The sequence below is a fragment of the Dunckerocampus dactyliophorus genome, chromosome 20 (assembly GCF_027744805.1).
Source record: "Dunckerocampus dactyliophorus isolate RoL2022-P2 chromosome 20, RoL_Ddac_1.1, whole genome shotgun sequence".
NCBI classification, from domain to species: Eukaryota; Metazoa; Chordata; class Actinopteri; order Syngnathiformes; family Syngnathidae; genus Dunckerocampus; species Dunckerocampus dactyliophorus.
Genome location: NC_072838.1, coordinates 5,876,629 through 6,100,360, shown reverse-complemented (window position 1 = coordinate 6,100,360; position 223,732 = coordinate 5,876,629). Strand labels below are relative to the sequence as shown.

Genomic DNA, 223,732 nt, shown 5'->3' with positions numbered 1-223,732 from the left:
AAAAAAAATATGAGTAGGTATTTATGTACGTTATACACGTATATCAGGAGTGCACGCACTTTACCAGCATGCAAGTACAAGTCAAAATGATCTACCTCTTTTTCTATAAAACATATAACATGTACAAAATGTAACCAGTAAACTTGTAAATATTAATGATTAGTATTTCACATTTTCAAAGTTTACAGGTAATCAAAGTAGTTGCTATCATAATTCACTTAAATATGGAAATAAAGATAATTACACATAACTACTAAATAGTTGCGTACATAACCTGAGTACTGGTAATATGTCAATCAAATTAGCCATGTAACGTTCATTAGGGCACACAGTTCATGTATTACATCCAGTTAGCATTTGCTATCAAACATTACCGATATACAAGAATTTAAAATGATGATGCAAAAGACAATCCAGCCGAAGTCAAGGCAACATATTGAAAAGGTTTCACCAATGGGCACATTTTTAATTTCATCATGAATTCATAGTTTAAGAAGCGAACGTGTAGGAAACACTGATTTCTGTAGTGGAGTTCATGACGCAAAGCAAAGCCAGTAAACAATACACTTTACACGTAACTAGCCGCTACAAGTGAACAGATAACTTTTGTTACAGATATAGACATCTTCCGCTGAGTTAGTTCATCCATAATCAGAATAATAAAGATGAAAGTTGTAGCTTGAAACGCCGCGGGGGAGCAAGCGCCAATCAGGAGGGGATGTCAATGTCAGCTGACTGATGTCATATGACAACTACAAAGTGATTTACGCGATCTACCTGTAGCTCGCTATCGGCGTAATGGCCGCCCCTGGTATAAGTTGTACCTGTGTACCACAGAATTTTTCAAAGTTCCATATTTCTTACATTTTTCAACCAATCCGGACCACCCCCGAGACAGAATGTTCATACAATACTTTTCTACAAGAAAATATAAAACATGATCTCAGGTAAAAATTAAACCTAAAACACTCATACGTGAGAACAACGCTAAAAACGCACAGCAGTTCAGTACATCACATCACTAAGCCTGTCACCGTAACAAATTTTTCTGGTCTATAATTGTACTACGAATTATTGTCGATAATTGATTTAAGCAAAAAAACAATTTTGACCATTTTTTCAATAATTGTCATGAGGTGTACTACACATTTGAGCCACTAAATGGCACTCAAGTATAGTGTATGGTGTACCTGTGCACCACAGACTTTTTCCCATTGAAAATGAATAAGGGATTTTTCCAAAGAACCATATTTGTTACATTTCTGAACCAATTCGGACCACCTCCAAGACAGAATGTTCAAATCACTGGAGATTTTTTTTTTCTGCAAAATGTTTCGTCTATGCCATACTGTATGGGACTTTTCTCTGAAGATTCCCTCAGTTTAGATTCCTAAACTGTCTCTCACTCCTCAAATGCACGTCATGACGGGTCGATCGCGAATGGATCGGCTCTTAGAGCCGGATCTTTGAAATAAACTACAAGAGCCGATTCGCGTCGTTGGGAGCCGATTCGTTTTTCCTTGTGTTTTTTTACTGTAAATCACGAAACCTCCACCATTTGGTGATTAGGGTTAGAGTTAGGGTTAGGGTTTCCCTACTCCTATTTTTTTCTTATTCCTATTAGGATTGGATTAGGGTTAAGATTAGGAGGTTTAGGGTTAGGGTAACATTAGCATCGTGGCCATTTTCATTAGTTGTAGCCTTTTTTTCCCCTAAAAGTAAAGCTGTAATTCTTTGACGTCAGTAGTTTGTAGTTTGATTTTTTTCCCCTAAATTTCTTGTTAAACTTCATAAATGTTTTTTGGAATATTCTTTGTAATATTATGACTTTATTCCCACTTTTTCTCCAACCTATTTTCCAAAAATTACCATTTCATTTTGTTACTTTTAAAAAAGAACATATTTTTATTCTATATTTCAACACGACGTGACTAAAATGACATTTTTCCTCATATTATGACTTTATAAAATTGCGACTATTTAGTCACTAGAAGGCAATTTAATTTTCATAAAATTACAACTGTCTTTTTCCATTTTCCAACTATTTCAACTTTCTTCTTGGAACTTTTCTATTATGTCTGTGTAGGCTCTCAGTCGTACAGGAGTTGTCCATCGAGGGAAAGGCTTCTTGAGACGTCATCTGTACTTCTGTGAAGAAGGTGTTGGACGTTTCGCTCCTCATCCGAAGAGCTTCGTCAGCGAACTAATAAGTGCTGGTAGCCTAGGCCTTAAATACAGTAAGAGTGGGCGGAATTGGTGTGCCAACACCCTCCTCCTATTGGTTCCTTACACTAAGCCTGGGCGGAGTTGTGGTCTAATCCTCTCCTGCCATTAGCACCTCCGATAAACGGGAAGTGTCGCTCCCTGAGTTGGGTATGAACGACTCTGATACTGGCTCGTTAGCATCTATTGTTCTGGCTCGGCCCTGGCTTCACCTCATTTGCAAGACTAAGAGCTGTGGGTTTTGGTCTAAGTAACCTGCTGAACACAGGGTCCAAATTAAACCTCAAACCACCATTCCGATTCAATGATGGGTTCTGTTGTTTGACAAAAATAGCTTCCTTTACTCCTCTTTCAAACCATCTGTTTTCTTTGGCCAAAATCTTTACCTCGCTGTCCTCAAAAGAGTGATTGGTAGCTTTAAGGTGTAGATGTACTGCTGATTGAGGACCACTAGAATTGTCCCTGCGATGTTGATAAAGCCTTTTTTGGAGCATTTGCTTAGTTTCCCCAATGTAGTGCTCTTTGCATTCCTCATCTTTACAGTGGATGGAATAGACCACATTGCTCTGTTTTTGGTTTGGAGCCTTGTCTTTAGGATGCACTAATTTTTGTCTCAGGGTATTTACTGGTTTGAAATAGGTAGGAATTTTGTGTTGCCATAAGATCCTCTGGAGTTTTTCGGAGACCCCAGCTACATAAGGGACTAACCACTCCTCTCCTTTTTGCTTCTGTGGGCTTCTATTACGTTTTTCTTATAAAATGACTTTTTCTTGTTAGATTACAACTTTTTCCTCTTAATATTTTACTTTATTCTTGTGAAATTACTGATTTTTAGAAAGTGCCTTGGGCTGCAAATGGCTCTCCGAGTCAAAAACATTGGTAACCAGGGTATTATTTTTATTGTGCAAAACAATAATTGCCATTTTACATAACTATCCATATTGGGGATGGAGAGTGTTTATTCAAAACTACTCATACAACAAATTGTCACAAGATAGTAAAAGAGATGTTCCCACTGAATGCCGGGGTGTACTTCTCTGGAATATCTACAGCAGCCCTTGTCTCTTGAGATCTTCATAGGTCTTCTTATTGACAACATTTCCACTTGAGTCCTCATATTCTTCCTTGAAAACACACGTCATCCAGTGAGTATTACCGAGTTATCAATGATTTTTGTGCTCCGGTGCTTGCTTACCTCCGTGTCAGGCTGCCAACGCTCTAATGCCTTTTGGGACTTCAGTTTTGCCCACACTGAAGTTGGTGAACAAAAGTTGAAAGTTATGAAAAAAACAAACCTTCTTATGCTAATCCAACACATGCAATGCATCAAATGGATGTCAAATATACAGTATGACAAGAAAATTCATTTCAGAGTGGGTGCGTTGGTGTTCCACCTGTGTGTGGTAGCTTGCGGAGGGGTTCTACGCATTGGCACGTCCGTGTGGTCGCTTGCGTACGCGTTGTTACGTTTGTATGGTAGCAGGTGCACGCGTTCTATGCATTCCATTGGCACGTTCGTGTGGTAGCACGCGTTCTACACACTGGCACTTTCGTTTGGTAGCGCGCGCGCTACGCATTGGCACGTTTGTGTGGTAGCCCGTGTTCCACGCAGTGGTACGTTTGTGTGGTAGCAGGCACACACGTTCTACTCAGTGGCACATTCAGTGGCAGGCACGCGTTCTACGCATTGGCACGTTCACATGGCAGCAGGCGCATGCGTTCTATGCATTGGCATGTTTGTGTGGTAGCGCGCGTTGTACGCATTGGCACATTCGTATGGTAGCAGGTGCACGCATTCTACGCATTGGCATGTTCATATGGTAGCAGCCGCACACGTTCTACTTCGTGGCACGTCCATGTGGTAGCACACACATGCGTTTTGCACTTTGTACGCTTTGGCACGTCTGTTTTCCCAGTCCAGTAGCACGTGGACGCATTCTACACACTGACAAGAGCATAGCTGCAGAAAGATCCAAGTAGTCAAAGAATTACGGACAGGCGACTTAGCCTTAAAACTCTAAACACATGGTCACAGAGAAGCAGAAGTATTCCCACGCTGTTTAGGATTCTTGATGAAAAACCAGAAAATCAGACTGGGAATTGATGATTTTATGAGTGTCACGCAAGCTACACTAATGCATGTGTGTAAGTATTCACAGCCTTCGCCACTGATCCTGCTTGAGATGTTCCCACAGCTTACAGCTGAGCACGATGGCTGCACCCCGGCTCCTCAAGAGGATGCGTTAAATGCAAAAGACAAATTTTGTAATTGCTGTCAAAAGGTGCATCAACAAAGAGCAAAGGCTGTGAATACTTATGCACGTGTGATTGTTTCGTTTTGTTCACTTTTTAATACATTTGCAAACATTTCAACAATGTTTTTTCTCAAATTGTGGAAGCGCTGTAAAACGTCCGACTGCAGTGTTAACGTTCTTGTAAAAAGAAGTGTGTGTGACGTTCTAAAATCTACACTGTGTATGAAGATGGGACTTACAAGAGACAGCATCCTCAATCTGTGTGACATTAGCAAAGTGGGCTGTGTTGGGGATTCCAAGACAGCGCATACCATGGGCATGTCTCCACTCCTGGCCAGGACATACAAAAAAAAGGACATTATGTCAGTTGAGAAAGATAGAAGGCTACAAACATCAGTGAATGAGGCAAGGCCTTCAGGCTGTCAACAAGAAGAAAAAAAAGGTTAGTTTCTGGTTTTTATGCCATTCGTCCACGAGCATCACCTCGTGTTGCAGCATGATAATGCACGGCCCCGTGTTGCAAGGATGGCTACACAATTCCTGGAAGCGGAAAACATCCCAGTTGTTGCATGGCCAGCACAGTCAGCGGACTGAGCATGTTTTGGATGTTTGGATTGGCGTTTTTGGTTAATATTACAATAATACTGTCAGGAATATGGTTTGTTATTGCACTTTTAAAATTGATTTTCCTAATATTAGTTATAATTATTCACTAACACACATGTACAGTATTTCTGCTAAGATACACACTGTCACAGAGTCTTGCTGTGGTGATCTGCTCGGGGCTGGAGGCCTCTTGTCTCCAGAACTTCCCCTTCACATGCTCAGACCCGACAGCCTTGGGCGTCTGGGCTTTTTAAGCCTCTCATTTTAGGTTACCCCTCCCCTCACATATGCACATCTTATATACTTGTAGCAACACATTTTTTCCTGTAGAAGTTAAGACGCTGTCCGTTCAGGTTGTATTGATTTGTCTCCTTGCATGCATCATACCTCTCATTATTCTCAAAGAACTTGTCTTGTCTATTTTGAAGCCACCACAAAACGTTCCCTTGACAGATACGTTACATTTCTACCAGCCAAAAGCTTCAGTCGTCATATGTCAGTGTGTGTGACAAGTGGATGGAACGGCTTGCTGTAATCGTGAAAGTGTGAAGTGTAAACATTTGATTTGATTGCACAGGAAATACCGCAAAGTGTCGCTGGAAGGCTTTGGGTCCTCGGTAGGTGTAGTTTCCACAGATTTCACAGTTGTAGTTGATGTTCAGCCCGTGTAGTTTGTAGAGCCAGTAAGGAATTGGCTGGAAGGAATAAAAGCAGTCAGAAAGAGTAAAAGGTTGAGTCATGTGCCCAGCAGGGGGACTCTCATTCACACTTTGTTGACTCACATTCACATTTTATTATAAAAATTGTCGTAAAGCATATCAGGCAACCAGCTTATTTTACATTTTTCAAATCCACGCTACTATAATGACATTGTTCCTCATAATATTAGAAGTTTATTCTCCTAAAATTGTAACTTTTTTCTCTTAATATTATTTTTTACTTTATTTTTGTCAGCTGTTTTTCCATTCCTGCAGGGGGGGTGGGTGGTGGATTTAAACGTCCAACTATTTCAAATTTGTTCTGCTCGTAATGATGACTGTATTCCCAGAATATTTGGACTTTATTCTTGTGAGATAACTTTTTCCACAAACCTAATTATCCCAAAATTACAAATTTATTCGTTGCTTGTTTCTCATATTACGACTTAAAAAAGGTAACATATATATTTTTTAATATTTCATGCTACTAAAATGACATTTTTCCTCATAATATGACAAGTTTATTCTTATGAAATTGCTACTTTTTTTCCTCGTTGGAATACGACTTTTCCCTTAATATTTTGACTTTATCCTTGTAAAATTAGACATTTGTTTCCCCCTTTTCTGTTTTTTTTTTTTTTTTTTTTTTTTTACATTTTTCCAACTATTTCAACTTTCTTTTAGTAAATTAAAATGTACTATTATGGCTTTACTCCCACAATATTGGGACTTTATTCTCGTAAAGTAACTTTTTCCACAACCTAATTTTGTACCCATTACAAATTTATTTACTGTTGTTTCTCATATTACAACTTTAAACATTTTTCTTTAGTATTTCAACTTTATGGAACTAAAATGTTACTTTTCCTCATAATCAATTCCTGCTGCTCTTTTTATTTTATTTTTCTTGTTAAATTATATTTTTAGAATGTGCCAGGGGACAATAAAGAAAACATCCGTGGGCTGCACCTTGTACACCCCCATATAATCCCAAAACAGTTAATGCCAAAGCAGTTTTTTCACAGTTAACGTTGTTACTCAAGGCCACAATTAGTGCCAAATTCAATGTTTTTTGTGCTAGAGAGAGAGCTGATAACGCTGACAGACAAACCTTTCCTAACACAAATGGCAACACCTCCGGGTCAGAAGTAAAAAAAACGTGATAGGTGCATCCGTCGCTCGGGGGAAGTTGCAGGGATTGAACAAAGTAGCCAGATTGTGCATACCATAAATCCCGGTATATAAGCATCTTCTTTTTTAAACTTTGAACCCTGCGTCTTATATATCAGTGAGGCTAATTTATGGCTAAATTCTAATCTTGTGACATCTCCTTTACGTCAGAACTACTACTAATTGTTTAAATACTGTGCCGCTCGCAAGTCAGTCAGGAAACGGTAGCACTTTCTTTGGCCAATGACGGACTCACAACGAGCTTGTCAACCTATTGGAAATCGCAGGAGGTCATTACTCAGGATAACAGTCTGACTCACGGTGTCGTCTTACTAAGAACACTAAACTCATCACACAGCAACTTAACACTCAAAAGCTATACCTCAGAAATATACAAACATGTACCAATACAGTGTAAATTGGGGGAAAAAAACACTCAGTTTTCCCAAAATGCATTGCATCTGAGGAATGCATTCATTGAGGCGCTGCAATGACGTCAGCCTCCCTCTGGGTTTATACACCGGTGTGACTTATACAGTACACCGGAATTTATGGTAATATGCAGGGATTGGTTGAATGGGCACAATGAAAACATTATAAAAATCCTGGAGAGTCTGAATTGCGGTTGAGTACGGGCATGGATATGTAAAAGTAGAGTGGCCTCACCTTGCCGTCCCAACCCAGTGGCAGATTCTTCGGGTTGTAGATGATCTCATTGTCCTCGTCTTCGCTTTCACTCTCACTGAGCTGCTCCTCTTCCTCTTCTTCACGTTCCTCTCCAGTCCTGGCTTGCTTCCTCTGCACATTCTCGTGAGTTAGCTGCCTCTGCTCCTACAAAATGGACACGACATGTCGATGATGCCAAACGGGTGTAAAACTGGGTACCCACTGCCTTACAGTTGGGAGACGACCGCGACGACATGAGCCTTGCCGGCCCCGTGAGGACTAATTATCCATACTACATAGCAGTTTGGGGAAAAAATGGCTGATTCAAACCTAAAATGTATTCAGTCCATCATACAAATATTGCCTTACCCCAAGGATTTCAACATATTCGTAGAGTTGAGCCTCCAGGAAGCCAATTTCCTTGTTTCGCTCGGTGTCTCTGCAGATAAGGTGAATGGAAATTATTACCTAAATTTAACATTAGGCGGTTTTAGTATTAGACTAGAATTATTTACACCCACATACTTCTTAGGACCTTTAACTTTGGGATTCTTGGCAAACAGTGAAGGGTCTAATAATTCGAGGGATTTGCCTTTGGTGCCGAAAAGTCTCTGAGCTCTCTCTTCGAGGGTCCTGTCGAACATAAAAATAAAACATATTAAAATCAGATGTTTGGAATGCATGTTCACATCTTTTCATAAAACAACAAAGCAGCAGCACTTCAACCAACAACCCAACGGCCGCAAAATGGAAAAATCTGCACTAATTTGACAAGAATAAAGTGAAAATGTTCACAGAAAAAACGGGGGGGAAAAAAGACGCAATTTTACAAGAATAACGTAATATTATGACGAAAATATCATTTAAGTAGCATAAATTTGAAATATTAATGAAAGATGCTTTTTTAATCTGTAATATTATGAGAAACAAAATGTACAAAAGTTATAACGTCAAAATATTACGGGAATAAAGTCCTAACTACGAGAAGAACATTTCCCAGAAGAAAGTCGAATTTGTTGATAAAAAAATGTTTAAAAAAAAAGAAAGAGCTGTAATTTTACAAGAATAAAACCAAAATATTAAAAGAAAAAAGTTGTAATGAGAAAAAGTCATATTTTGAATGCATGCAAACAAGTTGAATGGGTAATACCAGTAATCAACACTGACATTGGACTATTATACAGTATCAAGGTGCACAACTTCCAACAATCACACCTGGAAGACAGATCACTCCTGTCATAACAGCAAACGTGGCTTGTAACATCTTTAAGAAAATATATACAGTCATGGAAAAAATTATTTTTTGTTTGTTTCTTCAGTTTCTTGTTCATTATAATGGCTGATACAAATAAAGGTACCTTTGCTTGGACAAATATAACGCTCACAACAAAAATAGCTCTTAAGAGTTACAGTACATTTTTTGGCAGTACAATGCTATAGCTATTCATGTAAGAACTTAAGTGATTTTGGTTATTATCAAGAAAACCAAAGAAGTTGCTACATATCAGCTCTTAGATTAAACTATTATGAGCTATATTTGTTATCATCATTATATTTGTCCAAACAAATGTACTTTAGTTGTACCAGGCATTACAATGGATCAATAAACTGAAGAAACAAGGGTGGTCTCATCATTTTTTCCATGACTGTACAGTAGTGCGTAGAGTCCTTGCAGACATGCTTACCCTCCACACTTGAGTCCCAATGCCATTAGAGCAGACTTAAGTCTATCCAGACCCAAGGAAGCCAACTCCTGTGTGACAAAATTACCAACTTATATTAAAATACAAGAACTAGATACTGTATACTAGTGCACATACAATACTCACAAAAACTAAGGAAACATCAAGTTGTGTTGCCCAAAATGTCTTACTTTTTGTGAGTTGTGTCTGTGTGTGTGTGCATATACACCCCTGATCAAAATCTTAAGACCAGTTAAAAAATTGCTAGAATTTGCATTTTGCATATTTGGATCTTAATGAGGTTTTAAGTAGAGCTACAATATGCAAAAACAAGAAGGGGGAGTGAGACAAAAAACGATTTATTATTACCATAATTGTGATTATTACCAATTATACTCATTTTCAGACATTTGTATTGAGTTCTAGACTTCTATAGAGCAGCTACACAAGATAACCCACACAGAAAGCTTTGTAAACCTTCCAGACCGTGCGCCTCTTCCAGCAGTATTTCCTTGAATTTCCTGCCTCCTGCCCTAACAGTCTTTCTGATTTACTCCATCCCCGGCCCTCCTCCCTCCAAGCTCACTCCGCTGTGGTTGGTCACACTCCCAAGCACTCCTGAGGGCTTCCAGAAACGTAGGTCCTTGCAGGCAATCTGCAGCCCATATAAGGAAGTCTGGGTTGCAGTGACCTCAGTAGAACGTTGTCTTAAAAAAAAACACAACGAGCAAAGCCATCCAAAACTGCTTTCGGGTCTCACTTCCAAATGCGCAAACCTCATTATCGGACGCGTTGGCATCGTTTAGCATGATAACACAACATGGTAACAACATGTATAGGTCAGAAAAGAGGGACAGCATAATAGGTCCCCTTTAAAGTGAAATATGCTGTTCATCAGCTGATCAAAACTTTAAGAGCACAGCCTGTAAAAGCCACATCTTGGCAAAAATGTGAAGTGAATGTGATGGACTGTTGCAGCACGCCACTGCTGCTGAGGTTGGACGCAGTAAGGCAGTCATCTGAAACTTCTTCAAAGGTCCTGAGGGTTATGGAACAAAAGAACCAAGCAGCAGATCCTCCAGCCATGAGTCAGAGAATCCGATTGGCTGTCCGTCAGGTCACGGGACCATACTCAGTCCAAATGAAGGTTGTTCCTGGTGCCGAATGTAGATCAATAACCATCACACGCCATCTGCGAGAGAAGGCTTTTAAGAAAAAAACATCTTCAAAAGGCCCTGTGTCCTTCAACGACACAAAACTGCCCCTTTGGAATTTGCACAAAAGCGGCAAACATGGGACGTTGAAAGGTGAAAGAAAGTTTTATTGGCTTCCTGGCTTCCTTCCTTTTCCCATCAATGCAACAATGGAACTTAAAGTTGTGCAAGGGCGTCAAACGGCAGCTGGCTATGTGGTGATGTTGCAGGTGGCATCCCTCATTTCTGAAGGTCTAAGTATGTGTGCCAATGACTGGCTTTTTCAACAGGCTTTTTCCGCCTGACAAGGGCCTTCTTCCAGAGGAATGAGCTCACGCTTTTGGACCATCCTGCATGTTCCCCTGATCTAAATCTAATTCAGAACATTTGGGGATGGATGGCAAGGGAAGTTTACAAAAATGGACATCAGTTCCACACAGTGGAAGCCCTCCATGAAGCCATCTTCACCACCTGGAGCAACATTGCCACTTGCCTCCTGAAAACACTGGCATCAAGCATGCCCAAACCCATTTTTCAGCTGATTAACAAGAATGGCACAGCTACTCATCACTGGCACCTTTTTTGAAAATGTTATTTCTATTTTAAGGGAGTTAGCTATTGTCTTAAAAAGGTCTGATCAGCTGATGAACACCCAATTTCAATTTTTAATGCTTGTTTGCAATAATCTTGACATTTTTCAACTGGTCTTAACATTTTGGTCAGGAGCATGTGTAGAATTGAGATACAAAACACAAATTTTTTTTAAATGCATTTTTACCTCCCAAGAAGAAAAAGCAGAGAGGTCCAGGTGAGCCCCAGCATGTGTCAAAGCACTACTTGTCTCTTTCTACAATCAAAGAAGGCAGTTGAAATAATCATGAACGATCAGACAGGATGATCGATGGAAGCCGAAACATCATCTCATAGAATGGAGGAGGACCTACAGGCCAACCTGGAAAGCTACCGCTCTCCCACTTCTTCTCAAAGTCTGACAGCACTTTGTCATAGAGGTCATTCTGATCCAGCAGAGGTTTGACACGGTCTGTGTAGTTCTGCAGGTACTCCAGCAGCATCTCCAAGTACCTCCAGGAAACATCACAGTACTACCACACATGTCCCACATCATTATGTACCTGAATATGGATATTAAGTTTACTTACTTTTTGTATTCGGCATTCTTCCTGTCTTTGGGGATATCAAAAAGCTGGTCGAATGATGACAAGTAAGTGATGTACTCAATTTTCTGATGGAAGAGGTGAATATATTGGTCAGAACATTCAAAACATGCACATGGACGGTGATAGAGCGTGATGCTGAAGGGTCAGAACCTCAGCTGCCTTCAGGTTGATGTACTTCAGGTAGCAGTCATGGAGATCGAGGTAGCGTCCATATCCTTCCTCGTCCGTGAATTCCACAAGGTCTGCAAAAAAGTAAGATCGTTAAGGTGTCATTGTAGGGTTATAGGAGGTTTAAGGCCAAACAAGCTAAATAATCCCCAACAATTACACCGGTTTTGTCCAAAGTGCAGCCCGGGGGCCATTTGCGTCCTGCTGCTGTTTTTTGCTTGTTTTTTTTTAATTGTCCAATGGAACATTCTGAAAATACAATTGAACAAAAAAAAACTACAACGAGAAAAAAAACAGCAGCATCAAAAATGTAAAAATCATCAGTCCTTTTAAAATGCAATGTAACAGGAAAAATTCGTAATTTTATGAGAAGAGGACAAATAACATTTTTCTAGCATAAAGTTGCAAAAAAAAAGACCTTCTAAAAGTCGTAATGTTATGAGAAACAAAAAACAACTAATATGGTTGTAATTTTTGGAAAATTTTGTTGTGGAAAAACTTTAGAGAATAAAGTCTAAATATTATGGGAATAAAGTCATAATTATGTGAAGAAAATTTACCAGAAAAAAGATGAAACATTTTAAAATAATAAAAAAATATACAACTAAAAAAAGAAATGGAAAAAACAGCTGTAATTTTACAAGAATAAAGTAACTATTTAGGGGAAAAAAAACAGAAAAACAGTCTCAGTAAGCCAATTTTAGTAGTATAGAGAAACATTTTTTAAAGACATAATATGAGAAACAAAACTATACTATGATTAAAATTTATTTGGAAAACTAAGTTAGGGAAAAAGTTATGTTATGTCAATAAATACGGGGGGAAAAGTCATAATTACACGTAGAACATTTAAAAGAAGATGGTTGAAATAGTTGGAAAAATTAAAAACACAGAAGTAATTTTTGGAAAATTACTTTGGGGTTGAATGTCAAAATATTATGGGAAAAAAGTTATATTTACAAGAGGAAAGTTGAAATAGTTGGAAAATAAAAAAACTGAAAAAAGTAAGAGGATAAACTTGCAATATGAGGAAAAATAAAGTAATTTCAGTAGCATAGAGCTGAAATATTAAAGAAAAAAATGTCACCTTTTAAAAGTTGTAATTTTATGAGAAAAAAACAAAACAGTTGTCATTTTTGGGAAACCGGGTTGGGGAATATTATGAGAATAAAGTCATAATATTAGTGAAACACAACTTATGCAGATTGAAGAAGTTGAAATATTTGCAAAATATTACAAAAAAAACTGGGGCTGGGCAATATGGACCAAAACTCATATCCCGATTATTTCGGTTGAATATCTACATCCGATATATATCCAAATATTTTATAAGCAGAGTGATTTTAGACAAAATCAAAGCCAAATATGCTTCTCAAGTTGTTTTATTAAAACAAATACTTAACACGAGGATTTTAAAGCTTCACGCAACATGCCTCTAAAATAAAGTAGGCCATTCTCTTTCTGAAATACAGCAAAACTCAAATATAAGCTTTTTTTTAACAAAGCTTTAGCTATGCTCAAATCCTCAGCTAACAACAAAAGAACAAAATATGAAGGAGTGCTCGGTTTAAGAGGAAATTTTAAAATGTCAGCAACTCAAAAATACTTTAAATTGGAGAGTAGTATTTTTTTAGGTAAACATTTTTAAAAGACACAAGTACTGTATGTCCTTATTTTGTGCCAGGAACACCAACCTGTCAATTCCATCAGGCTTAGCAACTGTCTGACTGACTTCCTTGTACTTTTGTGGTAAGGCTTGTCGTGCTAAATAATTGTGACTGCGAAGCTCGCTGGACATCGTGAGTCCGTCGTTTTCAGCAGGTTTTTAAAGCATTCATGAGGAACGCAACAGGAGCGCGGCAGACAGCTTGCAGCTTCACACATTCCTCGTATTGGAGTTTGTGCCAAGTTTTAAGGTGGTGGCAAAAATTTTTTAATGCTCTGAATTTCAAATACCTCCACATTACTGAGCTACCGCTTATTCCTTGCTGACTAATTCTTCCACCGCAGACGCCGTCGCTTCAACTGGAGCCGCCGGGCTTCTGCTCCGCCCCTCCTCCTCCATTCACGGATGTACAGCCATATCAACAATATGGTTGGTTTTGATATCATGCTTAAAGTAAATATCAAAATATCAATACATTGCCCAGCCCTAAAAAAAACCAAAAGCAAAAATGGGAAAAAAGAGCAAAGTTGATACTAATAGGCTTTTCCACCTACATGACAAAGCTTAATTTGTTTTCTTTCAGTATATATACAGTAACGTCTGAGCATATCTACATGTGTTGCATTACAAAATATCAAAGTGCCAAAGTAGCATCATTTCATTTTTCACTATGTGGCCCTCACTGGAAAACCGTTGGGACACCCCTGCTATATAGAATTCTAAGTTGGCAATTGATCAAGACCTACTCTGAGCCTCGTCACAAGGATTGTCTCTGGCTTTCATCAGCTCTTCAAACTCGGCAGACATAGGAATGGAAATCTGGAAGACAAACAAACCGTTTAAACAGCTTTGACATACTCACATTTACATACTAATGTGTGATTGGCGTGCCACTGATCACTTACTTCATTCGGGTGCTTTCTGTGAAACTCCTTTATCTGTTTAAGTCTGTTGTAGAACTCTGCAAATTCGTTCGGTCCCGAGATGGCAGCAAGTTCATCTCTTCTCATTCTGCCAAAAACACAGCAGGGGTCAAAGTGTGGCACAGTCCCCTCAGAGATCATCATACTGTTCTGTTCATACCAACTGTCACGAACGAAGGAGTGAACATTACCGTCGATAGCCACAAAAGGGCACTCTAGTCTTGGATTCGGTGATGGGGAATGAGATCGGGAGCTTGGTGAACTTGCTAACCGCTAACTTGCTTGTTTAACTCACTGGCTTGTTATGTTAATGTAACCTACTGAGCCTCCCAGGTATGTTCTTGATGCTATGGTGTAGCTAAATAAGTGTTAATGTGTTACATTAACATAGACGCTAGTCTTGTCACGATAAGCGATAAAACAATTCATCGAACAAGAGAGAAAACCAAGGTCCATCATTTTGACGCCTCGATAAATTGACATGTCGACATGTAGGTATGCCTGTTCCATTTCCTCGTCTCGCTGTAGCGCACAGGCTGGATGACAGGAGGCTTCACTCTGCTTGCGTGCAAGTGTGCAAATTAAGGGAAAGAGTGAGCCTCCTGTCAGCTATTCAGCGTCTTTGTCTCAGTACGTGGAGGCGGACGCTAGCTACGTAGTGATTGAATACACAGAGTGCTAGCTAGCAGTTAGCAAGCAAACGCTAATATGAATGAAAGCACAAACACATTTCTTTACGATGTCAACTTTATGCTACTAAAATGACATTATTTTTCTCATAATATTACGATGCTATTCTTGTAAAAGTATGACCTTTTCTCATTAGATTACAACTTTTTCCTCTTAATATGCTGCAGGATTACAAAACAACCGCGGGCCACACTTTGGACACCCCTGGATTAGCAGGATTAAGAAGACGCTTCCCGATCCAGAAATAAATTATAACTAATATAGATATTTTATAAACTGGAAAAACAAAGACTTACCCATCTTTGTCCTCATAAGAGTCCCTCAGATTGGCACTCACGTCCATGTACCTCTAGAAGCGATAGCAATGATTAGTACACATGCACGCAATCAATAATGCTGGCAAATGCACAATTTGTAATCCGGTTGGCTTTGCTGTTTGTCTGTTTCGTCAGCCCCATTCAAAGATTATGATTGTTATTAAACTTTCAGCTGTTTTCTGTATGTCAGTGTTGTTCTACACAGCTTCAACCTGTCAATCACATATACACAGGAGCAAAATCCATAAAAACATATAAAGCGATCTTGTAAAAATACTACAATATACTGGGCCTGTACGATAACCTTGTAAATTCAACGTTTTCCACAGAAGGCAACACACAAAAAAATAAAATATGCAGGGGCCACTAAATTTCATATTGTTCAGCTCACTTAATTGCATGCTAAAACCAACACAATGTAAGTGATATGATAATATAAATATATTTAATTCAGCTTTGTGTTTATAGGGGACAAATAGTTTGGAATTATTTTTATGAGGCAGTGTTTAATTTTGTGTCTACAAAATGCGGGCTCATAAAAATTAGCTGCGGACCCCATATAGCCCCCAAGCCACAATTTGGACACCCCTGCCTCAAGCAGTAGAAAATGAACGGACGGCTGTTTTGAGAGCACAATACAAAATAAGAGTAACTGTGCAAACTTTCTGACGAATTTTGTGTTTAAAGAACAAATTACTTTACAGAAGAATTTGATTATTGAAGAAAAATAAACATTACAACCGCACAAGCGTTTGGGTGGCCATTAGACTGTCTCCTAATTGCTTTACTTACATCTAACATGGATCTTGTCCGGTGATCCGAATTAATCTGTTCCCGCAACTGTAAAGAGAGAACACGTTCATATTTAATAAAATCATCCTACTAACAATTTGTCATGTGTCCAATTGCAATGAACAATAATGCTAATTTGTAGCATTTGGCGGAAAACTCACCGTCGATTTCTTGTGTAGTACTTCTTTAGTTTTAGCATCCATTAGCCTCTCTTTTTCTTCATGATAGCGACGTTGTTGCTCTAAAATTGTCTCCATGTCTCACACAGTTCGTGTGTCAAAAAAAACGAAAGACGCGCACAAGGCTTGAACAACAAAGCACAGTACTTGCTAGCGAATGCTACTTCCGGTACGTATGTTGTCGCGGCGCTGCACGCTGAGCGTACGCCACGAAAATGCTGCCAAAACAAACAAGAATAAAAAATAATTGTTCCATATGTTTTTTTTTCTCAACAAATGAGCCATGTGTGGTGTTGTTAAAACACGAGTGTTTAAAATGTAACCAAATTTTGCACGTAAGTAATTGAATAATTTTAACGTAATACGGACACTGTCGTGTAGCATGAGTAAAGCTCATGTTTATTTTGTTTTGCTTCAGGGTTCTGCATCATTCAAATTATTTTGATTACAAATGTAAACAATGTTTTAGAGACGATAACAACCTTTTACATGGTTTTGTGATATGTAACTAACTGAATTGATGCTAGCAGAGTGAAATATGAATCAAAAATATTTCGGAATTCAACATTGTCCAAAAGGAAATTTGTTTCAAAGGCATCTTGCTATTAACATCCCGTTATTATTAACGATTGTTATTTTTATTTCCCTTGAATCACACTGGTAAGTTAAACAAAAAGTTGCCAAAAAAATAACAACATCGAAAATTCCCTTTTTAAAATTTTTAATTGAACCTATTATACGGTACTGTATTTACCCTTAGGACCATATTATTGTTTATGTGTGTTCTGCCGTAAAATAAGAGTTCTGGTGATGGGAGCGCTAAAAATGATAGCGGACAGGAAGCGACGCAAGTTGGGCACTGCGAGTCGTTTTTGGCGTGGTACCCCGTGTTAGGAATATTTGTGCCAATTGTGATATAATTCCATCCTGCAAAAAAAAAACTGTTGTTCCGGCGATCCAGTCTGATGCACAGTGTTGCAATAACATGTATTTCATCGTTTTTAAAAGAGAAGAACTTTGGAACCTTCCTATCACGCACACTTCCTGACCAATTGTAGTTCAAAGAAGTACAAACTACAATTCCCATGAACACAAGAAAGGAAAAACGTCATCACGTTTTGTTAAGGCACGCTGGGTAATTTTGCTTTCTCTTTCCGGTTGATACGCCATCAAGTAAGCAAGCATTTGCGCCAATCTTTAACGTACAATCTATCCAAATCTTCTGTAATGTTCGACATCATCTTATTTTGCTTACTATGTCGTGTAGGCATAAGATTAGCGCACATGTTCGACTGATTATTTTTAAATAAATTGTATGCTATCTCTAGTTTTTAGAGCTTTGTGGATGCTCATCGTCCCGACATGTAGCTAAGCGGTGCTACGGGGAGGAACTATTGGCTGTGTTTTGTCTTTCTGTTTGCGCCTTGAGATGTAATATATTATATTCCAGACTCGGATTATAGTTTGTGTCGCTGTGTACGAGTTGCGTACGTGTTGCGTTGCGTACCGTTGGACAAAATGTTGTGAAGTAAACTGAAGCGGGTACACTACTTATTGCACCTACAATGCTAACTGCTACTATGATTTGGGAAATATATGGTGTAAAGCTGGGTCAGTTATGCAGAATATCACCCAGCCACCTTTGAATAAAACCTACAGCATGTTCTCTTGCATGCTTGTCAATGTATGGACGTTAACGGCTTCTGGTGTTAACTGATGATTTCATTCACAGATATCCAACATGGGGGCATATCGGTATATGCAGGAGTTATGGCGTAAGAAGCAGTCAGATGTGATGCGCTTCTTGCTCCGCGTGCGCTGCTGGCAGTACCGTCAACTGTCAAACCTTCACCGCGCACCAAGGCCAACCAGACCCGATAAAGCGCGCCGCCTGGGTTACAAAGCCAAACAAGGTGAATGAAATGAAACTTTAATCTTGTCCAGAAATATTGTTGTTACTTGAATCAGTTGAATGTGGCTGAGATCAGAGATTTGCAACTGGTGGGTCACGGGTCTTTGAATGCCTTATTTGTGTTACGTCGTTTAGCCATTTTTACGCTTGACAATGCTAAATTTAGACAAAAAAATGTAACGTTTGTTTAAATATGCATATTATCTGTGGAAAAACCACCATAGAGAAGCTGTGAAATTCAAAGCTTGACAATATGAGGGATTACTGTACATGCAAAACTACTGAACTGCAACCCGCAAGGCATGCTGGGTAACCTTGCAGTAGCTACTTTTCAGGTTGACGCTCGTCATTGAAGGGATAGTTTGGATATTTTGACATGAAGTTGTATGACATCCCCATCAGCAGTTACTTGCCCCTAAGTCCAGTTCTGGTTGGATTTTCGTGACAAGGAACGTAGTTCTGCTTAGTTGCTAGGTCATTTAAGTAAGGAGTTTGGCTTCTCAAAGCAACATGCGTTTAAAAGAGTAATACATTTGCGTCACAAAAAAATCTGACCCCACAAATCGCTCAGTGTTCTATTTGTCTCTCGATGTGTCACCTGGCCGTTCTCGTGTATGTGATGAAGACGCTCCCAGCTCCTTTCGTGACGGAGCACCACAGGCGTCTTGTTTGTGTTCCACAAAGAACTAAAAAATCCAAAGTATCCCTTTGAGAGGTGATGGATGGATCCTACAGAAACGACCAGTTGAGAACCACTGACTTGGATCATTTTTTGAAAAAAATGCAAATTGTTCATCTTTTTCCAACAGGGTATGTCATTTACCGTATCCGTGTGCGCCGTGGAGGCCGTAAACGCCCCGTACCCAAGGGTGCCACCTATGGAAAGCCAGTGCACCATGGTGTCAACCAGATCAAGTTTGCCCGCAGTTTGCAGTCCACCGCTGAGGTACGGCTTCCTTGAATTAACTGGTGCAAATGTTTCTTTTCCACTGGAGCTACTACGCACTACAGGGGTAGTACAGAACAGTAACACCTCAGTCGTTGCAGAAACCATCTTGGTATGAGCGTGGTGCCGGGTCGAAAGTATAAGTCCGAACCAATGTAGAACACTTTTATACTTAATGGATCGTGCCGTCTTAAAGTTGAAGACACTTGGAATTACCATTGCATGTCAGTAGTGTTTGTGATACGTAGTTGTTGGTGCGTGGCTGCCTGTATCAGCAGGATCACACATTTAGTTAGATTGGTAACTATAATGGAAAACAATAGACTCCATTCTACATGACTTGAAACTTTTGGTTGGGCTTTTTGGTGGAATATTTGTAGTTCTGGTTTTCATATACTGTCGTCATACAAATTACATGTAACAAGCTAGTCCATGCTAAATAACCCGCCATGGAGCCAAAGACGGTTGCCAGTGCCGGCCATTTTTATTAAAGGTGGGAAACACTGTTGAATTCAGTCTCACCAGGACCAGTTGTCTATAAATTACTTGGTATTTTGGAAGTCTAGAACAGATTAATTGGCCCTTTTTAGGAAAGAATTAATGACAAACGGAGATTCCGCTTTTGTTTTTGCTGCCGCATTAAGGTCCAGTCCACAAGGAACGTTTTCAGGTCAAACGGTAAAGTATTGATCATTTCAGCCTCTCTTCCACACGGGAATGAGGCTCTGGGTGCCCTGAAACTGTTCAATTTTTTAAGCGGCTTCCACAGTGTGGAAAACCTGATAAAAACCGCCTAATTGCATGTGAACAAGCAAACCACTACTTTCTGTGACTGGATGTGTACACTGGATGTGTACTGCTGCCGAAGAGCAAACTTACCTGAATATTTGGGCTGGCGTGACTCACAGTTGGCATTCTCTGGATTGTTTTTTTCCTTATACAGTACTCCGTAGTGCAGGGGTCACCAACACAGTGCCCACACGCACCAGGTAGCCCCCCACGACCACATGAGGTGCCCGCAGGCATGCTTTTCATTCAGGTTTTCAGTTAATTGAGGGCACTAGAAAGAAATGTATTCTGAGACATAAAATGTGAGTTGTGGGTACCAGCATTTTGTGAATGTTTTGGTTAAAAAGATATGAAAATTCTACAAAAATGAGTAGCTCGTGGCCATTTTCATTTTCTTAAAAGTAGCTCTCGCAAGGAAAAACGTTGGTGACCCCTGCTGTAGTGACTCGCAGAAGTAGAATTGCACTTCATCTGTCTGGACAAGCTGTATAAGCGGACAACCATGGACCTTGTGCGTGTGTGTCATCGTCTGCTATAGCAGGGGTCTTCTATAGCAGGGGTCTTCTATAGCAGGGGTCTTCTATAGCAGGGGTGTCCAAACTATTTCCAGCAAGGGCCACGTATAAATTTCTACTTAAATTATATATTTTTTTGTTACTTCATTCCTGTAATATTTTGACTTTATTCCCATATAACTTTCCTCCAACCATTTTTTTTTTGTTTCATATTATGACTCAAAAAAAAATTCTTTCAGGTCTGTGCTACCAAAATGGCTTTTCTTCATGATATTATGAGTTTATTCTGTAAAAAATGACAACTTTTTTCTTCCTCAGAATATACAAAAAAAAAATACTTTGTTTTTGCTGTTTTTCCACTTGGAAATGTTTTCATTTTATTCTTGTAACAACTTTTTCTGCAACCTATTTTCCAAAAAAATTACTCTCATATGAGGACTTATTAAAAGGTTACAAAAATATTTTTCCTCATTGTTTTCTCGTAAAATTGACTTATTCTCGTAAGATTACAATTTTTTTCTTTATTTCTACTTAATTGTAAAAAATTTATCTTATTCATCTTGTGCGTGAATTTCTGACTTGTAGGCAATGTGTTTCTGTCCCAGTAGGGGGCAACAGTTCTCTTTTCCTCCAACCGGCAGCCACAGATTGTCTGTGAAGGAGACGGATTGTGGGTTGAGAGAGGAAAATGGCGAAACACATGCAGAAATCGAGCGGAGACAAAAAAAATATAGGCAGCTAACACGGTCACGGAGCTTGTCTGGCGGTGGATCTTCCTTCAGGAGTGACGCGATTGCGAAAGATAGAGGTGACATGGGTGATGTAGGCGACGTACACACATGCAGTTGACAGTGGCAGCCGAAGCAACAAGCTAGTGGTTAGCATTGCTGAGCCATGTGGCGCGACGCCGGAAGCAGTTCAGAGTCGGGTGACTCAGAACTTAAAAGCTCTGCTCTGAACATGCCTGGCAGTCAATGAGCTTATGGGGAATTGCAACCACTCTACGGATCATAATCACCATTTGAATTGCTCAATTTTACCTGACAGCTTTTTGATTTTACAGGGTTTTAGTTGTTTTGGTCCAATGAATAATTTTGGTGTGCATTTTTCAATTTGATTTTGAATTTCCACTCTGGCCATTTTTTACAGGGTCGTGCTGGCCGTCACTGCGGCGCCCTGAGAGTGCTGAACTCCTACTGGGTGGGCGAAGATTCAACCTACAAGTTCTTTGAGGTGATTTTGATTGACCCCTTCCATAAGACTGTCAGACGCAACCCCGACACCCAATGGATCACAAAGGCTGTGCACAAGCACAGAGAGATGCGTGGCCTGACGTCTGCAGGAAAGAAGAGCCGTGGGCTGGGCAAGGGCCACAAGTTCCACCAGACCATTGGAGGGTCCCGCCGTGCTGCCTGGAAGAGGCGTAACACCCTACAGCTGCACCGTTATCGTTAGAGCGTGCCACATCTCTACTTCTGGAAAAAATAAAATGTTTTTGTGGTCAAATAACCTTGTCTCCATTTTTTTGTCTTTGTTTTTATAAACATGTTTGCCCTAAGACCAACTTTACATTTAAGTTGTGTACTTTTTGAATCAAACTTGTCTGTAATGAAATGCACTTGTTAAACACTTTAATATCCTCAGAAGGCCTTTGGATAAATCCATTACTGGCTTGTCACAGCAGTGAAGTAAATACATTATCATTGTAGATACAAAATACACTCCTGATCAAAACCTTAAGACCAGTTGAAAAACTGCTAGTATTTGCATTTTGCACATTTGGATCTTAATGAGGTTTTAAGTAGAGCTACAATATGCAAAGACAAGGAGTGAAAAAGTAATTGATTGAAAACAAACTGAAATAGGCTGATCCTGTTGAAAAAGCCAGCTGTTACCACACAGACGAGGGCCCTCAGTCATGCAACATCTGCATCCGTTTGACGACCCTGCACCACCTGAAGCTCCAGCGTTCCACTGAATGAAAAAGCACCCCAGATCATGATGGACCCCCCCCTTCACTATGCCAGGTAGAAAACATCTCAGGTGGGATCTCCTCCTCATGCCAGTAACATTGGAAGCCATCTGGACCATCAAGGTTACATTTTTTCTCATCAGAGAATAAAACTTTTTCCCACCTTTCAATGTCCCATGTTTGATGCTCCCTGGCAAAGTCTAAACGGGCAGTTTTGTGGTGTTGAAGGAGACGAGGTCTTTGAATTTGTTTTTTATACCCTTTTCCCGCAGATGTTGTCTGATGGTTATTGCGCTGCAGTCGGCACAAGTAAGGGCCTTAAAGTGGGTGGAAGACGGCCCTGTGTTTGGATGGACAGCCAATCGGATCCTCCGGCTCAGCACAGGTGTGACTTTTTTGTTCCGTAATGCTCAAGATCTTTCAAAAAATGTAGAATGACTGATTTACTGCACCCAACCTCAGCAGCAATGGCACGCTGCGAGAGGCCTCATTTTATCCAGCTCCACAATCTGACCACGTTGAAAAAGAGAAAGCTTCTTAGCTTTAGCCATCAGGAGGGCATGACAGTGTGAATGCCTGACAGAAAATGAACATTTTGAGCAGATTTTGGCTTTTATAGCCTGAGGTCTTAAACTTTTGATCAGCTGATAAACAGCCTATTTCAGTTGAATTGTTGTTTTCAATTAATTACTTTTTCAAAATGCTTTTTGTCTCAATACCCCTTCTTGTTTTTGCATATTGTAGCTCTTCTTAAAACCTCATTAAGATTCAAATGTGCAAAATGCTAATTCTAGCAATTTTTCAACTGGTTTTAAGATTTTGTGTATCTGTAAGAAGATAGTATAAATGAGATTAATAATTTCCACCATAAACAATGACGCTTTCCATTTAATAGAGCTGTACAGTGTAACTTCCTATCATGACATCTTCCAGTCAGCTCTTAGTGTGACTTTCTCATAATCCTATTGGTCAATTAGAAATTTTGAGGCGGGGTCTGGTTTCTATTGGCTGTAAAGCTTTGTAATGACATCGCAGTCATTCAAATCGAAAGGTGCATTCAAGGACACAGCCAGCCATACAAACCTTTTATTATTTTGGCCTCGCAAATACGTTCTTAGCTTTGTCCAGCTAGCTTGACATTTAGTCAAGGAAGGGATGCTCCAGACGTTTTGTTGAGGATTGATGTACCTTCCTTTGGATTATTTTCTGTCCTCAGTTTTATTTCTTTACACGTTGTCCACCATTTTAATCCGTAAGAACGATAACATAAAGGACCTTGATATTACAAAATTGTAATTTCCACTGTGTCAATTGTAACAAGAAAACGAAAAGTTAAGCGTTTTACCATATCAACACATTTATACAAGTAACTACAGCTGTTCTTCACATGTCAAAATCAACAAGTCACAGCATAACCATCATACATAAAATGTGACTAAACATGCAAACAACCACCATCTAAAATGAGGCGTACCTCCATCGCCCTCTGCTGGACGAATTGAACACTGCACTTAGCAAGCACGCTTCACCGCGAGTGTAACCCAGTTAGAACAACAAAAATAAACGAATAAAATGCATAACTAAATATGCAAATACAGCATACAACAAAACACAATTTCGCCAGACAAAGATCTGACCAAGTTTCGTGATAAAGCACTCACATGTGACTATCTGCGACACATGTGACGTTGCTGCTGTTGCTTGTCTGGTATGTCCGTCACTCAAAAAGGCCCGACTAGGAACATTTCTTATTAGATGTATTGCTAGTGAACAAACATCATTCGTGACAAAATGTGTTATTTTGTGTCAAACGTTACTCGCACGTGTCCACATATGTTGTAAACATGTTATTTTGTTAGCTTTATTACATAAAGGGTTGATTTACACCAGGGGTGTCCAAACTTTTTCCAGCGAGGGCCACATAGTGAAAAATGAAAGGATGCAACTTTGCCACTTTGGTATTTTGTAAAGCATCACATGTAGATAAGCTAAGACGTTAGATGTATTTCAAGAAAAAACTAAGTTTTGTTAGATAGGTGAAAAAGCTTCTTTAATAATTGAACTCTATGTTACTAAAATTACACTATTTTTCCTCATAATATTCCAAGTTTATTCTTGTGAAATTATGACTTTTAGAAGACAACTTTTTTCTCTTAATATTTGGACTTTATTTTGGTAAAATTTCTGCTGTCTTTACCATTTCTGCCATTGCTTTTTTTCAGTATAATTTTCCAAATATTTCAACTTCCTCCTTGTAAATTTTCTTCACGTAAATATGACTTTATTCGCACTATAGTTTTACTTTATTCTCGTAACATTATCATATTTTTCCCAACCTAATAAAAAAAATTACAACTTTATTTGTTTTGTTTGTTTATCATATTAAGACTTTTTTTTCAACTTTTTCAAAATATTTCAATTTTATGCTACTTTATGCTCACAAAAACAGTTTTTATCATTATTATATAACACATCATTATTATTATATATTATTTAATTTAAAAAAAAATATTTAATCATTATGTATTATCATAATTCTACAAATAATTATATCATTATTAGAACATAAAGGTATATAAATATAAAAAATATATTCAAAAATAGTAATTATTATGAACAGTCCATGATTTTTATTTTATTGTAACAGAGGCAGAATGTAAAAAAATACAGAAAACTAATATTTTTCTATAGTATAAAGTATATATACATTTGTATATTTTAATAATTTTAAAATATATTATTATATACAGTAAACTATAAATAGCATGGTGGCCGAGTGGTTAGCATGTTGGCCACACAGTCAGGAGATCGGGAAAATATAGGTTTGAATCTCCGCTGGGTATTTCTGTGTGGAGTTTGCATGTTCTCCCCGTGCGTGTGTGGGTTTTCTCCGGGTACTCCGTTTTCCTCCCACATTCCAAAAACATGCAGGTGAGGTTAATTGGAGACTCTAAATTGTCCATAGGTATGAATGTGAGTGTGAATGATTGTTTGTCTATATGTGCCCTGCCATTGGCTGGCGACCAGTCCAGTGTTTACCCCGCCTCTTGCCCAAAGTCAGCTGGGATAGGCTCCAGCATGCCCTAGTGAAGATAAGCACCATAGAAAATGCATGGATGAATAAACTATCAATAATTAGTCATAAAAAAAAATTATGAAAATAAATATTTTTCTAGATGAACCATTTTTTATTTTACTGTAACACAGGTGAAATAATATATAATATATATTTTTTCAGTCTTTTTATATATATTATTAGAATACATATATTGTTTTATTATGAATTTTTTATATAATATATAGTAATATAATAAATATTGAAAAATAACGTAATTATTTTTCTACATGCACAATAATTTTTTATTTTATTGTATGTAACAAAGGTGTAATGTAATAAAACAAATATGTATGTATAAAATATTTGTTTCTATCCTATTATATATATAATATGTATACATATGTATACACCTATTATAGATATAATATGTATACATCTCTTAGTATACATTTTTATATATTGTATAATTTTTAATAGAATATATAGAAATATATGAAATACTGAACAATCACGTAATTATTTCTATAATATATACAGTATATGTATATATGAAATATATATACATTTTTTAAATTATTTTTATATATTATCATATATAATGCAAAAATATATATAAATATAAAAAAAAATTATGTCAACTGTCCATAAAATAAATAACAAAATTCCATTATTTTTCTTTTATTTTTTTTTACATTCTACCTGTTTGTGTTACAATAAAGCAAAATGTTGATCTCTTTGTAGGCAGAAAATATATAGTTTTATTATGCATTTTTTTATATAATATATAGAAATAAAATAAATTTATAATTAATAATAATTAATAATAAATAAAAATAACGTAATAATTTTTCTACATGACCAATATTTTTTTTTGTATTGTAACAAAGGTGTAGTGTAATAAAACAAAATATGTATATATAAAAACATTTTTTATATTATTATATGTATACAGTTTTTATTATACATTTTTATATATTATATAATTTTTAATAAAATATATAGAAATATAAGAAATAATGAACAATCACATAATTATTTCTATAATATATACAGTATATGTATATATATGAAATATATATACATTTATGTATTTTTAAAATTATGTTTATATATTATCATATATAATGCAAAAATATATACAGTCAAACTTGTCTATAGCAGCCACTAGAGGGAGTCTGCAAAAGTGGCCGCTATAGACAGGTGGCCTCTATAGACAGGTTGGCGTCCAGTTTGAATGTTGACCAGTAGAGGAAAAAAAAGGAAAAAAAAAGGGAAAAAAATAATAATAATAATGTTGACCAGTAGAGGGCACTGCGGACTGCTGATAAAAGTTGTACAGCACTACTAGGCTTGTTATTATCATGGTTCATAGTTTTGCTCCCGCTGCTGCATGCATGCTAGCATATGTTTTTTTTATTGTAGCGTCGCTGGGAGCACGTCCTGTTCCCAGCCTAATTTGCGGTAATGTTTTGGTGCACATGCTCTTAAAGTTACATGTTTGACCAGGAAATAGCAAGCTCAAAAGAAGATGTTTTTTTTATGTGGAACAACTGACAGTTTGTGTGGATCTTGTGAATGATTGTGACTGAGCTAGGACTCAGTAATCAAAGTCTACACACGACGCCTTCATTGATTGAAAAACGAAACTTTTTCGTGCATGAAGCTTCTACTTGAGTTGGTAATTTGGCCGCTATATGCGGTCAGATATTGACCAAGGGAGACAAAATGGGTGGCCGCTGGCCGCGTTGGACAGGTGACTGCTATACACAGGGTCTATAACATGTACATTTGCTGGGGGGGATTTTACAGTGGCTGCTATAGGCAGGTGGCCGTTCTATAAAGGTGGCCGCTAAGACAGGTTTGACTGTATATAAATATAAAAATAATTTTAAAAATGTATAATTTTTTTTATATGAACTGAGAGGTGGAATCAGAGGTGGAACATTATTTTTTTTTTTTCTACCTGTTTGTGTTCCAATAAAGCAAAAATGTTGATCTCTTTGTAGGCAGAAAAGACTTCTGTTTGAAGTAGTGTACGAAAACATCAACCAGTCGAACGAATTTCACACCCAGACTCTTTTCCTTTGCCAAACCCGTGATTGTCTGTGCATTTATTAGAATGTGTACACGTTTTGAGGTCCATGTGGTTGAAAGAATGCGACACGTCCATATTGCTTCGACAAAGGCAGAAAGGGAACCACGAGGAGAAGCACGCTTCAGCTTCAGCGACAACACGTACAGAAATTGCAAAACATGCTTCACATTTCAAACATCACTGAGACCAAGATTGCAGCTCGTCAACAAAAGCAGTGAGACACTTGGGAGGTGAGTGGAAGAGTCCACGGCGGCTCAAGAGGTGGCACAGTCCCAACCCTGATACTGTATAGATATAGATACAATAGATTCTCTACGGTCCCAGCTTTCCGTCCTGTCTTTTATTATACACTTCTCTCTCCTATTGGTTGGTTTGTCCGAGTTCCTCCCCAGATTCCCTTTACTTCCAGTGCGGGACGGAGCAACGAGGCACACCTGCAGCCGCTTTATGCGTTTTGTTGCTCAAAAAAAACATTTTTTGACACCGTTTCTTTTCAGTAAAGTGCAAGGATGCAGACAAGTGCAACAGTAAGAGTTTGAAGAGCGGGAATGATTGTTTTCTTCGTAGTAAAGGGAACGTTTGTTGGTGCGAGTCTCCTGAACAACGGCAGACTTTAAGCACAGAAGAGGCTTTTCAAGCTCTGGCTTCTCCTTGGCACCATCGCTAGCCATGACCCCCGCTGCACTGCACTGTGAGTAGACCAGGGGTCTCCAAAGTTTGGCACTGCTATTTTTATCTTTTTTACTGTCCTGTGGCACATTCTAAAAATGTACTTTAACAAGAAAACTGAAAAAAAAAGCAAAAATGGAAAAAACATCACGAGTTATACAAGAATAAAGTCCAAATATTCAGAGAAAAAAAGTTGTAACTTTATGCGAATAAAGTTACAAAAATAAAGAAAAAATAACGTCATTTTTAGAAGCCAAAACTCGAAACAAATTGTTATTTTAAGTTGTAATATTATGAGAAACAAACAAAACCAGAAATAAAGTTGTAATTTTTGGGAAATTAGGTTGTGGAATAAGAACAAAAGTCAAAACATGAAAATTTACAAGAAGAAACAGTCGGAAAATGAAGAAAAAACAACAGCAGAAATTGAGAAAACATAACAAAAATGTTATGAGAATAAAGTCGCAATTTTACAAGAATAAAGTCATGATATGATGAGGAAAAATGATGTCATTTCAGTAGCATAGAGTTGAAATATTAAAGAAAACATGTTCTTTTTTTTGGTAAAAGTCGGATTATTATTTGAAACAAAAAAATAACGTAATTTTTGGACAATGAGTCTGGGGAAAAGTTCTTATGTTCCAAGAATAAAGTCAAAATATGCAAATAAAGTCATAACAACAAGAAGAAAATTTACACGGAGAAACTTAAGCGAAAAAAGCCATATCGCAATGAGAAAAAGTCGCAATTTTCAGAGAATAAACTCACAATATCATGAGGAAAAATAATCAAGTTTAAATGTGAAATTATTTGTTTAAATTCATAATATTAGTTATTTTTTGGAAAACGAGCATGGGAAAAGGTTATAATATTATGGGAATAAAGTCAGAATATTACAAAAAGAACATTTATACTGTTCAAGAAGAAATATTTGGAAAATTAAAGAAACGGTATGGAAAAGGAATGGAAAAACAAGAAGAAAGAGTGAAGTTGATACTAATATGGGCTTCTTCCCTACATGACAACGTCTTAGCGTATCTGCATGTGCTGCTTTACAGAATAGTTGCATCCTTTCATGTTTCGCTATGTTCCCCTCGCTGGAAAAACGTTGGACACCCCTGGAGAAGCACAACACGAGGCACACGAGGTTCGGTACCGTTACATCCCTACTCCTGCTTTCCTCCACTTCCTGCCAGCCTCGTTGCTCCGCTCCTGCTGCCCCTTTGGGCCTGGCTTCTTTCTCTGTTGCTACTTCACGCAGTGCCTTTTTGTGTTTTTTGTCGTCTGTGCCGTCATCTTTTCTTTGTCCTCCTGTGAATAGTTCAGGTTTTCGTTTTCGTTTTTTGTTGTTGTTGTTGTTGTTTCCAACGCTGCTATGTCTGCTATCAAACCAGGGTGAAAAAAAACAACTAAAAAAGGTAAATGCTACATTTCTGATGTAAAAAAAAAAGAAAACAACAAGATAGACGATTTCTAAACAATTGCGTACTGATGTGGAAAAAGGAAATGTCCGAGAGGCTAATGTAGAATTGACTTGGTGGCACATCCTACCACAGCGAACACCGAGGGCATTGGTCAAACGTCTAATTCAAATCAAATATCAGCAACTCTGTCACAAAACTTTCAGCAGAAAACAAATTTCACCTCTCAACACTTCCAGACACGACCGCGTTAAGTGAATTTCCACCAAGTAGGATTCCTTATTTATCAAAGGAATATTTTGGTAGTTAGAGCATTAAAACCTGTTCCCCACCTTCTAAAGTCCTCTAGACAAGAAATAACACCCCTACAGTCACCTTTACATGCCTATTACCCAATATAGTAGACATAATATGAGAATGTAAGGTTCACACGAGTCACAGGGGGTGCACATCCCATGGTGAATTCAGGAAGTGACCGCTGTATAGCTTCATGGTACCAATTATGAGGAAGATCTGACCTTGTGGAGCTGAGTTATGTTATTAACGTTTCCACTGGAGCGGTGAATTGTCAGAATGATCATCAAAGTTTCTTGCCATGCCTCCCCCGAGGCAAAAACTGGGATGGGAGGAGTTCGGAGAAGCCATGGAGAACGACTTCCGGACGGCTCTGTAGAGATTCTGGATCCGAGGTCACAAGAGGGGGAAGCAGTGTATGGTAGGGATGGTGTGCTGCTGACCTTGACTCGAGATGTTGTGGACCGGTGGAAGGAATACTTTGAAGACCTCCTCAATCCTACCGACACGTCTTCCAATGAGGAAGCGGTGCCTGGGGACTCTGCCGTGGGCTCTCCTATCTCTGGCGCTGAGGTTGCCAAGGTGGTTAAAAACTCCTCGGTGGCAGGGCCCCGGGGGTGGGTGAGATCCGTCCGGAGTTCCTTAAGGCTCTGGTTGCTGTGGGCGTGTCTTGGTTGACACGACTCTGCAGCGTCGCATGGACATCGGAGGTCAGTGCCTCTGGATTGGCAGACCGGGGTGGTGGTCCCCCTTTTTAAGAACGGGAACCGGAGGATGTGTTTCAACTATCGGGATCACACTTCTCAGCCTTCCTGGTAAGGTCTTTTTAGGGTTCTGGAGAGGAGGATCCTCCGGATAGTTGAATCTCAGATTCAGGAGGAGCAGTGTTTTTTTCCGTCCTGGTCGTGGAACTGTGGACCAGCTATGCAGTCTCGGCAGGGGCCTTGAGGGTGCATGGGAGTTTGCCCAACCAGTCCACATGTGTTTTGTGGACTTGGAGAAGGCATTCGACCGTGTTCCTCGAGGAATTCTGTGGGGAGTACTCCGGGAATATGGGGTACCGAACCACCTAATTCAGGCGGTTCGTTCCCTGGATGACCGGTGTCAGAGAGCCGAGTGTGAAGCGGCTTGGATGAGAATCAGCACCTCCAAGTCCGAGTCCATGGTTCTCGCTCGGAGTGCCATCTCCGGGTCGGGGATGAGATCCTGCCCCAAGTGGAGGAGTTTAAGTACCTCGGGGTCTTGTTCATGAGAGAGGGAAGGATGGAATGCGAGATTGACAGGCGGGTTAGTGCGGCGTCTGCAGTGATGCTGACTCTGCATCGGTCTGTTGTGGTGAAATTTACCGGACGATCTACGTTCCTACCCTCACCCATGGCCATGAGCTTTGGGTAGTGACCGAAAGGACAAGATCGCAGGTTCAAGCGCCTGAAATGAGTTTTCTCCGTCGGGTGGCTGGGCTCTCTCTTAGAAATAAGGTGAGAAGCACTGTCATCCGGGAGACGCTCAGAGTAGAACCGCTACTCCTCGCATTGAGAGAAGCCAGATTAGGTGGCTTGGGCATCTGGTTAGGTAGCCCCCCGGACGCCTCCCAGGGGAGTTCAGGGCACTTCCACCGGTATGAGGCCTCGGGGAAGACCCAGGACACGTTGGAGAGACTGTCTCTCAACTGGCCTGGGAACGCTTTGGGATCTGCCGGGAGAAGCTGGACGAAGTAGCTGGGGAGAGGTAAGTCTGGGCTTCCCCGCTTAGGCTGCTGCCCCCGCGACCCGACCTCGGATAAGCGGAAGATGGATGGACAATAAAAAACATAGCAGTTCGTAAGTTGGTGCGTGTGCCCTAGTAAGCCATTTAAGACATACATTTTGTGTTTGCGTGTGTTGCTGTAAATGTGTTCTAGTGCTGGGGGAACTGAGTGGAGGGTTGACAGGAAGTGATGTCTGTGGTTCAGAATTTAGTTTTAGCTTGGCTACGGCTGCAACAGTACCCGTGTTGTGCGATCATTCTAACCTGCAATAAAAGCCTGTTGTTCCGCCGATCAAGTCTGGTGCTTGTGTATCTCACCCAACATTTCACTAACACCTTGTGGCCAGTGTAGAATACTACATATCATTCCCAGCGTCTTTGAATGTGTCGTCTGAATGCTTTTATACTTCATTTAGCAATTTTTATGCTTGTAACAGCTTCATTTTGGCAAAAATGAATTTATGGGGGCGGACTACAGACATGGTGCCAACATAAAAATGACAGGTAGATATAGAATAATAAACATCTACATGTACTCTAAACATGTAACAGGAACTCCCAGTTACGTTTTACAAAACAAGTGCCGCAAGGCATGCTGGGAAGCCAGCGTCACTCCCAGCGATGCAACAATACAATTTTCTTTGGAATACTTGTTTTGTGGAATACTTGATGTCTAATCTGACATATTTGGAATGCTGCCTTGAAGGCAAAGTCTGTTTTCCATTTACCATTTTGTATTTCATAAGGAAAAAGTATTGATATTATGTAATTAACATTTGATGTTGTTAAAATTTGTGTATTGCTTTGGTCAAGTTAGTTAAAAAAAAAAAAAGTACTTTTAAGCGCTCGGACAAAAAGAGAGCAAAAAAGATTGTTATGTTTTAGCATTTAGAAGTTATTTACTTTGTAAATAGTAAAGATTTTGTGATATTAGAGATGTTATGGAATGTTGGGTGTCTCCTTGTGCAACATACTGAACCTAAATAGCAAAGTGGCCTTTTAAGCCATCTGTATTTACTAAGAATTATTAATAACTTCATTGACTGCCATTGAGCCAAAGGAGCCGGAGGCTCCCTCTTGTGGACAGAGGCATGAATGAAATGCTTTGCTGGGACGAAATGCATTATGGGAAGAAAATAAAAATGCAGTTATTTATTGTAAACTCGTATTGGTACTTGTTTGTATATTTCTTAGCTACCTTTTGAGTGTTAAGTTGCTGTGTGATGAGTTTAGCATTCTTTTTAAGATGACACCATGAGTCAGACTGTCATATTGAGTAATGACCTCCTGCAATTTCCAATGGGTTGACAAGCTTGTTATGGCGTCTTATAGTCTGGTGCAGCTTATATATGTACAAATCTGTTTTTGTCTCTGAATTTAGTGGGTGTGGCTTATACACCAGAAATGACGGACGTCTATACTATATACACACACACACACAGTATGTCACAAAAGTAGTCAGTGGATAACAGTGTACATTTTATCAACTCTAATCTTTTCATACTCTACAGCAGAGGTGTCCAAACTTTTTCCAGTGAGGGCCACATAGTGAAAAATGAAAGGATGCAACTTTGCCACTTTGATATTTTGTAAAGCAACACATGTAGATATGCTAAGACGTTAGATATATTTCAAGAAAAAGCTGCGTCTCAGCTTTGTCATATCGGTGAATTATTAGTATCAACTTCGGATTTTGCTACCCCCGTCCCCATTTTTTCTGTTTTTTATTTTCCAAATATTTAAACTTTCTTCTTAAACTATCTTGTTAAATTTTCCTTTTGTAATATTATGATTTTATTCCCATAATTTTTTACTTTGTTCCCATACTATAACTTTTTCCTCAACTTAATTTTCCAAAAATAACAACTTTAGTTTGTGTTGTTTCTCATATTATGAATTTTAAAAAACTTTTTCTTTAATATGTCAGTTCTATGCTACTAAAATTAAAAAAAAAAGTTTATCCTTGTAAAATGTAGACTTTTCTTGTTAGAATAACTTTTTTCTCGTAAAATTAGAGCTGTTTTTTCAATTTCTACTGTTTATTTTTTTTAAACTATTATATATAATGAACCTTCTTCTTGTAACTTCTCTTCCCGTAATTAGGACTTTATTCCCCTAATATTTAGACTTTATTCTCGTAACATAACTTTTACCTCAATATAAATTACAACTTCATTTGCGGTTTTGATTCTCATATTACGACTTAAAAAACCCAATCTTTCTTTAATATTTCAAATCTACGCTCGGAAAATGACAACATTTTTCCTCATATTTAATAAAAAAAACTTTTCTTTAATATTTCAACTCAAATGTTCTTCTTGTAATTACCACTTTATTCCCATATTTTGACTTTATTCTTTTAACATGATTATTTTCACCACCTAATTTTCCAATAATGACAACTTTATTCGTTGTTTTGTTTCTCATATTCCGAATATGCATTTTTTAATATTTCACCTTCATGCTACCTAAAACAATTTTTAATTTTTTTTTCTCATATTACGTTATTCTTGTAAAATTAAAACTTTTTGTCGTTTGATTGATTTTTTTTTTCTCTGCATATTTTGACTTTATTAGTGTAAAAATACTGCAGATTTTTCCATTTTCCAATAAAAAACAAACCAGCTGTGAGCCGCAAATGGCCCTGATGGCCGCACTCTGGACACCGCTGATGTAGAACAATAATTATATTTTTCACATCCTCATAAAGTTCTTTGCCATGAGGTGCCATGTTGAACTTCCAGTGAGCAGTATGAGATAGGGTGAGAGCGATAACCCCAAATCGATCCCATCTGCTCCCCATTCACGCCAGCAGTTTAGCCACTCACTTTTGTGACATACTGTAGATTTAAACCTAATTTAAAGACAAAACTTGGTATAATTCGTTAACAGCATCAACGTTTCAGATATTTCTCATTACATTACGCCTTTTTGTTCCCCCCCCCACGATTGCACTGAGAAGCTGGAGGGTCATTTTCGAAAAAGATTAATTCCAACATGTCCTGTGACATGTTGAAGAGCTGCTCCCTTGGTGGTGGTAGCGTCACTGGCTGCCGCTGCATAAGTGCTGGCTGGCACCGGGGAGCTGCGGTTCATTTTTGGGCCAGATGAATTCCAACATGCCCTGTGACATTCTGAAGAGCTGCTGCCTTGGTGGTAGTAGCGTCGCAGTCTGCAGCTGCACAAGTGCTGCCAACACTGGGAAACTACGGTTCATTTTCGGAAAATATGAATTCCAACATGTACCGTGACATTCTAAAGAGCCACTCCCTTCGTGGTGGTAGTGTCAGGATTTGCTGCTGCACGAGTGCTGCTGGCACCGGGGAGCTGCGGTTAATTTTTGGGCAAGATGAATTCCAACATTCTGAAGAGCTGCTGGCTTGGTGGTAGTAGCGTCACAGTCTGCGGATGCACAAGTGCTGCCAACACTGGGAAACTATGGTTCATTTTCGGGAAAGATGAATTCCAACATGTACCATGAAATTCTAAAGAGCCACTCCCTTGGTGGCAGTAGTGTCAGGGTCTGCTGCTGCACGTGCTGCTGGCACCGGGGAGCTGCGGTTCATTTTTGGTCAAGATGAATTCCAACATGTGCATCTGCTGCACTCGTGCAGCCGGCATCAGGGATCTACGGTTTATTTTCGAGAAAGATGAATGTGACATTCTGAAGAGCTGCTCCATAGGTGGTGGTAGGGTGATGGTCTGCGGCTGCACGAGTTCTGCCTGCACCGGGGAGCTGTGGTCCATTTTTCAATAAAGATGAATTCCAACATGTAATGTGATATTCTAACGAGCCGCTCCCTTGGTACTGTCATGGTCTGCGGCTGCACGAGTGCTGCTGGCATCGGGGAGCTGCAGTATATTTTTCTGGACAGATGAATTCCAGCATGTACGCTGACATTCTGAAGATCCGCTCCCTTGGTGGTGGTAGCCTCACAGTCTAAAGTATATCCAAGTTGACTTTGTATGAGAAAGATGGAAAGAAATGGTTGCTGAAATGTGAGGGTGTACTCATTTTGGGGAAAACTTTAACTTCGTTCAAGGTTAAGATTAGCATGACAACGGCTTCATTTAAGCAGACATTTAACCTCTTAAAGCTATTTTGGCAATACTTTTCGTCGAAAACCGGGGGTGTACAAAAACCAAGGTATCACTGTATTACTATTTTTCCTGTACTGTACAATCAGCAATGCATTTAGACCAATCGATAAGATAAGAGATTTCAAGGTGAGACCACGATAACAACAAAGTAAAACTGAAAGACGTGAGACCACAGAATACTCATAAGCTACGGAATGCAGTGACATTCAGTCGTGCTTATCAGAAGGTCGTGTGAAAGACCCGCATTTGAAAGACCTCTTAACACAAGGGTGTCCACGTGGTGACAGAGGCACACACATACAGTACATGCACACGCGAAAATGTCATTCGAATCCACTCGTCAGTCCTCAAAGACCTCCAGAAAGAGAGGGGGGAATAACTCAGTCGGACACTCGACTTTCATGTGAAGGAATCGGCTGGCATGGCAGGCGCCGATCATTCGCAGGTCCGTCACCTTCATGAGCAGCTTGGGCCAGAAGTGAGCTACCTTGTGTTTGCGGTAGTTGATGTAATGTTCAAACGCCAGCAGGAACTCCTCTTGGCAGCGCTCAATTTGCTCCACGCTACTCAAGCCTGGTCGATCTGAGAAAAGAACCCAAGTATAAGAGTTCTGAGTGTTATGCTTCTAACTTACCTTTAATCACATCCTTCATGCGTCCATGGTGACGCGCATCAGCAGCATTTTAAATGTCTTAAAAAACACCCAAAAATATGAAAAAAAACCTACATTTTAAAGGCTAATTATAGTTTCACATGCAGAAAACAATGCACTACTGGACAGCGTGAAACGGACTACAGTAATCCCTCGTGATTAATCGGGATTAATTGTTTCCAGACCTGACCACGATATATGAATTTCCACAAAGTACGATTTCTTATTTACAAACTGAATATTTTATAGTTTGAGCATAAAAAACCTGTTTACAACCTTCTAAATCCATTTATAAACACCCCTAAAGTCACCTTTACACCCCTATTACTCAATATAGTACACATGATAAGTGAAAATAAGACTCATGCTCATGTATGTTGCTTTACTGTAAATGTGTTCCGCTGCTAGGGGAGATAAGTGGATTCAGAGTTGAGTTTTAGCTTGGCATGGGTTACGGTCACAACAGTAGCCCGTGTTATGGATTATTACCTGTGGTGAGATCATTCAAACCTGCCATTCAAACCTGTTCTTTCGGCGATCGAGTCTGGTGTTTGTGTGTCTCACCCAACATTACAGTAGCATTGCTGACACCTAGTGACCAGTGTAGAATACTACATATCATCATGACTTTCAATGAGTCTTCTGAATGCCTTAAATTCATTTTGCCATTGTTATGCTTGTAAATGCTTCATTTCGGCAAAAGCACATATCATTTGCTTCAATATGAAAATAGGCCGTATTCAACCACAAAACAAGGATGATGTATGAATATATTTTTGAAAAATCGTGATGAGTGAAGCCACGAGATTCGTGCAATATAGTACAAAAACTGAGAAAATGTACGAAAAGCGAGGCAAAAAAATGGCGCCAAACCCGACGCAACTGTGGCGTACGCAAAATAAAGTTTCACTGTATAAGAAACATTCTGGCGTGGTTCGGTAGTTAGGGGTGTCCCGATTTGATATTGATATCAGTGTGATATCAGCAAAAGTAAAACGAGTATCAGATTAAATCGCTCTGCACATTAATTCTCAGATATCAGCACTCCAATACAAGACGTCCATTCCTGACAAAGCAAGCAAATCTTGCCACAGCCTGAAAAACGCGAGTGGCTGAGTACAAAACCCGCCATGCACGTATCCCCCGTGGTAGCACAGAACCGGGGCAGTTCAACATGACCAACCCCATCGTACATCCGAAGCACAACATGTACAAAGATGCGAAAAAGTGTTTGCCCCCTCCTGATTTTTTTTTTTTGGCATGTTTCACCCTTAAATATTTCAGATCATCAAACAAATTATCTATTATCTATTATCTAAATATTAGTCAATACCAACACCCTTAGCAGCAAGGACTGCAATCAAGCATTTGTGATAACTTGCAATGAGTCTCTTCCAGCGCTGTGGAGGAATTTTGTCCCACTCATCTTTGCAGAATTGTTGTAATTCAGCCACATTGGAGGGTTTTCCAGCATGAAGCGCCTTTTTAAGGTCATGCCACAGCATCTCAATAGGATTCAGGTCAGGACTTTGACTAGGCCACTCCAAAGTCTTCATTTTGTTTTTCTTCAACCGTTCAGAGGTGGACTTGCTGGTGTTATTTGGATCATTGTCCTGCTGCAGAACCCAAAGTGGTTTCAGCTTGAGGTCACCAACAGATGGCCAGACATTCTCCTTCAGGAGTTTTTGGTAGAAAGCAGTATTTATGGTTCCATGAATCACAGCAAGTCTGGAGGTCCTGAAGCAGCAAAACAGCCCCAGACCATCACACCACCACCACCATATTTTACTGCTGTTATGATGTTCTTTTTCTGAAATGTGGCATTACTGTTGCACCAGATGTAATGGGACACACACCTTCCAAAAAGTTCAACTCTTGTCTCGTCAGACCACAAAGTATTTTCCCAAAGGTCTTGGGGATCATCAAGATGTTGTCTAGTAAAATTGAGATGAGCTTTAAAGGAATAGTTCGAATTTTTTGACAGGAAGTTGTATGACATCCTCATCACCATTGTAGTCCAATAACAGCAACGTACCCCCCACCTGGGCTCCTATGTCCAGTTGTGGTGAGATTTACTGTATGTGATGAAGAATGTAGTTCCAGTTAGTTGCTGGGGACAATTAAGTAAAGAGTTTGGATTCTAAAAACAATATGCGTTCAAAAGATTTTTGCATCATAAAAATGACTTCTCAAAAACTCAAATCTCACAAAACGCTCGGTGTTATATATGTCTCCCGTCGTATCCCTGCGCACTGTCGCCTGTGCGTTCATGTGAATGTGGCAAAGACACTCGCATCTTCCGCTGTGGAACACATACGTAAACAAGATGCGGAAGTAGATGCAAGCGTCTTCGTCGCATACACATGAACGCACAGGCAACGGTGCACAGGAACACGGCGGGAGACAAATATATAAAGCCAAGCGTTTTGCGAGGTCTGATTTTATTGAGACGGCATTTTTGTGATGCAAATGTATTGCCAAAGTAATGCCAAAGTCTTTACTTAATTGTCCCCAGCTGATGGGGATGTCATACATCTTCATGTCAAAAAAATCCAAACTATCCCTTTAATGTTCTTTTTGTTCAGCATTGGTTTTGGTCTTGGAACTCTGCCATGCAGGCCATTTTTGTCCAGTGTCTTTCTTATGGTGGAATCATGAACACTGACCTTAACTGAGGTAAGTGAGGCTTGTGGTTCTTTAGATGTTGTTGTGGGGTCTTCTGTGACCTCTTGGATGAGTTACAGCTGTGCTCTTGGGGTCATTTTGGTTGGCCGGCCACTCCTGGGAAGGTTCACCACTGTTCCATGTTTTTGACAATTTGTGGACAATGGCTCTCACTGTGGTTCGCTGGAGTCCTAAAGCTTTAGAATTGGCTTTATAACCTTTTCCAGACCCATAGATCTCAATTAATCTCAGTTACGTTATGTTTTAACGGGGGGGAAATCACTTTTTCCACACAGGGCCATGTAGGTTTGGATTTTTGTTCTCCCTTAATAATAAACATTTTCATTTAAAAACTGCATTTTGTGTTCAGTTGTGTTGTCATTGGCCCATATTTAAATTTGATGATCTGAAACAACCAAGTGTGACAAACATGCAAAAAAGTTTTGAAATCAGGAAGGAGGCAAACACTTTTTCACACCACCGTATATATTTTATAAATCATAATGCTGTGTTGCTGAGTTTCCAGACACTGGCGCTTACCAGATGAAAGCAGGATGACTGCCTGTAGAAGAGCCACCTCAGAATCATCCAAGTTAAAAGAGGACAAGGACACACCAAGGTCGAAAATTGCATCCGACACAACGCCCAGGCCTCCGTTCTTAAGCTGACCACGCGTGACTGCCATCTCTCCGTTCAGCGTGAGGGTCTCACTCTCTGGATCGTAGCGTACAGCAGCTCGCAGTGACATGATCTCCATGCAGCAGCCTTTCAGCAGGATGATCTGGTCTTCACATGGCAGCTGGAGAAGCGAATAGAAAAGACATGAGCAATGCCGTAAAATTTTGCCCAGTAGCAAAAGTGAGAATTTTTGGAATGTGGAAAATTGTTAGCCTGAAAATATACATTAAAAATATTTTCATTAAATGTTTTTGAATGAGGTTAATGTTTTGGTGTTGGAATGGTATGAATCAGAAAGAAGAAAGAAATGAGGAAGCACTAAGAATTCACAAGATCAAAAGGGAATTAGTATTGTGGAAAATGTGGAATTTCGGGTAACGTGGATTTTGTCATGAAAAATGTGGAATTACAAAAACTGGACATTTTTTGGAATGTGGAAAATTGTTAGCCTGACTATTTTGATGCTGGAATGGTTTGAAAGGGTAGAAAATGTAGATAAATGACATTCATTTCAATGGGAATTTCTGCGCCTGAAAGGGTGGAATTCTAGAAAAACAGGTACATTTTGGAATGTCAAAAACAGATCGCCTGAATGTTCTAAATGAGTTGAATATTTTGGTGTTGGAATGTTTTGAAGGGGTTGAGAAATGTGGAAGTAGTAAGAATTGTCAAGATCAAAAAGGTTTAGCATTATAAAAAGTGTGTAATTGAGTAGAAAGACATCAGCAATGTAATAGAATTTTGCATTTTTATATTAAACGTGCGGTACAATTCAATCAAAAACAAATTTGTTTGGGGAAAAATACTAAATAACTAAAAAAGACAATTTGTGTGGAAATTGCGTGTGAATGCTGAAGAGCTGAACTGAAACGTAAAGAAAATGTGCAATTTGGAAAGTGGGAATTTCTTGGAATGTGGAAAATTGTTAATTTGAATGTACTGAATTAGCTAAATATTCGAATGAGTTGAGGTATGTGGAAGCTGTAAAAATCGGCCATTCATTTTCCAATGGGAATTTGGTCACGGAAAATGTGGAATCGAAGAAACTGGGGGAATTTTTTGGGAATGTGCAAAAAATTTATAGCCTGAATATTTTGAATGAAGTTAATGTTTTGGTGTTGGAACAGTTTGAATCGGTTGAAAAAATGTGGAAGTATTAACAATTGCCAACATCAAAAGAAATTAGCATTACGAAAAATGCTAAACTGATTGAGTAGAAAGACATACGCAATGTAATAGAATTTTGCGTACTTGTTATATTACTATGTGGTATAATTCAATCAAAAAATGGACAAATATGTTCGGGGAAAAATAGAACTAAATTTAAAAAGCCAATTTGTGTAGAAATTGCGTGTGAATGCTGAAGAGCTGAGGTTGAAGTGAAATGTTGTGCAGAAACTCTGGAATTTGGAAAATGGAAGTGGAATTTATGTGTGCGTTTGTTTAACAATTTTTATTCATTCAACATTCAACTAAAGTGACTTTAATGCAATATCCACCATGCAATTTTCTTCTTACTTTTCTTCTGCTTTCTGCTCATGTAAACACTAACTTTCTTTGTTACAAAATGGGATTTTGATGGCGGCACATACCTCACAAAACATAGGTAGTTTTTTGGCAAAGTCCACCACTCGGGTAATGGCAGGGGTGATAATTTTTGTAAACTGGCTGAATGCCTCTAAGTCCACTTTATTTCCTTCAGAGCTATTCACCGTCGATGAATGACCAATATTGGTAGGCTGAAAAGGAAAGAAGGAAATGTGTATGCAATTACAAATAATATAAACAACAACACTTGTTACACAATAAGGGCTTGATATTCTTTCTACCTATTTAGACAATGAGGAAAATAAGCGTTTGATCCCCTGATGATTTTGTAAATTTAATCCCTTACATATCAGTCAATCATTTTTATGGTAGGTTTACGCTAACAGAGAGACAAATGTTTAAAAAAAAAAACCATTTAATAAAAGTTATCAATTTAATTCAACAAATACGTCCAGTCGATTTGAAGCCAAAGAGTTCCATTTTGTCTCCCAAGCCTTGTGTTATTCATTTAAGTGTTACGTCAAACATTCAGACAGGTTTGCACTTGTCCTCTTGAGCAGGGGGACCTTGCGGGCACTGCAGGATCTTCATACATTAGAGCAAAAATATTGTACTATTGCTGTTCTTGCTGACTGTGCTCCCAACTCCCTCGATATCATCAACCAGCTCCTTTCTTGTCATTGTGGGCTGCTCCCTCACCTTTCTCACAATCATCCTCACCCCACCATCCTTTCTCATTCCAGTCTTGTGCAGGTCTACAATCTGAGGTCCCTGAGGTCAGCTCTTTGGTCTTGCTCAAGTATATTTTATTTATTTACAAAATCAGATCAAATACTTATTTTCCCCACTGTAGTGTATATTGATCCATCCATTCATGTCTATAGTTTGATGTACAGACTGAGTATTAATGTTGCAAAGAAGCTGCTATATACCAATAAATGTATTATAATGAACACATATACAGTGGATCCCCGCACACTCGCGTTCCTGCAAAATTGCAGATGTTTGGTCAATTTTATTTATTTATTCTCAGAAAATTAGGCATTTTTTTCCCACTGTAACTCAGTGCTAACTCATAAATACACGATAGTAAAGCACAGCAACACAGCATACATGTACGGTGTAATGTTGCAATGTTCTTGCTCCCTGTGTGATTCCTACTGTCAACTTTCTCACAGTCCGGCCTCAAAACTTGCAGCAAAGTTAATATACGATGGTAAGTCGTTACTCAAATTCCAACAGGCAAGCACTGTGGATTATGTTGATGTGCTTTGGAGAAACGCTTTCTCCGACAGTTAGCCGGGGCTAAATGCGTACTACTTCTAGCAACAGACAGAAGCATGGTTGTAGCGCTAGTCTGACAACTAGGCTAAAGGCTTCACCAGGGATGTCCAAAGCGCGTCTTATTGTCTTATGTGTTTTCTTGGCCCACAGCACAACAGAAAAAATGAAAAAAAAAAAAAAAAAAAAAAAAAAAAACAGCAGCGTTTTTACAGAAAAAAGTGGAAATATTAGGAGAATAAAGCCATAATATTACCAAAAAAAAAGTTGTCATCTTACTGGGAAAAAATACATAATTTAACGAGAATAAAGTTGTAATATTCTCACTTTTACAAGCATAAAGTTGAAATATTAAAGAAAAAAGATCTTATTTTCTAAAGTCGTAATGTTATGCGAAGCAAGACAAAACAAAGAATGAAGATGCAAATTTTGGAAAATTAGATTGAGAAAAGTTATGATATTATGAGAATAAAGTCATAACACTAGGAGAATAAAGTCGTCATTTTACGAGAACAAAGCCGTATTATTCTGAGGAAAAAACATGTCATTTTTGGAAGCATAACGATGAAATATTAAAGAAAAATATGTAATTTTCTAAAGTCATAATATTATGAGAAACAAAGCAAAAATAATGAAGTTGTAAATTTTGGAAAATTTGCTTGGGGAAAAAGTTAGGGAATAAAATAATATTACGAGAAAAATGTCATCTTACAGGAAAAACAGTTGCCATTTTATGAGAATAAATCGTCATATTCTGAGCAAAAAACGTGTGCTTTTTTAGAAGCATTCTGTTGAAAAATTTAAGAAAAAATATGTTATTTTCAAAATATTATAAGAGACAAAATAAAACAAAGAATGAAGTTGCCCATTTTGGAAATTTTGGTTGGAAAAAAGTTATAATACTACGACAATAAAATCAAAATATAACAACATTTCAAGAAACAGAAAAATGTAAATGTTGAAATGTTTGGGGAAAAAAAACAGCAGAAATGAAAATACATGCAAAAAAATGATCATTTAAGAAGAAAAAGTTGATAATAATAATAGGCTTTTTCAACTATATTACAAAGCTGTTTTGTGAAATATCAAAGTGGCTCGTCCATCCTTTGATTTTTCAGTACGTGGCCCTCGATGGAAAAAGTTTGGACACCCTTGGGCTACACCGTCACTCCCATTCCTTCTGATCTTACTTCATTATCATTCATTAGTGGTGTGTGCGTATACATTTTATAATATAAAATGCCTTTAATAAGTGTGTTGCGTTTCTACTGTATGCATTTAGCTTGGTTGTCGCGAGTGAACAACGGCAATCTGAGTTTGGAGGAGGAGGAGCGAGCTCGCATCGCCAGGCTTTAATAAAGTGTCAAAATTAGACATTATTTCAATTACTCGCGTGTATTTGCAATTCGTGGTTGGCCTCGGAACCAAACCCCGACGAGTAGCGGGGATCCCACTGTACTGTACAAAATGACTGCATGTGGTAAGTCATACCTTAGTTTCCTTCACCCCTGCTGCACTCTGGTCAGAAGTATAGAATAAATTACATGTTATTTCATTAAGAAGCATTGTTTCCTCGACCTGTTGGATAATCAACAGGAATTGTGAAGTTTCAATGGAGAACCTGGAGCAAGCTAACTAAAAAGAACACATGTTAAAACGAAAGACAGATAAAGGATTGTGCAAGATATAAAACAGATGAGGACAGAAGCTTAAGATGTGTACAGTAATCCCTCGCCACTTTGCACTTTGAATTTGGCGGCTTCACTCTATCATAAAAAAATATGAATTAATAAATTATCACTGTTTTGTGATTGAATGCGGCCTATTATTACCATATTTTTCGGACTATAAGTCGCACTTTTTTTCATGGTTTGGGTGATCCTGCGACTTATACTCCAGAGCGCCTTACATATGGTTTTTGGGGTTTTTTTACACTGACAGCTGCGAGGCGGCGCTCGAGGCTTATGTGCCAGTATCTGCTGTTCCTATCACTCCTGTACCACTGTACATTTACAATGTAAACAATAACTTATAAAGACAACTGAGAAAGATGGAACACAAATGCCCCCAAAAGAAAATCATTCTGCAGATTATAAACTGCAAGTAAACTATTTATGTTATGTTGTTTAGGCTAAAGTTATCTGAATAACTGCTAATGTGTTACATACACAGACGTCTATTTAGCCTGTTGTTCTCTATTTTATTGTTGCTGCAACTTGCCTTTCAAGATAAAATGTCTGTTCTTGGTCTCTGATTTTATAAAATAAATTTCCCTCCAAAAATGTGAGTTATAGTCCAGTACAAATTATATTTTTTTCTTCATTATAGTGCATTTTTGGCTGGTGCGACTTATACTCTGGAGCGACTTATAGTCCAGAAAATATGGTAGTTTAAAAAACATCACATTTAAACAAATTTTACATATTTTTTGCCTAAATGAAGCATTTTCAACCATATAAATGTCTAAATGAAATAAAATACAAATACAGGGTGTCCCAAAAATGTTTACATAATTTCGCAGGCCAATAATTCTGGCAATTCTTGTTGAAATAACCTCAAATTTAATGTTTTTGAAAATGTTTTATTTTTGTTCTGTTTTCGGGTTGAGTCGTGCCGTTCACTCCCGAACAGAAGTCATTTTGCGTCTTGGAATATGCTCGCACACAGTCACACAAGACTGTGCAGCTATGTCACAGGCGGTGCACATTTTGTACACTTATGAAATCGGCCCCATAATATACGTATGATGTTCAACATCTAAACTGTTCAATTTCATAGAGCTAGATTTTGTAGTGTTCAAGATAATTGCGTTTAAAATTATGTCAGTTTTTTTTTGGGACACTCTGTATAAAGCATTCAAAGACATTGTAATGATGATGCCGTTTTCTACACTGGTCGCTAGGTGTTAGTAATGTTACAGGAATGAGACAATAGCCACCGCAGGAAGTACTGTATAGAACAGGAAGTACAGAACAACAATGAACTCTCCAAATGATAACACTTGTGAGTCTCATTTATGTCTTATACTGTATGTCTTATTTCTCTTATTATGCCGACCATTTTGGGTCATACGAGTGTAAAGGTGACTATAAGGGTGTTATTTCATGTCCAGATTACCGTATTTAGAAGGTTGTAAACAGGTTTTCTATGCTCCAACTACGAAAATATTCAATTTATAAATAAGGAATTCTATGTGGCAGAAATTCAGTCATCACAGTTGGGTCTGGAACCAATTAACCGTGATAAACGAGGGATTACTGTATCACTCTTTGGACGAAAACAACATCAGAAAAAAAGCAGGTCCACAAAAACCTCAAGTGCTCGAGAGAGAGAACTGCAATTCAGACAGAAAATGAGGCTTTCCACAGAGTGAAACAGAGCTAGTCCAAAAAGCTAAAGTGTGAATTTCAGTACTGCAAACAGGCAAACAAAAAAAATAAAATAAAATGAGCGTGAAAAAAAAGCAAGTTATTCATATTAGTGTCTATGCTTAGCAAGAAAGAGGTAAAGAATAAAAGGTTTCATTATAAGGGAGTGCTGCTGCGCTGAGAGCACACTTTTCTCCATCATTCAGGTAATTCTCCCCACTCTACAAGGATATAACAAAGACATATTGACAAAATTAACACAGGTAATAGTGAAACTGTTGTGGAAGGAGGATGGCGTGGGGGTGCGCAGTGCAAACAACACAGTGATGGGTGGTAATGAGCAGGAAGAACCGGGTCGGACACAATATCTCACCAAGAATTTCCGCTTCTGCTTCCAGTGGTTTCCCTGGGCATTTGTGGCCATATGGGCCTCGGTAACCATGTGGATCAGGTCCCACTCTTCCTGTGTAGGATCCAGTCGATCCCAAGCGGTTTTCTGGAGTTCTTCCTTGCGACGGCGCTCGCGATTCTCCTCAATCAACTTCCGCTTGGCAAGCCTCTTGCCTTCATCCAACACCACTTGGAAGGATGTGGGGAACAGGGTAAGACATAAATGAGTGGACAGGCTACATCCATGCCAATGATTCATTCACAACAAACCCGTATACCTGTCACTGATCCTAACTTATGGGTGTAACGGTATGCCATAATCACAGATCGGTACCTACCTCAGTTTTACAGGAAAACTGCACTTAAAAAAAAAAAAAAAAAATTGGCCATCATCCACAATCCTTATGTGAGACATGAACACACGTCTTTCTCTTTTCTGTGTGTTCTAAAGATGTAAAAACAGCTAAAACGAGGCAGTTAATTATGCACGTATGCACGCCTATTCAGCCTAGACAGCTCGCTATAAAAACACCTCCAACAAGGTTTTATAGGAGTGACAATGTAGTAACAGGTACATTCATGATAACATGTAATACTGACAGTATTTTGCTGTATTTTGGTGATTTTCGCAGAACTTCCTTCAGATGTTTTTTCAGAAGGCTTTATAGACGGAATAGGTGCTTCCCATTATGTGCATTCTTAGCTCTGTCTTTTTGATAATAATAATAATGGATTAGATTTTTATAGCACTTTCCAAGGCACCCAAAGTGCTTCACAGTGAAGTGAACTCATTATTCATTCACTACTCAGTCAGTGGTGGTGGTACCTACATCTGTAGACACAGCTGCCCTGGGTGATCTGAGGGTAAAGTGCCTCTCTGACCACCACCAAACATTCATTCACATTCATAAACCAGTGTTGGTAGCCCTGGAGGCAAGTTGGGTGGGACACAACAACAGTGACTGGGTGGAGGGAGAGAGGATCGAACCGCCAACCTTCTGGTTTCTGGACCACCTGTTCTACCTCCTGAGCCACTGCCACTGTTTTTATATCTTTAGAACGCACAGAAAAGAGATAGACCTGATCATGTTTCACACAAGGATTGTGGATGATGGGCAAAACTCTTTAAGGTCACGGTTCGGTTCTTTTTTCATAAAGTAAGGGAACAAAATGCATAAAATGCCAATGAAAAAAATGTAATGTAAGGAGAAAAAGTTCGTAATAAAAGCGGAGATGGAGGCTGTTTTTTTTTTGTTTGCTGTTTTTGTTTAAATATAAAAAAAACATCTGAGCATATCTACATGGGTTGTTTTAAAAAAAAATTAAGTGGCCCCCGCATCCTTTGATTTTTCAATATACATCCCATCCTGGAAAAACTTTGAACGCCCCCGGCATACAGTAATCCCTCACAACTTCCACGCTTCGAATTTCGCAGCCTCACTGGGTGAAGGTTTTTCAAAAATGACGATCGGCGGAACAACAGACTTTTATTGTAGCCTTGAATTCTCACAACAGGCACAATAATCCCTAATAAAAATCCCTAACATGAGCTACCGTTGCAGCCGTAACCCAAGACAAGCTAAAACTCAATTCTGAACCCCCGACCTCACTTACTGTTCGCCCCCCACTCAGCTCTTGTAGCAGCGAAACACATTTACAGCTACACACACAAAAACAAGTCTTATTTATGTCTTAAATGTCTTATTTTCCATTATCATGTCTGCTATGTTGGGTAGCAGAAGTGCTCTAATATTGAAAAAAACTTATTTAGTAAACAGGTTTTCTAGGATCGAACTACAAAAATATTCAATTTAAAAATAGGGAACCCTACTTTGGAGAAACTAACAAAATTAAATTAAAGCGGGAAGAGGCTGGATATAATGCTCTTCCCTCTAGGCAGCTGCTTACACTCCCTTTTAGAGTTCCAGCTTGTACTACTAGTCCCATCCCTCCATCTTTACTGAACACTACTTTCATCTTATCAACTTGGTCTTTGTCCATTTACGTATTTCAGCGGGAAGACCAAGTCCTGGATCGATCTCCATCGATAAACTATAGAAAATACACACACACGCGCGCGCATGCACGCACGCACAGGTGTGAAGAAGTGTTTGCCCCCTTCCTAATTTCTTATTTTTTTGCATGGTTGTCACCCTTAAATGTTTCAGATCATCAAACAAGTTTAAATATTAGTCAATGACAACACAACTGAATACAAAATGCAAAATGCATTTTTAAATGAAACTTAAATGAAACTTTTTATTATTAAGGGAGAAAAAAAATCCAACCTACATGGCCCTGTGTGGAAAAAAAAGTGATTAAAACACCTGTTAAAACATAATTTAATTGAGATTCATTGAGATGTATCAGTGTGGAAAAGGTTAGAAAGCCATTTCTAAAGCTGTGGGACTCCAGCGAACCACAGTGAGAGCCATTATCCACAAATGGCAAAAACATGGAACCGTGGTGAACCTTCCCTGGAGTGGCCTGGCAACCAAAATTACCCCAAAAGAGCAGTGACTCATCCAAGAGGTCACAAAAGACCCCACAACAACATCCAAAAAACTGCTGGCCTCACTTGCCTCAGTTAAGATCAGTGTTCATGACTCCACCATAAGAAAGACACTGGGAAAAAACGGCCTGCATGACAGAGTACCAAGACGAAAACCACTACTGAACAAAAAGAACACAGGCTCGTCTCAATTTTGCCAGAAGACATCTTGATGATCCTCAAGACCTTTGGGAAAATACTCTGTGGTCTGACGAGACAAAAGTTGTGTGTCCCATTTAATCTTCCGCAAAAGTAACGCCGCATTTTAGAAAAAGAACATCATACCAATAGTTAAATATGGTGGTGGTAGTGTGATGGTCTGGGGCTGTTTTGCTGCTTCAGGACGTGGAAGACTTGCTGTGATAAATGGAACCATGAATTCTGCTGTCTACCAAAAAATCTTGAAGGAGAATGTCCGGCCATCTGTTGTGACCTCAAGCTGAACCCAACTTGGGTTATCCAGCAGGACAATGATCCAAAATACACCAGCAAGTCCACCTCTGAATGGCTGAAGAAAAACCCTCCAATGTGGCTGAATTACAACAATTCTGCAAAGATGAGTGGGCCAAAATTCCTTTTTTCCTCCCTTAATAATAAAAAGCTCAGTTGTGTTGTCATTGATCACAGATCAAATATTTATATTAAAATATTTAAATTTGTTTGATGATCTGAAAAAAAAAAAGGTAATCAGGAAGGGGGCAAACACTTTTTCACACCATTGTCTCAACTCAGCCGGCTTTGTCTCATAAAACTTACAGTCTGTAGCCATTCCAACCGAAATACACTTCTTGAAGCGACACTCCTGGCACTGGTTTCTGGTCACTTTGTCGATGGCACATTTCCCCTCGTACTTACAAGCGTAGGTTGGGTTGAGGTTTTTCTGAATTGTCCGCCTAAAGAATCCCTAGACAGCAGAAATACTTAAGAAATACTTGAGACGCATCACAAATGAACATTGCTTTGACAAATCAGTCAGATACTTGCTGGTTACCTTACAGCCTTCGCAGGTTATACAGCGATAATGATAGCCTGTAGCTTTGTCCCCACACACGACACATAGCTCGTCTTTGTCCAGGTAACTTGGTATGTACCCTGAGGAAGAAGAAAAAATGACTCAAGGTTGTTTATAATTACTCACTACTATATATGCAGGACTGATTTAGACAATGAATGGTTTATGAATACCATCAAGTGGATATACTGTATAAGCACAATAAAATACTGCAAAAAACTTTTTCCAGGGAGGGCCACATACTGAAAAATGAAAGGATGCAACTTTGCCACTTCAGTATTTGTAAAGCAACATATGTAGATATGCTAAGAATTCATATATATTTCAGGAAAAATCTGCATCACAGCTTTGTGATTTAGGTGAAATAGTCTATTGTTAATATCAACTTCGAATTTAGCTTTTTTACCTGTTTTTGCTGTGTTTTTTTATTTTCCAGATAGATTTCTTCTTTAAAAATATTTGTAAATTGTCTTCTCCTAATATTGTGATGTTACTCCCATAATATTTTGACTTTATTCCTATATTATGACTTTTTCCTTTCTTAAATCAAAAACATTTTTTTCCTTTAGTATTTAACTCTATGCTCTGTTAACTCTATGCTACTGATATTATTTTTCCTCATGATATTATGAGTTTATTCTTGTAAAATTAGAATAGGACTTTTTTTAATGAATATTTTGATTTTATTCTCGTAAAATTAAAGCTGTTTTTTCATTTCTGCTGTTTTGTAAATGCTCAAACTAGTTCAGCTTTCTTCTTTTTTTCTCATAATTATGACTTTATTCGCATATTTTTCTCATACTTTTTCCGTAACCTAATTTTCCAAAAATTACAACTTTATTCTTTTTTGCTGGTTTCTAATAATATGACAGCCTTAAAAAAAAAAAAAAAGTTTAAAAAAAGGTGCTCTGCTGCTAAAATGACATTATTTTTCTCATAATATTACTAGTTTATTCTCGCAAAATTGTTTGAATACTACTTTTGTCTCTTAATATTTAGATTTCATTGTGAAAATGGATGGATGGATGTTGTAAAATTACAGCTGTTTTTCCATTTTTGCTGTTGTTGTTTTTTTTTATTTTCTAACTATTTCAACTTTCTTCTTGTAAATTTTCTCCTCGTACTTATGACTTTATTCCCATAATATTTTTACTTTATCCTCGTAACTTTGTAACTTTTTAACCAACTCAATATTCCAAAAATTACAACCCTTACTGTTATTTCGTTTCTCGTAATATTGCAACTTTACTGGAGAAAAATAACATCTTATTTTCTTTATTTCAACTTTATGCTACTAAAATGACACTATTTTTCCTCATAATATTAGGTTATTCTCATAAAACCAGAGAAAATCAATCAATCAATCAAGCATTGCACAAACATTGGTCATAGCCACTACAACCATTTGGAATGCCCTGAAGAAGAAAAGAAACCACTGGTGTACTAAGAGGCTGTCCACACGGAAACGTTTTTATTTTATCGTTTCAGCCTCTCATCCACACGGAAACAGCGTTCTAGGTGCCCTGAAACTGTATTTTTATTTTTTTTTAAATGACTTCCAGAGTGGGAAAATCTGAAAACGCCAGCTTGTCATTTCCATGTCGACAAGCAACCCACTGAAAATGATGACATCACCAACCCATTGCCATCACATGACTACTACTGAGCTTTGACGGCAAGCCATCATAACATTTGAATATTTCGACTGGCATGAGTCACCCCCGTTGACATTCTTGATATTTTGATGTCCCAAACTCCAAATTGACACTCAGAAGTAATTCCATTTCGTTGTAAGTCCAGACGAGCCTCGGAAAGCGGAAGATGACGGACTTATACGTATGTGTTCTTTCTTCTTCTATAGTTTGGTATGTTACATGACGTGTCTTTTCATGTAGGTGTGCCTTGTGTATTACATCGTTTTCACTCAGCGATCCGTTCGTGTCTGGATGCAACTATTTCCTAATCCGGGAAAGTGTGGACGCAAATTTTTTTCAACACACAACACAAAAATCTCAGGAGCGCTCCCGTGTAGACAGGGCCTAACAGACGTGGAACAGGTAGACCAAGGAAAACATCAGCAGTTGAAAACAAATAGTTTGAGAGCTGTAAAGAAAGAGCCTAAAACAACTGTTAGTGACATCAGCAACAACCTGCAGAGGGCAGGAGTGAAGGTATCACGACTACTCTTCATAGAAGACTTCATGAGCAAAAGTACAATGGCTACACCAGAAGATTCAAAGCACTCATTAGCAAGAAGAATTGGAAGGCCAGGCTGGGGTTTGCCACAAAGTACAGAAATGATCCTAAACTATTGTGAGACAAAAGTTTTATGGACTGATGGCAACAGTCCAGTTGCCATCCATTCAATGCCCTGAGAATCTAAATCTTCCAAATCCTGCAGAGTGTCCTGACATATAGCAGAACAGAAAACAGGGTGGTGGTAGTTCAGTCCCCTGCAATCAAAAATATAAAAAACTGCATTGTTTTCCGTTTCTGAGCAAGCCTTAAGCAAGCCACTGAATAACCGTTTTCTCTGCATGTGCAAGGTCATTTCACAGTTATAAGCTCGTTATATGAAATAAGTTGCTTTCACTTTGCTTTGATATTGAGCAGTTACCATAGCAACACAGACAAAATCCAGCAGCGTCAATTATCACGAGTGAACAGTTGTCATAAATAACAAAATCACATTGACACATCGCAACAACTGTTCCATGCCGGGATTCAGTTGAGCAAGTTCTGTGTTATGAATGGTAGGAGTCTTTGGGAAAAGCGGTTAAGAGTCCGATCAATATTGTTTTGTGCAGAAGCAATGATGAGCCTTCTGTCGCCAATCAATAATCATCCAATCAATAAAGAACCCCCGCCATATGACGCCGTCAGACTTGGATTTACGCTGAGACTCAAAGTCCCAGACATCATTGATTCATTGATCGAGGAGTCGTCCCTAATTTTCCAAAAATGCATGTGACAAATGTAAGACCGAGACGAGAGATTGTACAAACGTCACTCAAAATCAGTATCCAGGTATCCTACCTTTCTTGTGTGACCCTTGCATCCATTGCAGGTGTGAGAGGTCTGATTTGATGTCCGGAAAATATTCAGGGTGAAGATGGAAATTATTAAGCGGTACCTCCATGCTGCAGAAGTCACCCTTGAAAGCAGAAGGGGCACCACCGTACAAACAAGTGTAGTGCTGGCTGGACAGCCAAGACTGCTCCATACAGGGCGGATGGTGCAAGGGTTGCGGTTCACAGTGCCCGTACCCGAGTCCCTCACTTTGATACAGACAGGGTTCTCCACCAGCCTGAATGGTGTACTCTCCAACCACAGCGTGAGACATCTCGTACATGTCCGGTATGCAATAATTCATCACCACAGAAAGGTATCCAAATAAATTTCTAACTGATAAGAACTCTTAAAAAAAAAAAAAATCTACTCTCCAAAAAAAACGTAAAAAAATATATATTTAGAAAGTCCTGGTCTGGAAAAACGCCAACTCAGAGACAAATCAACGACGTTGAAAAGAACAATGCTGAATGTCCACTTTTTAAGTCACAGACAACAGCAAGCGACTGCCCACCCGCCACCTCACGGCTGGATTGAGACGCAGAGATTTATGACGACGTAGAGTCCTAATCTTACACTCTACAAATCCTCGATGTGCCATGGGCCGCGATGTCACAGATTAGGACCTTGCCCGTCGCACCTGTAGTAAATGCCCTCTAATAACATCAAGCCAGTGGAAAGCGCGTCTAAAGAAAGCCACCTTCCAGAAAACGTTAAAGCCATTACAAGGATTCTAATGTAAGAAATGAGGTAAAATGTTCCTACATTTTTAACTGAACTCTTATTCTTTAGGCAATTTAAATGAGTGGCGCAATGTGGCTTATGAACAACAGCTGTTTAGTGCAGAGGTGACCAAAGTGCGGTCCAGAGGCCACTTGCAGCCCACAGCACCTTCTAAAAATATAATAATAAAAAAAAAAGTTAAAAAAAGCAACAGCAAAAATGGAAACATCTGCAGCAATTTTACAAGAATAAAGTCAAAATATTAAGAGAAAAGAAAGAATGTCATAATATAATTTTTAAAAATTGTCATTTTAGTAGCATAAAGTTGAAATATTAAAGAAAAAGACTTTTTAAGTTTTAATAGGAGAAACAAATGAAACAACAAATAAAGTAATTTTTGGAAAATTTGATTGCGGAAAAGTTATGCTGCGAGAATAAAAAACTATTCTGGGAATAAAGTCATAATTACATTTACAAGAACAAAGTTGAAAAACCTGTAATTTTACTGGAATAAAATAAAAATATTCAGAGAAAAAAAGTTTTATAGTTTTACAAGAATAAACTCTTTATATTATGAGGAAAAATGTCATTTTAGTTGAATAGAGTTGAAATATTAAAAATAAAACGTCATTTGTAAAAGTGGTAATATGAGAAACAAACAAAGTAAAATAAAGTGGCAATTTTTGTAAAATCAGGTTGTGGAAAAAGTTATAATATAATGGGAATAAAATCCTAATATTATGAAAAGAACATTTACATGGATTATATAAGAAGAAAGTTTTAAAATATTTAGAAAATAAAACTAAGAAAAAGATGGGGAAAAAAGTGCAAAGAGTGAAGATGAATAAAAGGCTTTTTCATCTATATGACAAAGCTGAGATGCAGTTTATTCTTGAAATATATATAACTTCCTAACATATCTACATGTGTTGCTTTACAAAATATCAAAGCGGCAAAGTTACATCCTTAAATTTTTCACTATGTTGCCATTGCTGGAAAAACTTTGGACACCCCCGTCTAATGTGCATCATGCCATCAAAAAAATAAGTCAATTTCTCCCAAGAAAAAACACAAATTTGACAACACCCATTTTTAGTTAAAGATGTAAAGAAAATGACGGTGGCTATAAAACATACAAAATATTCGTGATGTTTTTATCTAAAATACTACGAACTGGTTTCAAAGATGATACACAAAGTATACAGACGTCCCTCGTTTATAGCGGTTAATTGGTTCCAGACCCAACCACGATAGGGTCCAATATTAATAAATGGAATTTTTTCATAGTTAGAGCAGAGAAAACCTGTTTATGACTTTGTAAATGCAATTTTTACCAATACCAGAGCCCTGTAGACATGAAATAACCCCTATAGTCACCTTCACGCTCCTATTATTCTTTGTTTACAACTACTCAACTGCGGGATAACTGCAGGGACATAAGAGATAGCATGGTACTGAACTAACTAGTTAGCCTCCAATTTATTTATTGTAAAGTTAAGAAAAGGTTTTAAACAGAGTGGGGAAGAAGGACAAAGTAACCAAAAACTTATCACTTCCACACGGGATGGGAGGAGAACTTTTTTTCCACTCTATCATGTGTGACATATATATTAAATATATAAATTAAATATTACATAGCAAAACTATATACAGTAATGCCTTGTTTATTGCGGTCAATTGGTTCCAGACCTAACTGTGATAAGTAATACCGATTATTAGGTATCAGATATTTGTATTTACATTATTATATATTATATATCTTTTATTTATAACTTTTTACATTTTCAAAACCATTATATAGACAGTGTACACAAAAACCTTTTAAATTGAATGAGTAATCATTCAATGTAAAAGGTTTTTGTGTAATCTACATATTATATGTTCAGACTTTGGGGACACCCTGCAGTTATGCACTTAATGCACTTATTATCCATCAGGCGTAATTAACTCTATTCCGCACAGGAAGTCTACTATTCAGTAAAGACAGGATAAAGCTCCAAGTTGATTGACAAACTGGAGTACACCAATATGATATGATATTTAGGGCTGTCAAAAATAAGGCGTTAATGGCAGTAACTAATTAATTTCATTAATTATGTGAAATTTTTTTGTGTAATTAACACATGCGCACCAGAGCGAGCACGCCTCTCTGTTTTCTGAACACATGGACGGCAGTACAATTCCAACACCATATACTGTACTGTATGTATCGCCAACTCACACACCTCTCTAGTCCGTTCATCCTGGGAACGACACTTCCTCAATCTCATTACAAGAACGCGAGATGCATTCAGGGACACTCCAAACGTCACAAAAACAGCTTTAATAATGTGTGTGTGTGTGTGTGTGTGTGTGTGTGTGTGTGTGTGTGTATCTTTCTGTAAATTACTTACAGTAAAAATGGGCATGTTTCAGACATAGTCGCTAATGGTGATTAATCATGATTAATTCATTTTAAAAGTGGGATTAATCTGATTACAATTTTTAATCATTTGACAGCCCTAGTAATATTACAAACATAGTGAAAGAAAATGTTTTAAGGTATGATCATGGTCAAGGTTTATTTGCTTCGAACATGCTTAACAAAATTACATTACATAATTTAAGATTAGAGCTGCAACAATTAAGATTCAAATTAATCCATTATCCATTATGAAAAGACTACTATTTAGGAATTCGATTAATAGCTTTTTCAGCTGTTTTTTCCAGTTTCTGCTGTTGTTGTTTTTTATCCCCCAACAATTTTATCTTTCTTCTTCTAAATGTTCTTCTTGTAATTATGACTTCATCCCCATATTTGACTTAATTCTGGCTATATTGCAACTTTTTCCATAATCGAAATTCCCCCAAAATTCCAACTTTAGTTATTGCTTTATTTGTTTCTCATTATATTATGAATTTTTATTTCATATTTCAACTTTATGCTACTAAAATTACTTAAAGTTTTCCTCATATTATGACAATTCTTGTAAAATTGCAACTTTTTCTTGTGACAACTTTTTTTCTCTTAATATTTATTCTTGTAAAATTACTTAGTAGTTTTCTTGAAAAAAATTCTATTTTTATAATGTGCCGCAGGCCAATAAAAAAATGGCCCCCGGGCTGCAAATTGGACACCTCTGGTTTAGGGCCTAACTGATTACAGTCGTCCCTCTCTACATACCTCACTTTATCAGAGTTTTTCAAAAATGTATTTATAAATCATAACTGTTTTGTGGTTGCCTACGGCCTATCATTAGTAAAAAAAAAAATAGGCATATTTAAGCAAATTGTATGTATTTTTCCACAATTAAGCATTTTCAAGCATAAAAATAGCTAAATGAACTAAAAGACAGATATAAGGCATTAAGACATTATTGAACTTGTGAATGTAATATTCTACTAGGTGTCATTAATTGTTCTGTGATACAAGCACCAGACTTGATCACCGGAAAAACAGGGTTTTTATTGCAGGTTTAAATGATCTCACAACAGGCACAATAATAATAAAAACATAATAATAACAACTAATGTTGCTGCTATAGCCCACAACAAGCTAAAACTCAACTCCAAACCCTGACGTAACTTCCTGTTCGCGGCCCATTCTTGCTCCCCCACAAGGTACGCTGTCTTACAGTAAATGTCCTATTTTCTCTAATATGAATGTAATGGTGACTATATGGTAGGGGTGTCACAAGATGTCGTGTCACAAGATCTTGCGAGATTTAAATGTGACATGATTTCTCATTCAGAAAAAAAAGTCTTGTGGTAATAAATAAATAACTTATGCAATAAATGAAAATGAATTAGCTAATTTTTCAAGGTAATATAGAAATTAGGAGGAAAAAAGATGATTGCAAAGCCAAATTCCACAGCCCCACGAGAAAACAACATGAATTTGTTCGAATTAATGTTAAAATCTCGTCTCGCCACATTCTCGTGGACTCAATCTCATACATTGTCTCGTCTCATGAGTTGGGTGCTTTGTGACATCCCTACGATATGGGTGTTATTTCATATACAGTATAGAGGGCTCTAATAATGTTGAAAGAAAAGTATTTAGAAAATCATACACAGGTTTTGTATGCCATAACTATGAAATTATTCAATTTATAAATAATCCTACTTTGTGGGAATTCACTTATCACTAAGCAATTAACCGCAACAAACGAGGGATTACCGTAGAATCGAAACAGCAATCTTCAGATTAACGACTAAGAAAATAACCGTTAGTTGCAGCCTTGATGACAAACTCAGAATTGAACCAACTCAAAACCAACAATTCAGTGTCAAATATGCAGAATGGCCTTGGTAAGGTACAGCTGAGTAGATTGTAATAGCCGCTACTCATGTTTTCAGATGCTTCATTGTCTTGCTCAAGAATACTTCCCCATGAGGACAGACACCTGCAACTTTCAGATCGTCGCAAGACGTCTACGCCACCTTAGAATGACAGGCCTGGAAAGTAACTCTTAACATTAATTTAAAAAATACACAATATTTCTACGATGTTGTTTGCTACACGACTTAACACTTAATTAAAGCTTTAATTGCTTTGCCAGCACAGTTGGAGAAAGATTTGATCCGTCAGACGGCTCTTATCTTCTTAGGTTCGCCAAACAGCAGAACATCTCTACGCTTACATGGATCATCAAGGTCGGACACAACAAGTAGACGAGCCTGAACACATGGTGAACTTGGCTTGGAAAACCCTGCTGTTTGCACTGATCTGAACCCAGCATCGCCACTAGTCTGCCTGCTTGTGAGACAATCAATACTGTTTCTCAGATTATGATGAACTACAGATCTTTTCGTTCCTGAGAACATTTGTTGCCTTCTGCTTGCTGTGAAAAATATCAATAAATGTATTTATTAGGGCTAAACAACATTATACAAAAGGGCACTGCTCTAATTCCCGGTCTTTAGTTCAGGAAGTCCATAAATTCAATGTACACAATTGAGACACAAACTCTACTGCCCCTGGGCCATTTTGCTAGAAAAAGACATTTTTCTCTACATGGTAAGGATAGGAAGGTAAGGATGGAAGGTTGGAAGACCCAGCAACATCCTAAAACTAGAATGACTACAGCCTTTTTGATGTTATTCTTCAAAATAACAACACAATATATATATATATATATATTTTTTACATGGTTCCATGCACCCAAATAAGACTGAAGAAGAAGAAGATCCCTGGCATTATGGGACGGGTGGGAGCAAGTCAGTGTTTTTCAAGTCTCAAGTAAATCTCAAGTCTTTAACTCATACAATCCCAGCCATTTTTCAAAAGACAACCCCTTCAGTATCAGCCATTTTAGACGATTTTGACTGATCTTTCAAGGTACACACAATATTGTGTGTACCTTGTGTGTCTTTCAAGGTACACACAGGTTCAACACAGGTTCAACCAGGTTCCATGTTTATACAGCCATAGAACACAAAAGAAAGATTAGACTCTCGTCTTTCATCAAAAAAATATGTTTGTTTCTACCTTTTTCCGTTCTTTAGTAATCTGCAGTAAAACATAGGTAAGTTTCAGGAAAATATCAGTTCCCAACAAGAAAAGGGAGAAAAACAGCTTTTTGTTAAAAGATACATTTCAGTCATAACTTTCACTTTGACACAAATGTTTTGCTTTTGTGACAGCTCAATTATCTAACCAACTATAGCACAACATAAACCCAAAAAAGGTTTGTTTTACGTCAAAATAATTATTCACACCATGAACCGTTGACAATTTTCACATTTGGAACTAAACTGTGCGTGTGCATGGGTTTAAATTTCCCTATGACGCGTAACCTTCTGCACGCTACACTCCTCCATGCTCTCCCACTTCCTCCTTGCTGTCGAGTGTGTTTTCACATGCAAATGATCCAAGCCGATCTCTTATCAAATGCACTTCTGCCACCTACAAATACAATGAATCCATTTTGATTTGTTTTATTTTTTCGATAAGACCGGTGTGACAAAACTTAGTCCCAGACAAACACTGCTCACATAGCATTCAGGATTTAGTCAGTGCACAGAAATGTAATGCACACCCTCGTTTGTTGTTCTTAAACCTGATTGGACGTTAATAGATGCATTCAATGAGGCAGATTCTTTGGGAAAATGTGTTGTCTTGCTGGTTACGGTTACATTAGTTGACTACTTGGAATGGGGACGCATTTTACTCAACACACTCACTGAAAATCTCGAGTTTTATGGTGATGAGAAATTTGACTAAATTTGAAACTTTCTACTATTTATCACATTATTTCATCAATTTCCGTTGTATTCAACTAGAAGAGAGTGTATTTGGAATACAGGAAGTACCATTACCAAGTCATCAGACTAAAGTCTGAATCAAGTCCTGAGTCATTGAAGTCAAAGTCCAATTTGAGTTTCTCGTCTTTGAAGACAAATGTGACGAGTCATACCTCTGCTGTGGGAGCAGTAGGGCTCGCCAAACGAAAGCAGCATCCATAGACCCAAACAGCTCGTATCATCAGACCAAAGCACCAATTTACAAAACTCAACCCCATGTTTCACACTTTCTTGAGCAATGGTAGTTTTCTTGACCGTGAAGTCCACCATGATGAAGAGCCCTCACAACAGTCACACGAGAAACCTTGTGTCTAGTGGAAGCCAGTCAATCATCAAATCTTAGAGATCTGGGGGTTCCTGTTCACATCTTTAACTATTTTTCTCTCCAAAGTTTTGGAAATCTTGCGTTTTCGACCACGCCCCAGTTATGACAGAATTGGTTTCTTTGTGCTTTGCATGATGCAATGCACAGCTGTTCTGCAGACTGTGAAATATCCTTCCCCCTTAAGATGATGACCTATCTTCAGTCTGAGGTCCAGACTGATTTCTTAACTTTTTGGCACGATGATATCACTTCTTAACAAGATCTAGGAGCAACTCTCGACCAATCCCTTTTGATAAAATGGCCAGGAGATACAAACCCTGCTTCTTGGAGTCACTTAAATAAAATTCTGTTTTAACTGACTGCTCAAGTGTGTTTTAAAAGCAGATACTCATATGGGGGCTAATCATTTTGACCATCTCAGTATTCATCAAATCTTTATTCAAGACATTTTGAAACATGGGGCCATATCATTGATGAATGATTTACTGTATAAAATGTTATGAATATTGCAAACATTGGGCAGTATTTTAGACAAACGCTGAAAAGTTCTTAGGGGTCTAATCTTTTTCAACTGTACATACACTCCTGATTTCCTGATGACCAGTTGAAAAATTGAAAAACATTACATTCTGTACTGTTGGATCTGAAGGAGGTTCTAAGTATAGCTTCAAAATGCAAAACGAAGACATGGGAGTGAGACAAAAGACATTTTTGAATAAGCGATTCATTGCGAACAACCATTAAAGTGAAATAGGCTGTTCATCAGCTGATTAAAAGTTTAAGACGACAGCCTTTAAAAAGGCAAAATATTGCCAAAAATGTCGACTGAATGTGACTTTGTGTCAGGTATTCACACTGTCATGATCTCTTGATGGCGAAGGCAAAAAAGCTTTCCCTCTTTGAACACGGTGGGATTGTTGAGCTGCATAAACAAGGCCTGTCGCAGTGTGCCATTGCTGCTGAGGTTGGATGCAGTACGACAGTCATTTGAAACGTCTTCAAAAATCCTGAGGGTTATGGAACAAAAAAGCCAAGTGGTAAATGCAAAAAAATGTCACTGTTCCTGGGCCAGAGGATCCCATTGGTTGTCCGTCAAGACATGCGACCATGAAAGTTGTTACTGGTGCCAAGTGCAGTCCAGTAACCATCAGACGCGCGAGAAGGCTTTTAAGAAGAAAAAACAACTTCATAGACCTCGTCTCCTGCCACACTACAAAATTGGCCATTTGGAATTTGGAGGAAAGCACCAAACATGGGACATTGAAAGGTGGAAGAAAGTTTTCTTCTCTGATGAGGAAAAAAAAAAACATTGACGGTCCTGATGGCTTCCAACGTTACTGGCATGACAAGGACATCCCACATGGCACAGTGGAGGTAGCGCCATCATGATCCGGGACGCTTTTTCCTTCAATGGAGCAATGGAGCTTCAGGTGGTGCAGGGGCGTCAGACGCCAGTTGGCTATGTGGAGATGTTGCAGGGAGCATCCCTCATCACTGAAGGTCCTCGTCTGTGTGGTAATTTTCAACAGGACAACGCTGCACTTCACAATGCCTGCCTGACAAAGGACTTCTTCCAGAGGAACATGCTCAGACTTTTGACCATCCTGCATGTTCCCCTGATATAAATCACACTGAGAACATTTAAGGATGAATGGCAAGGGGAGGTTACAAAAATGGACATCAGTTCCAGACAATGGATGCCCTCCGTGAAGCCATCTTCACCATCTGGAGCAACATTCCAGTTTCCCTGGAAACACTGGCATCAAGCATGCCAAACCAATGAACAAGAATGGAACAGCTACTCATTACTGACTCCTTGTTTCAACAATTTATTATTATTTTTATTTTAGTGAGGTTTCGGGGGGTTTTTGGAGCTACGGTCTTAAACCTTTGATCAGCTGATGAATAGCCTATTTCACTTTAATGCTTGTTTGCAATAAATTGCTTACTCAAAAAAAATGTCTCGCTCTCATTTCTTCTTTTAGCATTTTGAAACTATTTAGAACCTCAATAAGGTTCAACAGTGCAAAATGTAAATTCTTGCAATTTTCCTGTCTTAAAGTTTTGATCAGGAGCAATTCAGCATTTGTCCCGCAAATTCAGGTGTCAAAATTCTTGCTGTTTGGTAGGGGATCAAACACTTTTCACTTAAATTTCACTCAATTTCATAAACATGTATTTAAACCTGATTGTCTAGTCAACTTATTAGGACTTGCACCTATAGGCCCTGTTGGTTTCTTGAATGCAATCGAACCTTGGTTTTCATAGACGCATGATTCGTCAATAATTTTCACAAAAATAATGCCTCATCTTGGTTTTCGTACATGACTACACTTAAACTACAGCGAAACCTCGGTTTTCGTCATGAATTGCCACTCACAACTTTCTTTGTGGAACGATACAGTTCAGGGTAAACAGGCTACTTTGTTAAGCAAGACAGTGTACAAAAAAACTAGGCAACATTTTCGTGAAAACCAGAATCATACAAAAACTGGTGCGTATAAAAACTGAGGTTTGACTGCAGACTGTTTGTCCTGTGCAGTACTGTTCTCCAAAATGGAGTGACCAAACAAAGCACTCCACGCGTTACTGAATCATTTTCCGTGCATTTATTATTGAGTGTGACAGCTCAATAACCTGCCACGGGGCCAAAGAAATTTGATAGAAGGTGAAAAAAACTATTGAATTCCATCTCGCCAGGATGTATGGAAAATCTGCAACATCAACTTCCGTCTATTCCTCATTCATAATCATTTCACATCATTTTCTGCATGTAAAACTATAACTATTCTCAATAAAATTTATTTTTTGTTAATATTTTTTTGGGGTGTCTGGAACAGGTTAATTTGATTTACATTATTTCCTATGGGAAAAAAAGTGTCTTGGTTTTTGTACAATTCAGTTTTCCTAGAAACTTTTGAAACAAATTAATGACAAAAACCGGGGCTCCACTGTACAGTGGAACCTTGGTTAGATTCATTAATGCGTTCCGGAAGGTCCGACTCTAATCGGAACATACTCTAACCCGTAGGTTCTCAAAGTGGGGTACGTGTACCCCCAGGGGTACGCCAGTTGTAATGGGGGTAGGATGATTACATCTCTATTTATCAGTGCTCATGTCAAACTTTATCAAAATATCACCAAGCAAAATACACACTTTTGACCCGGAATTACAATAAAATTAATTAACTAAATAATTCTGTTCAATATTTCAAGTTAATTAGGACAAAAAGGTATATGTTTTTTAAGTGTGCATGAGTAGGGGGTACATGGCTTCAGGTGAAATGTCTGAAGGGGTATGTGACTGTGAAAAGTTTGGGAACCACTACTCTAACCCAATCAATTTTTCCTATAAGAAATAATGTAAATCCCGTAATTTGTTCCAGAAAGCCAAAAATTTTAACACAAAACATGTCTAAAAACATATAAATGATGAATGAAAGGGATAAATGAACATTTAAAGTTAGTTTTACCTTCATTGAAGATGTGATTGTTGCCAAAGAGACAATGTGGCAGCGAGATCAACACGGACACCACCTTACTGTTTTGCCATGAGTTATTTCTTGACCTCGGAAGTGTTTCTCACCTCAAGTCTCTGCTTTTCTTTTGATCACAGCTGCAGGCTAAGCCAATATGGAGCCAAAGAAAGTTGAAAGGGACAGCATTTTGATAAAGAAGTTGAGAAACACTATTGAATTCAATAACTTAAAATTGAATTCAATAGCAAAACACGAAGGTGGTGTCTGTGTTGTTTCCGCTGAAACAACCACATCTTCAATGAAGATAAATGTAACATTAAATGTTCATTTATCCCTTTCTTCGTCTTTTATATGCATTTAGAATTCTTTTATGCAAGTAAAATTATAATTGGAAAACTATAAAAAGGTGTTTTGTGTTCACATTTTTGAGACTTGTGGCGTAACTGTGTTAGATAGCAAAGAAATACAGAGTCAACCGCTGATTTAGCTGGCTTCTGCTTCTTGTTTCCATGTAATAGCAAGCTATACAGGATGCTAAAAAGGACGTTTTGTTAAGAAAATATATTCAGAACACAGCTGGACTCACGGAGTGTATTAATAACACGACAAGACCAGCGCCATATTGTACGCTAACTGGAAAATGTACGAGGGAAAATCTTGCCGTAAATTTTCTAATTGAACTGAACAGACAAAAAGTAGACGTAGTCGACTACGCGTATTGGCCGAAGTAGAGCGGAGCCTCGGGTAGCGTACGCCCTGGTTAGCGTATTTTTCAGTTAAGGTTGAAAATGTATGTGAAAATTTTGCCTTGGTTCATGTACACTTCCTGGTTAGTGTACAATATGCCGCGCGTCAAGTCGTGTTATTAATACACTGCATGAGTCCAACAGTGTTTCTCAAGTATTTTTATTACAAAACATTCTTGTTAGCATAATGAGTATGACATGCACCATGCTCTGTAGAAACAATGGTAGTGGCTGGGTTCTGAATTTGAACGACAATCTTATGTACATATTACTTATCTTATGTATATTACAGAAGCCACAAAGGAATTATTGACTTCTTCTGTGAAGATCAGTGTGAGTGTGTGGCAAGTGGCTGTGATTAACCACGAACAGCTGCTGTGTGGCAGGCCCTTTGAGGCAAATCTGTGTGCAAAGAAGGCTTGATACCAGTTTAACTTTTCAATGAGGTGATGTCCTTGACATGTACTAATCTTGTTTGGAGCGGAGACGACATGTTATATTATTAAGCGTTTATCAGACAGTGGGCCTCAATACTGAAACAATCTGTTGTCTAGCTGGTGGACCCTAATGCTGTTTTTTTTTTCTTTTTTAATTCTTAGGTATTTCCTCCCCGTCAAAATAGAAATTCTACATTAGTCTTATTATTTTCCTTTAACATGAAAAGTCTGAACACGAGGGATAATACTATCACAATTTTTAAAGTTACTTAAACTAAAAAGTATAAAATGTAAGCATATATATAACAAATATGTATTATTTATAAATGAAATGTACCTATATAAATATCCATAAAATTACAAGCGTTACATTTGATAGTTTTTAGAAATTAACATTTTATTTATATAAAAAAAATCTATTGTCTGTTCAAAATAAAAGATTCTAAAAAAATGTCTTAAACTAAAAAGTAGAAAAGTACGCATATATATAAAAATATATATATTATTTATAAATAAAATATACTTATATAAATATACATAAAAATACAAGCATTACATTTGATATTTTTTAAAAAAGTTACATTTTATTTATATAAAAAAATCTATTATGTCTGTTAAAAATAAAATATTCCAAAAAAATGTCTTTAAGAATACAGGGCATCACTGTTAAAATGTTTGCAAAAATGCAGTTAACCATCGATTATTATTTACTCAACATGGCAAAAACATTCCAACGCACACATACATATATGCTAATATGTGTCCATAAAATCCATCCATCCATCTTCTATGACGCTTATCCTCATTAGGGTCGCGGGTATGCTGGAGCCTATCCGTGGTAACATAAATAAATAAATACACTTACCCAGATTATTAATAGCGTTGGAAAGAAAAATGAATATTCCTGAATATTCCACAGACAGGTCTTCAGCTGGTGAGGCAATGAAATGGATGAGACAGCACTTTATTTGCAACTATCCGTCCTTTCTTTGCCACCCACCGTCCTTGCAACCGGGAACCAACGCCTCTCTAGGCACTACGTTGCCCGAGTGGCCCTTGAGCAGGTGCTTACACAGATAAATTCTTCTCCTTTCATGCTTGCTGAGGACTTTAGGCCTTAGGGGGTTCAAAGCCGGTCATGACCAATTTTTGGATGTGAGGAATCTCTCGACCTGGGGCCTTAGCTGACGTGATGCCCTAAGCCAGATGTCCTGAGCTACTCTTTGTTACCTGAGGTGAACACTTTTCCCCTTGGAGGTCAGGGTAAGCTTAAGGGAACGACAGCAGGCATCCTTTGCTAAAGGTTAAGGCAGGGGTGTCCAAAGTGTGGTCAGTGGCCCGTTTGAGGCCCGCAGCTGTTTTGTTATTGGTCCGCAGCACATTCTAAAACTATAATTTAACAAGAAGACTACGTAAACAAACAGCAAAAATGAAAAAAAAACAGCAGTAATTTTACAAGTGTAACGTCAAAATATTAAAAGGAAAAAAATGTAATAGAATAACGTCAAAATATCATGAGGATAAGTAACGTCAATGTGGTGGAATAATGTAGAATTATTCAAACGAAGAAAAAACAATTTTCAAGTCAAAATATTATGAGGAACAAAACAACAAACACAGCTTGAATTTTTTTTTACTAGGTTGGGGGAAAAGTTCTAATGTTATGAGAATAAAGTCAAAATATTATGGGAATAATGTTATAATTTTTAAAATAAAATTCACAAGAACAAAGTTGAAATAGTGTTAAAATGTAAAAAGACAGCAGCAATTAAAAAAATTTGCACTTTTAAAAGAATAAACTCGTAATATTAAGTTAAAGGTCAGTTAAAATATTAAAAGGAAAAAAAAATAGATTTTGAAAGCCGTAATATTATGAGAAACAAACCCAAAAAATGTTCACATTTTTTTTTTTTACTAGGTTCTGGAAAATGTTATACTGTTATGAGAATGAAGTCAAATTATTATTAGAAGAAAGTTGAAATAGTTGGAAAATAAAAAAAAAAAAAACAACAGCAGCAGCAGCAATGGAAAAAAGTTGCAATTTTAAAAGAACAAACTCATAATATTATGAGCATAACTAATGTCATTTTGGTAGCATAGAACTGAAATATAAAAAAAATAATACTTGTGATACACTTGTGATACTCAATCTCTCAAGCAAACCCAGCCATCATCATCATCATCATTTATAGCGGGATCTTGGACACCACTGCTGCCTTCTACGCTACTCTTCCGCAACTGCCGCGATTTTCCGCTTTTTTCATAATATTATAATTTTGTGATTATGTTGGGGACAAAAGTTAGAATTTTATGGGAATACAGCCAAAATATTATGGCAATAAAATCATCCACCCATCCATTTTCTATGCCGCTTATCCTAATTAGGGTCACGGAGCCTATCCCAGCTGACTTTGGGCGAGAGGCGGGGTACACCCTGGACTGGTCGCCAGCCAATCGCAGGGCAGAACAAAATCATAATATTACAACAACAACGACAAAAAAGAAAGTCTAAATATTTGGAAACTTAAGAAAAAACATCAAAAATGGGTAAAAAACAGCAAAGAGTGAAGTTGATATTAATAATAGTCTTTTTCACCTTCAGTGGTGTGAAAAACTGTTTTCTCCCTAAACCTAATAACTGGTTGGGCCACCCTTAGCAGCAACAACTGCAATCAAGCGTTTGTGATAACTTGCAATGAGTCTCTTCCAGCGCTGTGGAGGAATTTTGGCCCACTCATCTTTGCAGAATTGTTGTAATTCAGCCACATTGGAGGGTTTTCCAGCATGAAGCGCCTTTTTAAGGTCATGCCACAGCATCTCAATAGGATTCAGGTCAGGACTTTGACTAGGCCACTCCAAAGTCTTCATTTTGTTTTTCTTCAGACATTCAGAGGTGGACTTGCTGGTGTGTTTTGGATCATTGTCCTGCTGCAGAACCCAAGTTGGTTTCAGCTTGAGGTCACCAACAGATGGCTGGACATTCTCCTTCAGGATTTTTTGGTAGACGGCAGGATTCATGGTTCCATTTATCACAGCAAGTCTTCCAGGTCCTGAAGCAGCAAAACAGCCCCAGACCATCACACTACCACCACCATATTTTACTGCTGGTATGATGTTCTTTTTCTGAAATGAGGCGTTACTTTTACACCAGATGTAATGGGACACACCTTCCAAAAAGTTCAACTTTTGTCTCGTCAGACCACAGAGTATTTTCCCAAAGGTATTGGGGATCATCAAGCTGTTTTCTGGCAAAATTGAGACGAGACTTAATGTTCTTTTTGTTCAGCAGTGTTTTTCATCTTGGAATCTTGCCATGCAGGCCATTTTTGCCCAGTGTCTTTCTTATGATGGAGTCATGAACACTGATCTTAAACCTTTAGGCGCCAGAGTTTTTTCCTAGAAAATATTCCGTTTTGAGATTACTATTTTAAACGATTGTAGCTTGAAAATAGTTAGAGATAAAGGCATACTGTAAATGAGAAAAGTCATCAGTATGACCCAAAGTTTGTGATGGGAGTAAATTCACCCGTCTAATTTGCATATTATGACATCACCAAGCTCAGAAATGGTCAGATCCCAGTCTCCATGATACCAAACAAGCTCATCAAAATGTCTGATCCACTTGTGATACTCTTCATCTCTCAAGCAAAACCAGCCATCATCATCATCATCATTTACAGCAGGATCTTAGACACCACCGCTGCCTTCTCCGCTATTAGAAATGTATTTCCAGCCACGCATTCCCCCGCGACTGTCGCTATTTCCTCGTTTTTTTTTTACATTCCCCCTCACCGTAGCGTTGTTTTGACCACCCGTGCTACACTCACCGTACGTCGTCTTTTAGGAGAAACATATGAAAAACATTTTTATGGAAAATAGAAACTAAAATGAGGCTGAGATGAGAAACTCAAATTTTGTCTTCTGAGCTGTCGAAGAACAAGCTTTGATCAGTAAAATGTTCCGCTGGGATGTCCCTTCCTGCGGCCCAGAACACGGTGAAGCTCCAAAATGTCCTGCTTTGTGGACTGTCATAGCGGGCCGACTCGCTGCCGCCAGCAGCCGTGAGCTCCCGTGTATGTGGCGCTTCAAACCCTTTAAACTCCTTAACTTCGCATTGGAACACACTCACAAGTGTTGCTCATATTAACGTTACAGATGTCTGCCATTTCCTGTGTAAAATAGTAACTACATTATATTTGTCTCTATGGCGTGTTAAATTCAGCAATGTTGCTTGTCGCACCGTTAACTGAGGCAGTTCTTTGGATGTTGTTGTGGGGTCTTTTGTGACCTCTTGAATGAGTCGTCGCTGCGCTCTTGGGGTGATTTTGGTTGAAAATGGTTTTCCAAGTTCAAGCCATTCAAGTTCAAGCCATTCAAACCATTCCAACATGAAAGCAGTCAACCCTTTTAGGACATTCTGACTAAACATTTACTACTTCCACATTTCTCAAGCGATTCCAACACCAAAAAAATGCAGCTCTTTCAAAAAATTTAAGCTATACATTTTTGACATTCAAAAAAATTCCACATTGTTCCCACGCCTGCTCTCTTTGCTGAATTTCAATCCTATCAATAAGACAAATCCATTGTGCAAATCTTAAGTATACTGTCGACACTGTCACCATCACCATCCAAACACCAACCAGTAAGTAAAGGGTCAAGTCTCACCATTCTGAAGGGCCTCATCTGTCCAGCGGGGGGAGTAATTTTCAGCGGAGTCTGAAACACATCACAAACAATTATTTGTCTCATGTTGCTTGTTTCACGCAATATTGACTTGTGCTATTGAATTTATTTAAAATGTAAAAAATTACACTTTACAGTGGAACCTTGGTTTTTATATGCCCCGGTTTTTGTAGGATTCGGTTTTTGATGAAAATTATTGTCAAAATTATGTCTTGGTTATTTTACAGCCTAACACAGCGCTCCATTTGCCCACATATCATTACGCAAAATCAAGTGGCCAAACAATGGGGGGGTAGATCTTGTGCATGTTCACGGCCGGGACCAGGGATCTTGGTCTCAAAAATGAAAGGTTGGTGACCACGGCTATAGACAGATTCCAGCCAGGGAATCCTGAAATCATCTTTATTTTGTGTGTGTGTGGTTTAGTTCTTCATCGAACGCACACAGAATGATAAACAACTTGGTTTCGATCGCCTTTCTTCCTCCTAATAAGCACTGTGCACCCTGCTCTGATGGGGCAATGAATGTTCCTTGTGCTTTTTTTTTAAGTTACGCTGCATAATAGGTCACAGGGATGCCGAAGAAAGTTGCAAGCGAACTGGTAAGGTAAGAAACACTGTTGAATTCAAGCAAGAAGTGGTAGCAAAGTAGGAAGAAAGCATCTCTTAAAATAGGATTGTAATGTAAAGGTTCCTGGGGTGCAGGGGAAACGGTTTAAGGGAGAGACATAACAGAAAGTGACGCGGGCCAGTGTGTGTAATGATGATTGTACCTGCTGCTGAGGTTTACTAAAATGTTAAAGTAGGCAAGTATACACCTCTCAACGTCCACTCTTTAAAGTTAACTTTGTAATGGACTAGAATGAAACAGCGTCCGCACAGCTATTCCACCATACAACTGTCAGGGGTGTCCACAGTGCTGCTTGGGGGCCATTTTTGGCCCGTGGAACATTCTAAAAATATAGTTTAACAAGAAAACAAACTAAAACAAAAAAAACAACAGCACAAATGGAAGGATCAGCAGTAATTTTACAAGAATAAAGTCAAAATATGAAGATAAAAAAGCTATGATCTAAGAAAAAAGTCATAATTTTACAAGAATAAGGTAATATTATGAGGGAAAATTATGTCATTTTAGGAGATTTATTTTTACTAAGTCAAAACATGATGAAAAACCAAGAAAACAATTAATACATTTGTCATTTTTAAAACATCTGTTTGCAAAAAAAGGTACGTTACAAGGATAAAGTCAAAATATGGGAATTAAGCCATAATTATTAGCAGCAATTTTACAACAAGAAAGTTGAAATATTTGAAAAAAAAAGTTAAAACCCAGCTGAAATGGAAAAAACAGCTGTAATTTTAAAACAAAGTCAAAATTCGAAGAGAGAAAAGTCGTATTCTAATTTTACAACGTTGCAATTTTATGAGAATAAACTCGTAATGTTATGAGGAAAAATAATGTCATTTTAGTAACAAAGTTGAAATATCAAGAAAAAAGTACATTTACAAAAAACAAACAAAATGAATGAAGTTGTTATTTTTCAAAAATTTGTTTGCAGAAAAAGTTATAATATGAGAATAAAGTCAAAATATTGTGGGAATTAAGTCATAATTGCAAAAAAAATATCATTTTAGCAGCATAAAGTTGAAATATTAAAGAAAAAAGACATTTTTTTAAAGTCATAATATTATCAAAACAATGACTAAAGTTGTAGTTCTTCAAATATTTGTTTGTGGAAAAAGTTACAATGTTACAAGAACAAAAAAGTTGAAATATATTTTCTTTAATTTAAAAAAAACACACCGGCAGCCGCTTGTCAACCAGTCGAGCTTTTTAAGCAGGAAGATGCCGGCTTGTACTTCACTACTGTCTCCTGACCACTGACAGAGCTGCATTCCCTTCAAGTCCGCCTCCAGTATTGTCATCTTTGCGTTCATGCTTTTTGTACTTTTGGTTCTAATGTGTCAAGTTTTCCACATTGCTCTTTCATTCGCTGTTTTGGAAGTACTATTTTTGTGTTGTGTGTTGTATTTTGTCGCCAGTTGTCATTGCCTCTTGAGTTTTTGTTGTTGAGTTGTTATTATCATCTTCAGAATAAAGCAGTTTTGGAATTTTGCTGCATGCACCTATTCTCTGGTTACTGCATGTGGGTCCCTCATGCCTCGACACCACAGCAACCACAATGAGCCAACAGACTTCTGTTCTTCGAAGAACTCCAATTCCTGTAATCCATCTGCTGTTTCTGCAAGAGCGACCTCAACGTCGAAAGATTGAAGTGATAGCGCAGCACTGGCTTGGAATCTGCAAGACACCAACTTGCCTGTTGTCAGCCTGCCAGTCGTTCGTCTGTCCGACACTAGGTCCCGTTGCCTGTTCCTTTTCTGGCTTCTTCCACAGTGCGAAACTCAATTACTGCAGCCACAGCAGCTCAAACTGCCTGTGTTCCGACGGCTTAAGGCTCCTGTTTCAGTTTCAAGTCCCTGTGCTTTGGCAACTTGAACCTCCAGCCCACGACCTCCCTATTCTAGCGACACATGTCCAAAAGGCCTCTCTCTGACTCTTTTGCTCTGATGACACACATCCAGATGCCGTGGGCCTGATTACCAGGCACACAAATTGAAATCATATCACGGAACTTAAATGGGTCAAGATTAAATCTCATGTAGTACAGTATAAACAATCTATGAGTGTGGTTGTGTTCAGATATTTTGATTTGATTCATTTGAACATTTTATTTCACTTCAGCATACATCACAGATCACATTTCACATAGTTGTGATTTTAGGAATAGCGGGTTCATATGTTCTCTATAAGCGGCTGGATTATGGATTATCCTAACTGATCTTTTTTGTACAGTAGTACAGTTAGTGAGTGAAATGTGCTTATATCGTTATTACCCCATATCTTCACACAATAAGTTAGATATGCTAAGACTAGAGAACAATAGAGAGTATGGAGTGATTTGTGGTCCAGAACGAAGTTTGCTTTATTCAGTATCGAGGTATTTCTTGCCACCTTATATTGTATATTTTTTATGTGGGATGTCCAAATCATTTTGTCATCTATTCTAACACATAGAAACTTATTTTCAGATACTCTGTAGATGTCCACGTCGCTCATTTGTATTTGTACGTAAGTATCCTTTCTGCTATCACCAAATAGCATTATTTTAGTTTTACTTAAGTTCAGGGATAAACAATTTTTATCAAACCATCTTTTTAGTGAAGTCATTTCATCTGTGGTTTTTAGCTATTAGCTCTTGTGTACTTTCTCCAGAACAGAATGCGGTAGCGTCGTCTGCAGATACTACTAGCTTTAGGTATCTTGTGACATTACAGATATCGTTTATGTTGAACAGTTGAACAGTTTTGGCCCCAGTACTGAACCCTGTGGTACACTGCATGATATGTTTAAGCTTGCAGATGTATAGTCTCCTAGCTTCACATATTGCTTCCTGTTTGCTAAGTAAGTAAGGTTCAAGTATTTATGGATTTTTGTTAAATCCATAAATACTGCAGCTGCACACTCTCTGCGGTCTGTAGCGTTGGTCATTTCCTCAGTTATTACAATTAGTGCCATGGAAGTTGAAATGCTAACTCTACATCCGTATTGGCTGCCTGTGATCAATTCATTCGTATTTATAAATCTTTAGCAAAACTGTTGTTGAATTGCTTTGATGATTTTACAGAATTGTGGCAATAAAGAAAATGGTCGGTAATTAGAGAATTGATGTTTGTCTCCAGTTTTGAAAATTGGTACTACTTTAGCTATTTGAATTTTATTTGTAAATATACCAGTCTGAAATGATAACTGACTGATGTACATCCGTGGTTCCGCAATCTCTTTAATGACCTTTTTTTTTTTATTGTTCCCATGTCGATTCCATTACAGTCAGTTGATGTGTTTGGTTTACTTTTATTGACGATTATTTCTTTTTTAGTCACACTAGTGACGAACGTGCAGTTAGGATTCCTGTCTATACTTTCATCCTCTCCTTCTGTTGACAAGTAATTTGAGATCCTTTCCTCCAAGTGTGGTCCAATATTTACAAAATATTTACTGAACATTTCAACTACCTCATTCATATCATCATTTGTAGCATTTCCATGTATGAAATACTGTTTAGAATGCCCCATGGTGTTGTTGTTTTTATTCTTGTCTAATAGACTACTATAATATTCTCTCTTACATACTCTTCAAATATGTGTTAACTTGCTCTTGTACGTCTTATACTTATTTTCTGCTTTTTTAGTATTATCTCCTATATAATGTGTTTTTCCTCTCACAAGCATTTTGGAGAGCATGTCATTCACGGTTGATTTATTTTCTTTTGCTTATTAGACAATTCTCTCAATGGACAGTGCACATCGTAGACCTTGATATACATTTTTAGAAAGTGTTCATATGCTTCATCCACATCTCTTTTTACAATAGGCACATTCCCAACTTTGTTCTAAAAGTGTTAATGCTTTCCTCTGTTCGTATAGTCTTTGAAATGTCTTTTTGTTTTCCACCTTTCTCCTCCTGTAGTTTTCATTGTAAATTTTAAACGCATATAATTACATGTGTCTTACCTGACATACTGGTGGGGATTCAAGGGCAAGACGTCATCTTCGGGGCTACCCAGCCACCAACCTGGCTAAACACAAACAGTTGCAAACAGTCAAGTCAAGTGGAAGCCATCCGGATCCATTTAATACGCTCTGAAACAGGAGTGCCCAAACTTTTTCCACAAAGGGCCGCACACGGAAAAATCAAAGCATGCCAGGGGCCACTTTGAGTTAAAGACAAAGCTTTGTGTTATTATTAGTTATAAGTATCAACATTTCAGCATTTTCTCTTTGCATTGTGCCTTGTTGTTCTATTTTCCCCCATTTTTGCTGTTTTTTGGTTACATTTTATTTTTACAATACGCCACGAGACAATAAAAAATTCGCTTCAGGCAGCAAATGGCCCTCAGGCCGCACTACCAAAAGAAAGATTAGACTGTCTCTTTCATCATCAGGTTTCATTATACCTTTTTCCGTTCTTTAGTAAAATGGAGAAAACCAGCTTTTTTTGAAAAGATACATATCAAGCCTAACTTTCACTTTGACACAATTGTTTTGCTTTTGCGACAGCTCAAATATCAACAACTATACCAAAATAAACAATACAAAAAAGGGTTGTTTTACATCAAAATAATTTATTTACAAATGTAACACCATGAACTATTTACATTTTCACAGTTGGGACTAAACGGTGTGTGTGCATGCGTGCACACGCGTGCGCATGTGTTAAAGTTTTCCTGCAATGCCTAACCTGCTGCACGCTACGCTCCTCCATGCTCTTCCACTTCCTCCATCCTGTCGAGTGTTTTTCAATGCAAATGATCCATGCCGTGCTCTTATCAAATGTATGGCTTACAACTGCTTTAAAATGGCATCTTTGTGCAGTTGCATCATCACCTCTTTTTGCCTCTTGCACAAAAAACATATAAATACGCCTTTGGTATTGAATGAGTTAATAATATTATAGATTTCAATATTTTATAACATTCCAAACAATACCTTATTTACTTATGAAAAATAAATATAAATAATAAATAAATAAATAAATAATATACATTTTTATTTTTACCATTTTTAAATAATATTTTATATATCACATATTTACAATAACATACACTTTTATTTATATAAATTATTCTACTGTATACATTATTTTTATGTTTACATTTTTAATATTATACATTTAAATATTTTAATAACATTACAATGTCTTATTTATGAAAATATGTTATATACATTTTATTTTTACATTTTACAAATATTACTATCTACATTATCTTTATATTTTTAATACTGTTTTTAAATGTTATTGAAATATCTTATATTGTATTCATTATTTTTTTTCTTCACCTGGTCCCGGCGAAGCCACCGTTTCGCTCGACACAGACACAACAAGCTCCAACTCCTAAGTTTATGATACCTGAGCTGATCTGATAATCAGCAGTGGCGTCAAAACAACTTGATGTAATCTATTACTTGCCTTGGACTCACCCAAATGATTCCATCAGCTTCAAATCTTGACGGAAAACAACATCTGCTGACCTTTTTGTGATTGGAGTACCGTGATGATTAGACTGTATCAAGTTTCATTGCGCAAAGCCGAATCGTAAATGAGGCATTAGGGGACGACGCGCCACGGTCTGTGCATCAAGAATTGACTTTGACTCAGAATAGCGCTTCTGATCTAATGCACATGAGTCAAGACGATCATTTACTGCTTTTTATTCATAGCGATGTGAGATTAAAAGTGTACTCCTAGTTGGGCTGACATTTAGATGTCGATAATGCACTCATAACATTTGTTGCTTTTCAACTTAAACCCACTTTCAACATGTCTCTGATCATCATTTTGGGTCAAGTTTTCACTGGAGTCATCCTCACGAATGTCACACCAACATCAATATTAAATATGAAAAAAACCTTGTGATGCTACGTTACGAACTTTGGCAGTGTTCAAATCCAAGCTGAAAACACTTCTATTCAACTGTGCATATGACAACTGAGAGTATTTGATCTTTTTTGTTTTATGGGATAATTTACGGAACTTTATGGAATGATTTTAGGATAATTTTATGTTTTTATGGAATGATTTTATGAAGCGATTTCACCCTTGTTTTCTGTAAAGCACTTTGAATTACCTTGTGCTCTATAAATAAACTTGCCTTGCCTTGCTTTATACACTGCCTTGATTGACAGTTATCAGTATTGCGTGTGGAATACGCTGTTTACGTTTAATGAGGTGCACCATTTTGTCGGAGTTTGGTCAATGTACATGTTCTGGATGAACCAAAATGCGTTAGGTGCACAATGAGGTGTTACACTTGGGGAATCACGGCAGCTGGAACATAAGTTCCATGGCATTGTATTATTTATGTGATTGAATTTGTCACAAACTTTTTAATGTCACAAAATGACGATTCCCAAACGAAATGGACATCAGGTCGTGTTTTATATACAACAGGAATGAAGAAAGTTTTCGATCGAGTAGCACACAGCACACACACAGCTCTCGCAAGTAGTGCACACACAGCTCTCGCAAGTAGTGCACTCGCGAGTGCTACGCAAAGAGACTGAATGACTGACAGGAGGGTTCACTCACACCGTTCATGAACCCTCTTATCATCCAGCCTGTTGGGTAGAGAGACAGCAGGAAAACAAACACGTATGCACATGTCAATTTATCAAGGCCGGCAAAATTGTCAAATTTGTTTTGATTCATTGTGCGACTAATGGATTTATTGATTATCGTGACAGGCCTATCTATGCCGAAAAGAAACAATAAACGATCATTCAATAATTTCACTTCTGTGAAATGTAGTGCCACCAAACTCACCTTCAGATTCACTGCATCCTCATGGTTATACTACAGCAATTAGTTCGATAATTTGGGGGATTTTTTTTATTGGGACTATCTTTCAATAATAAATAATAAATAATAGCACTTTGGTTCAGTTACAGCTGATGTAAGGGGCTATAAAAATAAAGTTTGATTGATTGATTGAATAATTTCACTTCCATGACGTGTAGTGACACCAATGGCCGCAAATGGACACCTTTGCTATACAGTTACAAAGGATTTGTATTCGTTTCTTTACAAGACATATGAATCAGTTCAGTATGTCTTCACTGACGGAGATACCTAGCTAGGCAGACAGCTAGATAGAGTCAGTGCAGTACAGCTAGATTCTGTACTGCACTGACTCCTTGGAGAGAATAACATTTTAGGTCAAGCAGAATTCCATTTTAAGGACCTTGTAGTGCTTTATCACCCCACTGGAACACTTCACTCCCAGTATTGAGTCCAACTTGTGGTTCACTGAATCTCCAAATATAGAATGGGAAGCACAGCCCTCAGTTATCACCCTCCTTTACTGGAGGACGTCCGCGCTATATTAAATAGCATTTTAAACCTTCCTTTTTGATGAAGCTTTAAGCGCCATTAGAAACAACAACAATAACAAATGCCTTGCATAAAGATTTTCTAACACTGTCTTCTCGCAGACAAAATTCAATGCGCAATTTTTGGAGCTCAGGATACATTTTGTCTATCAGTGATACTTAAAGGCCATAAACCAGGGGTGTCCAAACGTGTTCCAGTGAGGGCCACACAGTGAAAGGATGCAACTTTGCCACTTTGATATTTTGTAAAGCAACACATGTAGTTATGCTAGGAAGTTATATATATTTCAAGAAAAAAAACAGCATCTCAGCTTTGTCATATAGGTGAGTTATGATATATGATATGATATTAATATCATCTTCACTTTTTGCTCTTTTTTCCCCCCATTTTCTTTGTTGTTTTGTTCTTATAATCTTCGTAAATTGTATTTTTGTCACATTATAACTTTATTCCCATAATATTTAGAAAATTACAACTTTACTTTGTTTCGTTTCTCATAATATAAAAAACATAAGGTCTTTCTGTAATATTTCAACTTATGCTGCTATTATAGCATTATTTTTCCCCTCGTAATATTTTGACTGTATTCTTGTAAAATTCGACCTGTTTTTTTTTTTGTTTTTTTTTATGATGTTGTTGTTTCTTTTTTAGTTTTCTTGTTAAATTACATTTTTCCAATGGGCCGCGGGCCATTAAAAAAACATCCGTGGACCACAAATGGCCGCTGGGCCGCACTTTGGACACCTATGCCCTTGTTTTTTTCCCCCCCAACTTCTTTCTTGTACATTTTCTTCACATTAAATGTACTTTATTCCATAATATTTTGACTTTATTCTTGTAAAATAACTTTTTCAGTAACTTAATATTAGAAAAATTACAACTTTACAGTGGCACCTCGGTTAACGTCTGCCCGAGTAAGCACCTTTTTCGGTTAACGTCCAAAATGTTTGCAGAAATTTTGCCTTGGCTTGCGTTCACCCGCGTGTCTGTAAAATGTGTTTTGTGTTAACATTTTTGGGTGTATTAAAACCAGCTAAAAAGAGGCAGCTCATTAATGCACGTAATGGGACACATCTATTCCACCTACAAAGCCTGCTATTACAACACCTCCAAAAGCCTCCAACAAGGTGTTATGGTTTTACATACATGCTGTGACCATGTAGTAACAGGTACATTCATGATAACATGCAATACTTACAGTATTTTGCCATGTTTGGTCATTTTAAGCATTAGTAGAACTTCCTTCCGGGGCGCATTGATTTCACATAGCAACATAGAAAGGTGTCAGGAGGGGCTTTGGGTGTGTGTGTGTGTGTGTGTGCGCGCAATCGGGGAAAGTGATAGTTGACAGCTGGCTACATTTTTCTCTTATTTTGCCAGCAATGTTCTTGTGGCGTAGCTGTGGCTGAAAGCAACCTGTTTTGTTTAAAGCGATTGTTGATTGATCACCTCGATCACCCTCCTCGTCCTTTTTATAGCGTCCCGGGCCACTGGACTTATTGCAGCGTTAGAGAAGCACACAGGTGCAAAAGTACTTAAGTGGAGACAGACTTACAGTATGTATAGGGAGAGAATCCCACGAAGACCTTACGCACATGAGAGAATAGCGCCCTTAGTGCGCCCTCAGTTAGTGCACGCTAAGTTAGATCATCAGTTTCTGTTTGTCAGTATAGTCATCAATAATATGTTAGAGAAGCACACCATCACTTTCTACAGCAGGGGTGTCCAAACAGGCCAAAGGGCCACATACTGAAAAGGGCCACTTTGATGTTTTGTTAAGCAACACATGGAGATATGCTAAGAAGTGTTCCATCCATTTTCTATGTCGCTTCTCCTCACCAGGGCTGCAGGGGCATGCTGGAGCCCATCTCAGCTGGGGTACACCCTGGACTGGTCGCCAGCCAATGGCAGGGCACATATAGACAAACAACCATTCACACTCACATTCATACCTATGGACAATTTAGAGTCACCAATTAACCTAACATGCATGTTTTTGGAATGTGGAAAACCCACGCACGCTCGGGCAGAACATGCAAACTCCACACCTCCGGTCATGTTTTGGGGATTGGGCTCCTGGCTGGAGCTTGCGGGTTGCGTTCCTGGAGAGCGGCAAGGCGTACGGGTGTGTTCAGTGGTCAAAATGCGTGCCTGTTGGTCAACCTCTGGGAGGGGAGAGCACTGACGAAATAATACATTTTTTTCTAATATTCTCGCGATCAACCGACAAAGTCCCTAAGATCGACAGGTTGGTGACCCCTGACATACAGCATAGAAAACCTGTTTATGACTTTCTAAATAAAGGTTTTAACATTATTAGAGCCCTCTAGACATGAAATACCACCCCTATAGTCACCTTTACCCTCCTAATATTCTCTTTTAACAGACGGCAGCTGCTAGCATAGCAAGCTACCAAGATAACTAGTTAGCCTTTCCAATTTACTTATTCTAAACTTAAGAAATAGTTTCAAACAGAGTGGAGAAGAAGGACAAAGACTGAAATAAATGAATACATTTTAACTTACAGTATATATACGCATATATATAATTCTTTTTAAACACACATTCGCCCCAGTAACGCCTCCACTTCTTTGAACCTAGTAAAGGTAAATAGCGGCACCCAGTGTATCACAATATGTTCACATGCTCAGCTTCAATCCACTATTTGGACTATTTGGACTTTGATGTGTGCGGTAACGAATCAGGTTTATTTATAAAACGCTGCAAGACAGGTCCATGAAATAATTAATTAAACAGTCAATTAAATAGTTAATTAGTATATGTGCTTCCATTTAATGAAATGGTATTTTACTTAACTAATGACACATTTAATAACACATTTATGCATTTAATGCCAATTTCAGTGAATTATTGGTGCATTTAATCATTATTTATTTAATTAATTAGTGGTGCATCTAATAACACACTTATGTATTTAATCCCAATGTTAATGAATTAACGATGATGTATGTAATTATTACATTTTTATATCTATATTTTTAATGGTGTTTAATCCCAATTATATTTAATGACACACTTAAAGTGCTCATGACAACAAAACACGTTGTTATTTCTGCCGTGAAAAATGACATTGAAAGGCCTATTTCCTGACGTTAAACGTTAGACGTGTGCTCAAATGGAGAAATAGTTTTTATTTTTTTTACAAATTTCGTCATTTCTTCCCGGTCTGGAGGAGGAGGAGCAGCAAGTGACGTTTACACCAGACATTCCCACCCCCAAGCTGCTGTCCACTCCAACACTACCCTACTGTTATGGTCCAGTTCTGGATTAATTTCTGTTGTTTGTTTATTATATTATGCCCGCTGGTTGTGTTGAAGGCTTTTGGCTTTTGAAGGCGGCAAATGTTCTATTTGTTTACGGCTATCACTACCAGTGTAAGGTATTATACTCCTCACAACACATTAATCAATGTTAATGTTGTTGTGAATATGGCACTTTCTTCGCATGCGTTCATGGTTGTGTTAGCACCTGGGTACCGCTGCCACCTGCAAGAGTTCTCGACATGAATTGATAGCAAAACATGGATTGTTGGCACTCGTCTTTCTAGCCTATCTTGCAGTCCATCTGTCAGTTTCAGTAAGTAAATCCACATTTTTTTTCTAGAGCTATTCTACAAATCTTAGAATAATAGTATGGGGTTTTATGCCAGGGCTAAATTAGCAGCGAGCACTACTCACTGGTCTTTTTATTTTGCAGCATACAAACACACTTGTGACCATTTTTGTGTGTGTGTGTTATATCATAGTTAGTACAAAACAATATCAGTGAATGTTATTATTGTGTTATTGTTGTGAATACAGTAGGGCTGATTACAATTTTTTAAATCATATTAATCACGACTTTCAAATTAATTAATCATGATTAATCACCATGTCACACTACGTTACCTTATATTACCTTATCGTATTATCATATTACCTTATCATTTTCCTATATATGTTAAACTAGCAAAGACTACATTTAGAATACAGGAAGTGAACAAATGTATTGCAGATGGATGGCGGGCTAGGATTAAATAAGCTTTGCTTCCTCCTTCTTTTTTTGGACATGTGCAACAGTGAATTGTACTATGTGATGTATTCCAATGTAACTTGTATGCATGTTCAAAATAAATTAAACCATTATCATGTCTGAAATACGCCCATTTTTATTGTATTTTGTTGAAAGAAAGATCAATTTTGATCAAGTTAAGAGATGCCACGCATGTCTGAAAATCTATTTACCTAACACTGGTTTCTTTAATAGCAGAATATTTGAATCAGACTTTTAATAGTGTTATTATGAGCAATGAGGAGTGGCCTTGCCACGTCATTTCAGTTGAAATTGCATGTTTTTAGTGAATTTTCTGGGATTTCCAAGCACACTTAAATACAGCAAATTGTACTTCTGCATTAAGAGTTACAAAGTGAGTGATAAGAATATCCACTTATTGATTTTCACTGCATTTCTGTTTATTTAGACCACCCATACACACATGATAAAAAATGTTATTGTGATGTTCAGAGTGTCCGAGAACGCATCTCGCGGTCTGTCTGGTGACGATGAGGAAGTGTTGCCATGAATGGACGAGAGACGTGTTTGTTTGGAGTTGGAGATGCATGTGTGGTGTTGGAATTGCACTGCTGTTGAAGAATCAAGTTATAAAAGGGCATCAGACACTGTGTGACTCTGTGGGGAGCGACACTGTGCCGCCGTCTGTTGTCATAATAGAGAGCCGTGGCTTGCCATGATGCGTGCGCGTTAATTACGCTAAAAAATGTAATGTAATTAATAAAATAGATGACTGCGTTAACGCACTATTTTTGACTAATTTTTTAAATAATTATTATATATGTTTTTAGGCTGTAAAAAAACCTCATGCTCTTTATCTACTTTTCTCAGACAGGCAATAACATTTTCTCTCATTTCTATCGTTTAAACACTGTAAGTTCAAACCTTCGTTTGAATTTCAAAGCTCAACCTACGAGGTTGGACCCAAAAAATGATCAAGTGACTCGCACGCATTTCACTTCTCTGACCGTGCCTCTTCGTCCTGGCGCCGCTCCGCTAAGGCGTTTTTGTATCCTTGTTAAAACATATTGCTCCTGTCGCCGGATTTTCCTCCTCTTCCTCCAACCGAAGATTAATTTATTCCGTAACGTCTAAATGGTTAGCATTTTCCTCTGCCTTTTGGTTGCAGAACGTTTCGTCAACACTGTGGGTTTTGTCGGGGAGGAAAACGTGCAAACATACAGACTTCAGAGTCTCCTCAAGCTGTTTGCTAGCAATCAGACAACAGGAAACACGGCAGTTCGGCATGGTGGAGCTCGATAGACAATGGTCTACAGCCAATCAGGATGCAGAAGACAATTGCCGGGTTCTCCCTTAGCCAATAAGGATGCAGAACACAATGGGCGGGTTCATTCAATGCCGTCAGTTCAGAGAACTCGCCGGGTGTGGTAGTGAGGTGTCGGTTGCAAACGAATCGGCTTTATGAGACGGCTCTTTGAAATGAACGACAGGAGCCAGCTCGTGCCGTTGGGAGACAACTGGGAGCCGATTCATTTTCTTTCCCTCATTTTTTTTTCTGTTTAAGGCGAATGTCATTGGTCAAGATGTGTGGCGGGGGGGCGGGGTTAAACCGTTTCATTTGTGAGAAATTTGCATGAAGAGATTTGACCTATTTTGACTTGTCTTTTGAGATGAGTCTTTGTTTTGTATTTTATTTATAATATATAGGGGTGTAACGATTCATTCACTACATCGATTCATCAAATTGTTTTCCTACAATTCAACTACATCGATGTGGGTTCTCAAGTTTCCATACAGTATATATCCATCTGACATTGTTTAACAGGTAATCAATTCATTGAATCAATACTAGGAAATGAAGCACTGGATTTAAGCACGGCGGGCTTTACATGGATGTGCTTTTTTTAGCACTTTGTAAGTTGCAAAATACAGTTGATTCGCTTCTTCTTCTTTTGTCAGTTCATTCACTATTCGTATTTAATTCATCTGGCCTTATTTGAAACTCCTTTTAAGTGACATTTATGTGGACAATATGCCAAGTAAGAACGTTTTGTACACCTCTGGACGGTAGTTTACGGTCCAGTAGCAGTGACGCTTAGTGACATCATCGCCCAGCACGGCGTGTCCAGGCCAAACCACACGTAGCGACTGTTACGTCTCCTTCTAGTCGCTTCTGGGTGCGGGGAATCCAGGTAATAACGCGCTCCAATAATGCAATGTCCAGACAGATGATCACATTGGAATTAATATTGATTTTATTGTATAAGAATGAAAAAAGATGAATTCCATGTCCAAGATGGCAAATGTTATGGCAGGTTGAATAAATGGAGGATGTGAAAGTGATGCAATGGTGTGCATGAGTGTGCGTGTGACCTCTCGTCACCCTAATTCCATGCACTATCACTTCCGCACCTATATATGCAACACCTCCATAGCGCCACCAATTATAGCACTCCACAATTACCCTAAAACAAACCAGGTGAACTAAATCCAAAAGCAGCATAAATGGCTCCCACACCACATATGCAGGAATGTTATAAATCCAATCCCCGTATTTTGGCGATGCAAAAATGTAACACTGTGCGTGCACGCTCGATTAGAAGAGTCCGTGGGGACGTCATTAAAAATGCTATTTTTTAATATGATATCAGGTGTATTTTCATTCAGTTAAGTCCAACTTTAAGCCTTTCAAACTCATGGATCGGAGCTTCAGGACAAGATAAGAGGTATGTAATATAATATAAAATATAAAATTAAAATATAAAATTAAAATAATAAAATATAATAATAAAATAATAATAAATAATAATAAATAAATAAATAATAAAATAAAAAATAATTTAAAAATAATCATAAAATAATATAATAATATATGATATAAATTCACTATCTACCTGCAGATGAAATTTCATTCAAAATATGTTAATTTTGCCCCGAAACCCCTGCATACATGCAATTAGTAAATGAAATGGCTACTCTGCTGACTTTTAAAACAAATGTCACAGCCTCTGTTATGATATACGTTGTAGTACGGTTGTACTTGCCAAGGTCCGTGGGTCGATCACAGCTTTTGTCTCGACTCAATGTAAAAGCAACGGGAACCAAAGGCACTATTTTCCCATATGAAATTTGCTTTAACTTCTCTAATACTTGGGATAGAGGAGTGAGTGAGGAACCAAATTAAAGTTCAAGTCATGTTTTATCGGACAGAGTTAATCACAGACTTGATTTTACATATTTCAACATTTTGTAACATTCCCAACATACGTGCGCTGCAAAACTTTGTTCAGTGTATTCTTGCAACGTTCTTTCAAATGGCTGCTCTGATCAGGAGGATTATCAGCCCAAAAAAAGCCCCTGCTTCAATCGGTCCGTACAGGAAAGTTTTAACACCTAATTGAAGATGCCATACCACATTCATTTGCTGAGGAATTTGCATAATGTCCCTCACCTTCGGATGCACTATTTAAAGTAAATAATTCATCAGGGCAAGCTATACCACCCTCTGTTCATCCTGATTGTGTATTGCATTTTTAACTCGTTTTTTGTATTAATTGATCATTTATTCTTGAGTATGTCAGCATTGTTAATCATTTATCCCGATTCCCGTGAATCTAGGAAACTTCACCTGCACTGTCCAGTATCCAGGTGTTTATTTCACAGTCACACTGGTTGAATTTTTGACTGAAAAGTTACTGAATCGATTTAAAGTTACAGAATTGTTTCGGATCGTATCGTTCTAAATTACCCAATATCGTCCTTGAATCGTATCGGCAACCAAGAATCGTGATACGAATCGAATCGTTATTAAAACGAATCGTTACACCCCTAATGGTATAACATTAGAATATATTTTTGTAGCTGCTCATTGAGGTTTGAATAAATCCATGATAAACATTTGATATCATGTTTTTTTTACACTAGTAATTCATTTTACACAATACACATAATTTGGTAATACATTCATTTAAGACAACAACAAAAAACCCAAGGAGCCAATTAGGAGCCAAAAGAACCGGCTCTTTTTAGAGCACATTTCCATCACTACTGGGTGGCATGTCAAAATCTGGTCAAAATCACAACTTTTGATTTGTTTGTTTTCATAATATTACGGGTTTTACAAAAATAACATCTTTTTTCTGTAATATTTCAACTTTATGCTATTGGAATTTTTTTTCCCCTCATAACACTACGTTATTCTTGTAAAATGACAACTTATTCTAACTTTTTTCTTCTCATTTTTTTAACGTTAATTCTTGTAAAATGACTGCTGATTTTTCCTATTTGGCTGCAGTTGTTTTTTGGGGGTTTTTTTCTTGTTGAATTATATTTTTAGAATGTGCCGCGGGCCAAAAAAAAAAAAAAACATCTGTGGGGCTGCATTTCAGACATCGTTTTGTATCGAATCAAACCGTGATTTTTCTGTATTGTTGCACCTTTGATAAATATACATAGATGCGTGCGTGTGCGTGTGCGTGTGTGTGTTTTGGGAGGATTCTTGTCTTTTTGGCAATGGCAGCATTTTATTATTATGCCCTCCCACTGGAGGGCGCCATAACCTGAGCCATGTCAAAACAAGCTCCAATGCTCAAAGCAGCACAAGTATGCTTGGCCTCTTGTATGACAGAATCTCTGTCCAAATATCCCTCAATTTTAATAATACCACTTTAATGTTTCCAGTACTGAAGTGAATATCAAGCAATGTCTATTTCCCCACAATATATATCATTCGCTGTTCAATTCGGCATAAATAAGAAGCCAGCAAAAATGGTGTCAGAACGAAAGTTTTTCATCATTTCAGCTTTCATCCTAGCCATCCCGTCTCGCAGACGCCGTCGTGGGCGGAAAATGGCAGTCCTAAGTCCGCTGTCAATTGTCAATATTACTGTCAAGACATCCTGTTTGTCGGATAAATTGTCCCCCGAATTGTCAAAAGGATGATTTCATAGCGAAACTACCCAAGTCAGTCTTAAAATAGAATAAACTAGCTCCCACATATTTCGACACAGACTGAGGTTAAAACACATGAAAACAAGCGCCTAACTGGCTGCCATGGCTATCCAGATAACCCCAAAATCAAGCCAAAGCTCACCGCAGAGTCGATGCAGGTCTTACTGTCAGCGGCGGTGCTCCTGCGTGTCCATTCGTCCTCCACGGCAGCCGGAGACGACCTCAGCCGGCAGAAGAGAGCAGGACGCGGCTGTACTTTCACCTGGAATGACCCCAGCTAGCTTGTTTGTCGGCGTGGAGCTAGCAAACGCAAGCAGGCTGTGGGAGGAAAACACACGACTTCAACTCAAACGCAACATTATTTCACACTATGAACGAACGCCGGATAAACACACAGCTGAAATATGACTCCAACAACACAGGGAGCCTCGCCCATGTTACAATCTTTCTTTTTACAATTACTATTTTTTTTTTTTCAGTGGGGCCTGACCATTTACCAGAATGTCGGCCAAATTCCAATTCATTTTTTCTCAGTTTGAATTGACATTGCAACTAGGAAGTGGAATTGCAATTAAAATTCGCCTTGAGGGAAGTAAAAGTGAAATTCCAATTGATAATTTTGGTGTATTCCACAATCATGCTTTACAGAAGGGGTGTTGTTTTTCCAGCAAGGACAACATACTGAAAAATGAAAGAATGCAACTTTGGAACTTTGATATTTTGTAAAGAAGCTCATGTAGATATGCAAAGTTATATACGGTGGTGTGAAAAAGTGTTTCCTCCCTTCCTGATTTCTCATTGTTTTGCATGTTTGTCACACTTAAATGTTTCAGATCATTAAACAAATTTAAATATTGGTCAATGACAACACAACTGAACACAAAATGCAGTTCTTAAATGAAAGTTTTTATTATTAAGAGAGAAAAAAATCTAAACCTACATGGCCTTGTGTGAAAAACTGATTCCCCCCCATCATACTTAACTTAATTAAGATTAATTGAAATCGATGTGTGTGGACAAGGTTATAAAGCCATTTCTAACGCTTTGGGACTCCAGCTAACCACAGTGAGAGCCATTACCACAAATGGTGGAAACATGGAAAAGTGGTGAACCTTCCCAAGAGTGCCGGCCAACCAAAATTAGCCCAAGAGCGCAGCAATGACCCATCCAAGAGGTCACATCTTTTGTCCAGAGGTCACATCTTTTATCCAAAGAACTGCAGGTCTCACTTGCCTCAGTTAAGATCAGTGTTCATGACTCCATCATAAGAAAGACACTGGGCAAAAATGGCCTGCATGGCAGAGTTCCAAGACCAAAACCACTGCTGAATGAAAATAACATTAAGACTCTTTTGAATTTTGAAAACATCTTGATGATCCCCAAGACCTTTGGGAAAATATTCTGTGGGCAGACGAGAGTTTTTGGAATGTGTGTGTCCCATTACATCTGGCTTGAAAGTAACGCCGCATTTCAGAAAAAGAACATCATACCAACAGTAAAATATGGTGGTGGTAGTGTGATGGTCTGGGGCTGTTTTGCTGCTTCAGGACCTGGAAGACTTGCTGTGATAAATGGAACCATGAATTCTGCCGTCTACCAAAAAATCCTGAAGGAGAATGTCTAGCCATCTGTTGGTGACCTCAAGCTGAAACCAACTTCAAGTTTAACCCTGCGGCTTATACAGCGGTGCGGCTAATATGAGGTCATGTTCTAATCTTGTGACATCTCGTATGCTTCAGAACTACTACTATGTATTTCGGAAAACGCTATTACTAAGATAGGCCATCATGAAGGCTAAAAAAGTTGAGCAAACAACCCAAAAACGCAGAGAAGTCACCTTTGGAGCTGAGTATGCGTGCACACGCTGCAGTTTACAGTGAACAACAACAAGCACAGTTTATACTAAAATCAAATGTAAAACGTTGTTATGTTGAATGAAAACAAAAAGGGAACGTAAGATATAAAAGAGGGGACGTGTGGGAATTTGTGCAGCGATAGCGTTGTTGACACATACCTGCATCCCTGCATCCGCCGGGATGCACGATGACGACTCAAAGGCGACCATGGTATCCCTGGTCCCATTGTGCCGTGGTTCTTATGAAGTCCAGAGCGATAACTCCAGCAGAAATAGTGTGTAATATCCAGCAATTCCCCAATGACCCTGTGTAAAACTTGGGCGATGTACGTAGCGCCACAGGCGTACGCGTCATATCCGCTCACGTATGCCATACATCAATAAATAGAAATACAGATACAATAAAGCATATAAAACAAAAACATCAAATGCACTGTTGTTCTCTTGGAGATTAATAAAGTTGCTATCTGTCCATCTAACACTGCCGAAAAATAGGCGACGGGATGTAGACGCGTTCGTCTTCTTCTTTTTGTTTCTGGCGGGTCGCAACCAACGTTTAGTTACATACCGCCACCTACTGTACTGGAATGTAAACGTGTCGTGCACATGCGCAGTGACAACCCGGTAGTCACAATCTTCCATCATAGAAAACACATTTTCAATTCCGATACAGATTAGTTTTTGGTCCTTTTTTTTCATACTAATTACTTTGTTGACATTTTTGTCAATACCGAAAAGGATTACTTTTTTGTCATTTTTTAAAAGAGGTTACAATTTCCTTTTTGGCCTTTTTCTATACTGATTATTTTGTTGGCATTTTTTTTCAATCCCGATACAGATCAGTTTTTAGTCTGTTTTTCAAAACCGATTTCTTTTTGGTAATTTTTTTGTCTATTAATTACTTTGTTGACATTTTTTTCAGTACCGAAAAAATAGGCTACCATTTACTTTTTGGCCTTTTTCTATACTGATTATTTTGTTGGCATTTTTTTTTCAGTCCCGATACAGATCAGTTTTTAGTCTTTTTTTCAATACTGATTACTTTTTGGTAATTTTTTTTTCTACGAATTACTTTGTTGACGTTTTTTTCATTCCCGAAAAAATAGGCTACCATTTACTTTTTGTTTTTTTTTCCAATACTCTTTACAGTCATCCCTCGTTTATTGCGATTAATTGGTTCCAGACCCGGCCGCGATCAGTGAATTTCCACCAAGTAGGATTCAATACAATAAATGGAATATTTTCGTAATAATGGCATAGAAAACCTGTTTCCGATCTTCGAAATACTGTACAGTTTTTAACATTATTCGAGCCTTCTAGACATAAAATAACACCCCATTGCATTTGTATTACCCAATATAGTAGACATAAACACAGAAAATAAGACATATTAGACATAAATAAGATATCAGACTTACATGTTAGCAGTTCCTTGTTGTTTTTTTCTGAACAGTGTAGTTTCTGTGGTGGCTATTGTCTCATCAATGTATTGTAACGGCAGCTTTAAATGGCTTTACACATGTATTACCCAATATAGTAGACATAATGAGAGTAAATAAGCCACCGAGGCTTAGAAAACTCCTGCTCGTGTTCCCTGGGGGACCTTAGTGCCAGGCGGACAGGAAGTGACGTCGGAGGTTCCGAGTTCAGCTTTAGCTTGTCGGGGGTTATGGCCCCAACAGTATGATGATTATTATTATTATGATTGTGTCAGATAATTTCAACCTACAATAACTACCTGTTCTGGCGACACCTAGTGGCCAATGTAGAATACTACACTCACAAGTAGAATGTTTCTTCTGCCTTGTATTTTATTTTAGTCAGTTTAGTTTTTGATGCTTGAAAATAATTAATTTAGGCCAAGGATACGTACAATTTGATTAAGTATTCCACCACGAAACAGTGATCGTTTTTGATGATTGTTTTGACCTTTTTGTAAAAACGCGATATAGTGAGGGAGCGGTATTTGAACCGCGATACAGCGAGGGATGATTTTTTTCAACACTGATACCGATTACTTTTTGGTCATTTTTTCCCCCGATACTAATTGCTTTATTTTTTTCGATACTGATACAATTATATTTTGGGCATTTTTACCGTTTATATTTTGGCTTTTTTTTCCCGATACTGATTATTTGGATGATGAAACCACGCAAAGTAAACCAAAAATGACGCTAACCGGGGAGAATGCTCATCGAGGTTCCACTGTATATGTTAAGCCACCGGCGTCCAAAGTGCGACAAGGGGGTCATTTGTGGCCCGCGGCACATTGTAAAAATATAAAATAACAAGAAAACTTTAAAAATAAATAAATAAATAAAACAGCAAAGGTGGAAAAATCTGCAGTAATTAGAAAAAATGAAGTCAAAATATTAAAAGAAAATTGTTGTACTCTCGCGAGAAAAACTCATCGTTTTATAAGAATAATGTCGTAATATTATGAGGAAAAATAACGTTAGTTTAGTGGCATAAAGTTGAAATATTAAAGGAAAAATATATTTTTTTAAACGTCGGCTTTTGAGAAACAAAGCAAAATAAAGTTGTCATTTTTGGGAAATTTGTTATCATGATACAAGAATAAAGTCAAAAATATTTTGGGAATAAATTCCTAATTTGGAGAGAAATTTTACAAGAAAGTTGAAATAGTGGGAAAATTAAAAAAAAAAAAACAGCTCGAATTGAAAAAAAAAAACAAGAATAAAGTCAAAATATTAAGAGAAAAAAATTAATATTCTCTCGGGAAAAAAAGTCGCAATTTTACAAGAGTAAAGTCATAATATTATGAGGGAAAATAATGTCATTTTAGTAGCACAGAGTTGAAATATTAAAGCAAAAATGTGTATTTTTTGTTGTAATAAAAGGTTTGGACACCCCCTGTAAGAAAAAAACATCCACAGCTTAGCTTAGTGTTATACATGAATAATACATTTTATCATTACAATAAGACAAGGCAAGAAAAAACAACCAAAAAAAACAGGAGCTGCAGGCCCCACGGCGTCCCCGGGCCGCCCTTTGGACACCCTGCTGCGGCTCGGAGCATCTGCTGGTCTTCATGCAAAGAAGGTCGGCGGACAGCTTTGTTCGCCACACGCACATCGGCGGCACGGCGTCGAGTCATGAGATGGATATTTTGTGGCAATATCAGTTCAGGATGATATTACTCGGGGATTCGACGGTGGGGAAGTCGTCGCTGCTGAAGCGCTTCACGGATGGCGTTTACACCGACGTCGCCGACCCCACCGTCGGGGTTGATTTTTATGCCCGCTCGCTTGATATCGAGCCTGGGGTGAAAATCAAGCTGCAGCTTTGGGACACTGCAGGCCAGGAACGATTCAGGTAGGAAAGGTTTCTCCGATTCAACACATTTTTTAAAATATCAGATATTCATGTCGGCGTCATTTGGAGGAGTCGCGCATTGCGGTCATTCACTGTGTGTGTGTGTGTGTGTGTGTGTGTGTGGCGTTAGGAAATACACTAATATACTGTTTAACATATACCAGTTTAAATATACTGTATATAGATATACTGTATATTTGTCAAAATGTGTCAATTCTGTCCCGACAATTCTACAATCGTCGCGTTGAATGATGAGTAATGTGTCATCGTAAAACAAGGCCACACAGATGTCACGTTTTTTTCTTGCTAGCTTTTCAATCCATACCATTTGATTGTTTTCATTAGCATTGTTTATTTTATTCTGCATACTGACATGTCTTTGACAGGTCTCACGGCGACAAGGGTGTCCAAAGTGCAGCCCACGGGCCATTTTCTGCCTGCAACTTGTTACATATTCATTATTAATTAGATATATTGTTAGATATTATGTTTTATTTGCTGCCGCAAAGTAGGTTCATTATTTATAAATTGAATATTTTGGCAGTTAGAGCACAGGAAACCTGTTTACAACCTTCTAAATACGCTTTTTAACATTATTAGAGCCCTCTAGACATGAAATAACACCCCTATAGTCACCTTTACACATGTACAGTATTACCCAAGATAGTAAACATAACATAAGAGAAAAGAAGACCTAAATAAGACATTATGTACAGTCATGGAAAAAATGATTAGACCACCCTTGTTTCTTCAGTTTATTGATCCATTGTAATGCCTGGTACAACTAAAGGTACATTTGTTTGGACAAATATAATGATAATAACAAATATAGCTCATAAGAGTTTAATTTAAGAGCTGATATGTAGCAACTTTCATGTTTTCTTGATAATAACCAAAATCACTTAAGTTAGCTATAGCATTGTACTGCCAAAAAAATGTAACTCTTATGAGCTTTTTTTGTTGTCATTGTTATATTTGTCCAAACAAAAGTACCTTTAGTTGTATCAGGCATTAAAATGAACACGAAACTGAAGAAACAAGGGTGCTCTAATCATGTTTTCAATGACTGTAGACACACACATTAGCACTGAGAGTTCCTTTTTTGTTGTTCTTTTTTTACTTCCTGTTCTGCACAATACTTCCTGTGTGGCTATTGTCTCATCAATGTAACATTACTGACACCTAGTGGCCAATACTACAAGTACACAACTACATGCTACATATGTAGAATACTACATATCATGACAATATCTTTGAAGGCGTCTTCTGGATGCCTTATATTTGTGTTTTACTTCATTTAGCCATTGTTGTGCTTGAAAATACGTCATTTACACAAAAAATATGTCAAATTGGCTTTAATATGCCTTTTTTTTACTATAATAGGTTGTATCGGTAATGTAATAAGTAATGTAATAGGACACACCTGGGCAACAAAACACACCTGTAAGTCACACGTTCCAATACTTGTGAAAAATGGGGTGTTTTCAAACAAAAGGTGCTATCTTCTAAGTTGTGCATCCGATCCAGATGTAAACACCTGGAATAAAAGCTGAAATGTGTTTTCCTTGGTCTCATATTCGTCTTTTGATCTCAAACCCGAATATTTTCAGTCCACAGCAAAAATAAAGGGATTGACCTCACCGTTCCAACACTTTGGCGCTCCCGCTTGCTTAAGTTGCGTGCTTTCATGGCGATGCTGGCGTTGCGCTTTTGTCAGACGCTCGGTTATGTCAGTGTTTGCTGGTTTTGTGGTTCTTGTGGGTGAACGTTAAGATGATGACAGGTGCTGTGGTGTTGTTTGGGCCAGACTTTGGAACGCATGTATCCGTGTGGTTGACATCCACATCCACCTTGTTGATTGCAGACAGTTGAGCACCTGTTGCTCTGTTCAGGCTGCCCTGGGATAAGACCTGAGTGTAATGTGGAGCCCAGTCACAATCACATTGCTAATCTACTATGCACACCACTGGCGATATACAGTAATCAGATTGTTTTCATCATTTTGCGTCCGCTTTTTCGTCCGGCCCGGCAATTTGTTTACAAAGTGACGCATTATCATTCTTAAAATTCCTGAAACGTGCTTTGTTCAGCGTTTCATGTCGTCAGGTTGTTATTCTCATGTTGTCTATTTTATTGTTCAGCTGCCTTGACAGTTACAGTTATCCCTCGCCACTTCACTGTCACATTTTTGCGGCTTCATTCTATCATGGCTTCAAAAATACATTAAGTCATAAATCAGCGCTGTTTTGCGGTTCAAGACGACCCATTATTATGCAAAAACATGCATATTTAGGAACATTTTACACATTTTTTGGGCCTAAATGAAGCATTTTCCAGTATAAAAATGGCTCAATTAAGTGAAATACAAATATAAGGCATTCAGAAGACACATTCAAAGACATTGTAATGATATGTAGTATTCTACACTGGTCACTAGGTGTCAGTAATGTTGCTGTAATGTTGGGTGAAACACACAAGCACCAAACATTCTTTTATTGCAGGTTTGAATGATCTAACAACAGGCACAATAATCCCTAACTACTAAAAATACACTCCGCACCCCCGACGTCATTCCCTGTCCGCCCCCACTAAGCTCCCCTAGCACCGGAACACATTTACAGCAACACACACAAGCACAAATCTTATTTTCTCTTATTCTGTCTACTAATTTGGGTAATAAGAGCAAACTATAGGGGTGTTATTTCATGTCTAGAGTGTTCTAATAATGTTAAAAACTGTACATACAAGGTCATAAACAGGTTTCCTATGCTACGAAAATATTCCATTCATAAGTAAGGAATCCTACTTTGTGGAAATTCACTTATCACGGTCAGATTTGGAACCAATTACACGCAATAAATAGGAGGCGACTGTATGAATTAATAAATCATGCTGTTTCTTGGTTGAATATGGCCTACTTTTAGTCAAAGTTATGCATATTTAATCAAATTTTACTTTTTTTTTGCCTAACTGAAGCTTTTTCAAGTATATAATACAAACATAAGGCATTCAGAAGACACATTCAAAGACGTTGTGATGTGTAGTATTCTACATGTCACGATCTGACCCCCAGTACGCAGAGACAAGAAAGTGGGGAAAATAAAAGTCTTTCATTAAGCAAACAAAAGACGACAGAGGTGAAAAAGGCTGTGTGACAAGATACGCACGTGAAGTCAAAGGCAGTATAGCCAGAGCGGAGGAACATCTGTGTGACAGCACAGGCGAGGAGCAAAGGTACAATGAGGCTTTTAAACACCACTAATTCTAATTGTGGCCAGCTGTGCAACATACCACAGCTTCCCCCCAGCAGGAAGTGCAGCGCACCAAAATAAGGGCGCAGGACAGGAAGTGCTCACTCCCGTCCTGCGGAGCATGACCCTACACTGGTCACTCGGTGTCTGTAATGTTAGTGTAAAGTTGGGTGAGACACACAAGCACCAGACTTGATGGTCGGAACAACAGGCTTTTATTGCAGATTTGAATGAACTCACAACAGGTACAATAATCCCAAACATGGGCTACTGTTGCAGCTTTAACCCATGCCAAGACACAAGTACAAGTCTTAGTTATGTCTTAAATGTCTTATTTTCTCTTATTATGTCTTCTATATTGGGTAATAGACGTGTGAAGGTGACCATAGGGGTGTTATTTCATGTCTGTATTCCATTTATAATGAGGACTTCACTGATCACGATTGGGTCTGGAGCCAGTTGACGGCCATCAACAAGGGATTACTGTACTGAATTGTACCGCTTCATGTTGTTAATCTCCTTGCAAACTTCAGAGGTTTCCTTCCTGGTGACGTACGTGGTTCCTGGCTCTTTTCCACGTCCTCCTCATCTGAATTCGAGACGACAGAAGCCTGTTTTCGACCCATGCCTTTGCAGCTCAGCCGTTAACGACGGTTATCTTGTCTTGCGAGCAATTAAAGGCAATCATAACTCGTTTTTCGGCCAGCTAGTTCCTCACGCCAGACGGTATTGGTGTCAGCAACCAGATCTATACATATGGTCGAGATCCGTGTTCGGGAAAAGTGCCAAAACTCTAAGACTAAGGCGTCTGTTCGTCTTCACAGGAAGTAACATTCGACACGTTGGTATTTCTGGAATAACTAACACGTCATTGTTTGTCTATCCACCAGGTCCATTACAACGTCGTACTATCGGAATTCTGTGGGAGGGCTTTTGGTGTTTGACCTCACCAGTCGCAAAAGTTTTGAGCATGTGCGGGAGTGGCACCAGGAAGTGAGCGAGCACATCTTGCCCCACCGAATGGTCTTCATTCTCATCGGTCACAAGAGTGACCTGAACAAGGACCGCAGAGTTGGGCGGGACGAAGCTGAGCAGCTGGCGTCCGAGCTGGGCATTCGCTACGTAGAGACATCCGCCAAGTGCAACAGTAACGTGGACCGGGCCTTCGAGCTGCTAACCAGGGACATCTACGAGCTGATGAAGATCGGCGCGGTGGTCACGCGAGACGGCTGGGACGGCGTGAAGAGCGGCCTCACTGCCAAGGTCCTCTACCCAGCCGACGATGAAGAAGAGCAAGCCAGGGCGTCTGCTGAGAAAAGCTGCCACTGCTGACTTCTGAAAACACTTTTGTCGTCGTCTCACAGTCGTCCGTCGAAACCCACCGCCCTCCACTTCCTTGTGCTGTGTGCCTTCTTCCTGTGTGACTTATACAGGACGACAAAACGATACACACAGCTCGCGCGTATCAGAAAGTGTTATTTACCGGTCATTTGGCTGTCGTGTGTGCTGATATGTCCAGGACAAACAAAACCTAGCATGCCGTGTCGGTCGAGCTTTTAGGATTTCACGACTTCTGCAGGGTTTGCTTGTGACGTGACTCAAACGTATCATCAGTGTGTTCCACACACGCATCACCACACGAATCCCAGGGTTTTTCTTTCCTATTTTGGACAGTTTCCGGAACCTGCAGAGATCTTTACAAGGATCTTCTAGTCTATGTGGAGCTGTAGCAATTCATGATGAATCATCCAGTCAATCGACAGCCATTTTGGTATTTGATTCATCGTTTTGGGATTTTTTTGGTAAATATTCTCTGATTTCAACCGCTCAAATGTGAATATTTTTTAATGTCCTTCATGGAACTAAGTAGAAGTGACCAGAAGGACAAGATCGTTTCCTGCGTTTCTTCCGTAGGGTGGCTGGGCTCTCCCTTAGCGATAAGGTGAGAAGCACTTTCATCCGGGAGAAACTCGGAGTACAACCGCTGCTCCTTGGCATCGAGAGGAGCCAGATGAGGTGGCTCGGGCATCTGGTCTGGATGTCTCCTGGATGCCTCCCCGGCGAGGCGTTCAGGGCACGTCCGACCGGTAGGACGCCTCGGGGAAGACATAGGACCCGTTGGAGAGACTATCACTACGTTTACATGCAGTCAAGATTTGGGTTAAGGTCAACATTCCGGTTTCGGAAACATTCGGAATAATCCGTTTACATGTGTGACGTGAAAAGAACAAAAAACAAAACGAAAAAAAGACAACGTCTCGACGCACGGAAAACATCACGGCGTCATTTCTGCTTCTTCTTCCTGCTTCCAAAAACAACAACAACACCGGCGCAGCGGATAATGAACGCCTTTGTTAGTGTTTTGGTGCTGGTACCGACCCACCACCACTACTTCACACTATTCTGTGTCACCTTCTTCATGAATGGAAGGGGAGAACGTGAGGGAATAGGAAACGGAGCCGGGGCTGTGCCATCCGCATCCATGCTACATCCACCCGAGCCCCCCGGACTCTTTGGATGAAGATGCGTTCGTACAAACCCTGCTTCGGGTAACTTCTCGCTCACCTTCTGATAGATTTGGCTATGGCGGTACTTTCTACCGTCTCTAAAAGACATAAAGTTCCTGTCTTTCACCACACCAACGAGGTGGCTTGTTACCTCCTCGCTCCAAAAGTGTGGGGTTTTGCGTGTCGTCATGTTTACAAGTAGTTCCTGCCAAAGACACAAGATTCCTTTCCAATAGAACATGCGCAGAACACAAATGAATGTTCCTTTCGTTTGAGATATCCCAATAGGCGTATACCTGACACGATATTCTGGTTATGGTAGGGATATTTGATTGCATGTAAAGGTACTCTATGTATCTCAACTGGCCTGGGAACTCCTTGAGGTCCACCGGGAGGAGCCGGGGAGAGGGAAGTCTGGGCTTCCCTGCTTAGGCTGCTGCCCCCTGCGACCCGACCTCAGATAAGCGGAAGAAGATAGGTGGATGGATCGTCGTCCATGAAAGCAGACCTGTTATCGTTGTGTTTTAGGCAAGACAAGTTATTCACACACATCGGCTTTGACTTTGGAAAACAGTGATGGATATTTCTGCCTCTTTTCTGATAAGCACTAACTGTTTGTATTTGCTTCATGTTGATTTGATCCGCCGGGGGGGGGTGTCCAAAGGTTTTCCAGCGAGGGCCACATAGTGAAACATGAAAGGGGAAAAAAGTTGTCATTTTATGAAAATAAAGTCATAATATTGTGAGGAAAAACCATGTAATTTTTTGACGAATATATATGTATTGTATTATGAGAAACAAAACAAAACAGAGAACGAAGTTGCACATTTCGGAAAGCAAGGCTGGGAAAAAGTTAGGATATTATAAGAATAAAGTCATAATATTCCGGGAAAAGAGTCATCATTTTATGTGAATAAAGTCGTAATATTCTGAGCAAAGGCGTGTAATTTTTAGAAGCGTAAAGTTGAAGTGTTAGAGAAAAAAGATGTTCTTTTCTAAAGTTGTCATCTTATGAGAGACAAAACAAAGAATGATGTCGCACATTTTGGAAAATTAGGTCGGGAAAAATGCCTGATATTAGGAGAATAAAGTCATGATATTAGGAGGAAAAAGTGGTCATTTTAAGAGAATAAAGTTGTAATATTCTGAGGAAAAAAACTGTTGAAATATTAAAGAAAAAAGATGTTATTCTCCAAAGTCTTGAATGCTATGAGAGACAACACAAAATAAAGAATGAAGTTGCACATTTTGGGAAAATTAGCTTGGGAAAAAGCTGAAATATTACCAGCATAAAGTCAAAACATTATGGGAATAAAATCATAATATTTCAAGAAAAAGAAAATGGATATTTCTTTTAAAAAAAAAAACAAAAATTGTATGTACAAAAAAGAGTGTAATTTAAGGAGAAAAGGTCATACTAATAAATGTATATACGTAACTTCTTAGCATATCTCCGTGGGTTGGTGTACAAAATGGAAAAAAGGCACACGTACATGCTTTGATTTTTCAGGGTGTGGCCCTCGATGCAAAAGGTGTGGACATGCTTGACCTTCCAATAGAGGCTGCTATCACACCGCAGGCAGGCCCATCAGCATTTCCACTGATATAATGTAGCTCCACGCTAGCCGCTATACTACCCTGACCCGGGGACAGGGTAAGCGCTAACGACAATGGATACATGTACTACTTGAGTTTCACATTTGTAAATATGCTACTGAAGGCGTTTTGTATGTGCGTTTTGCATTTTATGGTAACACTGTACATAGTTTTAGTAGGATTTTGTCGATAAGGTACCCTGTGGTGGACAAGCTAGGCTAGGCTAGGCTAAAGCCTGCACATAAGCTAACTGGTACAGAAAACAGACAGATGGACGTACAGTATTACAACGAGGTTGTCCAAAAGTTTCCCCTACTCGAGCTGCATACATAAAAATTGAAGGGTGTGTGTGTGTGAAGGTCGATATATGCTAGCTAGGCTATCTGAACAAAACATCTTAGCCTTGCGTTATAGCTGACATAGCACGGGAGTTTGTGTTTGAATATGCCACATGTGTGTGATTTTTGTATTCTTTTGTCATTCCGCTTTGTTCCCATTGCATCTACAGACTTCAATAAATGGACACTATATTGGCAAAAGTATCGGGACGTCTGCCTTTCCACACACATGAACTTTAATGGCTTAGACCGGGGGTGTCCAAAGTGCAGCCCAGGGGCCATTTGTGGCCCGTGGTTGTTTTTTTACTGGCCCGCGGCACGTTCTAAAACTTAAATGAAAACAAAAAAAAAAAAACAACAGCAAAAATGGAAAAAATCTGCAGTAAATTTACAAGAATAAAGTCAAAATATTAAAAATAAAAAGTTGGAATCTGACGAAAAAAATCAGAAATAATTAAGAAATAATAATTAAGAAATAATTTTATTGTTATTATGAAGGAAAATGAGGAGCATAAAGTTGAAATACTAAAGAAATAATTTTCTTTGCTGTCATAATATTATTATTTTTTTTAAAAACAACAAATTAAGTTGTAATTTTTGGAAAATTAAGTTGCGGAAAAAGTTATAATCTTATAAGAATAAAATACAAATATTATGTGTTTAAAGTCATAATCACGAGAAGAACGTTTACAGGAAGAAAGTTGAAATAGTTGAAAAATTAAAAAAAAACAACAGCAGAAAAAAAACGCCTGCAATTTTACGAGAATGAAGATTAAATATTAAAAGTCAAATTCTAACAAGGAAAAGGTCGCAATTTTACGGGAATAATCTTATAACATTATGAGGACAAATAATATCGTTTTAGTATCATAGAGTTGTAATATTAAAAGTCATAATGTTATGACAAACAAACGAAATAAAGGTGCCATTTTTGGAATATTAGGTCATGGAAAAAGTTATGATATGACGAGAATAAAGTCAAAATATGACAGGAATAAAGTCATAATGTTACGAAGAGAACATTTACAAAGATTATTTAAGAAGAAAGTTGAAATATTTGGAAAATTTACAAAAAGTGCCTTAATGCCGCTCAATTTAATGGCCCAATGAAAAACAATGAAAACCAGGACATTTTGGCCAGGCCGGAACGTGAAAACAGGACATGTTCTGGGAAAACAGGACGTGTGGTCACCTTACTTCAGTAACTATACTGTGCCCTTCGTTCCGGAGTTCAAACAAAATTGCGTCCACACTGTCGGCCTGTTTTACTATGCATATGACAATAAAACTCTTGAATCTTGAATCAGTAAATAGTCACATCCACAAGGGAACATGCAGTATTACTACAGTAGGTGACAAGGATGTAATACATAAGGCACACCTACATGTGGCGCTGTAACAACACACACAAGCAATGCCATGTGACAAACCCAAACACTAGGCGAAGAAACGACGCATGCGCACAGGGTCCGTCATCGTCCACTTAAGACGAGGTGGAATTACTTCTGCGAGTCGGTTTGGAGTATAAAACAAAAAACAAATCGAAAGAATGTCGACTGGGAGTCATTAGTAGGTAATATTCTGATATGTTGGATTTTTGGCAAAGCACTTCTGGTCACGTGACGACGACTGCTCGGTGACGTCATCAATTTGCGAACGTAGCCAAGCGTACACTTTGCAGGAGAATTGTTTTTGTTAATGTAAAAAAAAGACACCTTGCAGGAAAATATGAATTACATAAAATAGTTTCTTGTCATAAAATAACTTGATTGAAAGTAACTATCTAGTCTACTTACTTACTTAAAAATAGAAAGTAAAAATACAAGTCAAAAAGAAAGTGTCGTGAAAGAGCGGCCAAGATTATTTATGCAGCCTTATGTCAACATACATAGCCTCTGAACCCGGAAATGGTGCAAGCCGGGGAGTAACTTCCTGTTTATATTGGCGCCTCACAAAAACAACCAATGATACGCCTTCTTCTTCTTTTGATTGATTGGTGCATAGTACTTATCGCAGCCATTGGCTGCTATAAAACAACAAAAATGACTGGAAACGTATTGGAGTCTTCGTCCTCTTTCTTTCTTAAATAATGGTGGAGTAAAAATAAAGTCGGCCCTAATAGAAGTAGTCAAGTACAAACATTTGAAAAACGACTTACATGTACTACACTCATACCATTTACACGAAAGACCCAACACATGAATTGACTGCGCTCGTGCAGCAACACATAATATGGGTGTAAAGTAGGGAAAATGTTTAAAGATAATTTACAGCACCGCCTTCTGGCAGTTTGAGTGAACATCACCAAAACTGCACCATGATGAATATGTTGCCCGTCATTGCGTTAATGGTAAAAATGTAGGCATTCTGTTATTTCACTTGTAAAATGATGACCACTGACATGCTAGTGCCATGTCTACAAGAATGCCACAAACACAAAAGGAAACTATAGGTTTACCCATCATGCATTGCGCCACCCGTCGCAGTCAACTTGTCATATATTGTCAATGCCGTCTCTCGTGCGAACATTTTTATTTGTTTATAAACACACTGTGTACATAAACTGTATATGGTGTGTAGTATAGCTTATTCGAGGCTGTCGGTATCACGGCACCGTGATAGAGAAACGTTGTACCATTGCACATGACTCAAGCGACTCCTTCCTTCCAGTAAAAGGGCTTCAATTACGAAAGTGATTCGGATGCAGCCAATATTGGCTGTCATTCGCGGAATCTAAATCAAGAGATTTCGGAAGCATAATTTTTGTTTTAGGGATCGCTGGTAATCTATAGTTACGGCGTCCCGTTTAAAGTGTTGAAAATAATACAGTACTCGTGAAGGGAGTGTTCCGTTAAATTAGAAATAGCTGTTCTCCGAGAGAATTATCATGAAATGTCAAGAGTTGTTCCAACCAGAGGTATAATATCACAATGTTTAGCTTTCCTCTATAAAGGGAGCCGGTTCTTGAGGCTTGACTCCTTAAAGGATTCGGTTCTTTCCGGTCCCAAATGACTCATCAGATTTTTTTATTGCTTAAATTGATTTATTGCCAAAATACGTGTAAAATGAATTTATAATATAACATAGATTTATGTGGCTTTGTAATATGCTCAACTTGGAACAGATTGGTACAAAATTAAAAAAAAACACAGACCCATTTCAATTAGGCAAAAAGGTCCCATCTGATTGAGTGTACAGTATTGCATTTACTACATTACATCTATTACATTTATGACTATTTACAGTGACGCAACACATCAACAAAACATTACACAGCCAAATATGAATGAAAATTTAAAAGAAAATGCAGCATCCAGGTAACTGTTTTTCAATTTTTCCTCACCTTTCCAGTGTGTAGTCTCTAATTCTGTAGCAACGTCCTCTCCCTCTCTCTCATCTCCCTCCTTCCTTTTCCTGTGCTCACGACTGTGGGCCCTGCCTGTGGAATTGTGGCAGCCATAACTCCAGCACCCAACTTACCCATTAAAAGCTGTTTTGTACTATTTGAATTAGATGTTAGATGTATGTTATGGCGTAATATGAATGCATTGAAAACAAATGTTCAATAAATGATTGCAAAATATCTAATGAACAGAATTTACAGGGATCGAACCCCCACCCTCTGCTGTAAATGGCAGCAGCTGTACCATTACAGCAGGTGGAACTCAGGTTGGTTTCAGTTTGAGGTCACCAACAGATGGCCGTACATTCTCCTTCAGGATTTTTTGGCAGACAGCAGAATTCATGGTTCCATTTATCACAGCAAGTCTTCCAGGTCCTGAAGCAGCAAAAGCGCCCCAGACCATTACACTACCACCACCATATTTTGCTGTTGGAATGATGTTCTTTTTCTGACATGTGGTGTTCCTTTTACGCCAGTTGTAATGGGACACACACCTTCCAAAAATGACTTTTTCACACAGGGACATGTAGGTTTGGATTTTTTTGTCGCTTAACAAAAAGTATCACTTAAAAGTAAGTGATACTTATAAGTATCACTTAAAAACCGCATTTTGTGTTCATTTGTGTTGTCATTGACTGTATGTAATTTTGTTTGATCTGAAACATTTAAGTGTGACAAACATCCAAAATTAAGAAATCAGGAAGGGGGCAAACACTTTTTCACACGTTGTTCCATCCATCCATCTTCTATGTTGCTTATCCTCACTAGGGTCATGGGCGACAGGCGGGGTACACCCTGGACTGGTCGCCAGCCAATCGGCAGCCAATTGCGGGGCACACATAGACAAACAACCATTCACTCTCACATTCATACCTATGGACAATTTAGAGTCGCCTTTTGGAATGTGGGAGGAAACCAGAGTACAATCTCAATCCCAATCTCCTGACTGTGTGGCCAACATGCTAACCACTAGGCCACGTACCGCCCACTATTTATGTTCATACATCCAAAAAATAATAATAAATACCACAGCACGTGACGTCGCAGATGCGCTGTGGTGAAAATTTGCAAATGGAGGAAGTGGCGCAGGTCTCGCACATGCGTAGAACTGATCGCGTTTCCGGTACAGTTTGTGTAGTGACATTAGCATTAGCTTCGACAGTCAATTTTGTTAGAATCCAGCCTCAGAACTTGCAGTGACACAAGTTCATTATGATGGTAAATCTTTTGTATATGCTAAGAGGTTATACTGTATATATTTCACGAAAAAGCTGCATTTCAGCTTTGTCATATAGGTGAAAATGCATATGATTGATATCAACTTCGCTCTTTTTTCCCCATTTTTGCTGTTGGGTTTTTCTGATAATCTTCCAAAAAATTCTACGGTCTTCTTAAATAATATTTGTACATTTCCTTCTCGTATTATTATGACTTTATTCCCATAATATTATGACTTTTTCCCCAACCTAATTTTCCAAAAATTACAACTTAATTTTTTTTTCTCATATTACAACTTCTCACATTTCAACCCTATGCTACTAAAATGGCATTATTTTTCCACATAACAAGTTTATTCTCGTAAAATTATGATTTTTTTTCTCGCTAGAATCTGACTTTTTTCTCCTGATATTTGAACTTTATTCTCATAAAATTAAAGCTGTTTTTTTTCCATTTTTGTTGTTGTTTGTTTCATTTTCCAACTATTTCAACTTTCTTCTTGTAAATGTTCTTCTCATTATTATAACTTTATTTGCCTGATATTTTTGAAAAAATTACAACTTTACCTTTGTCATTGTTTTGCTTGTTTTTTCAGAATATTCAGACTTTCAAAAACAGTGTCTTTCTTTAATTACTCAACTTTACTATACTAAAATGATGTGTTTTTTAAAGAAATTCTCATTAGATGACAACTTTTTTGTCTTCACATGTTGACTTTATTCTTGTAAAATGACTGCAGACCTTCCCATTTTTGTGCTGTTGTTGGATTTGTTGTTTTTTAGGTTTTCTTGTTAAGTTATATTTTTAGAATGTGCCACAGGCCAATAAAAAAACAGCCTCAGGACGCAATTGAGCCCCCCAGGCTGCACTTTGGACACCCCAGGGCTGGACCGTGACTCCAATTCTATCAATCACCTTTCATTATCATTCATTGGAGGTGAGTAGCTATACATTTTATACTTTATTTGCATTTAATAAGTGCATGAGGTATATTTAGGACTTCAACCTGGATTGTGCTTCTATGCATTTACAGTAGCTTGTTATCTTCCTCTGTTGCAAATGAACAATGGTACTTAAAGAAAGAAAAAGAGGTTATTGGACTGAATCTCATCTAATAATTACAACTGTCACGTTTATTGCAAATGTTGATTGGAAATTGGAGGAGACCGCCAAAGTCAAGCTAGCAGGATGGGCGGGATGGGGAGGAGCGAGCCAGCGTAGTGTATGGTGATTTTGCCTTTCATTTCTTGATGATTATAGTCAAAATGCAAAACAGAATTGTAGGCAAACAACATATATATATATATAAAATAAAATATAAATACAATAATATAATACCATGTTCAAAGCCCTCACATTTTCAACAACTTAGTACCACACTTTATAAGCAAAATGAAAATATATAACTATAAGAATATCAAATATGTAACAATATCAACAACACAACAATGAAACACACATATATTTTTTTAAAATAAACATAGAAGATAATTGAAATATATCAATATCGTCACAGTAATATCAATCCGATCCTCGCGCCACCTTCGGTATCGATACAATAAAATTTGGCTCGCTCACCGCCACCAAACTTAAGACCAGGGCTGCATGATAAGTGAAAATAATGAAATTTCCGCCCTAACATATATTTCCCCTCCAGAATAGGCCTTGAAGTTGTATTTTTTAGAGTTTATTAGGGTATCAAATGAGCATTTACAGTGGTGGACTTGAAAGTTTTTGTGTGCGTGACAAGTGGGTCTGCTTATGCCGGAAGTATTCCTACTTTCGTCGACAGCGCATGCGCACCATCTTAGAACCTTGGGATGCAATTCTACTCATTCGGTAAGGATAGAGCTGTTAAATATAAAAAATATATACGTGGTTGTAAGTTACTAACACGTTTTACTGTGTGTACGGCACGTTTGAAGTGTGTGAATCGGGATTTGTGAGTGTTTGTGTGTGTGTGTTTTTTTTTAACAAAATGGAGGGCTGCGTCGCCTGCTTGTCCGCTGTGCGTGGCGCCGCACGGGGAGACGTCACTTCAGGGGGGAGCGGAGCGTTAAAATGCGGCGTTACGGAAGGACGTACGTATCATAGATAAGTAGCACGTAACGGTCACGAGGTAACGGCCGCCTTAGGAAGGATTCGGTAGTCTCGGTTGGACCATTTTAGCAAATATTATGGAGTCATTGTGTTTGTCGTAATGGCTTCCATATTTAAACACTCCCAGTGAGTACTGTGCCCGATTCTGGCAGCTACGACTGGTTCGTTTGAACCAAGTGGATGGAATAGTTTTCAAACGTTACCAAACGTGAGGTCGACAAAATATAATACACTAAAGCAGGGATGTCCAAACTTTTTAAAGGGCCACATAATGAAAATTGAAAGGATGCAAGGGCAACTTTGATATTTTGGAAAGCTATGCTAAGAAGTTATATATATTTCAAGAAAAAACTGCATCTCAGCTCTGTGGTATATATCAAAAAGTCTATTATTAGTATCAACTAATTATTAGTATCAACTATCTCTCTCTCTTTTTTTATTTTTTTATTTTTGCTGTTTTTTTTCCAAAGATTGCAACTTTCTTTTTAAACAATCATTGTACATTTTTTTGTAATATTATAATTTTATTCCAATAATATTTTGACATTATTCCCATAATATAACTTTTCATCAACCAAATTTTTCAAATATTACTAGTTTGACTTAAAAAAAAAAAATATATATATATATATAATTCTATGCTACTAAAATGACATTATTTTTCCAATTGCAACTTTTGTTCTCATTAGAATACAACTTTTCTATTTTAATATTTTGACTTTGTTCTTGTAAAAGTCTAGCATTTTTTTTTCAATTTCTGCTGTTATTTTTTTTGAACTTTCTTGTTGTAATTTTTTTCTTGTATGATGACTTCGTTCCCATAATATTTTGACTTTATTCTAGTAAAATTTCCCAATTTTTAATTTAATTTAATTTTCAAAAATTACATCTTTATTCATTGTTGTTTGTTTCTCATATAACAACTTTTAAAAACAGCTTTTTTTCTTTAATATTTCAACTTTATGCTACTAAAATTCCATTATTTTTCCTCACAATATTACAACGTTATTCTCATAAAATTACGAGTTTTTCTCGTTAGATTACAACTTTTTTCTCTTAATATTTTGACTTTATTCTTGTAAAATTACTGCTGATTTAGTTTTTTTCGTTAAGTTATATTTTTAGAATTTGCTGCGGGCTAATAAAAAACAGTCGTGGGCCGCAAATTGTCCCTGGACTGCACTTTGGACACCCCTGCATTGAACTATTCAAGGTTTACCTGTATAGTCAGCGTTATTATATAATGGCTGCAAAACAAATGTGCTGTTTACATCAGCAATAGAATGTTTTCTTTAGGCTTGCAAGATTAATTGTTTGTTTTAAATCCATTTTTTTAGGAACATGAAAGGCTTGTAGTATATCAATGCCCATAGCAGCACATCAGTGGGATGGCAACCACTGAGGATGTGAGCGTGTCCACGGGGCAGGTGGTGGTGGTGAAGACGGAGAATGGAAGTGACGCTGACGATCTGAATAAAACCCAAGTCATTCTCCATCTCCAGTCCCTTACTGCTGGGTAAGTACCTGTTACAGTCAGGCACTTTTAGCTATGACTTTTTTCCAAAAGTTGTGCGTTTGGGTGACAACATTCTTGCAGACCAGCAAAAGTGACTGAATGCTACAGAATGCATGCCGGGCCTTTCCCTAGGTTTACAGCTTTGGGATGGTGGGTAGGGGGACATTGACACTAGACCTGCAACAATTAATCAATGAATCGATGATTAATTGATGATCCAATTAATCAACAACTATTTTGATATTATATACAGCCAAACTAGTCATATTCGAAACAGAAAAAAAGTTGCAATTTTAAGAGAATAAACACATAGTACTACTACGAAGAAAAATACTGTCAACTGTCAAACAACGGGGGAAAAAATGGGAAAAGAGCAAAGACTAACAATACAGTTTTTCGCCTATATCATGTTTTTTTTTAAACATACACAGTCGTCCCTCGCTACATTGCAGTTTTTCAAAAATGAATGAATTAATAAAATTGTCGCTGAAATACTGTTGAGAAACTAATAATATTTATTTATTTATCTGCACTGTTCCGACTGAACTCGAAAATGAAACCAGCAAAATGCAACAAAATTGAGAGCTGTGAAGCATACAAGCGTATTCAAGAGTCTAATTGCAGGTTGAGTACAATAAAGTTGTACATGTTGGCAGGTCTGCACTAACATTGAAAGTACTCTCTGCCGCTCACGTCCAACCCCGCAGTTCACCGCGACCCCCCGGTGGGGCCCGCCCCACTATTTGAGAAGCACTGCATTAATGAGCTATGACATAATCACACTGCATGTAGTCAGCCATGGCATGTCCGACATGACATAGTGAAAAAAGGTTCTCCTCCCATTCTGTGTGGTAGTGGTAACTTTATGGCTTCTTATTTTGTCCTTCTTGCCCACTGTGTTTGAAATTCTTTCTTATGCTTAGAATAAACACATTGGAGGCTAACTAGTTAGCATGCTATGGTAGCATGCTATGTTGAAAGCGGTGTCCGTCTCTTATGTCCCTGCAGTGATCCCGCAGACAGTTGTGCAATGTGGTGTAAACAAAGAATAATGGGAGTGTAAAGGTGACTACAGGGGTGTTAGTTCATGTGTACAGGGCTTTCATAACAGTAAAAATCATATTTATAAAGTCATAAACACATTTTCTTTGCTCTAACTACGAAAATATTCCATATATTAATATTGAATCCTACTTGGCGGAAATTCACATATCGCAAACGGGTCTGGAACTATTTCATCACAATAAAGGGACAACGGTATGACTTCTTAACATATCTTGTACAAAATATCAAAGTGGCAAAATTGCATCCTTTCATTTTTCACTGTGTGGCCCTCGCTGGAAAAAAGTTTGGACACCATAGGCCGAAAGGATAACCCGATTTAATCGACAAAGAAAATAATCATGAGTTGCAGCCCTAATGACACAAACACCAGCGCACATGCAGCAGCATAGCCAACTCTAGTGCGATTGCGCTGCTTTAGTTTCATTTGGGGCGCACCGTGCAGTTACATTTCTAAAACTTTCAGAATAGAAAGCATGAGAGACTCCTAAATAATCCACATAGTCAAAGCAAAGACGTGTCGAAATAACGGCATGTAGACCTGTTAGACAGAAATGTTACAGAATTAAAAGTAAATGAACTTGATGTTCTTGGGGGGCATTAATACAGTGCTTCTCAAATAGTGGGGCGGGCCCCCCTGGGGGAGGGTGCGGTGAGAGGCAGGGAAGACTCTGAATTTGTCGCACTCAGCATGCAATGCGACTCTTGAATACGCTTGTATGCTTCACTGCTTTCCATTTTGTTGCATTTCGCTGGTTTCAGTTTTGACTTCAGTCTGTACAGTACAGATAAATAAAAAGATATTATCAGGTTCTCAAATCGGTGGGGGTGCGAAAACATTTCTGTCCCGCAGTGGGGATTGAGAACCACTGCCTTAATACAAGCTCTTGCCATTCCGATCTGTGTTGTTCTGTGTTGTTTTTCATGACAAGGACAGGGTTTTATGCCGCCCCCATTTGCATGCTTACACATGCTACACGTCACTGGAAAGCTTAGTTCATTGGGATTCAACTGGAGCACAGCATTCCAGGATGCAATCAGAACGGCAGGTTTGGTAAACACTCATGTTGGGCCAGTTGCAAACGTAAACATGAATACAGTTCACCTTGGAAGCCTCACAGTATTCCAACAGCAGATAAAAGCAATGACTGAGTAAATGTAAATAAATACCTTACATCCATAAAGACACACTGACCACTGCTGCACCTGTTCATCATTTCATCAGCTGTGCACTTGTTACACATATTATTCATCAGAAATTTGGTCACCATGCATGCATTAGTCACACCGTGCTAACGAAACAACTCTGAACTTTGACTTTTTGACTGACACCTCACTCGACACCAGTTGACAACTGTTTACCCTGTCTGCTGTGGCACAATGGCCAATCAAGTTTTGTACATACAAAAGTACCAGCCCCTCTTCTTATCGTAATGATGACTTACGCAATGAAACTGTCAAAACGCTGATAGAGTGGAACCTTGGTTAGCGTTTTTAATCCGTTTCAGAAGGTCCAGCTCTAACCAAAACATACTCTAACCCAAGTTTCCTATAAGTAATAATATAAATCCAATGAATCCGTTCCAGAAAGCCAAAAATGCATACAAATACACATAAATGATGAATGAAAGGGATAGATGAGCACTTAAAGTTACTTTTACCTTCATTGAAGACGTGATTGTTGCCAAAGACACCATGTGGCAGCAAGCTCAACACGGACACCACCTTCCTTGTTTTGCCATGAGGTATTTCTTGAATTCATTAGTGTTTCTCACCGCTAGTCTTTGCTTTTCTCTTGATCACGGCTGCAAAATAACCCAAAATGGAGCCAAAAAAAGTTGCAAGTGACAGCATTTTGATGAAGAAGGTGATAAACACAATTGAATTCAAGAAATAACTCCTAGCAAAACACCAAGGTGGTGTCTGTGTTGAGCTCGCTGCCACATTTAATTTCAGCAGAAAAAGGTCTTCATATTAATAATACACTTTTTCACATACATCATAACGCTGAGATTGATCCATGTTGCGATTTTGCGATGGACAAAGTTTGGACACCCCTGAACTAACCTCAACTAATCTCTACTGCGATTAGATGACAGAAAGGTGGACTCATTACTAATTCGGTGGCATCGGAAAGAAATTGGTTAGAGTGGTGGGCGGTGCCTTTGGTACTTCTGCCTTCAGTGGGGACTTAACCGGACAGGATCTTTCTCAGCAGACACTGTAAGGACCAGCATTGTTAAAAACTGTATATAAATGGTAATGATAATAATAGATAATTGCTGTACCCTGTGCCAAGCGCTGTCGTTGTTACCCAATGCGCCATACAGCACTTACAAATACACTTAACTTTAACACTATATATAACTTCCAAAGCACCCCTTAACACTTTCACGCATTAGTAACTTCCACTGGTGATTAGCGGTGCTTGTAAAGTTGGCAAATGGAAGGCACGTGAACACAACGGCTCGGTGATAAAGGGTTCAGACAACTCCAAACCTGGACATTACAACACCATCTGGAGCAGTTCAGAATCAATAATTATCTAACAACATGACAAACACATCAAACTTTTAAAATAAAATACATCTACTCACCAGAGATGTCAACTTGGCTTGTCAAACAGTTTTGCTCTGATTGACCAATCAGAGGACGGTAACATTCTGACATTATTGTAGGCCAGACGAATCCGAATCTGTTTGTTTGAAGAAACATTCCCATTGCTAATGATGTGTATGTGACATCCGCCAGCACTCCTGATTCTGAAGGCCCTGGGCAGATTACACTGACATGGCAGCACATAGAAGCTGAAATCTGATTCAACAAAAACATCTGACATACACGTACGCTACTGGAAAGCAGTGCAGCCAAGAAACACGCAACTAAATGAAGATAATAAACTGTTGTGAATAAATTCATATAATTTCATAGAAGTTCTAAATGTAGGTCAGGGCTTCTGGCAGTGTTTAGGCCAGCAGAGAAGGCCTTGCTGGCCCTGATTACACACCACTGGTTGCACTGGATTTTGTTTAGGGGTATCAAAGTAAATATTGTACGCCATGCTTTTCAAATTTGTATTTGTAAAATAAACAAAAAACAAACAACTGTAGGTTTTGAGAATATTTTCGCATCTCTAAACAATTTGACAACAGGGAATGCAAACGTTCACCCAATGCGCTTTCATTTCAGAGACGAGCCTGTTGAAACGGATGCATCTGTCATGGCTGATGAAGCACATCCCGGTGAGAGAGTCACATTTACAGAGCCAAAGACCCTTCACCAAATTGTCCCCATCACTGTGTTCATGTTTCACGTGTATCTTTCCATTCTCATAGAAGAGACCGACGGAGGAGATGTGGAACTTGGCTGTCCGATAACATGTGGAGACAGTAAAGCAATGCTGCTTGTCAAGAAATTTGTTTGCCCAGGAATCAACGTAAAATGCGTGAAGGTTAGTATTGTCATGTACACGTGCACCAGGGTGTTTAAAACAACCATGTTCCGCAATACTGTGTTGTAGAAGTGTAACAGTACGCTATAATCACGGTTGGGTACAGAGTGTCCAAACGTTTTCCAGCGGGAGGTGAAAAATGACAGGCTGCAACTCTGCTACTTTGATATTTTGTAAAGCAACACTTGTAGATATGCTAAGAAGTTATATACTGTATACTTCAAGAAACAAATGCATCTCAGCTTTGTCATATAGGTGAAAAAGCCTTTTATTAGTATAAAAATGTACCATTTTTGCTATTATATTTTTTAAATTTTCCAAATATTTCAACTTTCTTCTTATAATAGTCTTCGTACTTTATTTCCCATAATATTTTAACTTTATTCCAATAATATTATAACGTTTTCCCCAACCCTAATTTTAATTAATTCCCCATTTTTGCTGTGGGTTTTTTCTGCTTATTTTCCAAAAATTCAACTTTCTTCTTAAATAATCTTCGTAAATTTTCTTCTTGTATTATTATGACTTTATTTCCATAGTATTATAACTTTTTCCCCAACCTAATTTTCCAATACCTACAACTTTATTTTGTTTTGTTTCTCATAATATTACAACGAATCTATGTTAATAAAATGACAATATTTTTCCTCATAATATTATGAGTTTGTTCTCGTAAAATTGCAACATTTATTCTCGGTAGAATATTTACTTTCCATCGTATGTTCCAGCTTTCTCAGTTGTCTTTATAAGCTGATGTTTACATTGTAAATTTTCAGTGGTACAGGAGTGATAGGAGTAGCATATACTGGCACACAAGCCTAGAGCGCCCTCTTGTGGCTGTCAGTGTGAAAACAAACTACTTGTACATAAGTTGCTCTGGAGTGTAAGTCGCTGTACCAGCCAAACCATGAAAATACGTTAATTGCTCATTCATTTTCAATGGGACAATTGGCACAGAAAATATTAAATTACAGTAAATGTGTGTTTTTTTTAAAAATAGATATGAGCTGAGCATTTTGACATTGGGTTGGTTTGAATCAGTGGAGAAAAGTGGGAGGAGTTAGTGGACAAAAAATAAGGTTGAATAAGAAGGAAAAAGTAGAGAATAAATAGATGAAAAATTAATGAATGAAATGTTTCTTCATGTACCAAGGAAAGCATTCTACTCTTATCCGCTGCCGTTATCTTGCTGCAAGTTACTGCAAAAAGAAATCAAGACATTTTGAAGCCACGTGAATAGATTTCGTCATGATCAAGTGAGCAGCCAGATCTCAGCTCAGTAGAGCATGCTCAGTAAGTAGGACATTACACTCAATGAAGACAAGGGAAGGCAGCATCACCCGAAAATGAGGTCCAACTCAAGGATTGCCTGGCAAAAGCATCTCGTCTTTGATGTGTCATGTCCATGGGTTCCAGATTTCATGCTCTCACTGGATTTTCATCCAAGTTAATTCTTTTTTTTTTTTTTTTTCCCCCTGTCCTGTCCAGCCTTTAAAGCAGATAGAATTGTATACCTAAATGCCGTCAAGTGCTCAACAGATTTACTCTGCCAGAGAGAAGTGTGATATACACTTCCCCTGTCATACAAAATTTATTCGACCTTGATGCTTGTTATAAAGCAAATTTGGAGCGCCCGGACCGGAGCAGGAGGGGACAGAGAAGAAGAGAAAAGGAAACGGGGGGGGGGGGGGTGATCACAATGACAATACTGCAGTGATCACAATGACAATACTGCATTGAAACAGTCGCACACAATAGCAGTCATGAAATGATGAATTATGATAGTGATCACCATGATAATACCGCATTGAAACAGTCACACATAACTGTAGTAATGAAATGATTATCCATGATAGTGAATAGAATCAAAGTTACTGTAATGCACATCATTGTAAAAAAAAAATATACATATACACACATATATACATACATACACATACATACATATATATATACATATATATACATATATATATATATATATACACATATATACCGCACATACACACATATATATATATATATAGTCATACTGCTGAAATCACCGTCGCTGTAATAAAACCAACAACATAATAACACCCTGGATAACTCAGTGAGTAATGTGGGGAAGTACGTATGTACTGTGAGTGTGCACATGTACAGGTATCTCTGTATGTAAGGAAGACTTCATATATATATATAAAGGTGCAGGAATGTGTGGGCGTGTGATTGTCACTGAGAGTGCATGAAAGGAAAGGGGCCGCCTTCCACCTCCCAGAGAGCCCCGCCCCAAATAGCAAGGCCGGGCCCCGGCCGCCAGAAGGCCACCAGGCCCATAGGGGCAGGCAGCACAAAGATCAGTGCCCCAAGAGCCAGCCCAGAGAGCCCCCCCCCCGGGAAGACCAGTAAGGGGCCGAAGAGAGGCAATCCCAGCCAAGGACAGGGCGCCAGCGGGCCGGAGGACTGCCAACCCCTGAGACCAGCGAGAGATCACACCCCACAAAGGCAGACGGGTACCGGGGGCCACAAACCGGCAGGCCCAGAGACGCCTCCACAGCCGGAAAGAAGCCCGCCCGCGCCGGAAGCGCCAATTCCCCCCCACCGCCACCCCCACCCCCAGGGAGCGGAGCCCGGCCCGCCCCGGGCCAACCCCCGCCCGACCCCCGACACAGGGCCGCCCCGCCAAGGGATGCAGGAGGCACACCCTCCACCCACCCGGCGGAGGCACGGGCGGCAGAGATGTATCGCCCAGCACCTGACCCCACGGAGCAAACCCCTGTATGCCCCCCCCCCCCCCCCCCCCCCAATAAATAACTAAAATAAATAAATAAATAAAAATACACACACGCACGCACATACACACTCCTACGCACCCACACACACGCACATAAACACTCCTACGCACAAACACACCCCTATGCGCACGCTCATACACACTCTTACTTACTCCATCCAAGTTAATTCTATTATTGTCGTATTTCAAATCCATTGATGTAGTGTATGAAGGCAAAATCCTAAACCTCTCTGTCCCAAATATTTGTCTGTTGTTTATCCTCTGTCATGAAGCAAACTAATCATGGGTACCTAACCTTACCAACACTCTCATCCTTAGTATGAAGACCAGCTGATCAGTCCAAAGCAATTTGTACATATTTCCGGAAAGGCCACGCTTAAAGACTGGAAACGAGCAATTCGGATGGGTGGAGTCATGTTAAGGTGAGCTGTGTTTTGTAAACTTCACTATAATCGTCATAACAACACTATAGTAATCCCTCATTTATCTCGACTGTAATTAGTGAATTTTCGCCAATTACGATTCCTTATTTATAAATGCAATATTTTGGTAGTTAGAGCATAGAAAACTGGTGTTACTGGTGTTTTTACAATTATTAGAGCCCTGTAAACATAAAGTAACAACCCAATAGTCACCTTTACACTGCCATTACACAACAGAGTAGACATAAGAGAAAATAAGTCATAATATTGACTTACATACTGTATGTTAGTGTTGGGAGAGTTCCTTGTTCTCTTTTAAATTCCTGTTCTGTACAGTACTTGTCTAATTAGTGTAGCATTACTGACACTTACTGACCAGTGTAGGATACTACATATCATCACAACGCCTTTGAATGCGTTTTCCGAATGCCTTATATTTGTATTTTACTTCATTTAGCCATTTTTGTCCTTGAAAATGCTTCATTCAGGCGAAAAATACGTACAATTTGCTTTAATATGCATATTTTTTTACTAATAGTAGGCCGTATTTAACCACGAAACAGCATGATGTATTAATTAATGTATTTTTGAAAAACCATGATAGAGTAAAGCTGCAAAATTGGAAGCGTGACGTGGCAAGGGACTGTATCGTCACGAGGCCTGTCACGATAATGGATAAATCCATTTATCAAACGATTTAAAAAAACCCCAAAAAAACAGGTTGATAATTGTGATAATTACTGCACACGTGCACGCGAGCTTAATTAGAGACTCGAAATTCATCAACTCCATCTTTGTACGTGAAGAAGATGCGTTATGTCCTCCTTTTTACGGTTGTGGTGTACCAGATCAACATACCTATCATTGAAACCTGTTCAATGTCATCTTAATAGTTTTCTCCACTCCCTCCAGAAAAATAATGGATTCAGGCCAGCTTGACTTCTATCAACACAGTACATTGTGTACAAACACTTGTCGTAGCACCAAGTTCGACCTCCTAATCAACAACACACGGTTCCCACCTGACGGCAGTGGACTCACGATATCGTCTCAGGGTAAGTATGATGTCTTGTGTAATGTCTGCGTATGGACTTTTCAAGAATTTTGCTTGCATGTTTATCATGTCGTCCACGCTACAACAGTCAAAGTGAGTCCACACTTTTGATTTGAACTATGCTGGCATGTCTTTCCATTCATCACCGGTGTATTACGTGCCATTTGTTTATTTTTTCTTCTGCTTTTATTTCTTCTTCTTTTGTGGTTTTCGCTCAATTTCTGCCACTCTGGTGAAGAGCTCCTCCTAGATGACGTGTAAAATGCTCACTCGAGTCACTGAGAAGGAACAGTGATAGAAGTTTATAGCGGCTATATTGTAATAATAATAAGAAAAAACGATACACAGCAATAATCCATAGTGGGGTTTAATATCGCTATAGTTGGATATATCGACATTTTGTCACAACTCTTGTGATACTGGCTCCCAGCATGCATTGTGATACTTGATTTGTAAAAAGTTGCTGAATTGATGTATTTAGAGTTGTTAATTATTCCCCTTAGTAGTAATTGACCTACGTGTGTTTACTTAGCTGTTACATGTTGTGCTGTTATTTTGTGTGTGTGTGTTAGCACCGCGATTGTAGGTAGTGTTCTGTCTCCTGTTTTTGATGAGTAACAGTAGCGTAGCTCAGATCTTGCGGGCCATGTCAAGTCGTAGCCCACAAATGGCCTGTGGGCCGTGAGTTTGAGACTCTTGGATTAGAGTGAAATGTAGGCATAAGAATGGAATCAATAAGTTTTACTGTCCAAAAGAGGACATTGGCTGGTCCAGGGATGAGCAGCTTGTGTGCCTCATTAGAGCACATTAACACATTCATAACATACATTAACTCATTCAATCGGCCATTTTTTCGAAAGACAACCCCTCCAGTACCAGCCATTTTAGACGATTTTGACTGATCTTTCAAGGCCCATCCAATCCATCCATCCATCCATCCATCCATCCATTTCCCTCCGCTTATCCGGGCTGCAGGGGGCTGAAGTCTCAGTAGGGAAGCCCAGGCTTCCCGGTCCCCGGCCACCTCCTCCAGCTCCATCGGGAGGACACCAAGGGGTTCCCAGGCCAGCTGTGAGACATAATCCCTCCAGCGTGTCCGAGGTCTGCCCCGGGGCCTTCTCCCGCAGGGAGGCGTCCGGACTAGTCCGAGCCACCTCAACTGGCTCCTCTCGATGTGAAGGAGCAGCGGCTCTAATCTGAGCCCCTCCTGGATGACTGAGCTCCTCTCTTAGGGTGAGTCCAGCCACCCTACAGAGGAAACTCATTTCAGCCGCTTTTATCCGCAATCTTGTTCTTTCGGTCACGACCCAAAGCTCATGACCATAGGTGAGGGTGGGAACATAGATTGACCGGTAAATTGAGAGCTTTGCCTTTCGGCTCAGCTCTGTCTTCACCACGACGGTCCGGTACAGCGACCGCATGACTGCAGACGCTGCGCCGATCCGCCTATCGACCTCACGCTCCAACCTTCCCTCACTCGTGAACAAGAAGATACTTGAACACTTTCAAGGCATACAGAATATTGTGTTCTATGGCTATATAAACATGGAACCTACCAAAAGAAAGATTAGACTCCCGTCTTTCATCAGAATTATTTTTTTTTTTTATTACAATGCTGAAATGGCACCCAATTGTCGGAATGATAGATAGTGATACCTACAGTCCTGCCTTCTGCAGGTTGTTGGTGATGTCACTCAGTTATTTTATGGTCTTATGGTTATGGTTTTTCACCCTATGGACAGCCTTCTGGTTTTCATGTTGTTTACACCTCTAAATCCAGTCTACACAGGCAAAACCTCTCCTACCCAGTCTGAAACTGAGTGTAGACATGCTGTTCTATTTATTGATCAAATAAGTATTGTGATAGGACACACCTGGGCAACAAAACACACCTGTTAGTCACATGTTCCAGTACTTTTGCTCACTTGAAAAATGTTCCATCCATTGTGGTACAGCGAATAAAGGTGAAATCCTCAAACACTACTGGACATAAACATGTGCTTCGACAAATAAGTCCATTGAACTTGTTTCGGTGACTATGAAAAAGTTTTCTTGCCTAACCATTGCAGCTCAGGAGTCCTTGGAGGATGCCCAGACTGGAGGTGACAATACCACAGAGAAGCCAGTCGACAAGGCGGACTGGGTTTCGAGTTCAGTGGAATGTGGAAACAAGGACTGTCACGAACTCACAGGTACCCGAGCGTGTATCGGACAATATTTCAAAATACCTAAAACAGGCGGAATGTGCAGTGTCTCACAAAAGTGAGCGCAGGCCTCACATTTCTATTACAGTATATACAGTAAGTTATTTTCAGAGGAAGGGAACCATACTGTATATACAGTAGCTGTACACAGACTGCTCTAAGCTACATATCCAAGGTTCATGTCAGTATTATTGTCACTTGACAAGAAAATATTGAAGATGCTTGCTTAAATGGGAGGGATGTGCTCCCTTTTGTGAGATGCTGGGTATTAGGGCTGTAACGGTACGTCATAATCAAGGTTCGGTACGTACCTCGGCATGGCTCAGGTGGTAGAGTGGTGGTCTCCCAATCTTATGGTCTCGGGTTTGAGCTTCAGTCCCCCCGTGACCATGTTGACATATCGTTGGGCAAGACACTGAACCCCCAGTTGCTACTGATGCTGCATCATCAGTAGGTCAATGAGGTACACTGTAACAGTGTCAGAGCACCCTCAGCACCTGGAGGGTACAAAAGCCCGTTTACCATTTTACCTCGGTTCTGAGGTCAGTTTGATTCATTTTGGGTACAGTATAAGGTACACCGGTGGTTCTCCATTACTTTCTGTCATCCAATATCAAGCATCCTTACTCAGTACTGAGCCAAATGTTCCATACTGGGAAAACATGTACCGTTACACCCTACTATTTACTGTATAAAGTCACACCAAAGCCTGAGATGGTAACTCTTGTGGTGTTCCCCAGAGGATACGTTGAATTTCTGGATAGGAATTGCTGATGTGGGTTTGCTGGGAGAAGTGGTGGCCAAAATCAGCAGCGAGCTGCTGGATCTGTTAAACGGTATGCCGGTGCTAAAGGAGTCGGCTGTCTTACAGGACACAGGTACGTGTTTGTTTTTTTTAACTGGGTACAAGAAATGCCAACCATCACAACAGGGTAACATGGTAGAGAAACAAGCTGTTTTTTGGGAGATGGTGGACGATAAAACAAGTCAACTAATTCCACCTCCTCTCTGGCAGACATTGCAGTGCTCAGTAATCTTGGTCAGGTGTTTGGACTGCTGGACTCTGTCAAGAAGATGCTGGAGAAGAGGAGGCAACAGACTGATCCCAACCAGGAGCAAATTCTCAGCATCCTCAGCAGTGAGTAATGAACGCAACGTCTTTTAGCCTGCGTGTGTCACTTTGACCTTGGGAAAATGAGAGAAAATCCCAAATAAATTCAAACTTGTGCACCCAATTATTCATACAGCACATTATACAAAAAATGACATTTAATCAGTAAGTCAATATTTTACATACACAGTCATCCCTTTATCATCTCCTTTATCGTGGTTAATTGGTCCCAGGCCCGACCGTGATATGTGAATTTCTGCGAAGTAGGATTCCTTATTTATAAATGGAATATTTTTGTGGTTAGATTATAGAAAACCTGTTTACGACCTTCTAAATATACTTTTTATTTATTTCTATTAGAGCCCTCGAAACATGAAATAACACCCCTATAGTCTTTACACTCCCATTGTTCAATAATGTAGTAGACATAAGAGAAAATAAGACATACAAGACAAAAATAAGACTCATGCTCATGTGTGTTGCTGTAAATGTGTTAGAGGAGTTGAGTGGGGGAGGCAGACAGGAAGTGGTTTTGGGGGTTCAGAGTTGAGTTTTAGCTTTTTAGCACAACAGTAGCCCATATTTTTATTCAGGATTTTTAGGGGCATAATTTAGTATTGAATATATTTTTGAAAACCCATGAAGCGCAATGTGGCCATGGATTACTGTACATCATAATGCTTGTGAATTTCTGACCAATGTTTGTTCTGTGCAGACCTGGACTTGCAGTTGGCAGAACAGCGAAAGCAGCAACAGGTTCAAGCTCTTCTGTCCAAGCCTGCCAAAACTGTCACCGCCACCAAGCGTCAGACAAAGCGACCTCGTTTGCAGAGGCCCATGACCACCACCACCACCACCACCCTCCTGACCTCCAGCTGTAACGATCAGACTGCCGCGACACCGCCGCAGTTCACCATCCTGTCCCCGATCTCATTGTCCTCCCTGGGTCAGCCGTTCACCGTGGCCGACTTACCCATCACCTCCCTGGCCCAGTCATCCAACACGGTCACTCTGCTCCCCGCCGGCTCACAGCTCTTCACGCGCTACATGGTGACCGGGGACGGAAAAGCCGACAGCATCGCCTTGCACACTTCTTCCGGCCTCACGCTGGTGGACGCCAGCCCAGTTCAAGACTCCGGCCGCTTGGGTACAATGGTGAGCCCTGTAGAGCTGGTACACCTCAGCCAACAGACTGTGGGTGGCGAGGCAATACCCATGCAAGGCCAGGTGGTGGACGGTGCCATGCTGGTGCAACAGGAGTTGATGCAGGAAGAGGTGGAGGCCGGCCAGGAGCACACGGTTATAGAGATCAACCCGCCTCCAGTAGAAGAAGACATAGGAGTCATGGAGCTGCACTTGACTGAGGAGTCGGGTGGAGTCGAGTCTGGCTTCATGGGCAAGAGGACGATGGAGGTCACGATTGGAGAAGCGGAGGAGACACGGCATCAAATGCAAGTTGCACAGGTGCAAGGGGTTCAGGGTGTGGAGTTGGATGCCAGTGGACCGGAAGTGCAAATTTTGGTGCTTGGAGAGAATACTCAGGACAAATAAGACACGTGTATGCATTCAGCGTAGGTATGGGAAACGTGTCAAGGACTCACTCAGAATGATTCAACCCTCATTGGAAATTCTATTTGCATAGTTGATACACTTGTACTAGTTTGCATAAAATCAGTTGAACCTTTTAAAAGCGGGGGGAGGGGCAGTGTGGTGCTACGCAACGCTTGCATCAATACACACTTGCTACACATCTACAGAAGAATCGGAAGCCAAAGCAGGGGTGTCCAAATTGTGGGCTGGGTTCCCGCAACTGTTTTTTTTATTGGCCTGCAGCCAAAATATAATTTAACAAAAAAAACAAAAAAAACAAAACAGCAAAATGGAAAAAAAAAAACAGCAGTAATTTGACAAGAATAAAGTTATAATCTAAAGAGAATTTTTTTTTATTTTATGAGAATAATGTAATATGAGGACAAATAATTGTCGTTTTAGTAGCATAATGTTAAAATCCTAAAGAAAAAGGACATTTTTTTTTTAAGTTGTAAGTTTTGGAAAATTATATGGTAAAAAGCATAATAATATTATGAGAATAAAGTCAAAATATTAGGGGAATGAAGTCATAATTAAGAGAAGAAAACATACAGTTAGTTGCACAGAGTTGAAATATGAAAGAAAAAAGATGTTCTTTTTTTTTTTTTTTAAAGGCCGTAATATTATGAGAAACAGACAAAACAAAAATAAAGTTGTCATTTTTGGAAAGTTAGGTGGAGGAAAATGTTGAAAAATTACGAAGATAATTTAATAAGAAAACAGACAAAAATGGGGAAAAAAACAAAGCGTGACGCTGCTACTAATAATATACTTTTACACATATATGACAAAGCTCAGATGCTGTTTTTTTTTTTTTTAATATATAACTTCCTAGCATATCTACAGTACATGTGTTGCTTTAAAAAATATCAAAGTGGCAAAGTTGCATCCTTTCATTTTTCACGACGTGGCCCTCGCTGGAAAAACTTTGGACACCCCTGCTGTACCACAAAAACTGGCTAACCAAGCAGCTTCATTTACTCTTCTCCTGTAGTAAAGCTATATACATTTCCCATTTATTCATCTACAATAACCATCCAAGTCTTGAAAAGTGACCAAGTCCAGTCGAATATGATTTACTTTGCTAATGTCCTAGCGAGCCTCTCAAGCCCAGGGTTTCAGAGGTTGAACAAACACAACAGTCACCATTCTGTTTCGTAAATGCGTCGTCATGAACGTTAGTACATTTGCAACGCGGGTTGAAAATTTTGGAGCGCAATTGTTGATCATTTTCATAGCCTTAAGTCAATAAATAACATGAATGGAATCTGGTAGATGTGTACTTCTTGGTGTCTCTGTACATGCTTGATCTGATGCTCCAGTACAGCATGTCTGTTACACTTTGGGTTATACTCTTGATGACTTACATCTATGCTTCTATTGTGTTTGTAGGAAAATGACAAGGACATGGAAAAGCATGTAAGCAAGTACATGACACCAATATCTGCCCATCTCCGTGTTCTTCCCATTAAAGTGGATCCACTTGTTGTTTCTTAGATTTCCCCTCATGTTGCCACCATTTGTTATACACACGCCGGAAATTATTATTGCTAGCTTTTTGAGTGCATTATTGCTTTTAGTTTGAAGTCCCAATTACAGAGCACACTTTATGGACAGTATGTTGAAGTTGTTGCGTGCTTCTTTGGTTTTGCTGTGACTCATTTTTTTTCCCAAAGTAAAGAGAGCAGTGTGTTTAAATTCAACCGAAGCAGTGTTTTATTAGAGCTGCATTATGCAGGGGGTCCCTAAAGTCTGGCCATATGATATACACATTGACTAAACAGTAAACCCACTATTTGCATGGGTGACATTCTGGGAACACCCATATATATATATATATATACAGTATATATATATATATATATATACACTGTATATACACACACACAGTATGTGTGTATACCTTTTCTGCTTTTTTTACCAAGTACTTCTAGATTATTGCTGACATAGGGTGAATGAGATGGATATTTGGAGGTAAAAATATGACCAAAAATCAACTAATTCATAATAATAAACTCTGATTAGTATGCATGTATTCATTGTACATACGTTATGCAAAAAGTTGTAATTTAATGTAATTACAAATTAATAAATAATTATAACTTAGTTGAAAAAAATAATTAAATAATTACATTAAAAAATGCATAATATAAATACATATGAAAATACAGCAAAAACATTTATATAATAACATTTAAAAAAAAAAAAGGCTTTTCTTTGTATAATACACTCCTGGTCCAAATTTTAAGACCGGTTAAACAATTGCAAGAATTTACACTGCTTTTTGCACTGTTAGTTCTTAAGGAGGTTCTAAGTAGAGCTTCACAATGCAAAAAGAAGAAATGGGAGTGATACAAAAAGAAATTTTAGTAAGCAAGAGATTCCACCTGAGATGTTTTCCACACGGCACAGTGGAGGGGGCGCCATCATGATCCTTCAATGGAACAATGGAGCTTCGGGTTGTGCAGGGGCGTCAAATGGCAAATGGCTATGTGGGGGTGTTGCAGGTAGCATCCCTCATGGCTGAAGGCCCTCATCTGTGTGGTAATGACTGGCTTTTTCAACAGAACAACGCTGCTGTTCCGCTTGACAAAGGACTTCTTCCACAGGAATAAGCTCACTCTTTTGGACCGTCCTGCGTGTTCTTGATTTAAATCCAATTGAGAACATTTGGGGATGGATGGCAAGGGAAATGTACAAAAATGGACATCTGTTCCAGACAGTGGATGCCCTCCGTGAAGCCATCTTCACCACCTAGAGCAACGTTTCCACTAGCCTCCTGGAAACACTGGCATCAAGCATGCCTAAACCCATTTTTCAGCTGATTAACAAGAATGACGCAGATACTCATTACTGCCTCCTTTTTTCAAACATTTTATTTCTATTTTAGGGGGTTCCAAGGTTTTTAACTTTTTATCAGCTTATGAACAGCCTATTTCACTTTAAAGCTTGTTGGCAATAAATTGCTTACTGAAATGTTTTTTGCCTCCCTTCCATTTCTTCTGTTTGCATTTTGAAGCTCTACTTTGAACCTCCTTAAGATCCAACAGTGCAAAATGTAAATTCTTGCAGTTTTATTGGTCGTAAAATTTGCATTTGCATCTTGGCCAGACTTTAGGGACACCCCGTACAATCTGGATTCCAAAATAAGACATAAATGAGCATCACATTATTTTGTTTTATTTTCCATCCATTACCTATGGTGTTCAATAACTTTGTAACTATATTATGTGTCTTTATATTAAAATTGAATGTGTACATTTCACCATATAGCGCTTATTTAGCTAAATTATGATCAAACCAAAATGTCCCTAGACTGTAGGAATCTGTTCAAAGAAGAATACTGTGGACACTAGAATACAGTGTGTGAAATGATATTTGCGTTTATCATAGTCAAATGAAGTGTTCAACACGTATGTGTGTGTATAAAAGAATTATATTTCATCAAACCTCGGTTTTCGTACACTATTGTGCAAAAAAAAACTCGTCCCTTTGCCTTGCGCTGTATCCTCATCAAAATGAAGTGCCCAAACAAAGCCCCTTACACGTTGCGGACTCGCTGTCTGTGCATTTTTTTCATGGAATGCTGCAGCTAAATAACACGCCATGGGGCCAAAGAAAGTTGCGAGCGGCAGCAATTTGACAAAGAAGGTGAGAAACATTGAATTCCATCTCGCCAGGATGTACGGGAAGTGCGCATCGACAATAAATTCCGTTCATTTCTCATTTGTAATTATTTCACATTACTTTCTGCATGTAAAACTAGAACTGGTCTCTAGAAAATTCACTTTTGTTCATTTTTTGGGTGTCTGGAATTACATTATTTCCTATGTAAAAAATTGTCTTAATTTTTACATGTTTTGGTTTTTGTTTGACCTGTATGGAAGCCCGCTTACGCCACTGAAAGACAAAAATATCCCAATGGTAAGTCAAAATTTTGAGATAAAAAAGTCATAACATCCATGCATGCACTTTAATATATTACAGTTTTACCTCGAAAGCTCATTTCAAAAAGGCATTAAAATTCAGTACACAAAATTTTCACATTATAAAATGAATGCTCATTTTTCATGACATAATTAGATTAAGTACTTACATTATATGGATAATCACTTCGTAGTGTTTATACAATGCAGCCTTTATTTCAGTAATGTAATTGCTAAAGCATTTGATAGACTGTAGCCTAAATCATCATCACTGACTTGTCATTAATTCAAATAAGCACCCAGACGAACAAAGCAGCTTCAATATATTTTGGGACTACACCTTGAGTGTGCACAACTGGCGCTTCGCCCCTGTCCCGTTTATTTACAACTGCAAGTGTTATAAATCTACAACGTTTTTATAACACATACCTGTCTTTGTTTTTGGAGAAACTTGAAAAGTTAAGTGGACTGTAGTACGTATACTACATAACAGCTAGAGTTGACAATCTTAACTTCCTGTTTATATTGGCGCCTCATACACACAACCAATCATACACCTTCTTCTTTTCTTGAGTGATTGGCCCTTAGCGTCACCTTACTTCCTGCAGTCATTGGCTGCCGAAACAAAACGAAAATGAACGAAGAGCGATGGGGCTCGTGATTACGCACCCGCGGAGGAGGGCCAACTGTCGTTGAACTACAATATTACGTCACCTCCGCTGACGAGCACTCGTCCGTTTACTGGGTTGGTCGATACTGCTAATGTTGGCTCTACTCAAATCCTGAAAAAGCCTCCTTTGTCCAAGGCCTTACTCCTCGACTTTGTAAACAATACAACAATAAATACAAATTATTTGAAAAACACACATCACTAACATACACAAATGAACAAAAATCCGAGCAAAGATCGGACAATATGAATTCACAACGCTAGTATCGAACCAATGCTGATACTACTTTTGTATCATATATTATCGATATTTGGATCGATCCGCCCGCCCCTAATGTTTAGTTGCTGAGCCACTTTTGAGTACTAACCATATCGGGTACTGGCGGTTCGCTGTACAATATATTGACATATATTTAATGTAAGATGGCGGCTATTCGTTTATTAGAGATATTATTTGTCTTGTATTTTGTATCTCACATTCCTATCACGTTGTTTATCGACTTGCAAGCTGTTCTACCTGGATATCTCTATTCCCAAACTGTAAGTAGATCATTAATTTTTACTTCTTTTCTGCTACGGTGAAGTTAAAGGTTTGTTTAATGTGCCTTGTAGCTGAAAGACGTCCTCAATGTCTACGCAGAGAAGTTTAACGATCCAATGGTGTTGGATCCCCCCGCGTGGTTCAAGTCATTTGTCGTCTGTGAGGCTTTGCTCCAAACTCCTTTCTTTCCCATTGCAGCCTACGCTTTCTTCAAAGGTAAGTAAACTAAACATTTCCTAAAAATCCGTTTAGCTAACATAGTTTCATAAAACTGTCACGTTTGCGAAGCAACTTTTGAGCCTCGACGTCAGAGTAGGGACGTCCAAAGTGCAGCCCAGGCAGGGTTGCCAGATGGGAAAAGACATATGCTAGTAGGAGAAGCTTAAAATGACCGTATTTTGAGGAAAATTGTCGTACATGGCCGGTGGCACCTGCTCCAGTAAAACACCACCAAAGACCGTGTATAGTTTAGCTTATATGGCAGTTTTACCTTTAAATAAACTCAAAGCGCTGTTGGAAAAAAGAACAGCGCCCCCACCGGCCGCAACAGTGGCTTTAAAGGAAAGGATATGCTGAGAAATATATTTCAAGAAAAAAATGCTCCTTTTTTCCTACTTTTTGCCGTTTTTTCCCCCCCAAATATTTCAACTTTCTTCCTAAATAAACTTTGTAAAGTTTGTGTTCAATGGAAGTTGGGCAACTTGAGATAAGAGTCTCGGTCGGTGCAGAAGGGCTGCCAAAGTCCACCGATTTGATATGGCTGCTGTATGTTTCACTGTTTGTCACATATCATATAATCCAAGGGTGTCCAAAGTGTGGGGCTGATTTTTTTACTGGCCTGCGGCACATTCTAATAGTAGAGTTTAACAAGAAAACAAAAAAAAAACGGCTGCAAAAATGGAAACATCAGCAGTAATTTTGCAAGAAAATGTTTATAATGTTGCCAGAATCAATTCCAAATATTGTGAGAATAAAGTCAAATTAAAATTGCGCTAGGGAGGTCAGGAGAACCGGAATATATAGTGGGAGGAGCTGCCTGGCGTGGCCCAGCAAGGTGCACTGTATTCGGGCACACGCTTTGAGCAGCCGGGGTGACGCCACGGAGGTCTCTGGCAAACCTTTTGCACTTTTCAAACAAGATGTGGCATTTCAGGTGGTGGATAAGGTTTTTTTATGTTCTCTGTTTTTTTTTTCCCCTTCATCGAGGAGCATTTGTTACAACTAGCATGCAAAATGTCCCTATAAGTGTTTGTTTACAAGTTTACAAGGGAAGTGGTGACAGGCCGTAACGTCAGAGGCAGGAGAAAAAGGGAGCTTGGTATGCTCACCCGCACAATCTTGCCTCATAGGAGCGTTTTTTGGCGTGATCATATTTATCTGGATGACATCGTAATTCCCTCATATTGGCCCGATAATTATCGTGCACCCCTAATCATAATAATAATAATAAAAATAATAAACAGCGACTATAATAGGGCCTTCGCACTGACAGGACTTTCGGGCCCTAGTAATAATAATAATAATAATAATAATGATAATGATGATAACTATAAATGCAATGGATATAATCGGGCTCTTGCACCGGTGGGACTTTGTGCTCGGGCCCCTATAAACATTGCAGTTTCAAAAGGGCCTTCACACCGCTATCGCTTGGGATTCAAGCTGTAAGACAAAAAAGTTATATTCTAAGGAGGAAAAAAAAGCAATTTTGCTAGTATAAAGTCATAAATTATGAGGAAAAATAATGTCATTTTAGTAGCACAGAGTTGAAATATCAAAGAAAAAATATAGTTTATATAAGTGTCTAGCTATGAAAATGGATAAAAATGCTACGATGCTACCGTTAGCATGCTAGAAATGCTAACATTAGCATGCTAACAACTAGCATAATAGTGCTAAGTGTTTATATATGTGTGTACCTATGGAAACAGCGAGAAATGCAGCTGTGCTAATGTTAGCATGCTAACAGGGTAACGTTAGCATGCTAACACCTAGCATAATAGTGGCGTTTATATAAGTGTCTAGCTATGAAAATGGATAAAAATGCTAATATGCCAATGTTAGCAATCTAACAAGCAGCATAATAGTACTAAGTGTTTATGTGTGTAGCTATGAAAATAGCTAAGAATGATTCTATGCTAATGTTAGCATGCTAGTATTGCGAATGTGAGCATGCTAAAACCTAGCATGATAGTGCTAAGCGTTTATATATGTGTCTACCCATGAAAATAGCTAAAAATGCTAGTATCTTACGTTAGCATGATAGCGCAATGTACCGGAAAGGCTAAATGTCCCGAATGAGTTGAGAATTTTGACTTTGTAGCGGTCTGAATCGGTGGAGAAAGTAGTTAGAACTCTTTATATCAAAGGCATTTTGCATTCTGAAAAATGAGAATGGGTCAAGAAAGGTGGGAATTCCTGGTGTGTGGAAAATGCCATGTATGTCCTTAGTTAGCGGAATGCTTTGATGTCGGAAAGGTGTGAATCGTTGAGTAATGTGGCAGTAGCAGCAGGTAATCATTTTGAATTGTGGATCACCCCCAAAATGTAAGCAGTTCTTCCATATCCCCTTTTCGCCAATTCCTGAAACTTTCATCCATATCCGTTCAGAACTGTTCAAGTTATTTTGAACACAAACAAAAAGATAAACGCCGATAAAAGTTGCATCCTTGCATTTTTCACCATGCTGCCCTCGCTGGAATATGATGCTGCAAGGAAATAAATAGAGTGCAAGTGTGACTCTATCTTCCATTACTGCCTCCGTATTTGAGTTGTCATCCTTGTGATCGTCTCTCCTGTCTTCCAGGAGGCTGCCAATGGATCAGAACTCCGGCCATCGTTTATTCCACACATGTCACCACCACGCTGATCCCAATCCTGTCCCACATCCTATTTCATCAGTTCCCCGTTGACAGCCCCCGGGGCCCTCAGACGCCACATGAGCGTTGGACGCTGGCCTCCATATACGCCCCGTACTTGTTCGTCCCCGTCCTGCTCCTCTGCACCATGCTGCTGTCGTCCACGTACAATCCCACCACCAAGTCTGCAAAAACGTCTGCGGTCAAAGCCAAGAAGAAAAACTGAAGGGTTTTGTCTTATTTCAAGACACCCGTGCTGTACTTCCGTATTCCGGAGGTCAGTGAAGGCACCTTGGGCACGACTTGGTGTGACGGTGACGTGTGATCGGTGGAAGAAAAAAACAACCGAAGACATCAGTGCCCATCAGATAAACCTGCTATTGTATTGTGTGTAATAACACACAGACATCCTCCTATTGAATTTGAGTGTTTCACTTTGTCCCAGCTAGCTACACTGGTTTACAGGTCGGGCTTATCCTCTGATCTCCCTCTTGGTATCGCTTCCCAGGGGTAGCTTGAGCTCACCGTTTGGATCTGGATTACGTGAGACTGAATGGTCATACACTGTAGGTCATTCAACCGGGACATTTATTGATCCTTTCATTTCATTTGATCCAATTTTGCCATTCAGCTCGTTCGAGAACCGCAAGTTGTGTGAAAAGACGGTCACAGTCGGACATTCAAGAGTTTAGAAAAGGTCAGATTGAGTTCACCTGTGAAAGGTCATAGTGCATTTTTAAGTTCATCCTGAAATTTCACCTGAAATGTGAATATCCATAATTTTTTGTGAGTAGAGTAGCCCACCGTTTGACGCCCCTGCACAACCTGAAGCTCCATTGTTCCATTGAAGGATCATGATGGCTCCCCCTCCCACTGTGCCGTGTGGAAAGCATCTCAGGTGGGATCTCCTTGTGATGCCAGTAACGTTGAAAGCCATCAAGGTTGCATTTTTTCCTCATCAGAGAATAAAACTTTCTTCCACCTTTCAATGTCCCATGCTTGGTGCTCCAAATGGGCAATTTTGTGGTGTTGAAACTTTTTTTGTTGTTTGTTTGTTCTTAAAACCCTTCTCTCCCAGACGCCGTCTGATGGTTATTGGACTGCACTCGGCACCGGTAACGACCTTCATTTGGCTCGAGGATGGTCCTGTTTTTTCAATCAGAAGTATTTCTAATAATATAAAATATGAAAAATTACAACTTTAATTTGTTGCTATTATAAACTCTTGATCAAAATCTTAAGAGCAGTTGAAAAATTGCGAGAATTAGCATTTTGCACATTTGAATCCTAATGAGGTTTTAAGAAGAGCTACAATATCCAAAAACAAGAAGGGGTATTGAGACAAAAAGCATTTTGAAAAAGTAATTCATTGAAAACAACAATTCAACTGAAATAGGCTGTTTATCAGCTGATCAAAAGTTTAAGACCTCAGGCTATAAAAGCCAAAATCTGCTCAAAATGTTCATTTTCTGTCAGGCATTCACACTGTCATGCCCTCCTGATGGCTAAAGCTAAGAAGCTTTCTCTTTTTCAACGTGGTCGGATTGTGGAGATGCATAAGCAAGGCCTCTCGCAGCGTGCCATTGCTGCTGAGGTTGGGTGCAGTAAATCAGTCATTTTACATTTTTTGAAAGATCCTGAGCATTATGGGACAAAAAAGTCAAGTGGTAGACCCAAAAAAATCACACCTGTGCTGAGCCGGAAGATCCGATTGGCTGTCCATCAAGACACAGGACAGTCTTCCACCCACATTAAGGCCCTTACTGGTGCAGACTGCAGCGCAATAACCATCAGACGGCATCTGCAGGAAAAGGGTTTAAAAAACAAATTCAAAGACCTCGTCTCCTTCAACGCCACAAAACTGCACGTTTAGACTTTGCCAGGGAGCATCAAACATGGGACATTGAAAGGTGGAAAAAAGTTTTATTCTCTGATGAGAAAAAATGTAACCTTGATGGTCCAGATGGCTTCCAACGTTACTGGCATGAGGAGGAGATCCCACCAGAGACGTTTTCTACCCGGCATAGTGGAGGGGGGTCCGTCATGATCCGGGGTGCTTTTTCATTCAGTGGAACGCTGGAGCTTCAGATGGTGCAGGGTTGTCAAACGGATGCAGATGTTGCATGACTGAGGACCCTCGTCTGTGTGGTAACAGCTGGCTTTTTCAACAGGACAAAGCTGCAGTTCACAATGCTCGCTTGACCAAGGACTTCTTCAGGGAGAATAACATCACTCTTTTGGACCATCCTGCATGTTCCCCTCATTTAAATCCCATAGAGAACATTTGGGGATGGATGGCAAGGGAAGTTTATAAAAATGGCCATCAGTTCCAGACAGTTGATGCCCTTGGTGAAGCCATCTTCACCACTTGGAGCAACGTTCCCACCAGCCTCCTGGAAACACTCGCATCAAGCATGCCCAAAGCAATTTTTGAAGTGATTAACAAGAACGGTGGAGCTACTCATTACTGAGTCCTACTGAGAACATTTTTGGTTCTGGTTTGGAGAGTTTTTTGTTATTTTTTGAGCGATGGCCTTAAACTTTTGATCAGCTGATAAACAGCCTATTTCAGTTTCATTGTTCTTTTCAATGAATTATTTTTCAAAATGCTTTTTGTCTCACTCCCCCTTCTTGCTTTTGCATATTGTAGCTCTACTTAAAGTCTCATTAAGATCCAAATGTGCAAAATACAAATTCTAGCAATTTTTCAACTGGTCTTAATTGACCAGTTTTTATCAGGAGTGTATATATTAAATTATATATATATTTTTTAAATGTTCTTTTAAAAATATAACAATAATTAAGCATATTATCCATATTTTTGTGTTCAGACACCATGGAATATACATTATGAAAAAAAGTTTCATTTAATTAATATTTACTATATTTAATAGCATACCTTTAATGATTTTTGTAAATAAAAAAATATAATAGAAATATCCAAATTGGAAAAAAATATTGATTCATTTTTATTGTATATATTAAATTAACATTTTGTTTCCTTTTTAAATAACTGCATGTATTTTTGCGTCTGCATCCAGACGTTAGACACACCCTGGTGTATACATTACACCACAAACTTGTTCTTTTATTTCATGAATAATACACTTAACAGTATTTTTTTTTAATTAAGTAATTGTAAAATCATTTTTGTAAATAAATACGTATAATAAATAGCTGGTGTACCCCGTCCTCCTGCACAAAATCAGCTGGGATAGGCTCCAGCATACCCCTGTGACCCTAATGAGGATGAGGCATCATTGAAAATGAATGAATGAAATACACATAATAGTATAAATATTAAAATTTAATACATTTGTTCATAATTTACTAATGTATTCATATCATAAATATATATTTTTTTAAATAATTGCATAATAGACTTTATGGACACACTCTAAAATGAAATATTAATATTAAAAGCGACATTTCCGTACTTCCGTTCTTTTTCTTAAGCTGTGCTGGTGTAAGACACACACCCATAAATAATAAGTTGAATTGTCATGTACACACAATGGATGCGAACAACCAATGGCGGGGGCTACAAAAGCTATGACGGCATTATCCCCGTGACATATTTAAGTGTGCGCTGCTAGACTGGCGCAATTTGTGCGAAATAAGCGTCCAGTCTGCACACTGTGCAAGGTGGGTGTGATAGAAAGCATATTTGTCAGCGTGTCGGACATATTTGTCATTTGTAAGTATTATTCGTTCGATTGCTTTCATTGTGTTTGAATGTTGTGCACAGCACGTTATATGTTTGTGCGTGTGTGTGTGTGAGAGATGTGTGTCAATAAAATGACGAAGGCTCCGGGAAATCGAGAGATAAACGATGCTAAAATGATGCTTTATTGCAAAACGGTGCCTTATTGCTCGCCTGCTCGCGACGACATGAAAAAAAGATGCGTTCAGTGGCACTGGGAAATTAATATGCACTTTACAGAGAAGATCGTTGTTGGTGGTTTGGACGAACACACTCCGGTCCATTTGAAACCGATATGTCTTATTTTGGCGTTTTCACGTTTTCATCACACGTTTGCCCCAGAGAAAGAGCGAGCGTGTTATTATTGTTCGGAGGTGATGTCAGTGCGTGTCTTTGTTTTCCACATCGCCGTCAAAGGCGTCTTTTGTCTGCCGCTGACAGCCTTGCTTGATAGGCGGAGTGACAAAAGATGAAATATATGTTTTTCTCTCAAAAGATTTGTCAAATCCCACATTGTTGTTGAAGCTAATGTGAACCGGGGAGCACAACAACAGTGGGCGTCAACCGCTTTGCAAGGTGTCGGCACTAAATATAGAGGCTATATATAACATGCAATTAGCTAACCGTCCGCTTCTAAATATGATCGTTTTATGATAATAGCATAATAGGTTGGGAAAGTTCATTTTTATTTCATTAAACGCTATGCATCTGTGTATTTCGTCGGTAAACTGCGACTCTCAGCACAACAAACACACAATTCAAACACATTTTTGCGTCAATACCGTGTCAATGTTTGCGTATTTACGCAAATCATGGCACCCGGTGTGGCGTTGATGACAAAGTAGGGCTCGGGCGGATCGATCCAAATATAGACGGCTGGCGATAGCGCCGTTGGGCCAGTATCGGGTCGATTCTAGCGTGATAAGCTGTTTTTTTTTCAGTTGTATTGTCTGGTTATTTTCACAAATATGAGTGTTTTGTTGTTGAGACTGATATTGTTTACAATGAGAGCCAACCGTAGTTTTGGTTTTCTTTACTTATATTTGTACTATGAAATAAGAAAATAATTGTGTTAATTTTGCTGATACTGTAACATTGTTTGTTATATTGTTCACGAATAAATTTGTTGATTTAAAAAGAAAACCGATATTTTTGGTGCGGCCTAAACTCTTTGTCAAGTGTTTTATCGTGTTTATAATCATGATCAGCACATTAAGAAAGGAAAGTACTACTTGGTTTAGAATCGGTACCACAATGTGCAGTATCGCCCAGCCCTAATGATCAGCGTTGTCATGGATTGATGGGCGTGGTTGGTTGTAGTTTTCTAGAAGGCCATGGGGTGTCGCCACTGAGCTTTTTTCCAGTCAAAATGTGATCAAATGAATAAATCCAAACATGTCTCTGCATTTGAAGGCAAACCCGCCAGTACCGTTTCAAGATGGCAGCCCCTGAAGGTGACTTTTTACATTTGTACCTCATACTGAGTAGGAGTACTGCTTTATGTACGATACTTTACCTTTTGCAGACATTCAGGTCAAAGAGCTGGACAAGCGAGCTTCCGGTCAGGCCTTCGAGGTTCTTCTCGGTGCTCCCGCCCCAGACGCTAAGGGAGACTTCCCCCTGGCCCCTACGAAGAAAAAGGACGTCTCCCTGGAGGAGATTCAGAGGAAGCTGGATGCTGCAGAGGAAAGACGCAAGGTATCCTGGAACAAATGTCATCCATGAACATGAAAAAGTCAGCCGGCAGACGTTTTTTTCTCTTCTTTATTTGCTTAGATGTATTTTTAGAATGTGCCGCGTCCCGCAAATGGCCCCCGGGGTGCACTTTGAACACCCCTGCTTGAATGGGGTGCATCTAGTCCCACTAAAACACCCCTGGTGGTATTTAAACATAATGCATTGTATTCATATTAGTGCTGGGCAAGTATTACAAAGATTAATCACAATTAATCACTTTCTATATTTGTGTGATTCATTGCCATTAATTGCATTGTTATGCACAACATTACATATTATTTGATATATTACATGTATTTGATATACATAATTCAAAAGTGGGGTATTTGTCATTTTTATTTAAAAAAATAGCATACTGTATCAACAAAAGTGCAATAACACTTGGTTTGTAGCGACTTTAGACCATTCCAACATGAAAACATGCAGCTCCTTCGGGTCATTCAGGCTAACGCACGTCACATTTTCTGGCCCATAAATTCCCACTCACGAGTGGGCAATTTTGAAGTTCAGCGTTTCTCAACTGATTCAAACCATTCCAATGTCCAAACATTCAGCTCATTTCCGACATTCCAGCGACCTACTTTCCACACTTCAAAAATTCGGGTCTTTTCCGGAATTTCACATTTTCTGGCCCATAAATTCCCACTCACAATTGAGCATTTTTTTAAATTTGGCGTTTCTCAACCGATTCAAACCATTCCAATGTCAAAATCATTAGCTCATTCAGGTGATCTGTTTTCCACATGACAAAAATTGCAGTCTTTTTCCAGAATTTCACATTTTCTGGCCCATAAATTCCCACTGACACGAATGGGCAATTTTTAAGTTCCGCCTTTCTCAACCGATTCAAACCATTCCAATGTCAAAACATTCAGCTCATTTACGACATTCCAGCTACCTACTTTCCACATGACAAAAATTCAGGTGTTTTTCCGGAATTTCACATTTTCTGGCCCATAAATTGCCACTCACGAGTGGGCAATTTCTAAGTTCCGCATTTCTCAACCGATTCAAACCATTCCAATGTCAAAATGTTTAGATCATTCAGGTGATCTGTTTTCCACATTACAAAAATTGCAGTCTTTTCCCAGAATTTCACATTTTCTGGCCCATAAATTCCCACTGACATGAATGGGCAATTTTTAAAGTTTCACATCTTTAGTTCATTCAGGCGATCTCTTTTTTCACATTAAAAAAAAATTCCAGTCTTTTGCTGGGATTCCAATGTCCAAACATTCAGCTCATTTCCGACATTCCAGCGACCTACTTTCCACACTTCAAAAATTCGGGTCTTTTGCCGGAATTTCACATTTTCTGGCCCATAAATTCCCACTCACAAGTGAGCATTTTTTTTAAAATTTGGCGTTTCTCAACCAATTCAAACCATTCCAATGTCAAAATCATTAGCTCATTCAAGTGATCTGTTTTCCACAAGACAAAAATTGCAGTCTTTTTCCAGAATTTCACATTTTCTGGCCCATAAATTCCCACTGACATGAATGGGCAATTTTTAAGTTTCGCCTTTCTCTACTGATCCAAACCATTCCAATGTCCAGACATTCATCTCATTTACGACATTCAAGCTACCTACTTTCCACATGACAAAAATTTGGGTCTTTTTCCAGAATTTCACATTTTCTGGCCCATAAATTCCCACTGACATGAATGGGCAATTTCTAAGTTCGGCATTTCTCAACCGATTCAAACCATTCCAATGTCCAGACATTCATCTCATTTACGACATTCCAGCCACCTACTTTCCACATGACAGGAACTCACATTTGCACCGGAATTCAAATGAATGAACGGCATTTTTCTACATGTCTCAACCCATTCATACCTTTCCAAGGTCAAAACCTGAGGACATTTGGGCTAACAATCTTCCACATCCATAATCCCCCACTTTTGATGAAATTCCCCACGTTCCATAACACAAATTCCCTTTGACGTTAAGAATTCCCACTATTACTGTCATTCCCCATTTTGTAAACTTCACTCTCTGGCGCCTTAAGGGTCGCACTGGACATCGAGTTTACAGCTCAGATTTTAGCTGGATGGTTAGCGCTTGACTCCCATTTGGTAAACCGTGGTTGGCAGACCGGGCGTCTTCGAACGTACAATAACATCGATAATAACGAATTCGCTTGCCCGGCCCTAAAAAAAAAGGCACGCGAGGTACATGGACAAAATGGCTACTCAAGAAAGCGTCTCCTGCTTTCCTTCCAGAACCATGAAGCAGAGGTTCTGAAGCACCTGGCTGAGAAACGTGAGCACGAAAAGGAAGTTCTCCAGAAGGCGATGGAAGAGAACAACAACTTCAGCAAGATGGCGGAGGAGAAACTCCAACAAAAGATGGAGGCCAACAAAGGCAACCGCACGGCCATCATGGCAGCAATGAATGAAAAGTTCAAGGAGAAAGTAATTGTCATTCTTTGTTCCGCTGATATCTCCCAAGCATCGGTATTTTAGGACTCATTTTATTCTCCTCTTGCCAGGACAAAAAATTGGAAGAGGTGCGAAAAAACAAGGAAAGCAATCCGACCAACATGGAGGAAGATGCTTCAGAAGACTGAGTTGCAAACAGGAACCTTTGTTATTTGGATTTGTTTCGGTAAGCCAGTGTATTTGTGTGCACTCCCCACTTGAAGTAGGAAAACGTCCGTTTTGTGATTGATTTTTTTATATTCTTAAGCTCGATGTGCTGATTCCGTGTGGCGAACCACCCACCTTTAGTACCCGCTTAGTCGGAACTTTTGCGTATTCCCACATGTTTCGGTATCCTAACCCGTAGGCTCCCGTGTGGGACAGTCCCGTCATTTTCCTTCAAGCACAAATGGGTCCTGATTCCTATGGCTTCAGCCTGGTTATTCCTGGTCGTTCTGAAAATGTGCTTCGTCTCGAGTCCTGATTCTGCTGATAAAAACCTGGTTTACATGTCAAGCATGGAAATGTATGGCCTTGTTTCATGAACGAAATCACCTGTGGAGAACTTCATCAAGAGCAATACACCCCAACATCCGCATCACGTCATTAGTTGTACTCCAACGACGCGAAGGCACCGTTTTCCTTGTACTTTAGATCACGCCGCGTGTTGATGAGTCAGTGTTTAACCTGCCGTGTGTAATCTCTCTCTGTTTAACAGCACAGTTTCAACGTTTGAAATAAACTATTTGCACTTACGTTCCCTGCGGTGTTTTCTTTCAAATGGCTTCGCTTTCTGTTGCTGACAGTTAGCATGCGAGCACCAAGCAGCAGAAAGTGCGAAGGCAGTTGTATATTGTACTTCATGCTACGTAGGTGGTGTATATACTATTGTAAGTGGGGGGGAATGCCTAAAATGCTAACATGCTAACAGTTAGCATGCTAGCACCTAGAAAAATGGCACTAAGTACTATAAATGCCAAGGCAGTTATACGGTGTTCTTACATCGTGCCATGTTAATACATGCAATATGACATGGGTAAAATGCTAAAATGATAATGTGCTAACAGATAGCATGCTAGAACTTAGCAAGATGACACTAAGTACTCAAACGTGCCAAGGCAGTTACACAGTGTTTTTACACCATTCCAATGTTAATACAGGCAATTTGACATGAGGAAAACAGCTAAAATGCAAACATGCTAACAGTTAGCATGCTAGCACCTAGAAAGATGGCACTAAGTACTACAAGTGCCAAGGCAGTCATACGGTGTTCTTACAAAATTCCAATGTTGATACAGGCAATTTGACATGAGGAAAACAGCTAAAATGCAAACATGCTAACAGTTAGCATGCTAGCACCTAGAAAGATGGCACTAAGTACTACAAGTGCCAAGGCAGTCATACAGTGTTCTTACACCATGCCAATGTTAATACAGGCAATTTGACATGAGTGAAATAGCTCAAATGTAAACATGCTAACAGTTAGCATGGTAACTGCTAGCAAGATGGCAATAACCACTCAAAGTGCCAAGGCAGTTATGCAGTGTTCTGACATCATGCCATGTTAAAAACTGCAATTTGACATGAATAAAATAGCTACAACGCTGATATGCTACAGTTAGCATGCTACCACCTAGAAAGATGGCACTAAGTACTACAAGTGCCAAGGCAGTCATACGGTGTTCTTGCACCATTCCAATGTTAATACAGGCAATTTGACATGAGGGAAACAGCTAAAATGCAAACATGCTAACAGTTAGCATGCTAGCCCCTAGAAAGATGGCACTAAGTACTACAAGTGCCAAGGCAGTCATACGGTGTTCTTACACCATGCCAATGTTAATACAGGCAATTTGACATGAGTGAAATAGCTCAAATGCAAACATGCTAACTGTTAGCATGGTAACTGCTAGCAAGATGGCAATAACCACTCAAAGTGCCAAGGCAGTTATGCAGTGTTCTGACATCATGCCATGTTAATAACAGCAATTTGACATGAATAAAATAGCTACAACGCTGATATGCTACAGTTAGCATGCTAGCACCTAAAAAGATGGCACTAAGTACTACAAGTGCCAAGGCAGTCATACGGTGTTCTTACACCATGCCAATGTTGATACAGGTAATTTGACATGAGGGAAACAGCTAAAATGCAAACATGCTAACAGTTAGCATGGTAACTGCTAACAAGATGGCAATAACCACTCAAAGTGCAAAGTGCATTGCAGTTATGCAATGTTCTTATATCATACCATGTAAATACCTGCAATTTGACATGAATAAAAGAGCTACAATGCTCATATGCTACAGTTAGCATGCTAGCACCTAGAAAGATGGCAATAAGTGCTACAAGTGCCAAGGCAGTTATACGGTGTTCTTAAACCATGCCAATGTTAATACAGGCAATTTGACATGAGTAAAACAGCTAAAATGCAAACATGCTAACAGTTAGCATGGTAACAGCTAGCAAGATGGCAATAAGCACCATGCCATGGTAATACAAGCAGAAAACAGTAAATTATTATCTTTTTTTCTTATTAGTAAATGAGCAACCTTTATTACAATGATTACAGCACAAGAATTTAAGATTAAAATAATAAGTCAGCGCCTCACCAGCCATGAATCTCACCACATGTCACTTGAGTTCTGGGAGCACACACAGTCGTAATCATACACATAAAATATTGTACATACAGTATGTCGTCACAATTGCAGCCATTTTGGGCCCAAAAGAGCAACTATTTTTGTCCCTGAAATTAACCTCCTGTCGCCACTCGATGGCGCATTTTCATTACATAAGAATGAGGGTCCAATGCGTCACGGGGAGCTGGTTTTCTCCGATCCACCAGAGGGCGACAAACTCTTAATGGCATTTCAAAATGATCTTGGGAGAGAAGGAGTCTCTTTTCTCTTTGTTATTCACCCATCACTAAGAGCTGAATCATACGTCGACGTCGCCGCCATATTGGATGTGGCAAGACCTAATGCGCTGCAATGGAGTCGTACCTACCCACTTACTTGAATTGTCCTGTCATTAATATCCTTTTAGCTCATTTTAATCTTTTTTTTTTACTTATTTATCTCTTAAGTGTTTGTGTATATGTACAGTGAGAGCTAATTTTACGATCAGTCAATTCCTTGTTTGTGTAAGCATATTTGGCCAATAAAGCTGATTCTGATTCTTGCGGTCATTTACATTTAGCTATCACCAGTGGCAGGGGCAGACATTTTTCATCAGGTTGCCCAAGGTGAGACCATTACTGACATAGGGGTGGCAATAAGTTGCTACCTGAAATGCCTAGACGGCCAGTGGGGTGGCCGGAAAGTGCACGAGCTCCTTCCCTGGGTATCACGGCAGCACGTGACATCGTAAACATTGCGAGTGAAGTAAGGGGGTATTCTGCGAAAGTGGCTCAACCATCCCAGGCTGTGTGGCCCGAATGCTCAAGTTAACACTGATTATTATGCTAACTATAAATACCAATCTTTTAATTTATCATTGCTCAACATTGCACAACTTTAACATATTAAAACTTATCTATTTAAATAATAAAATAAATTGGAGCAACAACTTTCTTTTTTCATGTTCAAATACGATGAAATATTTTCAAATGCTGTGTCTCGTAGTGACCACTAGACGGCAGTGTTTCGTGTGCGTCGTGTTTTGCGGCGACCTTTTTAATTTTTTTCTTGTACAGTTTTTGTCCTCGTTATAATAAACGTATACGAATACGCATATCTAGCGTATTCCCTCGGCCGAAAATCTATCTCGAAATACTGCTTTTTAAAAAAAAAAAAAGTTCCCCGTGCCATCTCCGAGTTAGTTAAACACCATAGCCGACTTTAATCCCGACCAGGTTAGCTTGCATTGGGTTCAGCCGTGTTTGTTCCATAGAAGAACGGCCTGAATGGAGTGAGCCCTTTTGTCAATCATACAGTCTCTTCGTCTTGGTGGGTGGAGGCGGGGCAGCTAGCATACACACAGAGTGCAGAAGAGTGTAAGATAGTAGAAATTAAATTAGTAGATGGCGATATCCATCCATCCAATCCTTCCATTTTCCGTGACGCTTGTCCTCACGAGGGCATGCTGGAGCCTATACCAGCTGGCTTTGGGCGAGAGGCGGGGTACACCCTGGGCTGGTCGCCAGCCAATCGACCATTCTCTCGTGTATCGTCTCGTCTCGTGACACCCCTAATGTTCTGTTTTACACTTCATAGTTCAAATTGTAAATCGAAAATGTGCATTCAACTGGTCCAAAAACCTGTCAGTATCTGGTGTGACCACCATTTGTCTCAAATATCTTATACGCCCATCCAAAGCATCCCAAACATGCTCAACGGGTGAGTATGCTGCCCTGTGTCCTGTGTGCGGAGTGGTCCGTGGTGGGGGTGGGGTTATGGCATGGACGATCAACAGAGGTGCATCTTATCGATGGCTTACTGAACGCACAGAGATGCTGTGGCGAGATCCTGAGGTCGTGCATCCGAGAGCATCACGTCTTGTTGCAGCATGATAACGCACAGCCCCCCCACGTCGCAGGGATCCATACAGAACTCCCGGAAGCTGAAAACATCCCCAGTACCTGCGAGGCCAGCATACTCCCCCCGACATGCCAGACACTGACACCTCAGTGTCACCCTACTCTATTGCGTTTTTTCAAAAATGGATTAATTAATGATCACCGTTTCGTGGTTGAACACAGCCTATTATTCGAAAAAAAAAGCATATTTAATCAAATTGTACTTATTCTTGGCCTAAATTAAGCATTTCAAGCATAAAAATGGCTAAACGAACTAACAAAATGAAGTAAAATATAAATACAAGCGTTATAATAGTGAATGTCGTACTTGTAGTCTACATTGGCCACTCGGTGTCAGTAATTGTTCGGTGAGAGAGGCATTTATTGCAGATTTAAAAGATCATAATAACATAATCATCATAATAATAACACGTGCGACTGTTGCGTCCGAGCTAAAACTCAACTCCCAACCTCCTGTCCAACACATCTGTCCCCCCGCCACTACGGTTCCCTAGAGAACACATTTACTGTGACACTGCTCGAGCAGGGGTTTTATTTACACCTTGAATGGCTTATTTAGTTGTATTTTGTCGGCTATATTGGGCAATACGAGTGTAAAGACATTTATAGCCACAATTCCAATACAATCATGAGACAACAGCAACCACAGTTGAGTCTATGTGTGTGAGTCTATGTTATCTTATTTATGTCTAATGTGTCTTATTTTCTCTCATTACATCTACTTTATTGGGTCATTGAAGTGTAAAGGTGACTATAGGGGTGTTATTTCATGTCTTGAGGGCTCTAATAATATAATAATGATTTGTATTTTGAAGATTGTAAACAGGTTTTCTATTCTATTTATTAATAGTGAAATAATATTGAAATGTTGAAGTAGGCTTCGCGGAAATTCACTTACGGCGGTGGGGTCTGGAACCAATCACCCGTGATAAACGAGGGACCTCCTCCACTAATGTGAAAAAGCACATTTTGGAGGGACCTTTTATTGTGGCCAGCCTAAGGCACACCTGTGCAGTAACCACGCCCGTGAGGTGGATGACTTATGAATGCTCACAAACACAGATTTGGACAGGTTTGCCATAATCCGAGGACCACCTGTACCTGTGTCAGGTATCCAGGCTGGTCTACCAAAATCACATTCAGAATCAATGAACATACTCTCTTTTTAAATCACCGTTTGTTCATTTTGTTGGATTGGTGATATCTTTGTTCTCGTAATATTACAAATTGAGTTTCAAAAAATGTCAACTTGATTTGGTTTTGCTCGTTTCTCATAATATTAAGACATTAAAAAAAACAGATTTTCTTGAAAATTTCACCTCTATGCTATTAAAAATACATTATTTTTCCTCATAATATTATGAGTTCATTCTCGTAAAATTGCTATTTTTTTTCCCGTTATAGTACAACTTTTAATACACTACAAAATATTAAGACCGTTTGAAAAATGGCAAGAATGTACCTTTTGCACTGTTGGATCTTAAGGAGATTCTAAGTAGAGTTGCAAAATGGAAAAAGAAGAAATGGGAGTGAGCAGTTGTTTGCAAACAAGCATGAAAGTGCAACAGGCTGTTAATCAGCTGATCAAAGGTTTCAGACCACAGCCTTTAAAAGGCAAACTCTTGCTGCTGAGGTTGGACGCAGTAAGACAGTCATTTGAAACTTCTTCAAACGTCCTGAGGGTTATGGAACAAAAAAAGGCAAGTGGTAGACTCAAAAAATGTCACCTGCCCTGAGCCCTGGCTGTCCGTCAAGACACGGGACCATCCTCGACCCGAATGAAGGTTGTTACCTGTGCCGAGTGCAGTCCAATATCCATCAGACGGCATCTGCCAGAGAAGAAGAAACGCCTTCATAGGCCTCGTCTCCTTCAATGCCACAAAATTGGCCATTTGGAATCTGCAGGAGAGCACCAAACATGGGACATTGAAAGGTGGAAGAACGTTTTGTTCTCTGATGAGAAAAAATGTAAGCTTGACGGTCCTGATGGCTTCCAACGTTACTGGCATGACAAGGAGATCCCACCTGAGATGTCTTCCACACGGCACAGTGGAGGGGGCATCATCATGATCCTTCATTGAAACAATGGAGCTTTAGGTTGTGCAGGGGCGTCAAACGGCAGCTGTTGCACGGGGCATCCCTCATGACTGAAGACAACGCTGCACTACACGATACCCGCCTGGCAAAGGACTTCTTCCAGAGGAATAAGCTCACTCTGTTGAACCATCCTGCGTGTTCCCCTGATCGAAACCCTATTGGCAACGTTTGGGGATCATCTCCAGACAGTGGATGCCCTCCGTTTTTAGGTGGCGTTCTTCTGATTCCGAGGATGTCTAGTGTGTGTATACACAAATGCAACCACTCCGCCCCCTGTACTGGTGTTCTGAAAAGGGTAACTAGGGAGATCCATGGCAACAGCAAAGACTCGGTTGTCTTTATTATAAGCCAGCGTTGAGTTTGAAGCTTTAAAAATGTCTTAAACGCCTCCTTGTTGTTTGCTTTTTTTGCTCAGCCATTTTTTTTGGTAACCTTAATAAATGCCGCTTGGGGTCAAAGAGCTTTCAGACAGCTGACTGGGGACCAACGTGTCCAGCTCAGGCCACAGCTGGTCCGAGGCAGAGCGAGTGGCCGGCAGCTTTAAATGAATATGAATCATGCCTCCCAGGCTCAGTGAGCCACCACCCCTCTCGCGCTGCCATTGGACCAGAGACCAACCTGCCGGTCGGTGAAAACCACTGCATCATTGTCCCTTCGCCGGCAACAATGAGGCTGAATAACTAATGAGCCCCTGTCCAGGCTGAGGTGTCGTCCTCTCACTATTCTCAGCGTGGCTTTGGACATGACCAGCAGCCTTCGGCGGGCCTGTCACTGGAGCAGGAATCCAAATGAATAGAAATGCTATAATAATAGAAAGCATTTAGCTTAGCAACCAAAGAATACATAGAGTAGAGGTCGCATTTTCATTTGGATTACTTTTTTTTCTACTTTGATTTTTTTTTTTTGCAAAGAACTTTGAAGAAAACCAAAATGAAAGCAAGACTATTGCTCAGCAGCCTTCCAGCTTTGTTGTGCTTGAGTAAGTCCACTTTCTTCAACTTCTTCATGTCGACTTTCACTCCAATATTGTAGCTGTTCTAGCTCCTGGATGAAAATGCATGTTTCTCATTGAAGTTGCTGTTCAATTGTATCACACTTTTACTCTCATTAATACACGACCATGCTGATGATAACACCAAAACACATATCGAACGATCTATTCCAGGGCAGCCCGAAATGCATCCTGCTGCTGATTTTGTTGCTTATTCTGGTATTGTTGTACTTTACAGTTTCCTGTACATCACAGGACATCACATGTTTACGCCTGCACAATTTAACATGCCTGAAAAGGAGTAGGAAGAAGCTGATTTCATCCTTCCACTTCTGTTTTTTTTCTTCTTTTTTTTTGGCAATTACTGATAGTTATTCACTTCCTGTGTTTGACATGTACCAAGTTACCAATTTTTAAAAAGTGAATGAAAAGGATTTTCAATAGTATAGTTGTTTAATTTAATTTAATTTAATTTAATTTAATTTAATTTAATTTAATTTAATTTAAGTTGTTTTAATTTTATTTAATTTTATATATTGCATTATTTATTATTATTATTATTATTATTATTATTATTATTACTATTGATGAGTGTTTTATTTTATTAAATTGTACTGTATATATTCATATAAAGTCATGTATAATGTGTATAATGTAATAAAATAGGTAGATGACAAGTAATTTTATAATATTAGTATTTAGTAATATTTTCAATTATCTATAATAACAATGTCATGTATGTTATATATAACTAAAATAGATACGTAATTTAATAATAAATAAATTGAGCTTGTAGATAGACGACATAATATTATAATAACTACTATAAATATACTATAAATACTACTGCTATGTATTTCATTGTATTATTATTATTATATTTTTTATCAAATTAACTGTGTTAATAATGTATATGACGTAATTAATTGATAAGAAGCAATGAGATCATAAATAAGTTGCTTGAGCTTGTCAACAGCTTGTTGAATAATATAATAATATAATATGATATTTTAAAAGTTAAAATATGTATTAACTTGTATTTTTTAAAGGAAATTAACTGTAGTAATAACGTAATATATATTATATAATTCAACGTGGACTTAACTCTCACCTTTTCATGTGGTAGTGGGATCAAAAAAGTTGATGGGGGAAAAAAATATATTTAAATATATATATATATATATATATATATTATATATATGTATTCTAAAAATGTAATAACGGGGAGGTGGGGAGCTGCGCAGACGGTAGGGGGTTCAAGTCAATGACCTATGACCCTTGCAATAGGGGGTAGGGTCCTGGGTTGTCCTGACTGGCGGTGCAGCCTGTGAGGGGTGCGGGGAGGGGGTGTGGGTAGGGGGTGTGGGGTGGGGGGTCACCCTGGACACAATAGGCTGCCTCCTTTCCTCAGTGTTCAGCGACGTGACCCTCACACCCTCATCTCCATAAGACTGCCTCCAGCCTGTGCTCAGATTGAGACTTTATTAAGGAGAGTCCAGGGTAATCCTCCTACATGCGCCCCCCCCCCCTCTCCTATCAGCGTCCGTGGTGGACTCGACCCCCAGAAACACCCCTTGGTTTAATCCACAGCAGGGGTGGCCAGTGTCACTGTAACCCTAAATCCTGACATCTGTATTTGCAAATACCAGGGGTGTCCAAACCTTTTCCATTGTAATATTTTTTATTGTATTTATTGTTTATTGTTCTTTTTTCGTATTTTCCGGACCTGAATGTGCTTGAAAGGCCTGGTGAAAAAGTGTATATTTCGGTGGCCCTGAACATGGACCCCTCAAAGCTCACTTGGAACCAACCCACCCTTGTCACCTGGTGCCGGTTTCACAGATCTTTATGAAATTCGGTGGAGACGTCTGTCGTGACAGGACACACGAAAAAGTCAATAGAGCCCATGTTCGCAAACACACAGGAAGTGGAGCATTTTGGGTTGAACCAGTGTTTTTGAGGTGCAAACCAGGGCTCATATTATTATAATTCTTATTGTTATTAGCAGTGTTGGGAATAAGTAGAGAACACCGGCCTGCAGCGTTGTGGTAGAGACTTGTCTTATTCTAGCACACCTCTCAAGCCCAGGGTTTTCAGACATTGAGCTTGGCCTCCACCTCCGGTGGTTACAGGCCTGGAGAAAAAAGGCGTGACAGACGCGACACAGCAGCGATAAAAGCATTAGCCATGTTTGCATAACACGCAGCGGCAAGAGTTTGAACTCCCATCACGAGGACCATAAAGGAAGCCCTGAGGTGATTTCATGTCCATTCATGCCCCCCCTCAGAATGCACAGTCAGTGCAGTTTGGGCATGTAATGTGTACAGTAATCCCTCGTTTATCGCGGGTAATTGGTTCCACACTCAACCGCGATAAGTGAATTTCCGCAAAGAATGACGGCTTATTTATAAATGGAATATTTTGGAAGTTGGAACATAGAAAACCTGTTTACCACCTTCTTTTAGAGCCCTCTAGACATGAAATAACACCCCTATAGTTACTCTTACGCTCCTATTACCCAATATAGTAGACATAATAAGAGAAAGTAAGACATAAGTAAGACTTGCGCTCATGTGTGTTGCTGTAAGTGTGTTCCGGTGCGAGGGGAGCTGAGTTGGGGGCGGTCAGGAAGTGATATCAGGGGTTGAGTTTTAGCTTGGAGTGGGTTACGGCCCAAACAGTAGCTCGTTGTCAGGGATTATTGTGCCTGTTGTCAGATCACTGAATTCTGCAAAAAAGACTGTTGTTCCAGCGATCAAGTCTGGTGCTTGTGTGTCTCACCCAACAGTACAGACACCATTAAAGCCATTTAGTGACCAGCATAGAAAACTACATACCATTACAACGTCTTTGTATTTGTATTTTACTTCAGTTAGACATTTTAATGCATGAAAATGCTTCATTTGGGCCAAAAATGCATAAAATGTGGTTATGGTTCAATTGATAGCGAACACGCCTACGATTTACAAGTCGAGTCTCGCGCTTTCTTGCCGATGGCAGCATTGCGTCTTGTCAGATGCTCATTCATGTCGACGTTTGCACCTTAAAATGTGCTTAAATACGCATGTCTTCGACTAGTAATAGGCCGTATTCAACCACAAAACTGCAGTTTGATTTATGAATATATTTTTGAAATACCGTGATAGAACGAAGTCGTCAAATTCAAAGCGCAAAGTGGCAGGAGATTATTGTACACTGGTAATGTATAGACTGTGCATTTGACAAAAATGTAATTAAGAATGAATAAAATAACCAATAAACTAAATAAGTGCTTTTTTAATCATCTCTTTTTAATTGAATACATATCAAATATGTTATATGTCATAATAGAAATAAAACATATCAAAATGAATGCATTAAATAAAAAAATCAAAAATAAATAAATAAATATACTGTATATATAATATTGAAAAATATTTATAAAAATATTTTTAAAATATATATATTTATATTTAATAATTCTATAATAATTAAAAGTAATATTTGTCAATGTGTTGAGACGGCCTGTGGAACAGCGATACCAGAGGAAAATGTCCTGGATAGCAATAAAATGTGCATTGCAGCAATAAGACAAGAAAAAGGCACCACTCAGCCCTTGCAAACATGAATTCACACCCATGCATTCCGTCCACAGGATGTCTAAAAAGGGAAAATGCAAAATAGAAAGTGTGTGAAGTTCAGGGGCAGGACTAAAGGGTTGGTGGTACTTCTGACTGGACATATTCTCCCTCCCCCATTGTGCACATCCATCCTCCCTGATCCTGACGCTCTCATGACCCCTGAGGGGCTCGGGGTTACAGACACGGGGTCCTCGTGAGGGGGTTGCTGGGTTGCTGGACAACCCCTTCCCTTCAAAAAATCTCATTATTAGTCCTTCCCCAATATTGAAAAGGCTCCGACGGAACATAGGATGCGTAACGAGCAGCACGGTGGCCCAGCGCTTTGCATGTTGGCCTCACAGTCAGCACATCAAGGGTTTGAATCTTCCTCCCGGATTCCAAAAATATGCGTAGGCCAACGCAGCGTTCCAGGCGAGAGATGAGGACTGAGTGGTCCACGGTGTCACAAGCGGCTGTGAGGTCTCAAAGCAAAGTTTTTAGCGTGGAGGGAAAAGAGAAAAGAGGCCAAAATGTACATTTTAAAGTCAAAACAATGAATTGAACAGCCAAAATAGTTGTTGATTGCCGTTATTGTTGGTATTGTTGTTGTGCTCTAATGCAATCATGTGCTCTAATCATTTTCAAAGTCACTTTGCATCTGCAACAGGCGAGTACGGCCCCCCCCAGAGTGGCGCAAACTTGCATGCCTTCCATTCTTCCGTAACCTTGTTGTGGTAAACATCACACAGCAGGCCTCATTGTTGGCCCCTCTAGCCTCCCAGGTTGCAAACACCATGTGTTCGATCATCGTGGAGTCCCAAAATGCAACGCATGTCACCCCTTGGGAGCCCTGAATTTCATTACCAGCTCCAACGGACAGGAGGCTCGGGGTGGAGTGGGGCAGGGGGTGTTCTTCTTCAGGCACAGCTGACTGCCGGGCCCCCAATCACCTCTTCCTGCTGCATCTGCTGGATGGGACGTCTCTCATTAGAAGTGGGGGCAGATGCTCATTTCGTGACGTGACGCATCAGCACAAGCAACGACACAGCTCACCAGGAGGGCGGCGCCCCTCTGTGGTCGAACAGTGAGAATGACACAAACCAGGCGAGGCTGCTTGTGTCAAAATTGCGTGTGAATGCTGAAGCTGTGCGGAAAATGTAGGAATCCTCTGGGCGTGGAAATCTGTTGCCTGAATGTATTGATGCTGGGATTAGTTTGCATGGATCGTGAAGTGTGGAATGGGAATTGCTCGGCTGGAACGTGTGGAATTTTTGGAATATGGAAACTCGGAGGTTTTCATGATGGAATGGTTTGAAGTGGATGAGAAATGTGGAAGGACAGGAATCTCTCACCCTTTTGTACTTTGAATTTTCAAATCCACTCTATCCCGGTAAAAACAATATATTCATGAATAAATCAGGCTGTTTCGTGGTTGAACACAGCCTATTATTAGCCAAAAAATAGGCATATTTGCGCAAATTTGACATTTTTTTACATTTTTTTCCGAACCGCATACTGTAAAATGAAAGGAAGTGGGGGCCACTACGTGTTTTAAACCAACCCATGTAGATATGCTGGGACGCATCTCAGCTTTGTGTTATCGGTCCATCCATTCTCTTCTCCTCATTAGGGGCATGCTGGAGCCTATCCCAGCTGACTTCGGGCGACAGGCGGGGTACACCCTGGACTGGTCGCCAGCCAATCGCAGGGCACATATAGACAAACAACCATTCACACTCACATTCACACCTATGGACAATTTAGAGTCGCCAATTAAGCTAACATGCATGTTTTTGGGATGTGGGAGGAAACCGGAGTACCCGGAGAAAACCCACACACGCACGGGGAGAACATGCAAACTCCACACAGAAATGCCCAATGGAGAATCGATCCCAGGTCTTCCCAATCTCCAGACTGTGACTGTGTGGCCAACATGCTAACCACTAGACCACCGTGCGGCCTGCGTTATTAAAGCGCATTTCTCATGACGCTTTTTAGCCATTTTTTTCATGTTTACCAATGTTTCAACTTTCTTCTTGTACATTTTTTCGTCTAACGTTATGACTTTATTCCTCATAATATTTTGACGTTATTATCGGCATTTTTCCCAACACAATTTTCCAAAAATTGCAACTTTATTCTTTGTTCTTTGTTTCTCATAGTACGACTTTTAGTCCTTTATGCTATTTTTGTCATTGTTGTACTATAACAATTTCTGCTCTTTTTTCTTGCTTTTGCCGTTGTTTTAAAGTTGTATTTTTATTTTATTTTATATGTTTAATCGTATTTTTAGAATGTGCCAAAGGCCAATTAAAAAAAAAAATGCTGCGGGCCAAAAATGGCCCCTTCGGCCGCACTTTGGACACCCCTGGCCTAAATGAAGCCTTTTCAAACATAAAAATGGCTAAATGAAGTGAAATACAAATACAAGGCATTCAGAAGATGCATTCAAAGACATGGTGATGATATGTAGTGTTCTACGCCGGTCACTGATCAGTAATGTTACTGTAATGTTGGGTGAGACACACAAGCACCAGATTTGATTACCAGAACAACATTTACAGCAACACACACAAGCACAAGTATTATTTGTGTCTTAAATATCTTATTTTCTTTTATTATGTCTACTATATTAGGTCATAGGAGTGTAAAGGTGACTATAGGGGTGGTATTTCATGTCTTAGAGGGCTCTAATAATGTTAAAAGTGTATTTAGAAGGTGGTAAACAAGTTTTTGATGCTCTAACTACTAAAATATTCCATTTATAAAAAAAGAATCCCACTTTGCAGAAATTCACTTGTCATGGTCGTGTCTGGAACCAATTAACTACCATAAATGAGAGATTGTTGTACTAAGAATCGGTGTGAAAGTCTTGAATGAGCTGAATACTTTGATGTTGGTTGAGGTTTATATTGGTTGAGAAGTGTGGAACTGGTAAAAAAAAAAAAAAGGTCCATTCATTTTCAGTGTGAATGTTGCTGTGAAAAATGAGGAATTACGGAAGATTTGGGAAGTTTGACGTGTGAATGGATAGCCGTCATGCACCGGATGAGCTGAACATCTTGATGTTGGAACGGCTTGAGAAATGTGGAAGTAGTCGAGCATCAAAAAGCGTGGAAGAATAAGAATATTAGGTGCTGACACAGTGATGCACACGATTATATAATATAATATAATATATTATATTATATTATATTCACTAAAGAGGCAAAACATGGCATGAAAGCAATGAACAACAAAGATAGTCGCATTCACTAAAGCAAGGGTGTTCAAAGTACGGCCCGGGGGGGCCATTGGCACATTATAAAAATATCATTTTAAATGAAAACTGAAAAAAAACAACAATAGAAAAAAAAATGGGAAACTCAGCAGTAATTTTCCAAGAATGAAGTCAAAATATCAAGAGAGAAAAAAATGTTATCTCATGAGAAAATTCATAATTTTATGAGAAGAGTGTGGTAATATTAGAAGGAACAATAACATCATTTTAGTGGCATAAAGTTGAAATATTCAAGGAAAAGGAAGTTGCTTTTTAAAGTCGTAATAAAAAAAAACAAAACAGTGAATAAAGTTGTCAATATTGGAAAATTAGGTTGCTGAAAATGCAACAAAGTCCAAATATGATGGGAATCGATTCATAAATACAAGAAGACAACTTACAACAACAAAGTTGAATTAGTTGGGAAAAGAACATCTTAACAGAAAAAAGTTGTGTTTCTAGCAAGAATTTTTTAAGATGAGAATAAACTTGAATAAATAATGCCATTTTAGTAGCGTAGAGTTGAAATATTCAAGAAAAAATGATGTTATTTTTTAAAAGTTGTAATATTATGAGAAGCGAGGCAAAAAAAATCATTTTTTTGCACAATTAAGTTGGGGAAAAAGTTCAAAATTAATATTATGGGGGTAAAGTTGTAATTTAAGAAAATAATCTATGAATATTTGAAAAATTAAGAAAAACAGCAAAAATGGGGGGAAAAAGAGCAAAGTTGATGCGACTAACAGGCTTTTTTCACCTGTATGGCAAAGCTGAGATGTGTTTTTTTCTTGAAGTATCACTTTTTAGCGTATCTACATGTGCTGCTTTACAAAATATCAACGTGGCAAAGTTGCATCCCTTCATTTTTCACTATGTGGCCCTCGCTGGAATAACTTTGGACGCCCTGTGCTAAAGCTAATACTTTACTGAAATGGCAGCATTCAGCCTTTTTAGGAGTTCAGGAGTCTAGCGATCCTGATTTAGCTGCATTTTGAACTCTAAATCTGTCAGATTGGATCACCTGCTCCCTTTTCAGGTCTCCACATAGTTGGATTTAGGTCTGAGCTCTAGCCGGGTCATTCCAAAGCTTCAGGTTTTCGGAGTGTGTTCGTGGCCACTAAGAGTTGCATATTTATTTACAATGAGTTTCTTTGCTGCTCAATCGAACGACTCCCAGACGCCCGAAACCAATCCAGAGTCAAGTTGAGCCGCAGGCTGCTTTGTCTTGGTTGTGGGAACCGATGGCCAGATGACAATGGACGCATTTGGCAGGACAGACGCACGGCTCCATCGTGACATTGATCGGGCATTGTTGGGGTTCAAGTGCAGTCTGCAGCTGGGAAGGAGACGGCGGCCGTGGCGTTTTGCATATGAGGTCATTACCACGGCAAGACGTATATAGAAAATGGAGAAGACTAGGGGGGTGTCGCCAAGGTCACAGCGGAGAGGTGACCAGGGTGCGACAGAGGAGATCTGGTGGCATGGGAAAGTCACCTCCGGGATGGATCTGAAAGGACGGGGAGGGGTGGAGGGGATGCATAAGAAGGGGCAGATGGTGCCCTTGGGTGCTTGATGGCTGACGGAGTTTTACAGAGGTGACTGGGGGCTGGGTGCAAATAAGCATAGTCACAACATCATTGTCGCAGACGGCCCCCGTTTCTATTCAGGCTCTCATAAACTTGACCCCAGCAGCCCCGGCTAGTGTTCTCCTGCTCGCTCTCCGGCATTGTTGTTGCCCTCTCTGCATGGACGGCTCACTGGCATTCTGCCGCCATTGTTGCTCGTCTTCGTAAAAGTGATAAATGCGGTAAAACGAACTCATCAGTCAAGAGGAGTGAAGTTTTTGGGTGCATTCTGAGTGAGGTCCGACTGCTTTATGAAGCATAAAACACTCGTCCCAGCGTAAATCTTTTCCCGTTTGAAGAAGTTTGGATGACAGCTCTTGTTATTAACCATAGCATCATTCACAGGAGCGCTGCACAACGTGTCTTTGGGAGACGTGGATAGAAGCTCACTGTGTCTGTCTTATTTTTGCATGTTGCATGGTTGATTTCTACACAAAACGAGGACAAATGTGCACACAATCCTCATTGGGAATTCCATTTATTTGCAAAGTGTACGTAAAGCGCACAACACATCTAATACTGCAAACAGTTACTTTTTTTTAACACATAAGAACCCAAAGCCGTTGGTTCCCAAAGCGGGGTTCACGTACCGCCAGGGGTAGGCCAATTGTAATAGGGGGTACGTGAACAAAAATGAAAAACAATTAGCGCCTAACGGTCATAATTACGAGTGTGCCTGAACGCCTCACGGTGCAAGGAGAACGACGCGGAAAGGAGCGAGAGCATGAAGTTCTTCATTGCTCTGTGTGCAGCGTATGAAGAAATAAGTATGTTTGGTGGTTATTTTGTACAATTTTGCACATTTTGCACTGCTTTATCATGATTGTTCAACTTTCCCCTTCGATTTGGTTTTAAATGAATATGCAGACTTAAACCGTTGCTATCGTGAGTGAAGAAAATTCAAATTCAAGCCATTCAAACGGAAAGCTGCCAACAACAAACTGGAATAAAAGGATGATTACTTATTATCAGTGCTCACGTGAAACTTTTTCAAAATGTAACCATGCAAAATACACATTTGTGACCCAGAATTACTATAAAATTATTTAACCAATTAAGTCTGTTCAATATTTCAAGTTAATTAGGATAAAAAGGTGTATGTTTTTGAAGTGTGCAGGAGTGGGGGGCACGTGGCTTCAGGTCAAATGCCTGAAGGGGTACGCCACTGTGAACAGTTCGGGAACCACTGCTCTAGAATGTTCTGAAGAGTTATGAAGATGAAAATGAACTTAATCCCCCAAAAAACATTTCCACTGCATTTCAGCCCTGTCACAAAAAGAGCAGCTGACATCATGTTAGTGATTCTGCGGTTAACGTAGGTGATGGGGTTCCTGACGGAGTGAGAATAAGAGACTGGAAGCTTTAAAAAGTGCTTGAAATCGTTGTTTTTCCTCTGTTAACCGTGGCGACCTGCAAGGAAACACAAGCAGTCACACCAAGCGTCAGGACTGTTTCTGAAAGTTGATTCAGCTGCAGGATCAGGGCGATCTCTCAATATTTTATTGATTTATTTTGTTTTATTCTTGTAAAATTACAGCATTTTTTTCCATTTCTGCCATTTTTCCCCATTTGTTCCTGTAACATAACTTTTTTCGTAGCCTAATTTTGACAAAAATTCCAACTTTCTTGTTTGGTTTGTTTTTCATAACATCCCAACTTAAAAAAAATGTCTTTCTTTAATATTTCAATTTTATGCTGTTAAAAGGATGTTATTTAGTCTCATAATATTACAACGCTCTCGTAAAATGTCACCCTTTTTTTTGGTTAGATTACAAGTTTTTTCTCTTAATATTTTGACTTTATTCTTGTAAAATGACTGCTGATTTTTTCCATTTTTTCTGCTGTTTTTTTTTTTTTTGGTGAGTGAAATGATATTAAAAAAAAAGCCATGGGCCGCAAATGGCCTTGGGGCAAATACAAACACTTACGCAAGTGTTTGTATTTTTAAGCCATCAAAAGCAGGTCTCAAGCATCTGGCTGTTTTTTTTGGTGTAAAATCTTTTTAGTCCCAAAATCGGAATTGGCACTGGCCCCCCAAAAAATCCATATGAGTGGAGCCCTGATTTGAACACATTTAAAGTGTCGCTGACGCGTCACCGTGGCTTCTTATGGGTTTGGAAGAAAAGGTATAAGTTCGATCTGAATGAGCATTCAAGTAAAAATGTAAAGAAAACGTTAATGAGCTGCTCCAAACAGTGATTCAGTTTCACATTCATTAAAATCCATTCACTGCGAAAGCGCAGCATTAATATAATTTGTCTAATATTCAAGAGTCAGACTTAATTGGGTTAGACTGAAATACATAAGCGACAACGCCGGCTTGTACGACCGTGAATCAAATGACACGCCACTGAATCCATTTCATAGCTGGAACTGTCATAACCGGAACAGAAGCGACTTTTAATGACCTGTCTTTCTCCTTCCCAGGCGCGTGTTTGGCCTCAGAGCTGTCCTTCCTGCAGGAGCCCAAAGATGTGATTGCAGTGAGGGACCGCCCACTCATGCTGGACTGCACAGTGCAGGGCGAGGAACCCATCCAGATCACGTGGCGTAAAAACGGAGTGCCTCTAAGCACCAGCCCACGGGTTCAGGTGCTGGCGAACGGCACCCTGTTGATCCAAAGCTTCCAGAAGCGCAAAGAGGGCAGTGACGCTGATATGGGCGAGTACGACTGTGCCGCCCAGAATCACTACGGCATGCTGGTCAGCCGCAAGGCCAAAGTCCTGCTGGCATGTAAGTGTTTGACAGTGGAAATACAGGACCTTCCTCTAATGCACCTAAGCTAACACTTAGCCCTTCCAACGCTACAAGTATCATTGCTCCACCACTAAAACCCACTGAACAAGCATCTTCATTTATTCATGTCCAGTAGTAGGAGCTTATCTGCTGAAGGATAGAGGCCTCTTGTCCCCAAAACAAGTCATCCACAGGCTTATCACCTGATTTGAATAGCCTTGGATGTCTCGGCATGCGAGTCTCCCCACTTTCCAAGCAGGCAAAGGCAGATGATAGACAGTATTTTATTATTCGGGCGAAGGTTTGAACCTGCCAACATACTTTCTGGGAAAACTCATTCAATATGCTGTATGGGCAACGGTGTTCCCGAATGAGCTTTTATTTAACGCCAACAGTATTCAACCTGGACAACACCACTTGGGTCATAGCAATAAAACCAGGAGTTTATGTGTAATCTAGCAGAGTTATAGCTATCTTGTTTTACCTCAATTCAAGGAGTTGCCATGGCGATGGCTTTCTAATTTGCCGCCTCTCGTATCGATTACAGCCATCACGTTACAGCGAAGGAAGCCCTGCATGGGGGTGGATGCCAAGAAAGTAGAAACTTTATGCAGCAATCCTTTGTTTACGGTGGTTCATTGGTTCCACACCCGACCGTGATAAGTGAATTTCCACAAAGTAGGATTCCTTATGTATAAATGGAATATTTTTGTAGTTAGAGCATAGAAAACCTGTTTACCACCTTCTAAATACGCGTTTTAACATTATTAGAGCCCTCCAGACACGAAATAACACCCCTATAGTCACCTTTACACTCGTATTAGTCAATATAATACACATCATTTTGTAACAAAATATTGTAAATCCAATTAATTTGTTCCAGACACCCAAAAATATTAACAACAAACACATCAAATACATTTTTATAAAAAACTAGAGAAGCACTCGGAGAGTGCAGACCTCCGCCAAGCACCATAGTCCCCCCCATATGGTGATTCACACCAAAATAATAATCCTACATTTTTTGGCTCAGTCAGATATTTTGTAGAACCTCTGATCATTTTTTTGTGGAGTTTTATGCACAAATGCCAAAAATGGTCCTATCTCACAATGTTAAAGAATCTATAAAAAAAAAATCCTGGATCCAGACGGTGATCCGGATCACCCCCAAAATGTAATCAGTTCTTCCATATCCCATTTCCAACCATTCCTGGAAATTTCATCCAAATCCATTTAGAATTTTTCAAAAACATAACCTCGGCGCTGCACTTGGCAGAGGTAAAAAGTAATGTTGTGATGAAAAATTCACAAATGTGGGGTCACTAATGCTGAATGGCAAATATGCGGGGATCTACTCTACTGCATTTTTCCATTTCCAATAATTCATTCACAATATTGCATTGAGAGTCACTTTCAATGTGTCCCACACACGCTGATGTACAGTGGAACCTCGGTTGTGGTCATTCATTCATTTCAGAAGGTCAGACAAAAACCAAAACGTACGGAAACTGAGGGAATTTTTCCCATAGGAAGTATTGTAAAGCCATGACTCTGTTCCAGACACCCAAAACAGTATTGACAACAAATACGAAGTAGTTTTACAGGCAGAAAACAGTCAAATGTGGATGTGGACTTCCTGTACGTGCTCATGAGATTGAATTCAATAGTGTTTCTCGCCATCTTTATCAAAATGCTGGTACTTACAACTTTCTTTGGCCCCATGGCGGGTTATTTAACATTTATTTAGCATTCAATAAAAAGTGAGTGAATCAGCAAAGCGTAGTTTGCTTTGTTTGTCATTTTTGCGTGATGATACAGTCCAGGGCAAACAGACTGGTTTGTTACCTGCAGTACTGTTATGAAAAGCGAGAGTGTACAAATACTGAGGCAAGATTTGAATGAAAATTTTCACCGAAAACCGAACGACATAAACACTGAGGTTCGACTGGATGTGTCTTTGCATCTCCAGCTCTTCCGAAGTTTCACACCCACCCGATGTCCATGACGGTGGATGAGGGAGGAGTCGCACGCTTCCAGTGCCAGATCAATGGGATACCTGAGGCCAACATCACCTGGGAGAGAGACAGAGTGCCACTGAGCACCAACGACAACAGGTAATCACACGCAGCACCACCACACAGTGCACAACAAACATTACAGCACAAGTGAAGTCGCATATCATCTTTTCCAGGTACACGCTCCTGCCGATGGGCATCCTTCAGGTGACGGGTGCGAGGCAGGAGGATGCTGGCGTGTTTCGCTGCGTTGCCAGCAACATTGCAAACACACGCTACAGCCACGAGGCCATGCTCAACATCAGCGGTGGGTGGAACAATGCTGAAGGGTTTAATAAGGGGCAGAACATTCTAGAAGAATCTTACTGCATTTATTTAAATGTACTGAAAAAAGCAACAGCGCCTCACATCAGCGCTCCTTTCCCCTTCCTGCCCCAGGCGCATCTCAGACTCCCCAAATCGAACGATTCACTCACTCAGCTCACGTGTTTCACTGACTCACAGCTGCTCATTGTAGACTCAAGTTTCACTGACTCACAAGTTAATGATGAACACCCGAGTTTCACGGACTCACGGGTTGATCCAGAGTTGAGTTTCACTGACTCACAGGCTGAGGAGGACTTGAGTTTCACCGACTCAACAGTTGATAAAGACTTGAGTTTCACTGACTTATGGGTGCTAGACGAAGACTAGAGTTTCACTGACTCACTGGTTGATCAAGACTTGAGTTTCAATGACTCAGGGGCTGAGAAGGTCTTGAGTTTCACTGACTCAACGGTTGATCAGGACATGAGTTTCACTGACTCAAGGGTTGATGAAGACTCAAGTTTCACGGAATAACGGGTTGATCAAGTCTTGAGTTTCAATGACTCACACGCTGAGGAGGACTTGAGATTCACTGACTCAACGGTTGATGAAGACTTGAGTTTCACTGACTCAACGGTTGATATAGACTTGAGTTTCACTGACTCATGGGTGGTAGACGAGGACTCGACTTTCACTGACTCACTCGTACTCGACAAAGACTCGATTTTCATTGACTCATGGGTGGAGGGAGAGTAGAGGATGATTGAGTTTCACTGACTTATGGGTGCTAGACGAAGACTCGAGTTTCACTGACTCACTGGTTGATCAAGACTTGAGTTTCACTGACTCATGGGCTGAGGAGGACTTGAGATTCACTGACTCAACGGTTGATGAAGACTTGAGTTTCACTGACTCAACGGTTGATAAAAACTTGAGTTTCACTAACTCATGGGTGGTAGACGAGGACTCGAGTTTCACTGACTCACTGGTTGATCAAGACTCTACTTTCACTGACTCAAGGGTGCAACTTGTTGCACATGTGCGAGTTTATGAGTGAATCGAGTACCAGATTCGCTGCAGTGAGTGACTCATAGGAACTCATGCCATTACTCAGCGGCCCCCTAGTGTTTAGGAGGGACCCTGCGTTGGCCAACGATGGCGTTTGAGAAAGTGCAAGTAAACACATAGAAGTGAAAAATAGAGAGATGAAGTATTTCTGGAATCTGACAGTTTCAGCGTGTGTAAACGGAGTCACTGTGTTTGAACTGTAGAAGTACTGAAGTACACGTCCAGTCGTACACAAGCTCACCGTCTGACTAAGAACTCTTCTGTCGTTGCAGGTGCAGCTCCCAGAACTTACAAGGAGCCCGTCATCCTGTCAGGCCCCCAGAATCTAACATTAACCGTCCATCAGACGGCCATCTTGGAGTGCATTGCCACAGGAAACCCAAAGCCGATTGTTTCCTGGAGCAGACTAGGTACCACCAGGACGTGCATGCATAACAGGAGGTCACGGCGCACCCACCTTTCCAAAACCTCCTTTGTTTTTCTCTTCATCAGACGGACGCTCCATTGGAGTGGAAGGTATCCAGGTTCTTGGAACGGGGAACCTGATGATCTCAGATGTTTCTCTGCAGCACTCTGGTGTGTACGTGTGCGCTGCCAACCGACCCGGCACCAGGATGAGGCGTACTGCTCTCGGCAGGCTGGTGGTGCAAGGTCAGTACCACTTCACTCTGCAATGCAAAATGCTAAATTTAGAACGGACTCAGACACAGAAAATATACCGAAAGATTTGCTGATTTCAGAACAACACTGCGATTTTTATTCAAGAAAAATCATCTTCTATTAAGAAAGCATAGCTAGCCAATTCTTATGAAAATATTTGTTGCCAGAAATTACTTGTTTTTTCTAATAACAAGCTGAAAACCTTATTTTGATTGTTCTTCAACAACAGATCAAGAATATTTGTCTTAAATTAAGAATAAAACTGGTTTCTAAACTTTCTAAATTTAAGAATGGACTCACACACAGAAAATAAATGTAAAGATTTGCTGATTTGGGACCAATGTGAAGGCTGCACAGCAAATTTCATGGAGCGTACCAAGATTTATTCAATGAAATCGAGTCATAAAATCTGTGTGAATGTGTAAAATTATTAAACTTACTCTCTTATCTCATTTATAAATGTAAAAACTAGTGAATTTACATGCAAATCATGCCAAAAAAGAATTCTGATCGTGTTTACGACAATAGGTTTTCCTAAATGAAGTGAATCTTAGCTACAATCACACTCTTTTTAAATAAAAAAGTTGCATCCGTATAATTTGCTTGTTGAAAAGAAGTAACCAACATGACTAACATGCAGACAACTAAACTGGTTAGTATGTTACTACACACTCCACAAGAAAAATATTCTAGTTATAAGAATTCTAGCCAATCAACTTTTGCTTACCCGACTGGCAGATTTTTTTGCTTGAAATAAGAAAAGTTGTATGGCTGTTTTTGCAGTGTGACATTTTTCCTCAGATTCAATCTCAACTATTACTCCTCACACGTGTTAGCATTGGGAGAGTTCCTTGTTGTTGTCCCTTTTTTACTTCCTGTTCTGTACCGTACTTCCTGTTTTGTGTCATCAATGTAACATTACTGACACCTAGTGACCAGTGTAGAATACTACAGTATGTTTGAATCCGAGGGTGAAGTGGCGAGGGATTACTGTATAATGTATTTTTTTCAATGTAAATGAAGTCATTGACTGCTAAAAAAGGAGCTGCACTAAATATTATCCACCATAAATTGTGTATTTTATTATGTCTTATATTATACAATGAATTAACATTTGAAGGCCTCTGTTGTGGGCTTTGTAAGTATTTTATGTGACAGCCCGGCTAGGTTTTCTGACCCTGACGCTGAGGCCAGAGTGGTGAATGTCACATAAAAACAATGTATTAAAAATACAAAGCTCCAAAATACAGTACAAACTGATAATAATAAGTAAGGTGTCCAAAAGAGGGACTACTTTGGCCTAAAGCTGGAACACTTTACAATAAGGTACACAAAATTACAGTTGTTAATAACCACTACTCATTAGTTCCTAATTAGTTCTTCAGTAACTAGTCTACATTTATGTGCCAGAGTTCCTCACCAACTACTCTACTTATTAGTTCCTCATTAGTTCTTCATTATTTCTTCAGTAACTGGTCTAACTTTGTGTGCCTTAGGCATTAGTTCCTCATTAGGTCTTCATTAGTTCTTCATTAGTTCCTCAGGAACTAGTCTAAATTTATGTGCCTTAGTCATTAGTTCCTCATTAGTTCTTCATTAGTTCCTCAGTAACTAGTTTAACTATATGTGCCTTAGTCATTAGTTCCTCATTAGTTCTTAATGAGTTCTTCATGAGTTCTTCATTAGTTCTTCATTAGTTCCTCAGTAACTAGTCTAAATTGATGTGCCTTAGTCATTAGTTCCTCATTAGTTCTTCATGAGTTCCTCAGTAACTAGTCTAAATTTAGGTGCCTTAGTCATTAGTTCCTCATTAGTTCTTCATTAGTTTCTCAGTAACTAGTTTAACTATATGTGCCTTAGTCATTAGTTCCTCACTAGTTCTTAATGAGTTCTTCATGAGTTCTTCATTAGTTCTTCATTAGTTCCTCAGTAACTAGTCTAAATTGATGTGCCTTAGTCATTAGTTCCTCATTAGTTCTTCATGAGTTCCTCAGTAACTAGTCTAAATTTAGGTGCCTTAGTTCCTCAGTAACTACTCTACTTATTAGTTCCTCATTAGTTCTTCATTAGTTCCTCAGTAACTAGTCTAAATTTATGTGCCTTAGTCATTAGTTCCTCATTAGTTCTTCATTACTTCCTCAGTCACTCGTCTAAATTTATGTGCCTTAGACATTAGTTCCTCATTAGTTCTTCATTAGTTCCCCAGTAACTAGTCTAAGTGTATGTGCCTTAGTTCCTCAGTAACTACTCTTCTTATTAGTTCCTCATTAGTTCTTCATTAGTTTCTCAGTAACTAGTCTAAATTGATGTGCCTTAGTCATTAGTTCCTGATTAGTTCTTCATTACTTTTTCATTAGTTCCTCATTAACTACTGTATTTTTGTATGCCTCATTGTAAAGTGTGACCAAACAAACAGGAAGTGGAGCAACAAGGCAATCCAGGAAGACGCCGGAGAAACAATGAAAATGTAACACACAAAAACCTAAGAGAATCAGAGGGTAAAAAACAGACAAAAAATACTTAAAAATAAAGAATAAACACTTAGCATGGAAGCTAGTAACTCGCAAGAGGGTAGAAAGGAAGTAGTGGCACAGACAAGAGCACAAGACGTGGCAACCATGAGGCGTAACCTGGCGTCTTCCTGGCGTGGAGGCGGGGCTTACGAATCAGACTGTGTCTACCTGACTCGTTGCAACAATAAAAGCACAACTGTCATGCAGAGCAAGACACTGTACATGTGTGTGTGTGTGTTTGTGTCTGCGTGTGTGTGTGCGTGTGTGTGTTATGGGCCCCCACTACAAGCAACCGCCCCTGCTAAGTCAGGGGCAAAGGTGAGAAGAAAGGGTTGGCGTTTTTACTATTGATCCTCTTCTTCCCTTTCCCTTGCTGCTACTGCAAGTAAACATGGTCCAGTACACGTGCACACACACACACACACACACACACACAGAGAATTGCAGTTTTCATGTTCCAACTTCACGTAATTGTAAAAATGCTAATACGACCAAAATACCCTCAGAAATGTGCACAATTCTTTCAACGCCCATCAAAACAATAAGCTCCTCTGATGGGGCGCTTGTGTCTGGAGAATGGGGGTGGACCATCGTGACGTGTCCTCATCCATCACCCCGCAGATGTCCATCGCCTCAACCCGCTCATATTTCTCATTAGCTGCGTTGTAATTGGCTGTCCTCAGGCCAGCTCATTAGCAGCGGCTGAGTGTTAGAGGGCAGGACAAGGGGACACCACAGCGGCTATTCTTATCACTGCGCTCGCTGTTTTCATAAAAATGGCTAAACGAAGTGAAAGACAAATATAAGGCATTCAAAGACGTTATGATGATATGTTACCTATTGATGATATGTTTCCTACTGATACTGGTCACTAGGTGTCAGTAATGTTACTGTAATGTTGGGTGAGACACACAAGCACCAGACTTGATTGCCGGAACAACAGACTTTTATTGCAGCATTGAATGATCTCACAATAATCCCTAATAAAAAATCCCCAATGAAGACACGAGCTACTGTTGCGTCCGTAACCCACGCCAAGCCAAAACTCAACTCTGAACCCACCTACATCACTTCCTGCTCTGCCCCCACTATCACTGCAACACATTTACAGCAACACACATGAGTCTTATTTATGCATTATATACATATATCTTATTTATGTCTTATTATGTCTACTATATTGGGTAATAGGAGTGTCAAGGTGACTATAGGGGTGTTATCTCATGTCTACAGGGCTCTAACAATGTTAAAAGCCATATTTAGAAGGTTGTAAACATTTTTCAACGCTCTAACTACAAAAATGTTCCATTTATAAATAAGGAATCCTACTTTGAAAAAAATTCACTTATCACGGTCGGGTCTGGAACCAGTTAACCGTCATAAAGGAGAGATTATTGTACACGTGTAAGATACATACGTGATGCAAAAAGTTTCATTGAATTCATATTTCATTTTAAAAATGCATTACCTTAAAAACAGGGATTTTTTTTTAATGAAAAATTGATTTCTATGAAAATGTATATTATATTATATAAAAATTTTTTAAATTAGTCTGTTCGCCGGGGACTGTGTCGTTCAACAAAACAGTGGTGCTCAAGCAAAGCACCCAACACATTGCTGACTTGTTTGTGCATTTTTTTTTTATTGAATGCGACTGCCTAATAACCCACCATGGGGCCAAAGAAAGTTTCGAGTGGCAGTCATTTTTACATATTTAAGTACATTTTATGCATTTTTTTTGCCTAAATTAAGCATTTCAAGCATAAAAATGGCTAAACAAAGTGAATACAAATATAAGGCATTCAAAGAAGTTATGATGATATGTTACCTAGAGATGATATGTTTCCTAGTAATTTGTAATTTGTAATATAATATAATATAATATAATATAATATAATATAATATAATATAATATAACATAACATAACATAACATAACATAACATAATATAATATAATAATTTCACATTGTTTCCTGCATGTAAGATTTTCACGAAAATTATTATTTTTTTGGGTGTCTGGAACGGATTAATTGGATTTACATGATTTCCTTTTCATTTTGGTACATTTTGGTTCATAAGTATATCTTTTATAATTGCATGATATGCGTTCAGACTTACAATGAAAAATGAAGCAAAGTTGTCCATTGTTATTTTTATGTCATGAATCTATTTTGGTATCTCTGAGCTTTGCCATCACACCTCCCTCTGTTCATGTTGTGACGGGATCAATCAATACCCCCCACCTCTGGTGTAGAAAAGAGAGTTCATCTCTAATATATTCATGAATGTATTGATCTGGGTTGGCCCTGATTGGTTTATAGGGAACAAAGAGCTTTGGACATCTGTTAACATGTCCGCCACAATTCAGCTTCCTGAGTGTGTAAATTGAGTTAGGAAGTTCAGACGTTTTGAAGCGCATTAAAGCTTACTTGAGTAGTCGGTAAAAAGCACTCACGGACGTCCAAGTGGTTTCACGTGTAGCGCTGAAAGGTTTTGGAGGAAGCAGTGGAAGGCGACACCATAACAGTGTTAGAAATCCTAAAAACATATTCAGTTAAGTACAGTAATCCCTCGTTTATTGCAGTTGACTGGTTCCACACCGACTGCTATCACGGGATTTCCCGAAAATAGGCTTTCTTATTAATAAAACAAATATTTTTGTAGTTAGGTCATAAAAAAAAACATTTACGACCTTCTAAATTCGCCTTTTAACATTATCAGAACCCTCTAGACATGACATAACACCCCTATTGTCACCTTTATACCACAATACAGTAGATATAATCAGAGACCAAGAATATATAACATTTGCTTAAATATGCATTTTCTGACTAATAATAAACACGAAACAGCGATCATTTATTTTATTTATTCTAAAAATATAATTTAACAAGAAAACTAAAAAAAAACCTACAAAATAACATCAAAAATGGAAAAACCAGCAGTAATTTTACAAGAATAAAGTCAAAATGGTACGATGAAAAAGTACAAGAATAACACTGTAATAGTATTAGGAAGTATAATGTCATTTTAGTAGCATAAAGCTGCAATTTTAAGGAGAAAACTGTAGTAATAATTGTTGTAATATTATGAGAAGCAAACAAAACAGTGAATAAAGGTGTAATTTTTGGACAATTACGTTGCGCTACGAGAAGAATGCCAAAATATTATGCAAATAAAGTCATCATTACGAGAAGAAAATGTACAAGAAAGTAGAAATAGTCGAAAAATGTAAAAAAAAAAAAACCCCAACAACAGCAGAAATTGAAAATACAGCTGCAACTTTACTAGAAATTATGTCAAAATGTTAAATGAAAAAATTTGTATTCCAACCAAAATCGCAATTTAACGAGAATAAACCCATAATATTATTAGGAAAAATAATATCATTTAAGTAGTATAGAGTTGAAATATTAAAGAAAAAAGTCATAATATTACGAGAAACAAAAGTAAAGTTGTCATTTTTGGAGAAAATTAGGTCCAGCAAAGAGTTTGTAATATTATAGCAATAAAGTCATAATATTATGAAAGGAAACTTTTCAGGTATTTAAGAAGAAAGTTGAACTATACATGAATGTGACAACAACAACAAAAATGGGGAAAAAATAGGCTTTTTCACCTCCAGTATATCACAAAGCTGAGGTGCAGGTTTTTCTTGAAATATATGTAACTGCAAAATATCAAAGTGGCCCGTGAATCCTTTAATTTTTCACTATGTGGCCCTCGCTGGAAAAAGTTTGGACACCCCTGCTGCTTATTTTCTCTTATGATGTCTACTGTATTGGTTAATAGGAGTGTAAAGGCAGCTATAGGGGTGTTATTTCATGTCTGGAGGGCTCTAATAAAGGGTAAACATACTTGGAAGACTAATACGTCGGGCGCACTGTTTAGCCGTACGGCAAGCAAGACTATTCTGCAAAAACTAAATCATACGAACGCCCGTGAACTAGAGAATGCAATGCGAGGAATGCTAAACTGACATGCTGTACGGAAAATGCGGAATTACGGGAAATGGAGGGGAATGTTTTGGTGTCGGAAGGGTTCGAAAGGGTTGAGAAACGCGAGACATGTGGAAGTTGTACAAATGGTGCATTCGTTTTCAATGGGAACTTTGTGATGGCACATGTGCAACTATGGAAAATGTGGGCAATTTTTGTGGAATGTGTGACTCGACCCGAACGAGCTGAACATTTTGATGTTGGAATGGTTGAGAAATGCGGAAGTAATGCTTAAAAAAAGAGTACGAAAAGAGTGAATTGTCTTCATGTCCATTTCCATACTTGGTACATTGTGACAATTCTATGGGCATTTGGATAAAACGCAATGTTTTGCAGCATTAAGGAGGCCGTTTAGAAGGAAGTATTTGCTATCGTTGCTCATCCAGGTGGAGTCAGGTGGGTTTGCTGGTGTGGGAAAGGGTGGAGAGAGACGGCAGATGTCCAATGAGGCGTGTCCGAGTGGAGACACATTGTTTCTAGCAGCTGGAGTCAAGTTCAGGGACGTTCTCGTCTAAACTTCCACGCAGGCCGTCTGTGTGCAAGCGTGTCCACGGCCACGGTCAGGAAGACAAAGAATGAAGACAAAAGCAAGGACGGCGAGATGGTCAATACGGGGCGAGAAAGGGAAGGGGCGTGACCGACGACCTGTGACCTGTCACCCTAACCCCGACAGGAGGCTGGGGGTGCGTACGAGTGTGAAAAGGGTGGAGCTGAGGGAAGGAGGTGTGATGTCATTGTTAATTATTATGGAGAGCTGGAAGATGGATTGGATCCCACAAAGGGGGGTGAAGGGTGACCCGGGGGTCACCATGTTAGAAGGAGGCACAAAAGATGGCCAATTTATAAAACGGTGTTTGGAAAAAAAAAAGAAAGCCCTTCCCTCGCCCTTTATACCCCCCCTTTGGTTTTGTCCCCTCATAAAAGATATGCAGATCTTTTATTATGCAGATGCCAACACCTCAAATGATATCAGCAACACATGATACCAACTTTCACACACAATCTTGCACTCGTACACATCATCTGCACCATAAATACTACACGTACTACACACATTCATCCCTCCTTTATCACGATTCATGGGTTCCAGACCCGACCATGTTAAGTGAATTTCCACAAAGTAGGATTCCTTGTTGATAAATGGAATAACGTGTGTCCAAATATGCTTTTTAACATTGTTAGAGCCCTATAGACATGAAATAACACCTTTATTACCCAATAGAGTGGCCATAATAAGACATAAATAAGACATATAAGACTCATAATAATATCGACTCACACATGCTTGCATTGGGAAAGTTCCTTGTTGTTGTTCCTTTTTTACTTCCTGTTGTGTACAGTACTTCCTGCGGCGGCTATTGTCTCATCAACGTAACATTACTGACACCTAGTGACCAGTGTAGAATACTACACATCATCACAACATTTTTGAATGTGTTTTCTGAATGCCTTATATTTGTTTTTGAGTTCTTTTAGCCATTTTTATGCTTGAAAATGCTTCATTTTGGCCAAAGTCGTTTCATAAGCCGCGTGTGTGAGAGCGAGAGAGTGGACAGAGAATACATTTATTACATATATATTACATATTACATTTGTTACATAATACATTTATTAATACAGGTTGTATTAATACAGTGTGGACATACTGTAACAGACACACAATTTTAATTTAATTTAATTTAATTTCATGTATACATTTGTAAAAAAAAAATAAATTTAATTTATAATTAATACTCAATAATTAATGCATTAATGAATTAATAATTAAATCAATTAATACACTGGTAAAACGGTAATTTTAATTAAATATTTTTTAAATAAATAAATACAAATATATAGTATATTTCCATCCCACTTGTTCTCATTAAGGGTAATTTTTTTTTAAATCATTGCATTTGTATTTATTGTGTTTTCTCGAATTGTAAGTCTAGACTTTAGACAACATTCCAAATATTTTAAATATATAATGTACATATATTTAGATAACTGTGCTGCGCTCAGTTGGAAATAAAAGTAGAAGAAGAGATGTTTTTAATGAAGGCAACATCAGAAATCAGAAATGGACAAAATATACACTGAATCAAAGAATCTCTGAACAGAAATATTAAACAATTATTATGACATTTGTTATACTGAATTACAATAACTTATTTACAAATTATACAAAAAATTAAACTATATATTTTAAATATTTGTACTAATATAAAAAAACATTCAAATTAATAAATGACATTAAAATGCATGTTTATTTATTTATATTACATTCTGTATATATAAAATTGATACTGTATGTTAACCCTGTACAATACTATGCTGAAAATCATTTGGCTTGGACCTAAAAGTAATTTTAAAAGAAAACAGATTTAATTTCATACATTAAATGTCGTTTGGAAAGACGAAACGTGTAAAGTGTTAAACCCCTCATCTGTGCTGGTTCCTCCTCAGCCCCTCCGGAGTTCCTGCAGTGGCCGCAGTCTGTCTCCAAACCAGCAGGGGGCAGCGCCGTGTTCACTTGCGTGGCACAGGGTGTCCCCGAGCCTCACCTCATCTGGCTGAAGAACGGCAAGGTTTTAATGCCTGGCCACAACATCAAGTTGACCAATAACAACAGGTAGGTGACACAATAGATGGCTTTTCAATGATTTACTACTCGGGATTCAGGAATGCTTCTCGGCATTCACACAGTGAGGATATATTAGTGTAGACTTCTGCTAGCAGTCATAGACATATGTACATACTGTAGACGCCGCATCGAGTGCTGAGCCATACGTCAACGTCGCCGCCATATTGGATGTGTCAAGGCTGCGCTGTAAATGAATACAAGTAAATGTACTTACTTTCATAAAGCGCCTTTCTACATAGACATTTAAGTTAATGCCTCTCGTTTACACACTCACAAGCACTAAGTGCGTGTGTGAATGTGTAAACGAGAGGCATTCATTTTACTGCGCAGCCTTGGCACATCCAATATGGCGGCGACATTGACGCATCGCAGCAGTGGACGAACCCACTCGATGCGGCTCTAGCTATGTCTATGCTAGCAGTATCAGCATTTATGGCAGTCATTATCTACGGCAGGGGTGTCTAAAGGTTTTCCAGCGAGGGCCACATAGTGAAAAATGAAAGGATGCAACTTTGCCACGTTGATATTTTGTAAAGCATCACATGCTAAAAAGTTATATATATTTCAAGAATAAACAATAATCTCAGCTTTGTCATATAGGAGAAAAAGCCTATTATTAGTATCAACCTCACTCGTTTCTGTTTTTTTTTTACACTTTCCAAGTAGTGCTACTTTCTACTTCCATAATCATTGTACATTTTCTTCTTGTAATATTGTGATTGTATTCCCATAATATTATAACTTTCCCCCAACCTAATTTTCCAAATATTACAACTTTGTTTTTTTTTGTTTGTTTCTCATATTACAACTTTATTTTTAATATTTCAACTCTATGCAACTAAAACAACATTATTGATTTTATTCATAATGTTACAACTTTGATCTCATGAAATTGCAACTTTTTCCTCTAAATATTTTGACTTTATTCTGGTAAAATTACAGCTGTTTTTCCCATTTGTTAAATTTTCCAACTAGTTCAACATTCTTGTAATTTTTCATCTTGTAATTATGACTTTATTTCCATACTATTTGGACTTTATTCTCGTAATATTCAAACTTTTTCCACAACTTAATTTTCCAAACATGACAGCGTTATTCTTTGTTTTGTTTGTTTCTCATAACGACTTTAAAAAAGGTGTTTTTTTTAACATTTAAATTTTATGCCACTAAATTGACTTAATTTTTCCTCATACTACTTTTTTCTTTAATATTTCAGCTCTATGCTACAAAAAATTTTTTCTTCATAATATTGTGACTTTATTTGCGTGAAATTCCAGCTGTTTTTTTTTTCCAACTACTATTTCAAATTTCTTCTTCTCGTGATCATGACTTTATTCCAGTAATATTTTGACTTTATTCTCGTAACATTATAAACAACTGTATTTTGTTTTGTTTGTTTTTCATATTACGACTTTAAAATAAATTGATTTAATCTTTAATATTTAAACTTTATGCTGCTAAAATGATGTTATTTTTTTCTCATAATATTACAGCCGTATTCTCGCGAAATTCAAATTTTTTTACATGTTTTTTTCTTAATATTTTCACTTTATTCTTGTAAAATTACAGCTGTTTTTTCCATTTGTTCTGTTCTGGGTTTTTTTTAAAAATTATTTTTAACTAATGTTCTTCTTGTAAATTTTTCTCTTAATTATGACTTTATTTCCATATTTTTGTCCTTTTTCTTTAATATTTCAGCTCAAAGCGAGTAAATGTAAATGTAGATGTTATTTTTCCTCATAATATTACAACATTCTCGTAAAATTGACTTTTTCTTGTTAGGTGACACCTTTTTTCTCCTAGTATTTTGACTTTATGCTTGTAAAATTCCTGGTGATTTTTTTCATTTTTGCTGGGTTTTATTTTGGTTTCCTTGTTAAGTAATATTTTTAGAATGTGCTGCGGGCCCGTACAAAAACAGTCGTGGCTCCCAAATAGCCCCAGGCCCGCACTTTGGACATCCCTTGTGTTCTGTGCATCTTGCAGCTGATCAGGTTTGTGCTTTATCGCCACAGCACTCTTGCTCTGACTCGTATCGGCGCTGAAGATGAGGCCATCTACCAGTGCATCGCTGAGAACAGCGCCGGTACCAACCAGGCCAGCGCCCGTCTGGCTGTGGCGCACGCAAAAGACCTGCCCGCTGCTCCTCAGGGACTCGTGGCCAGCGTGCTGTCCACCAGCGCTCTGCAGATCTCGTGGAGCCAACCTCCTGCCGAAGTCACTGACGGTATTATCGGCTACGTGCTGCACATCCGCAAGATAGGAGGTGAGCGGCGACCCTTTGCACCCGTTGTACTTGAATCCTATTGAATCGAAAAGGTCATCAAATCCGTCCGTGTGTGTGTTCGTAGAGCCAGACACTTTGGAGCTACAGGAAGCCATCAGCAAAGGTGCCTTCCAGCATGATGTGAACAACCTGGAGCCAGCCACCACTTACTCCCTTTACCTGAAGGCCTATTCACCCCTCGGAGCCAGTCAGCAGTCACACACCGTGGTGGCCACAACACTAGGGGGCGGTAAGGAACATTGGCCATACTGTATTTCACGGCTTCACTCTGTCACGGTTTTCCAAACATATATAAGTCGATAAATCATTGCTTTTTTTGTGGTTTAATTTGCCCGATTGTTAGTCAAACAACATACAATTTAAGCACATTTGATGTATTTTTTGACTAAATAAAGCATTCTGTAGCATAAAATGGCTAAATGAACTTAAATACAAATAGAAAGCATTCAGAAGACTCATTCAAAGACATTGTGATATGTGGGGCTATATTGTGTGGCCAAAGTGCGGCTCAGGGGCCATTTGCAAGCCGCCACTGTTTTTTTTGTTTTTTTTTTTTTAATGAGCACGCGGCACATTCTAAAAATATAACTTAAAAAAACAACAACAGCAACAAAAGTGGAAAAATCTGCAGTCATTTTACAACAGTAGAGTTGAAATATTATGAGGAAAAAGTAGTAATCTAACGAGAAAAAGATGTCATTTTGGGAGAATAATGTCATAATATTATGAGGTAATCATTTTATTCATATTATTTAATATGATTAAAATGAACAAACATGAATCAAATATTAATAATCAATATTTCAATAATGTAAATAGAAAAAATAAGTATTTTATATATTAACTATTAAAGAAAAAACAGTTTTTTTCAGTTGTAATTTTTACGAGACGCAAAGAAAATGAATAAAGTTGTAATTTTGGGAAATTTAGGCTGCCTTTTAATGTTACGTGAATAAAGTCAAAATATTACGGGAATAAAGTCGCAGTTGCGAGGAGAAAATTTACAAGGAGAAAGTTGAAATGGTTGGAATATTAAAAACAACAGCAGAACAAATGGGAAAACAATGTCATTTTTGCAAGATTAAAGTCAAAATAAAAGTTGTATGCTGACGAGAAAAAAAAGTCTCAATTTTACGAGAATAAACTGGTAACGTCACGAGGAAAAATAATGTCACTTTAGGAGCAAAGAGTGGAAATAGCAAATAAAAAAGTGTGCTTTTAAGAGAAACAAACTTAATTTGTGGAAAATTAGGTTTAGGGCGGGAAGGTTCTAATGTTATGAGCATAACGCCAAAACATGGGAACAATCTTACAAAAAAGAAAATTTACGAAGAGGATTTGAGGAAAAAAGTTGAAATATTTCCAAAATGTAAGTCAAAACAGCACAAATGGGGGACAAAAGAGCAAAGAGTGACATTGACACTAATGATAGGCTTTTTCACCGACATCACAAGGCTGAGATGTAGTTTTTCTACAAATATATATATAACTACAAAATATCAAAGAGGCCTTTGCATCATTTCATCTTTCAATATGTGACCTTCGCTATTATCGCTACAGTATTAGGTCATGGGAGTGACTATAGGGGTGTTACTTCATGTCTAGAGGGCTCTAATAATGTTAAAAAGCGTATTTAGAAGACTACTATGTGGGGCGCAGTGTTGAGCCATACGACAACCAGCATGATATCGATTGCATTGATATGTTGTAGATGCCAGTCTAATTCATTTTGTGGATCATCATATGGGTTCTAATTAGCATGATTTGATATAAAATAGGTCTTTATAAGGAGGTTCTTTGTCAGTTTTCTTGCTGGTATCGTCTCACGTGCTATTTCTCTCCTTCTGTCTTATCTGCCCACCCAGTTCCCACCCCTCCCACCTTTTTCACCAAGGTGGTGAACTCCAGCGCCGTCCAGGTGCTTTGGGAGCTCCCCAGCAAGGCGGGAAAGGCAGAAGGCTTCAGGCTGTCCTACCGCAGGGTCCCCAATGCCGACTTCCTGGGGCCCATCCAGCTGCCGTGTCACATCAACGCCCACACCATCGCTAACCTGGGTGAGTGTGCCGAAATGCAACGTCAGGCGTCAGAAGACTCCTGCACCCTTCTCGTGATATAGACTTCAAACACACAGAGCTGTCCTTTCCCTGTCTACACGATTTACACTTATAGAAAATGCACAAGAATGAAACTCCTCCTCAGTGACGGCGTTAATAACTCCTTAGCTTATGCGTCCTTCTCTCCTTGACACAATACGAGGTCTTTTATCATCTTATCGTGCTATCGTTTGACTTTACAGGCTCTAAAGTCTGGACATAAAATATACAAACCGTATACGATTTTGTATTATTGATTAATAGAATATAAAACATGAAATGATTACTTGTATACATATATGTGTGTGTAAATACAAAATAAAATAAATATATAATAACTTCATTAATAAATGACATAATAAATAAACAGAATGAATGAATAAAATCATTGTTTTCATTTAATATGTCCTAAATAATGATTTCCAATATATTATACAATATAATATAATATAATAATGAGCTAGTATGAGCTAATATGAGCTAGTTTATTGAGAAACACAGTGCTTTGCTGTTATTTGCCTATGCAGGGCATCACCAAATATACACATAACATTTACATGCAGTATACAAATAAAAAAATTGTCAATAATACATGAAATTATTAAATTGATACATATATGTGTATGAATAAATACAAAATAAAAATGTATAATGACCTAAAAAAACAAATTAATACGTTAAATACATGATATATTTTTTTAAATTAATATCTATACGTTAAAAAAAAGGAAGATTTCAATTTATTTTGAATGTCTGCATTAATTAATTTATTAATTATTATCTCCCTCTTTTATTGAGAGTACACTGTGTATAAATTATAAAAAACATAATAATGGTAATTAACAAAATAATTATTAATAAATAATACATTAAATTATTAATTTTATACATTTATGTGTGTACCTTTTATTATGAATTAATTAATGCATTTGTTATTTTTCCATTAATAATAATAAATTATAAAAATGTATAAATGGCATTAAATGATATAATGAATGATGTATAAATACATGATATAATACAAATATATTTTATATATGTTCCCCCCCCCCCAATACACACCACCATCGTGTTCATTCATTAGCGTGCGAAGCGCCTTGAACGCTTCCTGTTGTGCGTCGAACACACGCCAGCTGCAAGGCAAGAAGCTAGGCTATAGGTATGGGGCCAAATGACTCCACGTGAATGACACCTGATGAAACGAAGTACGTATCGATGTCTAAAAATCACATGGTGTCCAACCATCACGGTTGTTATCGTGCAGTGATTATGACATATATTTGGGTGATTTATTTGCCGCTATTTTTCATGAACTTAACATTGTACACTTATATTTTATTACGTTTTTGACATGATGTGTTAGCTGTGATTGGATAAAAATAAGCACGTACTGAGTGCACCTACGTTTGAAAGTGTCACTCCCTTATCACGTGTCATATACAATATGAATAACCGACAATAAAATGTACACGTTTGATGAAGAACAACAAGCTGCGGAGCGAAAATGGCTGCACTTTGGACACGGAACGCTTGAAATCTTAATCCAGTGCAGCCATGGTTTATACATCTCTCACAGGGTCCATCGCATGAGCATTATCATCTTTGGTGGGGACCTAACGTATATTTTGCATTGTTTGCTGTGTGTGTGTGTGTCTTTTAGAAGGGGGTGCAGTGTATGAAGTCAAGCTGGTGGCCTACAATGGGAACGGGGAGAGCGACTGCTCCAAGAGGCTGGTGTCCCTGGCAGATGAAGGCACCAGGGCCCAAAATACCGGTGAGTCATATCGAAAATCTTCTACTATGGGAACACAATAGGAACACCTTTATGCGTTTTAAAAAATAATTCTAACATACATGGTGGCGAACTAGGAGTAAGCAAGACAAGGCTATGTTCTGATGAGCCCGCTCGTGTCTACGACTGATCAGTTGTACTTAAAAAAAAACAAAACAAAACAAAAACAGTAATCCCTCCTTTAAACTGGTTAATTGGCTCCAGAACTGACCGTGATAAGTGAATTTCCACAAAGGATTCCAATTTATAAATGCAATATTTTTGTAGATAGAGCGCAGAAAACCTGTGTACAACCTTCTAAATATGGTTTTTAATATTATTAGAGCCCTCTGGGCATGAAATAACACCCCTATAGTCACCGTTACACTCCTATTACCCAATATAGTAGATATAATAAGCAACAATAAGATATAATAAATCACGTTAGCATTTCATTTCATTTCTCTTTCTGTTCCTAAACTGCAGTAAAAATGGGCATATTTCACACAAAGTTGCAAATGGTGATTAATCATGATTAACTCATTTGAAAACTGGTCAGTTTGATTAAAATCGTTCATTATTTGACAGCTGTAATTCTAATGAGGGAAAAATAATAAATCACATCAAATAACGCCGTTGTAGTAGCATAGAGTTGAAATCTAAAATATAAAGTGTTTAAAAAAATTTTTTAAGTTGTAAAATGAGAAACCAACAAAACAGAATAAAGTTTGAAAAAAAACAACACATAAAATAAACAGAATTAGGTTGGGCGAAAAATATGGGAATAAAGTCAAAATATTACAAAAAGAAAATGTACCAAGTTTACTGAAGAAGGAAGTTGAAATATTTGGCTTTTTTTTTGTTTTTAATGGGGAGAAAAGAGCGAGGTTGATACTAAAAATAGGCTTTTTCACCTAAATGACAAAGCTGAGGTGCTGTTCATTCTTGAAATTAATAAAACTTCTTAGCATATCTACATGTGCTGCTTTACAGAATATCAGTGGCAAAGATTGTGGTGTGATTTAGACTATATGACATTTTTTTTAACAAACTGTCTTCAGCGTAATAGTCATTTATTGACGGTCCCTAGTATGAACAACCAGCGGTTAGAGCAGCACTTCCCGTGCGAGCAGTGGCCGAGCCAGACATGTTTCATTGGGGTGGCCAAGGTGAGACCATTACTCACATAGGGGTGGCAATAAGTTCATACCTGAAACGTGTAGGTGGCCAGTGGGGGGGGCCACACGTAGCTCCGCCGCTGCGTGCGAGCTCGCCGCTGTACACCGCGGGCGTGTCTGCATGGCGGTGTTGCGTCTTCTCCTTCGTCTTGCGGGTGGCGGGAGTCGAGTGGCAACCAGCTTTGAGGCGCATTACCGCACCTGCCATGTTGGAGTGTGATACGGCCGAACGTGATACGGCAGTCGGATCGGCCCGATCTCGTGGCGGAAGCTGATATCATCCGCTCTTCAAAATACAGCGGATGCTGAAGATCATCCCTGCCCTGAAATAACGTGCTCCTTTCCAACAAAACAGAAAGCTGAATAAAACATCCTTGATATCATCCAAAGGGAAAAGTCAGGCTTGTGTTGGCTTTTCAAATCCAGGGATGTGTCCTTGTATCATTTGACCACTGGATGCCACTGTTGGCTCACCTTCTCCCTCTGCAACCAAACGGCGGTTCATGCTTTGCTTGATTGATGATGAGGGTTTTTTTATTTGCAGGTGATAAGACGCCGTGTCAGTGCAGGGAAGGAGAAGCCTCCCTGGGCAGCATCGTCATCGGCATCCACATCGGCACCGCCTGCATCATCTTCTGCGTCATCTTCCTCATGTTCGGATATCGCCGCAGGTGAGCGCCAATCATTCCGCTCTGATTTCGTCTCACGGCGCGATCCTTCAAGTATTTTCGTTCCTCTTTTGCAGTTTGTTTTGCAGCAAAGGGACCCAGGACAGCTGGTCCGTACCGAGGGACAACACAGGACACAGTGGCGTCCACAAGGAGGCAGCGGCGCCTCCGGTAGGTCAAAAAAGCCAACAGGTTGGTGATTATATCATGTCATGTGACTAGATCACTCATGTGGCGTATCCTTGCTACCAATCCATCAACATAAGAGGATTTTATGAGAGAGAATGGAGCGTTTTCTTCTTCTGTCGTACCGTCCATGGCTACGTAACGCCTCAGACCACGGGTGTCCTGGTAATTATATAGGCCAGTGCATAAATATATACACAGATGTAACAGTAGACGATGGATTACTTGTTTTTTTTTTACGTTTTCTGACATATAATATAAAACAAAAAAACATTCCTGGCTAATGCGATTTAAAAAAAAAAAATTAAAAAGTACAGTAAATTAAAGGCAATTAAAACTGTAGAAGAATTTTTTTTAATGTTGTTTAATTTGCAATTTAATTTACACATCCACATATTTATGTCTTTTCTTTTAAATACATCGCAAACAACGTGTTTTTTCGCTGTGACGCAGGCCATGTGTAATGTTTGCGTGCTGTGTTTTTACCATTTAAAAAAACAAACCTGCAGACCGCAAATGGCCCACGGGACGCATTTTGGTCGACCAATGTAAACTTTTAATTAATGAATACTTTTCCTAATTCTCCAAACGCAGTAGTCCCTCGCTACATCGCGGCTCGAACATCGCTCCCTCACTCTATCCCGTTTTTTTCCCAAAAGGAATGAATGAATAAATGCATATTTCAGCACTTTGTGCTTATTCTTGGCCTAAATGAAGCATTTTTAAGCATAAAATGGCTACGGTAACTAACTAAATGAACTAAAACCCAAATGCAAGGCGGAAGAAGCACTCTAACTGTGAATGTCGTATTCCACATCGTCAGGAATTGTTCGGTGAGACGGGCACTACACTCGTCACTGAGGTTCCCCAGGGAACACATTTACTGTGACACCGCTCGAGCAGGAGTTTTATTTACGTCTTAAATGGCTTATTTACCCGTGTTTTGTCTACTTTACTGGGTAATACGAGTGTAAACCCGTATTGTAATGACGGAACTATGCTGGCAGTACGCTGTCCGGAAAGAACAAAACAAGGAACTAACACGTGAGTCTGTTATTTTATTTATGTCTTATGTGTCTTATTTTCTTTGATTATGTCTACTATATTGGGTAATAGGAGTGTAAAGGTGACTATAGGGGGGTTATTTCATGTCTAGAGGGCTTATAATGTTAAATAATAATAATAAATAAATAAAATAATAATAGATAAATAAATAAAATAATAATAGATAAATAAAATAAATGAATAATAATAAAAAATAAAATAAATCAATTAAAAATAAATAAGTAATAAAAAAACTATAAGTAAATAAAAAATAAAATAAAATTATAATAATAAATAAATAAATAAAATAATAATATATATAAAATAATATAAATAATAATAAATAAAAATAAATAAATCTATAATAATAATAAGTAAATAAAAATAATAATGTTAAAAAGCGTATTTAGAAGATGATAAACAGGTTTTCTATGCCATAACTACAAAAATATTCCATTCGTTAATAGTGAATCTTAGGTTGTGGTAATTCACTTGTCGCTATCGGGTCAAGAACCAATTAACTGCCATAAACGAGGGACGAGTATACAATATAAATATGATATTGGACAACACATTGATTTTGTGGACAAAGTCAAATATAATAGCAGACAATGGATTCCTTGTGTTCTAATAATGTGCAATAAGAAAACAAAGGGCTAATGTGTTGTTTTAGTGACAGTCAAACAGGCAATAAACATTACGGTGATGTTCGGATGCAGGCCCTGTTTCATATTTCTTTAACAATTTAAAAAAACAAGCCACAGACTTTGGACACGGCGGCCTTCATTGACTTAACAAAGCAGGAAATACAGGAAGCATTGATTGGATTGTTGGACGTGATCGAGGCTGCAATGGAAGGAGACAAAGTGTTTCAACGTCTTCACATTTCTTTTCTTCTTCTTCCTGTCAGCAGCCGGCGGTCTGTGCGGCACAGTGCCAGGTCGTCATTGAGGAGCACCCGTCTAGTCTTCCTGGCACAGGCACGGGCTAGCACTGGTCAATAACCTAACCCCACACGCCCCCTTCCCTCCCTCCCCCTCTCCCGCCCGACACCCTTCAGCTTCACTTCGGTTCTTTACGGGACCATCAGCCACACCCATCCCGCCTCACCCCTCCCTAAAACCAAAGCATACTTGCCTTTATTATGACAAAGCCTTTAAAGAGCGTCGTCACCGCAGACCTGTCAGGCTCTCCAAGCGTGTGTACGCCGTGTCAGCACTCTGGCGGGAGTCTGCTCCATAACCAAAATGTTTGATGTTCTTCAGACCCCGCCTGCGGTGCTGACACACCCTTTTAAGCCAAATATTTCATGCCTGACCAAGTCGTCTGTGGTGACGCAACACTCGACCTTGCCTTCGCTTCCTGCGCAATAATAAGGGAATGAACACAGTGGCCTTTGTGAAAGCGTCCTGACGGGCTTCCACGGGACAAGCCATACAAGCCACCGTTGTCTCAAAGCCGCACACCTCCAAAGAAACCTACCTCACAAGGTCTGGGTCAGACCTTTCTCTTCAAGCCTTCTTTGACCGGTGCTGCCGTGCCGTGCCCGCCACCAACAGCGAGAGCTCCACGCCCGAGCTTGCCCATCTACAGATTGTCCAGATGATGCCTCCTGACACCCTTTTAGACCCAAGATTTGGCTGCCAAATGACTCCTAAAAGCCACCGCGTCCACTCTCCAGACGCCCGGAAGCCTCCGTGGCGCCGGCCTGGCATCTGAAGAAGTTGTGAAGGTGAGAAGCCTGAACGCACGCACGGACGAGACTTTAACACTTGGCCGTGTCAGCCTGCCAACCAAGAAAACCAAGCTAAACGACACCCAAAGATGTTACATGTTCATGGTTTTCTTTCTTTTCTTCCTTTTAAGAGACAACATTTTGGACTGGAAAAGGGGTCACCCGAATTGCTTTAACTGAACCCAAGCCAAAAACAAAAAAAGATGACCTCATGTTTTCAGCTTTTCTTTCATATTGATTTGGATTTCCTTATCGGTGCCCCCCTGCGACTTTATATACGAACTTTTAAAAGGGGGACCAAATGAAAATGTCAGGCAGGGGTGTCCAAAGTGCGGCCTGGGGGCCATTTTCAGTCCGCAGCTCGTATTTTTTATTGTATATATATTTTTTTAAGGAAATAATGTTTAATGAGATGTGACACTTATTTGTTTTGTCAACTACAACACAAAGCTAAGATGTTTTACTCACATAATTTCGCACAGGGGTGTCCAAAGTGTGACCCGGGGGCCATTTGCAGTCCGTGGCTGTTTTTTTTTTTAATTGCACATTCCATAAATACTGGTATAGCATTTAACAAGGGAGCTTAAAATAACAACAAACCCAGCAGCAGCAAAAATGGAAAAATCATCAGTCATTTTATAAGAATAAAGTCTAAATATTTGGAGAAAAAAGCTGCACTCTTAACGAGAGAAAAGTCGCAATTTTATGACAATAAACTCACAATATTATGAGGAAAAAAATAGTGGTTTTAGTAGCGTAGAATTGAAATATTAAAGAAATAAGACGCTTCTTTTGGAAGTCATATTACGAGAAACAAAACAACGAATACGGTTGTCATTTTTGGGAACTTAGGTTGCAGAAAAAGTTGTAAAATTACGAGAATAAAGTCCAAATATTATGGGAATAAAGTTGGAATTACGAGAAGAAAATTTACGAGAAGAAAATAAAATAAGTATTTGGAAGCTGCAAAAACAAAAACCACAACATCAGAAATGAAAAAAAAAACAGCTGTAATTTTAGAGAAAATATTAAGACCAAAAAAATGTAAAAATTTTTTGAGAAAAAATGTGTAATATTATGAGGAAAAATAACAAAATTTTAGTAGCATAAAGTTGAAAAATGAAAGAAAAAGAAGGTTTTTTTCAGTCGTAAAACAAACAAAACAATGAATAAAGTTGTAATTTTTGGAAAATTAAGTTGCGGACAAAGTTGTAATATTACGAGAATAAAGTAAAAGTACTGTGGGCATAAATTACGAGAAGAAAATTTACGAGAAGAAGATTGAAGTATTTGGTAAATGCAAAAAAACCCCAACAACGTCAGAAATGGAAAAAACAGCAGTATAATTGTACGAGAGTAGAGTGATAATATTATGAGGGAAAACAATGTTATTGTGGTGTTATACAAGTTGCAATTTTAAAGAAAAAAATCTGTTATTTTTTTTGAAGTCGTAATATCGTGAGAGACAAACAAAACAACAAACAAAGTTGTCATTATTGGAAAATTTGGTTGGTGAAAAAATTAGAATGTTACAAAAATAAAGTCGAAATATTACGGGAATTAAGTCAAAATTACGAGAAAATTTAATTTAAAAATGTACTAAAATTTAAAGCTGAAACATTTGGAAAATGCCCCCCAAAAAAACAACAGCAAAAATGTACAAAAACTACATGTGTTGCTTTACAAAATATCAAAGTTGCATCCTTTCATTTTTCACCACGTGGCCCTCGCTGGAGAAACGTTTGGACCCCCCTGGTTTCGCCTACGTTGACCAACATCGGATTTACTTTAGCGTCTTTAGCGTAGAAAATCTATGAAAGAATTTGGACACCCCTGCTTCAAGGAGTACTTCCTTCCTCCATGACAAAGTAGTGGACATTTCTTGCCAAATATTTAGAGAAGAAATACGTAACCAAATAGCTGTCCATGTTTAACGCGTCCTCGCTGACCAAAGCACAGAGCCGTGCACGTGTGCGTGCGCTTTTCACAGCAGGAGAAACTTGAGGGCGGCAGCTCTGAGGAGCAAACTGAGGGGAACCGTCTCATCGAGCAAAGTCCGTCCGCCTTCAAAACGCAGGTTTTTGCAGTTTATTGTTTAAAAAAAGAAATAAAAAGCTAGGAAATAACCTCAGTGACGACATGGAAGTACGTGTTTGCACTTGCAAAGTATTTATCCCAGAAGAAATCAAAGTGTTACCGACTTTATTGGGGGTACGCCGATGTTTGAGGTAGCATTTTAGCAAGTTTAAAAAGGACTTATTGGTGATGAATACAACGGGAGATGGGATATTCCAGATGATTTTATTTCGTATTGGTTGTTTTTCATCCTGATTTACAGTACCTCAAATTCCACATGACTTCAGATAGACCGTATTTTCCCGACTATAAGTCGCTGCTACAGAGTAAAGTCGCATCGGTCAAAAACTGCGTCATGAAGAGGGGAAAAAAAACGTACAAACACTTCAAAACACTTCAAATATGTCACTTTCATTCTATCACAAAATATACTAAATAAATCATGCTGTTGCGTCGTTGAATCCGGCCTATTATTAGTAAAAAAATATGCATATTTAAACTAATTTGATGTATTTTTTGCCTAAATGAAGCATTTTCAAGCATCAAAATGGCTAAATGAAGTAAAATGCAAATATAAGGCATTCAGAAGACTCATTCAAAGACATTGTGATGATGTGTAGTATTCTACACTGGTCACTAGGTGTCAGTAATGTTACACTCATGAGACAGTAGCCACTGCAGGAAGTACCAGAAGTAAAAAAAAAAACGGAACAAGGAACTCTCCTAATGCTAACGTGAGAATCTTATTTTCTGATTATGTCGTCTATTTTGGGTAATAGGAGTGTAAAGCTGACTATAGGGCTGTTATTTCATGTCTAGAGGGCTCTAATCATGTTGAAACCTGTATTTAGAAGGTGGTAAACAGGTTTTCTGTGCTCTAACTACCAAAATATTCCATTTATAAATCCTAGCTCGTGGAAATTCACTTATCACGGTCGGGTCTGGAACCAATTAGCCACCAATTTAACGAGGGGTCACTGTAAATCGCTGTGGACCATCAGTTGCATTTATTTGGAAACTTATTTTGCGAAATTAAAAACCAAGAACAGACATTTCATCTGGAAAGTTATCCAACGACACACTAGCACACAGACCAACAGGCTGGTGTCTGCTATGCTAACATAGCACATTAACACTTATTCAGCTACACCAGAGCATCAAGAACATACCTGAGAGGCTGAATAGGCTAAATGTACATTACAAGCCAGCCAGTCAAGCAACAAGCAAGTTCACCAAGCTCCCGATCTCTTCCCCCATCGCCCTCTCGCGGCTGTCGATAGTAACGTTCACTCCTCGGTTCATGTCAGTCAGTGTGACTTAACATGTTTAATTATATACAGTATATTTTTGTGTTTATAAGTCCTAAGACGAGCCAAACTATGAAAAATAGTGTGACTTATTGTCCGGAAAATACAATATTTCTTTTCATTCCTCCGCTGTATTATCTTCTTTAATGCCGTCGTCAAGTCTTACTTAACTGTTAGATTTGTTGGCCAGAAACGTACAAAAACCGAGGCAATTCTTCCCCGTAGGAGATCACGTCAGTCCAATTCATCCCTCCCAGACACCACAAGATATGAACAAAAAGGCGTTTTATAGAGAATCATTGGATTTTTACATGCAGAAGAGAAAAAGTGGAATAATTTGGACAGGCTGGCGAATGAGACGGACCTCCTCGAGCTGCTGTATCCCCTCCAAGGTGATCCTTTTATGAGCAGAGCAGTTTATATTCTAACCTTTATTGCCTTGTTCACCCGTCTCCTTTTTTGTTTTTTTAAAGCAACCTCAAGAGCAGTTCAACCGCGATACCAAAAAAAGCGACACGGAAGATGTGTTGTTCTAGCGTGAAGTGTGTCGTTTTTTTGTTGTTTTCTTTTTTTTTTTTTTTTTTAATGGAACGCCTTCGCTGCTTCCGTTTGGACGAAAAGTTGCCAAAAGAAATGTTGACATTTTTGTCTGAATGTTTCCTCTTCTTCTTCTGATTATGATTAGATTCCATAGCTTTGATGATTGATGGATTTTGCGTTGTTGAAATGCAGAGATTGTAAATGTAAGGCTGGCATATTTTTATGTAGAATCGTTAGGACGTAGAAACAGGCCGCTAGTAGCGAGTAATCATTCCCTGCAAGTGCTTCTTTGTACTCGATAAGCTTTAACCTGTGTTGCCACACCATGAAAACGTCTGCAGGTGCAAGACGGACCGGAGAAAGAAGCAGCAGAGCAGAGACCAAACTGTGACTTGCTTTCATTATGGGCCTGCAAATAAAGCACAGCCGCCCATTTTATTCCTACGTGTTATTTATGGTGATTAGATCGTATTCTGCCGCAACTAACGAAGAACCCCCACACCTTATATCACTGGAAAGATGTTGATCTTAACATTCGATGTAACCATGGCGACGTCACGCACCAACAACAATGGAAACGGGCCACTTGATTAGGAACAACCCCAACATGTTATACCAGCGGAAATGTCTCGAAGGGGAGTGCGCTACTTGATTAGGAACCCCTCTTCCGCCCACACCGGGCAAAGAACCCCCATCCATGTTATATCAGTGGGTGGGTCTTGATGGGGGTAAGAGCCCTTTTTATATTTGGTAACATTCTGTGTAACCATGTCGACATCATTGACAAACAAATTTGCAAACCACTTGATTAGGAACCCATTTTCAGCACACGTGTTACATCACTGGATATTTATATATGCTGATATTTTTGATGAGCAGTCCGCTGCATCGGGACCTCGCCCGTGCTTGAGCCACGCTCGCGATCTGCTTGGCTACAAGGCGGCAACTGACGAGTTGCGATCAACACGGTTAGCTATCGCCTTTTCACATGCATGTTTATTTATTTATTTATGCAAAGCATTCATCGCTAAAGCGCTACATTCGTACGACGACATGTCTTATTTGTCCGTGAAATAAGCGGACTTGTTGAGCCTCACCTTCAAAAGACTTTGGCAGTACGAAGTCTCTGAAATGATCATGTGCATGGCTTGGTCTCTGCTCTGTCTGCAAACCGCTGGGAATGCTCGGACTGTACTTCCATGTCTCACACACCAACATGCCTGAAACCAAATAAAAGCTTTTTTCATGAACATCCGTCTCGCTCATTTGCCAACTGGAAGACATAACATTACATTACAGCTCGACGAAGCAATTTCGGTGGAAATTGCATGTGAATGCTGAAATATCCGAGAGATGTGTTGACGTTTAGTCACCCGCTGAGGATCGAACCAGCAACTATCGGGTTTGCATGTAACAGCAGAATGTTACATGCAATGTTAAAGGGGACCTCTGATGCTTTTCTGAGCTACATATGTTGATACAATGTTGTGTTATTGTGTTAAACCATGCTAACGCGTCAGCTAATGAGGTTTGCGCATTTGGAAGTGAGACCTGAAAGCAGTTTTGGACGACACCGGGATCCACTGACGTCAATGCAACCTGGACTTCCTTATATGGGCATGCCCAGGCAAACACTGGAGGCCCGCTCTGCTTCGCTCTGCTCCGTTCACCGTGTTAGCACGTATGGCTCCCCGGAAATGTTTGTTGGGGTGTGCCTAAGGAGGCAAGCGCCAGGCAGAAGTGTTTGGAGCTGCTGATTCCCGACCAGCAAGAGAAAAATATGCTCATCTGTCAACGGCACTTCACACGGGACTGTTTTGGGAACATGGGCCAATACGAAGCTGGACTACCCGCCAAACTGTTGCTTGGTCGTGTTGAAGAGTCGGGAGAGCAAGCTGTAACTAGCAATTTATCAGTGTCCTAACTGTGTTTATTTTGTGTCAGTAATTGGTCAAAAGGGGTTCAGCAGTTATCCGGAAGTCCTCTGGAATGTGACCAATCACAGCAAAGGGCTCGGCTGTAGGCGTACCTGGAGGAGGGCCAGAGGGGGGAGTAAACACTGCAGGAAGAGTCTGGAAGATCTAGAAAGGTTTCAGTGCGGGTAATCGGGTGTAGCTGCTCCATAGGAGTCAACAACTCAATACAAAGGCCCGAAAATTAGTATAATAGGTTTCCTTTAAATGTAAAATGAATTTCAACCAATAGGGGGGACTTTGAAATTGGGAAAAATGTCATAGAAAATATTGACTTATGGAAAAAAGTCCTGATAGATAGCCTACATGTCCTGAATAAGCTAAACATTTTGGCGTTGGAAGGGTTTGAAGTGGCTGAGAAATGAATTGGAAATGTCGGAACGTAAAAATGACAATGATTGTTGAAATTTAGAATTATGTTGAACAATATTAGTACAGACCTGCAAACATGTATGAATTTGCCGTACCCAGCATGCAATTGGAGTCTTGAATACGCTTGAATATCCTTCACTGCTCTCCATTTGGTTGCATTTCGCTGGTTTCATTTTCGAGTTCAGTCTGTACAGTACAGATAAATAAATAGACATGATCCGTTTCTCAATAGTATTGCAAATCAGGGGGACACGAATACATTTTTGTGTCCCGGTGGGGGCATTACAGAAAATAATTGAGAACCACTGCAGTCATGGAAAATGATTTTCCACCAGCAGGCCGCGCCATTTAATTTGTCCATTCGTTTTTTGGAAGACTAAAAATGCCGGAATTTGAAATGTAAAAATGCAGAACGTTGAAATGTATGAAGCAGTTGAATGATTACAGTGGAATCGAGGCTCGAACCAGCAACCATCAAGGTGGGTAATGACCTCTCTACCTCCGGAGCCATGTCACCCTGTAGAACAGGGGTGTCCAAAGTGCAGGCCGGGGGCCATTTGCAGCCCGCGCCTGTGATTTTATCGGCCCGCAGCACACTCTAAAAATGAAATTTAACAAGGAAAGTGAAAAAAAAACAACAGCAGCAGCACAAATGGGAAAATTAATCAAAAGTTTAAATATTAAGAGAAGAGTTGTAGTCTAGCAAGGAAAAAAAAGACATAATTTCACAAGAATAAAGTAATTGTATGAGGAAAAACATCATTTTAGTAGCATGAACTTGAAATATTAAAGAAAAAAGTTGTTGTTTTTTATTAAGTTGTAATTTTTGGAAACTTAGGTTGGAGGAAATTGTATCACATGGGAATAAAGTGTAAATATTAGAAGAAAATATACAAGAAAGCTGAAATATTCTGAAAATAATAGCAAAAAAATCAGCAGCAGAAAGTCAAAATATTAACAGGAAAAAAAAAGTTTTCTAATGGGGAAAAAAGTTGCAATTTTAGGAGAATAAACGTATAATATGAGGAAAAATAGCATTTTAGTAACAATGATGAAATAAAGAAAAAATACATTATTGTTTTAAAAGATACAAATATTACGGGAATAACGTTCTAATTACAAGAAGAAAATTACAAGAGGAAAGCTTAAAAGAAATAGTTGGAAAATTAAAAAAAACAACAAAACAGCAGAAATGGAAAAAACTGCTGTAATTTTAGAGGAATAAAGTCAAAATATAGAAAAAGAAGAAAAAAGAAAAGAAAAAAAGTAATCGAATAAAGAACAAAAGTCGCAATTTTACAATTTTTCGCAGTTTCGCAATTTTCATTTTGTATTATCATGTCATTTTCAGTTGCATTTCACCAAATTACAAAAGGTGAAATGCAGCTTTTTCTTGAGCTACGTACACTGCAGCTTCTTAGCATAGCTCCATGTGTTGGCTTACAAAATATCAAAGTGGCCTTTGCAGCTTTTCAGTTTTCAGTATGTGGCTGGAAAAAGTTTGGACACCCCTGCTGTAGAATAAGCAGAATGTTATTGTGACGGAAAATGGAAAATGATTTTCCACCAGCAGGGGGCTGCCAATAAAATTGTCCGTACATTTCAATGCAGAAAAATGTCACAGGAAATATTGAAATATGGAAAATGTGAGAATTTTTAGAACAGCCCTGATGGATAGCCTACATGTCCAGAATGAGCTGACTAAAAATGGTGGAATTTTAAATGTTGGAAAGTAAAAATGAAAATTGAATGTGGAAATGTCTAAATAAGTTGAATGATTAAAGCAGGATCAAACCAGCAACCATCAGGTTGGAGGACAACCAGTCTACCCCCTGTATAGTTAAGTATAATATAAGTAAGTATCATTATACAGGGGGGGTATTAATATTAAGATGAATGATTGCAGCAGAAAGGAGGATTGAACCAGCAACCATCAAGAGATGACCACTCTACCTCCTGAGCCATGTCACTCTGTAGAATAAAAGGAATGTTACAGTAATTTAAAAATTTGCAGAATAATATTGTGACGAACAATGGAAAATGATTTTCCACCAGAGAGGGGGTGCCAAATAAATTGTCCATTCATTTCAAAGGGGAAAATGTCACAGAAAATATTGAACTATAGAAAATGTGGGGATTTTTTACAAACGTCTCGATAGATAGCCTACAGACTAAAAATGGTGGCATTTTAAATGTTGACAAGTAAAAAAGCAAATTGAATGTGGAAATGTCTAAATAAGTTGAATGATTAAAGCAGGATCGAACCAGCAACCATCAGGTTGGAGGACAACCAGTCTACCCCCTGTATAATTAAGTATAATATAAGTAAGTATCATTATACAGGGGGGGTATTAATATTAAGTTGAATGATTGCAGCAGAAAGGAGGATTGAACTAGCAACCATCAAGACCATCAAGAGATGACCACTCTACCTCCTGAGCCATGTCACCCTGTAGAATAAAAGGAATGTTACAGTAATTAAAAAATTAGCATAATATTATTGTGACGAACAATGGAAAATGATTTTCCACCAGAGAGGGGGTGCCAAATAAATTGTCCATTCATTTCAAAGGGGAAAATGTCACAGAAAATATTGAACTATAGAAAATGTTGGGATTTTTTACAAACGTCTCGATAGATAGCCTACAGACTAAAAATGGTGGCATTTTAAATGTTGGCAAGTAAAAAAGCAAATTGAATGTGGAAATGTCTAAATAAGTTGAATGATTAAAGCAGGATCGAACCAGCAACCATCAGGTTGGAGGACAACCAGTGTCCCCTGAGCCATGTCACCCTGCAGAACAACTGGAATGTTACAGTCATGACAAATGTTGTATGATTTCCCACCAGTAGGGGGTGCCAAATAAGTTGTCCATTCATTTTCAATGGAAAAATTGTCACAGAAAATATGAAATTTACAGTAAATGTGGGAACTTTTGGGGAAGTCCTGATAGCGTTGACATATAATCCTCCATCTTGGCAGTCAAGTTGACTCATTCATTCATTCAGCATAACAACACCTTGCATGCATTTGACAACATTATATCACAAAGGGAAGGCGTCATTGTTTGTGCTGGAAATCCTTTTCATGTAACACCCGTTGGTGGAAAACATTCTATCCTAACTAAGAAAGAGAATACATAGAAGGTGAGCAGTGTGTTACCTTTGCAAAGGGGTCAGGTCACAACAGCATTGTGGATACCCTGGATACCGTCCCATGTAAACAGGCATCAACACTCTTGTTTGGTTCCAGGTTGAAACCACTTTTATTATTTGGTTCTTCACATCACGTCTGCTTGCAGAGAATATGAAACAGAATGTGGTACAGCCTCATTCATGATGTTGAGCATGTACAGTATACAAATACATGTACAGTATACAAATACATGTACAGCAGACAAATACTGTACATGTACAGTATACAAATACATGTACAGTATACAAATACATGTACAGTATATGCCCACCAAACAACAGCTTGGTTTTAGAACGTATAGAACGTTTCACACTTTACACGTCACGTGCCACGATTCAGGTTTTCACAATCATGCAAGGCTATAGAAACTGTCCAGCGTCTGCGTTTTAATAAAAAAACAAAAATCATACGGAATATGACATATGTGTCATGAATTTGTGCTGCAAGTCTTTTACTTACTGGAAAACACACGACTATCCGGTACAACCGACTCCAAATACTCAAGTCATGTACGGTGATTTTTATAAGTGCAATTTTGCATAACAGCGCATGAACGCGCATTGTGTTCTGCGTCCTTGTGGTGTATTAGAGTGATCTACAGTATCTGTGCTCTTCTGTATGTGTCTGTTATTGTATTTACTACTGCTACAGTACAGGGTGTTGTATAGTCATGTTGAAGACGTGTCCAGACATGTCCGGTTTGTCTCAGCAAATATAGAGCCCCAACAGTCCTGATTGGCTCAGGGAGAACCCGCCCATTGTGTTCTGCATTCTGATTGGCTGTGGGCCATTGTTGATCAATCTCCTCCATGCAGGACTGCCAGTTTCCTGTTGCTGAATGAGGGTTACGCGGCGGAAGGGCGCCTGGAATACTGTAAATGAATCTTCGGTTCATGGAGGCTGACGAGGAAGAATATGTTTTAACAAGGATACAAAAACGCTAAGACTGGCCACGATAGGAGGAAATACGTGTGAGTCACTTAATTTTTTGTGTCCAATCTCGTAAGTTCATCATTAAAATTCAAACGTGTTTAAACAAGAGAGAAATGTGAGAAAATGTTAATGCCTCTCTGAGGTAAGTGTATAAAGTGTATGCTGAAGGGGTTTAACAGCCTTAAAACATAATAATTGTACAAAAATATACTTGGTTATTTCGCAGATTTCACTTATTGCGGGCTCTTTTGGGAACCTATCCCCCGCGATAAACGAGGGAACACTGTGTTTGCAAGAAAAGTATTTCATTGTGAGGAGAGTTAAGGTCTTTTACATCGTTGCTGTGCTTCATTGGATCAGGATGGCAAAACAATGCAGTACTTTTTAGGTAATACTGATAAAAAATGTGTTTAATTGGGCAACACTACTGCAATATTTACCTATGTAAAATGCGAATAAATACGATTTTTCAATACTTTGCTCTTTTTTTCCACATTTTGTTGCTTTTTTTTTTTTAAATATTTCAACTTTCTTAACAAATTTTTGTAAATTGTCTTTTGCTAATGGAACTTTTCCTACAATATTTTGACATTATTCCCATAATATTAGAACTTTTTTCCTCAACTTCATTTTCTAAAAACCGTGTTTCTCATACTACGACTTTCAAGAAATTGCGTAGTTTTTCTTTAAAATTTCACCTCTTTGTTACTAAAATGACATTTTGCCACATGATATTAAGAGTTTATTCTTGTAAAATTGCAACTTTTTCCTCATTAGACTTTTATGAATTCAATTCAATATTTTGACATCATTCTCATCAAATTACAGCTCTACATTCTCCATTTCCCGCTGTTGTTGTTTTTTTAAATTTACCTACTATTTAAACTTTCTTCTTGTACACTTTTTTCTCGTAATTATGACTTTATTCTCATAATATTTTAACTTTTTCCACCACCTAATTTTCCAAGAATTACAACTTTATTCTATTGTTTCTCATACTAAAATCATTTTTCTCCTAATATTACATTGTTATTGTAATATTATGACATTCTTGTTAGACTCCATTTTTTTCGTAATATTTTTACTTTATGACTGATGATTTTTCCACTTTTTTTCTGCTGTTGTTTTTTTTTTCTTTTACTTTTCCTGTTAAATTATATTTTTACAATGTCATGGGCCGCACATGGGACACCCTCGAAGTCTGGCGCTGGGGCCATTTACTAATAACAAATGAACCACTAATACTAATACTAATACTTAAAGTACTCCGGTTTCCTCCCACGTCCCCAAAACATGCATGTTATGTTAATTATATGGTCAAAATTGTCCGTAGGTGTCAATGCTTGTTTGTTTATGCGTCCTGTGATTGGCTGGGGACCTCTCACCCAAAGTCAAATGCTATAGAAAATGGACGGCTGGATGAAAGCTGAGATGTTCTTTCTGGAACTATACCAAATCGACCTACACTGGATTGGGCTTGGTGTTGCTGATCATCAACAAAGGTGAGACATAAATATCAATAAAGTGGCCCACGCACTTCAGTTTTCCTTAGAAAAAGTTTGGACATTGGCAAATGAGGAAAATGACAAGGAGATTTTCATGGGTTTGTTTTTTTTAAACCACTGGGTATGTATGGTTGGGGTTAAGGTTGGGGTTATACTTCGGCAGGTTAGAGTTCTGTTTTGGGGGTGGTTAGGGCTAGTGGTAGGGTTAGGGATAGTGAATTAGGGTTGGGTTTAGCATTAGAGGTAGGGTTTAGAGTTAAAGGGACTGATTGCAACTGGCTGAAGACGAAATTTTTATCAACCAAAAATATCCACCACTGGCTAGTGTATGTTACCATACACAGCATACTGTGGTTCCAAAGAACAGATGGAACAAAATAATGTCCAAATTACCAATTAAACTGCATAGACGTTGTCGTTCAGCCCGAATAAGACGACTGGGGTTCATGGCTGGTTGTCTTGTACGTATGTGCGTGCCCGTACATGCTGGTGGCGCATGCACACACACAAAAGCAGTTCCAGAAAAGCAATCTACAATTTGCCGTCATGCTGTTTTTACAAAAGGCGATACATTTAGTGATAGCTAACATTAGTAGCTAAACTTAGCCACATCGCTATTATTAACATACAAGCAGTAAGCAGCTTATTTACTGAAAGTAGGAAGTGTGCAGGATGTAATGTTGGCAGTGCTGTTTGTGCCAATGTTGGCGCCCCCTAAGCAGCTGCAGGAATCCATTGCATACAGTCCCTTCAAGGTTAGAGGGTTAGGGTTAGAGGTTGGGTTGCCGTTAGAGGGTTAGACTGTGGTGTGGAAGTACAGTGGATGCCCGGCCATTTGCATTCAAACCCCACAAATTTAAGGATTTTTTTGTTAAAAAAATAAAAAAACGTCTGGGGGCAGCAGCTTAAGCAGAGAAGCCCGGACTTCCCTCTCCCTGGCTACATCATCCAGCTCCTCCCGGCAGATCCCAAGGCATTCCCATGCCAGTGGAGAGATTTATCTGTAGCATCTCCAACATACAGTATCCTCTGTTTCCCCGAGGCCTCCTACCGGTCGGACATGCCCTGAACCCCTCCCCAGGGAAGCGCCCAGGAGGCATACTGACCAGAAGCCAGAGCCACCTCAGCTGACGACTCTCAATGCGGAGGAGCAGCGCTTCTACCCAAGAGTTTCTCCCGGATGCCAGTGCATCTCACCTTATCTCCAAGGGGGACCAGAGCCACCCAACGGAGAAAACTCATTTCAGCCACTTGTACATTCGACCTTGTCCTCAAGCTCATGACTATAGGTGAGGGTAGGAACTGGTAAACTGAGCACTTTGTCATTTGGCTCAGCTTCCTCTTCACCATGACGGACTGATGCAGAGTCCACATCATTACAGACGCTGCACCATCCACCTGTCTAGCTCGCATTCCATCCTTCCCTCGTTCCTGAACAAGACCCCAAGGTACTGAAATATAACCCAATCCTGCAGCTACCAAACCAGATCCCCTCAATACCCTGGCAGCGCCTAAAAATTCTGTCCATAAAAGTAATGAACAGCAATCACACAGGGAGAGAACTGCTTAAATGTCTTAATGCTTCACTCGTAATGCGTTTTCATCAAGCCTTAAGAGTTCACACTTCCTCTGGCGGTCCTTGAATGCACCATAGTTAGAAATTGATATTTTTATGGGCGTATCAATTACTCGCGGTTTTGCACCCCCTTGAAAAGCAGGGCTCTACTGTACTTCCACAGAAGCCTGATCTCCATCCCTATCCTGTATATGACCTTTGGGATAACAAAGATGGAAGTCAGGCCCTCATTATGAAGGGGCATCGGAAGAATGGGCCATTGATACATTCCAAAGTGTCCATGTAAGAAGCAGGAGTTCAAACACTTTGATTGACATCATGTACACTGTACATTCATTTGGAAGAGTATAAATGTTGCAGCATATTAATATTCATAGTATTGACGTTGATAAAAGGACTGCCCTGAAACGGTGGAAAAGACATTCTCCAATCTTCTTGTATACTCACAGTATTTCCATGAGTCTTCCACCGCTGACATGACCAGATGGTTCATGCCGGGTTTCCACTGTGTGGGTTGGAGCTCAAATCAGACTCCATCTCGCCAGCAGCTCCACCAGTTCGAGTGGACAGACGATCCACGGAGCGCGGCGAGCTGTTGCTGACGCGGCCGTGGCAGCAGTACGCGACCACGTCAGCCAGGTCAGCCCGGAAGGAGGTTGTGTAGAAGCCGTAGATGATGGGGTCACAGCAGGTGTTCAGGTTGCCAAAGACAAACAGTATGTGGTGCACGTACTCAGGGGTGTGCTTGATCATGCTTGGTTGGAACCAGTACCAGATCCCCAGAATGTAGTAGGGGGTCCAACAGATCACGAAGGAGCTAACAATCACTATGGTCATCTTGAGGGTCTTCATGCGTGCTTTGGGAATCTTGTCTTTCCCGCTGCGTCTCAGGCATCGCTCGCCATCTGCAGATGTTGACATTGGAGAAAATGAAATACATTCATGAAGTCTCCAAAGCTGGATCTGTTAAAGACAAAGTAAGTGAACCTTCAAAAATGTGTCCTTATGTTTTTTAACACAATCTCTGATACAGTGCAACCTTGGTTAGAGTCATTCATCCATTCCAGAAGGTTAAATTTACCTTCATTGAAGACGTGATTGCTGACAAAGACACCACGTGGCAGCGAGATCAACACGGACACCACCTTCCTGTTTTGCCATGAGTTCTTGAATTCAAAAGTGTTTCTCACCTGAGGTCTCTGCTTTTCTTTTGATCAAAGCTGCAAAATAAGCCAAAATGGAGCCAAAGAAAGTTGCAAGTGGCAGCGTTTTGATAAAGACGGTGAGAAACACTATTGAATTCAAGAAATAACTCATAGCAAAACATCAAGGTGGTTCCATGTTGTCTCCGCCAACAATCACTTTTTCAATGAAGGTAAAAGTAGCTGAGAAATTTGTCTCTTTTATTCATCATTTATATACATTTGGAATTGTTTTATGCATGTCAAACTATAAAAAGATGTTTAGTGAGACCTGTTAGTTAGCAAAGAACCACAGTCAACCGCTGATGACATCATAGACAGGCGACTGAACTGATTTCTGCGTCCTGTTTCCATGTATTAGCAAGCTAATAGGATGCTAACAGAGACGTTTTGTGATAAAAATACATTAACAACCCAATCGGACTCACACAGTGTGTTAATAACACAACAAGACATGTGCCATATTGTGCTCAATCAATTTTTGACATTAACAGACTAACCGGGGCGTACGTTAACTGGGTTCCATTGTAATTGTGTTAGGGAATAAAAAATTCTGATTAACAATGTATCGGCCGATTACATATTTACATTTTTCAATAAAAAGATCAAAGAGGCTTAGTAAAGACGTTATGTCAAATCTGTCCGGTAGTTAATCAGGTTGGTGTTTGTGTCCTTGTAGTTGCTATGTAATCATTTGGGGCACATTGACAAGGGTTTCTTTCTCTTTGAAACCAATGGATAGCTGGTTATGGATGAATATCACATTGTGGCCTTTCAATGCATTTTATTCCAAGGTGTTTACACGTAAAACATATTTTTTCTGTGTAACGAAAGACACAGTTGAAGACAAATACATTTTGTTTGTTTATCTGCATTATTGTATATTTGTCATGTATTAACAAACCTTAGAAACCAAAGCTGTAGCCGGTGATAGGATTTGCAATGCTACTTTTAAATTTCAACTCTCAAAATAATTGCAATGGTTTCTGAAACTAGAGACACTGCTTTTTCCAGTGACGGCACATTAATCATCAGGACTGCATCACAGCAATTCCAGGAAGACGAGGCCTTGATACGAAGCAGACTGGGGGTTTGTTTACAGAGCAGTGTGAGCCAGTGTGACGGAGAGGGACAGGGACACAAGCTTGCTAAGACAAAGCGCTGCAAAAAATGATCTTTTATCAGACATTTGGATTTTTTTTTTACCAGTAGTATTTTGTGCTTCTCGCATTTTTGCTGTGTTTTTGCTTGATTGCAAAACATGCTGAGGAAGTCGTCTGGGAAGTAAAAAAGGGAGAATGTTCATGTAGTCAATTTATAATTCATATTGTAAATGTATTCATGTACATTCAGTATGCCTTACTTAGTAAAAACCCTTAAAAAAAATAAACAAATAAAAATAAACATATAAATGAGGAAATAGTTGCTTTTAATGGCTTAAATATAATTCCAAACACTTCCAAAACAAATGGAAGGGAGAATATTTGACAATTTACTTTTACTATCTGAAATTATGTGGAACAAGCAGCATATGAACAATGTGAACATAAAATAATAAAGTAAAATATTATGTATAAAAGGGCAGTAAACCTCTGGGAAATAAAAGAATCATGCAAAGTTGACATGAATGACGCCATTCGCTTTCACATGCCCCTTCAGTACCAGTGTTTTTATTATTATTTATTATTATAGTTTTATTATCTAGCAGAGGTAGGCTATAATATCAGCCCTAATTATTAATTTCTAAGAAAATCCCCATATTACCTGCATTTTATTAGTGAAAAATAAGTGTTAACATCGGCATCACTGATTACTAATTATTCTCTAATGGCTATAATTGGCTGATTAATTGGTTGGGCCCTAATAATTGTCATGGTGAAAGACAAATGGTTAGGACTGGGAGTAACAAGTACAGAAGTAACAAAGTGGCAGTAATGTAATACCATCATGTAAGGCAGAAGTCTTAAAGTGTGGCACAATGAGTCTACTCTAAGACAATATCAATGATCCAGTCCAACCATCCATTTTCATCCGCTTATCTGAGGTCAGGTCGCGGAGGCAGCAGCCTAAGCAGGGAAGCCCAGACTTCCCTCTCCCTTGTCCAGCTCCTCCTGGCATATGCCGAGGTGTACCCAAGCCAGTTGAGAGACATAGTCTCTCCAACGTGTCCTGGGTTTTCCCCGAGGCCTCCTACTGGTTGGACGTGCCTGGAACACCTCCGTAGGGAGCCTCTCAGGGGCTATCCACACGGAAACATCATAATATGTGAATACTTCGACTGGCATCACACACCCCAGTCAACAATCTTCTGATACTCCGTTGTCCCAAACTCCAAAATGACTCGCAGAATTAAGTCCACTTTGTCGTGAGTCTAGATGAGCCTTGGAAAGCGGAAGACGACGAACTTATGCGCATGCATGCGCATACGTGTCTGTTCACAGCGCCACACGTAGGTGTGCCTTGTGTATTACATCGTTTTCACGCAGTGATCCGTTCCCGTCTGGATGCAACTATTTACTAAGGACGGCCAAGCCACTAGGGGTGTGATTGATAAACCGATGCGACCGGATATCCGGTTTGGGGAGCGAACGATTTTGATTCAAAAGAATCCTGTATGGATAATAATCAGGCATAAATCTTTAGATTAATTCATAGCAAAGACATGCACCGGGTATCGCGAGAAAAGCAATCGGTTGAGTGTACTATAAACAACGCGAGAGCCTGGGCTGCCGGCGAAATGTGCCACGTAGCTAGCTAGCCAGCCGGCCGGCGCATTTCACCAGCAGCCCAGGCTCTCGCGTTGTTTATAAGGCACTGTCTGATAGATAGCCGGCGTTTTAACGCCCAAGTATGTAATGTCTTTGGATTCTAGAATACTCTAGATACTTGAATAATTTCAAGTAGGGTGCAGAACTTGTCCGGCGAGACCAACAGAGGCGAGTATGCTAGCCAGCTAAGCGGCGTTTGGATGTCAACATTTGGAACGTTTTTGGATTAATTAGAAGGTGCAAGCACAATTCACCAAGCCTTGGACTGTTCACCCATTAATAGGGAACGTAGGGCCAGCCAGACCAACAGAGGCGGGTATGGTAACTTTTCTGCTTTGTAACTTGATTACTTTGAAATGTTGCTGGAGTATGCTCACTATGCTCAGTTTGAAATGTTGTACCATTACCTATGGGATTGTTTACTTTTCCAAGCTAACACAGCATTTTCATTGCACTCATGTGACAAATACTTCTATTTACTTATCTGTGCTTGGAAGAGATGTGTCATTATTTAAGGGGCTTTGCACTATGTATTTATTTTTATTATTAATTGGACTGAAGGTTAAGACTTGTGTTTTTTCATTGTTATACTTTAGGTATATAGATAGATATACTGTATGTTTATTGTCATTGCACACAGTATACAACAAAAGTTGGTCCAGTGGCTCCACTTCGATTTCTAGCAACATGTTAAACTTAACATTTGGAACTTAGATGGTCCAAATGTAACAGGTAGAATTGTAATGCAACCATGGAATTGAATTGAATACTTACAAATAAATAAAAAAACATTTCTATATCAGTGCACTTCTGAACAAGAAAACAAAATTGAGCTAAAGAGTGAATGATAAGTTGAGTGGTGCCAACCTTTGCTTTTGTGCATCTGGCCAGTGATCTTGGTGAGGATGCGGGTGTAGCAGAAGGTCATGACAAGCAGAGGGAAGACATACAGAGTCACAAAATGAAACATGTTGTATGCCGTCTCCTGCCAGCGCTGCTGGAAACTTCCGTGGGTCGCACACTGAGTGAAGTCGGCTCCGTCTGCATTAACGGCCCGAAAGATAAACAGCTGAGGATGAGGAGAATGACAAGATGAGGGGTGCATGCAGTCACAGAAAAAACACGAGAAGTTTGTATGATAAACAAATGCTGCCTTTTGTTTGATGCATACAAACTGCACAAAGAACTGATCACTGCCAGCAGTTCTTTAGTTCTTCCATGTGAAAATCCTTCCATGACTCCACTTTGATACCATGCTGAGTGTTGAGTGTGTAGTGTGCAACGCTATCATCCACCAAAGGCAAGAATAACATTTTACTCACTCAAAAATATTTTAGGATTCATACAGAGCAGGGAAATCACAGTATAATAAACATGTTTCATTGCATTGCATTAGTGTTTTTACAGTAATGTGTGTGTAAAGTGTCAGCTCCTATAGTTTCCAAGGCACTGTCCCATACTGCTGTTTAACCATTGCACCTGCCTCCATCTAAATATTTAGGTCAGACGGTCTGATACGGTGGCAAATTCCAATGTTCTGGCCATTAACGCGAAATAGAATGGTATGAGTGACGTCCAAATACAGTGGTTGCCCCCTTCCTGATTTCTTTTTTTTCTTGCATGTTTGTCACATGTCAATGTTTCAGATCATCAAGCAAATTAAAATATTAGTAAATGATAACACAACTGAACACAAAATGCAGTTTTTAAATGACATTTTTTATTAAGGGAGAAAGAAATCCAAACCTACATGTCCCTGAGTGAAAAAGTGATTGCCCCTAAACCTAATAACTGGTTGGGCCACACTTAGCCCTTTTTAAGGTCATGCCACAGCATCTCAATAGGATTCAGGTCAGGACTTTGATTAGGCCACTCCAAAGTCTTCATTTTGTTTTTCTTCAGCCATTCAGAGGTGGACTTGCTGGTGTGTTTTGGATCATTGTCCTGCTGCAGAACCCAAGTTGGTTTCAGCTTGAGGTCACCAACAGATGGCCGGACATTCTCCTTCAGGATTTTGTGACAGCAGAATTCATGGTCCCATTTATCACAGCAAGTCTTCCAGGTACTGAAGCAGCAAAACAGCCCCAGACCATCACACTACCACAACCATATTTTACTGTTGGTATGATGTTCTTTTTCTGAAATGCGGCGTTACTTTTACGCCAATGGGATTGGGACACACACATTCCAAAAAGTTCAACTTTGTCTCATCAGACTACAGCGTATTTTCCCAAAGATCTTGAGGATCATCAAGATGTTTTCTGGCAAAATTCAGACGAGCCTAAATGTTCTTTTTGTTCAGCAGTGGTTTTCCTCCTGGAACTCTGCCATGCAGGCCGTTTTTGCCCAGTGTCTTTCTTATGGTGGAGTCATGAACACTGACCTTAACTGAGACAAGCGAGGCCTGCAGTTGTTTGGATGTTGTTGTGGGGTCTTTTGTGACCTATTGAATGAGTTGTCGCTGAGCTCTTGGGCTAATTTTGGTTGACTAGCCACTCCTAGGAGTGTTCACCACTCTTCCATGTTTTCACCATCTGTGGATAATGGCTCTCACTGTGGTTTGCTGGAGTCCCAAAGTTTTAGAAATGGCTTTATAACTTTTTCCATACTGATAGATCTCAATCTCAGTTTAGTTATGTTTTAACAAGGGGGGCAATCACTTTTTCACACAGTGCTATGTAGGTTGTGGATTTTTTCCCTCCCATAATAAGAAAATTATAATTTAAGAACTGCATTTGGTGTTCAGTTGTGTTGTCATTGGCTAATATTTAAATTTGTTTGATGACCTGAAACATTCACGTGTGACAAACATGACAAAAAAGTAAGAAATCAGGAAGGCGGTAAACAATTTTTTCACACCACTGCCCATCTGAGCAATGTCTGCTTTACTATAAATAACGAACAAAACGGCTGAAAAACTTCAAATTATGAATTACTTATATCAACATCCAGTTTGTGTCATCACCTCATTACAACAGTCATAGCTCCTGGATGCTCCACATTTACACAATTATATTTGGATCACTATTATTTTGGAATACTATTACGTTTGGAGCAATATTATCTTGGAATACTTCTCAGGGCATTGAATCAATGGCAACTGGACTGTTCAGGTTGTCTTTGACGATGTTTCAACTCTCGTGTGAGCAGGCTTCATCAGGCATGAACTGATGAAGCCTGCTCCACGAAACAGCGATCGATTTAATACCCTGAGAAAAGAATGACCAGGATGAATGAATCTTGGAATACTATTATTTTGGAGTACTGTCACCTAGGAATACTATTATTTTGATCACTATTGTCTTGAAATACTGTTATTTTGGAGTACTGTTATCTTCCATCCATCCTTCCATTTTCTATGCCGCTTTGTCCTCACTCGAGTCACTGGGGTATGCTCGAGCCTATCCTAAGTGACTACAGGCGAGAGGCGAGGTACACCCTGGACTGGTTTCCAGCCAATCACAGACTATTATCTTCCAATACTATTATTTGGATTACTGTTATTTTGGATCACTATCATATTGGAATACTATTATGAATACTATTATTTTAGATCACTATTATCTTGAAATTATATTATTTTGGGTCACTATTATCTTGGAGGACTATTATTTTGGGGGCCGCACGGTGGCCCAGTGGCATGTTGGCCACACAGTCAGGAGATCAGAAAGATCTGCATTCGAATCTCCTTTGGGCATCTCTGTGTGGCGTTTGCATGTTCGTGCGTGGGTTTCCTTCCTCCCACATTCCAAAAACATGGATGTTAGGTTAATTAGGTATGAATTGGAGACTCTAAATTAGGTATGAATGTGAGTGTGAATGGTTGTTTGTCTATATGTTCTCTGTGATTGGCTGGCAAGTACTATTATCTTGAAATACTATTATTTTGGAGTATTCTAATCTTGGAATAGTATTATTTTTGAGTACTATTATCTTGGAATACTATTTAGATGCCAATGCTTTATATAATGAACGTTTGTGAAATGTAACTGTGGAGGGGCGATTGCGATACAGTCAGCTACCTCATGCGCACCCAGTCCCTTGTTTATAGCAGTTAACTGGTTCTAGACTCGACCGCAGTGAATGAATTTCCACGATATAGGATTCAATGTTAATAAATTGAATATTGAAAAAAAAAAGACTTTCTAAATATGGTTTAGAGCCCTGTAGACATGAAATAACACCCCTATAGTCACCTAACCGGAGCAGTTATTATGCTACAGGGACTCTAGATGGCCAGTAGTTAGCAAGCTAGCGAGCTAACAAGCTAGCAGGCTAACCAGTTAGCCTCGTATTTATTTCTTCTAAACTTAAGAAAGACTTTCAAACTGAGTGGGGAAGAAGAACAAAATATGAAGCCACAAACTTACCACTTCCACGTGGAATGGGAGGAGAACCTTTTTTCTCTCTGCATCCGTGGCTGGCTACATCGAGTGCAAGGTAGGGTAATGTAATAAGAATGGATGTCTCATCCATGTAACATTACTGCTGCCTAGCGACCAGAATACTACATATCACTTACTAATAATAGACCATAGTCTACCACCAAACAACGATCATTAATGAATTCACAAATTTCTGAAAAAACGCGATACAGCGAGGGAGCGGTAATCGAACTGCGATACTGCGAGAGACGACTGTAAATGTGTGCACGTGTTTGTATTGCCGTGTCCATTATCAGCCCAATCGACTCCACTCCAAACACACGCACACATCACCCGGAATGTAAGTGTAGAGGAGCGATCACATTACAGTGGGCACGTGTGTGTGTTTGTCGAAATGGCTCATGTGCGACACATTCCATTGCAACACCAAGCACATCAAAGTGTCAAATAAGGAATAGCTTGAGCATGAACAATGTAACATAAAAGTAACATCACACATCTTTGACATCAATTAGTAGTATTTTACAAAAAGAACGCCGATGTGTTCTGCTTGGTCAGTCCTCCATTTAAGCCCAGTGGCTGTGGCTTCTAATGGCTTCAAGATCCCTGCTTTATGAGCCCATCTAGCGTGCGGTGCCACGCTCTGCGTGTTGAGAAAAGAAACGCAAGGCTTGCCGTGGAGCGATGGAGGCACAACAGGCTGTTCTGGGTATATTACCAGAAGAATCACACATTTCTTTCGATGTGATTTCCTTTTGGCTAGAAGGAGACTTACAAAGAAGCCAGACTGGCAAGCACATAAAGGCATGGCTGCAGAGCAGCTGATGAACACAGGAAAGCTGAATGCAAGCCCATCATCCACACTTCTATCTGTGACTGAATCTGCTCCCAGCTTCAACATGCTGCTGCTGCTGGCGCTATTTTTAGCTCCTTTGCCTCAGAGAGGCGACTGCAGACGAACAAAAGCTGTCTCAGGTTTAACCTCTGCAGCCAAACACTACATCATTTCATGCCATGCAGAACACAGGCTGCAATCTTGACATGAAACCTTGAGCAACCACTGACTTTGCTTCTTAAAGCTAAGTAGTCATTGTGGCAATACAGCATACACACATACACTGCTATTCCACACCAAATTCCTATTTATAACTACTTTATCATGATGCCACATTTACCACTTTTAACACATCTAAAACATTCCCAGTTTTCTCATAATTGCACATTTCCCAGACAGCATTTCAGTTCAGTTTGATCTCTTCAGCATTCACGTGCAATTCCACATTTTTCCGCAGCCAAAAAGCCCAGTTGAAATGGATGTCACGTTTCCACATTTCTCAAACCATTCCAGCATCAAAACATTCAGTTGTGTAATTTTACACATCCCAATTCCCACATTTTCTGTAATTCCACTTTTTCCACCACAACATTCTCACTGAAAATGAATGGAGAAACAGGATTTCCACTACATGCAAAATGATCGTGGCGCGCCGCCACAGCAAAATAAAAGCTGCCACACCTTAACATGACAGTGTTTTTTTCCTGTGGAAACAATGTTAAGTGATACAGTACATTTTATGAATGGATATACATGCTCTATCAGGGGTGCCCACTACATTGATCACGAAGGTAGTGTGGGTAGATCGTGCGTGTCACCCACATCATAAACGTCACTTTGTAGATGTCATATGACATCTGTCTGCTGAGATTTCGGTCCCTCTCGATTTGCTCGTGTGCCTACGCGGCAAAGTCAGCGGTGAAGAGATGTCTGCAGCGACACACGGAAACGCAACTTTTCATCTTTGTTATGCCGATTACGGATAAACTAACTCATATTTATAACACAAGTTATCCATTCACTTGTAGTGGCTAGTTTTGTAGAAAAAAAAGTCAATCGTCATGAACTCCACTGCAGACATACGCGTTTTGTACACGTGCGCTTGTAAAACTAATTCATGATTAATTAATAAAAAATGTGCGATTGCTGAAACCTTTTTAATACGTTGCACTGACTTTGGCTGCAATGTCTTTTGCATAATCATTTTCATTTCTTGTCTATCTGTAATGTTTAATAGCAAATGGTAACTGGACCTAATACATGACGTGTATGCATGAAGACGCTACGTAGCTACTTTGATTGACATACTACTCAGGGTACGTACACAAATATTGAGGAATGATGTGTAATTCTACTTATTGCCACAATGAATTGAGCTGTGAATTATTGAATGATATAAACTATTTTGATTAACCTGTAAACTCTCAAACTGTGAATGTGAATACTAATCTTTGGTATTTATTACAGGAGTTTCTCAAAGTTTACCCTTTACTTAAAGTTTATATATACTCTATGTTATTAGTTTTCCTGTTTTATAGAGGTAGATAGGTAAGAGGTAGATCATTTTGACTATATAGATAACAGGGTTGCGAACAATAAACCGATGCGACCGGCCATCCGGTTTGACAGGAAAGGGATTTGGCTGCGCTGGTAGCAGCCTCCTGTATCAATAAGAATCAGCCATAAATCCTCAAATTAATCGATTGTGGATACATGCACCGGGTTTCGCAAGAGAAGCAATCGGTTTATCATAGTTCACTCTCTGTCTGCACTTCCCTGCCTTCTCCTGGGTGTTCTTTGTTGCAGGAGCTCTTTCTCAGGCTGGAGGCGGGACTGCTGGGCGCACTTGCCCCTGATGATCTCCAACCACATTTAAACTGAGGGATTGCACCTGGGAGATGCTGGATTATTATTATTTGTGCCGCATATACGGACAGCTGTGTACTGGCCTCTTGTCCCTTACGCCCTTTTTTTTGCAGTTTTGTGGAACTATTCCTCCCCTCCTGAGGACTAAGATAATCCCGGCATCTCCCAGAGCATGCGGCCAGTGCTCCTGGCTCTCCAGACAGGAACTCCCTCAGCCTTCCTCCAAGTCTGTACTTCATTGTGCTTTTTGTGTTCAGCCTTTTTTCTCACGCACCATCGCCTTCTGTTCTATTAAAACGCTAATAAAAGGCGTGTTTACCTGCACACCTGCCTCTGCATGTGGGGTACAGCGCATACCCACGCGTAACACGGTTGAAAGAGTGGCTTTTAAACAACGTGAGAGTCTGGGCTGCCGGCAAAGGGATTGTCGGGTATGCTCCACAGGTTGTCACAACTGAAGATAGTTTGGAACATCTTTGGATTTGACAAGGTCGGCAAAAGCCACGCCATTTGTAGACTACACAGAGCAGCTCTGAAGTCCAAAAGGATCACGACATATCTTGACCAACCAAAACAAACGAGGCGAGTATGATCAGTTTTTTGCTCTGTGACTTTGTTTACTTTGAAATGCAGCCCCTTTGTTACCTACCTGGAGTGTTGAAAACACGATGCTCAGTCTGAAACGTTGCTCTCTTATTATTGTTAGGACATTTTGAGTAAGGGATTGTTTACTTTTCCAAGCTAAAACAGCATTTTCATTGCACCCGTGTGACAAATAGTGCTATTTACTTATCTTTGCTTGGACACATTTTTGCCACCTTTGAAGAAATGTGTCATTACCTGAGGGGATTTACATTATTTATTTAATATTATTGATTAGATGTTCATTCAGCTTATTTTGGTCTGTGGCTAAAAAATAAATGCGTTTGACATGTTACTCTGTTGACGTATTGATGCCAGTGCCTTACAGCATGCTTGGGGATATGATCTGAAAATACTGTAAGAATGCCACTTTCATATAACTGGCATCTTTATTTTATAATGTAAGACCAATGTGTACATCAACAAACATTAACCATAGAACCTAATCTCATTTCATCGGAACATTTGCACACTGTATCGAATCGTTCTTTTTAAAATATCGTTTTTGAATCCTAACCTGTGTATCTAGATTGGAATTGTCTTTCATAAAGAGATTAACATTCCCAATAGATACATGCATAGCCTGTTATTTACACACACATTGACTACAATTAGTTTAAAATAAAATTTCAAATATCAGAAAAATGTTCACTACACTTTATTTTGAAAGAAGTGCACCGGAATCACCGGTCTTCCCTGTTGGCACTTGATCAGACAAGGAGAGGAAGAAAAGACTGAGAGAAAGGTATTTAAAGTGAATTAATGCATTTCTTGTTCAAGTCGGTGGGGGCCGCCATTCCTTCGATCGCGAAGGTGGTTTGGGTCCATCGCATAGACGTCACTTCGTAGACATCATGTGATCAGTCAGCTGTCATTAAGCGCCACTCCTGATTGCGCTTCCTCCCCCGCGACAATGGTGAACGTCACGTCTCAAACTACACACAGGCATGCAAATTGCATCTTTATTATTCCGATGATGGATAAACTAACTCAGCGGTAAGATGCCTATACTGTATCTGTAACAGAAGTCACCCATTTAATTGTAGCGGCAAGTTATGGAGAAAAAAGTGAACTGGGCTTTGCTTCACGCCATGAACTCCACTGTAGAAACGTGTGTTTTTCTACACTTCCGTTTCTTAAATTATTATATCATGATGAATTGGGAAAAATGTCTGTTGCTGAACCCTTTTTAATATGTTGCCTTGACTTCGACTGCATTGTCTTTTGTATAATCATGTCCATTTCTTGTCTATCGCAAATGTCTGATAGCAAAGGCGAACTGGACGAAACACATGAACTGTGTGTCTAATGACCGCTACGTAGCTAGTTTGACGGACATATTACGGGTACTCAAGTTACGTACACAACTATTGAGGCATTAGGTGTAATTATCTTTGTTGCCAAATTGAATTGTATTGTGAAAGATATCAGCTACTTTGATTACCTGTTGAAACTCTGAATGTGAAATACTAATCATTAGTATTTAGTATAGTAGTTGAAAAGTTTACCGGTTAGATTTTATATATACATATATTATTAGTTTATATATCATTTTTATATATGATGTTTTTTATATATATATGTTTTATAGTAAGAGATAGATCATGTTGAAAAAGTGCGTGCACCCTGATATACATACATGTACAATGTACACTCATATTTATCAAGACAGTAAACATATATTTTCTATATTTATAGTAGGAGGTAGATCTTTGAGTCATTTTAAAAGTAGCTCGCAGGTTAAAAAAGTGTGAGCACCCCTGGTTTAGCATAAATTGACCTACACTGGATTACTTGTAGCATCTTTCATGCACAAAATGTATCAAAGTGAGTTTGTTGTTTGACCTGCTGATTCGTTTTCCACAAAGTCATTTTGTTTTTTCCCTGCACCCTGGGTTTTAGGTTGCCTGAGAGCATCCTTTGGGAGCAAATAAGAGACGTGAGCGTACCTGTGGAGATGCCAGCAGCAGACTGAGCGTCCAGGCCACAAGCAGCATGCGTTTGTTCCTGAGCCCAGCGTCCAGGGAATCCAGAGGATGAAGAATGGCGCGGTATCGATCGAGGCTCACCACGACGAGTATGAATGCAGCTGAATGCATGGCAAAGAGCTTGAGGAAGCACAACAGCTTACACATGACATCCCCGGCGTACCACTGCACCGTAATATTCCAAATGGCGTCCAGTGGCATGACCACAAAAGTCATCACCAGATCCGCCGATGCCAAGCTGGCAATGAGCGGGCGCAGGTGCGCTGCCAGGCGATAGCCCCGCCCCCAGCACACACTGATGAGGACCGACAGGTTGCTGATGGCGGCAAAGACAAAAAGCACCAGCGTAGCTGCTACGCGGCAGCGGGCGGCGACAGTGAAGGCAGGGGCTTCCCATGGCGGCGAGGAAGAGAAGGTGGACGTGTTGTGTGGCGGATACACAGATGTGGAAAACCACAATGAAAGGTTTCCCGCCATGAGAGTGGACTCTGAAAACACCAAAAGCATCGATTACACTCAAAGTCAAAGAAATTCACTCGTTTCATTGACACTGGCAAGTAATATGACCCAGGAGCCATTTTTGGCCCAGCAGCTCGTTTTTTATTGGCCCTCGGCATACTGTAAAAACAAAAGCCAGAAGGAGGGGGCAATGTTCACACCAACACGGACACAAACTAAAGCTACACAAGCTGAAATAAGTCACATATTTTCATTATACGAACACAATAAAAACATACCTGATTAATAAACGTAAGAATGTTCTGGGAGAAGACATTTAATACACGGCATGATGCCTGGACGCATCCTGGTGTGTAGAACCGTATCAAACACCAAAACCTCATTTTTGTATTCACAAATGAATGAAAACAGACGGAAAAATCACACGTGTATTTAGTTAGTCGGTGGCTGACCAAGATAGACATCATTTTTTGTCCTAATGAAACAACACTGCTGTCTAGAATAGCGCATTTCTCAGTCCACACGGGTATTTTATCATTGTACTGTAGTTGCACATTACTTACAGGCACATTGCCTACCATGCAGAAGCGTATTGGAAAGTATTCCATAACAAAAAGCGTCCGGTATGCTCTGTATCATTCAATTTGTGTGCCTAACAGCTCACAAACTAAAATCACTGAATTATTGCAGGCACTATGTGTCATCTTTCAAGCCACTATTGGTAAGATATGCTGGGCGGTGGGGTTCTTCTTATATATATATATATTTTTTAAAAAGTGTAATTTGGAGCTGATAAAGATATGTTGGTCAATGTTTTACAAATTTGCTTCACGTGTAGCATGCTATAACATCCCCATCCTTCCATGTTTCTGTATACGTCCTTGCTGGAACACATTTGGACACCCCTGAATAACAGCTATTGTTCATGTTTAATACTGCAGTTGTCGTTTGCAGAGCTGTACATCTGCACTGCTTCACACGGACAGCTGTCGTTACTCATGTTTAGTGCAGTTTTAACAATTTAGATATTTCAAAAACACAGAAATATTGAAACATTTAGGGCAGCGGTATCCAAACATTTCACTACGGTGCCCTGGAGGGGACATAGTGAAATTTAAAAAAAAAAAAAAAAATGATGAGAGACACAGAAAAAAAGCAAAATCCTGACAAACTATTATTCAAGAGATTCAAGATTCAAGAGAGTTTTATTGTCATGTGCATAGTAAAACAGCAGTTATACTATGCAATGAAAATCTTATTCTGTTCATTCTCCCAAGAAAAGAAAGAAAACACAAGAAAGAATAAGAACATAAGAAACATAAACACATAAACATATATACCAATAAATTAAGCAACAACAACAGAAGAGACATTAATACAAGTAAATAATACAAATAAATAAATAAATAAATAAATAAATAAAGTGCTATGAGTGTGTGCGTGTGTTGCGTGCGGTGTGTGCGAGTGCTTCGTTGAGAAGCCTGATGGCCTGTGGGTAAAAGCTGTTTGCCAGCCTTGTGGTCCTGGACTTCAAACTCCTGTAGCGTCTGCCTGACGGTAGGAGTGTGAATAATGAGTGTTGTGGATGTGTGCTGTCCTTGACGAGGTTGTGTGTTCTGCGTAGGACTCTAGATTTATAAATGTCTTGCAGTGAGGGGAGGGCTGCCCCAACAATGTTCTGTGAGGTCTTGATCACCCGCTGGAGTGCCTTCCTATCACGTGTTGTACAGTTACCGTACCAAACAGTGATGGAGGCGGTAAGGACACTTTCGATAGTGCATCTGTAGAAGCAACTCAGGATTGTGGTGGACATGTCAAATTTTCTCAGTCTCCTCAGGAAGTACAGTCTCCTTTGGGACTTCTTCAGAATTTGTTGGGTGTTGTGAGACCAGGTGAGGTCCTCGCTGATGTGTGTGCCAAGGAACTTGAAGGTTTTCACCCTCTCCACCTCAGTCTCATCAATAAACAGGGGTCTATGCGGCTCCTTTTCCCTTGTTCTTGGGTCGATGATCAATTGGGTCCATTATGAGATCTCAAGAAGGTTTTGCCAAATCCCGCAAAAGTTTTGTGAGATTTCGAGGAAGTTTTGCAAGATCCCGAGAAACTATTGCAACATCCCAAGAAAGTTTTCAGAGATCCCGAGAAAGTTTTGCGAGATACTGAGGTTTTCTGAAATATCAAGAAAGTTTTGCGAGATCCTGAGAAAACTTTCAGAGATCTTGAGAAAGTTTTGCAAGATCCCGAGAAACTTTTGTGAGATCCCGAGAAAGCTTTACAAGATCCTGAGAAACTACTGCAAAATTCCATGAAAGTTTTTCGAGATCCTGAGAAACTATTGCAAGATCCCGAGAAAGTTTTGTGAGATCCTGAGGTTTTCTGAAATATCAAGAAAGTTTTGCGAGATCCTGAGAAAGTTTTGCGAGATCCTGAGAAAACTTTCCGGAGATCCTGAGAAAGTTTTGCAAGATCCCGAGAAAGCTTTGTGAGATCCCAAGAAAGCTTTGCGGGATCCTGAGACACTATTGCAAGATTCTGAGGAACTCTTTCAAGACTGAAAACATTTTCAGAGATCCCACGAAAGCTTTGCGAGAGCCTGAGAAACTATTGCAAGATCCCACGAAAGTTTTGCGAGATCCCAAGAAAGTTTTGCAAGACTGAAAAAGTTTTGCTGGATCCTGAAAAACAATTGCAAGACTGAAGGTTGTGCAAGATCCCGAGATACTCTTGTAAGATTCCGAAAAAGTTTTGAGAGATCCTGAGAAAGCATTGGAAGAGCATGAGAAACTTTTGCGAGATGCTGTGAAACTTTTGCGAGATCTGGAGAAAGTTTTGGGAGACTCCCAGAAAGTTTTGCGAGATCCAGACACACTATTGCAAGATCCTTAGCAGAGCTGCAACAATTAATTAATGGTTAATCGATTACCCAATTAATCAACAACTATGTTGATAATCAATTAATCGTTTTTTGATTTAAAAATGTAAATATCCATTGATTTCTGCCTCTCAAATGTGAAAATTGTTTCCTTAGTCATCCATGCAAGCAGACCTATTACCTTTGTGTTTTAACCAAATCAAGACATTCAGACATATCAGCTTTAACTTTAACTAAACAGTGATGGGCATTTTTGCCTCTTTTCTGATATGTTGCAGAACCAACCACTAACTGTAGGTGTTTGCTTCCTATTAATTTGGTCCATCTGTAGCCTAATCTATTACTTCATTAATTGAAACAAAAAGGTTTCGGATTAATCGACTGAGAAAATGATGATGATTGTATTTTTGTGTACATTTATTGTTTTACTGCAACTATTTGACACTTAAAGTTTTTTTTTCCCATCCATCCATTTTCTATGCAGTTTATCCTAATTAGGGTTGCGGGGGTATGCTGGAGCCTATCCCAGCTGACTTCGGGCGAGCGGCGGGGAGATTGTTTATTATTGAACATTATTTTAACAGAATATTCAAGCGGCAAAGTGGTGTTTTGTATTTGCTCTGACAATTCAAATCTTCTATTTCTGAATAAAGAGGCAGAAATTAATCTGATTCATCGATTAATCGAAAAAATAACTGACCGATTAATCGGTTATTAAAATACACGTTAGTTGCAGCTACGCCTGTCACAATAATTGCTAAATCCATTAATCGAACGATAAAAAAAACAAACAAGTTGATAGATAATTATGACGCCCTCGATAAATTGTTATGTGCACGTTTGTGTGTTTCATCGTCTTGTGTCTCATGCTCGTCTCTCTGTGCCACACAGGCTGCATGACAAGAGGGTTCAATAAATTGTCATATACAGTATTTTAGACTTTTTCGTTGTACTTTTCTTAAAAGTAATGTTAAAATTTCATCTCGTCTTGTTCTTGTAGCCCCAATCTCGAGTATCGTCTCATCTGTCTTGTGACACCCCTAGTGTTAACATTAACACACAATATACCACAACCCAAAACTGTGCATTTTCTTTGCAAAGACCAGGTTCGGAATTATTATTATTATTTATTAATACATTTTGTATATTAATAACGCTAAAAGCGATCCAGTCTAGGTCATTATATGCTAAATTGTCTGAACAAAACATCCACATCTTAGCTGTGTCACAGCTGACAAAGCTAATTAGCATAATATCTAAAAACATACCTTACTCATAATCAAGAGTATGCAGAGGACCAATAAAAAAGAAGCTGCAGGCTGAACATGGTCCCTGTGCCACATTTTGGACACCCCTGTATTACATGCTGGTGTGTCGCTGAGGATTTGCGAGCCTGCAAGTTGAATTAAAGTGGAATTACCTGCAAATTAATCCTTTAACAGTGGGGGGGCAAGTCACAGGGAAACAAGACAAAGCAACACAACACAGCAGTACGCCTAAATTGGATTCTGTTTGTCAGAAGAAAAAAAAAAAACTCATCTAGAAATACATCCTTAAGTCCATTGTTGAAATGTTTTAGCAGCTTTAGGTTTCGACCTGGATGCTTAGTGATAATAACTCTCATGTGTATGTTTCCCTCTATGCGTACTATGCTTATTCTCACAAAATATGTGGCTTTTGTTGATGATATAGCTGCATTTATTTATGATTATATTGCTTACAAACTCAGAAAATAAGCCTAAGAATTTCAGTGAGAGCCAACAGTAGTTTTTGTTTACTCATTTTGCATTATTGACGGTATTTTGCACACACAGTTAAATGCAATAAAAGACAATCATGATTAAATTGTCTTATATTGTTGTGTTTATATATCGTCAAATCATAAATAAGCTTGATGATGGAAAATATACAGCCAGTACACTGGCCTTGTATCGGATCGATATCAAAATGTGCAGTATCGCAGCAGTTGCAGTGGAGTTGAACTTATTATTTTATTGATATTGTTACATTGTCTTACATTATTGTGTTTATTCATTCATTAATTTTCTATTCTGTTTGTCCTCACTAGTGTAGCGGGAGCCTATCCCAGCTGACTTTAGGTGGGGGAGGTAGTTTTTATTATGAATATAATCATTATCAACAAATTAAAAACAAAATCATAAAATCATTAAATGAGGTTGAAAAAAAATCAACGAAAAAGTATCGGTATCAGTATGCCAGTGCGCTGACCCTGCGTGAAATTGTGATCGGATCGATGCCAAATTGAGCGGTATCGTCCAGCCCTAGCATCTCCTGCAGTGGAAGAAGAACGCAGTAGCGCCCTCTGCCGGTGATTGCAAGCCGGTGGTACTGCGCCAAAGAAGACGCCAATGTTCGGACGGATATCTCAACATTTTCTTACAATCAAAAAACAAGAAACATCTGTTATGTTTCTTAACACTGACAGCAAAAGAGACACGTTATCTTCTTTGGTACACTTCTGTCTGAGGTGGTAGCATAAAAACGACATGACTTGGTCATTGGGGAGCGCCAGACATCGCCATGACAAGCTTCTTTGATCTTACCTGAAGTCATCTTGGAGGTGTACAGTTGCTCACGTGAAAACCTTGAGGGATCTCAAGCATCACGTTGTCTTATCTTCTGGTCGTCTCGCGATACTCTTCAAAGATACTCCTCCATTGCGACGAGTTTTATGTTTTGATTTGACGGTATATAAGCACTTCCATCGCTGAGCTTCGTCTGCCCGCCTGCAGGCACGCGCACAGTCTGCTCGTGCTAATACATGCAGTGTGAACTAGGAAGCAGGGTCCATGCTGATTGGTTAATTGGGCTGGCTGACGTCACGGCTCCTGTCGCATGAGCCACGCAGACATTCTCGACAATTTCCAGGAATATTCCTGCTGACTGCAAAGTACATCGCCATTCTTTCGTTTATTATTATTATTATTATTCATTTTTTTATATGTTTCTATATAATTTATATTATATTATATATTTGTTCTTTTTTACGTTATTTCTATGTTTTATTATTATTCCTTTCTTATTTTTATGTATTTTTAAAGAAATTAATACAATTTTTTTTTTTATTTTATGAATTTCTTGCTAGTCCTTTTCGTACATGATGAATTGTGTAGGTTTAAACGTGATGAACTGCTATGTAAATTGATTACCATTGATTTGTTGATCATCTGTATTAGATTTTTTATTATTCATTTATTTATGTAGTTAATAAATTGTATTTCTTTAAAAACCTTATTTTTGTTAGTTTTATATTTTATTATTTGTATGTATGTATTTATTTATTTATTTGTATATTTAATTAATTGTACTTATTTTTTAAATTCGTCTTATTTTTATGTTGTTAATATGATTATATTATTTATTTTGTATTTACTCACTTATTTACTGACTGATCTTTTTTGACATTGACATTTTTTTACAGTTTGCATTCTTTCATGAAAACACGTTCATTAGGCGTAATGTCTACCCATTCATTATCTGACCATAATTAAGACACAAGACTTTTAAAGCCACATGAGAACACTACGCAGGCGTCAGCGGAGCAAAAAGAAACGAAATTCTGACCTCTAGCGCTGAACAAATGTATTACAGATCCACTATACAGACCATATTGACTATTCCCCCCCATTATTTGCTTTTATTTTAGAATAACATATTTAGTTTTAAATATGTTTTTGATTGAGTTTTATGTTTCCTCGTAAAAGCGTAAGGAGAATATATATATATATATATATATATATATATATATATATATATATATATATAAATAATATATATATATGTAGCAGACTTGTAATGGCATCCGGATTGAAGAACACACACCAAGTCAGGATCTGTACATTTATTTTCTGTGGAACAATGGCAAGGAGGGCACAATATTAGCGGGCACACACAGCAGCATTCCCTGACTTCAGCTGCTCAAACGTCCACGTTATCTTTGGTTTGTACAACATAATAAAACTCTTCACATTTAAGGATCCATTTTTCTTAAAGTGACATTTCAATAACAAAAATAAAACATTGAAAAAAATAAAGGCTTCATCGGGCGTTCTATCCCCGATAGACAATGTATTTCTAAGTTTTATAAAGTGCACAACAAAGTGTATTTTCTCTTAACAGTGAATGGTGCAATCCCTCCAAGTGCATATTAAACATAGAAACATTTGGCAATTAACATACCTGTGGAACAATGGCAAGGAGGGCACAATATTAGCGGGCACACACAGCAGCATTCCCTGACTTCTGCAGCAAGTCACATAAAAAGGGGAATTTTCGTCAGACTTAAGTGGAATATTAGACGTCTTTTTCCCCAACTAAAAGTCACCAAAACAACTCCACAGCAATTTAGCAAATGCTTATAATATTTACACATTCAATATACATTGAAAAGAACGATTTTTAAGCATTTTGTTACACACAGGAGCAGACAGCCTAGACACGTCTTACCAGCTGCTCAAACGTCCACGTTATGGCAGCAAACACGCGTTTCTCCCTGTGTGCGTCGCTTTAAAAGGTCCCCCTTGCAACAACAACCGCAACAAAAATAAGTTCCATAAAAACACAAATGCAGGTTTTGAGAATGTTCACAACAAAAAGCACAGTATTTTAAATCAAAGATTTCACTCGGCTACATACTCCCCTCTGAACTTCTCAAAACTGCGCTAAAGTGACATGAAAGTGTGGCTCAAATAAAAAAACAAGTGGTAGTGTCACTATTCATACACACGTCTCTCTGCGACATGAATGTCTCCCAACATAAAGGGAAAGTAGGATACCGAAGTTGGCCAGACTTCAAATTCCCACTACGCTAAAGAAAGTGCCATATACACAATCTTACAACAATGACGACCTAACCAATACTAAACGTTGAGCCACAGCAAAAGCTGTACTAGAAGTACACTGACTGACTAGAGGTCAAGAGCAGCCTATAAAAACAAAGTTCTGGCAAACTCACTGACTCGGCTACCTGACTTTGTGTGTCTTTGTGTCATGTTCTGGATCAGTCTATTAACAGGCCTCACAATCCGCCCAACTCTCGTCCTAATGTGGCTCACTGGATTGTCTGGCTCGACGCTCACACGAACACTAACAATGTCAGACAGTGGGCTCAGAGGTGCTGGTTCTGAGGTCTCAATAGGCATTTGAGGGAGAATGGCATCTGTGCTCTCCATTGCAGCAGGATCTACTGGGGGGATGGTCTCTGTTACCCAGCTGGCGGTGCGTCCTGCTCGATCTATCTCAGACACGGAAATGAGGTCACTTCCACCGATCGTTTGATGTTCACGACTCTGCTCAGAACTACTAGCAAAGGAGGACACACTGTCGTGCTCAACCTCAATTGGCAAGAAGTTGGCCTGTAAGATCAGGTTTCTGTGAACAACCTTTTCTTGCCCTGTGCCGGGGTGTCTGATTCGATAAGTGTGGCACCTCAAGTCTTTGGAAACCACAGTGTAAAGGGTAGACTCCCACCTGTCAGCTAGTTTCCTACGGCCACGACCACCTCTGTTTGCCAATAGGACTTGATCTCCCTCCTCAATGTCTACACCCTTTGTTCGTCTGTTGTACATTTCTGCCTGACGTCTTTGGCTAGACTCAGCATTGACTTGAGCCAGGTTGATAGCCTCCTTCAGGTCGTCCCTCATGCGCTTGATGTAACTGTCATAGTCTACGATATCATTATCCTTTTCCAGAGTGTGGAACATGATGTCCACAGGTAACTTAGGAATACGTCCATACATTAAGTAAAAGGGGGCATACCCAGTTGACTCGTGGGCTGTACAGTTATAAGCAAAGGTCAACGTCTGTAACATTTGAGGCCATCTTTGCTTCTCTCTGGGGGGTAGGGATCTAATCATGTTCCCTAAGGTCCTGTTGAACCTCTCCGTGTGGCCATTGCCCATTGGGTGATATGGCGTGGTTCTCGACTTTTTCACACCAGCCATCTGCAGCAACTCCTGAATTAGTTGACTCTCGAAATTTGCTCCTTGATCTGAGTGGATGCGTTGCGGGAACCCGTAGACGCAGAAGTATTTGTCCCACAACTGCCGTGCAACCTGCTTCGCTGACTGGTCGGAGCATTTGAAGGCATGGGCCATCTTGGTGAAATGGTCTGTTACAACCAAGACATCTACAGTCCCACCTTTTGAGTCTTCTGCCGACCAAAAGTCTAGACAGACCAACTCTAAAGGGCTTGTGGTTTTGATACTCTCAAGCGGGGCACGCCCTTCTGGTTCAAGGGTTTTGCTGACGACGCAGCGTTTGCAACATTTGACATAATCCCTGATGTCACGCTCCATGCTAGCCCAGAAGAACCGCTGTCTTGCCAGGTACAAAGTTCTACTCTGACCCTGGTGGCCAGCGGAATCATGGACACCCTGCAGGACTTGACTGACCATGGAGGAGGGTACCACATACTGAAACCGTTTTCTCCTAGTCAATGGGTCTTTGCACACTCTGTAAAGAATGCTGTCGAGAAGTTTCAATTTATGCCACTGTCTCAAAGTCTTAAGATCCGTCAATGAAAGTCCGGCTCGCTCTCTCCTTGATGGTCGCCTCCCACGGATGATAAATGGGATGACGTGTGACAGGGTGGCATCATTCTCCTGTTCATTTTGGAGTTCCTGGAGTGAGAAGACTGGCAGGACATTCTGGCCTGTCGGAACCAACTGTTCCAAATCCTGTGCAAGCCAAGAGACGACCCTTTGACTGGCACCTTGGTCCCACTCTACATGACCAGTCAGTATAGCAGCAACTTCCTCTTCGGGCAGAGAACAGCACTCCATGCCCTCTTGAAGCAGGTGCATCACACTCTGTTGGTTTGCGCTGGTTCTGAACATCTCATGCACTGCACTTTCCTGGATCTGATGTGACTCTTCTAACAGGGTTCCGTACTCCTCTGTCATCAGCCTCTGGCAGACACGGGGTTTGACAAAGGGCTGCCTGCTCAAAGCATCAGCAACAATGTTTTTGCTACCGGGTATGTATTTGAGATTGAAGTTATACGGTGACAGTTTGGCTACCCATCTCTGCTCACATGCATTGAGTTTGGGCTTCGTGAGGATGTAAGTTAAGGGATTGTTATCTGTCCACACGGTGAAATTGTGTCCCTTTAGCCAGTGGCTGAATTTGTCACAGACAGACCACTTTAAAGCCAGAAACTCCAAGCGATGGGCAGGGTAGTTACTCTGAGCGCGATTTAGGGCTTTGCTGGCAAAAGCTATGGGGCGTGCCTTACTCTCACCTTCTTGGACCTGAGATAAAACTGCACCCAAGCCATCTTGAGAGGCATCCGTGGACAGGATGAACGGACGGCTAAAGTCAGGGTGGGCAAGGACAACAGACTCTAGGAGTGCGGTCTTCAAATGCTCAAATGAGTTGCGATGTTCTTCTCTCCAATCACTGGAATGTAACTTCTTAAAAGCGGCTATACCTTTGGCATTTCCAGTCCTTCCTTTTGGGGCAGCGGTGAGGCTGAATAGGGGTTTGGCTATTTTGGAACAGTCACAAATGAACTGTTGATAGTACATCACCATGCCAAGGAATGATTTAATTTTCTTTTGTGATGGTGTTACTCCATCATCCATCATAAGATCCGACTCAGTCATGGAGGTGATAGCTGTGACCTTATCAGGGTCGGTCGCAACACCATTTTTGTCAACAACGTGGCCCAGGAAGCGCACGCTCCTCCTGAGTAATTGACACTTCTTTGGGGCCAACTTCAAACCATGGGCACGCAGTCTAGTGAAAACCATCTCTAGTCTCTTCAGCGCTTCAGCTTCATTTGAGGCATAGACCAGCAAGTCATCCAGGTAGCAAAGAAGGGTCAAGAAATTTTGGTCGCCGAATACTCCCATCATGAGACGCATGAAGCTGGCTGGACTGTTGCACAGGCCCTGGGGGAGTCGGTTGAACTCATACAGCCCCATTGGTGTGGTGAAAGCCGTCAGTTTTTTGTCCTCTTCTGCCATGGCGATGTTGTAAAAGCCAGAGGTGAGGTCCATTGCACTGAAAATTGCACTTCCTCCCAACGCTGCAAGACAATCGGCCTGATGGGGAAGAGGGTGTGCGTCCTTGATTGTGCGTGCGTTTAACCATCGATAGTCCACACATATCCTGAGATCACCATTCTTCTTCCAGACAAGCACTAACGGGGATGCCCATTCACTTTTTGACTTAGTGATGATTTCACGCTCTTCCATCTCTGAGAGGACTTGTCTGAGCTTGTGGTAGTCGCCTGGTGGGACACGACGATAGGGGAGCCTGAAAGGTCGCTCATCAGATAAGTGAATGCGGTGGACAAAGTCCTTCGCGAACCCGCAATCAAGTTTGTCTCTTGAAAAAACATCATCATATTTATGAATGAGTTCGGACAGTTTTTCTTTCCAAAGATCAGACACTTCACATGAGTCAATATCTAGATCATCTAGTCCCAGTTTATGCATGCTATCACGGAAGCAGTGATCAGGAGTGGCATCAGATTTACTAATCATTTCATCACTTACTGCTTGACTTTGCACACACAACATTGTGGCGTTCCCCTGTTCAGTAGACATATCCAAATCCTCAAGGGCAATGCAGGTGGAGACATCTGCCATTTTCATGTTGCGCTTCAGAGTGACAGGCTTATCAGCAGTGTTCAAAACCCGGACTGGGACACACCTCTCACTGTTCATGGTAGCAACAGACCTGCAGACAATGATGTTTTTCTGGTGAATATGTGTCTTTACTGGTTCAATTATGATGGCACTCCCTTCTGAAAGAGGTGAAACTGAGGGCAGTTTAGCCCAAACGAGGTGTTCTTGCTGTGGGGAGAGAGTCACAGATTTCACAAGTTTCGCCGTCCCAATTAAGTCTGGCATAGTGTCACCATTCCATCTGTTGATGCCTGCTAACATGTTCAGGAACTGCATTATTTCAGGTGCCTGTGTGGGCTCGGGCTTGCTCAGGACTTGCCAGAAATGGGGCGATTGTTTAAACTGTCTTAGTAGGTACTTAATGACGTTTGTGCCGAGAATGAGCTGATCTTTCTGCCCAGAAACTACTAGAATGGGCACAACAAATGTGCATCCATACACTTCCATTTTTAAATCACAGATGTTTTTGGGTTTGACTTGAACTCCACCACACCCAACTAGCATGATGTCCTTGTGGGCATGGCTTGACTCTAATGCTAAACCAGCATCTTTGAGCAATTGTGCAGCTTCTTCACTAATGGTGCAGGCCATGGAGCCAGTATCTAACAGAGCTTTTAATGGCACCTTACCACCCATCTGTGCATTTACATAAAACAGGCTGTCAGCTTTATCAAGAGTAGTTATGTTCTGAAAGAGTGCAGTAACACCGGGGGCAACACGCTTTAAGCTCTCCATGTATACTGACTGTATGTCATCATCGGGCGTGAGGGTTTCATCACTGTCACTCACACTGTCCCCTCCCGGGTGTGAGTGGCCTGGTTTCCCTGGACAGGTGGGCGGTTGCCTTGCTGGAAAACAGCGGTGCAGTTTCTTCTTTGGTGACCTGCTTTGAAACAGCCGAAACACCTTCTCTCTCTCATACAGTGTGCTCGTGTGGAGTGAGTCTCACTGCCACAGATTTGACATGGACCGAAGCGAACTGGAGGAGAAGGATGGGAACGAGCAGTGTAAGTGGACCGGTTATTCTGTTCTAAGACTCTTTCGAGCATGTTCAGCACATGCTCCAAGGAGCTTGGATCTAAAGGAGCTTCTGCACTTAGCTTGGGTGAATTAGTTCCAGTAAGCTTGGCCGCGTTAACATGAGCATGATCAGTTTCGGGCTCATGAGGGTGAACAGATGTTACAGCTGTAGCTACTTGAAGGACATTTACTCTGGCTGTGCTTGTTTTCTTCATTTGCTGTTCTCTCTGGTGCTCATCAATGACCTCCTGCACCTCTGTGAGTGACCACTTAGCAATGGGTTTGCACTTAAACACACAAGCTAGGCTAGGATCAGGACAGTTCTTGATGAACATGACAGCTATTTCTGCATCCATGTTATCCATCCTGCCTCCTTGCTGTCTCAAACATCTGTCTGCTGTTTCTGCCGCTGTGTTCAACCTAACCCAGTAGTCTACAGGTGTCTCCTTGGATCTTGGCTGGGTGGCATAGAAATCTGCCAAGGGCAAGCAGGACCCGGGGGTTTCGCTAAAGTAGCGTCTCAGTATACTGTAGATTGTCTCGGGATTAGCAGTTTCACTACTCTTCAGCCCTACCTTGACGATGTTTTTTGCTTTGCCGAGAAGATGATTCAGGATCTCACACCTCTGTTCCGTGAGCGACAGACTCCTCTTCTGCAAATACACTTCCATCATGTCAATCCACTCATGGATGGAATACTTGTCATCCCCTTCACCACGAAACATGGGCGGCTCTCTGATGTCAGATCTGACTATCAGGCTCACTTTTGACAGGTCAATGGCTTGGTCTGACATTGTTGTTATATTGGCAGCATCACATGAGGGCTGTTTAGGGGTAGCTTGTTGTTGACTGGTTAGCAAGCGACTAGCAATTGACTCTCCTATCTGCATCCCTAACTCACCAATAAAGTCACGCAGCTGCTGGGTGGTGTTCTCACCGCTCACGACTGGGGTGGAAAACTGGGGCTCAAGACAAGGGATAGAGTCAATTCCCAGTGACTCTTCATCTGCAAAATCTACAGTTTCACTTTGAAAAACCTCATTTGTGCCTATCAAACTCCTACCTCTCCCAACTACAGGTGTAAACAATGTGAATTTGCTAAGACCCCTGCCTGTCATGTCTTAGTTATGTTTACACAGATTGTACAGTTTTATCAAAAAAAACCAAATATGATACAGGTTCACAGGACTGTGTAGATTGTACAAATATGATTATTCACGTGTGTGTTCAATATTCTAGAAACTCTTAATTCCAGGATACCATTATGAACTTCAGCTACCAACAAGGATCACAGGTCTACCAACTTTACAACACAGGCGTCACACGCTCACAGCTGAACCTCGGCGATCGGCAGCGGCTGACCAGATGATCCGGGTCACGGCACCAGTTTTATGTAGCAGACTTGTAATGGCATCCGGATTGAAGAACACACACCAAGTCAGGATCTGTACATTTATTTTCTGTGGAACAATGGCAAGGAGGGCACAATATTAGCGGGCACACACAGCAGCATTCCCTGACTTCAGCTGCTCAAACGTCCACGTTATCTTTGGTTTGTACAACATAATAAAACTCTTCACATTTAAGGATCCATTTTTCTTAAAGTGACATTTCAATAACAAAAATAAAACATTGAAAAAAATAAAGGCTTCATCGGGCGTTCTATCCCCGATAGACAATGTATTTCTAAGTTTTATAAAGTGCACAACAAAGTGTATTTTCTCTTAACAGTGAATGGTGCAATCCCTCCAAGTGCATATTAAACATAGAAACATTTGGCAATTAACATACCTGTGGAACAATGGCAAGGAGGGCACAATATTAGCGGGCACACACAGCAGCATTCCCTGACTTCTGCAGCAAGTCACATAAAAAGGGGAATTTTCGTCAGACTTAAGTGGAATATTAGACGTCTTTTTCCCCAACTAAAAGTCACCAAAACAACTCCACAGCAATTTAGCAAATGCTTATAATATTTACACATTCAATATACATTGAAAAGAACGATTTTTAAGCATTTTGTTACACACAGGAGCAGACAGCCTAGACACGTCTTACCAGCTGCTCAAACGTCCACGTTATGGCAGCAAACACGCGTTTCTCCCTGTGTGCGTCGCTTTAAAAGGTCCCCCTTGCAACAACAACCGCAACAAAAATAAGTTCCATAAAAACACAAATGCAGGTTTTGAGAATGTTCACAACAAAAAGCACAGTATTTTAAATCAAAGATTTCACTCGGCTACATATATATATATATATATATATATATATATATATATATATAGATATAGATAGATAGATAGATAGATAGATAGATAGATAGATAGATAGATAGATAGATAGATAGATAGATAGATATAGATATATATTTATTTATTTATTTTTTATACGCTTTGTCTCCTAAAATACAAAAAAATACAAAGTTTTGCCTTTAAATTTATATGTCTTTTTTTGAAAGAAAAATGAAAAGATGGTCCACCTTTGGTGGCAAAAAAAACTATCAAAATGGCCCCCTTTGATCTTTCAGGATGCAGGCGTCGGTGTCAAAAGGGTTGTAAAAATGTGAAATGGCCCCTAGATGGCTCTACCTTCACGTGTTAGTGCATCTCAGCAACATTTAACTCATTCATTGTCTGGCATCTAAACGAGGATATCAAAAAGCGTGTTTTTTAAAATATTTTATTTATAATGTTTTCGTTGTTTATAATTGTCACCATAATGTTTTGTTTTGATACCCATTTGAAACCGTGTGACCCCCAAAGAGTATGTACATGTAGCTTCACAATAGACAGGAGGTTTATTGAAATAAAAAAAATAATAAGGGAATTATTTCATAAATGATCATTAATATGCACAGAGAGGCTGTGGAATACAAATTAGAGTGCACCCCGATATGGAGTTGATTATAAATAATTTACATTTTTCAATGCGCAAAGTAGGTCAGAAAGTCCTCTGGCATCTTGTTGGTTACATTTAGTTGGCAATATTAGATAAAGATCATTCAATCTGCATGTCCAGATATGGAAATAAGCAAAACAAAGAAAAGATGCTGACAGTCAAGGTTATGTCGTTAACATTATGCTTTGTTTAACTACAACATCCGTTTAGCATTTAAATTAACTAATTTTAGCGAACGTTAACACACTTTGACCGTGAACAATGTAACAATA

At 39.2% G+C, this 223,732-nt stretch overlaps 9 protein-coding genes and 1 non-coding gene across 26 annotated transcripts; 7 read left to right on the top strand and 3 right to left on the bottom strand.

Moving 5' to 3' along the window:
* Window positions 1-2,927: 2,927 nt before the first annotated feature.
* Window positions 2,928-16,595, bottom strand: sf3a3 (splicing factor 3a, subunit 3). Its single transcript, XM_054764507.1, has 17 exons — window positions 16,389-16,595; window positions 16,228-16,275; window positions 15,415-15,467; window positions 14,411-14,516; window positions 14,252-14,324; window positions 11,822-11,913; window positions 11,654-11,736; window positions 11,438-11,576; window positions 11,272-11,340; window positions 9,304-9,371; window positions 8,144-8,251; window positions 7,988-8,057; window positions 7,619-7,783; window positions 5,669-5,779; window positions 4,718-4,808; window positions 3,419-3,474; window positions 2,928-3,347 (listed from the first exon to the last, which is right to left on the bottom strand). Exons 1-17 carry the CDS (start codon window positions 16,482-16,484, stop codon window positions 3,270-3,272), a joined length of 1,506 nt encoding a protein of 501 aa, XP_054620482.1. The 5' UTR covers window positions 16,485-16,595; the 3' UTR covers window positions 2,928-3,269.
* Window positions 16,596-17,494: 899 nt separating this feature from the next.
* On the top strand, window positions 17,495-22,077 carry rpl15 (ribosomal protein L15). The gene is made up of 4 exons (XM_054764656.1): window positions 17,495-17,579; window positions 18,139-18,319; window positions 19,128-19,264; window positions 21,718-22,077. The coding sequence occupies exons 2-4, from the start codon at window positions 18,148-18,150 to the stop codon at window positions 22,021-22,023; spliced, it is 615 nt and encodes a 204-aa protein (XP_054620631.1). The 5' UTR covers window positions 17,495-17,579; window positions 18,139-18,147; the 3' UTR covers window positions 22,024-22,077.
* A 7,726-nt stretch (window positions 22,078-29,803) lies between these two features.
* Window positions 29,804-87,195, bottom strand: thrb (thyroid hormone receptor beta). Of its 4 annotated transcripts, none has more exons than XM_054763256.1 (10): window positions 86,896-87,195; window positions 74,396-74,456; window positions 69,801-69,851; window positions 50,048-50,148; window positions 49,813-49,960; window positions 46,489-46,694; window positions 44,239-44,325; window positions 41,511-41,657; window positions 39,781-40,039; window positions 29,804-36,506 (listed from the first exon to the last, which is right to left on the bottom strand). In XM_054763256.1, the coding sequence occupies exons 2-10, from the start codon at window positions 74,400-74,402 to the stop codon at window positions 36,265-36,267; spliced, it is 1,248 nt and encodes a 415-aa protein (XP_054619231.1). In that variant the 5' UTR covers window positions 74,403-74,456; window positions 86,896-87,195; the 3' UTR covers window positions 29,804-36,264. The 4 variants fall into 4 exon arrangements, with proteins under 4 accessions (XP_054619231.1, XP_054619230.1, XP_054619229.1 ...); XM_054763255.1 differs by having other exon boundaries at window positions 74,396-74,460; window positions 86,896-87,194; XM_054763254.1 differs by lacking the exons at window positions 69,801-69,851; window positions 74,396-74,456; window positions 86,896-87,195 and adding an exon at window positions 53,105-53,726 and having other exon boundaries at window positions 44,239-44,265.
* Window positions 87,196-91,609: 4,414 nt separating this feature from the next.
* rab42a (RAB42, member RAS oncogene family a) lies at window positions 91,610-99,837 on the top strand. Its single transcript, XM_054764576.1, has 2 exons — window positions 91,610-91,944; window positions 96,086-99,837. Exons 1-2 carry the CDS (start codon window positions 91,661-91,663, stop codon window positions 96,525-96,527), a joined length of 726 nt encoding a protein of 241 aa, XP_054620551.1. The 5' UTR covers window positions 91,610-91,660; the 3' UTR covers window positions 96,528-99,837.
* A 2,469-nt stretch (window positions 99,838-102,306) lies between these two features.
* LOC129173717 (U11 spliceosomal RNA) lies at window positions 102,307-102,441 on the top strand. Its single transcript, XR_008567294.1, has one exon. It is a non-coding gene; the product is annotated as a U11 spliceosomal RNA (small nuclear RNA).
* Window positions 102,442-105,073: 2,632 nt separating this feature from the next.
* On the top strand, window positions 105,074-123,243 carry gmeb1 (glucocorticoid modulatory element binding protein 1). Of its 4 annotated transcripts, XM_054764454.1 has the most exons (11): window positions 106,040-106,096; window positions 106,183-106,338; window positions 107,695-107,873; window positions 112,125-112,177; window positions 112,271-112,386; window positions 115,478-115,581; window positions 116,494-116,636; window positions 118,705-118,827; window positions 119,580-119,717; window positions 119,855-119,977; window positions 120,666-123,243. In XM_054764454.1, exons 3-11 carry the CDS (start codon window positions 107,746-107,748, stop codon window positions 121,499-121,501), a joined length of 1,764 nt encoding a protein of 587 aa, XP_054620429.1. In that variant the 5' UTR covers window positions 106,040-106,096; window positions 106,183-106,338; window positions 107,695-107,745; the 3' UTR covers window positions 121,502-123,243. The 4 variants fall into 4 exon arrangements, with proteins under 4 accessions (XP_054620430.1, XP_054620431.1, XP_054620428.1 ...); XM_054764455.1 differs by lacking the exons at window positions 106,040-106,096; window positions 106,183-106,338 and adding an exon at window positions 105,074-105,194; XM_054764456.1 differs by lacking the exon at window positions 106,183-106,338 and having other exon boundaries at window positions 105,966-106,096; window positions 112,274-112,386.
* Window positions 123,244-126,460: 3,217 nt separating this feature from the next.
* tmem97 (transmembrane protein 97) lies at window positions 126,461-132,237 on the top strand. 2 transcript variants are annotated; one of them, XR_008567197.1, is made up of 4 exons: window positions 126,461-126,676; window positions 126,749-126,893; window positions 129,484-130,232; window positions 131,707-132,225. XR_008567197.1 is itself a non-coding variant. In XM_054763952.1 (3 exons), exons 1-3 carry the CDS (start codon window positions 126,560-126,562, stop codon window positions 129,759-129,761), a joined length of 540 nt encoding a protein of 179 aa, XP_054619927.1. In that variant the 5' UTR covers window positions 126,461-126,559; the 3' UTR covers window positions 129,762-132,237. The 2 variants fall into 2 exon arrangements, 1 of the variants encoding a protein (XP_054619927.1); XM_054763952.1 differs by having other exon boundaries at window positions 129,484-132,237.
* Window positions 132,238-133,057: 820 nt separating this feature from the next.
* On the top strand, window positions 133,058-138,154 carry stmn1a (stathmin 1a). Of its 3 annotated transcripts, none has more exons than XM_054764706.1 (5): window positions 133,058-133,180; window positions 134,652-134,692; window positions 134,764-134,936; window positions 137,202-137,393; window positions 137,471-138,154. In XM_054764706.1, exons 2-5 carry the CDS (start codon window positions 134,677-134,679, stop codon window positions 137,546-137,548), a joined length of 459 nt encoding a protein of 152 aa, XP_054620681.1. In that variant the 5' UTR covers window positions 133,058-133,180; window positions 134,652-134,676; the 3' UTR covers window positions 137,549-138,154. The 3 variants fall into 3 exon arrangements, with proteins under 3 accessions (XP_054620681.1, XP_054620680.1, XP_054620683.1); XM_054764705.1 differs by having other exon boundaries at window positions 133,106-133,232; XM_054764708.1 differs by having other exon boundaries at window positions 133,150-133,234; window positions 134,638-134,692.
* A 16,052-nt stretch (window positions 138,155-154,206) lies between these two features.
* Window positions 154,207-185,909, top strand: si:ch211-57n23.4 (immunoglobulin superfamily DCC subclass member 3). Of its 4 annotated transcripts, none has more exons than XM_054763652.1 (14): window positions 154,207-154,278; window positions 155,939-156,244; window positions 158,217-158,361; window positions 158,439-158,569; window positions 159,909-160,046; window positions 160,129-160,287; window positions 169,254-169,419; window positions 171,447-171,697; window positions 171,783-171,947; window positions 173,584-173,772; window positions 175,472-175,585; window positions 177,305-177,431; window positions 177,506-177,599; window positions 179,572-185,909. In XM_054763652.1, exons 1-14 carry the CDS (start codon window positions 154,236-154,238, stop codon window positions 179,647-179,649), a joined length of 2,106 nt encoding a protein of 701 aa, XP_054619627.1. In that variant the 5' UTR covers window positions 154,207-154,235; the 3' UTR covers window positions 179,650-185,909. The 4 variants fall into 4 exon arrangements, with proteins under 4 accessions (XP_054619627.1, XP_054619625.1, XP_054619626.1 ...); XM_054763650.1 differs by having other exon boundaries at window positions 177,506-177,620; XM_054763651.1 differs by having other exon boundaries at window positions 179,569-185,908.
* Window positions 157,626-213,677, bottom strand: LOC129173101 (gonadotropin-releasing hormone II receptor-like). 5 transcript variants are annotated; one of them, XM_054763657.1, is made up of 6 exons: window positions 213,453-213,677; window positions 207,519-208,045; window positions 198,709-198,910; window positions 189,825-194,776; window positions 160,094-160,304; window positions 157,627-158,319 (listed from the first exon to the last, which is right to left on the bottom strand). In XM_054763657.1, exons 1-4 carry the CDS (start codon window positions 213,460-213,462, stop codon window positions 194,361-194,363), a joined length of 1,155 nt encoding a protein of 384 aa, XP_054619632.1. In that variant the 5' UTR covers window positions 213,463-213,677; the 3' UTR covers window positions 157,627-158,319; window positions 160,094-160,304; window positions 189,825-194,360. The 5 variants fall into 5 exon arrangements, with proteins under 5 accessions (XP_054619628.1, XP_054619632.1, XP_054619630.1 ...); XM_054763653.1 differs by lacking the exon at window positions 213,453-213,677 and having other exon boundaries at window positions 157,626-158,319; window positions 207,519-213,440; XM_054763655.1 differs by lacking the exons at window positions 157,627-158,319; window positions 160,094-160,304; window positions 213,453-213,677 and adding an exon at window positions 169,217-169,360 and having other exon boundaries at window positions 207,519-213,440.
* Window positions 213,678-223,732: the final 10,055 nt, after the last annotated feature.

Excerpts from the sequence above, each read along its gene's own strand:
- sf3a3 (XM_054764507.1), bottom strand. The coding sequence starts at position 16,484 with ATGGAGACAATTTTAGAGCAACAACGTCGCTATCATGAAGAAAAAGAG. Across the intron at positions 15,468-16,227 it reads GGACAAGATCCATGTTAGAT|AGGTACATGGACGTGAGTGC; the intron begins GTAAGTAAAGCA and ends TATCGCTTCTAG. Across the intron at positions 8,252-9,303 it reads TTGGGACTCAAGTGTGGAGG|GACCCTCGAAGAGAGAGCTC; the intron begins GTAAGCATGTCT and ends TATGTTCGACAG.
- rpl15 (XM_054764656.1), top strand. The coding sequence starts at position 18,148 with ATGGGGGCATATCGGTATATGCAGGAGTTATGGCGTAAGAAGCAGTCA. Across the intron at positions 18,320-19,127 it reads GGGTTACAAAGCCAAACAAG|GGTATGTCATTTACCGTATC; the intron begins GTGAATGAAATG and ends TTTTTCCAACAG. Across the intron at positions 19,265-21,717 it reads GTTTGCAGTCCACCGCTGAG|GGTCGTGCTGGCCGTCACTG; the intron begins GTACGGCTTCCT and ends CATTTTTTACAG.
- thrb (XM_054763253.1), bottom strand. The coding sequence starts at position 53,441 with ATGAATTATTGCATACCGGACATGTACGAGATGTCTCACGCTGTGGTT. Across the intron at positions 49,961-50,047 it reads TAACCTGCGAAGGCTGTAAG|GGATTCTTTAGGCGGACAAT; the intron begins GTAACCAGCAAG and ends TCTGCTGTCTAG. Across the intron at positions 40,040-41,510 it reads AACTACCTATGTTTTGTGAG|CTGCCATGTGAAGACCAGAT; the intron begins GTATGTGCCGCC and ends TCGCTTCTCCAG.
- rab42a (XM_054764576.1), top strand. The coding sequence starts at position 91,661 with ATGCAAAGAAGGTCGGCGGACAGCTTTGTTCGCCACACGCACATCGGC. Across the intron at positions 91,945-96,085 it reads GCAGGCCAGGAACGATTCAG|GTCCATTACAACGTCGTACT; the intron begins GTAGGAAAGGTT and ends TCTATCCACCAG.
- gmeb1 (XM_054764455.1), top strand. The coding sequence starts at position 107,746 with ATGGCAACCACTGAGGATGTGAGCGTGTCCACGGGGCAGGTGGTGGTG. Across the intron at positions 116,637-118,704 it reads ACTCACGATATCGTCTCAGG|CTCAGGAGTCCTTGGAGGAT; the intron begins GTAAGTATGATG and ends TAACCATTGCAG. Across the intron at positions 119,978-120,665 it reads AATTCTCAGCATCCTCAGCA|ACCTGGACTTGCAGTTGGCA; the intron begins GTGAGTAATGAA and ends TGTTCTGTGCAG.
- tmem97 (XM_054763952.1), top strand. The coding sequence starts at position 126,560 with ATGGCGGCTATTCGTTTATTAGAGATATTATTTGTCTTGTATTTTGTA. Across the intron at positions 126,677-126,748 it reads GATATCTCTATTCCCAAACT|CTGAAAGACGTCCTCAATGT; the intron begins GTAAGTAGATCA and ends TGTGCCTTGTAG. Across the intron at positions 126,894-129,483 it reads AGCCTACGCTTTCTTCAAAG|GAGGCTGCCAATGGATCAGA; the intron begins GTAAGTAAACTA and ends CCTGTCTTCCAG.
- stmn1a (XM_054764706.1), top strand. Across the intron at positions 134,937-137,201 it reads CTGCAGAGGAAAGACGCAAG|AACCATGAAGCAGAGGTTCT; the intron begins GTATCCTGGAAC and ends CTTTCCTTCCAG. Across the intron at positions 137,394-137,470 it reads ATGAAAAGTTCAAGGAGAAA|GACAAAAAATTGGAAGAGGT; the intron begins GTAATTGTCATT and ends TCCTCTTGCCAG.
- si:ch211-57n23.4 (XM_054763649.1), top strand. The coding sequence starts at position 154,236 with ATGAAGTTCTTCATTGCTCTGTGTGCAGCGTATGAAGAAATAA. Across the intron at positions 158,362-158,438 it reads CTGAGCACCAACGACAACAG|GTACACGCTCCTGCCGATGG; the intron begins GTAATCACACGC and ends CATCTTTTCCAG. Across the intron at positions 171,698-171,782 it reads GCACATCCGCAAGATAGGAG|AGCCAGACACTTTGGAGCTA; the intron begins GTGAGCGGCGAC and ends GTGTGTTCGTAG.
- LOC129173101 (XM_054763656.1), bottom strand. The coding sequence starts at position 208,064 with ATGCTTTTGGTGTTTTCAGAGTCCACTCTCATGGCGGGAAACCTTTCA. Across the intron at positions 198,911-207,518 it reads TGCTGCTGGCATCTCCACAG|CTGTTTATCTTTCGGGCCGT; the intron begins GTACGCTCACGT and ends CCTCATCCTCAG. Across the intron at positions 194,777-198,708 it reads CCAGATGCACAAAAGCAAAG|ATGGCGAGCGATGCCTGAGA; the intron begins GTTGGCACCACT and ends CAACATCTGCAG.